Source organism: Heptranchias perlo, chromosome 34 (genome assembly GCF_035084215.1).
Source record: "Heptranchias perlo isolate sHepPer1 chromosome 34, sHepPer1.hap1, whole genome shotgun sequence".
In the NCBI taxonomy this organism is placed as follows: Eukaryota; Metazoa; Chordata; class Chondrichthyes; order Hexanchiformes; family Hexanchidae; genus Heptranchias; species Heptranchias perlo.
In genome coordinates, this window is record NC_090358.1 from 12,351,967 (window position 1) to 12,640,324 (window position 288,358).

The following is a 288,358-nucleotide window of genomic DNA, read 5'->3' on the forward strand; positions in this document are numbered from 1 at the left end:
GGCTGAGTGCTGCCCTGGCATAAACACTAAGAAAATGCATGGATGTCTAAATAGGGTAGTTGGGGATTAAACAAACAGCAAACTGAAGGGTACGACAGGTACCAGTACAAATCCTGACCAGAAAATTGGATCTGACATAACAGCCCATTTTCCCAAAGTGGTTACACCTCTGAAGGATTATGTGTATAACTTATCCCGTTTTCTGGAGGTGTAGTGAGTGAAGAAACCGTATACAATCATATATTTGTAATAAGGATGTGAACTCCATTTAAATGTATGGTTACCTGACCAAAAACTACCCAGTAAGCCTTGTGGATAGACAATGGAACTATTGCAGCTAACAAAGAGAAAAGCTTGTCCTTGAAAGCTTTAGCAGATGATTGTATCTCATAGTCCTCTTTGTGACAAGTGGCTAGGAACCACAAAGACCTATTCAATTCATAGACTCTTCAATAAGAAAGCTATGGAACTCCTGAGTGTTCTTGATTATGTCTCTTACATTTAATCACTGCTGTTGATTGAATTTGCTCACACTGAATCCCGTGGGTATGTGCTGGACCTTGAGACAAGAGTGGAACATCAAGTTGAGACTTGGTCAAAACTATACTTGCAAGGAACCCAGGGGGGTGAGATGGCCGGTACGGCATGACCCACCAAGGGTGGACAAACAGGAAGACATCACGTAAAGGACAGATGGATATCAGTCCGGTCATATGACTGACCCAGGGGATATAAAGGACAGTGAGACTAAGCAGCTGCACTGCAGTCAGGTGGGTTGATTCCCCACACAAAGATCCACAAGAGCTCAACCAAACTAATCAATCATTTGGACTTGTACCAAGGAAGTGTATGTATTGTTTGCTTACTGTTGACTAATCAAGTAAAATAGTTGAACTAAGACTACCTGTTGTTGTGTCTTTCTTACGGGTCAACCCTTAAGCTTCTCAGTTGAAGAAGCAGAATCCTACACCTCATTAATCCCGGCTGTACACAGTTTTCCCATAGGAACTGCATACATTTTATCATTGAACTATTAATGCTCCACATTAAGATCAACTCATCGGATCCAGGCCCAAGACTTTACACTGTGCTGCCGAATGGTGGGCAGAATGCACATATCTGGCAGGATCGAGCACAGTGCCATCTCTGGATAGCACTCTTAAAGCTGGATGAAAGAGCCGGGAACAGATCAGTCACTGTGCCATTATTAACAATGCTGGCCCGTCAATACTGCCACAGCATTCAAACTGGAGTCTGATAATATGCAGATACACAGTAGCATGGTGACATTGCATAACATTATGCAATTTAGGCTGGGTGTAGCTGGCAGAGCAGGTTGGCTCGCTAATTAATCTGTTTACCACATTGGTGAGAAACAAGCAACCTTTCTCCTCACAGCTCTTGTGTTGTGACCCAGAGCTCCTTTGAGAATTGAGTGCCAGCCCGCAGATGTGGTGAAGCCAACATCCAATTTTTCTGAGGCTATTGTGCCTCCAAATTCAGAGTGGGACAGAATGTGATCCTTTGAAGCATGTTTCAAGTGATGGGCCTGATAAGGCTGGCAAATCATTTATTTGCAGAATTTGAAATAGTGCATAGATTTGAAACACAAATATTGTTACAATTTGTCATATTCTTTAAAAAGTGTTTATTTATTCCTGTTAATTTTGCAGTTTTTAAAAGGAGTAAATAGAATTACTTCATAATTTGAAAGAATGTAATGGCATTATTTATTTTACAAAGTTAATAGAAGCAAGATTATATGGTTATGTAAGCATATTTTTGAAGTACCAATTTTTATACAGCAGTGAAATTTTAAATGGTTATCTATTTTTATCACTTCCATATCCAGTGTCTACTATTCATCTCAAACCAGTTCCCATTCCATATACAAATTTAACAGGTCCATCATGTTGCCCATTAGTTCTGCTTGGTGTAGATCCTTCTGTTTCTGGAATCTTCTGTCACAGATTAACCTATGGTTTCTGCTATCATTATTAAATTCGTATGGTAGGTGACTTGGCATTTGCCAAATGCAACATTTAAATTATTTTTTCCATAGAACCATTTTAATTGTAAACTTTTCTTCAGTGTCCACCCAGGACACAGGGCTGATATAATGCAATCCAAATAGGTTAGCAGTTTTACATGTCGGATTAAGCAACAGTGTTGGAGAAAGTCAATAGTAATACTTTGTAATACACATTGCAGTAAATAAGTAAAAGCACTTATTTGTTTATTTCTAATGGGTATTAAAAAAAGTCAAATGTATTGACTTAAGCCTATCTGTGATAGTAAAACCTAGCCAATAGGTAATTCACAGTATTGGAGTTATATACCTTTTACATGACTGGAATATGCGACAGTAATTTAAGGGGAAGCTAGATAACCACAAGGGAGCAAGGAATAGAAGGTTATGCTGATATGGTTAGATGAAGAGGGGTGGGAGGAGACTTGTGTGGAGCATAAACACTGGCATAGACCAGCTGGGCCGAATGGCCTCTTTCTGTGCTATAAATTCTATGTAATATGTAGTACTTATTGGATCTGACCCTAATAATTATATTTATAAAAATTATTAAGCCAATCTTGCCAAAATAGGATAAATTCGGAATCTTTTAAAAAAGACCGCGGTGCTATAATTCAAATCACATTTTAATGGTTGAGCAAACTGTCCAATCATATAATTGGCTCTTTGGATTTATTAAAACATTTAATTGACTGTTAGAGGCCTGGGAGCAGCATTCCATGCAGATGTCAGTGTTCATGCGTAAAAGCCCTTCCTGCCCCAGAGCACAGTGATATAAACAGGCAGAGTAAGTAGAGAACTGACTTTCCTCGCTGGGGTCTCCACTGGAGGTGCACTGCACCTGTAAGGGGAGAGGTGTCCACAATTTTTCTGGCTCAGGTTATCAGCTGCACTCCCAGCATAGGCCCAACCTCCTGGCAGGGCCTTGTGCTTAGATCAGCAGCCAGAAGGCTCGGAGGTCCACAGATCATCTTATGCTGCGGGGGGGGTTGACTTTAAAAACCTAAAGTACCCTTTTCTCTTCAGGTTGCCTCAGGGTCCCCCATAGACCCTCCAATCCAAATTTTTTAAAAAATTTCAAAATATACTTTATTTCATAGAATTTAAAAGGTACACACAGTTCAGTGTAAATATCATAGTTTCAAACCAGTACAATTCAAACCAAAACTCTACAGATCATACACAAAGCGATCTCATTATTACAATTTAAACACAGTCTTATGACTCATGGTGTACAATACAAGGTGGGGTGGCCTTACACAGTGGCCTTTCTCCATAGAGCCTTTGTGTAGGCCGCACCTCACCTCCATGCGTCCTGCAGCACGTACTCCTGGACCTTGGAGTGTGCCAGTCGGCAACACTTGGTCGTGGACAACTCCTTCAGCTGGAAGACCAGCAGGTTTTGGGCGGACCAAAGGGCCTCTTTCACCGAGTTGATGGTCTTCCAGCAGCAGGTGATATCTGTCTCAGCGTGCGTCCAGAGGGACAGTCCGTCAATCACAGCACCTTGTGTTACCAAACTGTTTGGGATGAACCGGAACAGATACCGATGCATGTCTCTTCACGTCCTTTGCGCAAAGGAGCAGCCCATCAGGAGGTGGAAGACTGTCTCCTCCCCGCCACAGCCTCGAGGGCAGCTCGCGGTGGCGCTGAGGTTCCGTGCGTGTTGGAAGGACCGCACTGGGAGGGCCTTTCTCACCACCATCCAGGCTACATCCTGGTGCCTGTTGGTCAGTTCTGGCAACAAGACGTTCTGCCTAATGGCATCGACCATTTGGTCGGGGATGAAACCGATCGAGTCCACCCTTTCTGTTCCTTGCAGGACTCTCAGAACGTTTCATGTCGACCACTGTCTGATGGCCTTGTGGTTGTAGGGGTTCCTCCTCAGGAACCTCTCCACCTGGGACTGGTGGGGGGGCTGGTCCAGCTGGATGGGATGTCCTTCACCTTCTCAGCCAGCGTGGCCAGACCCAGCCTTCTCAGTGTGTTGGACAGGTAGAAACTCAGCACATAGTGACACTTGGTGTTTGCATACTGGGGCTCTACACACATCCTGAGGCAGCCACACACAAAAATGGCCATCAGGATCAGAGCAGCATTGGGAATGTTCTTCCCCCCCTTTGTCTGGGGTCTTGTACATGGTGGTCCTGTGGACGCATTCTACCTTGTACCTCCAGACAAAGTGGAAGATAGCTCCAGTGACTGTGATGGTGGAGTTGTGGGGAATGGGCCAGACCCTGGCCACGTAGAGCAACGCTGCAAGTACCTCACACCTTATCACCAGGTTCCTACCGGTTATAGAGAGGGATCGCTGACAAAGGCCGTCCAGTCCTTCGAGAAGATTAGAACTCCCGGAAGCGACGGCTTACCGGTCAGAACAGGCTTTAGCCTGTTGACGATGACCTAAGACAGAATCTTATAATCGACATTCAGCAAGGAAATGGGTCGCCAATTTTTGATTTCTTTCATCTCCCCCTTCCACTTGTCCTCATGGACTCTGACATGTTACCTGCCAGAAGCATACTCCCGTACACTTCCAGTAGGTCTGGGCCTATCCAGTCTCACAGAGCCGAGTACAACTTGACCGGTAAGCCATCGCTTCCGGGAGTTCTATTCTTCTCGAAGGACTGGACGGCCTTTGTCAGCTGAACGTGAGACTGTTGACCCCGGAGGACATGGAGGAACTAAAGAGGGATTAGGTTGCGACCGTTGACTCCAGAAAAGCATGCAGAATCTGCTCCAGCTGCAGTCGATGGGGGTCGATGTCAGGGAGGAACTCTGAGAAGTGAAGGGCCAGCAAGCCTCCAAGGCCTCAAAGATCATCTTCCGCTCCAGAGTTCGCACCGTGAGGCAAGGCAAGAAGTGCTCATGCTCCTTCTTCCAGAAGCTGCATCGAGAGACCTATGTGATCAGCAGCCTGAAAGAGGAGGATGGCTTGCTGACGTCCTTGCAGGCCAACATACTGAGGATCAGCAAATCCTTTTGTGCCGGGCTGTGTGATGCGAAGCCCACAGACAGCACGGCCTCCTAGTCATTCCTGTCCTCTATCACTGAAGTTTTAGAGGACAGCGAGCGGGAGAACATGGATCGGCCACTGACCTTGGACGAGCTGACAAAGGCCGTCCGGTCCTTCGAGAAGATTAGAACTCCCGGAAGCGACGGCTTACCGATCATGTGATGTGGGCATCGCTGGCAAGGTCAGCATTTATTGCCCATCCCTAATTGCCCCTGAGAAGGTGGTGGTGAGCCATCTTCTTGAACCGTTGCAGTCCATGTGGTGAAGGTGCTCCCACAATGCTGTTAGGTAGGGAGTTCCAGGATTTTGGCCCAGCGATGATGAAGGAACGGCGATATATTTCCAAGTCGGGATGGTGTGTGACTTGGAGGGAAGCGTGCAGGTGGTGTTGTTCCCATGTGCCTGCTACCCTTGTTCTTCTAGGTGGTAGAGGTCGCGGGTTTGGGAGGCGCTGTCGAAGAAGTCTTGGTCAGTTGCTGCAGTGCATCTTGTAGATGGTACACACGGCAGCAACTGTACGCTGGTGGTGGAGGGAGTGAATTCATTGGTTGTGAAGCACCTTGGCCAATCTGAGGATCAGAGAGGCATTATAGAAATGAAAGTTGTTTCTTTTTACAAAAAACTCAACATGACCAACAACTGATGTCATATGGCCCGGTACCAGCAGGAGGGTAACCTGATGCAAAGAGATAAAAGTCACATTACTCAGTTCCTCATTTTTATGAGCGGGCACATAAACATTATTGCAGCTGAAATAGTCCACTGTAAAACATTCTTTCTTTTTTTATTGCAGTCGATTAGATATTTATTATGCCTGGCTTGTTCTATTATTTTATTTAGTGTTAGGAAATAAAGGATCACTGGAGATGATTTCTCCTTTGCACTGTATGCAGAGAAAGCATAAATTAATCGCAGAATCATACAGCACAGAAGGAGGCCATTCGACCCATCGTGCTTGTGCTGGTTGTCTGAAAGAGCTACCAATTAGTCCCACTCTCCTGCTCTTTCCCCATAGCCCTGCAAATCTTTCCTTTTTAACTACATATCCAATTTCCTTTTGAAAGTTACTAGTGAATCTGCTTCCACCACCCTTTCAGGCAGTGCAATCCAGATGTGGGAGGATTTCCTCTGGTCAGTTAATTTGTAAACTTATGCGTTTTGAATGCATTTACAAATTTACCAGAAATAGTGGGGAGAGAAAATCTTCCCTCATTTGACTAGAGGAAATCAACCTTACAGGTCCCAGGTTCACTTCTCTGTCTGTATTGAGTTGGCTGACTACAATTGGCCCTAGCACCTCAGGCTAGAAAGGAGTAAAATAAAATGAAACGGGTTTCTGGCTCACAATTATGATCCAGTAGTTAGAGCAGGTTCCTGTGTGAACTTTGGGGGGGACAGGATTGGGCTTGACTGCGATTGCTCCCCCTAGTCAACTGATGGACTTCCAATCCTATCCAGGCTCTCCTTGAAGAACGGGCATTTGGATGAGGTATTAGAGGACTCCTGACCCTCATGCAGCCATATTCACAGAAAGTTGGCACACTTAATGTTAGGATAGTTAACTTTTGCTTCTGATTCCCATGCCTTTAATCACAGTTTCCACAAACATACCACAGAGAATCGTAGAATCTTACAGCACAGAAGGAGGCCATTCGGCCCTTCGGACAGCACATCGATATATGCAAAGACTATTTGCACTATAAAGGGAAGACTAATGAACTGATGTTAATCATTTGGGGCCTTGGACACACTAAAAACAAACACTTGATCAAATTAAACTCAACATTTTGTACAAATTAGATTCCGTCAATCTCAAGGAATGTGCACATTTAAAGGGGGGCAATTTACACTGTGGACCTGATAATTTAACAATCCTCTTTATTAATTTGTTTTTTGTTGCAAGATTGCCTTTTCTGGCACTCCTGCAATAAGCCTTATCTACCCCAGCACTTAGTTCATCTTATGCTCCATTGCTTTCGTGCCTTGAGGCATGACTGGAACTCGTCAGTATGCAATAACACAACTCTTTATAGAAAACATCCACTGGAGCTTTGAGTGTGCACCAAGGTCGAAAACATCACTGAACCACCACAGCAACCTGTGGTGCAAGAAATATTATCGGAGCAACCAACAGCTGGCAGATTTTCACAAAATCATGAAAGCATGCAATGAAGAAAAATATACCTAATTTAGTACAAGTAGTTTGTTAGTGTTGGAGAAAGTTTTGTCTTGTATATTATAATGCATCGTAAAACAGTCACTTTAATAGAAAGAGACAGTGACTAGATGTGTCTCAGCCCTATTGAGCCACATTTAAGTACTGGAAAATTGGGACCTATTGTGCATAGTTTTTGAATATCGGTTGAGTGTGTCGTCACTAACAGATTACCTTTGGCTGGAGGCTTCCAGAAAAAACTAGAACAGGCTTCAGGCACAAAGTTGAAACTAGGTCATGTGCGTCAAGCATAAAACCAAATTTAGATAGCCTTAGGGGTTAAAAATTAAATTCAATGGCATTACCATCGCCGAATCCTCCACAATCAACATCCTGGGGGTCACCATTGACCAGAAACTTAACTGGAATAACCATATAAATACTGTGGCTACAAGAGCAGGTCAGAGGCTGGGTATTCTGCGGCGAGTGACTCACCTCCTGACTCCCCAAAGCCTTTCCACCATCTACAAGGCACAAGTCAGGAGTGTGATGGAATACTCTCCACTTGCCTGGATGAGTGCAGCTCCAACAATACTCAAGAAGCTCGACACCATCCAGGACAAAGCAGCCCGCTTGATTGGCATCCCATCCGCCACCCTAAACATTCACTCCCTTCACCACCGGCGCACTGTGGCTGCAGTGTGTACCATCCACAGGATGCACTGCAGCAACTCACCAAGGCTTCTTCGGACAGCACCTCCCAAACCCGCGACCTCTACCACCTAGAAGGACAAGGACAGCAGGTGCATAGGATCGCCACCTCCAAGTCAAACACCTTCCTGACTTGGACATATATCGGCGTTCCTTCATCATCACTGGGTCAAAATCTTGGAACTCCCCACCTAACAGCACTGTGGGAGCACCTTCACCACACGGACTGCAGCAGTTCAAGAAGAAGGCTCACCACCATCTTCTCAAAGGCAGCTAGGGATGGGCAATAAATGCTGCCTTTGCCAGTGACGCCCATATGCCAAAAATGAATTAATAAAAAACTAAATAGGTTGTTCTCAGACACCGAATGCTAAGAATTGTCATTATTGTGACTATGACAAAGACTAAGGATGCGTGTTGGGAACATTTTAGAACCAGCATAGGCTACAGTCTTTGAGCACTGGATCTGGTAACTGGCAAGACTTGGGAATGGAGGACTGAGATGAACTATCAGTTTAACAGCAGCTATCTCTAGAGCAGCAGGGCAGAAATCAAGACTCAGTTCAGTAAATAGAACTAATTCAATTGTTCCTTCATCCCTCACAGAATGCATATGACCTTTCTGTGGCTCATTTTCATTTCAAGTTATTGTATAACTGTTACTTTCTGCTGTGGTGCAATGTTAATCGACCGCTCTGGCATAAAAGTAGCTTAAGTATACTCTTTACCAAGAGCTTCATTAAATTTAAAGTAGCTTTGGCTAAAGGAAGAGGAGAAACTCTCAAGAAATTCTAATGGGAGAAACAAACATTTTCCTGAAATCTGGAAAGATTCCATGAAACTTTTGTAATAAATAGAAGTGCGATGTGGTTGAGACTGGATGATGAGACCCTCCGATTGCTGCTTTCCAATGAAAGCCCGGTCAGAAGGGATTTATCTGGATTATATTTTGTTGATATGATCCCTGTATATTCTTAAAAGCCAGTTACGAATTTCTGAATACAGGTCTGGGAAGTCTGTGTTGAAAGCCTTGCCCTGCATGGTCTATCTCCCACCTCATGTCCACCAGTTTAGATTCAAAAGGGTACAACTGATTCACTAATGAGCTTAAGCAATGAGAGGTAAAAAATCTAAATATTCTAGTACCATTGTTGAGTTTCTGCCTCTCCACAGTGAAGCAGCCTCCTGCAGTAACAGATATCATTTTAGTACATTCCAGCTTTCTTCTAATGTGCCCTGTAAATCACAGGTTGTTTTATTTTAATGATAATCATCATAATTTGAAAGGAAGACTTCTGACAAGGAGAGGCCTGTATTTCATGGAAATATTTAAACTCATCTTTTTTTGTTAGTATAAACAGCAGTGAACCATAGAAAACAAAATAAACCATGTCTACTGTTACTACCTTGTTAAGATGCATTCCTTCCTCCTGCAGATTTAATTACCATTAAGATCGTAGTAAGCAAATCTCGAGCATAATTCAGCAGCTCACTCTTACTGTGGAATGTGCATTGTGCACTGGCCAGGATTATGGCACTACTTTCTCACAGGACTAGTTTCAACCAACACAAGGTGTACCATATGATCTGCCGATCTTGCCCCTATCCATTCAAATTTTAGTAAAAACAACATCGTTCTCAATCTAAAAATGTGTGAAAATATTATTTTAAAAATCCTCATAACAAAACCAAACCAGAAAAATATTTGAGTCAGATTCAAACCTGCTACTGTAATGATAATTGAATTACATGGAGGAATGTTCAGCGTGAGGCTAGGTAATTGACTGTGTTTGTACATATACAGAAGCACACAGAGTCAGCCAGTAGCAATGAATTGGTATGAACTGGGAATCTCAAGTATAAAGACTGGACCCAACCTCCCTGTCTCCTCCCCTTCCTGTTACCCAGCCATGCCTCTTTTCATTTCTCCCCTCTCGGGTATCTTGCCCCCCACACCCCCCGCCATCCCCCCTCAAATCCCTACCTCAACTCTTCAGTATTCCTCCACCTTCCTACTCTCCTGTTGTCTCCCCAGGCTTGACTCCCTCTTGGAAAATCTGAGTGATATCATTCATTTACATCTTTGTAACAGAATCTAAACTTAAATCTCCTCCTTTAAGATGCTCCTTAAAACCTACCTCTTTGACCAAACTTTTAGTCATCCGTCCTAATATCTCCTTTTCGGTGTAAAAATTTGTATGATTACCCTGCTATGAAGCACCTTGGGACGTTTTACTACATTAAATGCAAGTTGTTGTTGTTTAGTGCAACTTTGTAAGTCCCTCTTCAATTATTGCATCTCCCATAACTCCCAATGTAACAAAATCTGCATAATCATGACGTAAATAATAGATTCCATCTCGATGATATTATTGAATAGAACATAACGGATAATTCTATGATCCCACACTCTCGGGACACTGGGTTGGAGAATTGGGGAGCACAGGGTTGCAGAATCACCCATCTAGTTCCTCCATTTCCTCAAATTTTCTTTATTTAAGCAATTAATATGTTATGGCAGTCGCTTCTAAGGTTATGCAATCAGTTTCATTTGTTTCAGTGCAGTATCACACTGCGATCTGAGTGATATCCCACACTTGTACCCTTGTAACAGAACCTAAGCATAAATCACAGACTTCCTCACTTTACATCTCCCGCTCTATCATTTTAGAGTACGATGTGGAGATGCCGGTGATGGACTGGGGTTGACAATTGTAAACAATTTTACAACACCAAGTTATAGTCCAGCAATTTTATTTTAAATTCACAAGCTTTCGGAGATTTTCTCCTTCCTCAGGCAAATGTTTGCCTGAGGAAGGAGAAAAAACATTTGCCTGAGGAAGGAGAAAATCTCCGAAAGCTTGTGAATTTAAAATAAAATTGCTGGACTATAACTTGGTGTTGTAAAATTGTTTACAATTTTAGAGTACGGCAGTGCTGGTTTGTTAACTTGCCTGATATCCCATATGAACAACCTTCTTCCAGGATTGTGCTTTCACCACTATATCCTTTCATTTCTGATTAGTATTAGACTGAAGAAAAAAGACTCAAACAATTAGGAATGTGCTTCATGATGTGTATTTATTGCTTGTATTTTTAAATGAAGCAAATTTTCACTCTGGGTCAGAGAAGAACAGGGTGTGCAATATTTATTATCATTTTTGCATACCGTTAGCACTCAGGCAGAGAAGTTGCTTCAAAAGTGTATTACTACTAATTTATTATGACAGTCACATGTTTTTAACCTAAACTTGAACTAATCAACATTGCTCAGCATAGTAGCAGCTTACATGGGACCTAAGGGCAAAAGATATCCAATTAGTTCACCGTAGGCTGGCTCTCGGGATTAGAGATGAGAACTTTGTTCAGTCACAACAAATTCCAATCAGCTGATGGAAAAGTCATTTCACCCTCCAGCAGCTGCTACTAACTCATTAAGCGCCAACATATTTGTTCAGATATATTCATGGCTTCATTTTATAACTATATCTTATAAAAGAAAAATCAATATAATTTTTTAAAATCGTAAACCTCAGGAACACAGGGTGAATATTTCAATGCACAAGTTCTATTATCACAAAACACTCTTAATATTTAAAAACCTATACAAAGCAATCCATACTGTTCAAAGTCTATTACTGCTGAATCCTTATAACCCTTTGTTGGGAAATGCTATGCTTGGGTCACATCTATACGGTCAGTGCATGAAGAAGTCCAAATGCACTTGTACTGCATGCAAGTTTTGGGAGTGTGATACCTGTACACCACTCTGTAGGTGTATTGGGCTATCATTTTATATGGAAACTCACAGTGAGAAAATGAGAGGGACTAGTTCCCTGTGTTTACACAATTTAGTTATGTTTTGGTTTTGGCTTTGCGCGATTGTAAACTTGTATCGTGTTTGTCAGGTGTTAAAGTCTAAACTGACTCCTTAGTAAAGTGGAGTGAGAGTCCCTTGACCCCAAATTCAGATTATATTTATACCATAGCTCCAGTGTTGAAGCACTTCACACCAAAGCTACAGTTTAAGGGTAAATGTGACCTAAAACTGGTTCCTTTATCCCAATTTCAGAACCGTAGACCCATATTCTAGCAGATCCACCATACCTGAGGTTCCTGGAACATGGCTAGTTTACACTATGGACTGCAACCAACAGAAGGAGACCTGCGAATTTGCAGTTAACTGCGCTCCTATAGCATGAAAGCTTCTTTATTAGTAATATTTGTACTTCAGCCAATAATTTAATTCATGACTGACTGTAATTAAATAAAAGCAATGCACATATTTAACCATTTTTTTGTACCAAGTTACAAGGTATCAAAGATTATGGGGTGAAATTCAACTTCGCCAGGAACGCAAAACGGGCAGTAGTGGATCTGTAGCTTGTCACACAGCCCGTCTGATTTTCCTTTTCTTCTATTGTTCCTTTATGCAGTTTGTCTAAATAGTCTGATGAGCATTAAAAACACAAATATTTGGCAAAATTATATTTTTCTAATTGAGAAAATTTCAGTGACGGATCCAGCGTTTGTTGAACAGAAAACCAAAGGGTTAGAAAGAAAGTGAGAGAGAAGACAAAACAAACTAGGAAGTAGTGATTAGGTGATCCCAAACTTGGATCATTAAAGCCAGTGGATTGTAGGAACATGGGAAGACATGAAAGCGGTAAGAAGCAGCGTTACACGTTAAAGTGTGTGCTTACATTGAGAATACGCTACAAAAGGAGTGAAGTAGGAAGTGGTTTGATTTATCAGAATGCTCTGTTTAAGTAAAATCATTTGAAGGAGTAGTATTTTTATTGGAAATTTTTAGAAGTATTCTGTAAGATAGCAGCTCCATCTGCTGGATGCCCAATATAACAGTCAAAGAAATAACTGGCCTGGACTTCCCTCTGCATTTGTGCCCATAGATTAACCTGGGTGCAAACAAATTACGTGGCTTAAAAGATCATGGAATATTGGCCGTAAGCGAGTTGCACACGTAACACCAATACGCCCGAGTCTCCTCAATCTTTTATGTCCGTCCATCAAACCCTTCGTCCGCACGAATCTCCATCTACAAAAGTGGCCACACCCCCGACTCTCAAATCGAGTATCCTCCAATTGCGCTTGTCTGGGGGTCTCTACACATTGTGACCAGATTTTGAGGCACAGTCGGAAAGAAAGTTGTTTTTCTGGTGTTTAATTGCAATTTTTTGAGGGTTTTAAAAAAAAATTATTCTCACTCAAGACCTGCTCTGTATTTTTTGTTTTTTTAAATGAATGTTTATGGAATCAGTATAAGTCACATTAATAATTGAAAAACTTCCGCGATTGCAGGTTCCTAAACATGATGTGCCTGATGTACACGAATGATGGTTAAATGAGTTCATATTTAAATTTTCATATTTAGAGAAGAAATATATGGTGTAGGTTTGGCGCTTTCCTTTGGTCTCGATTGTTAAGCTGATTTAAGCCCAATATATGTTAGAACGTATTCTAACGAGATTGGAAGGATACTTGAGGGGATCGGGCAAGAAAGTGGAGTTGAGGTCGAAGATCAGCCATGATCTTATTCAATGGTGGAGCAGGCTCGAGGGGCCATATGGCCTACTCCTGCTCCTATGTTCTTATTGAGCACAACTTGACATCAGCAAAATTGGGTGCATTTACGGGTCTAACTTCCAGGATGTGCCCACAGACGGAACTCTAAGACAGTATGGTTATGCAGAATATAAAATGTACATGAACAGTTTCATTGCAGGCCAACTTCATAGATTTACATCTAACACCAGTGGTTGACAGTCCTTTAAGTAGTCCCAGTTTATACACTGAAAGACTGTGCATTCGGCTAGCATGGGAATTCCATAATGAATTCACCCTGTCTCCACGCTGATTGAGACTTCTGTGGATACTGATCTGTGTAGGCAGCTAACTTTCGGAAGGATTCACCCTCCCCATGCCTTCATAGTCTCAAAATTCTAGCTTTTAATGCCAAAGGTGCAAAAAACAACATGCTTGAGTATTCTATGATCTAAAACTGCTACAGAAAGGCTGTTTGCAAAACAAATATTACATAGAATGTACAGCACAGAAACAGGCCATTCAGCCCGACAGGTTTATGCTGGTGTTTATGCTCCACACAAGCCTCCTCCCTCCCTACTTTATCTAACTCAGTAGCGTATCCTTCTATTCCTTTCTCCCTCATGTGTTTATCTAGCTTCCCCTTAAATGCATCTATGCTAGTCGCCTCAACTACTCCTTGTGGTAGCAAGTTCCACATTCTAACCACTCTCTGGGTAAAGAAGTTTCTCATGAATTCGAGATTGGATTTATTAGTGACTATCTCATATTTATGGCTCCTTGTTCTGGTCTCCCCCGCAAGTGGCAACATCTTCTCTACACCTACCCTATCAAACCCTTTCATAATCTTTTAAGACCTCTTTCAGGTCACCCCTCAGCCTTCTCTTTTCTAGAAAAGAGCCCAGCCCTGCAGGAAGCACCAAATGTAAATTTAGGGCACGAATTACAACTACTTCCCATTTCAGTATTTTAACATAGCTTTGCTGAGAAGACAGGTACTATTTTTTTTAAATGTTCCCATTGGCAGAAGGATCAAGAACCAGAGGACACAAATTTAAAATGATTGGCAAGAGAACCAAAGGCAACGTGAGGAAAAACCTTTTTTTACACACGAGTGGCTATGATCTGGAATGCACTGCCTGAGGGGGTGGTGGAGGCAGATTCAATCATGGCTTTCCAAAGGAAACTGGATAAGTACTTGAAGGAAAAAAAAATGTGCAGGGCTACTAGGAAAGGACGGGGGAGTGGGACTAGACTACCTGGATTGCTTTTGCGATTTCGCCCCTTCTCTCCTGAAAGTACCGTCTCTTGTTGGGTGCTGGCTGCCCTCTGGATGTGTGACAATTTGACTCAGTTGATAGTACTCTTGTCATTGTAGGTTCAAGCCACTTGAACACATAATCTAGACCCACATTCTGGCAGATCCATCAAACATTAAGTTCCTGGAACCTGGCTAGTTTACATTATGGACTGCAGCCAATAGTAGGTGACCTGCAAATCGGCACAACTGCTCTCCTTAATTAATAATATTTGTACCTCAGACAACAATTTAATTCATAAACTGACTGCAATGAAATAAAAGTAATGCACATTTTTAACCTTTTTTTTGTACCAGATGACAAGATATCAAAGATTACGGAGGTGAAATTCAACTTTGGCAAGGACACCACTGTTCTTCAAATGAGACGTTCAATTAAAGCCCAGTCTGCCATTTCTGATGGTTCAGGTGGCTGTTAATAAATCCCATGGCACTATTTGAAAAAGAGTAAGAAATTCTCCTGGTGCCCTGGCCAATGTTCCTCCTTCAAGCCACAGAATCAAAAGCAGATCAACTTAACATTCACCTCACTGGGCCCATACTGTGCAAAAGATGGATGTTACATTTGCCTGCATAACAAATGTGACTGCACTCCAGAGTCATTCATTGCATGTTCTTTGGGATGTTTGAGAAGTGTGATGAGGTACCATACAAATGCAGGTTCCTTCTCTTTCAATGTTCTATGTCCTATTTCCCAGATCAAATCATGCAATATCTTACACAATTTTGTGATTAACTTGGGGTTTTCCTCACGTCATATCTGGCTCTGTTTTAGACTAATTGTTAGAGATTGGTTGCTATGATTAAATTTTAAAATTCTCATTCTTGTTTTCAAATGCCTCCATGGCCTCGCCCCTCCCTATCTCTGTTACCTCCTCCAGCCCTACAACCCTCCGAGATCTCTGCACTCCTCCAATTCTGGCCTCTTGTGCATCCTCGATTTTCTTTGCTCCACCATTGGCATCCGTGCCTTTAGCTGTCGATGTCCTGAGATCTGGAATTCCCTTCCTAAACCTCTCCGCCTCTCTACCTCTCCCTCTTCCTTTAATACACTCCTTAAAACCTACCTCTTTGACCTGTCCTAATATCTCCTTATGTGGCTCAGTGTCAAATTTTGTTTGATCATGCTCCTGTGAAGCACCTTGGGACATTTCACTACGTTAAAGGCACTATATAAATGGTGGTGGTGGTGGTAGTGTTGTTGTTGTTGTTGTATCTTGGTCTTTTTCATTCTATTGTAAACAATTTTGCAACACCAAGTTATAGTCCAGCAATTTTATTTTAAATTCACAAGCTTTCGGAGGCTATCTCCTTCCTCAGGTGAACGATGTGGAAATGAAACCCTCGAAATGAAATCGCATTTATAATTCACAGAACAATGCTTGGTGAGTACGGACAGTTTTTTCAACTGCCCGTTGCCAAGGCAATCAGTGTGCAGACAGACAGGTGTTACCTGCCAGGTCTCACAGAATATACAAATCACCAAAAAAAACAACAAACAAAAAAAAACAGAGATAGAGAGGTAGAAACATAGAAAAGACAGCAACTGACCCGTTATATTAAAAACAGATAACATTTGTTCGCTGGTGGGGTAACGTGTAGCGTGACATGAACCCAAGATCCCGGTTGAGGCCGTCCTCATGGGTGCGGAACTTGGCTATCAATTTCTGCTCGACGATTTTGCGTTGTCGTGTGTCTCGAAGGCCGCCTTGGAGTATGCTTACCCGAAGGTCGGTGGCTGAATGTCCTTGACTGCTGAAGTGTTCCCCGACTGGGAGGGAACCCTCCTGTTTGGCGATTGTTGCGCGGTGTCCGTTCATCCGTTGTCGCAGTGTCTGCATGGTCTCGCCAATGTACCATGCTCTGGGGCATCCTTTCCTGCAACGTATGAGGTAGACAACGTTGGCCGAGTCACAGGAGTATGAACCATGCACCTGGTGGGTGGTGTCCTCTCGTGTGATGGTGGTATCTGTGTCGATGATCTGGCATGTCTTGCAGAGGTTACCGCGGCAGGGTTGTGTGGTGTCGTGGACGCTGTTCTCTTGAAAGCTAGGTAATTTGCTGCGAACGATGGTCTGTTTGAGGTTGGGTGGCTGTTTAAAGGCGAGTAGTGGAGGTGTGGGGATGGCCATAGCGAGGTGTTTGTCCTCATTGATGACATGTTGAAGGCTGCGGAGAACATGGCGTAGTTTCTCCGCTCCGGGGAAGTACTGGACGACAAAGGGTACTCTGTTGGTTGCGTCCCGTGTTAGTCTCCTGAGGAGGTCTATGCGATTTTTTGCTGTGGCCCGTCGGAACTGTCGATCGATGAGTCGAGCGTCATATCCCGTTCTTACTAGGGCGTCTTTCAGCGTCTGTAGGTGTCCATCGCGTTCCTCCTCGTCTGAGCAGACCCTGTGTATTCGCAGGGCCTGTCCATAGGGGATGGCCTCTTTGACGTGGTTAGGGTGGAAGCTGGAAAAGTGGAGCATCGTGAGTCTAGCAATTCCTATGTTCCCATTACTACAACAAATCAAACAACACTTTATGTGTAAATACAGATATAAATACAATTAACCATACAAAAGCAAGATACTCTGCTAAGATACAAAAATCTATTTTGAAATACAAGTGAAATCATTAATTGGGTCAAAGTCTGAATAATGGATACATCAGATTTTCATAACAGGAAAACCATATTATTTAAAATGTAAGACCAACTGCAAATTAAATTGACAAAATCAATCCCATATAAGATCAAAGACCCCTTTGAACATTAAAGTCAAGGAAGCAACCAGTGTAGACTTTGACACACTTGTCATTTGCTGCTAAAATCTTGTTATTGATTATGAGATGTTCTTAGTGTTACTCTATGTTGTGGAGTCTGGCCTATACCTCATAACTGTGCCACTGCAGTTATCAGGGCAAACTTTCATTTTATCTAAGGAACTGAAATTGGTTATGTATGAAAGGATTCTACATTTAGCCTTCTGGATAAAGGGGGAAAAATCATGCTGAATATCACCCAATGATTTTTTTAAACGGTTTTCATCAAGCTGTGTGTAGACCCTCAGTACGTGAAACCAAGTGGCACGACATGCTGAAGTTCTTTCTGCTTCTGGTGTTGAGAAAGAGAAGGCTGGCCATGCCACGAAGGAACACTATTTATTGGGAGTGTACCAAACCATTATTCCTTCATAAAGATGTTTCTGAAAGAAAATGGCTTTAACCACATGTCCAATAGCCAGTGGTCCACACTGAATGACCACGGCCTCCAAAAGAGGGAGCTGTTGGATTTTATTAGAAGACTACCCCGACAGCCTGTCAGTCATTTGGCAGAATAGCTTAATCAGCAGATCTGATAAATGAGCACCAAAATGTCACTTGGCTGGTGGTGAGAGAAACCCTTCCTGTCAGGTCCAGAGTATCTCCAAAATAACACATTTCTTACAAGATGATGTGTTTGTAAAGAGCCTATTGCCCACCTCCTATGATGATGTATATTTGCAAAGAAAATCTGGAGCGGAATTTGATGTGTTTTGTTGAGCTTACCCCCAACGGCTTCATAACACAGGACTTTGTGCTCTATGGTTTGATCCCAGTGACTCACACCAAGGCAAAAGTCAATTTTTGCTGAAAATATGTTAGGGTGAGATGAAATAAGATGGGAGGAGGCTCGTGTGGAGCACAAACACCAGCATTGACTTGCTGGGCCAAATGTGCTGTAAAATTCTATGTTAAAAAAAACCATCAATTTGGTAAAAGTTGTCCTCAGAATATGCTGAAGCTTGGTGAAGCAACCGCAAGGACTAAACAGGGAATGACACTGCCCTGGAGCCTTGTTTCACTGGTTTTATCATTCAATGCAATAAGCAATACAAGCTGTATCCACCTCAGCACGTATACTATACTTCTGTGCATCGTAGAATTTGACGTAAATGCAGCAATCCAAAAGGACTACCTATAGGAGTGCCATTTCACAACATACACTATACTTGATCTGAATGACTGAATGTATCTATATCTGTAATGAGCCATTTATAGTGTGCATTGTATCTGCCCTCAGGGAGGGCACCCTGAAACTATGGACCTAGAAATTTTTTTGTGCCAGCCTGCTGACGAGATTAGAATTTTAAATTTGAGGCATTGGGGGACAGGAAGCCAATATAGGATGGCAAGGACAGGGGTGATGGGTAAGCAGGATTTGGTGTGGGATAGGATACGGGCAGCAGAGTTTATGGAGTATGAAGGATGGAAGACCCAGACAGGAGGGCATTGAGATAGTCGAGTCTGGAGGTGACAGAGGCATAGGTGAGGGTTTCGGCAGCAGATCTGATGAGGCAGGGGCGGAGACGGGTGATGTTAGAGATAATTACAGAAAATTCATTCTATTTACAAAACTTTATAAATAGAGAGATTAATTAAGAGTAAAAGTAGAATCTTTTAAAGGGGCAATATCTTCAGGGAAATGTGTTTTAAAATCTTTTTCCTTTTGTTTACAAATACACAAGAAAATGATAAAAATCACTTTGAAATGCATCATTTGTATCACTTGTCCATAATTTCATGATGAATGGTTGTAAGATTTGCTAAGCATTTTTCCAAGAGGACTTTACCCCTTTAAATCACAACACTATTTAAGATGTGGAGATGCTGGTGATGGACTGGGGTTGACAAATGTAAGGAATCTTACAACACCAGGTGTTGTATAACCTGGTGTTGTAAGATTCCTTACATTTACACTATTTAAAGCTGTTCTATTAAATTCCCAATTGCAACATGCAATTTGCACACATGCCAAGTATCAGTATGACAAATTAAACTATCGTAATACTTTATTTCTGTTCCTACAATTGTTCCCATCAATAAGTGTTTCTTATTAATGCTATTTATAACTGATCAATATGACGTCAGCCTGTAAAATCTTCCCAGATTCCTGGAACTACCGCATTCCACGCAATCGTGTATCAGAGAGTGTTTGGGACAACCAAACTTTACAAACTGCAATTTGAGAAGTGAAATGGGGCCTTGCACAGGCAACAAAACTAATTCCTCTTTATAAACACAGCCGGTATGTTTTTTCATTGAATATCTTTGTTGATACTTTCTAGTTAATAGAGAGTGAGGATCTCCACAATGGTTTTTATTGATATTTTCAATTGGAAGAAGAGGAAACACTTCTGGTTTGTTTTAAAATAAGATTAATAGCAGGCACCTAAATATTAAAGTATAAAAATCATTTTATTTTACACTTGATTTGAGATTACAGTTTCAATAAAGGCATTTGTCGGAAAAAAATATTTTACTTACGCAGCGAGTAAAGATAGTTATTATTAGCTCTTTAAATCACAGGGGAAGATTTTTACTTTGTCTTGCATTTATAGCTAAATCGTATTTGTATTCTTTATACTCACGTTCATGATTTCATTAGAAATAGTAAACAGTGAAAATTTCCCCTACAGCCATGATTTATGACCCAGAATAAGGGTCCAATCTTTACAGAAGGATTAAATAAAGTCTCTCTTATTAATAATATGTATTTGCTTGCTCCAATGTGCTGCTATGACATGATAGATCACAAAAAAGTCAACTCGCACCTTGAAATTACAGTGTGACATACCAATGTGTGATCACAGCACAGTTGCTTGTCATTTCTTTCTCTGTCATTTTAATATGAAATAACCAATTTAAAATAACCAGTTAGCACCTCTGCTAAAACTGCAGCAAGAGGACTTCCAGATAAATGCATTATTTGTTTGTAGGCTCTTATCCCAGAGGGCAACGTCAGTTGAATGTGATCACCACAAAAATCAAGAGAGTTTCTCTGGGTCTGCAAAGTTCGTTGTGATTTTATCAAAATGATAAGATGCCTTCCTCTTATGAAAACACTTTTGAAGAATAACCCACTGATGTTTATTTTGTTTGACCTTGACAAGATCACATACATATTAAGTAGACCAGTCAAGGCTTGGTTCTATTTTGACTGACTAGACTATTGAAATCAAAGCTATAAGAAGGTATTTGAACCACTAGTACCCAGAGGTATTGTTATCCCTTAATGTGACACAAAGGCTGCACTACTGGGCCCAATACTAAGTGCCTTCTCTTTAGCTTTCTCTTTTACACATGTTCAAAAATTTAATCCACACACAATTTGGCTTGCCCAGGCACCAGTTAAGGATTCCTTAACCAATGTTTCAGGTTTTCTCAGCTTACAGCCCAATTCCACAAATTCTTAACAAGCAATGGATTCTAGAATTCCACAGTTCTGACTGGCAGGTTCTGAAATGGAAATAATAGTTGGTGTACGTAAGAAAATAAAGGCAGACAAAAAACATCATTTCCAAAACGCAGGGAAACATAAAAGTGACAAAATGAACAGGGTTACTGCTTTGGGGGAAAAAAATGTAACTTAATAAGTAACAACAACTTGCATTGCTATAGTGCCTTTAGTGTAGCATCTTTAATGTAGCAAAACATCCCAAGGCGTTTCACAGGAGCGTTAACAAACAAAATTTGACACCAAGGCCTAAATTTTAACCCGGAAGAACGGGTGGGTTGGGGGGGGGGCAGTAAAAATTTTAAAAATCTAAAACCCACCCCCAAACCACCTATTTCCGATTTTAATGGAGGCCGGATGAGGGGTGGCGACCAACCTGCTCTTAGGAGGTGAGTCAGTCACTGAAAGCTTTCAAGGAGGCTGCGGGCCTCCATTTTGCTGGCTTTTTTATTTTTAACTCCTGGGGGGCCAGGGTTTCCGGGCCTTCTGCTTCACGCCACGTGTGAGAAGGTGAGAAAGGCCTGTCTTCCCAGCTCTGCCTTAAAATTTAGGTCCAAGTCTCAAAGAGATATTAGGACAGGTGACCAAAAGCTTGGTCAAAGAGTAGATGTTACATAAGAACATAAGAAATAGGAGCAGGAGGCAGCCACAGGGCCCCTCGAGCCTGCTCCACCATTCAATAAGATCATGGCTGATCTTCGACCTCAGCTCCACTTTCCTGCCCGATCCCCATATCCCTTGATTCCCCTAGAGTCCAAAAATCAATCTATCTCAGCCTTGAATATACTCAACGACTGAGCATCCACAGCCCTCTGGGGTAGAGAATTCCAAAGATTCACAACCCTCTGAGTGATGAAATACCTCCTCATCTCAGTCTTAAATGGCCGACCCCTTATCCTGAGACTATGACCTTTAGTCCTAGACTCTCCAGCCAGGGGAAACAACCTCTCGGCATCTACCCTGTCAAGCCCCCTCAGAATCTTATATGTTTCAATGAGATCACCTCTCATTCTTCTAAACTCCAGAGACTATAGGCCCATTCTACTCAATCTCTCCTCATAGGACAAACCTCTCATCCCAGGAATTAATCTAGTGAACCTTCATTGCACCACCTCTAAGGTAAGTATACCCTTCCTTAGATAAGGAGACCAAAACTGTACACAGTACTCCAGGTGAGGTCTCACCAAAGCCCTGCACAATTTTAGAAAGACTTCCTTACCTTGTACTCCAACCCCCTTGCAATAAAGGAGCGACTTAAAAGGAGGAGAGAGGTGGAGAGGTTTAGGGAGGGAATTCCAGAGCTTAGGGCCTAGGCAGCTAAAGGCACGGCTGCCAACTATTATAGTAAACACTATAAGAATGGATGTAAAAGTGATTTAGCAATACTTGAAACTTTATTTGGATGTCATAAGCTAGGTAAACATCAGAAAAACCAAACAAAATTAGACGTTGTATGGCAAAGATTTTTTTGTACACTTGCTTAACACTCTTGCAAGCAGGAACTGCAAGTAAGGAATGGCAGATGGCAGCTAATTATCTGGCACAATGGCATTATTTATGAGTGTCAATATCATCACATTTGTTTTGTGCCTGCCAATTAAGGTAATTTGAAGGCTACCACGATTAGAACTAACATAGCTGTTCCAGATATGGAGCACCCGTCCAAAACAACAAACTATACCTGAAGGGAGGCAACTGAGAAATCAGCCTCTTCCTAATAATTTCTGATGGAATGTGGCTGTACAAAGTGTAAAGGAAAGCAAATAGCGTGGCAGCGCTCTGATCAAGGGCGCAATAAAGATTGCAGTGTTTAAAACAAGGCTATTTCTTGCTCTGCAAAAAAGAATTCAATAAAGAGTGCAGCAACATGTGTGATGTTTCAGCTAATTTGACTTTTATGAATACCTTGTATTGAAATGACCCACGTCTTTTAGCAAAAACGGAGGTCACTTTTGATCATGGCTCAAGCACATACATCCTATTGATCGGAATGGTTCTATACTGCAGGCATCCTTAGACAGATAATCTCTGTTCTTGCAGAAACAAACAACTTCTGTACATCCAGATGCACATGTTCTTTTAAAATTGGCGCATGAAAGCAAAGTGGGGTTACACCACACTGGTGTTCCAACACACTGCCATGGGTTGGTACAACACAAGATCATGCCCATAATTACACACATAGCAAGTTCCAAATTTGTGCTACTGGGTAAGGAACCAAGGAGAGGCGAGCTACTTCCTTACAGGGAAGGAGGGAAACTTGGCAGATAAGCCATCCCAGGCTGTTTCTACCCATTCTCTAGTGTCTGGGCCCAGCAACAACACTATCAGAGGCCTGAGAATAGGACACTTATCTGACTTCTCAGCCAGGAATTGGTAACTGGCCCAGGGAGTCCTAAAGGGGAAGTAATAGAGCAAGTTAGAAAGGAGGGGGAGAATAACTATGTTGGTGATAGTAACATGATTAAATGCATAAATTCCATTTCTCTGATATATTTGTCCATGAACCCTTTCGCTATTTGATTTAACTAACATTAGTTCCCTGTGCATATGGTAAATTGAAGCTCTTGCAGCAATACATGCTGGCAGTGTTTTAAAGCATTTTATAAATATTTTAAAGTCCTTTTCGGGAGGAGAAGGGAATTTCTGAAGCTTCATTTGTTAACAGATGTAACACTAGAAGCCAACATCCTAAGGAGAAATGATTTGAATGAGGCACATTTAAATGTCTAAAATTAAATGTCAATAATTTTAACACTGTCAGAGATAAAATCAATCCAAACTGGATAATAAATTATCAGTCGATTGCTTCACTTTTATATTTATGATTTACTCCCACAGCTTAGACAGTTCAAGCTGTCGTCGCCTTGTCTTAATAATGGAACGTGAAGGGATGCCCGTCAGTCATGTTGTTCAGGTTATTGTAGTTTGAACTCTTAATATAGAAGTTAGTGCCAACAATAAAAGCTTGAAGTTATAGGCTTGAGTGAAGGTGAGACAGGATCCTAGTCAGAGCTCTATGCTCTTTGATATTGCTCTTGGATCAGCTTGCACAATCTTAAAAGTTGCTTAAGATTTTCAGAGATTAATACAGCCAGCAGTCTCTCTTCATGTTTAAAAAAAAAAGTTACTACTGGCTTTGAAACTGAATATCAAAAGAAAAACCATCAACTCTACTTTTTAAATGGATGGATTTCAGGGAAATAGAACACTTTTGACAACCAGTGTCAGCATCAAACATTCTGATGTCAGATACAACACGGGTTAGATATGGAGCAGGCATCTTTCCACTTTACCCCAACAGCATATCTTACCCCAGGAGAAGTGCCCCTGCTGCACCAGTTTGACATTTTCATTTCCAACACCAGCCATCCTTACTGAGCTAGGTAATTTAATGAGTTGTGTAGCTGTGTTGTGGACCCATGCCAACTAGGAAATGGGTTGAATCTGCTCAAACTCATTTCTTCAGGACTCTTACAACCAACACCAACAACTTGCATTTATACAGCACCTTTAATGTAGTAAAACATCCCCAGGCACTTCGCAGGAGCGTTATCAAACAAAATTTGACACCGAGCCACATAAGGAGATATTAGGTCAGGTGACCAAAAGCTTGGTCAAAGAGATGGGTTTTAAGGAATGTCTTAAAGGAAGAGAGAGAGACAGAAAGGCGGAGAGGCTTAGGGAGGGAATTCCAGAGCTTAGGGCCTAGGCGGGTTGTAGGGCTGGAGGAGATTACAGAGATAAGGAGGGGCGCAGCCATGGAGGGATTCGAAAACAAGGATGAGAATTTTAAAATTGAGGCGTTCCCGGACCAGGAGGCAACGTAGGTCTGCAAGCACGGGGTGATGGGTGAACAGGACTTGGTGCGAGTTAGGATACGGGCAGCAGAGTTTTGGATGAGCTCAATTTTATGGAGGGTGGAAGATGGGAGGCCGGCCAGGAGAGCATTAGAATAGTCAAGTCTAGACATTACAAAGGCATGAATGAGTGCTTCAGTAGCAGATGTGCTGAGGCAGGGGCAGAAATGGGCAATGTTACAAAGGTAGAAGTAGGCGGTCTTGGTGATGGAGCGGATATGTGGTTGGAAGCTCACCTTAGGATGCCAAGGTTGCGAACAATCTCAGACCGGCAAGAAAGAAGAATTTTATCAGATCAGAGTCCATCCATGTTCCAGAGTTAAAGAGAAAACAGGGCATTAACCTCCAACTTGTTACAATCGCTGTCAACTATAACTCAAGGCCACTGATTTACCGTTTTAATGGAAAAATGGACAGCATCACCCAATGCATTTCCCAAAACAACAGTAAAAATCCCAGAATCCCCATGTAGCAACAGATTTAGACAATCATTAAAAAATAGTTGCCCTGCCTATAATGTTTCCTGTACTTGTGCTAACTGGAACTAGGCAACAGAACACTGGGATTTATATTCCATAAAACTTGATGAGAGAAAAAAATAAATCAATCAGCACAGAATCCAAATTAAATACTAACATTATCACTAGACTATAACATATATATTATATTTCTAATAAAACGTTTTCCTCCCAAATAAGATTTGAAGTACAAATTATGGTTTAGAAGACTGCAGAAGATTTGAACCTAGGCAAAAATGCAGAAGGCAAAGTGACTTGCCAAGTGTGACACTACAGTCCGCTTTTGCATGCAGTCAGTGTGACTGCTATATATTAAAAAAAATGTGAATCAAGATGTAGAATTCAAGATGCAATAACATAAGATTACCCACATTGATGTGATGCAAAAGAACGTGTCAATGTTTATTTTCATTAAGTCGTGCAAAATCCAAGCCATGACTTCCTTTTTATTGTGGGTTATAAACTTGATTAATGGAATCATTTATAGTTTATTTGAAATGTGTTCTTTCATCTTCTCTAGACTAATATATGCATTTTCACTAAAACGAGAAAAATGAAGTATGATGATTGATGATGTAATGTTGCGCCTTGAATATTAATAAAACTGTGATTTACCAGCATAATAGGATCAGACAGTGGAAGAGGTTAATGTGATAGTTTTACATTATCTGACATTAAAATGAATATTAATAAATATTGAAGCATTGAGGTGATTAATGTTATAACCACAATAATTCACTGATTAACAAATATTCTGGTATGCACCAAGAGGTGACATCAATTATCATTTCTTTTGTATCAATACAAGGCCTTTGCTTTATGCATGTATTAAATTAGCTTTGCGTCAATAATCTTGTTGACGCAAAAGCAGCACTGATCTTTCCCTGACTGAAAGGTTTCCTGCCAATCTCCTTTAATTTCTCAAAATTTGACATAAGTTTATTACGTTTGGTTTTGAACAACAACAACTTGCATTTATACAACACCTAGAATGTAGGAAAATGTTACAAGATGCTTCACAGGAGCTTTATAATACAAAAGAAGGAGGTATTAGGCAGGGTGACTAAAAGCTTGGTCAAAAAGGTAGGTTTCAAGGAGAGTCTTAAAAAGAGAGAGAAAGGTGGAGAGGCAGAGGTTTAGGGAGGGAATTCCAGAAATTATGGCCTAGTCGGCTGAAGGCACGGCCGCCTATTGTGGGGCGAATGAAATGGGAATGCACAAGAGGCTAGAGTTTGGGGGAATGCAGAGTTCTCAGAGGGTTGGAGGGCTGAAGGAGGTTACAGAGAGAGAGAGAGAGAGAGAGAGGGGCGGGGCCATGGAGGGATTTAAATATCAGGATGAGAATTTTAAAATCGATGTGTTGGTGACCAGGAGCCACAGTGTAGGTCAACTGGCACGGGGATGATGGGTGAACGGGATTTGGTGTGAGTTAGGATACGGGCGGCAGAGTTTTGGATGAGCTCAAGTTTATGGAGAGTGGAAGATGGGAGGCTGGAGAGCGTGTCTTAAGGTAACAAAAGCATGGATGAGGTTTACAGCAGCAGATAAGCTGAGGCAGAGGCAGAGATAAGTGATGTTACAGAGGTGGAAGTAGGCAGCCTTTGCTGCAAAATTATACTCCCTTTGCTGTATTGCTAAAAATAGTATTGGTACCATGCTATGCAGGACTGAAACTATTTATATTAAAGCAAATATAGATTTCATCTCTCTTTCAATGTTATAGCTGATGTAGATTTTCTGTACCTGTTGTAGATAAAATAAGTACAGGACAAATCTTCTTTAACATAGTGATGTGAGGGGAGAAGTTACAGCTCTGCAAGGACCTCAACTCAATATTGCACTCCCTCAAAAAAACAGCAAAGCCATGTCACTGTTTTCATGTTCATGTGGATAAAAGGAATTAAGACATAAATTAGGGGCTGCCCCCCATGATATTGGCTAAGGGTCCCACTTGCAAAATTCATAAATTATTTTTATACTTGTTAATGATTCTCAATCAGGACAGGGATGATATCTACTTGAGGCACTGGTGAAAAGTTGGATGATCTTTCTTGGTTCACTAGTAAATTAATAGCACGGGCATAAAACCATGCTCACCAGGTTTCTTCGACAGCACCTCCCAAACCCGCAACCTCTACCACCTAGAAGGACAAGGGCAGCAGGCACATGGGAACAAGACCAACTGCACGTTCCCCTCCAAGTCACGCACCATCCCGACTTGGAAATATATCGCTGTTCCTTCATCGTCGCGGGGTCAAAATCCTGGAACTCCCTTCCTAACAGCACTGTGGGAGAACCTTCACCACACGGACTGGAGCGGTTCAAGAAGGCGGCTCACCACCACCTTCTCAAGGGCAATTAAGAATGGGCAATAAATGCTGGCCTCGCCAGCGACGCCCACATCCCATGAACGATTAAAAAAAATGCTAGAAGAGCATTTACATTCAAAATGTTCATCTGGTAAAGTGTATTGTACAATGTGGCACCAGATAAAAAATGTTTAATGCCGTGGGAATTGTTTCATTTCAGGTGCTTTTCTCCTTAAAATCTGAGCTAGCTGGCAGTTTCCATAAGCAGACCAAGTCAATTATGATCTGAAACTTCTGCATTTATTCACTGCCGTTTGTAGGTCAGCATGCTCACTTTTAACACTGAATCTCTAATTGCAGTAAAACTTTTATTCGAGAATACATGGAATGCCTATTATGTTTCCTCATCACCTCAGAAGGTGGAAAATGAATCATTGGTATCCCAAAAAGCAGAGAACAACTACTTAGATGAAATGACATAAAGAAGCAAAAAAAAAGGCACAGCAAGATACCAAAGAGCTCAAAACTTAAAATTCAACTATGATCAGTTCACAAGTAGTTAATGTCCCCCTTTGAAGAAAGCCACTTCTTATAAGCCATTGACAACCAACAGGTCCTTGGGATGGAATAATTGGGTTTGCTCTTTCATGGATCTTCAAGTTGAGATGTTACATATGGACAATGGAGGTTCTAGCTTGGCCACAGAGTTTGATGCCCTTATACCAGAACTACAATATTACATTATGAGGCTTCTTTCAAGTAAAATTATTTCTTTTGAATTAAATAAGCAATCAGTGTTGTTAATTTCAAACCATTACCACCTCACCTGCCAAGGTGTAAAGATTATGTCTTCGCTTCCCATTGTACCTCATCCAAAGCTTCTCTTTTTGCTTTTCTTTGTTCTTACTTTCTGCTCCTCTTATTATTCTTTTGGTGCACCTGCATCCCCTTGCAATCCCTGGATGGTAATGAAACCCCACATGGAGGTGGGGAGGTGGACCATTGACGATCCAGGGTTGCTGAACTAAGAGGAAGAGGAAAATAAACAATTTCTGCTGAAATACCTGCAAATTCCACCAGAGTTTCACTCCCAACAGTGAGAAACAGGCTTGCAAATCTATGACCATCTGGTTGGACGGCAGGCACCTGACTGTCAGGTTGTCAAATGTTTGAAGTATTGTAAGATTAGAGAAGGAATAGTGCAGCCCAAAATCCTGACTACATGACATTAATGATTTAATTCTGGGAACTGCTGGTGATGCATTGCAGTGTGCAGATGTGTGGTGGTATTGGTGGTATTGCCAAGGCAGTGATTTAACAAGTTTAAGGAATGACAGAAATGGCTGGATGATTGCAGCTTTAATATCACTAACAAAGCAATATCACCACACATCTGCATACTGCAATGCATCACCAGCAGTTCCCAGAATTAAATCATTAATGTCATGTAGTCAGGATTTTGGGCTGCACTATTCCTTCTCTAATCTTACAATACTTCAAACATTTGGCAACCTGACAGTCAAGTGCCTGCCATCCAACCAGATGGTCATAGATTTGCAAGCCTGTTTCTTACTGTTGGGAGTGAATCTCATCAGCTCTTGGCCAAGTAATTGGATGCAGCGGCACCTCTGACTGCTCCAGCCTCTTAGTTGCAGAAGGTTCCACAGCAGCAAACAAGCTTTTGTGTAGAGTTAATTGGGAAGCAGGCAGTCAGGAACCTACATAAAAGGAAAACATGAGGGAGGGAAGAAGGGGATCAATCAACCACAGTGATAGCTCCTGACTTTCCCAGGAAGAACAGTTTTGGAATTTGTACTGAAACAGGGGTATTTACTTATCTTTGGTTCAGGGCAACAATCTCAAGCAGTGACTTACTCGAGGGCTGCTCTCAAACACACAGTTACATGTTTATTTATAGGATTTTGTTATCATTTATTAATTTCTATTTTACCCACTTTCTCCATTTGCCTTTGATTTCTACACAGCAGATGATATTATAAATTAATGATCATGATAACTTGAGACTAGATAAGATCAGAACTGAGACCCAGTGACAACACAAAACACTGGCTGAACTCATTTATAATTAAATTATGCAAACTGTATATTCACCTCTACTTTAACCACACAACATTCTCTGTAAAATGAACCATTTACAGGGCTATGGGGAAAGAGCAGGGAAATGGCACTAATTGGATAGCTCTTTCAAAGAGCCAGCACAGGCACGATGGGCTGAATGGCCTCCTCCTCCACTGTACCTACTATGATACTATGATTAAAGAAAAAATTATGAGGGAGGTCTGAGCTGATCCTGCATACCAGTCTGCAGCCTTGAATGCCATACATTGGCTCAAATAAGCCTTTTTAAAACTAGCAATGCATGGCCTTCCACACATGTACAATGCATTTTATTTTTTTCAAAACTGCACTTCACTCTTTCCTTTTTCTGTCCAGTTTTAAAACTAATTACCCAACTTGATGGATAGCTTCCTAATGCAGGATATAGTGTGTGCAGCCACAGTAAGGATGCAACAAAGGCTTGCACTGTCCACAGTTGTCTGATAGACCAGATCATTTCCCCCATGTTAGAAGGTAAACCTTCTCTGCTCTATATGCTCCTGAAAAACTAAGAAGTGACTTGGTCCTTAACCATATTTCTTGAGCATTACATTTGCTCACAGTCTGTTAAGTTAGGTCAAGGACCCTCAAACACAATCAATGCTAACCGTTCCTTCACCATGCTTGATGCCTCACCCTGTGCTTTCTCATCAATATCACTATGTACATCTCTCAATGTATGTATTTGTGCTGGTGCTGGTTTTAAGTGGAGCTGGTGGCAGTTGGTCTTTAGATCTGTAGTATTTTGCAGAGAATACATGTTTAATATTGAACTGTCTCCTTCAAGCCCCTCTGCTGCACTGCCATTTAAAACCTTCTATCTTGAACCAATCCACCTAATCTTTTCACTCTATGATCTGCTGCATGCTTTATCCTTTTGTTGTGTGCCAGTTTTGCCTTTAAATATAAGAGCAGTAGGGATGGAGACAGGAGGATTTGGCCTATGGAAATCCTTCCTGGCCTGTATTCTGTCTCCAATTTGTGGGATGTACAAAGCAATATGTATAAACCTGCAGTTTCTTTTGTTGCCTCTAATAGTTTAGTTATACTATGCTTGCTAACATTTCTGTCAGTACAGCATTTTTTTATACCTCCAACAATTATCACTACTTTTGCCTCCAAGGTAATATTTGTGCTCTTAAGTGATGCAGTTTCCTCTGGACCATCAGCTGAGTTCTGCAAGTCTTTGATACAGTGTTCACTCTCGTCACATTTCCGGCCTTCTTGGCAAATTTATGGCCTGTCCTCCGATGCCAAAAACTTGCTCACTTATACCTGCAGGGCCTTGTTGTTAAAGTGAGCTCCCTTTTGATCAGTTACTCTTCAGCCATTTTCAGCAAAAATGATGCATTCCAAAGTTGGATTAAAGACTCTGGCATTTATACCAGTCGTATAGATTGTTGTGAGTTGTTATTACAGGTGCATACTGATTGGCTACTACATTTTCATTACTATGAATAAAATGATATTCCAAAGCTGTGCGTTCTCACAATTTCATTGGTAGATTGTTGATTCAGGAGAAGAACACACACCTCTTTATTCATGACAGGACCTCTGATTTTTTACCTTTATCTATGACAACCATTTTATATTTGCCGATATGTAATTACTTATCTTCTCCCTCCATAGGGTAAGACTGTGACTGTTGTATCCATGCCAGGTGAAATATGATGGATAGCAAAATGCCTGGGGATTCACTGAAGTCCTAGAAACCAGAAGCTCAAACTGCTGAAAACGCTAATTCCAATATAATTTTATGAATATAATTTTAATACTTTAAGTAAAAAGGATATTGATATACTGTTAAAGCGTGAAAACAATTCTATAAATTCTTAGACTTTATAGAGGCATAAAAATACAATTTTCTCTTTTTTCTGTAGATGGCAATTTGCAGAAAAAACCCCCCATGTGCTAAAATTGAAGCAGATCTCATTATGTCCCTGCAAATAAGATCAATACCTTGACAATGTAGTTATTTTCTTAGTAATTGTTTTCTTCTAGAAATCAAATATCAAATTAAATTTGGGTATATAAAAATGCTTGTATTTTCATGTATGGGCAGCTGAAGTAGCTAAAGTCATGATATTTATGCAATATATGGGACATAAAAAGGGAACTTACATGTGACTGCTAGCTCCAAGGTACCAGCCAATACTGCATTACTGTTACTGGCCAGACACCAGATACCTGTTATCTGATATCAGTCATCTATTTTCCATTGTTGTTCCATGAATGACAGGCCTATTCCACAAAACAATTTTTGTGCAGTATTATACTATTTTGTGTCCTTGTTTCAAAACTGTACACAATGACACAGTAGAGCCATAGCCCCTCAAGCACACATAATTCAATGTATACTTTTGTTTTTATTTGTTCATGGGATGTGGGCGTCGCTGGCGAGGCTGGCATTTATTGCCCATCCCTAATTGCCCTGGAGAAGGTGGTGGTGAGCCGCCTTCTTGAACCGCTGCAGTCCGTGTGGTGAAGGTTCTCCCACAGTGCTGTTAGGAAGGGAGTTCCAGGATTTTGACCCAGCGACGATGAAGGAACGGCGATATATTTCCAAGTCAGGATGGTGTGTGACTTGGAGGGGAACGTGCAAGTGGTGTTGTTCCCTTGTACCTGCTGCTGTTGTTCTTCTAGGTGGTAGAGGTCGCGGGTTTGGGAGGTGCTGTCGAAGAAGCCTTGGCGAGCTGCGGCAGTGCATCCTGTGGATGGTACACATTGCAGCCACTGTGCGGCGGTGGTGAAGGGAGTGAATGTTTAGGGTGTTGGATGGGGTGCCAATCAAGTGGGCTGCTTTGTCCTGGATGGTGTCGAGCTTCTTGAGAGTAGTTGGAGCTGCACTCATCCAGGCAAGTGGAGAGTATTCCATCTCACTCCTGACTTGTGCCTTGTAGATGGTGGAAAGGCTTTGGGGAGTCAGGAGGTGAGTCACTCACCGCAGAATACCCAGCCCCTGACCTGCTTTTGTAGCCACAGTATTTATATGGCTGGTCCATTTCAGTTTCTGGTCAATGGTGACCCCCAGGATGTTGATGGTGGGGGATTCGGCGATGGTAATGCCGTTGAATGTCAAGGGGAGGTGGTTAGACTCTCTCTTGTTGGAGATGGTCATTGCCTGGCACTTGTCTGGCGCGAATGTTACTTGCTACTTATCAGCCCAAGCCTGGATGTTGTCCAGGTCTTGCTGCATGCGGGCTCAGACTGCTTCATTATTTGAGGGGTTGCGAATGGAACTGAACACTATGCAATCATCAGCGAACATCCCCATTTCTGACCTAATGATGGAGGGAAGGTCATTGATGGTTGGGCCTATGATACTGCCTTGAGGAACTCCTGAAGCAATGCCCTGGGGCTGAGATGATTGACCTCCAACAACCACTACCATCTTTGTATTTTCATGTATGGGCAGCTGAAGTAGCTAAAGTCATGATATTTATGCAATATATGGGACATAAAAAGGGAACTTACATGTAACTGCTAGCTCCAAGGTACCAGCCAATACTGCATTACTGTTACTGTTACTGGCCACGACTCTTTGGTGCCACACTCGGTCAAATGCTGCCTTGATGTCAAGAGCAGTCACTGTCACCTCACCTCTGGAATTCAGCTCTTTTGTCCATGTTTGGAGCAAGGCTGTAATGAGGTCTGGAGCCAAGTGGTCCTGGCGGAACCCAAACTGAGCATCAGTGAGCAGGTTATTGGTGAGTAAGTGCTTGATAGCGCTGTCGACGACACCTTCCATCACTTTGCTGATGATTGAGAGTAGACTGATGGGGCGGTAATTGGCCGGATTGGATTTGTCCTGCTTTTTGTGGACAGGACATACCTGGGCAATTTTCCACATTGGCGGGTAGATGCCAGTGTTGTAGCTATACTGGAACAGCTTGGCTAGAGGCGCAGCTAGTTCTGGGGCACAAGTCTTCAGCACTACAGCCGGGATGCTGTCGGGGCCCATAGCCTTTGCTGTATCCAGTGCACTCAGCCGTTTCTTGATATCACGTGGAGTGAATCGAATTGGCTGAAGACTGGCTTCTGTGATGGTGGGGATATTGGGAGGAGGCTGAGATGAATCATCCACTTGGCACTTCTGGCTGAAGATGGTTGCAAATGCTTCAGCCTTGTCTTTTGCACTCACGTGCTGGACTCTGCCATCATTGAGGATGGGGATGTTTGCAGAGTCTCCTCCTCCCGTTAGTTGTTTAATTGTCCACCACCATTCACGACTGGAGGTGGCAGGACTGCAGAGCTTTGATCTGATCCGTTGGTTGTGGAATTGCTTAGCTCTGTCTATAGCATGTTGCTTCCGCTGTTTAGCATGCATGTAGTCCTGAGTTGTAGCTTCACCAGGTTGGCACCTCATCTTTAGGTATGCCTGGTGCTGCTCCTGGCATGCTCTTCTACACTCCTCATTGAACCACGGTTGATCCCCTGGCTTGTTGGTAATGGTAGAGTGAGGAATATGCCAGGCCATGAGGTTACAGATTGTGCTGGAATACAATTCTGCTGCTGCTGATGACCCACAGCACCTCATGGATGCCCAGTTTTGAACTGCTAGATCGGTTCTGAATCTATCCAATGTAGCACGGTGGTAGTGCCACACAACACATTGGATGGTGTCCTTAGTGCGAAGACGGGACTTCATCTCCACGAGGATTGTGCGGTGGTCACTCCTACCAATACTGTCATGGACAGATGCATTTGCAACAGGTAGATTGGTGAGGACGAGGTCAAGTAAGTTTTTCCCTCCTGTTGGTTTGCTCACCACCTGTCACAGGCCCAGTCTGGCAGCTCTGTCCTTCAGGACTCGGCCAGCTCGGTCAGTAGTGGTGCTACCGAGCCACTCTTGGTGATGGACATTGAAATCCCCCACCCAGAGTACATTCTGTGCCCTTGCTACCCTCAGTGCTTCCTCCAAGTGGTGTTCAACATGGAGGAGGACTGATTCATCAGCTGAGGGAGGGCAGTAGGTGGTAATCAGTAGGAGGTTTCCTTGCCAATGTTTGACCTGATGCCATGAGATTTCATGGGGTCCAGAGTCAATGTTGAGGACTCCCAGGGCTCCTCCCTCATGACTGTATATCACTGTACCGCCACCTCTGGTCAGTTAGTCCTGCCTGTGGGACAGTTCTGTTTCTGGGAATTTTTTCACCAAGCTCAGGGAGTATCAATATGCTAAACCAGCAGCATATGAAAGCAGTGATGAAGCGCTCAACACAATAGCCCACTCACTTCACAGGCTATGTCAATAGGAATCGTTCCCATTTCCCAATTCTTGCTATATCAAGGCTATGCCTTCATTTCATCCTTCCCCACTACACCTTCAATACACCCTCACTTTTCTAATAGTTATCCCAAGCCAACAGCAATTGATAGAATCACCACTTGCAGCTTACTGCAGTGAGGACTTTATAGCAATCACTTAATTGCTAGGAAATTTGACATTCTATTGACCTTGCACTTTTTTCTGCAGACTGTTCAGTTAATCTATTTTTTATGTGTTAATGAGTTTTGCAGCTGTCTCAGGCTGGTTCTTTTTAACTATTGGTTTTGCCAGAGGTGAGATTAGTTCCTTTTTGGTTCACTTACCTGAGCTGAGTGGCTTAATTATTTAATTGTTCTATTAGATTCTGCTGTGATGACTTCTGGATCTCTCCTAATTTAGGAGCAGGTCTGAAGTGGCCTGATAATATATCAGCTTTTTTTTTTCCAATTCCCCTGAATTTTTTAAAAATCGTATCTGCAGTGTTTGTTCCTAGCTCAAAGAGATGACTTGATTCAAGCCCCTTTATGAAATTATTTTCTTAGCAATGGGAGGCAACTTGTAAAAACCAAATGGTTCTGGAGCAGGTTCACTTGTAACCATTATTTTGGTGGTAGTGCAGCTCTGTGAGAACTGTTAGAATCATAGAATGATACAGCTTAGGGGGCCATTCGGCCCATCAAGCCTGTGCCAGCTCTTTGAAAGAGCTATCCAATTAGTCCCACTCCCCTGCTCTTTCCCCATAACCCTGCAAATTTTTCCCCTTCAAGTATTTACCAATTCCCTTTTAAAAGTTACAATTTAATCTGCTTCCACCACCCTTTCAGGCAGTGCATTTTATATCGTAACTGCTGTTATTAGCTATTCGGAAGCAGCCTTTCAGTTTCTCTCATACCTCATAATGTATGTGACCCCGACCCCATGTTCATTGTTTAATATTGTTTGAGACCTCATGTTAATGTGAGTACAATGGTTTTTCAGGAGTGGTACTATCCTTTTCTTATCAAACTTATTTTAATTGTTTTTGTGGCAAGGACTATCTTTAAGGTTTCGGATTGACATGCATGTCCCTTTTTATAGAATGGCAAAAGTTGCTCAATGTGGCATCTGTCCAAGAGCAGGGTATCATGTTTTTTGCTTTTTCTTGAGTGCAGAATCTGAAACAAGTCCTGCAAGCAATGTCATGAAGTGAGCTTTTACCTGCCCAATATCTTGGTATATTGTAGAGAGCCTAGAGATTGAACAGAAAACTCATGTAACTGTATTTTGGTCTACTGGTTATATTGTGTGTCCTTACATGATCTTCCTCAACTCAGGAAGACAACAGAATGAAGATTTCACTAGTCTGTCCACAGACTTGCTCTACCCTATGTGTCTCTCAGATAGACTAGACAATTTTAACAAAACAGGCTGAAAAATACTGTGGAAAAAAATGACCAAAGATTTAAATGTGTCTCTAAAAATCGAAAGAGCTGCCAATCAAACATATATTCAAACAAAACACATAAGATGCTTGTATTTGAAGTCAATGGTTTGGCCCGTCCCTCTGGTAGCTCACCAGACATTAGGCCTGATATTCCGGGAGATGCCTTTTAGGGGTGGATCTAGGCTGATTCAGAACTTCCACCTGCCCCATGGATATGCCCCAACCCTATTCCAAATCAGGGAGTAAGGGCAGTTACATATTGTGGGTGGGTGCTCGTGTCATTTCGGGTGCCAATGGGATGCTCATGTTAGATGGGGGATGGATTTTGCAGCCTAAGTGGGCCCACTGTGCCAACCAAAGATTTTTTTAAATTTAAAATTGAATTTTGCAGATTCTCTAGTTAATCAATTGCTCTGCAGTAGGGAAATTGGCCTTTAAAATGTTAAACCCTTCACTTAGCAATGCTGGATGCAAGTGATGCATAGATATCCCTTACACCCAGTGTTTCTAAGCTGCAAATGGAAGGAAAAGTGTTTACAATTTATTTCCCTCATTTACATGACATAGTAATATGTGTATTATGCACCTGCTCCAAAATCTACCGATATTTCTGAGGAGGGCAATAATGTGTGGGGGCTCAGCATAACCAAGTCCACCTCTGCCTGCCCAGAAAGTGTCTATTTGTGTCCCAGAGCTTGAAATTACAGTCTCATAGGCCACGATATTACCAGGGAGGCGGGATGGCAGCGGGGTGGGGGGGCGACTGGGCGCGTGGGTAACCCGCCCAGTGAAATCAGTCCGTTCCCCACGCGATCGCGGGTAAATTGAAGCCACTTACCGTGGCTTCCGGGTTTCCCGTCGTCAACCTGCGCAGCGGGCGGACTGCGCCTCCACGTCACAGGCTGTCAGCTGGAGGAGCCCTATTTAAAGGGGCAGTCCTCCAATACTGCTCCTGCAGCAAAGAACCAAAATTATAGAATGGAGCAGACCAGGGGAAAGGCTGCTCCCAGATTTACCGATGTCTCACTCCAGGTCCTACTGGATGGGGTGAGGAGGAGGAGGGATATTTTCTACCCGGCGGACGGGATGCAGTGGCCTGCCTCTGCCACCAAGAAGTCCTGGCTCGAGGTGGCAGAGGAGGTCACCAGCAGCAGCAACGTCTCCCGCACATGGATACAGTGCAGGAAGTGCTTCATTGACCTAACTAGCCAAACTTACTCATTCTCCTACACTCCGTCTTCCACATAACCGCCCCCACCCCACAACTCCTTCGGCACTGCCAACACTACTCTATCACATCACTCCTCACACCCACTCAAACCTCATCCTCAACTTACCTGCACTTCCTCACCTCCCCAGTACTCATCCCACCACTACCACTCAACCCAATCCTCATGCAATATCATGGCTCTGTCTCATACTCACCCTCTGATGCATCTCCTTCACAGTCAGCCTCACCCAAACCAATGCATTCAGCGGTTGACCACGTCACCATCCCTCACTCACGCCTCTCTACTTTCTTCCCTTATAGGAGAAGAGAGCCCAGAATGCACGGGAGAGGGCAAAGACCGAAGGGGGGCCGCAACATCTGGTCGTCCTCACAGACACAGAGCAGGAGGCTCTTGAACTGAGCCGCACCCTCGAGTGCCTGTCCGTCGGGGATGCCGAGACTGCCACCTGACAACCAGCTGGTGATAGAACTTTAGCATTCAGCACTCACAATAACAAATGATGTTAACATGCCTTGCCATCTTCAGCGCCTCAACATCTGTCATCATGCTTAATATTGCCTTCTGTTCTCTCACAGAGCCTTCAGCGACCGCCGTGACAGCGGAGGGCGATTCCTCAGAGGATCAGCCGGCCTCTGAGGGGGCACCATCACATCTGAGCGAGCCATCCACCAGCGCAGATACACATACCTCGGTGAGTCCCCGTCCTCACTTAGTTGGGGTCGCACATGGCGAGTCACCACACACGTGAGCACGAGCAGACACTGGTGGCAGGGGCAGCTAGATACAGATGCTGAACCCTGGGGGCCATACATGAAGAGGAGAATGATCGAGGGGCAGCAGCGCGTTTGCGAGGTGCTGGAACAAGTGCTACGCCACAATTGCGCAGAGGATGGAGGAGTCCAACTCCTGCATGAGTGGAATGGTGGCACAGGTACAGGAGGGGATCTCTGAGATACTGTCACAGGGACATAAGGGTATCTCTGAGATAGTGTCGCGGGTAAGTACGGGAATGTCTGCGATGGAGGGAAGGCTAGCCTCCATGGAGCTTCAAGCACGGCTCACCAATGATTTCATTGAGGCCCTGACAATGGCCCTTCGGACTCAGGGTGAGCAACTTTCTGTCGCCTTAAACAGGCAGGCAGATACTCTGGCACTGGCCTTACAAAGCTTCACACATGTCCTCCAAATTGTCGTCCAGCAGAGTGGTAGGAGTGGTGTGGGCCTGGTCCAGGGGAGGGAAGTGGGGACGCCACTCAAAGCGCTCCCACGTCTCACCCGCTGCCCCCCTCTCAACCTGTACCCACAATGCTGCCTCCTCTCCAGGTGGCTGAGTCTGCCCCTGCACAGGCGCAGGTGGAGCAGTCTTTGGAGAGGCCCTCACAGGCACCGAAACCCAGAGGGCGTAGGCCCAAAGCATCTAATCGGCCAGGGCATGAACAAGAGCAACCTGCCAATAACTCTGCTGCAACCACAGGGGAGGCACCATATAGGAGTACTCGTAAGCATAAGGCGAAGGTTTTGTGAGCACAGAGGGGATGCACAAGGGTGTTTGACGGTTTGTCGTGTTTTTTATTTATATTTGATTTTTGTTATTGGCACATTAAATATTATTATTGTCACCACTACTGCCACGTCTTGGCCATTCTTGACTGGCTTGTGTAATAAGGCCCTTTCATGAGGTTCACCATGAACACCCACACTTGGTGACACCCACTGGGTCACTCTACAGTGGGTGTATGTGTAGTTGCAGAACTATTTTGAGCAGGGGGCTGGGGTGGGGTGGGGTGCTGCTGGTGTGGCTGCTGCTCTGTCCAGGTGGTGAGGACTGGACTCTTCACAGTGTTTGATGTTAGGAGAACCGTTCACATATCAGTGACTCCCTGGCCTCACGAGCAGCCAGGTGAGCCGCTGTTCTGCCCATGGGTTGCTCCTTCTCCTCTGCCTCCTCGTCCTTGTCCTCCTCCTCAATGTGGGTGGCAGATGTGGATGGGGCCTCCTCCAGCGGCACCTCTCTCTGTTGTGTCATGTTGTGAAGGCACAACAGATGACTATAATGCATCCCACTCTGTCTGGAGAGTACTGAAGCGCTCCCCCAGAACGATCAAGGCACCTGAAATGCATCTTGAGCAGCCCTATAGCATGCTCAATTATAGACCTGGTAGCGATGTGACTGTCATTATATCGATGCTGTTGCTCAGTGGTGGGGTTCCTCAGAGGTGTCATGAGCCACGTGTGCAGGAGGTATCCCTTTGTCCCCGAGGTGCCAGCCCTTGCGGGTGTTCGGTGCGTGGAAGAGCGGCAGGAATTTGGACTCCCGGAGGATGAAGGAATCGTGGCAGCTGCCAGGGTATCTGGCGCACACGTGAAGGAATCTCTTGCGGTGGTTACAGATGAGCTGAGTGTTGATGGAGTGATACCCCTTCCTGTTGATGAACAGTCCTGGCTCGTGTGGAGGTGCTCGTATTGCTATATGGGTGCAATTGATTACACCCTGCACCCGTGGGAAGCCAGCCACAGTGTGGAATCCCACTGCCCTCTCTGTCTGGCAGGGGTCATCAATGGGGAAGTTGACATAGTGCGAGGCCGTGCGAAACAAGCCGTCGGTGACCTGCCTTATGCACTTGTGTGCAGACGACTGAGAGACCCAGGCGATGTCCCTGGTGGCACCCTGGAACGATTCGGAGGTGAAGAAGTTGAGGGCAGTGGTGATTTTGACAGTGACAGGTAAGAAGATGCTGCTTGGGCCAGCTGGGAGCAGCTCGGCATGAAGGAGGCTGCAGATGTCCGCGACTACCTGGCAACTGAGTCTGAGCCTCCATATGCACTGCTCCTCGGAGAGGTCCAGGAAACTGAGTCTCGGTCTATAGACTCTGTGGCGAGGGTAGTGCCTCCTGTGACATCGGTCTCTCTGTTGTGCCCTCCGTGCTGTTGTGCAGGTGCCTGTGGCGCAGCAATGTGTTGTGGAGCTCCACGTTGCGGAGGTGGACGGTGTGCCTGGTGAGACTGGTGATGTTGCTTGTCCTCGGATGAAGTGATGAATGCAGCTATGGCGGCCCCCGTCCTGACGGTGTGTGTTTCAGGGGGTCCACAAAGTAGGTAAGTGTGTTTGCACAGCAGAGTTTAGGGTATAAATTCAGAATTTGAGTGGAAAGACAAAGGTGTTGCAGCCAAAACTTTGTCTGAAGTGACAGTGCCCTGCTCCAATAAATGAGGTTTTCCCCCCATCTGTCAAATAATCCTTTGCATCTCCCACTGGCTGCTAGCTGAAACACGTCTGCTTCAACAGGGAGTGTTTCCCACAGTGCAGGAAACATGCTGAGGATCCTTCAAAATTGCACCCCTGCCAAAATCTCCACTCAATGAGGTCTGTCAAGTACCTCAACTATCTACCTAACTATCTAAAGCAGCATCCCGCCGGCTTTAATTGCCGGTGGGAGTCCCGCATTCGGGAGCTGCGCGTGCACCTGAACACGTCACTGGGGAACCCAGAAGTCAGCGGGTTGGAGCCAGGCTCTGAACCCACTCCAGGATTCCGCCATTTTAGGCGCCCCCCCGCCCCCAATGCACCCACTCGGCCATCCGAAAATCAGCCCCATAATGTCTATAACCTGTGGCTTTGTGTATCAAAACAATTGGGACATTTTCTATAAATGAACCTGGTTTTTAACCTTTTATATGTCCTGCGACAGAAAGAACAAAGCCAATACCATGATACATTATCGACAAAAAATCTTGTTTTTTGTCACAGGACACACAAAATAGTTCTTAACTGTGTGTTTTATTTTTATTTTACACAAATCCATTCATTGTGGCAGGGTGATAGATAGGTAGCTGACCCTAGGGGTACCATGTATATGAGGAAAACAAGGGGGCTAAGGATGGAGCTTTGGGATACACTCAACAGGTCAGTGCAGGGACAGGAGTAGAAGCCCATTACAGGAAATGTGTTGGTTTTGATGGGACAGGTAGGAATGGGATCAGGCTGGTACAATAGAGTTGGATCACAGAGAAGATTCAGTGGAGAAGGATGGAAGGGTTGACTATGCTGAATGCTACAGACGTGCCAAGGACAATTAGGAGGGATAACATACCATGGTCACAATCACAAACACTCTGCCAACTCTGCAGCTTTGCCTGGGGCACATATTTTGTTCTGAGACATCTTGTATTTATATTACAGCTGCAAACACTTGAAACATTAAAAAAAGATTTTAAAATGAATAGTTGAATGTATATTAAAAATGCAAGTACTTGAAAAATTTGGTCAAGCTCAGCTACTGTACTGGATGTGTAACTTGCCTTATTTGGGAAACTATATTTCTAGCTCATCTTACTCTCTCTGAAAGGACAATAACAAGATCATGTTCATTGCTGTCAGCTAGTTGAGTGGATCTGGCAGACCAGAGATGTTATTTATTTAATAGTTTTCTATATGTGGAGGTGATTCTCTCAGGTTTGTATACAATGATTCACCCCAATGCACCAGCAATCTGGCCTTGACTGGAACAGGGTCAGTTGTATTACACGGACATTTGCTCTTCGACATAAATTGCTGCTATGAAAGTGAGTCTCAAATAATAGATCAGAAACATTTACTTACCTTAGAAAACTCAGCATATCTTGGAGGAGTCACCCCCACTAGCTTCACTCTTGTCCTCCATCGATAGTCTTTTCATCATCAGCTGATAACTCACTGAAGCTTCCTTCCAAATAAAATATAAAACGATGCATTTATCTAAAGGATTCGAAAGGCACTTGAGGAACTGCTTGCGTCCTTTATTTCTTTGTGTGGGTAATTAAAATGGTTGTGCAGTAATTAATTATATTACTCAACATGCCAAATAACTCAGATGGTCATCGGATCATTAATTATGAAACAGTCCAGACTTGAGCCAACTTTGAATAGAGTTGCTATGACTAATGACAGTATAGATCGTTGTGGGTGATTGGTGGTATTTGATCCAGAGGAAGAATGTACTAAGTACTTCATTGGCACAAATCAATAATGCTGTAGTGGTTAATTAAAGTGAATAATGATTGTGAGAAGAATTTTCCAGAGCATGCGTGACAGTATCTACCAATAACAGGAAGTAACTATGGTTCCACTGTAGTTATTTCTAGTGACGGACATCTTAAAATATCTCAATTTTCTGCTCCTAGTGTTGATATGTTTTAACGCACGATGTGTATTATTGTGCCTTCAGGCCTTAACATGCTCAATGCCAGCTCGAGGAACAGCACCTCATCTTTCTACAAGGCACTTTACAGCCTTCCGGCCTTAACATTGTGTTTGATCGTGTATTATTGTGCCACTGGCAAATACCAGAAAAGAAGACCCTGTAAAGATGAAAAGAAAAAAACTACAAATGTTGGAAATCTGAAAAAAAATTGAAAATGCTTGAAATATACAGCAGGTGCATCAGTATCTATAAAAATAATACAACTTAACATTTCAGTAGAGCTTTGAAAATTAAAAACGGTGAATGGTGGAAATTACATAGAATTACATAGAACTTACAGCATAGAAACAGGCCATTTGGCCCAACTACTTTATGCCGATAATTATGCTCCACACAAGCCTCCTCCCACCCTTCATCAGCTTACCCTATTAGCATAACCTCCTATTCCTTTCTCCCTCATGTACTTATCTAGCTTCCCCTTAAATGCATCTATGCTGTTCCCCTCAACTTCTCCATGTGGTAGCAAGTTCCACATTCTAACCATTCCCTGGGTAAAGAACTTTCTCCTGAATTCCTTATTGAAATGTGAATTAAAAATAGAAGTTCTTGGCATAGCCATTCATCCAGCAGCAAAGCATAGGCTAAGGTGGATGCAATATGTTTATATATATTTAAAAATACCAGTGGTGTCTCCTTGCTGAGGACAAGACACCAGCCATTTGAAGGGCAGAATATGCAAAAATAAAATAGATATTAGTGCAGGGAAAAAGGGGCTTCATTTCTCTTCTATCCTTGTTCTCATCAACGCACTGGCTTTTAGCCAACTTCAGATAAAGTTATTGAGTTGTGTTTCCATTTATTGGCCCTCGGGGCGACAACTTTTGGAGTAAAAGTATAGAGACAAGCTGCCGCACAGCATACTTCCTCTCCCTCCCTCCTTCTAAACAATTTGTGCTTCCCTGATAGAATTTTCCTTTATTTTATGCCTGCCAATTTCTGTTGGGAGGAGGAATCTTCCCAAAGCACTTTCTATATGAAATTATTCCCCCCTTCCCCCCCCCCCCCCACAAAAAAAATCCTGGAAGGTCATTTTCACCTTCACTGCTTGAGTGGTAAACTGGCAGGGCGGATCGCTTATATAACCCTCCTAATTTTCATTCCCATTTCCAAATGGTGAAGGTAAAGATTGCCCCCATCAATTTTAGTTACTCCAAAAATATCTTATACAAAGAAACCTATTATAACTGAACTGCCATCAGTGGCAGCTATGCCTTCAGTCACCTAGGCTCCTCACTCTGGAATTCCCACCTCCCTCTCCTGCAAGACCCTCCATAAAACCCAATGGCCTAGAAATTCGATGATGCTGGGCCCGATTTACAGGCATAAAACAGGGACAAAAGCGTCCAGTATGGCGGGCAGCGTGCGCACGCACACATTCTGAGCCAGAGGTGGGCCACCTGCCATATTAATATCGGCATCAAAAGATGCATTGAGCACCCACGTCTGAAATGGCATTTGACCCTTTGCATACTCCTTTGTAAAATTGGGCTGCCCTAAACGATGCCGGCACCAGGCTGGCAGTGTTCAGGAAAACCAGGTCTTAAAGGGACCGCTGCCGGCCGCCACCAAAAAGGTAAGTTGCAAAAAAATACTTAACCTGAATGTGGAGCCGGGAGGAACAGGAGTGCTCCTCCCGACTTCACAGTAAAACTACAGGCTGCTGCTGGCCACAGCTCAACCCCTCCCAATTGCCTCGCGCCCTCTCCCGATCGCTGACTCCTTCCCTCCCTTGGTCACTGCCCCCCTCCCTCCCGATCGCTTGCCTCCCCACCGCCCCACCTCTTCCAAGATCTACCTGAGAGCCACTGCTGGCAATGCAGAGGCCCGTCTGCGGCTTGCCAGTCAGATGTAAATGATGTTGGGCCTCGGGCCTACCTGTTCCAGCACAGGGAATGCTCCCTGTGCATAGTTCATGCCGGCAGGCCAGCACAAACCAATTTCTAAGCAACTGTTTCTGAAGCCCCGCTGGTGGCATACTGTTTTGTAAAATTTCACCCTATAGTTTTAGCATTTCTAATTATTATTGATTGCATATAATTCCTTTATGTATTATTTTAAGGCAGTTGGAGTCTGCTAAGGACTGTGCTAAATAGCACATAAAGGAATATCACATGAATGCTTTAACTAGTGCATTACCAGAGGACATTAAATCACGGGATTTATAACATTATCCCAATCAACTTCAAAAAAGCTTCTCTGTAGATAATACAGTACTGACCTCAGGTGGCTCAATGAACAGAATATTTGTGCTTTTTCATAATGGAAAGACTTAGAAAAAAAGAAATGCCAAAATTCACTATTTCTTAGCAAACTGCTAAAATAAAAATTGAACTTTTATTTTAAAAGTATCTACAACAAATGAAAACAAAGTAAGTTATTTGGGTTGCTTTCAAGGTCACCTTAAGCTTGATAAATTGCCATAAATCCTCAGCCTAGGATTTCCACAGAACTATAGGAACAAAATACATCTGCTCTCGAGTGAATACCTGTTCTGTACTTGTTCGACAATTATAATATTCACTGTCCCTTAACCAATTTCATTACTGAAATGTGCAGCACTATCTTCTTTGTCAAAATTTATATTTTGTCTTTTTCCTGTGCAACTCCTCCCTGAAGATTGATTTTTATTGTAGACACATTTTATAAGGCCCCTACAATCAATATTCTGTGTTCTCTCCGGCCAATACCACACTCTCAAAATTGAACAACGCTATAGAACAACCCTTGAGCATAATTGAGTTATTCAACCATAAGAGTACAGTCAATCAATGTCTGCCTCTCCTGTGACTGTCCATTTTGTGAGAACAGCTGGAGGTCAGTGAGACATATGCTAATAGCTGTAGCTTTACTGGAAAGATGCCCAACCGAGGCTGCAGTAAGGAATTTAGCTTCTGAATTGTCGATAGCTGCAGCATTAAAAATTATTATTACTAATATCTATATATTATTTAAAAGTAAACATGATTTTCACAAACGTGAAAACCCTGGAATTTCACTTCTGTGTTCTTCAAAATTTTTTGTTTATGTATTTTGGAGGTTATATCTTTTGCATCAGTTCTCAGTTTTTGTTGTGTGTAATTGCATCTGCCATATAAGCTTATAATAAATACATACAGGATACCATATATGTCAGTATCAAACTCCAGAATAAAAGTGCATAATACATAAGATTGATTATTTCTTACTCTTTCCCTGCCCTCCTCTACTGTTTTCCTAGTAAAGGTCAAGTGACATCCTAATACTTCAGCTGGAATATCACAATAATCATCTGCTTTTATGTTAGAAATACAGAAAATACTAAAAAAAAGATATGCAGCAGGTCTATCGGCATCTAAAGAAAGGAAAATTGCTTAAAGTTTTGGGCAATGACCCTTCATCAGAGTTCAAAATGTGAAACATTAATCTCCCTTTTATTTGCAGATGTTGGCAGACCATACAAATTTCAAATACTTGTTTTATTTCAGATTTCTTTTAATCTCTGCTCTTTTGCTATGATACTCAGGCTGCCATCTACTCTTGTTTCCCTCAATATGGCAATCAAACATAATGAGATTCCCTGGCACTAACATTTTTAATTTTAAAAAATGTTCCAGTCATCTTACATAAAAGTATGTAATGTGGTTTGCTTTAAGGCTGTTACGCATACCAAAGTGTGGGTAGGTGCACTGTCTGATACTAAGCTATATGAACCAGGAAGATTCTAGATTGGATCCCTGGTCTTTGCTTTGGCAGTTTATCTTATCTGGGGTAGTGCCAGAGATACTAGAGTTTTTATCAGCTGTATCTGATTAGTCAATATTTTGGAGGTGGTGCCTATCTGTCCTTGTTCACACACAATAATTGGAATGGACCAGGCCTTCCTCAAAACACCATTATGGAGCTCCTACTTTTGACACTCCTGCTGGAAGTGATTGCTACACCATGGGTGGGAATTCTTGCAATGTTGGGAAGTCCCATCCACAGAATGACAGGTGTCAATCATTTACAGCAGGAGGGTAGGAGGGATAGAGTTTGCAGCCGTGTTTGGGAGGGAGGAGAGACAGGAGAAATTAGCAGCAGCATTTTGGGCAGTAGAAGCTGGGAGTGGCTCTTTGGGGGTGGGGAAGAAGCTGGAAGTGGAACTTTTGTTGGGGTGAAGGGAGGGGAAAAGCTGGGGGCACACTTTAAGGGGGCACCAAATAAAGTATTAAAAATCAAAATTTTCTGGGAGCAAGCCCCAAGACGCCCCAACAAAATAAATCTCTTGCCTTCAATACTTGTATCCCCCTGCAGGCTCTCATATACGAACAAGCCTAATTTTGCAAGACGCTGCTTGTGGTGAAGTACAGAATAGGCCATACAGGCTAATGAGCGACTGTGTAGAGAGTCACATTTTGCAGCAAAGAAAAGTAGTGGTATTTTGGATGCTGATGGCCAGCACCGGCCTCATTATACCCCAAACTTACCAAATCTTACAGCTTCTCACTGCCTCCTTGCTGGCAACACAGCTTGCCATTTGAAAGCGGTACTGTAATGCATGGATATCCTGGCTTGTGGGAGTAGGCTTCTTAAAGGTGAACATCACTTTTTAATTTTTGGTTGCTAAGATTATTTTTTATTACTATGATGATGTTTTATCAGCATTTCTAATGGTGCATTTATTTCTTGTTGCTGTTTAGATCTGATTTTTTTGCATTGCCGGACTTCCATTTCCAACTCCATTTCTGGTAACCATCTTGCTTCCAGCTGCTGTTTCATTTGCAGCAAGCAAAGTGGGCAGGATGAGAATTCCTTTGTTGGTTTCAATGGCACTCATAGATTTAGGGATGTGAAAGGCAGTTGCAATTGTAACTCATTCGTTATGTATGCAACCACCCTTATCCCAGGACTTGCATTTACTGGTCCAGGCAGTCCTTCCTTAACATCATTTCACAAAGGAGGCTGCCACATGGCTATACCATCACTTGGAACCAGATCCCGAAGACAACTTGTAACACAGGGATGGCCCTTCTCATGGGTGTGCAGGTCACTACTGCATTAAATGTTGACAGCACAATATCTTACCAATGCTGACATATACTAAATGAACCAGTTGGCTCTCCTCAGATGCATCAAGGAAGTGGCAAAGGCTTTGTTGCAATGAGCAACATGTTCACCACTTTTTCTGTGGAAAGGAAGCATCAGCTCAACAGGATACAGAATATTTCCTGGGTGCCAGGGTTCGCAAGAGCGCCCAACATCATAGGTGGCACCCATGCACTGTACAGGCTATTGATCCTGGCTGGCACTGCTGAGAGTCTAGGTACACTGCTATACTCTGGGGTAGAATCTGTGTTAACTTTTTTGAAGTGGAGATGCCGGTGATGGACTGGGGTTGACAATTGTAAACAATTTTACAACACCAAGTTATAGTCCAGCAATTTTATTTTAAATTCACAAGCTTTCGGAGACTTCCTCCTTCCTCAGGTAAATGTTCAGGATCTCCTTGAAGCCTACGCATTTATACATATAGAACAATACATGGTGTTTACAGACTGCCCCTGCAACTGCCCGTTGCCAAGGCAATCACCGTGTTCAGACAGAGAGGTGTCACCTGCAGAACCCCCGAATACACATTCAACAAAAAAACAAACAGGGAAAAAAAACAGAGAAGAAAAACAGAGAGAGGCAGAAACATCCGGAAGGCAGGCTCTCTCTGCCTTCCGGATGTTTCTGCCTCTCTCTGTTTTTCTTCTCTGTTTTTTTTCCCTGTTTGTTTTTTTGTTGAATGTGTATTCGGGGGTTCTGCAGGTGACACCTCTCTGTCTGAACACGGTGATTGCCTTGGCAACGGGCAGTTGCAGGGGCAGTCTGTAAACACCATGTATTGTTCTATATGTATAAATGCGTAGGCTTCAAGGAGATCCTGAACATTTACCTGAGGAAGGAGGAAGTCTCCGAAAGCTTGTGAATTTAAAATAAAATTGCTGGACTATAACTTGGTGTTGTAAAATTGTTTACAACTTTTTTGAAGCATTTGGTCAGCTTTTGTTAGTTTTCTAGGTTGGTACTTATGTCTTTTGTGTGTGTGTGTGTGTGTGTGTGAGTGTGTGTTGAATGAGAACAGTTACACACACTCCTGATTAGATATGCCACATTTCTCTATTTTCCCATGAACAACTACCCGTTTTCACCTTGATGAACAATAATGTGGAACCTTACATGATCAAAGATCACCAACTATGAAATGGGCTTAAAACTTGACTCGCAGCATTTGTACCATTGAAATCTGGTTGCACTTCACTGCACATGCTTGTACAATGATAAAATCAGATTAGGTCAGCAAAGTTGGTTGGTAAATTGGAAATGTTCAACTAGATAATGAAACGTTTATTTATGCATTCAACTATGTATTAATATCTTACAAGCAATATGTGTTGTCAGCAACATGTAGGCTGCTGAACCCATGGTGTATCTGATTTCTCAGTGAACTAAAAGCTTCCACTATGATTATATTTATATTACTCAGACATGTACTGAAACTAAACTTACTGCTAATTCATTGAATGGAATAAATTTAATGTTATTCATTCAACTTGTCAAATGAATTGGTTTAGGAGGCTGTCAGTACTTATTCTAGCTTTAAATGAGCATGTAAACAATAACAAATTAAATGATATATTAGTTTGATGTAGAATGTTATTATCAAGGAGAGAATTGTAAAGAAGGAAAACAGTTAAAAAGATAAGTGCTTCAATAAATGTAAGAAAGAAAGGACTTGCATTTATATAGGACTTTATCACATTTCTCAGCATTACCCAAAGCACTTTTTAAAAATTCATTCATGGGACGTGGCCGTCGCTGGCAAGGCCAACATTTATTGCCCATCCCTAATTGCCCTTGAGAAGGTGGTGGTGAGCTGCCTTCTTGAACCGCTACAGTCCGTGCGGTGAAGGTACTCCCACGATGCTGTTAGGTAGGGAGTTTCAGGATTTGGAACTCCAGCGACGATGAAGGAACAGCGATATATTTCCAAGTCAGGATGGTGTGTGACTTGAAGTGGAACATGCAGGTGGTGGTGTTCCCATGCACCTGCTGCCCTTGTCATGTAATGAATTACTTTTCATGTATTGTAATGAATTACTTTTTGAAATGCATAATATCATGAATGAATATTTAAAGACAAAATGGGCTTGAAAAGAAGAAAGATTTGCATTTATACAGCACCTTATCAATGCTCTAATCTGAAAGTAGTTCACCTGTTATTAGTTACCTTGAAATGCAGTAACTGTTGGATAGATATTTGAGGGAGTAGGCAATTGAGAGGTATGAGTTATTGCGCTCGACCAGTTAAACTGGATAGCCTTTTCTGGTCCTATACTTCCTTATCTTTCTGTGTTGTTATGTAAGCAAATGCAGCTGCCATTTTGCACATTACAACATAGTACATACAAACAACAATAGATGAATAACTAGTTAATTGTTTACAGTGTTAATGTTAAGGGAGGAATGTTTTGCCCAAAGAACTGGAATTCTTACTACATGTGGGCCAAGCAGGGTATACTCCTCTTGTTTGGAGCCATTACACAGGAGTAGTGTACACTCCACAGCTGGCTGAATAAACCGTTTGCTCTATGGCTTCTGGGTGTAAAACCCTTCTTAGCAGACAGACGGTACGTTTTCTCCCTTTTTAATACATGATCAGGAACGTACAGCTTAACCTTTTGCAATTTTAAGAATCATATTGTGTTAAAACCAACTCACAGATGAATGGTCAATCAGAAACCACTTGCACTAATGCTGCTGGGCTAGCAAAAACGCCACTTAAACAGCATAAATTATGCACAGTGAACCAATTCAGTTGTGGAGGGAGCAATTTTGGAACAAAATGGAGGGACAGCTCAGAAGACTCTAAGCTCAATTTCACAATATCACAAGATATTTTCGAATGGGGAAGGCCATTTGGTCCATCCCACTCTCCCATTGCTACATCTAATTGTTTCTTAAATGACTTCTGGAGTAAAATTCAACTTCGGTAGGGGTGTAAAATGGGCAGTAGCGGATTAACAGCCTGTTTTACACTCTGCCCAATTTTCCTTTTCATGAAGGGTGGGGTGTATGACGGGCAGCCAATTCGCTACAGTTCATTCTACGCCTCCGCAGAAGTTGAATTTTACCTCCTCCAATTTTTTAGGAACAGAGGAACAGGAGTAGGCAATTCAGCCTCTCGAGCCTGTTCCTCCATTCAACTAGATCATGGCTGATTTGTACCTCAATTCCATTTACCCGCCTTTTGATCTAAATTGCTTGATACTCTTACCTCACAAAAATCTGTCGATCTCAGTCTTGAGAATTGCAATTGACCCAGCATCCACACCCTTTTGGGGGAGAGAATTCCACCCTTTGAGTGAAAAAGTGCTTCCTGATTTCTCTCCTGAATGTCCCAGTTTAAGATTATGTCCCCTTGTTCTGGATTCCCCCATCAGAGGAAATGGCTTCTCTGTATCTCCCCAATCCTTTTATTATTTAAAACACCTCAATTAGGTCACCGCTCAACTTTCTAAACTCAAGGGAATACAAGCCAAGTTTATGCAACGCATCCTCATACTTTAGCCCTCCTAGCCCTGGTATCATTTTGGTAAATCTGCACTGTACCCACCTCTAGGGCCAGACTAATTTACAGATCAAATAATAGTGTCAGTGAAGTGCTTGATGGGTGCCCAGAAGTAGTGGGCCTTTTGCCCTGTGTCAAGCCCCTCTCCAATTGGAGAATCAGAGTGGGGCAGGCAGCAAAGATTTCTCCTGTTCCTAGTTAGAAGAATTTCTAGATTATTTATTTTTATATAAGTTTATAGCTAAGCCTAGGTGTTGTATTTTTTTTTAGATGGAAGCCATGGCTGTTGAGCCTGATTTTAAAAAGTCTTGCATTTGTGTGGGAATTTTCACATCTTCATGTCTTCCAAAATGCTTCACAGCCAATGAATTGTTTTTTGAAGTCTAGCTACTATTTTTGTAGGAAAATGCAGCAGCAAATTTGCACACCGCAAAGTCCCATAAACAGCAACAAATTAATCCATTTTGGTGGTGCTGTTTGAGGAATGAATAGTGGCTTGGACATTAGGGAGAGTTCTCTATTCCAGAAAAAGTGTCATGGGATCTTTTATGCCCACTTGAACAGACAGACAGGGCCTCGGTTTAACATCTCATCCAAAAAAAGTCACGTCTGACAATGCAGCGATCCTTTGATACTGCACTGAACTGTCAGCTTAGAATTTGTGGTCAGATCCTAGAGTGGAACTGGTATCCACAACCTTCTGACTCCAAGGCAAGAGTGCTATTACTGAGCCAAACCGGCACTCCTTTGTGTGTGTTTGAGTGCCTGCATGTAATGTAATCCACACCACCTGTCTGGAGTCGGATTTGATACTCAAAGGGAACATCCCATGTTTATTTAAGTCTTTGTCCTTCATTAGGTTTGATTAATTCCTCGGATGCATGTGGCCACTAAGGAACAAACTATAACAAGTGTTAAATAATAGAAATAATTAATATTGATTGTCAGGCAGTCAATTGTCTATACTAACAGTACCTGTTGCATTTGCTATTATTCTAGGCCTTTGAAATGCTTCATACAGATATACTTGCAAACTTACAGTTGGTGCCTACTGTCTGTTTGGTGTTAATGGCTATCCTAGCAGGAGTATCCTAATAGCAAGAATGTCGCCTATTGTGGCATTTTTGCTTTGTTGATGAAGTGTGAGAATTCATCTCTGTCTTTCTTAATGAGATCTAAGGGGAGATTTTCCTGGGTCTGTGCTCAGGCGAACTGGATCACCTGGGTACAGCGAATATCGGAAAATGGGAGGGTCGGAGAGCACATCTTATTGGAGCCGACCCAATTTTCCTTTGATTTAAATTAATGGAAGGAAAATCTAGTAGGTTCCTTTACAGGCATGTATTCTGACTCGCCTGATTTTCCAATTTTCACTACACCTGGGTGATCCAATATACCTGGGCACAGACCCAGAAAAATCGTCCCATGCCCACCTCACACAGTACTGTTCAGTGAGGTCAAAGTAGTTTTGTTGCCTGCCTGATACAATAGTGAGTCCAGCTAGTCTTTCTGACCTCAATGACCCTCCACTTCTGCTCCTTTTCTTCCTCCAATATGTCCAGCAAAATAAGACTTGCTGATGAACCCATGCAACAGTGGGTTCAGTACAGTATAGTCACTACTTTCAATGGGTGGAACTTTCAACTTTGGTGGGAACGTAAAACGAGTGGTAGTGGATCACCGGCCCGTTATAGACTTCGCTCAATGTTCTGGACAATTGGGCAGCCAATCCACTACTGCCCATTTTGCACCCCTGAAGTTGTATTTTACCCCCAATGGCATGTGCTTTGCTCCCTACTAATGATGCCAGTGTGGGCATCATTAACGTGATGTGCACATAAAGATCAGCATGAATAAAATTACATGTTCCCTACTCATTGCTGCTTAATGAACAAAATAAACTTTAATGCTGACTCTGTGCATTAACATGTGGTAAACTGATTTACTTCTAAAAACACTTTTAGGACATGGGCAAAAGGTTGCAACAGATCCCTCTTTAAAAATTACTACACCTTAATACAGTCTTAGCACACATGCTAACTGTCACCCCCTAAAAGGAGTTCCCCTCTAAGTGGCAATTTAGATGCCTGCAAATTGAAAAAGGTGCACTATTACAAGTAATTTGTGATTGGTTGTTTTTCTGTTGTTCCCCCTAATGAATCAAATCATCTTCAAGAAAGTTACCATTTTACTTGGCAGCTGTTTAAAAAGAACATAATTAATTCTTTCTCTGGTAACGAGGATGATATGCCCTCTGATGATTGTATGTTAAAGCTTAATGTATGTGGTGAGATTAGTTTACACATTAATCATTTAAAGTGAAGCAGGCATAAACTGATCATTTTTCGGGGCTAATCTTAATTTTCATATCATCTAAAAATAATCTGGAGAACAGAAAATTAAACAATTGATTAAAGATGCAGCTTGTGATAGTTAGAAATTTACATTAGCCTGTAAATAATTAAAAAGAGCAACAAATGTTAATGAGGTCTTTGTCAAAATTTCTGTTCCTGCATTATTGGCCTAGCCCTAGAATAATCTGTCATCTCATGTGTCTTGCTGGCCCAACTTACCCGCTAGAGTTTAAGGTCATTCTGACTCTTGTATTTAATGCTGAGATATTCGATGTCTAAAACAAGGTTAACCTGGAGCACTGTCAATCCCTTTTTAAGTTGTAGTAACTGGTTGGCAATACAATACATACAATGAAAAATAGTTTCATCTTTAATTATGTCAAAAGGGGGGAAAAAGGTTAACTAAAACTGTTTAATTTATGTTACTGGGAAAAATAAATTTCTCAACATGTTGTTGTTAGAAACTCCTGTTTCAAATTTTTGTTTTTCTTCACAAAGTTTGCATCTGTCAGTGGCATCTCTGGGAACCTAGAACCCTAGGCTGCGTTGGCCTGGTTATCTGATCAGATATCTACTTGCATGTTGAGGCAGCATCTGGCACCTCACTGGAGAATTCAACAATTCCGTATTTAATTGAAGACATGTAGTTACAGCTGACATTCTTCCTTGTTCAGTTCAATAGTTCAGCTAACCTTCTATTCATTGTGCCTGACTGTTATTTTAACATGATTAACACACTGACAAAGTAACCCAGTGTTACAATGTGAATGGCTGCAATAGGAACAATTTATTTGTATAAAGTGATCACAAGATCAGGCACTGCAGCTTGAAATAAGTGCCTTGTAACTACAATTATTCATTCTGTAAATGCCAAATTTTACTCTTATCTTTAATTATCGTTTTTTTTATTATCAATTACTGATTTTATGGCGTAATGTATTTTAGTTAAAAGTCGCTCATTTTCAAGTCTCTTCCTTCACACCAACCTTCCCTCCTCTCCCTATTCTGGAGGCAGTAACTCATGCTGGGTATCATTCCATAGCACTGATGGTTCCACCAAGAAGCTATTCTATGTGTAAATCCAGACGCTGAGGGTCAAAGGCACATTTTGTTGTGGGGGACAACACAGGTGAGCTCAGGTCTGTCCTCACATGAAATCTACATGTGCTCACATTTTATGGTGGCGGTGTGGTCATGGGACAGTAATCCAGAGGATGCAGCCTGGTTGATTTTTCCCCTTTCTTAACGTCATAAATGCTGAAGCCAACTGTAGCACCCAATTATCAGCAGGCTCAGAACAGCTAACTCTGCACAAACCTCAAATTGAAATGGCACCACCGTGGTATGTGTGGCTCAATACGACACACTGGAGTAGACTTTTGTTTTCACCGTCTGGGCAATAATAGGGTGGAGCAGATTTGTCCACCCGTTATGGAACCCGCCTGATTTTCACTCCATTGATCCATTCCACCAGATTATAATCCAAGCGGTGAAGGCGAAAATCTACCCACTCTGATGGATTTACCCAGTGGCCTAATGGGGCAGACCATATGCTGGTAATTTTGAAAGTATATTTATATCATTAAAAGAAAGAAAGACTTGCATTTTAATAGCGCCTTCCATGACTTCAGGATGTCCCATAGCGCTTTACAACCAATGAAGTACTTTTGAAGTGCAGTTACTGTTGTAATGTATTAGTTCTGTTTCTTCACCTTCAAGGGAATAGATAATTCTGATCAGCTTTGAACCATGAAAATTATGTCACTCAGCATTGGTTATGAGGAATAAAATTAAGAAATAAAATAATGCTCACCAGCACTTAGAGCACACAGAATCCTAGATCTCATTCTGGATCATTCATCCAGAACACATTAATCAATGTTGTCAAGATTTTTCAAGGAACTGGATAATATATTCAGCTGGGTGTCAGATTATGCTGTGAAAAATTGATTGTAATAGTTTCCTGTGTTACTTAATTTGATTATCATGGTTCATTCAAATCTGAGTCTTTCTCATTGATATTGAAAATGTAATATTTATTATAGAGTTAACTATGAAACAAATGCACAAACCTAATAAGGTACCATCCTTGGGACTGCATACATTTGTGATTGAAAATTAAATGTAGTTTATAATTTTGTCCCTCTGTTCCACCAAAGGGTTTGGAACTTTCTCAATCTGCGATCTACAATATTATTATTTAATGCATTTAATTTGATTTATTCGAGAACATAAATTAAAACAACCAAGTCATGTCACATCGGATACAATTTTCTGAATGCATTTTGAAAGCTGTACCCTGATGATCAATGAAGCAAAACATGGAAAACACTAACAAGAGTAGAAAGGGACAACAATTTTTGCTGAACTTTTCAATATAAAATGCTGATTTAAGGAATATTGACAGCGAGGTCATTTTACGGATCATTGATTTAGACATGCAGTCAAATGATCCAGTGTTTTAAACAGTCAGATTGATGGATTATCTTTGAAAAGAATTGCATGGCATGATATGACCATTGATACTAGTTATGTCACTGACACAGGATACTTAAAAACTATCATTGCAATACCAGCAACAATAATGAACATACCCTGACCACCAATATTATATAATTGTAACAATTAAAGGTAAAACAGAATGGTATCCCTTACTAATCTTTCTCTGACTCTGCAGTGTAGCTTTGATCTCAATGGGTTGAAGTAAATGCTGGCACCTGAGGTCAGGGTAACAGAAAACCTGAAGGGTCTAACCGTTACATCGAACTGGCCAACCAGTCCTATCTAAAGGAAAAGATTGTCAGTGTGTTGGAAACAATTGCTGCCCATGCCCTTGGTTTCAGTGTTCCTTACATGGGCACTCTGCAGTTTATGAACTCAATTTCATAAGTGCCGATTTTAAGTTCCAAGTAATCAAATGTGGTTTAGATCATATAGTTGACTGTAAAAGATTGTCAGCTTCCACTCATTTCAGAGACGCCTCTGTGAAAATAGAAAATACAGTGGAACCTTCATTATTTGACCTTGGTGGTTAATGGACATTGTTAACTTATCAAACATCCCCAATTTTGGACTTACATATATGGTACAGCAATACACTAGGCACAGGAATGAAGACAAATAACATAATTTAGTTTTATTCATCAAGAAAAGATGAAATGCAACTAACAAAAGAAGATATACAATGAGGCAATGTATTGCACAAAGCTTTGTCTTGAGTTCTGGTGCAATAGTGGAAAGCCACAGGGAGTTACGCCTCTGCCGGGGACCCATGGAAACAGTCTCCTGCAAGGTAACTGAGGATGGAGGGGATTGGGAATGATCACAGTTGTTTTGGGGGTGGGGGGGGGGGGGTCGGAGAAGCCCAGGGCAGAGGATGTCCAAGGTATCCTTGCAGGGTCTGGGGGAGTGCTCCTCCTGGCCCAGAAGGATTCCATATAAAAATCATTTTTTCAAACTCACCTGGACTTCCGCCATGGTTGAGATGTTGGGGTTGGCCCCATGCGGGTCTTCCAAATGCGGAAGTTAAAATGCTGACACGGCGCTGATGATGTAATCAGGCCCGACTTTAAGATTTAAATTAGGCCCCTGCCTGCCTGTTGTGTGGGCTTTGGTCGACTTCAAAGTCGGTGAAGATAAAATGTTGCCGGGCCAGTAAGTGGACTCAGATGGTTTTAACCCCTCCCACGCACTGTTCCCAATGGGCGAGGGTGTTTAAAATTGACCCCTTAATGCCCTCCGAAGTAGCTGAGCAAACCATTTTCCAGGCAACTAGAAATGGGCAATACATGTGGCCTTGCCAATGTCACCCACATCCCAAGAACAAATACATTTTAAAAACTGACTCATTTTGTTGTTACATCCCAAAATTTTCCACATCCCAAAATGTATTGTTCTAAACAAAAGCACACTGATGTATTTTGCATTCTGTGTTAATAGTTGTTGCTTTGTTGGACCTTGGGAACGTTATAATTGTGCACACACACAATCCTGAGTTCTCCATGCAGAAAATATATGTCAATTATATTGAAAAGTTTAGTAAACTCTTACTGGTGTTGCTCACCCATGATACCTGGACCACCTGGAGAGTGATTGGTACCTATGGAAACATGAACCAATACCTTGAGGATTGAAAAACTATATGTATTTTTTGCTTTATTTAATTTCTAATGGCAACCTAATGTAAATAGTTGGCACCTACCAACTCTTGAGCTTGTTGGAATGAAACTACAGGAAAATAATGAAGATTCACTTGGGGAGCTGAAGCCGCATGTACTATATTGAATGTGATAGCTAACAGTATTGCAAATGTTGTCATCAGAAGCTATGCTTAATCTTGTATTGATAGTTGTGTAAAGATGTTGGGGTGGAGGTGATGGTTTTCAAAAAGAGGCCTCCTAACTTTTACATTGTGCATATTATAATTGTGCAGGAAAGCTAATGCATTACATGAGTCTTGCTGAACAGACCTTGCCAATAATGTCTAGTGATGTTACTTTCACAGAGAAATGTGATGTGTAACAACATAGTGGTATATATTTCCTGAACAAAGGATCCTGGCCAACATCCACATAGGAACAGTGGAAGGCACTTCTATTCAAGAGCTGAAAAAAAGACATTTACTAGCTAGCACATTCCAAATTCATGTTTCCTTCTGACTTGTGAAGCAGCTAGCATGAACAGCTCAATGCTATCACACAGATAATGAGTTTTCCACATCATTGCTTTCAAAGACAAATTTAAAGGTGAATTGGCAAAGTGTACTAACACACTTATAAAAGTACCTTCTTCTCTCTTCGCAGGTAATGGGAACAAGGAGGCATTTCCATTTGTGTTAGCATCAAGCACCAGTCCACATATTCCCATTTTTGGGATTTACTGACATGGAGGGGTAGGAAGCACTGAATATTGTATAGCACAGTAACGAGGATGGGACAGAAGGTGAAGAAAGGGAACTGGCAATGGGGAAATTGGTCAAGGATAGAAGGTGCAGAGTTGATGGCTATAATAATGGCTGCTCCTTCTTGGACTATTGGGGGTAATATTCTGGCATGGGTGGAGGATTGGTTATCTAACAGGAAGCAGAGAGTTGGGATAAATGGTTCATTCTCAGACTGGCAACCAGTAGCCAGTGGTGTTCTGCAGGGGTCGGTGCTGGGTCCCCAACTCTTTACAATCTATATTAACGATTTGGAGGAGGGGACCAAGTGTAACATATCAAAGTTTGTAGATGATACAAAGATGGGAGGGAAAGTGGAGAGTGAGGAGGACATAAAAAACCTACAAGGGGATATAGACAGGCTGGGTGAGTGGGCGGAGATCTGGCAGATGCAATACAATATTGGAAAATGTGAGGTTATGCACTTTGGCAGGAAAAATCAGAGAGCAAGTTATCATCTTAATGGTGAGAAACTGGAAAGTACTGCAGTACAAAGGGATCTGGGGGTCCTAGTGCAAGAAAATCAAAAAGTTAGTATGCAGGTGCAGCAGGTGATCAAGAAGGCCAACAGAATGTTGGCTTTTATTGCTAGGGGGATAGAATATAAAAACAGGGAGGTATTGCTGCAGTTATATAAGGTATTGGTGAGACCGCACCTGGAATACTGCATACAGTTTTGGTCTCCATACTTAAGAAAAGAAATACTTGCTCTCGAGGCAGTACAAAGAAGGTTCACTCGGTTAATCCCGGGGATGAGGGGGTGGACATATGAGGAGAGGTTGAGTAGATTGGGACTCTACTCATTGGCGTTCAGAAGAATGAGAGGCGATCTTATTGAAACATATAAGATTGTGAAGGGGCTTGATCGGGTGGATGCGGTAAGGATGTTCCCAAGAATGGGTGAAACTAGAACTAGGGGGCATAATCTTAGAATAAGGGGCTGCTCTTTCAAAACTGAGATGAGAAGAAACTTCTTCACTCAGAGGGTAGTAGGTCTGTGGAATTTGCTGCCCCAGGAAGCTGTGGAAGCTACATCATTAAATAAATTTAAAACAGAAATAGACAGTTTCCTAGAAGTAAAGGGATTTAGGGGTTACGGGGAGCGGGCAGGAAATTGGACATGAATTTAGATTTGAGGTTAGGATCAGATCAGCCATGATCTTATTGAATGGCGGACCAGGCTCGAGGGGCCGATTGGCGTACTCCTGCTCCTATTTCTTATGTTCTTAAGTTGGTCACTTTTCTTTCTGCATTCCAAAAGAGCCTGATTGAATGCATGGACAATGTGAAGAAGTCCTTTGCCCCCTCCATCCCTCAGGTAATTGAAAGAATTTTTTTAATATACATTTATATACACCTTTCACATTCTCAGAATGTCCTAAAACATTTCGTAGCCAATGTATGAATTACTTTCTGAAGTGCAATCACTTCGACTGGCAAACAGCAAAGTTCCACAAACAGCAATAAGATCAATAACCAATTAATATTTTGGTAGTGTTAGTTGATGGATAATTTTGGCCAGGACACCTCCTCTGCTCTTCTTTGAATAGTGCCTTGGGATCTTTAACTTCAACCTGAACAAGCAGATTGGGCCTCGGTTTCATGGCTCATTTAAAAAACGCCACTCCTGACAATGCAGCACTCCCTCCATGTAAGTCAGGAACTCTGCTGTGATTCCAGCCGCCTGGTCCAGCATGGGTTTTGTCAAATCTATAAATGTTTAATTTTCTTTATTCAGTTCAAAATAAAATCTGGCAAATAAAAATATGGAGCTACTTGAATTAATATCAGGTCAGTTATCATCACAGACACCAGCAGTGGAGCTCGGCTACACATCTGCCCTTCCAGCAATATCAACCTCCTTGATAATTATGCTGGTACTGATTCAAATAGCCATATATTGTAAGCATATTTTCAGGTGGTAAAAAAAATACCATTCTGCACAATGAAATGTATAATTGTAAGTAATGGTAAATAATTAACATTTATAATTAAAGCTAAATTCATCAGTCAGCTGCTGATTGAAGACCCCATTCTGAGATAATAAAAAACTTTGGATTTGTTGAGACTTATCTTGGAACCAGGTAATAAGTTGTACTAATGAGCTATGGAAAACATTCTGTATACTAATTGTTAGGATGGGTGATGATAAACAAAAACAATGACATCTGCATAGATTGATTTTTTTTAATGGTGCACTCCATTCTCATGAAACTGGAAACTTATGTAGGTTCTACAAGAGGTTGAAGTACAGAAAGGCATGGAGTCACAATGCCACAATGATGCCACTATCTGTCAGCAACACACAGGTCCAGGATGAAAGATAGCTGCAGGAAATCCATTGCTGACTGTTTATTAGATACAGTTAGTCACAGAAGAATATAGTTCCAATTTACTTGTGATTGCCTCTAATATTTATGCATCATTAAGAATAGCATCCTGTCATGTTTATTTATTGGATTATATCCCCATATACTGTAATAAACTTGAGCTCATCCAAAACTCTGCTGCCTGTATCCTAACTTGCACCAAGTCCCATTCACCCATCACCCCTGTGTTCGCTGACCTACATTGGCTCCCAGTCCGGGAACGCCTCAATTTTAAAATTCTCATCCTTGTTTTCAAATCCCTCCATGGCCTCGCCTCTCCCTATCACTGTAACCTCCTACAGCCTTCCGAGATTTCTGTGCTCCTCCAATTGTTGCCTCTTGCGCATCCCTGATTTTAATTGCTCCACGATTGGCAGCCATACCTTCAGCTGCCTGGGCCCTAAGCTCTGGATTTCCCTCCTTATACCTCTCTATCTCTCTCTATTCCTTTAAGACGCTCCTTAAAACCTACCTTTTGCCCAAGCTTTTGGTCACCTGTCCTAATATCTCCTTATGTGGCTTGGTCATAAATTTTGTTTGATAATCGCTCCTGTGAAATGCCTTGGAATGTTTTACTATGTTAAAGGCGCTATGTAAATACAAGTTGTTATTATATTATTATTTGTTGTTGTTGTTGTTGTTGTGATGCTTGTCTTTTACCTCCAGCAAAAACAAGAGTTCTGTGATTTGCTGGGCTGAAATCAATTGAATCATTAAATGAGTCTTTCATTTACATGAGCATATGCAGGATAAAATAGTGGTGCAAAAAATCATATACAAATTCTTCTTTAAATGTGGCAAAATGCTTAATCTTCTCTTAATTGATGACATAATAATGACATTGTATTCTCAAATAATACTTCTTAAAACCACAATTTCCTGCAATTTTATTAGTGGGTCAATAATTAGGGAAAAAAAAAGAGTCATTCTTCCACATTTCGTTAAAAATGGAGTTTCACTCCCATGAATTGAAATCAGCTAATCTTTAATATCTTGAAATTCAAAGCATCGTAGAAGCTGTACTGGGGTACCATTGGATTGCACGCAGGTTGTCCCAGAGCTGAATTGGTATGCTTAGTGCTCATTTCATGCCCAAAAAGCAGGCGCAATGCAGACCAAATTCTATCCCATGACCCATGGTACTGATAGTTCAGTACCATAACCTACTCTATCAAACCCATCTAATGTTGCAATGGGACCTTGGTATGTTTCCTCCATGTAAATGTCATTAGTTACAATGTTTCTTCAATGTTATTTACACTTTGCTTTGGAACCATTAATTTCTTTGATTTATAAAACAGCTCAGTTACATTGTAGAGCTGAAACCGACACAGCAAGAAAACTGGAGTTCAATGCAGAAGTACTGCATTGTACTGTCGCTCCTATTGAAATCATCTGCAGACCATGGGCTAAATTTTCCTCCATTCTTTAATTTTAATGAAAAAATGGACGTGGGTATAAAGCTCAAAGTCAATTTTTCTGCTAAAATTAGCAAACCAAAGAAAATATTTTCAAACAATGTGACTGAGTCACACGTTTTAATATTTTAAAGTGTTATACTAGATTTCGGCCTATCCAAAATAATTTGACCACTGAAGTACTTGTAGCTTTTGCACTTTTTGTATTATAGACTAGGAATGTTATTTTGTGGGGTAATCCCTGATTAAAAATGAGAACATAAGTGGGTATTGCTTTTTGTGCAACGGGTTTGAATACTATACTTTTAATCTTTGGGGCCTTTGCTAAAATTCATTCAAGACTGGTGACCTTGTGTGCAAACTGGTTGTTGTGTTTCTCTACATTACAACAGTAACTACACATCAAAAGTACTTTGTTGGCTGTGAAATGCTTTGAAGACATCACAAGGTCATGAAAGACATTATATTCTTTCTTTAAAATAAATTAGTTTAGCCAGTTTGAGTCCAGTCCCACGAACAGCAATGCGATAATGACCAGTTAAGCTGTTTCTAGTGATGTTGATTGAGGGATAAATGTTAGCCAGAACAATCTTCTTCAAATAGTGCCATGGGTTCTTTTACATCCACCTGAGAGGGCTGATAAGGCCTTAATTTAACCCCACAATCTAAGGACTTTAACAGTGTAGCATTCCCTCAATGCTGCACTGAAGTATCAGCCTAGATTATATGCTCAAATCTCCACAGTGAAGCTTAAACTCATAGTTTTCTGACTCAGAGGCTGACACTTGCATCCTTGGAGATCAAATTCATGTGGATGTTTTGGACCTATTAGTAGGTTTGGTTTAGTTTGCTGAAGTAAGTTTAGAGGTCAGGTCAGTCACATACAGTTCTTTAGATAAATAGCAACCATGTCTCACCAGTCCTGCAACGTGTCTAATCTTGTTTACTGTTTTTCTCACATTGGCTCTCTTACCTATTATTAATGCATTATTTGTTTTTTTCCATAATGTAATTTGTCAGCCAGTAGAAGGATTATCGGGAATGATAACATTGTCAGTAGATAGATGTCCAGCCCTAAGTGGGCATGCAGCCACATGAGCAGATATTTTGGTACTTCTATGGGGTTAAAATTCTTCCTTCTGTGAATTAGGCATGTGCTGGAAATGCATATTGCAAAAAAAGCCCCAAATAGTGCACTTAATCAGTGATTAATTGTGGAGCTAGAGTTGAGTATCTATAGTTGTGTTATGGATTGCAGCAGTTTAGAAAGTATAATGTAGAATTTAGAACAACAGTAGTTCAGAACAGGTTATCATCTAACTACTGACAATGTTATCATTCCTGATAATCCTTCTACTGGCTGACAAATTACATTATGGATAAAAACAAATAAGGCATTGATATTAGGTAAGAGAGCCATTGTGAGAAAAACAGCAAACAAGATTAGATACGTTGCAGGACTGGTGAGACATGGTTGCTATTTACCTAAAGAACTGTACATGACTGACCTGATCTCTAAACTTACTTCAGCAAACTAAACCAAAACCTACTAATAGGTCCAAAATATCCACATGAATTTATTGTATCCACCTACCAGATTTGAAATTCTGAGAAGCTATTATAGTTATAATTGTATCTTTTTTTAAAAGATATATTTAAGCTCAGTTGTAATTCATTTGTTACATCTACTCATTCCTACTAAATCTAGGACTTATATTTAAAAAAATCTGGAGATAAGGATATGGAATGATTGATTGAATACTTGGATCATTGATTTCAAGAAAGCATTCAGTTTGGCTTAGAAACCCGTTTGGCTCACTATCTCTCCTTATTCTCCTGACCATTTCTTTTGATAACATTGATCCCTCCATTCTCCTCAAATCCTCTCCTCTGAAGTCCACCTTCATGGTATTGTCTGCCTTTTGAAGCAGACAGGAAAATATGGTGGCAACCCTTGTGATCTCCATTGTATTATCTACCATAATCGGGGGAAATTGTTTATCCTGTCTGTGCTATTCCACATTCTTCACGTACAAAGATTTTGGATGATCGGAGACTCAGGGGATGAAATTGGTCTTCTGCAGTAGCACAAATCGGGTGATAATGAATCGGCAACCTGTTTTACACCCTGCTAGATTTTCTTTTCCATCAACTTCAAAGGAAAAGAAAATCGGGTGGAGTGCTACACAGATTACCGATTTGAAAGTGTCCATTTTTACACTACTGCCCAAGAGCAATTTCAAGCCCTCAGTTTGGCAATGGAAGCCATCTTTTCACCATGATTACAAGGCGAAGGTATTGGCAGAAAACCTAAGCCATACCACCACCTTCCCCACATCTGATCCATTACCAAGACCACTTTCTTCCACCTCCAAAACATTTCCTGGATACAGATCTCTGTTTTTTATTTGCTTCTCCCAAGAGGTAAGAGCAAGGAAGGATTGTTATATGGGGATGAAATCAGCCAAGGTTAGAGACAAGCACAAATAGCCCTGATGGCCCTTTTCTGTTCTTGATACATAAATGAATGCCAAGACCTACATTCTCTTCCATAAAAGGGTCCACATTCCCATCACCACATCTTTGCCACTGATATTAAGTATCCTAAATAATGATTTTAAGATCCTCATTCTCATGCCACAGCCCCATTCTATCTCTGAAATCTCCTCCAGCTATATTACCCTGCATACACCCTCCACTCCTTTGATACTAGATTATCTTTGTTCCATGACCACTCTGCTCCAACATCGGTAGTCATTCTTTCAGCCACAATGCTCCTGCCCTCCGGCTTGCCATCTCCCTCCCTACTTTTAAAATCCTTCTTAATACCATCTCTTTGACAGTGGCTTTGCTCCCCAACCTCTTTTTTTCTCTCCTACTCAGTGTCCATCTTTTTGTAAAGCACTCTAAAACAATGTTTTCCACATGAGGAGCCCTATAGAAATGTAAGTTATTTGATATTTTCCATTATGTAGCACATTAGTGTCCAATAAAATTTTCTGTAAGTACTTGCAGCATTGTTATCATTCAGACTGCCTCTCAACTCTGTTCACATTCACCACAACGTAGAGTTTCCATGGGCAAGCCCACATCTCCTAAGATGTTAAATTGACACCCTTATGCATATCATAAATAGGTTTATGTTATGCATGCCATAAGTTTAACAATTACCCTTTTGTCATGATATTTCTCACCAAAGGTTGCATGGATTGCCCACCATGCACTCCTGTCAACTCCATAGTGTGGAAATACCATGCTGTCAAACCATATAGTTCAGGCCTAAAGTAGTAGTCAAACTTAATTACAAGATTTTTAATTTATAAAAGGAATAGAGCAAATAATAAGCAATATAATGCACGCCTCTAACTTTACCCGTGCCCATTTTCTCAATGCTCGCTGGCCTCAGACTGTCCAGCATGGCCTTCGCAGATTGACTTGGAGGTCTCAAATTAGGAGGCACACTTCCATTTTGTATTCCTATTACACACTGCCTTGTCCTGCAAGTAGAGAAGTAGAGTTGAAATGCTAGAAGTTTGATGAACACATAAAGAATGAGACCCAAATGTCCACCCTCCATCCCAGCTTGTGTTTGAGTATATGAACATACATCGTGTAGATACGGGCTCACCTTTCCAAATGGTAATTTGACAATAGTTTCAGTTTTGAAGTGACAATAATAAAGTGTACCTGCTACAACATGAAAGTGCATGTGAAGCTTGGAAAGAGCTTTTTTTTTTGTGAGCACTTAGCGTGCAGTCTGAGCCATTTTAACAGAGTGAGAGGAAACTGATCATGGCATAGTCATCCACTTTGGATCTGAGAAAGACAAATTGGAATATTTTCTTAATGGTGAGAGATTAGGAGCTGTAGAAGAGCAAAGGGATTTTGGTGTCCATGTACACAAATCACTAAATGCTAGAGTACAGGTACACAAAGTAATCAAAGAGGCTAATGGACTGTTGGCTTTTATCTCAAGGGCATTGGAATTCAAAAGTGAGGAAGTGATGATTCAGTTGCACAGAGTCCAGGTCAGACCCCATCTAGAGTATTGCATTCAGTTTTGGGCACTGAACCTCAAGAAAGATATATTGGCCTTGGAAGGGGTACAAAGCAGAGACACCAGAATGATACCAGGGCTTAAAAGGTCAAATTATAAGGACAGGTTGCAAAAACGTGACTTGTATTCCCTTGAGTTTAGGAGGTTGACAGATGATCTGAGGTATTTTAAATAATTAAGGGATTCGATAGGGTAGATACAAAGGAACTATTTCCTCTAGTGGGGGAATCCAGAATAAGAGGGCATAATCTTAAAATTAGAGCTAGGCTGTTTAGGAGTGAAATCTGGAAGGACTTTTTCACACAAAGGGTAGTAGAAATCTGGAACTCCTCCAAAAGGCTGTGGGTGCTGGATCAATTGAAATTTTCAAGACTAGATCGATAGATTGTTTTTTGGTAAGGGTATCAAGGGATATGGAGTAAAGGTGGGTGAATGAAGATGAGGTGCAGATCAGCCATGATCTAATTTACAAGTTTTACTAGGAGTACCAGAGGAGATCTTGATTTTTTTTAATGCTTTTGCTACACACATTAAAGGAATTCTTACCCCAATATATATGACTAAATCATGTGGCTAATAATCATAACTCAGGGACCTTGCTGCTTGTAAGTAATCTAATTTGCCTCGCTCATGGATCTATTTGCAATATTGTATATGACACTAAATTGTAGTGGGTACAACCAAATAAGATTAAATTGAGTGCCCATAATTCCAGGACAATTTTAAAACTGGTTAGATGACTCACTAACAGATAAGAATAAAAGAAAAACAGAAAATGCAGGAAATACACAAAAGGCCACTCAGCATAATAAAATTATCAGCAATGCAGACCGTCAGGTGCTACTTGCAAACAATGAGTTTTCTGAAAATATCATTGTCACATTGTTGTTTTTTTAAGCTAGATATTTTCTCAAGTTCAGCATCACTGCCTACTCCCATAAGTGGCCCTTGCATCCCCTAGGATCAGAGTGTGCCATAATCTGCTCAATATCTAGGTAAACAACAGTGAGACCCAGGCACCATAACAGAATACTCTTACTCTGTACACCAGCAACTGGACTATATCACTTGCCACCATATGATTCTTCTCTCTTTGAAAGGCAGACTAAATACGCACTCTATCCAACTGAGACTTAGGCCACAATATTAATGGGGAGCTGGGGAGTGTGCGGGGAAGTGCGTGATATGTCGAGGAACCAGGCAAGGCCGATTTAGAATATTGTTGAGCCGCCTCCTGCCCGGCAGTCGATCACTCCACAAGAAAAACCTGAAAAATAAATTTTAAACTTACCCGCTAGGCTTCTTCTCCCAGGATCCAGCTCCAGGCAGATTTTGCCTGACGGAGGTGCCGACATTGGCCCCTCCCCCGCCTTGCTCAGGCCTCTGATTGATAAACAGATCAGGTCATGATGACATAATCGGACCCGATCTGCATATTTAAAACAGGAGCCCACTTCCTTCCTTCGGGTGTCCAAAAGAGCAGGTTCATATGGGAACACACGGGGAGGGAAGCGGGATTGGTGGGGTTATTTCAACTGCTCCCCTGCTTGGTTTCTGTCAGTTGGGGGCAGTTAAAATCGGGGTCGTAGGCTCTGAACCAACAAAAGGTTTAATTTAGATAAGACAGTGTACAATGTAATACAATGAATCATGCATTTTGTTATTCTCCTCGATACATAAAATAATAGATGTAACTTACTTTCTTTCTAAATGTGAACTAATACAATCTGTTCTAGCTGTAAGGTACAAACTTAAAGACAGAGATTTATGGTTGTTGGTTGAAAAGCTGACACTGACTGCCTTCTCAGACAGACTTAGTCACAGAAATATGGTGGCGACTCCTTTGAAGTTACTCTGAAACAAAAAAGCAATGGACGGCTGCAACTCTTAATAGATCAACAATCTTCCACAGCAATGTGCATCTCCCTCACAAATATTGGATTGCCAAACTTTGGCTACAGCAAAGAAGCTTATCATTGAATGGGTGCTTCCAGCCATTCAAACAATTAACACCATTGTGCTTGTCTTAGCAACAAACACCAATGCAACCAACCTGTATGGTCTCTTAGAGAAATACCTTTGGTGGTCTTGTGTTTTAACTCCTTACATACCGTTTCTGGCAATACAAAACATAAGTGGGATACATACACAGATAAAAATCAATCTTCTGTCACCATCAATCTTTTTTAAATTAAAAGGTTCTATTCATTTAACAGGTTCCCATTTATTCCATGACTTTCTGAAATAATAAAGACTCTATGATGGTCCTCCCAAGCACAGTGAGGAAAATGGGGGGGGGGGGGGGGGGGGAGAACCGTGACAACGGGTTTTTGCCCCTTCATGTTGTCCTGGGATTTCTGGATCTTCCAGGTGGGTGGGGAGGAGACGGAGCATACATGTCTACAATTTGTGCAGCCACTGTAATTATATGAAAATGAGAGGGAGCGGCATAACAGCACCTCATTTTCCTCAGTGTATGCTGGTTGGGTGTCCATTAAAAGGGATGTCTGAAGCAGTCGTTGTCAACTCTTGCACCAGTCTGCCTCACATTGGGAGGTCTTAGAAGGTTACGTGGCCTTTTTTACCACAAGGACCCATTGTGTCCTTGAGGCTGTAAGCCTTCTGGCTGCTGTTTCTGGACAGTAGCGATTAGGCCTCATAGCCGTCAGTCTTCGCTCTGCTTAGGCTTGGGTGCAGGCTCTTTCAGGGGTCAGGCCAGAACCAGAGGCGTGGCAGGGCTATGCTAATTACTGGAACCTGTAAAATCCAGGCAGGATCAGGTGAGGCACAGCACACTTCACCCAGCGCAGGGAGCAGAAGAATATTTGGGCCAAAATGTTTCTAGTGCCCTTATCAAGGCAACACGGGCAACCTGCTGAATGGGTCAATTAATGAGAGTTGAAAGGGGAGACTCCTATTGGTAGAGCAAGGACCTTCCAGGGAAAATGCTGCTTCTTCCATCCTAAGATGCACCAAAAAAAAAAAAATTCCGTTCAGGAAACATTGGTGCTTCTGGAAGCTCAGTGGTGCCACATCAGACGCGCCCACCGCTGGGGAGATGCTGCAAGGCGTGTACCCAAAGGAGTTCCAGCTTCGACACAGCGCGGCCGCGACAGGGAGCGTGCCGCCGGATGACGTCACCTCCCTCCCGCCTGTCACCGTCACGCGATCGCGCTCGCGCCCGCGCCGGGTGAAGGTGAGCACCGAACGCGCGGGCGCGAGCGAGGGGGGGGGGGGGGGAGAGAGAGAGAGAGAGAACGCGTGCCCGCGCGCGCGCGCGCGCCTCCGCCACTGTGGGCGCGAGCTCGCAGTGACACGGAATTATCCGGGTAACCCGTAGGTGCGGAGCGCCGTTGGAACTGACGGAGCCGGAGCGGGAGCGGGAGGTGCTGAGGAGAATCCGGCTTATTACATACGAGAGAGAGAGAGAGAGAGAACGGCGACGCTTTCAGTCATCTTCCCGAGAAAGCTTAGGGAGGGAGGAAAGAAAAAAAAATAAAGCCTTTCGATCAAGGTGTTTGTGGGTGGGACTGAGCCGGGATGTTTTGACGGGAAGATCTGCAGGCGGACGGCCCGAGAGGATGCATCTCCATCAGGTGCTGACCGGCGCTGTCAATCCCGGAGACAACTGCTACTCGGTTGGGGGGGTCGGTGACATCCCGTTCACGGTAAGGGTTTTTGCTCCGATTCATTGTGGCTGCAGATGGCTTAAGGCCTGACCCGGGTTGCAGTTGGACTTTGAATATTATGATCAGTAATAATAATGTGATGGAAGTGCAAAGTGTTACACATAAAACACGCCTCTTATGTCAGTGCACCATTAATGCCAGCCAGCAAAGATGCAGCAGGCCCTTTAATTGTGCGGAGATCGATAGATGTGCATTGAAGCTTGAATTAACTTATATTTGAAATATATTATTTGCAGGGTTGGTGCATGCCTGACTGCTCCTAGCATTAATTCTCCCTTGGCTTCTTGCAGCAAGCAGATCGAAGAAATGGAAGTGCAGTTGCTCAGCTGTTCTCTTCTATTCCCCCCCCCCCCCCCCCACACACACACACACAGCTCTGCAGGTCTCACATGACTGTGGTACTAAATCGTGAGCATCAGCACAAATATATTTTTCCTATTCTCTATTTGGATTTCAGCCTTTTTGTTTTGGAAAAGCATTGCCATTAAATTATTTGCACTCGTTGACGTTGGCTGATGTTGCACTGGCTTTTTGCTGGCATGGTTGCATTAATAAATCATGGTGCTGAAACTGGCTGACGGTGACGTCCTTCAGAATCTCCAACAGGTTCCCATAAGTTGTTTGTAATGGCATTGTAACCTTGCGTGTACTGCGTGTAACATCAAACCGATGCTGATATTTTGGAAACTGTGTAATACCCAATGATTATTGGCTGTGTTTATATTTGATTGGATGGGAATGATGGAGAAAACTAGATCGCCCAGTGAAATCCGTCGAAACCAAGCTCTTGACTGTTACAATTGAAAAGTGCAGAATGGAAACGAACCTTCTGCACAGACTAAATAAATGGCTGTTATCACTTCGGTACGTTTTGTTCATTTACCAGGATTTTGCTACCAAGAGTTCGACACAATTCTGTGCATACTCTAAATGCAGATGAGTTTCTCCCCAAATTTATGCTGTTTAAGTTACTGCAGATGTAACAAATTCCCGGTGAGAGTTGCAGTAGGAGATAACTATGCTAGGATGTTGATATATTTTTTCTAGTGGCAGATACACTTTTTACTTTGTAGCACTTTGACAAACTAAATTTTGTTGTGACTTTTTTCTGATGTAAATCACATTTTGTATGTTACAAGTGTTAGCTTGACAAAGTTGGCAGTGCTCTTGCCCTGAGTTCAAGGCTCAGACTTGAGTACACAATCTAGGCCAACATTTCTGTGCAGTACTGAGTGAGTGCTGCATTGATGGAGGTGCTATCTTTTGGATGAACCATTAAACCAAGGCCTTGTCTGCCAGTCCAAGTGGACTGTTTGAAGAAGAGCAGGGAGTTCACCTCATTATCTATTCCAATACAGCCACAACACTGGCCTGTATGTCCTGTCCACAGAAAGCAGAAAAAATGTAACCCAGGCAATTACCACCCTATCAGCCTACTCTCAATCATCAGCAAAGTGATGGAAGGAGACAGCAACAGTGCTCAGTTGGCGCTTACCAATAACCTGCTCACCTATGCTCAGTTTAGGTTCCGCCAGGACCACTCGGCTCTAGACCTCATTACAGCCTTTGTCCAATTGTAGAAACGAACTGAATTCCAGAGATGAGGTGAGAGCTACTATTTCTGACATCAAGGCAGCAATGGAATGTGTGTGGCGCCAAGGACCCTCGTAAAACTGAAGTCAATGGGGATCAGGTAGAAAACTCTCCAGTGGCTGAAGTCATACCTGGCACAAAGGAAGATGGTTGTGGTTGTTGGAGACCAATCATCTAAACCCCAGGACATCACTGTAGGGGTACCTCAGTGCAGTGTCCTAGGCCCAATTATCTTCAGATGCTTCATCAATGACATTTCTTCCATTATGAGGTTAGAAGTGGGGCTGTTTGTTGATGATTGCACAGTGTTCAGCTCCATTCACAATTTTTCAGATAATAAAGCAGTCATTGTCCATATGCAGGAAGACCTGGACAACATCTAGGCTTGGACTGGTAAATGGCAAGTAATATTCATGCCACACAAGTGTCAGGCAATGACCATCTCCAACAAGAGCGTGCCTAACCACCTCCTCTTGACATTCAATGACATTACCATTGCCGAATCCCCTAGCATCAACATTCTGGGGGTTACCATTGACCAGACACTCAACTGGAGAAGGCACATAAATGCCGTGGCTAGTAGAACAGATCAGAGGCCATTGGTTCACCTTCTGACTCCCCAAAGCTTTTCCACCACCTACAAAGCACAAGTCAGGAGTAAGATGGAATACTCTCCACTTGCGTGGATGGGTACAGCTGCAACACTCGAAGCCCAACACCATTCAGGACAAAGCAGTCCACTTGATTGGCACCCTATCCACCAGCTTAAACATCCATTTCCTCCACCGCCGGCGCACTATGGCTGCAGTGTGTACTATCTGGAAGATGCACTGCAGCAACTCGCCAAGCCCGTGACCTCCATCACCGAGAAGGACAAGGGCAGCAGGTGCATAGGAACACCTCCAAGTTCTCCTAAAGGTCACACACCATCCCAATATGGACATATATCGCCGTTTCTTCTTTGTTACTGGGTCAAAATCCTGGAACTCCCTACCTAATAGCATTAGTATCTTCACCACATGGACTGCAGCGGTTCAAGCGGAAGGCCCACTACCAAGGGCAGCTAGGGATGGGCAATAAATGCTGGCTTTGCTAGCGACACCCACATCCCGAGAATGAATAATAAAAAAAAAATCTGCTCCTGACCACATTTCCTTACTCAGACAACTTAGCTTTCAGTATCAATTCGGTACCTGCAACATAAGTTTTGCATAATAATCCATACCTGAGTTGGGACAGACATACCAGTACAGTCCTTACAGTTTGATGTTTGCACTCAGATTTTGTAAAATTACTTTTATATGTGTTTGCTTTGCATTGTAGGCACAAGAAAACATTTATCTAAAGTGCAAATATTCACATTAGATATTCATCTTGTGAAATAATATGGAATTGAAGGGGTTAGGTAGAGAAGTCAATAAACATGCAACAACATTGCCAAGGCTTTCATGGCATTTGAGATAAACGCAGTATTGCCTATAAGGGCAAAATCGGAAAGGATCATCCATCTCTTGTTGAGATAATTTAATACACACATAAGCAGCCAATCCTATTCCCCACACCATCATCCCCCCCCGCCCCCAACAAAATAATAGATTACAGTTAAAGTGTTGCTGGGAGCACCTTTATTGTGTAAATATTGGTTGATCTGTGAACAAAATAAAGAAAGAACTTGCACTTATATAGCGCCTTTCACGACCTCAGGATGTCTCAAAGCGCATTACAGCCAATGAAGTGTAGTCACTGTTTTAATGTAGTAAACGCAGCAGCCAATTTGTGCACAGCAAGCTCCCACAGTGGTGGGGTTGAGGGATAAATATTGGCCAGCACACCGGGGAGAACTTCCCTACTCTTCTTCGAATAGTGCCATGGGATCTTTAATCTCCATCTGAGAGGGCAGACGGGGTCTTGGTTTAACATCTCAACACCTCCGACAGTACAGCATAATCACAATCAACACAATTTTTAAAGCAAGTATTGCCCTTGTTTACTTAAATTAGCCTAGGCCCATTTCAATCCTCTAGCATGCGTAGTTGAGGATTATATCTATGGTCTTGCTTTAATTAAATTTAATATTAATCAGGATTTCTGTGTAACCTCTGTATTGAAAATGTGTATGCTGGAGTGAGTGAAATTATCGAATAACAAATGCTGATTTTATTGCATTACACAAATGTTGTGAGCCTAAAATCTAGTGTAAGGTATAAATACAATTGTAATGGAGTCAAGCTAGTTTATGTGCAAAGGTGGAATGAACAGTTCAATGGCTAGACAATGTAGTATTTGTTTTCATTTATGTGTTTACTTTGAGGTCACCAAGGAAAATGGTTGAGGCCAAATAACTGGACTTATTTAAGAAACAGCTAGAGACTGTAATGAGAAAGTGTTAGGGTTGGTACCTATATTTTGTAAGGATGAAATCAAATGGGTTGAAGGGCCTGTTGCACCCAAAGTTTTCTTAAGAGTAGTTGCAGAGTGTTCACTGGCTTTGTTTCCCTGGTCTTTGATTTCTTGTAATATAAAGCTTGCTGGGGGTGAAATTGCCAGTTTAACACATTCCAGTTTTTGTAAGTAATTCGAGCAGTTACAGGCTGGTCTAAATTGAATTCCAGTTTCAAGCCTCAAAATCCATGTGATTGTAAGATAAATCTGTGTGTAATCCTTTCTTCTAAGCAAAGACTTAACTAAATTAGCACATACTCATTTTTATAGATTAGTATCTACTCCCAAAGAAAGTCAGGTGAGACCAGCGGAGTAAAAAAAATGGAAAACACCAAATTCACACACTATGAGCAACTGAGACAAAAGGAAAGTTGCAATTTGGGGCTTTGGAGTAGATGTTGTACCACTGTATACAGGATGCTGAAACAAGCCTGAGTTGAATTTTAAAAAAATAAAGGAAATCCATTTATAACATTGGAGAGAAAGGCTTAAGGAAAATTGTATAGAATCTGAAATCAAGTTTCAAATGCAGCACTTTCCTTATGAGAAATGTGGATTTAAAGAAACAAGAAGAGTTTGACGGAAATGATGGACATGCTTGGTGTATTCAAATTCGCAGCAATAAATATCTGTCCACAAAACATTTCTAAATTAACAGACTTGAACTCTTGATAATATTTCTCATTTGCAAATGACAACTGCATGATGAATTTGTAGCTGTTCTAATAGGAACTGATGAAGTTGAAACTGTAAAATCTCACTTTGCAGGTAGCAGAGACAATAGACGTTCATTTTGTGTCCTATGTTTTTCTTCCTTTACCATTGGCATTCCTTGGGATGACAGCTCCATGGTCTTGGCAGTGTTTCATGGACTCTGGACATCTTCCAGTTGCAAGATTATAGCATGATAGATGAATACATTTATATGGAATAAACATGTTTTCTGATGTGCTATAATTATACTTTTTTAAAGACTTAAAATACAAACTAAAGTTATTGAACATTATTTGTGTGCAGAGCTGCTGATGAACAGATGATCTGAATAGAGCCCAGAGATTAGTAGACCCAGAGGAATGATGATGTGAAGAGAACCAAATCCTTTCAGAGAATAGGGTGTATTACAAGCAGAGCCAATCCTTTAAAGAATGTGGAAGAAGTGAAGAAAAGGGAATCCAAAGCAAAGTTTATTATATTCCTTATTTGGTGGGGTGGGTGTCTCAGGGCATGATGGGTTACTAAAATGTGTTGAAACAGTGGGGTTCTTCCCATTGCCTTGCGATGTTTTACTACGTTAAAGGTGCTATAGAAATGTAAGTTGTTAAGGAATACAAAACAGGAAAGCTTCTTACTTGATCCTGGCTGTATAGAGGTAGCTGATTTGAGTCAGGATGGCACTAGCATGCAACAATTGGCCTCCATGTCCTCGAGCTAGGGAGGAGAATACAATCAGTTGAAAAGTGCGTATGGACATTGGGAAAGGACAAAGTTACACTCTGCTTTTATACTCCTCCATGTTTATTCCATATAAATGTATTCATCTATCATGCTATAATCTTGCAACTGGAAGATGTCCAGAGTCCATGAAACACTGCCAAGACCATGGAGCTGTCATCCCAAGGAATGCCAATGGTAAAGGAAGAAAAACATAGGACACAAAATGAACGTCTATTGTCTCTGCTACCTGCAAAGTGAGTTTTTACAGTTTCAACTTCATCAGTTCCTATTAGAACAGCTACAAATTCATCATGCAGTTGTCATTTGCAAATGAGAAATATTATCAAGAGTTCAAGTCTGTTAATTTGGAAATGTTTTGTAGACATGTTTATTGCTGCGAATTTGAATACACCAAGCATGTCCATCATTTCCGTCAAACTCTTCTTGTTTCTTTAAATCCACATTTCTCATAAGGAAAGTGCTACATTTGAAACTTGACTTCAGATTCTATACAATTTTCCTTAAGCCTTTCTCTCCAATGTTATAAATGGATTTCTTTTATTTTTTTAAATTCAACTCAGGCTTGTTTCAGCATCCTGTATACAGTGGTACAACATCTACTCCAAAACCCCAAATTGCAACTTTTCTTTTGTCTCAGTTGCTCATAGTGTGTGAATTTGGTGTTTTCAATTTTTTTTACTCCGCTGGTCTCACCTGACTTTCTTTGGGAGTAGATGCTAATCTATAAAAATGAGTATGTGCTAATTTAGTTAAGTCTTTGCTTAGAAGAAAGGGTTACACACAGATTTATCTTACAATCACATGGATTTTGAGGCTTGAAACTGGAATTCAACTTAGACCAACCTGTAACTGTCAACAGTGATTTTATAGGCTCTCATGAACCATTTGGGTGAGGACTAGGAAGGCAGCTAGTGCGTTTGGAACTGTACCCTAGCATGAACCATCACCTTTAGGAGGGAAAAAGTCTAGGAAATGTTTTGGTTTGAACAAGTTGGAATGCTTCTTTTGCAAGCTTCAGAAGGCTTTCACTGTGGTGAGGGTACTAACTCTGGGCTTAATGTAAAAGCGAAGATGTATATTTATATTAAATAATTACCTTCTTTGGGTAATAAATCATGCTGTCTGTTTTGGAAGTATTTCTGGGCTTTGGGATTATCTGCCTTACATTCTTGAAATATTCCATTTGCATCTTTTGGTTCCTTGTTTTCCTGCAATAATCATTATGTTGCATTAAAAGGTATGAAGCATCCATAGTCGTGGAGAATGAGGTGCTTCAGTGCCTTCGCAATAGATAACCTAGGTCATAATGCTGCTTAGGCCCATTGATATTATAGTGGTGAAGCTTGAGTTTTGCTTTGATGGTACAAAAGTTTTGTGGGTTGCTTGACACAGTTCACTATTTAAAATAGAGTGCAGATTTGTTTAGCTACATCAGACGCTTCATTCCTGGCTTCAGTTCGTGTTCTGCTGGTTTTGATTGTGCTTCCTTAGTCTGTTCATTATTCTGCTAGGCAGCACACGTTGAGCTGCAAAAGCACTGTGCAGGATATATTTGAAGCTTTGAAGCCCCACTTGCCCAAAAATGATTTGTTCTTCATTTTAACATACAGTGAAACCTGTAAATTATGGACACTGGCTTCAGCTGTCCTTTTTTTTGCAGAAAACCTTATTTTCAAAATGGTCATTTTATGCACTGTAAAGATTTTCCAAACAATCTTGAAGAACCAGCTGAGATTATGATCAGCACCTAATCAGCCGCAACAATGCTAAGCACTTAAGTTTGGAAGGAGATATAACAACAAAACTGATGTGCTAAGTACAGTACCTGTACAGTGGAACCTGTTCCTAATGACACTCTCAGACAAGGAACAACCGTACTGCTTGGGGTTGGGTGTGTGCACGCGCATCTTCTGGGTTGCTTTTGGAAACAGGGGTAGCAGCTGCAGGAATGATTTAAACCCTGATACTGACATGGACAAGAAGGAATCCAGTAACAATCCATCGGTCATCATGACCTTCAGACTCAGATACAGTACGTACTTTGAACATTTTAAAGTGTGATGTCAGGCTGTGTCCCATGTTTTAAGTTGTAAAAGGTCTTGGTGCATTGAAGACTGTCCGAAGTTTGTAATTTGTGTGTGTCCATGGTTTCAGAGTGTCTCTTGTATATTTTACAATGCAAATTGTTTGGGTCTCTCAATAAGTGTCTGTTATTTGCAGGTGTTCGTTTTTTTGAAGTGTCCGTTTCTACAGGTTTCACTGTAGTTATTAGTAGGACATGCAGCCGCTTTCCTTATTTTCAAATGATCTATTCCATTGTACTCTGTTGTGTCTTTCATATCATATAAAGTGTTTTTTAAATAAGAAAAACCCAGAGGCTATTGATCCATCTAAATGTAGTTTGCAATGCTAGAGTTGCTAATTATGGACTTGAATATGCAAGTGATGTTCACATGGATTAAACTGGATTGGAGTTGAGGTCATATCTTTGAAAACACCACAATGTTTTTTAATACAGTTGTAACAGTATGAAAAGTTAAACACTTGGATTCAAGGTTTCCAGAGATAAAACAGTCTTTCCTTCCTGATTTTTGGGACCCGTATGATAAAACTTCTATAAGAAATCATAAATTACAATTACAAGCAATAGGAATCTTTTAGCATGACATAAATTGTACCTGTTTGCAGGAAAAATGCTGGGTCTGCCATCTGGCCTGCATAGAATTTTTAGGGGATGAGAAGACGTTTGAATAGAGGATACATTTTTGGGTAAGTTTAAAAGGGGATGTCAGCCTTGGCTGAGTGGTAGCACTCTTTCCTCTGGTTCAGAAGGTTGTTGGTTTAAGCCCCACGCCAGAGACTTGAGCACATAATCTGGGCTGACACTTCCGTGCAGTACTGAGAGAGTGCTGCGCTGTCGGAGGTTTTGTCTTTTGGGTGGGATGTTAAACCGAGATCCTATCTGTCCTCTCGGGTGGATGTAAAAGATCCCATGCCACTATTTGAAGAAGGGCATGGGAGTTCTCCTAGTTGTTTACATTACAACAGTGATTAGACTTCCAAAGTACTTCATTGGCTGTAAAGTGCTTTGCAACGTCCTGTAGACGTGAAAGGTGCTATATAAATGCAAGTTCTTTTCTTTCCTCCATTTAGTATTTTTTATGTTGTGCTTTCACATTTACCCTCAATCCTTCCCTAAGTCACTTGGGGATAGAATTTCTGCGGGGTCTCTCCCGACTGTCCACTGTAACTTTGGCAGATTGGTGGGAACCATGGAGAAAAGACGTTAACAGGAAAATCGTGAGAACACCTGCAGAAGTTCTAGGCATTCATCGTGTTTTCTCTTTCATTTTAGTCCAGATATACCCGTTCAACCTTCTCCTTTCAGAGCCCAGAACTAACTAATAACATTTTAATTGCTATTAGTGAGGGTTGCTGTAATTTTCCTTGTGGATTGGAAACCCATTTGAATTCTTGGCATATTATCTATCTGTACCTGTTACTGAATCAGGATCTGAAAGTTACACTAATTAAATGTGTGACTATTGTACGTGTGAAATAATTCCCAGTCTAAATTTGGAGATGTTTTTTGGGTAATTCAAGTTCAAACCATTGCACTAATAAACTAGATCGTGTCTAATCTAAGTAGTTTGTAATGTATTGACCTTGAAAGTGGCAGTCACAGCATTTTTGTGCAAATTGTATTGAGCTTGTAGTTATTTGGGAGGATAAGATTTAATAATAAGAACAGTAAAATCCATTTTAGCCATTCGAGAGTGCTTTTAAAGGTGTATTTGGAAGCAGCAGAAAGTTTGAGTTGTATTATGTGTTTGGACATTGAGAAATCAGAAGGATAGCCTTGTTTTGAGGTGACCAAGTCTAAATTTGTAGGGTGTCAAAATATTTCACATATTAAGTACAATATTTAACATTTCAGATTACCTGTACTGCTTAAAAATAAGATGCTTCAGTTTTTCAGATGGGTTTCTCCACTGTACATGTTGCACAGCAAAATTGCACACATCCCTCAAATTTTTTGCGAATTTTTATGAAATCTGTGGGACATATTCTTATCAAAGACCCCCTTTTAAATGTTTTCTATGTAGAGGTGAAATACTTATTGACAGCTAATGGGCTTTTTTAATTCTCTCTTTCATTCATGATTACTTGAATTTTTATTGGTGCACATTGGGTTAATTGACAGATGGCTCTGGGCAGCAGGGTGGAATCAGTGGAAACAGTACTGATTAGAGTAGCAGGGTGATTTGCAGATATATTCGAATTTTATTTTTACCCTTGTGAAGACGGGCCAAGGGGTGTGTTTTTAGTTACGTGGTACCCATTTCATTCATTTATTATGTTTATTGATATGGCAGGAGCTGAAAGTTATTTTGAATGTAGCAGTGAATACCTTAAAAGTGTGGAAAGCAATTAGGCATAGAATTCAAATCACAATTTGGGGAGAAAAAACACATTTTCCTTTTCACCTCATCAGTATCAGTTTGTGTTTTATTATGTTCATATTTTTTGTATTTTTGAATTCTGACATACTTGGATATCTATTTATAAAGTTCTTACGACTTTAGCATCGGCTTACCTCTGCATGTTTGCACTAGTTACGTAAAGGATATTGAATACAGCAGCTATTGTGATTATCTGGCCACGTGGCTAAAGCGTACACTGTGGCTTAACCACACATCATTGCAGATTATTTGAAGATCTTGTGACTTCATTAACATTATGGTCTTTGATGTATAATGCTGTGTGCAGCATTTTAAAATTGTGTACTCTATGACATTGAAACATTGAACTTGAAATCTATTTAGAGTATAGTTATGCAAATAATAAAACCTAAGCAGATTACCAATCTTAAATATTTTGTAGCGATACCCAATGAAGTGTAAAACGTACAGTACATACTATTATTTTAAAAAAGTACTGAGCAAATAAAATGATGATGGTTGTTTTAAATTCCCTCATTTCAAGCTCTACCGGCCCTCATTCTCCTTTGCCAAAACCACCCATTACTATAGGATCAACCTGGAGAGCAGAAATAACCACTGACTTCTCCACTACTAACCATTTTCTTAAACTCCTCTCCCCGCCCCCTCCACTCCACAATATGTGATCAGCTCATATACTTTTTTGTCACCAAGTTAGAGACCATTGTTCAGCTGATTCTATTTCTTCCCCCTTTCCTTTGCCCACCAAGCCAAAGTATCCCCTAGGGCTCCTCATATCCTTGCCCCGAACCCCTGTCTCTCTCTAATTTCTTCCCATTAACACCCATGCCCTCTCCGAATTTACCTTGTCCAAATGACCCACCTCCTGCTCCCTTGACCCTATTTCTACTAAACTGCTGACCCCCTCTCCCCCCACCCATCATCCCTTCCTGGCCCCCATGCTAGCTGACATTGTAAATGTTTCCCACTCCTCTTGTACTGTCCCCCTCCCTTTAAAAACCGCTGTTGTCGCCCCTCAAAATACCTACCCTTGACCCTTCTATGCTTGCAAACAAACTACTGTCCCATCTCCAGTGTTCCTTACCTCTCTAACGGCCTTGAATGTATTGTTCTCTCCCAGATCATTGCCTATCTCTCTGGCAACTCCCTGTTTGAATCTCTCCAGTCAGGTTTTTGGCCCTCCACGGCATCAAAACAACCATAACCAAACTCATGAATGACATGCTCTGTAACTGACTGTGGTGCAAGTCCCTCCTCAACCTCTCTGCAGTCTTTGATGTGGTTGACTATACCATCCTTCAGTGCCTCTCCTCCATTGTCCAGCTCAGTCTGACTGCCTTTGCTTGGTTCCACTCTTAACTATCTAATTGTAGCTAAGGATCTCTACCTATGGCTTCATTTCCCACCTATACAATCAGCAACCAGGGATCTACTCTTGACCCCTCCTCTTCATCATCTCCATGCTACCCCTTGGTGACATAGTGCAGATATACGGCAAGCTTTTACATATACACTAATGGAACCAAGCTCAACCATTCCACCAGCTCTCTCGACTCCTCCACTGCCACTGTTATAAGATTGCTTGTCCGACATCCAATTTTGGACGAGCTACTATTTTCTCTAACTAAACATTGGGATGGCCAAAGGCATCGTCTTCGCCTCCTGCCACAAACCCCGGATACTGTCTCATGCTGAATTAGACTGTCCGCAACCTCGGTGTCCTATTTGAGCTGAGTTTCCAATCCCATCTCCTCTCCTTCATAAAAGACGGTCTACTTACACCTTGGTAACGTAGCCCACCTCCACCCCTACCTCAGCTCATCTGCCACTGGAACCTTCATCCGACTATCGACTATTCCAATGCTCTCCTAGCTGGCCTCCCATCCTCCACTCTCCGTAAACTTCAGCTCATCTTCTTTTAAAATTCATTCTTGGGCAGGCCAGCATTTATTGCCCATCCCCAGCTTCCCTTGAGAAGGTGGTGGAGAGCTGCCTTCTTCAACTGCTGCAGTTTGTGTGGTGAGGTTACTTCCACAGTGCTGTTAGGTAGGGAGTTCCAGGATTTAGACCCAGCGACCATGAAGGAATGGCGATATATGTCCAAGTGAGGGTGGTGTGTGACTTGGAGGGGAACTTGGAGGTGATGGTGTTCCTGTGCGTCTGTTGCCCTTGTCCTTCTTGGTGGTAAGAGGTTGTGGGTTTGGGAGGTGCTGTCGAAGAAGCCTTGGCGAGTTGCTGCAGTCCCTCATCTAATCGCACTTTATCATCATCAACACTAATTTGTGTTTATATCTTTGTTGATTTAATTTTTCTAAAGAGTGGATTAACTTCCCTTCTGAAAGACAATTTGCAATCAAATCACTGCAGTATGATATAGTCAGAATTGATCTATGGGTGCTAAATGGTGTATTATATTTGCCACTGAGAAGTTAATGAACGGAACTTTCAACTTTGCCAGGGACGTAAAACGGGCGGGAATGGATCAGCCACAATGGAAAGGAAAATCGGGTGGCGTGTGTAACAGGCGGCCGATCCACTACCCGCCACTTTACAGTCATGCTGACGTTCTAAGTTCCACCTAATAACTAAAATCGATGGGCTGTGGTGATACCCATCCACCATAACTCAATAAAGATTGTAAACTTCCCTCAGTTGCAACATTCGACTCGTGGGTTGGTAATCACATTTGATTTCCATTGGGACAGATATGTGTTGAAGATCACTGGACAAGTGTTTGAAGAATGGGAATCCTGAAGCAAAAAAGAGAGAGAGATTTCTCTTTCTGACCCTGTGATGACACAGCTGTCATTGCAGTTGCTGCTTTGCAGCTGTGTTGGTGTCCTTACCTGTTCTGTTATTAATGACAAATGGAATTTGATCTTAATGCAAGTGAACTGAATTAAAATTAGTGTGGAAATGAGGCAGATCATTAAGACTGTTATTCTTCCTCATCTAGGGGTAACTTGACCCTACATACTACCGTTTGTCAATAACCAGATACTATTAATAAAAGGAGACAAATACAAGGGTTGTTAACATTGCCACCACTCAACTGATAATGGTTTTGGGAACATTTCACTCAGTATTTTGGAACGATACAGAGCTAACGTTTATTGTTCTCCCTTGCCTCTCGTTTTTAAAAACAGCAGAAATCGCTCCTGTTCTGCTTTTTACTCTGGTTAAACACCCAAGATACCTAATGCAAGTGATTTATTTTTTAATTTGCCCAGCAATGAGTGCTATTTGCGTCGAATGTGCAGTTCCTCCCCCACTCCCCTCCCATTACCAGTTATCTATTGTCCATAGTCATTTCAAAGAAATGTCAAGTGCCCTGTGTTGGAGTGTGCCAGGAATTGATTCAATGGATAGTGCAACTTAATGTGTGGTACTGAAATTAATTATGTTGTTTACATACTATATTGAATATACCCCCTGGTGTTGATTGTCTATGACTACCTGCAGCAGTGTTGGCCTTGTATGTAGGAAGTACCGGCGGGCCTCGAAGGCAACAATACTCCACAGAATGACTCTCTTAACCCATGCTAAGATTTTGAGGACATTGTCTATCGCATATGTGGAATAAAGTGTGTGCTTGTACCCCAATTACTTTGAATTGAAGTTATGATGTATTAAACGCAGATATATATTCCAAACACATCACTTTTATGGGTGATTTTTCTAGGTCCCTGTATTACTGACACAATTCCTGAATCACTGGTAGTGTACTGGTTGACACAGAATTAATGTTGTAGACTTGTGCTGCAGGACCATAAGCAGCCTTTTCTTGGATAACTTTTACAAAGGTTTACAACTTATTTGTCACAAAATAAATAATTTAACTTTGCAGTTATTGGTCTGAAGAAAACCCTAAGTGGTATCAGCTGGTAATCATGCTCTGCTGCTAGGAGTTCTACAGCACTGTACCTATCAAATGTTTGTTTAAAATTGGCATTGTGAGAGATCTGGATGAGGAGCATTGATCTTGTGTGTTTCGGTACAACACTGTGTGCGTCTTAGGGTGTTGTATAAGATTACTGGGCTCTGTATAACATTGCCATTCATATGCCAGCATTAATTATTGTAAGAAATTAAACTGTGAATTAATGATGGGAGGAGTAGATATTTTGCAAACAGCTGGCAACTGTGTAATAGTGCAGATTTAGTAATAGGTCGTTATTGATGAAAGATGCTTATTGTATTTCTTCTAAGGTGAATATTTGTGTTAAAAAAAATCTTTTGTGTTTGAACTGGTGAGCTATTCTCACTGCACAATAATGTTGGTCATTTCTGGGGCACAAGTACCATGTGCTCCCAATCATCTCACTTCCAGTATCGAAGAGACTCTTTACTGGCATCCTGAGGTGCATTGTCAATGACTCCAGGTCTGCTACCAACACTCTCCCTGGTTCCAGACCCCATCTCATGTCACCGTCCCCAGCATTGCAGGCTGCAAGTGTGCATATTAAACAAATAGATAGCCTTTGGAACATGCACATCCGTCGATTTACTGAATATTGCTCCTGCTGCTACTAAAAACCTGAAGTAGAAAAGCAGTAGGCTCAGTATTCAGGAAATCAGATGATCTGTTATCTCCAGTGCTGACTGTGGCCCTGACAATGCTGCCAATGCTTTCCTGGTCCTCAAACATAGATACCAGCATCATAAAAGCTCTTCCTGCCCCTCTTCCACCTTTAGCTCGCGGTCTGTGCTGTGCTGTGCTGTCTCCTAGATTTAGCTTCAGGCTTTGGACCACACTGTGCTCCCTTTCCACTATAAATTTGGGACCCACTACACTCCCGCCTGTCCCAACTTTGGGCCCTGTTCTCTCCATGCCACATGCTTGGATTCCCTGGCATTCTTGCTGCAGTCCCCAGGTTCATACCCTTGCTCCCATTGCTGGATGTGGCAGCTGTGCTCAGGACTATAATTCCAGATGCACTATAGCATCAACGGTAAAACTTGGGGTACAAATCCATGAGACTTTCTCCCAGGCCAAACCCCTGCTTCTCCCAGGTCATTAGTGCCCATTTCTCTGTTCCCTTCCAGCCCAGGCCCAAACTTCCAGTTTCTTTTGCAGCTGTGCATGTTACAATACCAACCCTGATGGACTCTTCCCCACCCAACATGGCCTCTCTGCACTCAGCCAGATTCCCACTCTGACCAGATACATTTTAGCTACCATCTTGCTCATTGCCCTGGCCCTTAAAAAATGTAAAAGATACAAATTTAGTACATCAGAAAGCTTAACATATTCGATGCATACAGATGCAGTGGGAAACACAATAGAGAGATGAGGCAGATGAAAGGGCAATTACAGAAAGAGAAAGGCAAAGTGTGAGAAAAATAGTTAGAGCACATAGGTGTTCAAAAAAGGGGAGAGGGATAAACCCGGCAACCTCAGACCAATCAGTCTAACGTCGGTGGTGGGGAAACTTTTAGAGACAATAATCTGGGACAAAATTAATTGGGACTTGGAAAAGTATGGGTTAATGAAAGCCAGCATAAATTGTGTTTGACTAACCTGATTGAGTTCTTTGATGAAGTAATGGAGATGGTTGATGAGGGTAGTGCAGTTGATGTTGTGTATATGAACTTTCAAAAGGCGTTTGATAAAGTACCACATAATAGGCTTGTTAGCAAAATTAAAGCCCATGGGATTAAAGGGACAGTGGCAGCGTGGATACGAAATTGGTTAAGGGACAGAAAGCAGAGAGTATGGTGAACGGTTTTTCAGACTGGAGGGAGGTAAAGAGTGGTGTTCTCCATGGGTTGGTATTAGGACCACTGCTCCTTTTGATATATATTAATGACCTGGACTTGGGTATACAGGGCATAATTTCAAAGTTTGCAGATGACACGAAACTCAGAAATGTAGTAAAGAGTGATGAGGATAGTAATAGACTCAGTGAAATGAGCAGACACATGACAAATGAAAGTTAACACAGAGAAGTATGAAGTGATACATTTGGGTAGAAGGAGTGAGGAGAGGTAAATGGTATAATTTTAAAGGGGGTGCAAGAACAGAGAGACTTGGAGGTGTACGTACACAAATCTTTGAAGCTGACGGGACAAGTTTAGAAGGCTTTTTTTTCCCAAAAAAGCATATGGGATCCTTGGCTTTATAAATAGAGGCATAGAGTACAAAGCAAGGAAGTTATGTTAAACCTTTATAAAATACTGGTTAGGCTCCAGCTGGAGTACTGTATCCAATTCTGGGCACCACACTTCAGGAAGGATGTCAAGGCCTTTAGAGAGGGTGCAGAAGAGATTTACTAGAATAGTATCAGGGATGGGGGACTTCAGTTATGTGGAGAGACAGGAGAAGCTGGGGTTGTTCTACTTAGAGCGGAAAAGGTTAAGAGGAGAATTGATGGAGGTGTTCACAATCATGAAGGGAGAAACTGTTTCCACTGGCAGAAGGGTCAGGAACCAGAGGACATAGATTTAAGATAATTGGCAAAAGAACCAGAGGCGGCATGAGGGAAAAAAAATTTAGGCAGCGAGTTGTTATGATCTGGAATGCACTGCCTGAAAGGGTAGTGGAAGCAGATTCAATAGCAACTTTCAAAAGGGAAATGAATAAATACTTGAAGGGGAAAAATTTGCAGGGGTGTGGGACTAATTGGATAGCTCTTCCAAAGAGCTGGCACAGGCACGCTGGACCTCCTGGCCTCATTCTGTGCTGTATCATTTTATCATTCTACGAACAAGAGAAGTTGTGTGAAAGCCAGAGAAAAAGATAGAAAGAGACAAACCAAAGTACACAAAAAATTAGAGTTGGAAGAAATTGAGAGACAGTTGTAGGAAGAGAGATGCCATTTATTTTTGTCTGTGAGCAATGCCACAGGGGATCAAGTGTGTGTGTGTGTGTGTGTGTGTGTGCGCGCGCACGCGTTGAATATGCCAATAACAATGTGTTCAGAAAAGTAGCTAATATAAATTTTTTGAAAGTTTTGTAAATACTCAGTGATTTGCCATTTATTATCCATGTATGAAGTCTCCAAATCTATTTCATTAGCTTATTAAATGCTCCACACAGTATTATATCCTCTATTAGCCTAAGTATTTTGCTTGCTAACCAATTGGTAGTTGCTGGCTATCTTGAATAACCAAGTCCCAGAACTGATGCCCTTGGAAGTCCTTGTGACTAACTTCAGTTATCATTTATGGCAATCCTGTTTCCTGTTGTTAAATTAATTTTCTTTCTTGACTTGTAGCTTTTTCCTTGATCTCATGAAGCTTTACTTTAGCTTAAAATCTTTTGTGAGGTTAATTAATTGTTTCTTGTGATTTCTGCTTTGCTAGGCATACGCTTCAGGATGTGACATTGTGATTCTTGGAAGTGATTTTGAATGTGTTCAGATCATCCCAGGTGCTAAACATGGAAACATTCAAGTTGGCTGTGTGGAATGCTCCCTTCAGCAAGGCAGGGTATGATTTTTATTTGATTACTTCCAGTGATGGAGGCCTGTGTCATATCTTTGGGGTTTAGCGATCTGTTTTACCTTGAGTCAAATACTGTTCTAGGTGTGCTAAATGCAGTGCATAATACATTTAAACTTTGCTCATGAATGGTTATTTTATGATTGTGCTTTATCTGAGAAATTTGAAATATTTAACACTAGTCTATCTGAAGATTCCAAATGAACTCTTAGGGGCACATCATCCAGGTCCAGAGAGCTTGAGTGTGGGTGTGCAGAACCAAGGCTGGGGGACTCCCAAGTGTGTGTAGGGGTACTGCTGAAGTTTAACCAGCTAAAACTGTAGGTTTTACTTGAACAGATAACTGGTAAGCTTCCTTCTGTTTGAAAAGTTAGGATCACCCTACCAATTAAAACTTCAGTCTGTTGGGTTATCTGGACTGAGTGAAGAATCCCAGCCTCATTTAAACCAAGCTGGTTAGTTGATATGAGCAGTTCCCTAGAGTGCAGCATACCTGTTTGGCTCAAATATTGAATTACCAAGTCTGCCCTGGTGGGTTGACTTGGGTCAAAGTTTCCACCACAAGGCCTATCACCTTCACCCTAAAGAGACTTCTTCCCCTACCCCTTGCTGGGGGATAATCACTAGTTTGGCAGTTGATGTGTGAGTTTGAGCCTTGTCTACTTGGCAGCAGGTACTAGGAGCTCCTTATAAGCAGCACAATTTACCATAAAATGTAGGCATACATTGCAGTGATCCTGCTGACCAAAGCATGGATACACACCATTCTGCATTGAATGTGAGTTCCATGAATTGGAGGTGCGAGGTTTCAGCAGCTTTGTTTCAGCTTGCCTCACTGCAACCCAATCAAGATAAACACAACCCCCTGGATAAATGAGCATGTGCTCTCATACTTGGTCTCCAGGCAATGCCTTCCAGCAGCTGTTGTCTCTTGATCAGTTATACAACCCTTTGGTGTGAACGAAGAATCTATACAGGGTAGCTTGTGTTGATTTTTTTTTCTCTTAATGAAAGAGTTACTGTTCAGTACAGTGAATCAGATTGAAAGTAGTTTAATTTCAAACAGATAACAGGAAAGTGTGACGATATCACAAGTTAAACAGTGATATTGCATAACATGATGTCTACTGAAGCGAAATTGAATTTTATTGCAGGGAATTCGTGTGACCTCTATATTATATACACTTGTGACTATAGGACCATGTGAGATCAGTGAATAAATAGCTTTAATTGTGTTGTTTTTAGATTGCTGCTTCTTATGGGAACACTGTTTGTATTTTTGAGCCATTACCTGTAAGCCATTACAAAAGAAAACTTGTGAGTATCCACCACTTACTCCAGCTATTCCTTTTAAAAGAAATATTGTAATGTACTGTAATCCTTTGTTAATTTTCATTAAGAAAGATGATATCGGATAACTTTCTGTAATCTTAGACTGTAGTTGTAAATTGTCCGCAATATCTTAAACTATATATTTTTTGCTTATTTGTGTGGCAAGATTGGAAAATAGAGGAAATCATAATTTTTCCAGCTAGAACTTTACCATACACAAAATAAGCTGTTCCACTCTTTGTTTTTAGGTTATTTTTTGATTTAGCCAAGTTGTATTACTCCAAAAAAATATTTTTTTTCCTAAATATTGGTATCGAAATTTAAGTCACCATTGGAAGGTCTTTGCATCATATGAATCCTGCTATTGCCCAAAAAAGATAGAGTTCCGAGACTTTGCTGCTTAAAACAAGATCCAGTCTAGAATTGGGAAATCGTAGTTTCATCATTGATAAATGAGAAACACGCAAAGACCACACAAACCTCTTCCTCATTTCAACTCTCAGAAGAGGAACCTTCCAAGAAACCTTGGAGAATGAGTTCAGACAAAATTTCCCCCTGAATCACAATCTACAGCTACAGCAGATATTGCTTTAGTTTTAAAGAGGACCTGGAGTAAGCTTTATAAAAAATCCCACAAGAAAATAATTCACCCTGCTCCAAATCAAGTAACCTCTAGCCAACAAGCTGGTACAGTATCAGAGAAAGGAACAGCCAATGGAGCTTCATACTTGTGCCAGTGCACCAATGATGGTCAAACCTGAAACACTGAGTTCTTGATCTTTGACTTTTCTCAGTGTAAGCAACAGTTTTTGCTGAAAATCCGATGGAACTGAACTCAATAAAAATGATTCAGCAGCTATTTCTGCATTTTAATCTCCCTCAAGAATGGGAGAAAGATAATCTGTTATGCTGTTGCACCCAATTAGTAGCAGTGTCAGTTTGTGTGCTGTGCTGCTTTAGATGAAGCTAATATAGGTATGTTCTCTTTTAGTATGACATGATGGTTGACATCAGTGGTATTCTGCATTCACATATTTCATGTAGTTGCACATGGCTAAGTGCCACGGAAGAAGCCAGTGTAAGGGTAGAATTACAGCAGCATATTATACTGCTATGGTGATCGATTACTGATCAATTTCAAATTGAAACTATTTTTCCTGACTAAGCAGATGTCCTGTAATCATTCTTGTTTAACATTTTCTGGAAACTGCCCCAGATAAAATGCATTCAAAATGCAATATGAGAATTCATGTACTGGAGGGATGGGCTGAACAGAATTTTCTCATCCCTGACTTTATTTATGTTGCTGTTTTGAAGAATAGCCACACACCACTTCTTAAATACTTGCCTTTAACTTTACTGAGCTGAAGGAGAATAAAGCATTTGTCAAAATAAATTAGCAAGTCCAAAAGTACTTCTGATCCCATCTATATCATATATTAAAACTCTTACAACTGAGTGAACTTCCTGTGGCAACTTTTTCTGTTATAAATTCCTATGTCCACATTTATAATGCAAACTGCCTACGTAAGATTCTCATGCTGTAATTACATCCTCTTGCTAGTGATGTTGCTTTAGCTCCTTAGTTTTGTGTCTCCCAGCTCCTTAGCTTGAATGGCAGAGAAACTCCTATGCTGTAATCAACTTTACTTCTCTGCTTCCCAAATTGCCCTACGTTTTGTCAAAGTATTGTGTAAAACTAAGGATATAATGTATGACTTTAAAATGGGAACTGAATTTCCCCCCACCTTCTCACCCCCTGTCATTTGAAGACCACACTTGGCAATCACTCCCCATGTGAGAGATCAAAAACCCTGCACGCAAATGCAGGCATATTAAAAACCCTGCGTTTGCGTGCATTTCCTGTCCATAAACTTCACCTCATTTTGTCATGATTTCTGGTCACTGGTTTTTATGTTGGGCATTTTCAATGTTAAATATTACGTAATCAGTTATAATGGACATTCCCCATGTAAACACATCTCAGTGATGCTAGGGCCACAAGGTGGCAGTGTAGCTCCACTATAGCTTGTACCACTGCGTCCTCTGATATGTCATTGAAGATCTACTAGTACTACTGAAAATTGAGCAGAAAGAGGCCTACATCAATAACTTGTTTTGTAGTGCCACACTTGTATTCCTTGAATGGGTGAAATTCATACTATGAAGACTAAAGAGAGATGTCTGATTCCTAATCCTATGCTCAGTATTGGTTTCTCAGCAAAGATGTAGCTTGCCCAACTACAACATGATTTCGACCTTCCATTAATGCATCTATTCAGGCCTATCCGTGAGGTCACTTTGTGAACACCAGTCTGCACATCTATCTGGCTGGAATGGACTGCACTACTGGTTATTTATGAGCTTGTTAATGTTAGCAAAGTCCCAAGGCTTGGAGCACCAGATAATAGGGAGCAAAGCTTAGACAGCACAGTGGAATCTGGGTTTCAGTTCCAAGAATCAGCCCATGAAATCTACATGAAAGGATTTGAAAGCATTTTGTATGTGCTATAGAACCTTCCATGTCAAATTGCTAGAGTGTACCTTGGGCCAGTGTTGGCCATTGCTGGGGTGCAGGCACCAAGGTGATCCCAATCATCTCACTTCTAATATCAAAGAGACTCTTTTTTCAGTACCGGTGCTCTAAAGTATGTTGTAAGAATGACTGGCTACCACAATTTCCTCTTTTTGGAGGAGGAAGATCAAGATAGTCTTGTGTCAGAGCAGAGAGCACAGTGCTGTGACCTTTCTTGTTTAACACAAGTTTTGCATTGGTTGCTGGAGAGTAAAGTAGTTGTCATCAAATGGCAGGGCACCTAGATTTGGCAGCATAATAGGGCATCCCTCTAAAGTAGTAGTCACATTATGGATATTTGTGTTGCATAGACTTGCAGGCCATAAGCAAATCAGCTAACAAAGTGATTTGCAGACCTCAAATCAGTTCCTTAATTTTGCTGCAAAAAGGGTGTGCAGTTTGGCAGAACTATAATGGTGCTTCTGTCAGGGTTCACTTAACTTTTTAAAATAAACTGTTGTTGCTTGTGCATCAGTATAGATCCAACTCTCAGCAGTCGACTTTGAATTGATATTAATTCAATTGGAATTTGTGTTTGAAGCCAATTTCTCTTTTAATAAATGCAGGATTTTAGAAAGCATCATAACCTACTATAATTTTTCAATATGTATGGGTGATAACAGTTTACTAAAAATGAAATTCAATCCTAAATTGCTTTATTTGATGTGTTGATTGTTTGATTCCTTGCGGAAATAAAATTGCTTTAAAATATTTTTTTTTAACAACACTATCTAAAACTACAGGTCCTAAGCTATCAATGGCAAAAGACGGGGCAGTTTTTTCTTCAATCTATGGCATACAACTTGGCTTGGGATCCGCAAGGTAATTGAATTCATATGGTAAAAATATGTCCTAGTAACTCTACTTTCTGTAATTTTTTGCTTTTTTTAAAATTTAGAAATGACTGTCTTACGTAAATAGAAATTGTTGTTGAAGCACTTTTCATCTGGGTTTGAGATTGTTTTAATATTTTTAAATAAATTTATATCTCAAACTGCTATGGTTTTTAAAAAAAATTGTTAATTAAGTTTTTTTTTAACTTTTGAAATTGTTTCTTGCTTTTTCCTTGTCCCCACATCCTTTTTTTTTAAGCAATAAAATATTATGTGGGTGAAATTGGTCTTGGACAGTAGTGCAAAACAGACTATAGTGAATCAGGAACTTGTTTTACACCCAGCCTGATTTCCTTTTCCATTGGAGTCAATGGGCGGGGTATGAAACAGGCCAACGCATGTGTGCGCGTGTGCGTGCGCGCGCGCACACACACACACACACACACACACACACACACACTTTAGTGGACTGAGTGCTATTTTCTTGTTCCATTCCTATCAACTACCATGATGCACTTCACTTGGAACATTTCTAGTAGTAAAAATGTGATAGTATAGTTCAGTAAAGTTTGGATTTATTTGCAAGTTCTGTGGTTTGATAATATAACTTTTTGGTAATTATCATGTTTAACAGCAACTTGCCTTTAACATATAGTGGCGTTAACATATAAAAACACCCCTAGGCACTTCACACAGGTGTAATCAGACAAAAGTGGATGCTGAGATGAAGAAGGAGATTTTAGGAGGGGTGACCAAAAGCTTAGTCAAAGAGATGTGTTTTAAGGAGGGTCTTAAAGGAGGAGAGGGAAGTGGAGAGGCAGAAGGGTTTAGGGAGAGAATTACAGAGCATGGGTTTAAATGGCTGAAAGCACGGCAGCCAGTGATGGGGCGAAGGGAGGTGGGGATGCAGAAAAGATTAGTGTCAGAGGAATGGAGAGTTCCGAGGAGGCGGGGGGATTGTAGAGCTGGAGGAGATTGCAGAGTTAGGGAGGGGCTTGCCATGAAGGAATTTAAACATAACAATGAGAATTTTAAATTGGAGGCGCTGGGGGACCGGGAGCCAATGTGGTCAGCAAGGAAGGGGTGATAAATGAGTGGAACTTGGCGTGTGACAAGGTGCGGGCACCAGAGCTTTGGATGAGCTGAAGTTTATGGAGGCCGGCCAGGCGAGTATTGGAATAGTTGAATCTGGAGGTGACCAGGCATGGATGAGGGTTTAATGAGCTGATGGGCTGAGTCAGGGGCAGAAGCAGGCAACATTAGACATGGAAGTAGGGTCTCTTGGTGATGGAGAGTATCTTGGGTTCGAAGTTCTGCAGTTTAACAGTGGAAAGTTTAGCAGTCTTCAATTCAAACTACTTAGAATTCTATAGCTACAGAAATTTTGTTTGTCCAACACAGAGTGCACACCCCAGTTGGCAGGGCTAAGTCTTAGGGACCCCAAAGACTGCACAAGGGCATTGCTTGAGTTTAAAAAGCTAAAACTATGCAATTTATTGGCACAGAGCACTGGTAATCTACCTGCTGCTTGTCAAGGTAGGACCATCCTACTTGTTAGGGCAGAAGCTTTCACATTCTTTGGAGCTAAGTGGGAAGAATCCCAGCCCAAGGAATTACCTATCCAGGTTCTCATAGTGTCTTGGAGTATTGCATACCTGCCTGTTTCAGCTATTAGATTATGAGTCTGTCACAGAGTTGACTTGAATCTTTGCTTCTATTTCCAATTGTGTTATCTTGGAGCCATCTTGATTCTGAAGAAATCTTGCTTACCTCCTCCACCAGGAGTAAAGTTACTAATTGGTCATACAGCTGTAATGCTAAATTAGTTTTGCATTTATTGTAATTTTCTTCCTTTTGTAGGTAACCAGTTATTGACAGCTACAGATCACCTACAATTATGGTCGCCTCCCTCTGGTGACGTTCTGGAGGAAGAAAGTAGTCATGCTGAGGAATACAAATTACAGCCAGATTTAAATGACTGGAAATGTATCTGGCAGTGCAAGTAAGCACCAATTTAAACATACTCATTTTTTAAAAGTTTAATTCTTTTTTTGTTGCATTCCATGTAAAATGGGTAAGGTAACTTTATCCACCCAGGACAATTGGAGCGACGCCCATCATTTTAAAAGGCTTTTGTGTGCAACTTTTGTGACATTCCCTTTGTGTGAAGGGTGCCTCATCTGGCAATCATCTTCAGTTTTTTTTCTTGTACTGTTGACATTTGTAGACCGCCTTGTCTGAGTTCTACTGTGACGTGTTGCTGAATTCTTGACTGAAGTTTTTTATTTTACAAAGTTTATGAAATTCCTGAAATCTTGGGGTATGCCAGGTCAAGGTTTTTTATTAATTGCAAGAGGCACTTGACAATCGCTGATTGTCACACACAATGTACTTAACTTAATTTCATGTTTCTCTGGAATCTTGGAAAGAATTTGCATCAGCTGAAGATTCGTAACCTCAGTGAGATCATCCAGGCTAAGTTGGCAGATATAGCTGTAGCTATCCTGATTGTACATGTTTCTGTTTAGGATGGGGGTGGGGGGGGTAAGAAAGGAAAGAGGCCTGCATTACTTAACTAGCATGAGAAGAGTTTGTCTCATTTTTGCTATAGGGGTAGGGGTAGGGAAATCGGGGCCATGGCATTCTAGTTATTGAACTTACTGTTGTAATATGACTTGTAGTCCAATTGAAGATGCTGTTGTTTGGGTTACCCAGTGGGAACCTTAGAGGGTTTTCAACCTAAAATTAGTGATATGTTTTGCCTCTCCAATTCCTGGCATTGATAGGCTGTATTATCCATAATGTATAGGGGAGGAAATTCCTTTAGGCCCGGTTTCGGGCCTGAAATGGGCGCCGTGCACGTGGCAAGCACCCGAACCAGGAGGAACAAGGCTGGCCTGAAATCGGGCCTCGGGTCTCATTAACGTTATTTGGGTGAGCTGCCTCCACAAGCAGCTCTCCCATTTTAAAGAGACCAATGTTGGGCTGCTTGCCTCGCCGGAAGGTATGTCCTGGAAGTGGGAGAAGAACTGGAGGGGAGCCGATCACAGGCTAGCCGCAGCCCTCATGGTTGCTGTGAAGCCAGGTGAAGCACTCCTGCTCTTCCTCACTCCATATTAAACCAAATATAAAACTCATCTTTTTGGTGGCGGCAGCTTGCTAGGCTACATCCATGCCTGGAAAACATATGCGGCCCATCCTCAATTTCTGCTCTGTTCAGAGCAGCCCAATTTCCCTGAGGGCTCCTCAAACAGGCATTAGGCCCTTCATTAGCATATGCTAGGGTCCTAACGCCTGTTTTAGGCGGTCGCCCAGATGCCTGAAAAATGGCCATGATCCAATATTGGACTGGACGTCTTTCAGGTACAATGAGGTCCAATTTCTATCCATAGTCTTCTTCCAAATGAAGGCAGCACGTCATAAGTAGTCTAACCTATTTAACATTCACTTACCATCTCTGATTAATGTGATCAAAGGATGTATTTTGGCTCTGTGTGCTTTGCATTGCTAATCAAGTTTTTTCTTTATTGGATTTTGTTGGCTCCTAAGTGCATTGTGCTGGCAAATGACATAATTCTGTTTATAATTTGCAACAAATATATATTCCTTTAAGGCACAAAAACCCAATGGGCAAAGTGGTCCAACCGTGGCTAACAAGGGAAATTAATGATAGTATTAAATCAAAGGAAGAGCCATATAAAGTTGCCAGAAAAAGCAATAAGCCTGAGGATTGGGAGCATTTTAGAATTCAGCAAAGGAGGACCAAGAAATTGATAAAGAAAGGGAAAATAGAATATAAGAGCAAACTAGCGAGAAGCATAAAAATGGACTATAAAAGCTTCTTATAGGTATGTGAAAAGGAAAAGACTGGCGAAGGCAAATGTGGGTCCCTTACAGACAGAGATGGGAGCATTTATAATGGGGAATAAGGAAATATCAGAGAAATTAAACAAACACTTTGGGGGTGATTTTAACCCCCAAGAACGGGTGGGTTGGGGGCGGGTGGGAGCTGAAAATAGTTGTTTTTTTGGGTCGCAACTGCAAAATTTTCGGACTTTGCATTCCCAAAGGGAAGCCTGTACTTTTACGCGCCCGAGTTAAACCCGGAAATAAAGCCGGGTTGCGGCCGCGACCCAAAAAACAACTATTTTCAACTCCCACCCACCCCAACCCACCCATTCTTGGGGGTTAAAATCACCCCCTTTGTGTCTGTCTTCACAGAAGAAGACACAAAAAACCTCCCAGAAATACTGGAGAACCAAGGGTCTGGCGAGAATGAGGAACTGAAAGAAATTAGTATTAGTAAAAAATAGTACTAGAGAAATTAATGGGATTGAAAATCGATAAATCCCAAGGATCTGATGATCTACTTCCCAGGGTTTTAAAAGAGGTGGCTATAGAGATAGTGGATGCATCTTCCAAAATTCTATAGATTCTGGAACGGCTCCTGCAGATTGGAGGGTAGCAAATGTAACCCCACTATTTAAGAAAGGAGGGAGCGAGAAAACAGGGAACTACAGACCTGTTAGCCTGACATCAGTAGTAGGGAAAATGCTAGAATCTATTATAAAGGATGTGATAACAGGGCACTTAGAAAATAATTATAGAATTTGGCAGAGTCAGCAAGGATTTATGAAAGGGAAATCATGTTTGACAAACCTATTGTAGTTCTTTGAGGATGTAACTAGTAGAATGGATAAGGGGGAACCAGTGGATGGTGGTGTATTTGGGTTTTCAGAAGGCTTTCAATAAGGTCCCACACAGGAGGTTGGTGAACAAAGTTCGAGCACATGGAATTGGGGGTAATATACTGGCGTGGATTGAGAATTGGCTAACAGACAGAAAACAGAAAGTGGGAATAAATGGGTCTTTTTCAGGTTGGCAGACTGTGACTAGTGGGGTTCCACAGGGATCGGTGCTTGGGCCCCAGCTATTTACAATCTATATCAATGATTTGGATGAGGGAACAAATTATATATTTCCAAGTTTGCTGATGACGCAAAACTAGGTGGGAATGTGAGTTGTGAGGAGGATGCAAAGAGGCTTCAAGGGGATATAAACAAGCTGAGTGAGTGGGCAAGAACATGGCAGATGGAATATAATGTGGAAAAATGTGAAGTTATCCACTTTTGTAGGAAACACAGAAATGCAAAGTATTTTTTAAATGGTGAGAGAATGGGAAATGTTGATGTTCTAGGGACCTGGGTGTCCTTGTACACTGAAAACTAACATGCAGGTGCAGCAAGCCATTAGGAAGGCAAATGGTACGTTGGCTTTTATTACAAGAGGATTTGAGTACAGGAGTAAAGATGTCTTACTGCAATTATATAGGGCCTTGGTGAGACCACACCTGGGGTATTGTGTACAATTTTGGCCTCCTTACCTAAGAAAGGTTATACTTGCTACAGAAGGAGTGCAATGATGGTTCACCAGACTGATTCCTGAGATGTCGGGATTGTCATATGAGGAGAGATTGAGTAGACTAGATTAGGCCTGTATTCTCTAGCGTTTAGAAGAATGAGAGGTGATCTCATTGAAATATACAAAATTCTTACAGGGCTCGACAGGGTAGATGCAGGGAGGATGTTTCGCCTGGCTGGGGAGTCTAGAACCAGGCGTCACAGTCTCAGAATAAGGAGTAGGCCATTTAGGACTGAGATGAGGAGAAATTTCTTCGCTCAGAGGGTGAACCTTTAGAATTCTCTACTCCTGAGGGCTGTGGAGGCTCAGTCATTGAGTACATTCAAAACAGAGAGCGATTAGATTTCTAGATATTAAAGGCATCAAGGGATATGGGGATAGTGCAGGAAAATCGTGTTGAGGTAGAAGATCGGCCATGATCTTGTTGAATGGCAGAGCAGGCTCGAGGGCCGGATGGCCTACTCCTGCTCCTATTTCTTATGTGAGCATTTAAAATTTACTATTCATTTGTGTAGAATTCATTTTTCTTCCTGTCATCAAGTTTTTCAAGCCTACCGAACTGATAAATAATGGCCACAGTTTGACATAGTATATTTTCTCATCAAATGAGAAAAATATTTGTAATAATATTCATAAGTGAATAATTGTAGTTGGTATGGATGATATGAAACATTCAAATACTGCATTTCTAAACTTTAGTGGTTAGTTATTTAACATTTAGTCATTTTAAAAACTAGTACTGTACACATCACATTTTATTTAATTGGTTTGGCTATGTCAGCAGGTAGCCTTGGCATCCTTTTCTATGAGGGTAAAATTAAGGAAATACTATACTAGAAAATGTAACCTGTGAATGAATGGATTGCCAGTCTATTGTGGGAGATCGCTGAGTTTGCAAACTATGTGCAGCTAGTGGTTTTATTTAAAGCGGATCTATGTTTTCTAGAGAAAAATGGTATACTATACTGACGACTTTTTTAAAGAAGTAAAATCAATAAAGATTACGATGTTTTAAGTAAACTCCATGCAACAATTTTAATACTGAGAAGCTTTATTGCTTGAAATTGTAATCTTCATATGATATTGGAAGAAAATTGAGAAATGTTCATCTGTATACTTATGAAAGAAAGAATGAACTTGCACTTATATAGCGCCTTTCCCGACTGTAAGACGTCCCAAAGCACTTTACAGCCAATGAAGTATTTTGGAGTGTGGTCACTGTTGTAATGTAGGAAATGCATCAGCCAATTTGCGTATAGCAAAGTCCCATAAACAGATATGAGACAGTGACCAGATAATCTGTTTTTAATGATGGTTGGGGGATAAATATTGACCTGGACACCGGAGAGAACTCCCCTCCTCTTCTTCGAATAGTGCCATGGGATCTTTTACGTCCACCTGAGAAGGTAGATGGGGCCTCGTTTTAACGTCAAATCCAAAAGACGGCACCTCTGACAGTACAGCAAGTGTCAGCCTTGATTATGTGCTCAAGTCTCTAGAGTAGGACTTGAACCCACAACCTTCTGACTCAGATGAGAGTGCTACCACTGACCCAAGGCTGATACCTCTTTCCATTTTAGAATCTTTGTTTCTTTTAATTGAATTAATACATTTCCAAAAAATAAAAATGTTTCCAATTCTTGTTGACACAATTAATTTTTGGACTAGTGATGACATTACATAACCAGTAGAGAGAACATTGGAGTCAATTAAAGCCTGATCTGATTGAACATACAACACTAAAATATTCCATTCTGCTATTTAGGACTGCTATTCCAATATATCTCATGAAGTGGTCCCCTGATGGAGAATACTTTGCAACAGCAGGAAAGGTAAGATTTTGCAAAACACATTCCTGCCCAATTGAGCAATAGCATTTATTTTATTTCAGTACCAACTGCCTGTTAAAAAGTTGAAGCAAAATAAATTTTCAAAAGTCTAACTGCAAAAATAAGATTACTATCTGTGAAACTTTAACTTCAATTGCAAGGGCTTGATTTTTGTAAATGCTTACTATTTCTAGTTGTATCACCTTATACGAGTAAATTTTGTTTTTCTATGCAGGATGACTCCCTTCTGAAAGTATGGTATCTTACCACTGGCTGGAAGTCTGCAGTTGTTGGTGCAGAAATTCTTGGGGGAAAAAGTGCTTCTACAGCTGTACACTTTTCCTTTGTGTACCTGGCACATCCTCGTGCAGTAACAGGATTTTCATGGCGGAAGACTAGTAAATATATGCCAAGGTTAGAGCCATGCTCACTTTCATCACAGTGAATGCCAATTAGAGTTGAACATTTGGTATTTGGCTTCTGAACAAGTTGAATGGTCCAAAATCCAAAATGAAACTTAGACTTTTAATGGGTCAGTGGTATTGAGTGCTGTATTGAATTATACAGATTACACTAAATTATCAGTCTTGTCCAGAAAGCGCATAGGGCTGCAGTGGAATTTGAAATGCCATAGAGTCATAGAGTTATACAGCACGGATAGAGGCCCTTCGGCCCATCGTGTCCGCGCCGGCCATCAAGCCCTGTCTAATCTAATCCCATATTCCAGCATTTGGTCCGTAGCCTTGTATGCTATGGCATTTCAAGTGCTCATCCAAATGCTTCTTGAATGTTGTGAGGGTTCCTGCCTCCACAACCCTTTCAGGCAGTGAGTTCCAGACTCCAACCACCCTCTGGGTGAAAAAGTTCTTTCTCAAATCCCCTCTAAACCTCCCACCTTTTACCTTGAATCTATGCCCCCTTGTTATAGAACCCTCAACGAAGGGAAAAAGCTCCTTAGTATCCATCCTATCTGTGCCCCTCATAATTTTGTACACCTCAATCATGTCCCCCCTCAGCCTCCTCTGCTCCAAGGAAAACAAACCCAATCTTCCCAGTCTCTCATCATAGCTGAAGCGCTCCAGCCCTGGTAACATCCTGGTGAATCTCCTCTGCACCCTCTCCAAAGCGATCACATCCTTCCTGTAGTTTGGCGACCAGAACTGCACACAGTACTCCAGCTGTGGCCTAACCAGTGTTTTATACAGCTCCATCATAACCTCCTTGCTCTTATATTCTATGCCTCGGCTAATAAAGGCAAGTATCCCATATGCCTTCTTTACCACCTTATCTACCTGTTCCGCCGCCTTCAGGGATCTGTGAACTTGCACACCAAGATCCCTCTGACCCTCTGTCTTGCCTAGGGTCCTCCCATTCATTGTGTATTCCCTTGCCTTGTTAGTCCCTCCAAAGTGCATCACCTCGCACTTTTCCGGGGTAAATTCCATTTGCCACTGTTCCGCCCATCTGACCAACCCATCTATATCGTCCTGCAGACTGAGGCTATCCTCCTCGCTATTTACCACCCTACCAATTTTTGTATCATCAGCGAACTTACTGATCATACCTTTTACATTCATATCCAAGTCGTTAATGTAGACCACAAACAGCAAGGGACCCAGCACCAATCCCTGTGGTACCCCACTGGCCACAGGCTTCCAGTCACAAAAACAACCTTCGACCATCACCCTCTGCCTTCTGCCACTAAGCTAGTTTTGTATCCAAAGTGCCAAGGCACCCTGGATTCCATGGGCTCGTACCTTCTTGACCAGTCTCCTGTGCGGGACTTTATCGAAGGCCTTACTGAAATCCATGTATACCACATCCACTGCGTTACCCTCATCCACACGCCTAGTCACCCCCTCAAAAAATTCAATCAAGTTAGTCAGACATGATCTTCCCTTGACAAAGCCATGTTGACTATCCCTGATTAATCCTTGCTTCTCCAAGTGGAGACTAATTTTGTCCTTCAGAATTTTTTCCAATAATTTTCCTACCACTGATGTTAGGCTCACTGGCCTGTAGTTCCCTGGTTTTTCCCTACTCCCCTTCTTGAATAATGGTACTACATTAGCGGTTCTCCAGTCCTCTGGCACATCCCCTGTGGCCAGAGAGGTTCTGAATATATGTGTTAGAGCCCCCGCAATCTCCTCCTTTGCCTCACACAGTAGCCTGGGATACATTTCGTCCGGTGGAAAGGAGTGTTTTTCTCAGTTTGGATGAAAGCACATTGTTTGGATAGAGCAAAGGAATGTTTGCTTTGCTTCTGGTCTATTCTGTACTTGCCATGGAAGTACTTGATCCAGATAATGGATGGAAAAACTGGAAAAACTTCCATTCCCCAGTACTGGTGTCCCTCATCTTGTAAATGAAGTTCAGGAGGTTCCGGGTTTGATGCTGTGCTTGTGCTGAGTTAGCTTTCTCACCTAGGAAAGTGATTACGGAAACTGCATTTGGCCTCAGCCCCCTGGGATAACTGAGGGGAAAATCAGCAACAGTTTCCACTCCTTATTGCTATTCAGTTACCCTTCATGGAAATGCCTATAATTGTGGACATTAGGTAAGGATAGGATTGTGCTCAGATATGATGGCCCCTCTGGTTGAATAACCTACTGGCACTCACTGTGAAGACTTACAAATGAATGATAGCGATTAGGGTGAGCTATTGGAAGGTGTCTGACCTATGTGGAACTGTATCCCAAGAAAGGAGTTAATTGTTTGTGCCTCTTTCCTTAAATAATCAAACATTGAAGATAAAAGCACAAGTAAAAAGTACTGAAGACAAAAAAGACTACATTGTTTCAGGGGGAAACATGAAGTATGAGTTATATTGCGATAGATCTAATGGACAAAAATGGCATCCGTACCAAGGTGCCTAGTTCTCCCATGCACATTAAAGCCCAAACTAATGAGACGTGCATATTTTACTTCTCAAATTCACCCCACTCCTGGCATTCAGCATAAAAGCCTAGAAATAATTGTTGGCGGCATTAATGGACGGTATGACCTTCATCTGTCTGTTTTCCCTCCCTCTTTACAGGAAAGTGCCTTGCCTCTACTTGGCATCTTAGCATGACAGCATAGTAAAGTTCAGGAACTCAGTGTGTGAAAGAATACAGTTGGCAGCCCATGTCCTGCTATGCCATTGAAAATTGAGTGCAGCTCCATTATGCTATGTCATCACACCATTTCCATCATTAGGTTCCTTCTGGAATGTTTGCTTGCAAATTTTGTTTGGCAGAAGCCCTTTAAAGTAATTACCTTATTAATATTGGCCCATGTGGGGATTTATTTATTTGTTCTCTTGTCAAAAATGGATAATAAACCTTTTTAGATATTAAACTGATTAGAAATCAAGCAGCTGAAGAATTTCATTAGACCCATTGACGATTATGGAAACACGTATGCATCAAAATTGTTCTGGTTAAATTAATTCAAGAACAGTCATAATTAAAAAATGTCTTTTTGACTTGTGTTTTTCCTGAATGCTGTCATTTTTGAAGGCGCCATATTGAAAGACAATGTCATTCAGTATCCAAATTGTTCACTTTTATGAACCAGAAAGGATGGTATAACACTACTCTATATAGATTAGATTCAATTGACCTATTATGTGGTAATCAGTGTAAGCCGCTGATTTCAGGATTATATAACGTTCTTCCTCATTTGTTTATCCTCCATATACGAAAAATAGGCTGTCATCCAAACAGGAAAAATAATAGACAAAAACAGAAAATGCTGGAAATACACAGATCAGTTGACATCTGTAAAGAAAAAACACGTTAATATTCAGGAAAATCATAGGATATTGATTGCCCCTTTATTATACTGTTCTGAGATAATTTTGCAAGATGTGATTTCCCCTGAATTGTACAGACATAGGGCATCATATTGATTGCTTCTTCAGTTCTTTAGGTTCTCCACCCCAGAAGTTCTTTTTATACAGTCTTTTCACTTGATTAATCATGCTAGTTAGTTGATTATCTTCCCTAATCTTTTGCAAATCTTTTTTTAAACTGTGTGTTTTATGATCTCTACTAGCTTTTTGAGTAGATCCTCCAATGCAAGAAGTTGGTTTGCTCTTTTTCCATTAAGTTCTTTGGTTAAAATCTGGGTCTGTTGGCAGGTGCAATTAAATGATGGTTATTGCATTGTTTCAATCAGAAGAGGTTTATTCAGGTTTCCCTATGCTTGTATCAGTACATCCCATCGGCTTATTTTAAATATTGTATATCCTATCACTGGGTCTTAATTGGGAACAACACCTGCCTGCAATGTTTACATTATCTTCCTGTATACTGTATAACTTTTCACATTTTTATGGACGTTTTCACACAGTTAGAAAGGATTTTGAATACAGAAGTGCTGAAAGGTAATCTTTGAAAAAAGCATGACTTGTACACTTGAGGCCCTAGGGTCCTTTCTGATTAGAAATCAAATAATCTAAGTGCATGATATAGCTGGTCTTTAGATGGAGCTAAATCAAAAAATACATCATAAAGTATAATTCTGCATCCACTATAATTCTCAATTGTCCAGTCTTGCAAAGTCTTATTCATGTTTTTATCGCTGAGACTGAGTATGTATACTGCAAAATGACTGCAGTAGAATAGAAGAGTCACTTCTATACTGGATTTGGAATGTATGTGATTCCAATATATTCTGTCTCCAGGAGTTCTGTGTGCAACGTGCTACTGACTTCATGTCAAGATGGTGTCTGCCGGCTGTGGGCTGAAACCTTATTGCCAGAAGATAGTCTTCTCGGAGGACAAATGACAGATTCAACCATTAGTACCTCAACTAGCCATCTTCCTCACAGTGGAAGTCAGAAAGACAAAATCCAGCACGCTCTGGAGGTAATCATTTTTTAAGCCTTTTGTCGTTCCAATATGATGTACTTTTGAAGAACGATGAGATAAATTTTGTGAGATCCCGTGCCTTGCACATGTGGCCCTGCAAAATTTACCCCTGTATGCCCCCCTACAAGGTTCAGTGTTGTTTTCTACAAAATATTTATAGTTACATATGCAGTATTTTCATAGTCTGGTATATGTGTATTACCACTTTCTTTGTTGATGCCAAAATTGTTCAGGCTTTGAAATGTTATACTTCAGTGTTTTCAAAATGGATGTGTTCTAGATTACACATATTTTTAAAAACAATGTGCACAATTGAGATCTAAAAAGTCATGCCAATTCATTAAAAAAAATAAGTAGCTGAAGAGATGAAATCATAGCATCTTATTTAAAAATGGGCATCTAACTTAAATATTGAGCTGTAACTTGTTATCAGCCCTAATTTTTCATAGTACAACAGACTGAGTATTGTTTCTTGCAACCCCCTGATTTCTCATGGCATTGCTCACAGATAGTCTCTCATAGTGCAGTTGTAATGTTTCATATTGTCCCATTCTGAGTCTTTGAGTGGAGCACAATGGGGGTAGTGCTGGGGAGCATGGTACAGAGTCTTCAAATTAAAAGTAATGGATCTTAAGAGAAGTAAGGACTTGCCTGTTTTTAAGTGCTGGAGGTGTGGTGAACTGTTTTGTGAGAATTATTTTTTATCTGGATCTGATTTGAAATTTGAAGGCTGGATCTAGGAGATTTTATTTGTTCAATTAGATAATAGATACGACGTCAAAGCATCAGAACTGCTCAGTCATGGTGTGCTACAGCTTCCTGTGTGCCAGTCTTGCTCTTTTTGTTCCTGTGCTGTTTTAGATTCAACAAACTTGATATCTTAATCTCGATTCTGGGAGTTGCAATCGATCAGAGTGCATAGTGACACTGCATGCTGCATTCTTGGACTTTTAATCCACCAGAGTAACTGGTCTATTGTGGGAATCCTTGATTGAGCCTTTTCATTCAGAAATGGTCCAGGTACACAATGCAAACCAGGAACCTGAGGAATTCAGGTTCATCTGTCCCAAAGAGAGGTCACGCCTGTGTGGGGTATTACTTGGAGGTATATCTGAAATCATTTGGGTCAATTTAGTGTTTTTTTCCTCCCTGAATTATTTAATTATTTTTATGTCCCCCTATATGTTCAGCTGGGTCAGAAATCCAGTTTATAGCTTGAACCAGTTTGTTAAAAAGAAAACAATAGAATTGGTTCATTGTGTGGAAAACTGCAGCTGCCAGAATAATACTTTTAAGAGAAAAAATAAGCAATTGAATGGTTTGGTTTTATAATGTTTCTTTTCCCGATTGGCAGTTTTCATAACTATGCTGATTCAGTTATACAGCTAACTTAATAGGTAGCTTTTATGAGTCAATCAGAAAAGTATGATAGATGATATTTTGTGCTCACACACTTAATGTCTGACGCATGCTAGATGCAACATTTTTAATCCTATAGATTTCTTAAGTGTCATCATCCATCAGACTAGATACCTGTAAGAGGGGCTGCTACAATCTATAATATAATAAAAAATCTGTGTCTGTACACATTTCCTGTCAACTTTACCATTATAAATTATTTTGTGCTATAAAGACTTCCTGAGACAAAGCATTGAATAAAATTTCATGGTGAAAGAGTTACATGTTGTGAGTGGCTTATTTATAATTAGTGAACAAAGCCTAGTTTGCCAGCAGTTGTTAAAGTGTGAATCAACAAAGAAAGAAGATCCAATCATCAATACCTTGAGGAAGACAACATTAATTATTTTTAAATTGTATTCGTCCATGCTAGGAGGTTTTAAAATGATTAATACTCTTAATCTATCACAAGAATAAATATTAGTCCACTGGTTAATTGGGTTAATGTGTTTTACAGACAATTCACCATTTGAAACATCTAAGAAGCCGTCGTCGCAGATCTTCAGTTTTGGTCGCCCATATGGAAGTTTTGCCAAGCCAGCTTGGATCACATGAAGTCCACAGACAAATTTCACATCATGCTAATGCACTATGTCACTTCCATATTGCCGCGAGCATTAATCCTAATACAGGTTGGGATTAGTAAAACTAGAACTGTAATTATTTTTTACCAAACTAAGATAATCAGACCCATTTTTAATACAAATTAATTGACTATTGAAAGGTGACAATAACTTTTATGTAATTTCTTGAGACTAGAACTTTATAGGGGTCGATTTTAACCCCCTCCGCCCGGCGGGAACAGTGTTTGGGAGGGTTTAAAACAGGCCGGGCCCACTTACCGGCCTGAGGCTGGACGGTTCCCGCCAGGCAATATTTTATCTTCACCAACTTTGATGTGGACCGAGGCCCACACTGCAGGCAGGCGAGGGTCTAATTTAAATCTAAAAGTCGCGGCCCGATTATGTCATCAGTGCTGCAACGTGATTTTTATGATGATTTGGGGAGAAGCCTGCCCGGTGTGAAACCCGCCAGAGAAACTTGGCGGGATGCAGCAGAATGGCCAGAAGAAGCCAAGGTAAGTAATATTTTTTATTCTTCGGTGGGATTCCTTGGGGGCCAAGAGGAGCAAGAGTGCCACCTGCTGTGGGCCTCCCATATCTCTTCCAAAGTATTTACCACATGCATCCAAAATAATGTGATATTCTGACAAGGCCTTATTTTGATATTTCAAGCAATAGATTAAAACTTTCATTAAGATTAAACCTTTTGCTATTTTTTGGTAGTCATTAAAATAATAATTTAAAAAGAATAATTTCCACTTCAGCCCTAAAAATCTGTGGTTTCGGTGGATTCCCTTCATAAATTTGGTGGGAACATGCTAGAATTGCTGCAATTTCAGCTGGACTTTGGCATTAAGGCAGCGATTTTGTAAGGGCTTCTAGGGGCGGAGCATCTGTTTTGCCCCAATGAGTCCATGATATAATGGCGGTGGGGCCGGGGTGGGAAACTCCCGAAGTCAATATTTTCCGTTCCTGGCAAGGATCCAGTGTATGATCAACACAGGTACTTCGGCTTTCACCTGGCATACTTGATTGAAAGGGGTCGAAGTTGTACCCACCTAGTAGTCAAGGCTGGGGTGCGAGCCTGGGGCTGTGAAATGATGGAGCCAGAAATTTCCAGTGCCTTTGGGGGTGGGGTGTCACACACTTGCCACAAAACAGCCAAAGACGTGCTCTTGTAGGCTCCTGCCCGACCCTGCCAACTCCAATGTGGTCAGTGGAGGGCAGCATCCTAATGTAGCTACTGTAGATTTTCTAGACCCTAATTTCTACCAGAGTATTGCCAAGTGACTCATGCAGTGCACTGTGCATGTTCCACTTAGTTGTGAGAAATCAGGAAATGTTCAAGGGACGAGCCTTAAGGTTTATCTAGAGACAATTTATAAAGGTGCCATTTAATCATTCCTCACACCTTTGCTAAGAAAAGATTTGGTTTTGGGTGGAAATGTTTTGAATGCAGGTGTGTTGGGCTGCGGGCATGAATGGGTGGTTAAAATAGAAAAACTGGTTATACACCAACGAGTTTTACTAAAGTTACCTTGCGTTTACTGACATAGTAAACATTTTTTGAACCTGATCATTGGTTAAGACTGAAAAAGAGAACAGTGTCGTTGGTTTGATTTGATTTGATGCATAATACTGTTTAGTTGGAGATGAATATATTTCTAGTTTAATGTGTTACGAGGAAGATAATTTTTCTATTGTTATGCACAGATATTCCACCAGCACTAGCTGGTGCAGCTTTTAACATAGAAGAAGCAGGTGGAAATTTTGTGGTTCACTGGCTGAACAATAAAGAACTGCATTTTACATCGTCTATGGAAATATTCATGGGGCAATTGAGAAAGCTCACAGATCAGCAGATAGAGGATGAAGTTGACAATGCCAGTCAGAATGGATTGAAAATGAAACTAGACACTGGTGAGCATGGCAAGTAAAATGTCGGTGTTATATGATGGTAGGTGAGCACAATTTAATTGATGCACTCTGTTCGGGTTACCTGCCCATCCCAGGGTGATTAAAGAGGGAAGAAGCACGAGGAAGTCAGTTTTATTTAATGAGATGGACAACTATTTGAAAGAAATTGATGGAATTGGATATTAAAAATCAAAACTATAAGTTGTTACGCTACTTGCTATAGAATGGTTAATGTTATTTTCATCCCTGTCACAATTATAAAAATTGTTGTCCAAGCTTCAAATGGTGTTTAGTCAATAATCATCATCAGTAAAATCTGCTCTGCAATGCCACAGAATGAGTTACTTAAACCTCAGCAGAGCATCAGTGTATTACTTCCATTTTCTGCTCCAGCTATTGTTACACTCTATCTGAGTGAGCCCAAGAGTTCTGAATAATAGGTAGTTTTATGCTCTCAATTCATACTTGCTTGGCATTGGATTGAGATTGGTCAAGCTTACATCAAATGGAATCCCTTACAGCTATCATTAGAGTCTTTCATCCTGTCAATCTCGTCTGGTTTCAAGCCAAGGCTTGGAGGTGGAAGTGCAGTGTTCTTACCCTGCACTATTCAGTCCTTTATGTGATAGATGTATGAGAACCAGTCATGTGTTCACTCTCCTGGCTGGGAAGGAACAACTAAAATGTGAATGTTTGCATGTCCGTGGTGGTGGGGAAAGAGAATATAATAAGATGACAATGTAGATACGTAGGAAAAGGCTTTCTGAGCCTTTCACTCTTAAACCTAAACATAATACTGCATTGCATTTTAAATAACAGTTTTTATTTTTTTCTCTCCTGACACACCCCTGAACTTTTTATCTCCTTACTGAAGTAGTTTTATAGGCACTGATCACCTTGTGGCATGTTGGTCAAATGGCAGCCGTTTATGTGTGGGCCTTGACTGTGCTGCTGGCGGTCTACTTGCCTGAGGGAGGCATTACAACCGAGTCCACTCCTGCCCTCACCCAGTGTCTGTACATTTGTACCAATAGCATGTGTGGCTGGATAGCAATCTAAGCAACAGCTCTAGCCATTTCATTTTCCCTGCTTCACTCATGGCACTAAGGTCCCCTACCCGAGCCTCAGCAAACTAAGCAGAGACTGGGACCATCCTGGCCATGTAGCTCAGCTACTTGCTGGATGGCATTTGTTTTTCAAAGATAAAATTGCTCCATTTTAGTGATCACAAGGTTTAAAATGAGTTGAGATGCTGTATTGTTTTATGACATTTATAGATTGGAAAGGTAGATATGAAGATCAGAAAACTGACTTGAGGCTTTGCCCTTTTTTAAGTTCATGTAAGAAGTTTAACAATAGAACAGAGTATTATGTTCATTGCCTGCAAAGAACTGGGGTTGAAATTTCTGTTTGAATATTAAAACAAGAGTACCTGTTTCTTCTTGTAATTAATGACCTGGTAATGAAATTGTGGGAATGTGCAGCTTTGAAAAGTGCAATTTCTTTTTGTTAATGGATTGTTAGTTACAAACAAAACCAGCATTTTCCTATTTTTTTTTTAGCTGAGGTAGGGGTAAGAGACCTTAGTGCCATGTAATTGTAATGAACATATTTTGAACTATTTTGATGAAATTGTGAAATTCCCTTGTTTAAAACAGAAATATTCAATATTGTGGAGCAACTTCACACTTTAAAATGAGTTCATCCAATTTGTGTTGCAGATTGTGGAATGCACTAAAGATCAAAATAACATAAAAGAGATGTATGCTTATAAAAGAATGCATTGGGTGCTTTTGAAGTTGTGCACAATTTGCTGTGATGTATTATATGGCTGATTTATTTTTACTTTGTCACAGAACAAGATGAAATTTCAGAGAAAGGATCAGAGAATGAGAATGAAGAGGCTGAACAAGATGGGAGCACCAAAGTATCTACTCCGTCCTCTGCGGGAGTTCCACTGCCCACCATGTTGTTAGATCGAAAAATTGAGACACTGCAAACTGAGTGGAACAGGAATGCTGATATGCTGTTTACAATCCATCCTGTAGATGGTTCATTTTTAGTGTGGCATGTGAAGTATTTAGATGAGTACCACCCAGGAATATTCAGACAAGTCCAGGTACAGATAAGACTTTTAAAAAATATTTGTTTTAAACTGAAAAAGATCTACTTTTCAAAAACCAAACTTGTTCATTTGGCACCTAATGATGTTACTTAGAAATTATAATAAAAGTTCAGTAGGGAGTTGAGCAGCTGGGTGCATTAAAACATGCATTGGATCTATTATGATCAGTCAACTGCTGTGCTATTTAGCATAGTTAAAATACTTATTACTTGCTCTTGTTTTCTTTGAAACTTTTGGAATAGTTTTCACTTGAGGCTAATCAGTATCTTGCACTAAAGCAATTACAGATCAATTTGTGGTTATATTCAAAGCGGGATCCTAATGTAATTAAGAACATTACATGAAGCTTTGACTGTAATAACTTCTTCCTTAGGTCTGGTCACTTGAATTTGACTAGGTTTATTTTCTTGTAAATTGCCACAACTTGTTTTTAATTTTGATCCAGTTAAACCAGTTGCAGCTAGTCACACACTTCTGATAGTTCCTGTATGATCATACTGCAAAGGAAACGAGAAGTTTACAAAAACTGAGTAACAATATTTTCCAGGTTACAGTGCATAATATTTTCCATATTTTACCAATGGAAGCATTTGAATGTTTTGTTAGTTCAGGAAACATCTGTGTTTGTTATTCAATCCAATTAAACTGGAAAAGCGGTATCCTGCACAAGCACTGCCATTTTAATGTTCAAATGTGTATGGATGTTTTAAAAAAGTGTTTTTTTTAAAGATTTATTTTTGCTGAATTGTTCAATTAAAGCTGATCTAATCACTAAATTATTGGTTATTTTCATATAAAGTGACCAATATTTTTTTTAGCAAACTTCGGTTTTGACTCCATGCTTTAGAACTCTCCCTGAATCCTCCACCTTGGTACCTCACTTCCTTCCTTCAAAAGCCTCCTTCAAACCTACCTCTTTAACTACGCCTTTGATCACCTATCCTAACTCTTCTGCCACCTTTGCTTGGCACTTGTGTTCACCTTTGTGAAGCTCTTTGGGGTATTTTACTATGTTTGAGGTGCAATATAAATGTAAGTTGTTGCTTGCTCCAGCCAGAAGATAATTTTCAAAGCATGCTGACATGTATGTTAACTAATAATATCCATTTCTCTTTACATTTTAGATTTCATTTTCATCTCGGATTCCTGTTGCTTTTCCCACTGGTGATGCTAACTCACTCAGCAAAAATATCATGATGTACGCATGTACTGTTAAAAACGTTAAGCACCTTCCAGATAGTGATCCAAATATCAATGGAGTGACCCATTTTGTGAGTAGCTCGAAAATAAACATCATCACTCCATCAGTTATGATGATTTCAAAACACATTGATGGATCACTAAATCAGTGGGCAGTAACTTTTGCTGAAGAATCTGCCTTCACCACAGTTCTAATCGTGTCACACAAGTTCAGGTATTGTGGACATCGTTTTCATCTAAATGACTTGGCTTGTCATTCAGTGCTACCTTTGCTATTGACCTCTTCACATCACAATGCACTAATGACCCCTGAAGCTGACTTTGTTGAAAAAGAAAAGCTTATGGTCGAACCTGTAAAGTCCCTAAAAGGGCCAACTTCACAGCAGGTTAAAAATGCTGCTACACGAACGTTTCATGACCCTAATGCCATCTACAGTGAACTGATACTTTGGCGTATGGACCCAATAGGACCGTTGTCATACTCTGGGGGAGTTTCAGAGCTGGCGCGTATCAATTCCTTGCATACTTCAGCTTTTTCTAATGTGGCCTGGCTTCCAACGTTGATCCCAAGCTATTGTCTTGGTGAGTTTGATTAAAATCTGTTTTAATCCAATTAAAGAATTGAATCAGAAGAGTTGGTTGTAGGTATCAGTTGGCCAGAAATTAATTGAATCTTTTATCATGTTATAATTTGAAATTGTTTTTCATAGTTTTCAAGAACATTAAGTATCATTATACTTCATTCATCTTTGGTAAGATGGGTAACCCATCATGGAAAATTGGAGACGTGCTTGCCCTTTTAGAGTCTGTTTTACGCGTAAACTCCCTCATCTTTCTTCATCATTTTTCTTCACTGTCTGCATCTATAAGAATCACATCAAGCGTGTGCTGCTTTACTTTTTCTTAAAGGTAAGCCACATGAAAATACTGTAACACCATTTTGGCTTTTAAACATTGTCCTTTATGAGCGCACTTATCTTCAAACTCCAATGGACATATCAGGTGGCCTTTCTGGAAAACACTGGCAAAAGTTGCAGGCTGCAATATTAAACTCAAAGCAACAATCCAGAGACACTCCAGTGTCCAAAAAATGACCAAGTGTAAATTTTTCCAGGCGAGTCATCCTTGCAGCATTTCTGTGGCAAGTTTTGTGCTATGGACCCAGGCCTAAAGGAAACTGTAAACAATTTTACAACACCAAGTTATAGTCCAGCAATTTTATTTTAAATTCACAAGCTTTCGGAGATTCTCTCCTTCCTCAGGTAAACCTGAGGAAGGAGAGAATCTCCGAAAGCTTGTGAATTTAAAATAAAATTGCTGGACTATAACTTGGTGTTGTAAAATTGTTTACAATTGTCAACCCCAGTCCATCACCGGCATCTCCACATCATAAAGGAAACTGGGTTGAGATATCCATGGCTATTTTAGGTAGGACCTTTACAATCAGTAGAGAAAAGTCCATTAGTCTGGGCTGGATTCAAATCTGGATCCTAGAGATGAAAAGACATTGTGCTAACCACTGCATCATCTGGTCCCTACCTATCTATGTAATGTATAAAAAAAATGAATCATTCAAATATATAACCTATAAATTATTTTGTCGTTGATTAATGTTCATTTATTTAAAGCAATCTGCTCGAAACAACATAGCCCACAGTAATCTATTTCTGTAATTGTTTCTTGACCATACGCAGTTCTCTTATAGTGTAAATGCAATAGCAATTATTAATAGTGTTGAATCCTGGACTTGTACCAGAATTGCTGATGTGCTGTGCCATGCCATCCATTTAAACATTATACACACAGCAAAATATACCCCATTGTTATTATCTGATACAATGTTCATAGTTTCCTCTGCCAAAACTGCTCACTATTCCAGGATCATCCTGGAATGCAAAGGCTTCTTTTCTCCACTACAAACCATTTTCTTAAACCCCTCTCCCTTGCCTCCTCCACCTTCACCTCCAACAGTACGAGGTGCTCATGGACTTCTTTGTCACTAAGATTGAGACCATCCGTTCAGCTGCCTCTGCCGCTTCCCTCCCTTCCCCTAGCCCACCAAGCCAAACTTCCCCTAAGGTTCCTCCCCTGCCCTAGCCCTGAACTCGCATCTTTCTCTAGTTTCTCTCCTATCTCCCCTCATGCCCTCGCCAAGCTCATCTTGACCATGAAACCCACCTCCTGCTCCCTCGACCCTGTTCCCACCAAACTGCTGACTACCCAACTTCCCTTCCTGGCCCTCATGTTAGCCGATATTGTTAACGTTTCCCTCTCCTCAGGTACTATCCCCCTCCCCTTCATATCTGCCGTCATTATCCCCCTCCTCAAAAAAACCCACCCTTGACCCCTTTGTCCTTGCAAACTACCGCGCCATCTCCAACCTTCCTTTCCTCTCCTAAGTAAATATTGGGAATACCCTGCCATAAACTCCGTTCCCTAGTCACTGAATCTATCCCTCTCCCTGACCACTGTCTGAGGCTGAACCAGACTGTTCGCAACCTTGGCATCCTATTTGACCCTGAGATGAGCTTCCTTCCACATTTCCACTCCGTTACCAAGGCTGCCTACTTTCACCTCTGTAACATCGCCCATCTCCGTCCCTGCCTCAGCTCATCTGCTGCTGAAAACCTCATCCATGCCTTTGTTACCTCTAGACTCGACTATTCCAATGCTCTACTGGCTGGCCTCCCATCTTCCACCCTCCATATACTTGAGCTCATCCAAAACTCTGCTGCCCATATCCTAACTTGCACCAAGTCCCGTTCTCCCATCACCCCTGTGCTCACTGACCTATATTAGTTTCCGGTCTGGGAATGCCTCGATTTTAAAATTCTCATCCTTGTTTTCAAATCCCTCCATGGCCTCGCCCCTCCCTATCTCTGTAACCTCTTCCAGCCCTACAACCCTCTCAGATCTCTGTGCTCCTCCAATTCTGGCCTCTTGCACATCCCCAATTTTAATCGCTCCACCATTGGTGACCGTGCCTGCAGCTGCCTAGGCCCTATGCTCTGGAATTCCCTCCTTAAACCTCTCTACCTCTCCTCCTTTAAGACGTTTCTTAAAACCTACCTCTTTGACCAGGCTTTTGGTCACCTGTCCTAATATCTCCATATGTGGCTCGTGTCAAATTTTGTTTGAAAATGCCCCTGTGAAGCACCTTGGGAGTTTTACTACGTTAAAGGTGCTATATAAATGCAAGTTATTGTTGTTTTTATTCTCTTCAAACAAGTATAAAAGAACAAAACAACTATTAGTAAGTTAACTATTAAATAATATTACTTTCTTTATTGTGAAACCTTCATTTTTTTTTATTAAACTAGAATCTATAATGGTGAAATAATTCTGCACAATTATATTCCACTCTCATTTTTAGGGACCTACTGCAACTCTGCTAGTGCTTGTTTTGTCGCTTCCGATGGTCAGAATCTCAGGCTTTACCAGGCTGTGGTTGATGCTAGGAAACTTCTGGATGAACTTTCTGATCCTGAAATCTCGGTAATATCATAACTATTAATAACTGTCATAAAATATTCTTAAATAACTTTAAACACAAACTATGTCATTAATTTTCATTAGGAGGAGGCATGACCAAAAGCTTGGAGTAGAGGTGGGTTTTAAGGAGAGTCTTAAGGGAGGAGAGGAAGGTGGAGAGCCAGAGTGGTTTAGGGAGGGAATTTCAGAGCACGGGGCCTAGACGGCTGAAGGCATGACAGCCAATGGTGGGACAAAAAGGCCCCCTTGTACAAGAGGCCAGAGTCAGAGGAACGAAGAGTTTGTGGGGGAGGGGGTGGGGGGGGGTAACAGTTGTAGGGCTGGAGGAGGTTTCAGATATAGGGAGGGTGTGGCCATGAAGGGATTTAAACACTAGGATAAGAATTTTAAATTAGAGATGTTGGGGGACTGGGAGCCAATGTAGGATAGCAAGAACCGAGGTGATGGGTGGGCTGGGCTTGGTGCAGGATAGAATAAAGGCAGTAGAGCTTTGGCTGAGCTCAAATTTACAGAGGGTGGAGGATGGGAGGCCAGTGAGGAGAGCCTTGGAATAATCAAGTATAGAGATGACAAAGGCATGAATGAGGGTTTCAGTGGCACTGAATTAGGGGCAGAGAATATGAATGTTTTAATATTTTTATACTACATAATATGCATGTACTGAGTCATTTTAGATTAATTATGGGCTGAAATATTGCACACTGAACCTTTTTTGGGGGGCTGCTTGTAGAAGGTAGTTGTAAGCTAAATTTACATAATTTTATAAAAAGACACAGTTTATTGCAAATAATTTACAGATAGAAGTAGTAAAATTATTTTCTTTAGACAATCTCAAAATCCAGGGTTTTATCTAGAAATAAGCAGTTAATGGGTATGAAAGTTTTGTACTTGTACACTGATAACTGATGAGCTTACTTAAATATAATACCAATTATTGGTTGGTGCATGTTATACCTGAACAGTTTATTCTGTATAGTTAATCGCAACCATTAGAATGTATCAGTAATGCTCACTAGTCCAAATTGGACTCATTTTGTAATGAGGACTTTTTGGGAGTAATTTTCCGAGTAGTTGCTGGCAATGAAGAACCTTGCCAACTTGCAACTTATATTGGAAAATCACTGGTAGTACTCCTGCAGTATTCCAATATGTGTTGCTAACGGCTAAGGTTCACCACCGCCAGCGCATACTTGGAAAATTCCCCTCTTGATGTCTTAATATTCGCTCCAATATATAGTCGCTCTCTAATACTAATTGGACTCTAAGGGAATCAAGAGAAATGGGGATCGGGCGGGAAAGCGGAGTTAAGGTCAAAGATCAGCTGTGATATTATTGAATGGCGGAGCAAGCTCGAGGGGCCGAATGGCCTACTCTTGCTTCTATTTCTAATGTTCTTATGTCTTTCTCCTATGCTTTGCTCTGGGGACCCATCCACAGCTCTGAGTTTTGGAGATGCAGGCTGTGCCATTGTACCAACTTTGGTATATAGCTGCACCCATAGTGAGGTGGTCGTAGAGGAGTTGGTTCTCTTTCCTGTAGATCATCTGATATAGCAGCATGATTAGCAATGTCCACTTGTATTTCCTGTACCAATTATGTACAACTCCTGTGGGACTTGTGCTTGTGTCAATATGTATATGGTGTGTGTTCTTCCTGACCTGTATAACTTTACCCAAATTACAAAGATTTTAATGGTCAAACAGAACAATAGAATTAGTCAAATTGTTAAAAAAAAATAGGGACTGAAATTCCTCGAGCCCGTTTCCACCATTGGGGAAGCATCAACTGACATGAAGAGTTGGGTGTCTGCACCATTTAAGGTGTCCCCTGGGTATTTGCCCCCACAGAGGGCCAAGAATGTTGGAGCTTCATCGGGAAGGGGAGACTGCCAGTTTAGGCTGAAGAGCTAAATTTTACAAAGATGCTGCCAATTTCTGTAGAGCCACTTTCCTAATGTTCTATGATCGGCTGCCACTGGGAAACCAGCATTAGGCTTCCGCTTCCCAGTTTATGCAGTAAGTATGCTTGCATCATTCTCTTTGCGGCAAGAAAGTTGAAACCGGTAGGGTTTCTGGGGGAGGATGTTGTTCCTACCTCTTTGTCATCTGTCCCCTCCCATCGAAATTTCTCAACATAAAAAAAAGAGGACGGAGACCTGATGGACCCGGGTCTTGCCCTAAGTTCTAGTCCCCTGCCCAGCTTCCACCCTCCTATGCCCAGGAATATCCGGGCTCTATTGTTTCAAGTAGCTAAATTGATGTAAGCAATTAGGCTAATTGGGTTACTCATTGGGTTACCAAAACTTTGAATGATTTAAAATAAAATAAATGAGACAGGTATTGTATCACTATTACTGCGTGGTGTAGTTTGTATTTGCAACTGTTGTATTTAATATTTTTATTATGTCTCTTTTTGTAGAAATTTGTTGGAGAAGTGTTCAACATAGTGAGCCAGCAATCAACAGCTCGCCCTGGTTGCATTATTGAACTGGATGTAATAACAGCTCAGGTTAGAAATTTGGACTGGTGTGGCATTTTACATGAATTTAATTTCCTTTGTCCCTACTTCAGCTTGTTGTTGATTTTGGAATAGGAACAGGGACAGGGGTAGGCCATTCAGCCCCTCGATTATGTTCCACCGAATATGACTGATCAGTATCTTAACTCCATCTACCTGCCTTGGTTCCCTAACCTTTTACGCTTGCTTAACAAAAATCTATCAATCTCAGTTTTGAAATTTTCAATTGACCTAGCCTCAACAGTTTTTTTGGGGCGGGGAGTTCCAGATTGCCATTATTCTTTGCGTGAAGAAGTGCTTCCTGACATCACCCCTGAATAGTCTAGCTCTAATTTTAAGGTTATGCCCCCTTGTTCTGGACTCCCCAACCAGAGGAAATATTTTCTCTCTATCTATCTTATCAACTCCTTTAACACCTCAAATAGATCACCCTTAATGTTCTATACTCAAGGGAATACATGTAAGGAGTCTTACAACACCAGGTTATAGTCCAACAGATTTATTTAAAATCACAAGCTTTCGGAGGCTTCCTCCTTCACCTGACGAAGGAAGAAGCCTCCGAAAGCTTGTGATTTTAAATAAATCTGTTGGACTATAACCTGGTGTTGTAAGACTCCTTACATTTGTCCACCCCAGTCCATCACCGGCATCTCCACATCAAGGGAATACAAGCCTAGTCTATGCAACCTGTCCTTGTAATTTAACCCTTTTAGCCCAGGTATCACTCTGGTGGATCTACACTGCACCCCCTCCAAGTCCAATATATCCTTTCAAGGCCCAGAACTGAACGCAGTACTCTAAATCAGTGCGAGTGTATCACTTAAGCTTATGAACAATCCCTGACCTAATGGTTTACTTTAAGAAATTCTGATATTCATTTTTAATGAATGACTAATTAGTATTAAAAATCCTTGCAATTAAATACTAAAATTACAGTATTTCTCTTTTTTTCATAACTTTTTTGGATAATGATATTGGAAGCATAGCTGAAATTCAACCCATGATATCAGTGGACAGTACTTGATGCAACATTAATTCAAGAAGAAAATTGAAGTCAAATCCCAGGGTGATTGGATGAAAATCTCCTATCTGCCATTGAGATGTGGGGCTCGATTTTCGGACTTCCGAGCGGGTGTGTTTGTGGTGGGGTGGCTCCGAAAATTGGGAATTGGCCACTTCCTCCTGTCCGCTGGGGAGAAGATCTCTGTCCTCCCCCTCCTCCTCACCCCATCCAGTAAGACCCTGGAGTGAGGCATCATTAAACCTGGGAGCAGCCTTCCCCCGGGGCTGCTCCATGCTGTAATTTTGGCTCCTTTCTGCAGCATCAGTTGGTGGAGGACTGCCCCTTTAAATAGGGCTCCTCCAGCTGACAGCCTATGATGCGGGTGCGCAGTCTGCCCGCTGCGCAGCTTTCCAGCGCGAAACCCGGAAGCCAAGGTAAGTGCCTTCAATTAGGCTGTGATCGTGTGCGGAGCACCCTAAATTCACTGGGCGCATTACCCACGTGTCCAGTCGACCCCCCGCTGCCAACCCGCCTCCTTCCTAATATCGAGCCCGTGACATCAGTATGTACAACCTGAACCTATGGCTAACTTTTCTGATCATTGACTATGAATAGTCATAAAATCTAGCCATTAGTTCTTAACGAACATGGGTTCACAGTACAAGACCTGCCATAACTTGCACTAAATTGGCAATCTCACTTTCAGTCCCAAGGCATCCTAAATCAGCAGTCAACTAGCTGGAGAATGAAAAAGACCACATCTTCTGGTTATTCCACCTTGATCACCCAGCAATTGTGTTTTAACTGCATATCCACTTAGGGCCCAGGTGGCTGGGTGACAGTCGACATTTGTTTTTGAAGGCAAGTGAAGGGGTACCTGTAGAAATTTTTGGGTTAGGATCATGGCTGAGGGGGTTATCCTTTACAGTTTAAGTTGAAATTCTGTTTTCGTGGTTAAAGTGAGTTGTGAGCTACGTTTGGAGACTAATGAAGAAGTTACAGTAGACCACAAAAGCAAGAGACAGGAATTTTCACTACTTTGTGGTCCCCAAAAAATAGAGCGGAGTTTGCCTTTTCCTGGGCCTATGTGATGTACTGAACATGCTTCTCATAAAGGAGAAGGCCAAAGTGGTCCCTTCACCTAAAATAATCCAAGTAGTCTGCTCAGGAGACTGGCTAGTGCCTGCTTCCACTTGCCACCAAATTCTTCAAGTCTCATATACTGCTAGTTGCTTCCTTGAACAAGGTACTTTCCTTTAGTCTCTTATCTGCCTCAGAGTGATCACAATAAGCCTGGCTGTTTTTCAGTTCATCCATGGCTATAGCATTTGCATGCCCATCACTAATTAGATTGTGCTCAGGTAGTAATTCCAGCATGACCTTCTGCCTTTTGGAATGAGTTTCTTCATAAATTATTAGAAGTCTCACCTGCTCAAAGGCAGGCCTTGAGTATAGGTGCCCACTATCAGACAGCTGGGTATTGTTTTGCTGCTATTGGTAGTATGGAAACCGGGAAACATAGCGGGCCTGATTTTAGCAGGCCTGCGGGTTTCCGGCGGGTTGGGTTTCGGGTGCGTGGCCTCCGCGCCCGGTGAAATTAGTGGGTTGCCCGCGCGATCATAGTAGGCAATGCACTAATTGGAATCACTTACCTGCTCCTCCGGGGTCCGCGCTGCTGGTCTGCGCATCGGACGGGCTGCGCATGCGCAGTACGATCTGTCAGCTGGAGGCTCTCTAGTTAAAGGGGCAGTCCTCCACTGACAGATGCTGCAACCAATGGAACAAATTACAGCATGGAGCAGCCCAGGGGGAAGGCTGCTCCCAGTTTAATGATGCCTCACCCCAGGTATCATCAGATGGGGTGAGGAGGAGGGGGAGGACAGAGATCTTCCACCCGGCGGGCGGGAGGAAGCGGCCTGCCTCTGCCACCAAGAAGGCCTGGCTCGAGGTGGCAGAGGGGGTCACCTGCACCACCAACATATCGCCCACCTGCATACAGTGCAGGAGGCGCTCCAATGACCTCAGTAGGTCAGCCACAGTGAGAACACGTAGTCTTTCCCCTACACTCCGTCTGCCACAACACTGCCCCCACCCCACATCTCCTTCGGCACCGCCAACACTACTCTGTCACATCACCCCTCATACCCACTCAAACCCCATCCTCATCTTAACTGCACCTACTCACCTCGCCAGTACTCATCCCGCCACTAACACGCAACCCAATCCTCATACAATCTCATGGCTCTATCCCATACTCATCCTCTCGTGCATCTCTCTCACGGCCAGCCTCACTCAACCTGCCACCACCTGTGCTGCAGCCACAGGGCATGCATCGCATATGTGCAGTAGGCAGCGTAAGGCAAACGTGTCGTGAGCATGAAGGGGATGCACAAGGGTGTCTGAGGGTTTGCCATGGGTGTTACCTATATTGAATTTCAGAGCAACAAACATCACACATTATATTGGCACCACCACTGCCATGTCTCCGCGAATCCTGTCTGTTGTGTCCAATAATGCCCGCTCCTGGGTATCACTATGAGGACCCACCACTGATGCCACCCATTGTGTTACTGCAGAGTAGGTGCAGGTGTATTTGCAGGGCTCTTCCGCGCAGACGACTGAGAGACATCGGCGGTGTACCCGGCTGCACCCTGGAAGGATGCGGAGGAGAAGTTGTGGAGGGCAGTGGTGACTTTGGCAGCGACAGGTAAGCAGATGGTGCTGGGGCCAGCCAGGAGCAGCTCGGCATGAAAGAGCCTGCAGATCTCCACGACTACATGTCGAGTGAATCTGCGCCTCCGTGTGCACTGCTGCTCGGAGAGGTGCGCCTCGGTCTGTGGACCCTGTGGCGAGGGTAGTGCCCTCTGCGACGCGTCTCTCTCTGTGGTAGCCCTCCCTCCTGCTGTACAGGTGGGTGTGCCACAGCACCGTGTTGGGGGGCTCCACGTCTCCGAGGCGGACGGCGTGGACTGCGAGGCTGCTGGGGCTGGTCATGCTGCTCGTCCTCCGAGGATGTCAACGCACCACCCATCTGGCAGGTGTTGGTCTGAGGGGTTGTGCAGGGTAGGTAGGTGGTTCCTCGCACTGGGGCTGCGGTTTCACGTCGGTCTGTCCTCTGGCTTGGCGGGGGGTGGTGGAGGGCAGGGGTTGCCCTACGTGACACGGTGGCCTCCTGCGTGGGTGAGGGCTCTCCCACCCGCTGTGGAGTGCACCTTGGCAGCTGCCACAGGCTGCTGGCTGGAACACGACCGGTTGAAGGGAGACTGTTTCCCCCAGTGTGTGAAACTCACTGCCTTGAAGCTAAAATCCCACACTTCCTGTTTTGACAGCTGCTTCAGCTCATTTAATGACCTCAACAAGCAAGGTAAGTACACTCAAGTGGAACCCCGCTGGCTTTAATTGCCTGTGGGATTCCCACCAGCGGGGCCTGCGCACGCAGCCCCGCACGTCAGCGCGGCACCCGGAAGTGGCCGGGATCTCGGCGTGATCCGGTCACGTGACTGGATATCGGGATTTTCGGGGCCCCCCCGCTGGAAACCCGCAGGAAACCCGACGCTAAAATCGAGCCCAGCATTTGTCTCTGTTTTCTTGGGAGCACATTTTGTGTGCATATTTCTACTGATTGCAAGGGTACATTAAAAGATTTAGAGGGAATACATGATTGCAATTTTGATAATCATATAATTAGCTTCAAAAAATGCAGTTGTTGGACATTCTTCCACCGATCTCACCCCTGCACAGAGAGAATGTTCTCTGTCAGCTGATGGAACAAGTTCTTCATCCTTATCTGGTGGGTTTTCCTTTTGATAGCTTGCCTATTGAATAGCAATGGTTCTCATTCTAAGGGACTTTCCCTCCCATGGTAGATGTTTTGATATCTTCCAAAAACTTTCCTCATAATAGGACATATAATACTAAATTAAGGAGGCTCAGGCTGTATTGCATTGAGTTGATTGACAAAGGTGAAATTTTAGGGCATATTAGCCTCAAACAAGAAATTTATTCTTGTGGAATGATTGAAATATGATGAGAACAATCTGTGCGAACCATATAAAAATCACTATAGTCGCCAAGAGAATCTCTACTGTTCCTGGAATAACAATTCAAACAGAATTGAGAGAACTCAATGAACCGATGAATTCCTAGATTTCAGTGGCTGGAGTTACATCTGTCTCAAGATAGGCATCAGCAAAGACGCTTTTAGAGATGCTTTTAGTTTAGATCATTACTAAACACCACCAGATGACTCTGACAGTAGAGATGAAGATGAACACTTACAGTAAACCACACAAAGCAATTTGATTCACTATATATAATGTATAGCAAATTGTATAGAACATACTTAATTGTACTGTACTATATCTGAACAGTGTGAGGTTTCTTAGTGCAAAATACAAGTTGTAGTATAAAACAAAGTACTGCTCAGTAATTATCTGCTAACATAGAGTAATTTTTCAGTCATTAAATAAGTACAGTTGTGTAAGTGTTAATTAAAGCATTAAATATTTTGTTGTGCTAAAAGTGGGGGTAAATAACCAGGTATATATGTTCTGAGCATTCTTTTACAATGCAGTCCCTTATTAATCGAGCAACTTTGTTTATCTTCTACTTCCGTGATAAGGAGATGAATGTAGATTGAGTAAGCTGATAACAAACGAAACACTACCTAATTTTTCATCATTCATATTGATAATTGTATGATTGTTTTGGTTTTTGTGGAGTGATGACACAAAGCAATTAAAATGCATATTGCAGTAATAGTTTTTGGACTACCTGATTGGAATACTTCTGGGTTATTCATTGTGCATGAGTGTGACTAACACCGCTTCTTACTATATTCCTGTTTCAGTGTGGCTCAAACACACAACTACTTCATGTGTTTCAAGAAGATTTTATTTTGGGATATAAACCACAGAAAGAAGAAATGAATAAGGAGCAAGAATTTTCTTTTACTCAACCTGCACAAGGTATGCAAAATCAATTATAAGCAATTTTAACATGGTGCACTTTGATTAAATCCATACATATACTCCTTATAATTGCATGCTACTGTTAGTATCAGTTTGGCTCAGTTGGTAGCACTCTTACCTCTGAAGGCAATGGTTTCAAGCTCCATTCCAGGATTTAAGCATATAATCTAAACTGACATATCAATGCTGTACTGAGAGAGCACTGTTTTGTTGGAGGTGCTGGTTTTTGGATGAGATGTTAAAAGCATGCCTGTTAAGTGGACATAAAAGATCCTGTGGCACTATTTAAAGTAGAGCAGAGAGTTGCCCAACAGTGCGCCATTAAAAAAAAACATATTAACTGGACATTCAGCTTATCTGCTGTTTGTGGGATCTTGCTGTACACAATTGGCTGCCATGTTTACCTATATAACAATAATGACTACACTTCAGAAACACTTTGATGGCACGATATAGCACTATGTAAATGAAAATTCTTTCTTTTGCTTTCAGTCTTCTACATTTATGCTAGGTGATTACCAGCTACTGTAATACTTTCTTTGATTACAGTGGCAATTTGGTTGCTTTTTGAGTTATTTAAACTTCTGTCATTTAAGGATATCGTGCACCGTCATTCTCTGAAAAGTTCTATCTTGTGGTGATAGAAAGAGAAAAGAGGCAATCTGTTCTTCACATGTGGCATCTTCATTTGAAATCTGTGCAGCCTCGTGTGGGTAGGTATTTGCAAATACAGTACAAAAGTTGACTTACTGAATCCTTTATTTAAGAACAAAATATATATGAAATTATTACTAGCAGGTTTATGTTACATAACTACAATCAAATAGCAAAAGTTTTCATGTGATCCTAAAAGGAAAAGAGGTCACAGATTCAGTGGTCAAGAAGTATTTCTATACAAAAAATATGGTCCAACAATTGTGGTTGAGGCTAGGATATGACTCTTTAAGAAATATCTACATGCTGAAATGGTAAGAGAGTAGGATTGGTATTCTGGAAGGATGAAGTCAAATGGGCTAAGGGACCTTGAAATCTTATTGTTCTATCTGAATATGATAAATTCACTTTGTGCATAAGATTATGCCGTTCAAATCATAAATTACAGATATGGAGCCCTCTGATCATCTTACCAGTATCTTTTAATATGATACTATCTTGCTTGAAACATTGAATTATGATTGAATTTGAGAGAATATATATAAAGTTTATATCTCACTACCTGGCTTCAGTTTAATGTGCAATGCACATTTTTGTATGTTTCTAAACCTCTTCAATAGAAGGTTGAAAAAATGGGTTTCGATACATCAAGGAACATTACATACGCATATAATTGTAAAATAAACTTACATGAACTTCCTTGAAGATGCTGCAAGCCAATGACACTTTCTTTTACAAGTATCTTTTTATATAAACTCTTCTTATAGTTGTCTGCCAATTTCCTGTTATTTTTCATCCTTTCTTGATGACATTGTATGGGTACAGTTCCCCTGGCAGCAGTTTAAAGTAAATTGCTCAAGTGACTGTTCTTTAGGAGCAAGCACAGATAGTAAATGTCACCAGGGAGGCATTACCCTGGGAGGAATTGAAGGCAACATAATCCTGTCCTCACCTGATGTCACACAAATGCACTTTCCAGCAAAGGTGATTGGATAGCAATCAGGAGTGGGAATCCTAGTTAATATTTCCCTTCTCCACCCACCCCATTGACTAGGGGATGCTGAGGGCAGATGTTGTGTCCCAAGCACTGCCCTGGCTGAGATTAGATCACTCAGCACAGTCTCACAATTGAGCCTGAGACATCTTGGTCTGTATGACTTTGTATCGGACAGTGGTGCATTTACCCCTACTGATATTGGGTTGTTGAGCGATCATCTTTGATTGTCAGAAAAAATAATTCAAAGTTGCAATTTTTAATTTTCATATCTTTTCTTTCTCCTCTCAACAAAACTAATATCACAGAAGTGAGTACATCAGATAATCAGTTATCTGTACCAGAGGAAAAGAGCTTTGGCCTATCTCCAAACATTTCTGTTCTGAGTCCTCTTCCACGCTCTGCGTCAGTTGCTAATCTTCAGACTGCTAGCAAGCTGATACTTAGCTCTGAATTAGTCTACAGTCAGCAGTTAAACCTACCTGAGGGAGTGGAAGTAATCCGAGCAACTCCTTCTGCAGGTAATTGTTTCTGGTATTTAATGTACAGAAAAAGTCTTTTTTTCCACCCAATAAACCATAAGTCTGCATGCATGTCCAACATGACTTCAAGGTCACTTCATCCTTCCCAGTGGTGTTATAAGCCATGTTCCCAGCCATGGACGCAGCTTTTAGCACTACAGGAGGTGGGGGCTTCAAAGCTTGAAGCCGGGTTGAGTGGGATTGATGCGGGTGGAGACTGGGTTGGTTATGGCAGGGGCTTGAGGTTGGGTCAGGTGTTGATAGATCCATTAAGCATGTGGGAGGAGACAGTGAAGAGGGAGCAGACAGCAAGCCAAATTGTAGTATGTCCAAGGTGGGTGGTAGTGGTGGTGTGGGGAACAACAGCATTACCTATTTTGGAGATACAACTGGGAGGGCTCAGTGGGTAAGTAAGCCACAATGCCACCAACCTTGGAGACCAAGCTTGGACCCTCAATCAAAGCTTAAGTACAATGAATAGGTAAGTTTAATTGTGACAGTAAAGCATAATGGAAATCAACATGACAGGAGGAAGTATGGAAGTGCTATTTGACAGAATACATGTTTTGGGATAATTCCTTTATCCTTTTTAATAACAGATTCGAAAAGCTAGAGATGGTAATATGTCTGACAATTAGCTGCATTTGTTATTGTTTCAAAACATTCATCTTAAAACTACATAGAGAGTAATACACGCAGTCCTATGTCTACAAACCTAGGTATAAAGAACTTTCCGGGAATTGTGAGCGATTGCCTACCCAAAGCCATTCATGATGGCTCTTCTTGAAAGTAGCCAAAGTTCCTACTGAGAGAAGCTTTGTATCTCTTTCATACCATTTTAAAAACAAGCCTCCATTGTTTAATTCTTGCCGAGGTTAACTTTGTTGGATGTTTTATTACCCTTAGGTCATCAAACATAAAATAGTAGAGGCTTCATGTCCTGGTCAATATCCTGCTACATTTTTATCTCAGTTAACCCTTGCTTCCTAACTTTGGTCTTCCCGAACTCTGGCTTTTGTTCTGGGGTGTCCTTGTGATCAAAAGATAAGTACTGCTAGCATACAGGTCAAACCAATTTTGATTTCCACATCAGCTGTTCTGTCTTTTAAAAAAAATGTAAAAACATATCTATATTCTTACAACATGTAGGTACACAAAACTTTTGATATGTATAAAATTGTTTCATTGACCTTTTGTAAACCCAGCCATATTAATGTCAGTTGTTACACATAGGTAAAATTGAGAGTCACACATCTGAGCCTTCCAGCAAGGTTTACCAGATAGTGTTCAGGACAGGAACTCTAGCTGTTCTCGCTCTCATGCCCCCACATCTTCTTAACTAGGGGACACTGAGGCCAATGGTAACACCCCCTAACCACCCTGTCTGAGATAAACGTACTCGGTTCAGATCAGGGATAGATTATTTTTTTCAAATTTAACCTAGAATGTCTCACTGTTATAATATAGTTTTTCTTTTTTTTAGGTCACTTGAGTTCATCTTCAATTTACCCAGTCTGTCTTGCACCTTACCTAATAGTGACATCATGCTCTGATGGTAAAGTGAGATTCTGGCGATGTACTGTAGATAAACATTCAAACTCTGAAAACTTAGAGGAAGTACGTACTTATCAGTGGGAAACCTGGCCTTTGATGAATGAGGAAGGAGAACACAGTAACAGTGCAGTGAGTGTTGCTGGACGACCAGTGGCTGTGAGCTGTTCATACACGGGACGTTTGGCTGTAGCGTACAAACAGCCTGTACAGCCTAATGGCATTACATCAAAAGAGTTCTCGATGCATGTCTCCATATTTGAGTGTGAATCTACTGGAGGATCAGAGTGGGTGTTGGAGCAGACAATTCATTTAGATGATTTAGGAAAGGTTGGCGGTGTCCTGGATTCTAGGGTTAGCGTAGACAGCAATTTATTTGTGTATAATAAAGCAGACCTTTATCTTAAAGGCCACCACATGACATCTAACATAAAACATTTAGTGCATCTGGACTGGGTATCAAAAGAAGATGGCTCTCATGTTCTTACAGTGGGAGTCGGTTCCAAAATTCTTATGTATGGAAGACTGTCGGGGATTGTAACTGAACAAGCCAGCAGCAAAGATGGAATGGCTGTTATTACTTTGCCACTAGGGGGAAGCATTAAACAAGGAACCAGGTCAAAATGGGTATTGCTAAGATGTGTGGATTTGATGTCTTCAGTGGATGGAACACCTTCACTTCCAGTTTCTCTGTCCTGGGTGAGAGATGGCATCTTGGTAATTGGGATGGACTGTGAAATGCATGTCTATGCACAGTGGAAGCATTCTACAAAACCATTAAATGATACTGAAAGTGGAAGCTTGTCATCTTTTGAAGATTTAGCTGATGCCTCCACATTCGAGACTAAAATACTTTCAAAGCGGCACAGTGTTGCTGATGGAACAACTGGTGTAGATGATGTATTTGGGGTCCCAGGAATGGTTCAAGATGGTGGATTGTTTGAAGCTGCTCACATTCTTTCACCTACTCTTCCTCAATATCACCCCACTCAACTATTGGAGCTTATGGATTTGGGCAAGGTGCGTAGAGCCAAGGCAATTCTTTCACATTTGGTTAAATGTATTGCTGGAGAAGTTGCAGTTTTTAGGGATATAGACCCAGGAGAGGGAGGAGGGCCTAGACGTCATCTTTCTCGAACCATCAGTGTAAGTGGAAGTACAGGGAAAGATACAATTATAGCTGGAAGAGAAGGTACTCGTGATTATACTGAAATAGACTCAATTCCACCACTGCCACTTTACGCACTGCTGTCTGCAGATCAGGATGCATCCTATAAAATTGCTGAAGAGACTGCTAAAATAGACAAAGGTTCACGAACTCAAAGTAAAAAGAAAAAGGAGGATCAATATGCTGATTTGTTTCAGACTACAAGTGTAACCACAGATGACTTTGTTGACTTTGTAATTGAAAAGAAGGAATCTAGATCTAAAGTCATAAATCTTTCCCAGTATGGACCAACGTACTTTGGGCCAGAACATGCCCGTGTGCTTTCCAGTCACCTGATGCTCTCAAGTTTGCCCGGACTTACACGACTAGAGCAGATGTTCCTTGTAGCTTTGGCTGATACTGTGGCCACCACAAGCGCAGAAGTTAATGAAAATAGGGACAAGAACTATTCTGGTATGTATAAAATAACTTTGTCGGGTGGTGGGGGGGAGGGAAGAGATTGCGGTGGGGCAGGGGGGTGGGGAGAGAGATCGCTGGGGAGAAATAGAGATCAGAGAAGGGGGGTCAGCCAAGCAGGGGGAGGGGGAGATTGTAGCAGAAGATGTGCTTGAGGGGCCGGAGAGAAGCACTCCTGCTCTTCCTGGCTCACAAACAGTGCTGGAAAAGCATTAACCTGCTGGATCCGGCAGTTCTCACCTCCCTTCAACTGCCGGGTTTCCCGAGCCCTGAAAAACCCAGCCTGCAGCCGTTAAATTCAAATGGCTGCCAAAATCTGAGGACTGGAGCTTCATTTAAATATTATAATTACGGTCCTGCCTCTCGAGAGCAAGTTACTCGGCCGTCCCTCCAACCAGCTGCAGTTAAACCAGATGTGGGCGCGCTTGGAGCAGGTTGGGGTCGGCTTTCACATTTTTAACAATTTAACCCCCCGCTGAACCTGTCCCGCCGGTCGTGGGATGGGGGGTAGGGGGTCTAAAATTATCCCCAATGTCTGATTCCACATGTAAGCTGACGACACCAGGCTCTACCTCACCATAGCCTCTCTCAATCCCCCCACTGTATCTAATTTGTCATGTTGCTTGTCTGATGAGCAGAAATTTCCTCCAATTAAATATTGGGAAGACCGAAGCCATTGTCTTTGTCTTTGGTCCCGGCCACAACGGTCTTCCGTTCCTTAGCCACCAATTCCATCCCACCGGCTGCTATCTGAGACTGAACCAGACTGTTCGTAACCTCAGCATCCTATTTGAACCTAAGCTGAACTTCCGACCCCCTATGACCTCGATATTAACACCCCAACCCCATGATGGGCGAGAGTGGGCCAGGAGCGGGGTGGATTAAAATTATTAAATGGGGAACGCGTCCCCAACCCGCCGCTTATGCGCCTGTTACCGTTTTTACGGTGGTGGATTTCTTGTCGTGCGAGTGTCCCGCAGTTGAGAGGCGGGAAACTTCATTAACATATTTAAATCAGGCTCCCACAGTGCAATTGGGAGCCTGATTTAAATTTAACAGTTGCTGCACGAGTTTCCCAGGGCTTGGGAAATCCGGTAGTAAAAAGGAGGCGCCCGCCTGCTGATTGCAGCCTCTCTGTCACGATTGGCGACCTTCCCCCCCCCCCCCCCCCCAAATCTCTCGTCCCCTCCCTCCTGTGATGGCCTCTCCTCCTTCCCCCCAGCCCCGATCTCTCGCTCCCTCCCCCCTCCCAAGTTTTGGAGACTGTCCCCAAGGGTTCCCATTGGTTTTCCCGTCCAACAGCCAGCCAGCCTATCAATTTGGCAGGTTGCCGAGCAGGAAACGGAAGAAAAGAATTATGAGGTCCTGTCATTAAATTCAGCAGGACCTCCGCATCCCCAGTCTGGCTGGGTTTTCCCTGCGCTACCACGCTTTCCCACACCCTGTCTCCCCATAATTATTGGGGCCTATATCTCCATCACCAAGACCACCTACTTCCACCTCCATAATATCGCCCATCTCAACCCTGCGTTAGCCCATCTGCTGCTGAAACTGCTTTTGTTACCTCCAGCCTCAACTATTCCTATGCTGTCTTGGCCGGCCCTCCCATCTTCTACCCTCTGTAGACTTCAGCTCATGTGAGAAACAGAATTACCTCTAAATAATACAAATGTTAACATGGATGAAATTGAAGTAACATTAAGCACCTGTACAATCGCATTTGTTTCACAAAAAAAAATCAATATTTGAACTTTAAAAAGCACATTCATTGTAGGCACCATGGCACCATTTTAAAACAAATATTTATTATATCTGATGCAAGCAGTATTTGAAATGAAAGCTAATGTAGTAATAAGCAAAGTGTAACCTCAGTGTAAGTATCTGTTAATTTGTCCTATTGACAGCTCAAGTAAAATCTGATTGAATGTTTCTTGATTTCTTTTGATTTTTTTTGTAGGAGGCGAGACTTTGGATGAATGCGGTTTGCGTTATTTGCTTGCCATGCGTTTGCATACATGTCTCCTGACATCCCTACCTCCGGTCTATAGACTTCAACTCTTACATCAAGGTATGTGGTTTGGGCATGGTACCATTGGATAATTTAATGGTGAGCTTTATTCTACCTATTTGAATAACTCCCATAATAAGTATAATTAAGACTGAGTTAAAAGCTATTTTATTAAACTAGTAATGAGTTCTGTCATGTTCCCTTCTTGGCCTCCCGACCTCTGTGATCTCATCCAACCCCATGCTCCTGTGTGCACTGTCTGGTCTTCCAGCCTACATCACAATTCCTGTTACAGTTAGCGGCTACTCCTTCAGCCAGCCTCCCCCTGCCCTCTGGAACTCCCTCACCATCTCTGCCTCCGTCACCCTCCTTGCCTTCAAAAACCTCCTTGAAGACTCTTGTCTTTGTTCTTTCAGCCCCTCCTCACCCTCTTTTTTCCATCCTGCTCCATGTCCATTTTGTGTCCACCCTTTGTATGCAGTCAGCATTACTGAAATGTAATTGTCCCAACTTAGCAAGTTCTTAATCACGCTGTGTGTAGAGCACTGCACAAAGAGGAAAAAAACAGAGTGAACCACTTCTTTTCAACTGAGAAGCTATGGTGATAGCAACATGCCCCAGATCATCCTGTTGTCCAATGGAAGGAAGAAGCTGCTGCAGTTGGGAAGCTACAAAGTGAAAAAATATGAATACAATGATTGAAAGTGTTTTGTCTAAAATAAAATACTTTTACGTTCTGATTGTTTTTGAGGATTTGAGTACAGGAGCAAGGATGTCTTACTGCAGTTACACAGGGCTTTGGTGAGACCACACCTGGAGTATTGTGTGCAGTTCTGGTCTCCTTACCTAAGAAAGGATATACTTTCCATAGAGAGAGTGCAGCGAAAGTTCACCAGACTGATTCCTGGGATGGCAGGACTGTCGTATGAGGAGAGATTGGGTCGACTCAGCCTGTATTCACTCGAGTTTAGAAGAATGAGAGGGGATCTCATTGAAACATATAAAATTCTGACAGGGCTAGACAGACTGGATGCAGGGAGGATGTTTCCCCTGGCTGGGGGGTCCAGAACAAGGGGTCACAGTCTCAGGATACGGGGTAGGACATTTAGGATTGAGATGAGGAGAAATTTCTTCACTCAGAGGATGGTGAACCTGTGGAATTCCCTACCACAGAAGGCTGTGGAGGCCAAGTCACTAGATATATTTAAGAAGGAGCTAGATAGATTTCTAGACGCAAAAGGCATTAAGGAGTACGGGGAGAGAGCAGGAATATGGTATTGAGATAGAGGATCAGCCATGATAATATTGAATGGCAGAGCAGGCTCGAAGGGTCTAATGGCCTACTCCTGCTCCAAAATTAATCTTGAAAAACAGTTGATAACAGCAAGATCTTGGGGGTGATTTTAAAACGGAGCCAGGCAGGGGGCGGGGGGTCAAATTGAGGTCGGGAAACCCATTTGTACGGGTTTCCTGGACGTCCTTACGATTTTAACATAAGGACGTCTTTTTTTTGTTGGTTTCCCGTCCGACTGACCGGCTGATTGACAGGCTGGTCTCAGTCGGACAGGAGACCAGCCAGGGAGAGGACGTCTTCAGATAAGTCTACAGGTAAATCTTTGTTTGCATGGGTAGGCAAGGGACATATGTGTGCACGGGGGTCACGAGTCATGGGGGATGGGATCGGGGGTCAGTCACTGGGGGTGGGGGGGTGTCGGGATCGGGGGTCCGCAATCGTTGAAGGGGAGGGTCGGAGGATCAGAGTGGGGGGAGGATCGGGGTTGGGGGTGGGAGGATCGGAGTGGGGGGATCAGGAGTTGGGGGTCTACGACCGCGTATCGGGGGTCCACAATCATTGGGGGGTCGGTGCAGGTAAGCTTGTTGGACCTGGGGGAAGCACTCCTGCTTCTCCGGGCCCACAAGCTGTGCCTTTCTAGGCACCCGCCTGTTAGTCTTGGGCCTTCTCGCCTCCTTTCACGGTGTCAAATAGAAGGCCCGGGAATCCCAGCTCACCAGGGTTGAAATCGGGAATTAGTGAAAAATGGAGGCCTGAAGTCCCCTTGAAAGGTTTTAAGGCCTGACCCACCTCCTGGGAGCGGGTTGGTCGCTCGTCCCGTCCTGGTGAGAACCGGAAATGGGTGGGTTGGGGCGGGCCTGAAATGGTGTCAATTTTCAATGCCCCCCACCCCCAACCCACCCGTTTTTAATTTGAAAATCGAGTCCCTTGTTTTTTAAACTGTCATGGTGCCAGGTCTGTGGTAAAAATATTTTGTTAAATTCTAGGCTTGTGCTGTGCTTAACTTTAAACCATTAATTTGTTCACAAATGGCAATAATGGAAAACAAAAGTGCATCCATCAGCAGTGGTTTAATAACAAAAATGCTTAATTCATTTTTTTTTCTGTACAATTGACTGCCTTTCCTGAAGGTGCTAACTTGTGCTTGAGGATTGCTTTGTATACAGTAAAAGTCCTCCAGTATCTTACCCAACTGGCTCTTTTTTATGCATGTGCCTAAATAATGAAGGCATCATAGAAACATAGAAAATAGGAGCAAGAGTAGGCCATTCGGCCCTTTGGGCCTGCTCCGCCATTCACAATGATCATGGCTGATCATCTAACTCAGTACCCTGTTCCCGCTTTTTCCCCATATCCCTTGATCCCTTTAGCATTAAGAAATATATCTATCTCCTTCTTGAATACATCTAATGACTTGGCCTCCACTGCCTTCTGTGGTAGAGAATTCCACAGGTTCACCACCCTCTGGGTGAAGAAATTTCTCCTCATCTTGGCTTTAAATGGCATACCCCGTATCCTGAGACTGTGACCCCTGGTTCTGGACTCCCCAGCTATCGGGAACATCCTCCCTGCATCTAGTCTGTCTAGGCAAATCCTAACCATGTTCTTGACCATTGCCGAAATGTTCACTTACCAGCATGGATGACTGGATAGCTATTAGGAGTGTCCCCTTTCCTAACCCAGAGGTTCTGAGGCCCATTGTAGCACCCTGGTTGTTCCATAGCTGAATACTGCTAACTCAGAATAAACTAAGGATCAACCTAGGATCTTCTATTCTTAACAGCGCACTGAGCAGTGTATTCATCCACTGAGCCATTTATATTCCCAAATGGAACAGACTAATCTTTGTGGAAATATTGTGATTTTCTAAGATACCATTAAGTATGAAAAACACTACAAAATCACCTGTTTTAACATAAATTGTCCAGAAGTCATTGGAGCAATTAGTAAATTGTTGTCTAAATTACAGTAACTTGAATTTAGTAAGTGTCCCAAGGTGCTTCAGAGAGGAGAAAAAGATAGTGATCAGCAACAGAAGGATTAGAGATGACCAAAAACCAGGGAGGGAAATAGAGTTGGGGCAAGAGCTGAATAAGCTTGCTTCAGTTTTTCCAATGTGCAGTTGGAGGAGATTATGGTTCAACTGTGAATTGACGTTGGATAAACAGTCTAACAGCACAAGTGGTCCTAGAGTCGAGTAGTGGGAGTCCTTATAATGTATGTGGAAACTGAGCCAGTGCCTATGGATAACATCTCTGAGGGGCAACATGTAAATGATAAAAGGAAGGATCAAGGATGAAACTTTGGGGTACTCCAGGGATGACTCTGCATGCAGGGGCAGAAGGGGAAGCCACTCTTGGAGCTGTGCAGCTGTGTTGGGACAGGTGGAAGTGGAACCAAGCAAAGATATTTATGTAGAGGAGAGTCACATAGAAAAGTAGAGGAGGATGGAGTGGTTGACTATGTTGAACACCACAGGGAAGTTGAAGAGGACAAAGAGGGATCATGCACCAAAGTTGGAATCACAAAGGATGTCATTGATAATCTTAACCAGGACTGTCTTGGTCCTGTGGGCAGGATAAAAGGCAGACTGAAGGGATACGAATAGGAAATTGTGCATGTATTTGATTTATAAGAGGCAATGGAGCAAGGGGTTGACTTTCATTTCTCTGTCTATGAATATATATGTTAAGTAGTTTTTAATTCATATCCAAATCAGAACTCTTAAATATACTTGGGAAAGAAGGTATTTTTCTTCTGTATATAGATCATTTAGTCATAGTATTTGTTGCTTATAAGCTGTTCACAGTCATGCAGTGAGGTATCCAGTCTAGTACTTTTGCAAATCTTTAATATATGATTATGCTTGACGTGTTCAAATTTGTGGCAGTATTGCCATTGGACATGGAAACTGTTATTGTATTTTATAGGCTTGTCTACATGCCATTTTGCCTGGGCCTTTCATTCTGAAGCTGAGGAAGAGTTGCTGAATATGATTCCTGCCATGCAGAAAGGAGATCCTCAGTGGTCTGAGCTGAAAGCCATGGGAGTAGGCTGGTGGGTTCGAAACATCAATACACTCCGCAAGAGCATTGAGAAGGTATTGTAATTATAACTTCATTTTAGGAATTCACATACAAGAGTAGATAATAATGGTGGATAAACACAAGCATTAAGATAAAATAGAACTTCTATAAATCTTGAGTGAGGAGCACAGGGAAGGAAACATTACAAAATGTGCTCCAGCGTGCAGATGAAAGAGGATTTAGTTTCCGCAACCTGCTTTAAACATTTTGCTTCATTAAGAAAGGTTTTGTGCCAGTGAAATGTAAGCTGATAATTCTCAGTTCAAAATGAAAATATTACTGTATTTCATGATACTATTTTGTCATTACCTCTTCACAACATGAACTGGTTGTGGTTATGCAGGCCATTATTGCGCTCAGTTCTGGTTCTTTTGAAATTCTGTCTTTGTTTGTAGTAAGTAGCTAATATTTTCATTTTTATAGGATTCTTGCTAGATTTCATTTGTTTAGTTTGCAAAAGAACATTGCATTTGCCAGTGAAAAAGTTACTGTCTTCAGTGTTAAACTACCAACATTTTTTTTGAGTTGCTTTGGGATTGGGACTTCCTTGATAATTCAATGGGCGAATACAGCCCATTATGTGGGATAGAACCAAGATGCTCCTTGATGCCATGGCGTTGTTCATGAATTCTGTTCCGAGTCGCCATCCTCATCTGTGTCATAGATATCTAACTGTATGTATCTATCAAACAGTCCAGACCCCACTCCAGTTTTCTGCAGTCCCCCCTCAACCCTCCTAATTGAAGGAAGAAGCATATTTGAACAAAATTGTGGTGATATTTGAACAAAAATGAGAGGACGGATTTGTAAAAGTAAGTTTTTTTTTTCTCTTTTCACCTAGGTTGCAAAAGCTGCTTTCCAAAGAAACAGTGATGCATTGGATGCTGCATTATTTTATCTTGCAATAAAGAAAAAGGCTGTACTCTGGGGTTTATTCAGGTAAGTCCAGTAGAACAGATGCATGCTAAGGTCAGTTAGTATAAATGGAACACTGTGAAGCTTTTTCATTAATATCTATTCTCCAAGTTGTGTCTTTCACATAAACGATCAGAGCTAACCCTGAAGATTGAGAATCACATGCAAGATACCTCTTGTGCAAGAACATCTTCCTTATGTAAAACCCAATGATAAGGCTGTCTGTTTATATTTCTTCTATAACTGATTCGACTAAGTTTCTTTAAATTTGGATTGGGAGAACCTAGAATGAAAATTCTCAAAAAAGTGCTATCCTTATTCGGGTGCACATATGAGTAGAGCAAAGGAAAATAAATTTGAATCAATGCTGCTAACCAGTTTATAAGCTACAAGCAGTGTTCTTCCCTGATCATATGGCAACAACTATTGACTAATCTAACAGAGAGTTATAAAAAACAGACAAAACAAGACAATATAAAAATACAATACAAACAAGGTGCCAAGTGAAATTTGGCACTCTGCCTGGCCAGTATACTTCTAATTACTTGTTGTCATTCTGCCTGGCTGATATTAATCCTCTGTATGAGGCCTCCCTTTCTACAGGATAGAGTGTATAGAGGATGCTGAAGTGAAGAAGAAAGATAGATTACCAACCTTAAATGTCTTTGACATTCTTTGAGTGATATGCATCCTCCACACACCACAGTCCCACCAGCCATTCCCTCAGGTCTTACAGGTGTATTGTTTTTTAGCATTAGTTATTTGCTGGTTATTTTCAGATTAACAAAAAAGAACAGGTAGAATGATACAGTTTAAAGGATGTAGCAAACCACGTGCTGTACCACCTACATTCAACATTTTGAAACATTTCCATGCGTGTTAAAGGACATGGTTTCTGCAGAACCAATAAAGCTAATCAATTCACTCCTAAGATGCTTTGAGATGCATAATATTTGAGGAATGAAGAGGAGCATACAAAGTAGACAATCTGTCTTTTACTTATCCAATTACTGGTATTGATGCAACTGCGTTTTTACAAATTTAGCACCTGCAGCAAGACTACAATTCAAAGTGGTGTGTATTTTTTTCTCAGATCTCAGCACGATAAAAAGATGACTGAGTTTTTCAAACACAATTTTAGTGAAGACAGATGGCGTAGAGCAGCTTTGAAAAATGCGTTTGCTTTGCTGGGTAAACAGCGCTTTGAACAATCTGCGGCATTTTTCCTTTTGGCTGGTTCTTTAAAGGATGCTATCGAGGTAATGTTGCTCTTCCTAGTTCAAATCATAATTGACTTTCTTCAAGGTAATATCTAGCCAAAACAGCATTTTAGATTTTAATAATATTTAACTGCTGTAACTGATATCCCTTTAGAGATAAAGCTGTGAAGTCTTTTTCGGCTTTAAAGGGCAAGAATATTTTAAATTCAAAATGCATCATTACACTAATAGATACAGCATTTATTTTTAAGTTTCAGTAGCATTTAATGCTAAAATGGTTAGTTGCCATTTTGTGTTTTTTGGAGCAGAAATGTGGTTTTCCTTATTTTTGATAGCCAGAGATTCATGTGTTGCAATGCAGAGTACAACATTCCTTTTACTGCACACTGATTCACAATTGTTTAATCAGGCTGGCACATGTTTTTCAGTTTTTCATAGAACATACTCAAATGCAGGGTTTTTTGTCCATGTACTGACAGGTGTGTCTAGAAAAAATGGATGATATCCAGTTGGCCATGGTTATTGCTCGACTGTATGAATCGGACTATGAAACATCCTCGACTTGTAAATCCATCCTTTATGAAAAGGTTCTTGGCCGTAAGACAGATGGATCTGAATTTGAACCTAGCCAACTACATCCAGATCCATTCCTGCGAAGCATTGCATATTGGACCCTGAAGGATTACTCTAAGGCATTGGATACTCTACTGGAACAACCTACAAAGGGTAGTGAAGAGCATCCAGGTATGAAGAATCAAGTCAGGAGTATTCATTATTAATCATCTGAATGTCCTATCTATGCTTTCAGTTTAAAACTATATGCTAATGAAACCTGCATATATTGGGCGATTTTCTTTTTTCTTTTTTTACAAATGTCTAGGTTTTAGTCATACAGGCCTAGAAATTGGGTCGTGTAGGGCCTGTTTCTCAGGCACTACGTGGCCTTCTAATTCCCAAAGTGGCGGGCAGGAAGCACATGCACACTTCCGACTGGAAGTGTGCCGCCCGCCATATTTGGTAAGGACAAACTAGAGGCGTCCTTCAACCATGTCTGAAGCAGGCGTTCGGCCCTTTGCATATGCAAATAAGGGACCTAACGCCTGCTTCAGGACCCCGCTGCAATATTGATTTGCCCTGAGGCAGCCAGTGCCATCACTGGCTGCACTCAGGAAAACCAACCCTAAAGATCGCCTGCAAAAAAAATAGTAAGTTACTTACCTGTAAAGCACCATCCCGATCGCTGCCACTCCCAGCCCCCCCAGCACCACAATCCCCGACCCCTGATCTCCACCCCCGGCCCCGATCGCCAACCTCCAGGCCCCGATCCCGTGGATCGCTGCCGACTGACTCTACCCTGCCCCCGCCACTGATCGGTCCTCGCCCTGACCTGTGCTCGTCCCCCCACCAAGACCCGCATTCGTCCCCAAGGCCATCACTTACCTTTGCGCTATGAGCATTCCAAACATCCATCACTTACCTGATTGGAGCTCGACCCGCAGCACCGTCTCTATGGGAATGAGGTCTGAGGTCCACTATCCAGAGCTTCTCGGACCTCACCGTTTGTGCGCAGGGTAACTGCCCTGTACGGTGGGCTGCTCCCGAATTTCTAGCCGATTATGTCTAATCATGTAAGTAATAACCACTGTAAACATGTTTTCCTATTATGTTTCAGGAGTCGTTATAAAGTCTTGCAATCCAGCAGTGTTCAGTTTTTACAATTATCTCCGTGCCCACCCCTTGCTGATGCGAAGGCATTTTGCTTCCCCCAAAGGCTCTGTGGCTACTTTAGGACTTACAACAGAGAAAAGCAATGAGGATGAAATCAATCTCATTGAGAGGAAATTATTTTTCACCACAGCAAATGCTCATTTTAAAGTTGGTTGCCCTGTCTTAGCTCTTGAGGTGCTATCTAAAATCCCAAAGGTCATGAAAAGATCAAAAACATTCTTCAAAAGCGAAAACTGCAAGTTAAGTGTCCAAGACCAAAATGGTGCTAAAACTGTACGTGCAGCAAAACAAGGAGGAAGCACTGACGATGCTGACTGGTCACAGACTGTAACAGGTTCCTCTGGTCTGGACTGGGGAACCAGTAATTCTGCTGGCTTTGATTGGAGTGAGCCAATAGTGACATTTGCTGACGAACCGCTCAAACTTGAATGGGATGATGATAAAGAAGATGAATCTGAAGAGAAGGATATAGGTGGGTTGACCATGAAAGATGTAGAAATAGAGCATATGGCTAAAGATGAGAAAAAGGAAGTTCCCGAAGAGTCTCAAACTCTTCAGAGAGAGGATTCCACTTCTGCTGACTCTCAGGTTGACGTAATAGCAGAACAGTTAAAATTCAGAGCATGCTTGAAAATTCTAATGACTGAACTTAGGACATTGGCTACAGGATATGAAGTAGATGGAGGGAAGCTCCGATTTCAACTCTACAACTGGTTAGAAAAAGAGATCTATGCTATGCACCAAATCTGTAATTATAAAACCGAAGCTAAAGACTCTGCTGTTCAAATAGATGAAAAGACCAGCAGCTCTTTTGACCAGGAAGAATTAACTGAGAATACAGAAGGAGCTTCATATGAGAGGCATCAGATTGATCGGCGGAGGCTGCAAGCAAAGCAAGAACATGCAGAAAGACGCAAATGGTGGCTGCGGAAAAATCAAGCTCTACTTCGAGTGTTTCTAAGCTACTGCAGCTTGCATGGAGCTCAGGGTGGTGGCTTAGCCTCAGTCAGAATGGAACTTATCTTTCTATTACAAGAATCACAGCAGGTAAAGTACTCCAGAACTGCTCAGTAAATGAAGCAGAGTGAAATGCAGTCGTAAGATTTTAATTGTGAGAATCTAGAAGTCCTACTCACTGATGTATATGATGAAGTGACATGTTATAATTCATGCCATTGCACATTTTTCAAATACACTCGGTAAAATAGAGCGTCTTTTTATTTTCCACTTTTTTCTCTTTTCTGTTGTATTATATTCCCCACCCCCAAAAAGAAAAAAGAATAGGGCTGATTTTCATGGCCTCCGCCAGCGGGAACAGGGCAGTAGTGAACATTGCAGCGCTGAATTTGCCCTCCCGTTTCTACTTCCGATCTGCTCACTGTCATTTCCGATCCATCATGAAAATGGGCGGCCAGTGTGTCTGCCTGTTTCAGACGGGAGCCAACTTGTTATATGCAAATTGGAATCCTACACCCCCTCCCCTGGTCAATTACCACTCCCCCCTTTAAGTCCAAAGTTCCAGCTTGGCTCTATAGGGGAACTGATAGACTGCCCATCCCACCACCCCGATCGGGGACCTGCCTGTGAGTGCTTTTGAATTTGGAATGAGATCCCAAAACACGAATAAAAATCCTGAAATACAAAGTAATTAAAAGGAATTTAACTTATTCAGTTGCCTTTGAGCAGTGACATTAATCATAGATCTTTATGCAGGGCTGTTTTTCAATTGTACTTTTTTGAGGCTATCAGCTTTCCTGAGTTTTTTGAATGTATGATATTTTACAACAAATTTTATGCCACATTTGTACATCACAGGATTTACTAAGCAGGCTGTTAGTAAAGAATCAGCATTTCATTAACTTGTTTTCTTCAACATGAACAGGTTGTCCAGTCTGTATCAATAGGAAGCATTTACAGCATTTGAGTGCAATGTTAATCCATTATATTGCTGCACACATGATTATGTCTAATACTGTTTTTACTCATCTGATAGGAAACTACTGTGAAACAGCTTCAGTCTCCTCTTCCTTTACCTACCACTTTGCCCCTTCTTTCTGCAAGCATTGCTTCAACCAAAACTGTGATAGCCAACCCTGTCATGCATTTGAGTAATCACATCCATGATGTCTTGTACACAGTGGTACAGATGAGTTCTCCACCTCTTCCAGGTCTTAAGGATGAAAAGGTAACAATTTTATCAGGGCTTGCTGTCTTTGAAAAAGCTAATAGTATTGGTTACAGTGGTTAGTTTACTTAGAATCATAGAAGTTTACAACATGGAAACAGGCCCCTCGGCCCGACATGTCCATGTCGCCCAGTTTATACCACTAAGCTAGTCCCAATTGCCTGCACTTGGCCCATATCCCTCTATACCCATCTTACCCATGTAACTGTCCAAATGCTTTTTAAAAGACAAAATTGTACCCACCTCTACTACTGCCTCTGGCAGCTCGTTCCAGACACTCACCACCCTTTGAGTGAAAAAATTGCCCCTCTGGACCCTTTTGTATCTCTCCCCTCTCACCTTAAATCTATGCCCCCTCGTTATAGACTCCCCTACCTTTGGGAAAAGATTTTGACTATCTACCTTATCTATGCCCCTCATTATTTTATAGACTTCTATAAGATCACCCCTAAACCTCCTACTCTCCAGGGAAAAAAGTCTCAGTCTATCCAACCTCTCCCTATACTTGTGGAGCTTATCTTTAGGAAAATAGAAACCTGCCACTGGGGTTCGTATCCTTTGAGGGAAGGAGAAGATCGTTGGGTTCAAGATGACATGTCAGCAATGGAGCTTTGCGACCAAGCCAACCCTCAGTAAAAAAATTAGTATCCAGTAACTGAGCCAGACAGATCTACAATACTTCAGGGCACGGTTGACGATTGTCCAACCACTTTGGCTCATTAGTGGGACTGGGAAAAGTAGACTTGTCACTGTGGACTGGCATTCTTCCCAGTTAGCTCCAGTTAGCTCTTTAAAAAAAACACTACCTTAATAGGTAGGTTGTTCCTGGCTAAATAAGCAGCGGGCAGATAGACTGTACGGTTTTAGCTAGTTAAATTCTAGTCTTACCCCTGTGCATACTTGGGGATCATCAACCCTTGGCTTTTCCAACCTGTGCATAACATTATTTTTAGTAAATAAAACACTTTCTGCTGAAAAGATGAGGCAATTCAGGCCAGATTTATATTGATGTGAAGTTTTTCCCCCAGCTATCTTTTAACTTTTGAATGTATTGCATTCCTTATTAGGTTTTCATTTTGCACACTTTGGCAGCTTCACTCTCAGCTTGTATTTACCAGTCTCTATGTGACAGCCACAGCTACAGGTAAATTTATTCATTATTATGACGTTTTTCAAACTGTGAGCCGGAGTTGTAGCGGTGATAGAATGGTCCAATCATTTTCACTGCAAAAGAAAAGTAGTGCTTGAGATCCAATTGACTGATGCAGGGTATTCTATAATAATTCCAAAAGCAATCTATAGCCAAACTTTATTTGAATATCTCCACATTGGTTTCTATAGTAGTGATTCTGGAGTGGTTAGTTTGTCCTTTTAATATTAAAAAATTGTCTTCAGTTTGTATAAAGGACTTCTTTTAAAAAAAATTATGGTTTTCTTTTAACAGTCAAACAGCTACAAACCTGTTTACAGGAATGGTTTATCAGGGACTTCTGTTAGGTGAAAGACGTAGACTCCGCACTGAAAGCATTGAAGAGCATGTAACTCCAAACTCTTCACCTTCACATTGGCCTGGTAAGATGGAAGAATATGTTTGTAAGATAAAAACTTAATCAAATACAAATCTTGTATTTTTTCTTCTTTGTGATTAGTTATGTTATGAACAAGATGGAAACTACTCACTTAAACTACAAGAATGTTTTATTCCTGCTTGGATAGATAATAAAATATCCCATTTGTTTGTTCCAGGTGTTTCATCACTGATTAATCTTCTTGGAACAGCTCAGGAAGAAGATCAACCTAAATTGAATGTGCTGCTTTGTGAGGCAGTGATTGGTGTCTATCTAAGTCTTTTGGTCCATGGTCTTGCTACTCAAGATAGTAATGAGCTCTTTCGATTAGTTGCTCATCCACTAAATAATCGAACCTGGGCTGCTGTATTTGGAGGAGGTGCAAAAACTATAATAAAACCTAAAAAACGGCCAGAACTTACGCCAGGTAGGTCAATTTCCTGTAAAATAACAGCAGCAACAACAACTTGCATTTATACAGCACCTTTAACGTAGTAAAACATCGCAAGGCGCTTCACGGACGTAATCAGACAAAAATTTACACTGAGCTAAAGAAGGGGACATTAGGACAGGTGACCAAAAGCTTGGTCAAAGATATAGGTCTTAAAGGAGGAGAAGTTTAGGGAGGGAATTACGGAGCTTAGGGCCTAGACAGCTGAAAGCATGGCCTTCAAAAGCCTCCCCATAACCTACACCCTTGATCAAGCCTTTGGTCACCTCTTCTGTTACTGCTCATAGCTGTTTATTCACCTCTGTGAAGCACGTTGGGATGTTTGAAAGGGGTTTTATAAATACAAATTGTTGTCTGTAGCATTCCACTCATGAAGGGGTCTGTATGAGTGATAGTCTCCATTTGTAGAATAAATGTTTTATTCAGTAGGACAAATGTTTGCAAATCTCATTTTTTTTTAGATAACTGTCAACAGTATCTTGGTCTGGATAACTTTACATGGATGATTTTAATGCCATACATCAATGGGGTTGGTGGGGCTGTGTTCTGAGTTGAACTGAATGTGGACCCAGGACTCCATTGCCCAATTGGTTTGGAATAAAAGGTGACTTAAGCTGGTTTTCATAATTCAGAAAAGAAAATCAAAGGAGGTGTGGTGGGGAGGGAGGTCTGACCTGAATTGTTAGGTTTTGGCCCTGGCACCACAGCCAGATATATATTGGTCCAGTTCAACCTACTTCTGTACTCCCTTTCTTCATGTGCTCTCAGTACAGAGGGATCCATGAATGTTGCTAGTTTCTAAAATATTTTATGCCTTTTATTAAGTTTCATTTGTTGCATTGCTATTGATGGTGCTGGATGTTTTATAAATGTGTCCTTCATCACACTTGGAATTATTTTAACCCCTTCTGGTTTGCAAGGTCTAAACCTTATTTTGACCGTTATGAAATTCTTTACGCGGAAAACTTAACTTCCTATGCCTGTATACTCTGTGTCTCATCTGTGATGGTGAGTTCCAGATGTTTTTCCAACAGTATGATATCTGCATTCAAAGTAACAATAAAATGTTGAACTCTTCCCCATCCCCATCCCACAATTCTAGATAATATTTATTAATTAGATGGCCATCGACAGTGCTGAGGTTCCCTTTTAAATGGGTGCAGTCGTTTAACTTTATTCAGTGTAAAATTAGTGGATATAATTGTCATTTTAAAACAAAAATCTTCGGTCACCAATTATTTGAGTTTGGTGAATATGAAGTCCATTGCTGAAGTATTTTTCCAGCATTAATCATTGCAGAATTAGCTGCCATTTAAATGTGAGTAGTAGATATTTTTAAACAAAAACCTAATTTATGGTGCAGGTAAACCAAATGTTTCAGCTGTTCCAAATTTGGAGCAAAATATTGCCTTGAAGACAGAACCAGTAGCTGTGTCTATGTCTCCCAGCTGTGAGACTGGGACACAACATACACCAGAACTGGATGGTGAGTGGCAGTGTTGTTTGCTGTGGAGTTTTGTGTGCTTTTCGTGGTTTTGCACTTTTCTTGCCCTGTATGTAACTTTCTTCTTCCTTCTCCTCTTCCCAAAAATTCTGTAGACCTGTAAATAAAACTACATATCAGAAAAATGGTAACAGATTTAAACTTCCCTAAAGCTGGTATCCAATCTTAAAGATGCATTTTATTGTAAGAATACACTTTATTTGATTAACCTTTAATATTTAGCTAAACATTTTGGAAAAGGATATCACTTTGTAATTAAGTAATATTATCAGATTACAAAACCCCATAATTTGGAGTGTAGTGCAAGGCCGATATAATTGAGAGGTTCAGCGGTGTCCGATCATAATAGCAAAACTATAGTGAGTTATCAAAATTATCTAACCCTGCTGTTTTATAGGGCATGTTATTTTGCTGTGATCTGTAAAGTAAAATTCAGTGAGGGTAATTTGAACCCAACCTGTCCGGCGGGAAACTGACCTGATGAGGTCAAACAAAGGATTGACGACCCACCCGCTTTTACTCTCCATTGACTTCAATGGAGAGTAAAATGGGGTGGGTGCCAAAAAGGCACTTGACCGAATGCTATCAGTTTCCGCCTGGCAGGTTAGGTTAAAATTCTCCCCAGTATCTCTGACGTACAGGTGTTGCATTATCTCTGCAGTCTTTGATATAGAAACCCTTCTCTTATTGCGTTACTTGAAAAAAAATGTTTTCAATGTGTTTAGTAACCCTGTAAAAGAATTACACACGTAGCAGTATGTTTGAGGCACTAACATTTCTTGGGGTTTAGCTGATGTTTATTAAACTGAAAGTTTGATTTAAGGTACTTGGTAAATTATTCCATTTTTACAAGTTTCTTGCCTTTTTCCTATTGTAACGCAAAATCTAAAACTATATTTCAAATTTCGACCAAATATGTCATCAACTAGGAAGGTTTTTCATATCACCAGATTTGTAATGTTATAAAAACAGATGTCCGCTGGTGAGGATGAGTAATTTCTGATTTTATTGAGACATTTATAATGTCTTGAAATTGACCACAGTATATCCTACCTGATACTTGAGTGAATACCAGATATGGCTAAGACACCGATATTACAATGACAAAACACGCCACAAAGTAGCTTCAACTGACTTTTTTGAAATTTAAAAAAAATTAAGATTTATTTTTTTCATTTGAAATTGTGCGAGAAGTGTTTTTAAGTTATACAAGGCTGGAATTTTTAAAAAAAAAACATATATTGAATGCATGTCTTATTACTCTACTTTCTTGGGTGAAAAAGAACTGGTGATCAGCAGAGTTTCTGTAGAGCATGAGAAGGGGGTGAATGGCATGTCTAGGTTTATGGTGCAAATTAAAAACATCTCAAAGTGAAAGTAAATAGAACTACCAGCTTCAAATGTTGTATCTTTTGTCAGATATTGTCTTCTATCAGGTCTTGTCCGGGTAGTCCATGCATTCCTTCTTCCCTGCATGTACATATATACGTCTTGATTTTATCAGCACATTGACCTATACTGACCAGAACTGGTCTGTGCCGGTGCTAGGCCCATGTCAAATTCGGCACTGGGCCTCATCTGCATTAAACCGGCAAGTTGCGGACGCTGAGCGGGCATCCTGATGCAGCTTCCCGGTTTGGAGATCACCAATTTAGACTGATTGGGATGCTGGCAACAGCCTTTGTGTTGGTCCTAGGAGGGGCATGGAAGAGCGAACAGGAAGGGGGCAAGTGCAGGCTGACAGCGGCCTGCAGTAGTGCTGTGTAGTTAGGAGCAACTTTCCTGCTTCTCCTGTATCCACACTCAGGTAAGTAAAAAAAAAAAAGAAAAACTTACCACTTCTTCGGCTGCCTCCAACGGCCCCTTTAAGGACTGCTGGTTAGTTCGCCATGGACCTGGAAAAACTGAGTGGAGCATGCATGGCACAAGCTCCCTTCAGTTTTTACCCAATTTGGCACCGGGGCCCTGACATAGGCATTAGCCTCCTAATTGGCACAATCAAGGGGCCTAACGATGTTTTTAGACGGCACCCTGGGCACTTGGAAGTTGCCAGCTGCCAATTTGGCAGCTGATGCACTTTCGGTGCTGGACACCTCTGCCCAAAATTGGCCCCCCTAATCCTGATTTTGCACTGAGAAAAAGATTGTGACGCATATTAATTGCTACCCCCTGATGTCATCCTGCCAGTCATGCCACTTATAGTGTTATATGGGGAGAGGGGCAATGTCTGTATTTTGAATTGGGGGGATAAAGGGCCATAGACTTAGCTGAACCATGTTCTGTCCTAACCTCCTCCTCCTTTCCCCCCCCATCCCCACCCAAATTGTGCAATTTTTGTGCTAGAAAGCCACAGGACCGTATAGTCGACAGTCTGTCAAACACAAAGTTATAGATAAGGTATAACTACTGATGTAGACTTGGAATGTTGATAGAATTCTGTAAAGTTGTTTTTAAACTGAAATAAAATTTGGGATTGCACTCAGATATTAGCTATATAAATGAATTTCATACACATTTGAATAGAATTTTGAGTTTGTGCAAAATAAGGATTTTAATTGAACTCCAGTTGATTATCAGCTTTTGCATCAACTGATCAATGTATGTTCCCCTTTTACACCTGAACAAAGATTTGTGTGGAATCTTTGCTAACTTTCGCGCTTTTCATTTTAAAGCATATTTACAATTTTGGATTAATTTTGAATATATTCTGTTTATGGTGATTGAAACAAACAGTATTAATAAATAGGAGAATCTAGACCTTTGTGTCATACTTGAGTATGATGCTGATCAAGTTTAGATGATACCTCTGGTACAGAGCTACCAGCCTAGTTTTTTTGGACTATTAATCTAAGGATCTTGGGAGGATAATGCTAAATTGAGCTATTTAAGTAAGGTCAACCCATTATTATCTATATATGCAACTACACAGCCAAAGATTTCTCACAGCATATCTATCACATTGCTCTGAACAGTTCCTCCAGAGGACATTGACCGATATCGACGGAGATTTAACATGAAGATGTTGGTTCCTGGTAGACCTGTAAAAGAGACTTCAGCACCACCACCTGTGCCTGCAGAGAGACCGTCATACAAAGAAAAGTTTATTCCACCTGAGCTCAGTATGTGGGATTATTTTGTAGCCAAGGTGAGTACAAGATATTTAAAATGTATTGTAATTATTTGATTAATTCACAGTCAGATCATGAATATTTGTTTCACTTTGCTTGATTTAATGGAGGTTGATAAATTCCAAAGTTTAGTTTTTCTTACACCATGAATATATTATGTACTTATAACTATAAAGCTTATAAAATCCCATTACTGTACAATAATCGGCTTTTATGTCATATATTTGTTAACATAGAAAATAACAAATGTCTCTGACAAATTCTGTACAAAAGCAGCTGCAGAATAGTGGAGCAAAGTGCTCATTGAACATGGAACACAAATCTTGTCAACTGCTATATATTTTTCAAAATCTTCACCTAATCCCATTTTAATCCGTTGGTGCATTTGTGCTTTAAGCCGTTCCTGCCTCCATCTGAAAGTGGATTTATGTATGACTCAGACGAAAGTATCCCTAGTGATGATGATGACGATGATGATGATGCTTTTATTTCTGACACTCAGCTGCAAGAGCATTCAGATTCTAACTCTTACAGGTTAGTTACAAGGATCTTCATGCAATATTCAAATCTATATATAAAAAGCCAATTGACGACAATAGTTGTAAGTCACTTGCTGAATTGTTTGTTTAAACATAGCTACTTTACGAGGCTATAGTACATGTACATCTCATAAAATTGACAACGTAAAATGCAGTTTCAAGGGGAATAAAGTGTAGGGGGAGGTTCTTTCTATTCAACGTATTTCCCCATTATTATAGAAGAAAATGATGCTGTCAGCAGCGGCATGATTTTATCGGGGGGGGGCGCAGGGGGAGGAAGGAGTTCCTGTTGGGAAACCCAGAAGTACGGGTTTCCCGGACGAACTTATGGTTTTGACATAAGGATGCCTTTTATTTTTATTGACGTTTTCCCGCCCGACAGTCTGGCCTGATTGTCAGGCTGGCCTTAGTCAGACTGGAGAAGAGAAAGGAAGAGGACGTGAACAGGTAAGCATTAGATGGTTGGGGTGGGGGGGGTGGTGGTTAGGGGTCACCGGGAGGGGGGGCTCAGTCATCAGGGGGTCATGGGTGGGGGGGGGGGGGTCAATCATTTGGGAATCTTTGCGGGTGGGGGTGGCTCAGTCATGGGAGGGGGTCGGGGGTCATTGGAGGGGTGGGCGGAGATCGTGGTGGGGGGGTCGGAGATCATGGGGGGTGAGGGTCGATCACGTTTGTAGGGTCACTGCAGGTAGGCTTGTTGGGCCTGGGGGAAACACTCTTGCTCCTCCAGGCCCACAAGTTGTGCTATAAAGGCACTTACCTGCAGTTTTGAGCCTTCTTGCCTCCTCTCACATGGTGTGAATCAGAAGGCCCAGGAATCCCGACCACCAGCGATTAAAATCAAAAAACTGTCAATGTTGGCCCCCAGCCTCATTGAAAGCTTTTAATGACCGACCCGCCTCCTAAGAGCAGGTTGGTCCCCTGCTCCTCGTCCCGCCTCCAAGAAAACTGGAAGTGGCCGGGTTTTAGATTTTTAAAATTTTTACTGCCCCCCCCCCCCCCCAACCCATCCGTTTTTCCCATATAAAATCATGCCCAGATGTCAGTTTTATCACCATACTGGTGATTCTTGATCGGCTCCCTATTTCCTAGGCCTCTCCATAGATTACAATTAGGGTTTAAGCAGCGAAGAGAGAGGAAGATAGGGACATGAACAGACACTATTCTGGAGTGTGAAAAGTATAGCCTTCATGACTGGATGTAGGGTAACAAGATCATCTTGGTATCAAGCAGATCGGTAAGGTTATGCACCACTGCTATGAAACTGGAAAGTACTGCAGTACAAAGGGATCTGGGGGTCCTAGTGCAAGAAAATCAAAAAGTTAGTATGCAGGTGCAGCAGGTGATCAAGAAGGCCAACGGAATGTTGGCTTTTATTGCTAGGGGGATAGAATATAAAAACAGGGAGGTATTGCTGCAGTTATATAAGGTATTGGTGAGACCGCACCTGGAATACTGCATACAGTTTTGGTGTCCATACTTAAGAAAAGGCATACTTGCTCTCGAGGCAGTACAAAGAAGGTTCACTCGGTTAATCCCAGGGATGAGGGGGTGGACATATGAGGAGAGGTTGAGCAGATTGGGACTCTACTCATTGGAGTTCGGAAGAATGAGAGGCGATCTTATTGAAACATATAAGATTGTGAAGGGGCTTGATCGGGTGGATGCGGTAAGGATGTTCCCAAGGATGGGTGGAGCTAGAACTAGGCGGCTTAATCTTAGAATAAGGGGCTGCTCTTTCAAAACTGAGATGAGGAGAAACTTCTTCACTCAGAGGGTAGTAGGTCTGTGGAATTTGCTGCCCCAGGAAGCTGTGGAAGCTACATCATTAAATAAATTTAAAACAGAAATAGACAGTTTCCTAGAAGTAAAGGGAATTAGGGGTTACGGGGAGCGGGCAGGAAATTGGACATGAATTTAGATTTGAGGTTAGGATCAGATCAGCCATGATCTTAATGAATGGTGGAGCAGGCTCGAGGGGCCGATTGGCCTACTCCTGCTCCTATTTCTTATGTTCTTATGTTCTTATGACTTAAGCAGGCAGCCAGGAAGGTAATGGAGCTGGAGCTAGAAATATGTAAATGCTGACAGGTACCAAAGAAGAACTTGTCGAGCTATGGAGGGGATTCCCAGGGCCAGATGGCTCCGGCTGGGCTAGCCCGGCCCTCAGACTGGTCTAAAGTCACACCTCAGTCTTCCTGTTGTTTGCAGTGGAGCTGATCTGCTACTCACAAGAAGTTCCCCATAATTTATTTCATTGGAGTTACCTAGCAGGGAGGATGGCTCTAGTTGGGAGTCTCCAATTTAGCCGTAATGCTGATGATTTTTTAAAAAGATGTTGGAGTAACTGGTAATGCCTTTTGCATTTATTTTACAGTTGGGCTCTGATACGTTTAGGAATGGTTAAGCTTGCACTGAACAATGTGAAAAACTTCTTTCCTGTTGTAGGATTGGAGTTTGCAGGTACAGTACTTTCCTATTGAAGTTATTATTTGAATTGTTATGTGAAAATGCGAGCTTATCATCCTGCATTTGAAATGAAACCATAATCTGGAATTTAAAAAGGCTTTCATAGTTTACTCTTTGTAATTATTGAATAACGAATGTTTAACCTTTTGCTCCTTTTATGAAAAGGAGCTTGTCGTGGAGGCAGTTGTTGCTGAGTGTTAAAAGGTTTAAATACTTTGTATCTGTGGTTCTTTTATATCATTATTTTCTTTAAAAATTATGGATTGGTGTAAAAATTTTAACCTAATTTAATACTTTTAAATAAATTAATTTGAAGTACTAGGAACAGATTTAAAATGGTGCTTATTTCACAGTGATGTAGCAAACATTTCCAATCCTTAAAACAGCTGCAAGCGTTAATCTTACCAAAAATCCTGATGTATGATTCCTTCACAGCCTTCTTTAGTTGTAAAGAATTCCAAAACTGCTGTAACTTGAAAACTTTCAATTCTGCCTGAGGAAATCCAGTAATGTAAGATCTAGTGCGGCTGGGATAATAGCCTACTGTTGGTCTTGGCCATTCATATCTTACATTAACAGTTTTAAAGGAGAAGAAAATATACAATCAGGTGTGAGAAACATCAGTTTTTCTTCAAACTTTCTTATAACGCTACCTTTGAGTGAAAAATGACCCTGTGAAATTTTTCTTCTGGGTGATTTAAAAAAAACTTGTCCAGTGGTGATGTACAATTCATTGTTCTAAAAGCCAAGTAAAATTTTAAATAAAATATCTCCTTCTGACAAATTTGTTTCAATTAACATTTCATATTTACACAGCGATCTAGTAGTTGTACACATTAAATTGACCTTTTGAACTGTTCAAGCTTTTCAAAAGAATAATGTTTAATTGTTTAATAAACTGTTTAAAAAGTGGCTTTCAAGTTTGCAGATTAATCCAATAGCGTGATTAGGTTTGTATTCCTTGATATAAATATCTTTCTTTGTTCGCAGACCTCCCAGTAACTTCACCATTGGGAAATGCTGTCATTAAAACCTTGGAAAACTGGCAACAGTTACTTCAGGCAAAAATGGAACAGTTTGAAGGTCCACCTCTAAACTACATTAACACCTATCCTAGTGATTTCTCTGCAGCTGGTGGACCAGCCATTCTGCGACACAAAGCAATGCTTGAACCAGAAAACACCCCATTCAAGTAAGGGGACAAGTAGAAAAGATAGCTGAGTACTTTTTTGGGAAGGGCGAATAAACATTTTGAGAACTCTGTGATTACCTTTGTCTTTAGTGTTTATCCTGAAACTACCTCCATGACATAAATGCGCTAGTTGTTTTCAAAACAAACAAGCTGTTTGAGAATCAAATTTTACTGTCCTAAATCCCTTAGAAAAAGAAATAAAGGTCACAAAATACAAAATCATCACCGAAAACTCTTTCATCAGACAACGTTGTCAGAATAGCTAAAGAAATATCAAAATAATAACCTCTTGATGACCGTTCTAGTTAAAGTCTGGGTTTAATTTGCTGGATCGAAATTCTCCATACCCATGAAAATCTTAAAGTCATCTATCAAGTCATTCTCCTCTTCTCCAGAGAGTCTGTCCCGGCAAAGACAATCTTTCCTCATACACCAGTCCTCTCAGTTCAGGGCTCACCCTAGTAGCCCTCCCCTGGGCTCCTTCTAATAATTCCTTATCTTTCCTGAAATACAGAGACCAAAGCTGAATTCCAGGTGCAATCTTACCAAGGTCAGATACAACTTCAACATCACCTCTTTAGACTTATGTATCACATCTTTAGCTATACAGTCCAACATTTTATTTGATTTCTTCACCAGCTGCTAACTCTGAACTGACCGTTTTAATGACTTATCCACCAAAAGCTCCCAGATCTCTTTCCTGGTTTGCTAACTTTAGCACTATTTAATATGTAATCTACATTAAGTAATGCCTCAAGAATTAAAGTAGTGGTTTCCTAATGGCTCACTGAGTTTATCCAATGACTAAGCCATGCAGGCCAGGAAGCCCCAGGTTTAGTCCTGGTCTGTGCTGAGTTAGTTGATCTCTGCCTGATTGTTGTACGAATTCTACAGTTAGCCTCAGCATCCTGGGCTAGGGAAGGGAAGATAAGACAGGGTTCCTGGTCCTGATTGTTTAAAGCTTAACATAAATGATGTTAATGACAATGTGTTAACATACAATGTTTAGTCAGATACCTTGCAGTTCACTTCTTAATATGACATTCCAGCTAAAACAAAATTACTGGTAGCTGGTGATAAATTATATTTTTGACTAAAATGAGATCTATGAATTTATTGGCTTATTTATGGTTTTATACAAAATTCACAAATTGTTTATTTTAATTCAGGTCAAGACATTATTCCACTTTTCCTGTTAAAAGGCTGTGGCACTTCCTGATCAAACAAGAAATTCTGCAAGACACATTTATAAGATTTATATTCACAAAGAAAAGAAAGCAAAGTGAGGTAAATGGGATAGAAAAGACAAAAGTTACTGGCATTTTTAAAAATTTTATATCTGGAATTAGTATTTTAGATTTAAAGATCAGACATGTATATGGCATGACATTGTTTAAAACTTAACACAAATGAAGCTAATGATGATGTGTCAACTTGTATTAACTCAGTTGAAGAAATCGATTTAGTATTAATTATTATACAATCATATGTCTAGAACCTGAAGGCTTGATGTAGCCCTGTCCGTCCGGCAGTAACAGAGCGGACAGGTGATTGAAATTACTGTCGGGCTCTTCCCGCTGGGTTCCTAATGCGCTCCCACCCGCCACCATTTTAACTACTGGGCTTTAGACAGCATCGGGGTATCTGTTCAGGTGGGCGAGGTCTCGTTAATATTGAAATGTTGGGATCCTATGACGCAATCAGAAACATTGCGATTTTTACTCAAGACCGTGCAAGTCAAGCATAGTGCCGGACCCGCCACTGAAACCTAGCAGCAAGCAGGAGCTGAGCCAGAAGAGGCCCAGGAATTACAGTATTTTACATTTTTTTTTTGGTTTCCTTTTGGGCCACAAAGAGCAGGAGTGCTCCTTCGAGACTCACAAGGAAACCTTGGGCCTCCCCTGCCCCAGACTTCTCTTCCCCCTCTCCCGACCGCGATCAACTCCGGATCCCCTCCCCCAACCCCTTGCGTGTCCAACTTCCCACGTAGAAATGAGGGCCGGGAGTTAAACTTGCCCAGGCCCCATGATGACGATGTTATTGGGGCTTCCCATGCCCAATTTACGACCCAAGCTTTGAACTTATCTAATCACGTCGCACTTGAAAATCAGAAGAAAAGGGCATGGAAATTAATTTACTGTAAACTCTTGCTTAGCTAATGGGCTGTGCATATTTTACCCATTGCTAACTTGTGTTTGTAATTATTTTACTGTAATATTCCATATTTACTTCAACCTAGTAATTTTGCATCCTTTTTTTTAACTTTTTCTAAAGGTTGAGGTTTCCCTAAATTAAATTTTAGCATTCCCTATTAGCAACATGTGTGACTGCAACGCTTGAGAATTACATCAGGAGCTGGGTAATTACACTGCAGGGTATGGTACTGAGCAGGTACTATCCTAGGTCTGTGCTGAGTTTGCTAATCTTAGCCAGGGCAGCTATGGAGGCACTTGAAATGGGCTCAGGACCCATGTGCTAGAGACAGAGGAAAAATCAGCCATGATTCCTCCTGATGATGGCTATCTAGTGAACCTTGCTGGAAAGGTGGTCATGTGTGTGCACGTTGGGTGAGGATACAACTGTGCTTGGTTGTGATTGTCATCTAGCTCTCCCTCCATGGCCATAAATCTGCAGATAACATAGTCTGTTTAGGGCTTTGTATGAAGAATAGCTACATGTGTGAGGTACCAGGGAGCTGCTAGTGCTGGTGGAGTCGTACCCCACCTTCAGGAGAGAAGAGTAGAAAAAGGGAGAAAATAGGGGTGGGGGGGGGGGAAATTACATTAATTATTGCATACTCTGTTGTTGCAGTACATGCAGAATTGGTATCCCACGCCAACTTCACTGGAAGGAAACCAGCTTTTTAAAAGAAAGCATATCAACTTCATTACTTCTTAAATATTAATCTTCAATTTGGTTTAATATTAGCATAAGGAATTGCACACTGAATTGTAATGGATTTCCATACCTTGAATAAGTTAGGCACATCATCAGTGTGCTGCTTGCCTCTTTGTTTTATAGTCCTGGCAGTATTGTTCACTTAGGCCTATGTCTTGCCTTTTTATTCAGAATTGTTGCTTGCTTCCTTTTTGCCTTCTCTGCACGTAACACTGGGATTTCTAAATGCACCAATCAGACTGTGAGAAGTCTCTTCAAAAATCAAAAAAATTAATCTCATATTGTTGCCAAATCACATTACGATTTGAATGGCGTAACAGTAGGGCTGCATATAATTATTATTCTATAAAATAAATCAACCACATTTTCTGCAAACTGCAAGTTTTCCCACAAATGTTTTTTAAAATCAAAACGCACTTTAAATTCACTGACTTCACAAACATTGACATGAAGTTCCGATTCTTCATGAAATTTCTTCATCTAATTTCACAGAATACTGATTTTGTTTATCGCATTATATTTTTGGGAATAGTATTTACTTCAGATTTTATTTTTATGAAATTTTTATTCCTTCAAATTTTTGCACGTTTTGCCTAGTGGCAAATTAGAAGAGCTGATTAGCCATCTTTGTTGATCAATTTGATATTCAAACAGGTACGTATGAAGCAGTGCAGATTTTTTTTTGTATGGAGCATAATCATGTTCACAAGCAGAATCACCATTATAGACTTATGGAATAATTCCTCCTTGTTCTTAGTCACTTGCACCACCTCCAAAAAAAAACACATTTATCACTCAACAGCTCCAGGGGTTCCCTACTTGGAAATTAAGCCAACCTCTCCAAACATATTATGAACACTTCTCTTGTACATTGGCAACTGGCCACACCTTTAACTTCTGTAAGAGGTGTGCTAATGATCTTAACTTACTTGCCACTAGTTCCAACAACCAATGATGTATTGCAACAGTGGTTGTTATGTCTCTCCCAAACCCTACCGCTGCCACCAATAGTGTAATGCCACCTGGGATGGTTAAGGATCTTTGTTCGTTTTCCCTGTTAAGACATGATCAGGTGTCTACAAGGGTCATCCTTCACCCTACTAATCCTTCACCCCTACGAATCACATACTGTACAGTGATTCCATTACTGTTATCTGCTCTACCAGATGTCCATTTTGTTGAGTTCAGTAAAGTCTGGGAACAATTTCCCCATGCCTATTGTAAGATTTGAAAGTGTCTGCATTGCTGCAAAAGCTACTAGTGTAGTACTAACATTTATTGGGTCTTGAACATCACTTTGGTGTCTTTTTGTGCCATTATATTGTTAAATGTTGGTTGACCCATTCTGAATTGACCCTTTCTCTGTCAGGCAAGTGCTTTTCTTGGGAGACATTAGGATTGTCAAGCATATCCGGGAGGGTTTTCTGTTGATTGATCCCTTTGGGATATAGTGTTAAAGGATTTGTCAGAATTACTAGTATTCTGACGGATAAACAATATCACATATCAACAATGTCCTTGGCTTGACTTTTTGCTTCTCCGATAATGGGACCCCACTGATGTTTACTGGCATCAGTTTGACCTCTGTAGTTTTACCAGATTCAGTTCTTTGAATCTTTTCCTTCCTACAGGGAAGTAAGTTTGATTTTGGAACTCATTTCTGCTTTAGGGGCGATGGTACGCTTATCTTACTTGGCCTACTTTGCCAATTTTCAATGACCTCTTTTGGTCTTGGGTGTGGGAGTCTGATAGACTCATTTTTGCTTTGGATACTATTGGGGGAGGTGGCTTATCAGGGGAAAGCAGCAAGAGCCAAGTTTGGGGCACCACAGGTGGCTCTGCTGCACAGGAGGGTAGGAATAAGAGTGGCAGGGCTATAGTGATAGGAGATTCAATTGTAAGGGGAACAGATAGGCGTTTCTGCGGCCGCAAACGTGACTCCAGGATGGTATGTTGCCTCCCTGGTGCTAGGGTCAAGGATGTCACAAAGCGGCTGCAGGGCATTCTGGAGGGGGAGGGTGAACAGCCAGTAGTCGTGGTCCATATCGGTACCAACGACATAGGTTAAAAAAGGGGATGAGGTCCTGCAAGGTGAATTTAAGGAGTTAGGCGATAAATTAAAAAGCGGGACCTCAAAGGTAGTGATCTCAGGATTACTACCAGTGCCATGTGCTAGTGAGTATAGGAACAGGAGAATAAACCAGATGAATGTGTGGCTGCAGGGATGGTGTAAGAGGGAGGGATTTAGATTCCTGGAACATTGGGACCAGTTCTGGGGAATGTGGGACCTGTACAAGCGGGATGGGATATACCCGAGCAGGACCGGGACCAATGTCCTCGTGGGGGTATTTGCTAGTGCTGTTGGGGAAGGTTTAAACTAGAATGGCAGGGGGATGGGAACCTGGGCAGGGAGACAGAGGAGGGGGAAACAAGGATAGAAACAAAAGACAGAAAGGGAAGAAGTAATAGTGGAAGGCAGAGAAAACAAGGGTGAAAAACAAATAGGGCCATAGTGCAAAATAATACTAAGATGAATAGCAATCTTAAAAAGACAAGTCTAAAGGCATTGTGTCTTAATGCGCGGAGCATTCGCAATAAGGTAGATGAATTAACAGCGCAGATAGATATTAACGAGTATGATATAGTTGCGATTACGGAGACATGGCTGCAGGGTGACCAAGGATGGAAACTGAACATCCAGGGGTATTCAGTATTTAGGAAGGACAGGCAAAAAGGGAAAGGAGGTGGGGTAGCGTTGTTAGTAAAGGAGGAAATCAATGCAATAGGGAGGAAGGATATTGGCTTGGAAAATCAGATGTGGAATCTGTATGGGTGGAGCTAAGAAACACCAAGGGGCAGAAAACGTTAGTGGGGATTGTCTATAGGCCCCCAACCAGTAGTGGAGATGTAGGGGAGGGCATTAAACAGGAAATTAGAGACGCATGCAAGAAGGGTACAACTATAATCATGGGTGACTTTAATTTACATATAGATTGGTCAAACCAAATTAGCAATAATACTGTGAGGGAGGAATTCCTGAGTGTGTACATGATGGATTTCTAGACCAATACATTGAGGAACCAACTAGAGAACAGGCGATCCTAGACTGGGTATTGTGCAATGAGAAAGGATTAATTAACAATCTTGTTGTGCGGGGTCCCTTAGGGAAGAGCGACCATAACATGATAGAATTCCTCATTAAGATGGAGACTGAAGTAGTCGAATCCGAAACTAGGGTCCTGAATCAAAATAAAGGAAATTACGAAAGTAATGAGGTGTGAGTTGGCTAGGATAGATTGGGGAACTTTACTAAAAGGGATGACGGTGGATAGGCAATGGCTAATATTTAAAGAATGTGTGCAGGAATTACAACAATTATTCATTCCTGTCTGGCGCAAAAATAAAACAGGAAAGGTGGCTCAACCGTGGTTTACAAAAGAAATTGGGGATAGTATTAGATCCAAAGAGGAGACATATAAAATTGCCAGAAAAAGCGGCAAGCCTGAGGATTGGGAGCAGTTTAGAATTCAGCAAAGGAGAACAAAGAGATTGATTAAGAGGGGAAAAATAGAGTAGGAGAGTAAATTAGCAGGGAACTATAAAAACTGACTGTAAAAGCTTCTACAAATATGTCAAGAGAAAAAGATTAGTGAAGACAAATGTAGGTCCCTTACAGTCAGAAATGGGGGAAATTATAATGGGGAACAAAGAAATGGCAGAACAATTAAACGCATACTTTGGTTCTGTCTTCACAAAGGAGAACCCAAATAACCTCCCAGAAATGTTAGGGAACCAAGGGTCCAGTGAGAGGGAGGAACTGAAGGAAATCAGTATTAGTAAAAAAAAAATAGTGCTAGGGAAATTAATGGGGCGAAAGGCTGACAAATCTCCAGGGCCTGATAATCTATATCCCAGAGTACTGAAGGAAGTGGCCCTGGAAATAGTGGATGCATTGGTGGTCATCTTCCAAAATTCTATAGACTCTGGAACAGTTCCTACAGATTGGAGGGTGGCAAATGTAACCCCACTATTTAAAAAAGGAGGGAGATAAAAAAACAGGAATTACAGACCAGTTAGCCTAACATCAGTAGTGGGGAAAATGCTCAAGTCTATTATAAAGGATGTGGTAACAGAACACTTGGAAGGCATTAACAGGATTGGACAAAGTCAGCATGGGTTTATGAAAGGGAAATCATGCTCAACAAATCTACTGGAGTTTTTTGAGGAGCTAATTCGTAGAATAGATAGGGGCGAACCAGTGGATGTGGTGTACTTGGATTTTCAGAAGGCTTTTGATAAGGTCCCACACAAGAGGTTAATGTGCAAAATTAAAGCACATGGGATTGGGGGGAATACATTGGCATGGATTGAGAATTGGTTGACAGATAGGAAACAGAGAGTAGGAATAAATGGGTCTTTTTCGGGGTGGCAGGCGGTGACTAGTGGGGTACCACAGGGATCAGTGCTTGGGCCTCAGCTATTCACAATATATATCAATGATTTGGATGAGGGAACTAGATATAACATTTCCAAGTTTGCAGACGACACAAAGCTGGGGTGGAATGTGAGCTGTGAGGAGGATGCAAAGAGGCTCCAATGTGATTTAGACAAGTTGGGTGAGTGGGCAAAAACATGGTAGATGCAGTATAACGTGGATAAATATGAGGTTATCCACTTTGGTTGTAAAAACAGAAAGGCAGATTATTATCTGAATGGAGATAGATTGGGAAAAAGGGAGGAGCAATGCGACCTGGGTGTCCTTGTACACCAGTCGCTGAAAGCGAGCATTCAGGTGCAGCAAGCAGTTAGGAAGGCGAATGGTATGTTGGCGTTCATTGCAAGAGGATTTGAGTACAGGAACAGGGATGTCTTACTGCAGTTGAACAGGACCTTGGTGAGACCACATCTGGAGTATTGTGTGCAGTTTTGGTCTCCTTATCTGAGGAAGGATGTCCTTGCCATAGAGGGAGTGCAACGAAGGTTTACCAGACTGATTCCTGGGATGGCAGGACTGACGTATGAGGAGAGATTGGGTCGACTAGGCCAATATTCACTAGAGTTTAGAAGAATGAGAGGTGATCTCATCGAAACATATAAAATTCTAACAGGACTAGACAGACTAGATGCAGGGAGGATGTTCCCGATGGCTGGGGAGTCCAGAACCAGGGGTCACAGTCTCAGGGGTATGCCATTTAGAACCGAGATGAGGAGAAATTTCTTCACTCAGAGGGTGGTGAACCTGTGGAATTCTCTACCACAGAAGGCATTGGAGGCCAAGTCATTAGATGTATTCAAGAAGGAGATAGATATGTTTCTTAATGCTAAAGGGATCAAGGAATATGGGGAAAAAGCGGAAACAGGGTACTGAGTTAGACAATCAGCCATGATCATTTTGAATGGCGGAGCAGGCCCGAAGAGCTGAATGGCCTACTCTTGCTCCTATTTTCTATGTTTCTATGTTTTTCTTCCCACTTCTATCCTCTCCTGCCCCCTCCTCCCCCTCTCCCCTCTTTCCCCCTTTTGCAAAATCATTGTTGTAGCTGTTGTACAATAAAGTTCTTCATTTAACTTAAGTTCAGCTCCATTCCGCTTATTGTGACTTGTATACAGCTACCATGACCTCTGCAATCTGGATATTTTGAACTACCACTCCTGGTTCTAATTGTTAAGCTACAAATCCAAGTGTCATTCAAATCCACCCATCACCTGGATTTATGCTTCATAGGTATTAACTTTTTGATGCACAACACTTTGGTAAATATGCTACATAAGGAGAAAAAGGTTGAAAACCTATTGGTATGAAAAGAGAAGGCAAAATAAGAAATCAATATAATAAAGAAACTGATTTTACCAATATAATACTGCCAGGGTTTCATTTTTTAATTCAATAAAAACATTTTTATTCATTTTCGTTTTTTTTATTTCTGTGCATGTGTAATGTGCTGTGACTGTGTGCTGTGTTGTGTAGTCAGTAGAAGACCATGTGGACCAAGTCAAACAAAACTGCGTAGCAGAACATCGTGGAAACAACAAGGTAGTATCCCTTATCCCACCCCCTCAACTTTAGCAGCTGTTGTAAATGCACTAGCTTCAACATCTTGTTTAATGGCGTGTGAAAGTAAATAATTGTACACATGCAGAGATCTATCTCATTGTTGTTATGTCTGTGGAAGATGCAATGCAAGCACAAATATGTCATTCTGTGCGAATTCAAAAAGATTACATTGCTAATTTATATACAGCTTTTTGCTGCAATGCTAAAACCATTAAACAAATAGTAAGGTTTTTTTGCTGCATGCTTTATTTCCACTTTAAAGGCAAACAACTTCATTGGTACAGAACTTTTAAGGTGTGTAGATATATTAATAGCCTTGATCAAAACTCTTATTATATGTAATACTTTATTTTAGGTTGAAGCAGACATGGGCTATCCAGGTAGAAAAGCAAAGATTATTCATAAAGATTCTGATGCCATAATGGCATTTGCAATTAATAAGGTAAGAAAATTAAGTGGCTTAGCATATTTTCCACTCCTGAGACCTTTTTAATCCTTCAGGTGAAATATTTCACAAACATTAACTGTCATCCCCTTTGCACTTGGAATCAGTGTTGTTCTTTTTGTACCCTTTCTAATCTTTTTGTGGCATAGTGAAACACAGTGGCCGTTATAATACACCTACCAGTAGATATACAACAATTTGCATTTATATAACATCTTTAACATAGTAAAACATCCCAAGGTTTGACACCGAGCCACACATTAAGACAGGTTACCAAAAGCTTGGTCAAAGAGGTAGGTTTTAAGTAGCATCTTAAAGGAGCAGAGATAGAGATGTGGAGAGATTTAGGGAGGGAATTCCAGAACTTAGGGCCTAGGCAGTTGAAGGCACAGCCGCCAATGGTGAAGAGATTAAAATCGGGGATGCGCAGGAGTGTTGTGTATTCCAGACAATTATTATACTGCAAAGCACATTTTGCTGGGTCTTGCATGACCAAGAGAAATCTCCACATTTGTGTTTAGGCTTGTGCACAGAACTCAGCTCTCCCAAGTGGTAAATTTTTAACGTTTGGTAACGTCCAAACTGTTATATATAACATAATGAAGACTGGTTAAGTTTATAAAGTGTCCGGGAGAAAGATATGGTACTGTTCCTGAAGGTTACATTGAGCATGGTTGGAACATTGTAGGAGGCTAAAGGTGAAGAGATCAGAATAGGAATGAGAGTGGCTGTTCAAAAGTTACAAGGACAGGGAATGGAGATATTCCTAATATACATTTGGCCTCCCCAGTATAGAGGAGAGCACACATGATCAGCAAATACAGTATACCAGATTAGAGGTAGTAGGCATAAATTGCTTTCTCACATGGACGGAGGGCTTGGGACAACTCCTATTTTCTTTGGAGTATAGGTTACTGATGATGTACTGTGGGTCTGTCAGCATCTGGGAGGAGGAGAGGCAGGTTAATACTTTGGGTGTAGACTCTTTTTCAGAACATATTTCTGTGGGGGGGAGGTGTGAGAAGTCATTTTGATGCTGAGGTGTTGATCTGTTTTCTGTTTTTGGTACTGCTGAGCCTAATGTGTGTTTTCAGCACTTACTCTTCATTTTCAGACCTCCTGCGTTTTTGTTTCTTTTTCCCCAATTTTCCTTTTTTTTACTGTTTTCATTCAGTGGCCTCTCCCGTGCCTTTTCACATCTTGGCTACTTGCATGTTCTTTCGTTTTAATGTCTTTTCGTTGCCTCACTGAGATGGTCTTTTATATCATTTAACTTTTTTCTTAAGCAGTTTGTAAGCCATTCAATCATCAACTTCACTTATCTGTGATTGTAATACCTGTTCCAACCCTACATAAGGGGCTTGCTTATCTTTCAGTTTTCAATTCTGATGAAGGTTCATAAACAAAATGTTAACCTGCCACTTCTCTTTACAAATGCTGACTGATCTACTATGTATTTCCAGCATTTTCTGCTTTGTTTCAGGTTGCTAGCATTTTTCAGTTTTTTCTTTTTATTAGCATTTTGATTAATCTGCCTTTATTATTAAATGTGACTGCTCATACCAGTTCATTACAGACTATTTTCTTCTCTACTTTTATTTTGGTTTCTTTTTGTTTTAATTTTGTTTTTTCCCCCCCTATAAAAGGCAAATTCCAATGAGATAGTTTTGGCTTCTACTCATGATGTACAAGAACTTGATGTATCTGCAATTCTAGCTGCTCAGCCTTATACTTGGATTGGTGAAGATTCAGACAGAGACTCTAGAAGGTGCTAAACTTTATTTAACCCATTTGAATGCTTTTAATTGTAACGTGTCCAGATGCCATTGCGTTTGAATTTGAAATACAATATTTGCATTACCCAAGGTTGTAACACATTAGTGATGATCTCTTGTAGTTCCGACGATCTTGATCATCGCTCAACAACGAGCACTAGCCAAACAAGTACAACTCATTTTGGATCCAGCCAGCTTTCTACTTCTTCTTCTATGCCGTGGCTAGGAAGTGGGCAAACTAGCACAGGAGCCACTGTGGTATGTCCAGAGTTATGGAACTAACTGCTCTAATACTGTCCTTTTATTCATTATAATATCTCTCATCTTGCTTTTAACCAATTTGGTGTTTATCTCCTCCCCGATTGTTTACATAAGAGAAGGATATTGAGGAGGAGGTAAATCCTGCATCAGGTACAAGCAAGATGCAAAGGATTTGTTAAATATTTTCATTAATCCCCTACTAACTCACTAACCTTTCCTCTTGAGGGACCCACCTCACATTTAACAATTCTGTTTTTTACTGATATATTAGTAGAATACTTTATTGTTTTTAATATATTTTGAGCAAACCCCCTCATTGCTTTTCTTATCCCTCTCTTAACTTTCTTGTTTTCTCTTATTTTTATCATTTTGTTCATATGTATAGGCTCCATATACTCTCCTCTCCAATTTTAAATTGTTTCTAACCTCTTTATTTATCCATGGCATCCTGAAACTTGAGCTGTTTATTTTAAGTGAATTCAACTCTGTACTAAAAAAACCATTGTAAACAATTTTACAACACCAAGTTATAGTCCAACAATTTTATTTGACATTCACAAGCTTTCGGAGGCTTCCTCCTTCCTCAGGTGAATGTTGTGGAAAAAATTTTTTTCCACAACATTCACCTGAGGAAGGAGGAAGCCTCCGAAAGCTTGTGAATGTCAAATAAAATTGTTGGACTATAACTTGGTGTTGTAAAATTGTTTACAATTGTCAACCCCAGTCCATCACCGGCATCTCCACATCTTAAAAAAAAACACACACAGGAATGTAGAACGAGTTCATAAAGCATTCATTTGCAAACTTTACCAATCAGAAGAGCTTACTCTAAGAATTGCTTTCATCTGTTTTTAATATATTAAATCCTGTTAGCTATGTAGAATGTGGATCTATAGGGCATTTACATCTGATGTGAAATGTGTACTTTTAAAGGACAATGTCAGTTCCCCCAATTGCTCAGTACATTTATCCAGTGAATACCTGAGCCTTACAGACGAGGAAGGTCTCAGGATTGACCTCGGGTCTGTGTTGAGTTAGTGTTTAATTAGCTGATTTCAGCCAGGACAATAAAAAGGATGCTAACATTGACCCCAGAGCCAAGGTAAGATGCTGTAGGGCAGAATACATTTATGGAACCTTATCCCAGCAAGGAGTCAACACCTTCAGGACCGGAGGTGAGGGAAGAAAACTGGAAGAGAAAATTGGCAACAGTTTAAAAAAAAATACAAAGTGAATATAATTAAGTGAATATTTGCTTCTTTCAATGACTAAACTGTGGGTTTTTTTGGTAATTGTACCTTTTTAAAATAATTTGTGTTTGATAATGTACCTGAACAATTTCACATTAATAAAGTGAATACAATAATCAATAAATACATTAATTGTCAAAAGTGAACGTTGTCATTTCCAATATAAGCTGCTTTGTTCAGTTGAATGAAAAGCATACGGTATTTAACCACATATAACTGGGCTGGAATTGTCCCTTTTAAAAAAAAATCAGCAGTAGGTAAATTAGATGAAATGTTAACGCAAAGACAATAAAGTGTACAATTACATTTGTTTTCTGTATACTACATTGACATTTTAAAAATTGAATCTATGATACTGCTTTTATAAATGGATAATGTCTTTTTCCTTATTGTAGCTCATAAAGAGAAACTTGAACAACGTGAAAAGGATGACTTCCCATCCGGCTCACCAGTACTGTGAGTATTGAAATGAGATTATGGCCAATACAAAGTTCTAGGTTTATATAATACGTTGACAAATCTTCGATCTAATTAGAATACTCCATCCTTGGGCAAAGTATCTGAGTATTGCTAACACCAAAAGTGCCAAACTCTAACTGAGTCACTGTCTTCAGGAGAGGAGGATAAAAAGAGGAAAAAAAAGTACGAACTAACTTGATAAAAACATTTAAACAGCTGATTACAGTAATTTATTATGTCATAAAAAACAATATATACGTACCTTCTTGCAGGTCTTTCTGCTCTGTAAACCTGGATGTATGATTTAAGCACCAGTTAGGTACTTTGCTGATTGCTTTTTTTTTATTCGTTCATGGGATGTGGGCGTCGCTGGCGAGGCCGGCATTTATTGCCCATCCCTAATTGCCCTCAAGAAGGTGGTGGTGAGCCGCCGCCTTGAACCGCTGCAGTCCTTGTGGTGACGGTTCTCCCACAGTGCTGTTAGGAAGGGAGTTCCAGGATTTTGACCCAGCGACGATGAAGGATCGGCGATATATTTCCAAGTCGGGATGGTGTGTGACTTGGAGGGGAACGTGCAGGTGGTGTTGTTCCCATGTGCCTGCTGCTCTTGTCCTTCTAGGTGGTAGAGGTCGCGGGTTTGGGAGGTGCTGTCGAAGAAGCCTTGGTGAGTTGCTGCAGTGCATCCTGTGGATGGTACACACTGCAGCCACTGTGCGCCGGTGGTGAAGGGAGTGAATGTTTAGGGTGGTGGATGGGGAGCCAATCAATTGGGCTGCTTTATCTTGGATGGTGTCGAGCTTCTTGAGTGTTGTTGGAGCTGCACTCATCCAGGCAAGTGGAGAGTATTCCATCACACTCCTGACTTGTGCCTTGTAGATGGTGGAAAGGCTTTGGGGAGTCAGGAGGTGAGTCACTCGCCGCAGAATACCCAGCCTCTGACCTGCTCTTGTAGCCACAGTATTTATATGGCTGGTCCAGTTAAGTTTCTGGTCAATGGTGACCCCCAGGATGTTGATGGTGGGGGATTCGGCGATGGTAATGCCGTTGAATGTCAAGGGGAGGTGGTTAGACTCTCTCTTGTTGGAGATGGTCATTGCCTGGCACTTATCTGGCACGAATGTTACTTGCCACCTATGTGCCCAAGCCTGGATGTTGTCCAGATCTTGCTGCATGCGGGCTCGGACTGCTTCATTATTTGAGGGGTTGCAAATGGAACTGAACACTGTGCAGTCATCAGCGAACATCCCCATTTCTGACCTTATGATGGAGGGAAGGTCATTGATGAAGCAGCTGAAGATGGTTGGGCCTAGGACACTGCCCTGAGGAACTCCTGAAGCTTACCTGATGTAAAAGTCACGTGTCCTCAGAACACTGATTTTTAAACAATGTATCTATTAATATATTAAAAATCTTATGTCTGCATGCATTTCTTGTCTACAAAACTTTAATTCCTGTTGTCATGTTTTTGACAACTTTTTCCCATTATAAATCCCTATGCCTTTTATAATAGAAACTGCGTAGGTTAACTTGTCATACTGTAATTGCACCCCCCCTGCCATTGTAGCACTTCAGTTTTGCATCTCCCAGTTCCTTCGCCTGTAATGCGATAAACACCTATGCTCCAACTAGCTCCCCTGTGCAATGCCATGAGTGTTCCGACTATTCACTTAAGAAACCGCCCTCCCTCAGCTGATGAATCAGACCTCCTCCATGTTGAGCACCACTTGGAGGAAGCACTTGGAGGGTAGCAAGGGCACAGAATGTATCCTGGGTGGGGGACTTCAATGTCCATCACCAAGAGTGGCTTGGTAGCACCACTACTGACCGAGCTGGCCGAGCCCTGAAGGACAGACTGGGTCTGCGGCAGGTGGTGAGCAAACCAACACAAGGGAGAAATCTACTTGACCTTGTCCTCGACCTCGTCCTCACCAATCTACTTGTCACAGATGCATTTGTCCATGACAGTAATGGTAGGAGTGACCACCGCACAGTTCTTGTGGAGATGAAGTCCCGTCTTCACACTGAAGACAGCATCCAATGTGTTGTGTGGCGCTACCACCGTGCTAAATGGGATAGATTCAGAACAGATCTAGTGACTCAAAACTGGGCATCCATAAGGCCTGTGGGCCAGCAGCAGCAGCAGAATTGTATTCCAGCACAATCTGTAACTTCATTGACCTGGCATATTCCTCAATCTACCATTACCAACAAGCCAGGGGATCAACCCTGGTTCAATGAGGAGTGTAGAAGAGCATACCAGGAGCAGCACCAGGCGTACCTAAAAATGAGGTGCCAACCTGGTGAAACTACAACACAGGACTACAAGCATGCTAAACAGTGGAAGCAACATGCTAGAGACAGAGCTAAGCGATTCCACAACCAACGGATCAGATCAAAGCTCTGCAGTCCTGCCACATCCAGTCTTGAATGGTGGTAGACAATTAAACAACTAATGGGAGGAGGATGCTCCGTGAACATCCCATCCTCAATGATGGCAGAGTCCAGCACGTGAGTGCAAAAGACAAAGCTGAAGCGTTTGCAACCATTTTCAGCCAGAAGTGCCGATGGATGATCCATCTCGGCCTTCTCCCGATATCCCCACCATCACAGAAACCAGTCTTCAGCCAATTCGATTCACTCCACATGATATCAAGAAACGCCTGAGTGCACTGGATACAGCAAAGGCTACGGGCCCCGACAACATCCCAGCTATAGTGCTGAAGACTTGTGCTCCAGAACAAGCCGCGCCTCTAGCCAAGCTGTTCCAGTACAGCTACAACACTGGCATCTACCCGACAATGTGGAAAATTGCCCAGGTATGTCCTGTCCACAAAAAGCAGGACAAATCCAATCCGGCCAACTACCGTCCCATAAGTCTACTCTCAATCATCAGCAAAATGATGGAAGGTGTCATCGACAGTGCTATCAAGTGGCACTTACTCACCAATAACCTGCTCACCGATGCTCAGTTTGGGTTCCGCCAGGACCACTTGGCTCCAGACCTCATTCCAGCCTTGGTCCAAACATGGACAAAAGAGCTGAATTCCAGAGGTGAGGTGAAAGTGACTGCCCTTGACATCAAGGCAGCATTTGACCAAGTGTGGCACCAAGTAGCCCTAGTAAAATTAAAGTCAATGGGAATTGAGGAAAACTCTCCAGTGGCTGGAGTCATACCTAGTACAAAGGAAGATGGTAGTGGTTGTTGGAGGGCAAACATCTCAGCCCCAGGACATTGCTGCAGGAGTTCATCAGGGCAGTGTCCTAGGCCCATCCATCTTCAGCTGCTTCATCAATGACCTTTCCTCCAACACAAGGTCATAAATGGAGATGTTCGCTGATGATTGCACAGTATTCAGTTCCATTCGCAACCCCTCAGTTTATGAAGCAGTCCGTGCCCGCATGCAGCAAGACCTAGACAACATCCAGGCTTTAGCTGATAAGTGGCAAGTAACATTTGCGCCAGGCAATGACCATCTCCAACAAGAGAGAGTCTAACCATCTCCCCTTGACATTCAACAGCATTACCCATTGCCGAATCCCCCACCATCAACAACCTGGGGGTCACCATTGACCAGAAACTTAACTGGACCAGCCACATAAATACTGTGGCTACAAGAGCAGGTCAGAGGCTGGGTGTTCTGCGGCGAGTGACTCACCTCCTGACTCCCCAAAGCCTTTCCACCATCTACAAGGCACAAGTCAGGAGTGTGATGGAATACTCTCCACTTGCCTGGATGAGTGCAGCTCCAACAACACTCAAGAAGCTCGACACCATCCAAGATAAAGCAGCCCGCTTGAATGGCACCCCATCCACCACCCTAAACATTCACTCCCTTCACCACCAGCACTGCAGTGTGTACCATCTACAGGATGCACTGCAGCAATTCGCCAAGGCTTCTTCGAAAGCACCTCCCAAACCCGCGACCTCTACCACTTAGAAGGACAAGGCAGCAGGTGCATGGGAACACCATCACCTGCACGCCCCCTTTCAAAACACACACCATCCTGACTTGGAAATATATCACCAAACAAAACTGTAATACAACAACACTTTGTAGCTCTAGGACTGTCCCTGGCCACTTTCACACGTACTCGTTAGCCAGTTTCAATGTGCATCATAATAAAAACATTTGAGTCTGATGTTACACACTTGTGACATTTATATAATTAATTCCTGATTCTGAATTGAATGGCAGGATCCAGTTTTCAGAGTCACTTCACGTTAACACCTGCAAAGCACAGTAACTGGCATTTGCACTTAGCACGTTAATGTAATTAAATAGTGACGACAACTAATTCCTTTGAAATTAAAGAAGGCACACAGTCACCATTTTAAGCCTTCGGGAAAGGTTAGCACTGGCAGATTTTTTATATGCAAGAGAGATGAAACGCACATTTTTCAATTTGACGTATAATCAATCATTGAGCGGCAAAATAATTTATTTTTACATATTTGTATTGATTAGCCCGTGAACTAAGATTTTACTCTTTGCAATTATGTCAATCAGATCTTACAGGTGCACAAGATGGAAGTGTCCGAATGTTTGAATGGAATCGGCCACAGCAGGTTATATGTTTCCGTCAAGCTGGCAACGCCAGGGTTACTCGATTGTATTTCAATTCCCAGGGCAATAAGGTTAGTATTTAATGCAATCTTTCTAAAATTTAATTTAACTTAAAGTATGAAGGAACAAATATACCTTTCATCCCTTTCCTTCCATAGACCTGGTTAAATTTGCTTTACCATTCTACTGAATTTATTTAATTTTTGAGAAAGGTCCTGCAAATCTTTTCTGTGATTTCCCAAAGGTACTGAAGTGAAAGTGCAGAATACTTATTTAGTTGTACCCATTATTCAACTTTGATCAGTTGCAGTGCAAAGGTGAACTTTCCACAGTCGTTGCAGCAGAAGAGCCATTGTCTCCTATAAGTATTAGATCCTCTCAGTACGTATGCATCTTTATAAACTTCAGTCCAAATCCTACCCAGATATTTATCTAGTTCTTTTTAAATGAATTAGTCAACATAGAGTTAGCTTTTGCTGGAAGTTTGATCCAAATAAACACTGTGAGGAGCATTTCTACAAAGAAAGAAAGAAAGAAAGAACAGACTTGCATTTATATAGCACCTCTGCAGGCTTATGGGGAAAGAGCAGGGAAGAGAGACTAATTGAATAGCTCTTTTAAAGAGCCATCACAAGCAGGATGGGCTGAATGGCCTCCTTCTGTGCTGTATGATTCTATGATTTATTTCAGGAGAATCTCAGGACATCGCAAAGTGCTGTAGTCACCGTTGGAATGTAAAAAAGATGGCGGCCAATTTGCGCTTAGCAAGGTCACACAAACAACAATCAGATAATTACCAGATAATCTGCTTGTCATTTTGGTTGAGGGATAAATATTGTCCAGGACTTCGCTCTTCCCTGCTCTTCTTCAAATAGTGCCATGGGATCTTTTGCGTCCAACTGAAAAGGCAGATAGGGCCTCAGTTTAACATCTCATCTGAAAGCCAGCACCTCCAACAGTGCAGTACGGCCTCAGTACTGCACTGAAGTGTCAGCCTGGATTATGTGCTCATGTGTCTGGAGTGGGACTTGAACCCACAACCTTCTGACTCAGAGGTGAGAGTGCTACCACTAGGCCAAGATTTGTTTAAAGATTTAGTTTTTGGAAAACGTTCAAATTTTAGAGGATAGATTTTCCTGGTTGCGCCCCAGGTGCAGCAAATACAGGAAAATCAGGTAGGGAGGAGTGCACACCTGTATGGGCCCAGCCAATTGTTCATCTATTTAAATTAATGGACAGAAAATCAATTGGTCTTATTTATGTGCATGCATTCGAACCCAGCTGATTTTCCTGTATTTGCTGTGCCCGGGAGATTCAGTCCCACAGTCTCCAGTTGATTTTTTAAAATTGCTGCTACAGTTTTGATGGTTTTCAGTGGCTGGAGGGAAAAGAATGGTTGACTATGCTACAGCATATTAATGTACAATCTAAAGGGCACTAGTAATTACCCTTCACCCCAAAGGCATTATCTGTTACTAAAATAACTTAAAGGAAAGATTATTCCTGAGGGTAAGGGATTACTTGCAGTGTAAAATGCTTTCCCATCCTACAGGTTTAATAGAAATCAGTTTATCACGTCCAAAAGTAGCCTATTTCAGATTTCTTTTGCCTATTTTAAAACTATTTTCTTTTTTCTTAACTTTGTGCTCTCTTTTCAGCTCTTTATACCAAAAAAATGCTCATTTCATGCCTTGCCTGTTGCAGTGCCTTATTCTTAACACAGTATGGCACTGTAACATACTTAAGACAACAGGAAGTATGTAATCCATTGGTCCTTTTTTATTATCGTGTGGTTCGTTTTAGTGTGAGATGTCAGAGCTTCCATTCTGGGCACCTAGTTTCAGCATTCCCAGGTCAAATATAATGATGTTAGATGATGAATAAAGTTCACTCTACTGTGCTCCAATAATGTGCCTCGACCCCAGACTCAAAAGTACATAATAACATAGGGCTCGATTTTAGCAGCCGCGATCGGGTGCGTTGGTGACGGGAGGGGGGCGGGGGGGCTACGAAAATCGGGGATTCCCGGGGCGGGTCGGAAGCCCGGCTCCAACCCGCCCCATTTCCAGGTTTCCCCACTGACGGGCTGACCGCGCGCCGCCCCCACATGTGGGACTCCGGCGGAGTGCCACTTAAAGTAATTGAACAGGTACTTCAGGTTGTTTACAGACCTGATTGACCTGTTATTTTAGCAGGGATGGGATTTTACAACTGACTGGGACTGTTTCCCATACTTGGGGAAACACTCCCAGTTGAAATGGACGTGTTGCAGCCATCAGCCTGTGGCAGCTGCAAAGGTCCATTTGACAGGTGGGGGAAGACCCTCACTCATTGCAGGAGGCCACTCTGTCACTTTGGACAAAGTTTGGCCTCCACCATCCTCCTAACAATAAAATTCACCAACTTGCACACTGACCCCGGTGTCCAGACATATGTACCTATCTTGCGGACCCCCTCAGATGTACATCTTCCGAATGGGGGCCGCCATAGCTGCAGTCATGACCTCCTCGGAAGGCGAACAGCATCGCCGGCCATGCCGTCCACCTCTGACACGTGGAGCTCCACAACACAGTGCTGTGACACATCCACCTGCACAGCAGGAGGGAGGGCAACTGCAAAGAGAGATGCATCGCAGAGGGCACTGCCCTCGCCACAGGGTCTACAGACCGAGGCTCAGCTTCCTGGACCTCTCTGAGCAGTAGTGCACACGGAGGCTCAGAGTCACTCAACATGTAGTCGTGGACATCTGCAGCCTCCTTCATGCCGAGCTGCTCCCGGCTGGCCCGAGCACCACCTTCTTACCTGTCGCTGTCAAAGTCACCACTGCCCTCAACAACTTCTCCGCATTCTTCCAGGGTGCCACCGGGGACATCGCCGACGTCTCTCAGTCGTCTGCACAAAAGAGCCCTGCAAATACACCTACACCCACTCTGCAGTGACACAATGGGTGGCATCAGTTGTGGGTCTTCATTGTGATCCTCAGGAAAGGGCATTATTGCACAAACCAGACAAGATTCGCAAAGACATGGCAGTAGTGGTGCCAATATTATATGTAATGTGCGTTGATCAGAAATTAAATAGCAGTAAAAACCATGACAAACCCTCAAACACCCTTGTGCATCCCCTTCATGCTCACAACACGTTTGTCTTACGCTTCCTACTGCACATATGTGATGCAGTCGCTGTGGCTGCAGCACAGGTAGTGGCAGGTTGAGTGAGGCTGACCGTGAAAGAGATGCACGAGAGGGTGAGTATGAGATAGAGCCATGAGATTGTATGAGGATTGGGTTGAGTGGTAGTGGCAGAATGAGTACTGGCGAGGTGAGTAAGTGCAGGTAAGATGAGGATGAGGTTTGAGTGGGTGTGAGGAGTGATGTGACAGAGCAGTGTTGGCAGTGCAGAAGGAGATGTGGGCTGGGGGCGGTGATGTGGCAGACGGAGTGTAGGGGAATGAATACGTGTACTTACTTTGGCTGACCTACTTAGGTCATTGCAGCGCCTCCTGCACTGTATGCAGGTGGGCGATATGTTGGTGGTGCAGGTGACCTCCTCTGCCACCTTGAGCCAGGTCTTCTTGGTGGCAGAGGCAGGCCGCTTCCTCCCGCCCGCCGGGGGGGGAAGATCTCTGTCCTCCCTCTCCTCCTCACCCCATCCAGTAAGAGCTGGAGTGAGGCATCATTAAACCTGGGAGCAGCCTTCCCCCTGGGCTGCTCCATGCTGTAATTTTTCCTATTTGTTGCAGCATCTATCAGTGGAGGACTGCCCCTTTAAATAGAGCTCCTCCAGCTGACAGAACCCGGAAGAACAGTTAAGTGGATCCAATCAGCCTGCGATTGCGCGCGGAGCAGACTGTTTTCACCGGGCGCGTTACTCACGTGCCCAATCGACCCCCCGCCGCCATGGTAATATCGGGCCCATAGTAACAGTTTTAGGCTGGAGAAGACCTTTAGTCCATCTAGCCCACCTACCCAGTATTCCCTTGGTGCATTTCCAATAACCCTGAATCCCATTTGTTGACAAGAACCTGTCTAGTTCCATTTTGGAACCCATTAAGGTTTTTTGTTCCACCACCTGTGCTGGTAATCTGTTCTATGCACTTACCACTCTTTTGGTTTAAAAAAAGTATCCAATTGTGATGTTTTCACATTTCTCTCATCAACCATCCTATGGCTTTTGATTGTCAATTCAATGCCAAATTAGTAGCTTTGTGCTGGGCTCCACTCGAAACTGTATTGAGACCACCCAAAGTCATTTCAGTCGAGAACTTTACAGCCAGCTGAAAAAGACTTCAATTCCATTTGGACTCAGATCCCAGAGGTGAAGGATCAGTTTCTAGCATACTGGGCCATCTAATTCCCCAGGTGTGCACCTTCTCGTTGCTAGCACTTAAGAGGCACGCAAATCATTATGCCGTGGAGGGGGAGGGACCCCTAATTCTGGGCAGACAAGTGCCGACTAGGGATTTGCAAATTCAGTTGTGGTCTTTGTGCCTTCCCACATTATTGCTCAGAATGGTTGGATTTAGGACATGATTAAGTGTGTTCTAACTGCAGGTCCTCGTACATTTCTCTGAGAGGGTGTGGTGAAATTTGAGTTTGTGTGGGATGCTGTATATGTGAATGATTTTGCATTGACCCTCAAGATTCTACTGTGAATGCAAGTTGTTAATGTGTTTCCACATCTTTCTCCATCTCTCCTCTATCGCTTGGCAGCTGACATCCTATTTCAGGTTTCCTAGATGCTTGGTGTGTTGTCTGCTGCCTTGGAGGTAAAATGATACATGGATTGGAAGGTGTTGGGTGTAGGGCAGGAAGGAGGAGAATTGATTTCCAGATTGTGGAGGCACAGCTGTAATGGGGTCAGTTTGGACTGAACTTTGCAGGGTAGTTTATCTTTTGATGTGCTTTGTCATCATTATTACCACTTCAATTAGGTTCTGTTTCTGAAGGTTGGTATCCAGACTTTTTATACTACCCAAGTGGTTATCCGTTTATACAAGAGTTTTAATGCTACGCCTACTGTCTGTTGCAAGCCAGCCTATTCATGTCTTTTGGGAAAAAAACTGGTCAACTGTGCAGATAAACAATGGTATTGATCAATATATTGTGAAATGGAGGGCTTTTTTTCCTGAAATCATATAAAGGATGAAAAGAAAAACTTAAATAAATCCCATGGGAAGTAAAGAATGAAAGAGGGGGACAAAATATTTCTTACAACCCCTATATTTTTTCTAGTAGCTATTTGCAAACAATTTTTAGGATGTACTAAATGAGATATTTGAGCACTGCATGAATTTTAAATGCTTAATTTCTAAAACTGAGAAACCTGGATAACACAAAGCTGGACCTTATGTGAACACACCAAGGCTGTCATTGTTTAACACAGACAGCTGTTCTGACAGCAGGTGACTCTCCAGGCTCACCAAACTTCAGGGTATCCATCCTGATGTATTCAAACTAATCTTCACTGATTCCTAATACTTTAATTGCTTTCACCAGAAACGTACATTGGTTTACCTATTGGTGCAGTGGTTGAATGTTTTGCTTACACTGTAGTTGGAGAAGTTTAGATTGAGACAGTTTCATACTGATATAGAAGTATTCAGGATTGGCTCATTTTATGCTTTCTTTATTCTCCATTCAGCCACTTTGACTTTGATCTAGATATTCTTCTTTTGCTTCTCAGCAGTATGAATTTCAACAGAACTCTTCTAACTTCTAATAAATGTTGAATGTAAATCAATACCAGCAAGTTTAAGAAATGTAAAAGATCTCTTAAAGGATATGGCATTTATTCTGTTAACTTGACCAAACTATTGGATATTGTGTTTCTGCTCTTTGATGTTTAAACCTCACACCATTTTACTGTATAGCTGGATACTACATTCAATATTCTTTTCTAAAGAAGGCTGTAGTCAAAAAAAAGGTTTCAATAAAATTGTACCTTTTACGATTGCCTTATTAAAGTGAGTTTTTTCTCTCTAACAGTTGGGGGTGGCAGATGGAGAAGGTTATTTGAGCCTATGGCAAGTCAACCAAACTGGATCTAATCCTAAACCTTACCTTGTAAGTTACATAAGCTGTTTTATAATTTGTTCAGAACACATGCTCTTACCTTTTGTTGAAATAAATATTTAATTTGTTTGAAGATATTATAGTCATGCCAAGAGCATGTTCAGTCTTTCCAAGTGCCTTCTATAGATGAGTTTAGTTGTCTGCCCTCAGGCAAAAGTACTGATTACATTTGTTGAGAGTGTAGCATTTCAGGGACAGAGAACTTAACAGTAACTTGTAACAATATGAACCATCATCTAAGGAAGCAAAGCAAAGTTTGCCAAAGGAAATGCTGCCATAGAATTTCTTTTGGGATGTTGTATTAGTATAAGAAGTTTTTATTTGTTTAATTGCAGAGCTGGCAGTGTCACAGTAAAGCTGCTGGTGACTTTGCATTCGTTACCTCCTCAAGCCTCATAACAACAGCAGGACAATCTAACGACAACAGGTACAATGGACTGTAACAAGATGTTGACATATGAGAGAATTTGTTGCCAAATGTAAAAGGGGACATTTCCCAAAATCATCTTTTAAAAGATTTTTTTCTCAATCTATTTAAGTATTAACATATTTTCTTCGTAGGTTCCAACTTATTAACAAATCCTGTAACTAATTTTTGTAGGTTGTAACATACTAACAAATCCTGTAGTGCAAAGCTAGGGTTGAGCTCCAGGCCAGATGGTTTACCTGTTCCACTCTGTTTTTCTGAATCCTTCCTGCTGCCATGTGAAGAAAGTTTTTTTTTGCACCATAGAATATACGCCTTCCCCTGCCCTTTATTATTCTCTAAAACACGACAGAAATAACAATGGAGTTTGTGACATAAAGAACCTTCAACAGCAAAAATAGAGCGGGTCTGGCATGGACCTGCTCTATTATAGCTTGGTGGGGTGGTGGGAGAGAAGACGACTTCACTGCCCAGGACCAAGAAATGAATAATGTGCCCCTGTATTGACTGGAAATCTCTGGGAAATTGTTTACATGCATCTGTATTCCCTGTAAGTACGGAACTGCTGAATTTTAGAATGATATTGAGAATGTTAGATGGTATACTAACTGGCATTTTCTGTTTTTCTTTCCAGAAATGTTTGTCTATGGGACACACTAATTTCACCACACAACAGTCTTGTACATGGTAAGATCACTGTTTATAACTCTTAATAGAATTCATGTTAGTGATGCAAATATCTGATTATTTTGCATTTTTTACATTATAATAACAATATCCCATGCAATTAATTGTACTCCTTTTATGAGAAATAGTGCAAAGCATTTTCTTTTAAAAGGTTACTTTATTTTGACTTCTATCTGCAAATACAAATTTATTCTATGTATTCAAACATTGTCATTGACCTGCAGCCAGAAGGCATAGCTAGTCTGGTTTTCTTTGATCCATTGTGTTCTAATAAAAAACTTTTAAGGACTTAAGTGGTACACTGGTTTAGTCACTGGCCTCTCGCCTCTGGGACCAGGGTTTGGATCCCACCCAGACTGATGAGATGAAAGTCTCCTCCATCTGCTGGTGGGAGGATCCTATGTCCCCAAAGAAAATTGGGGCCCTAATGTCCTAAAGTTGCTGGGGATGGACCTTTAGGCAAGATGTCATTTAAAGGTACAAATTTCAAGATGTTTTTTGACTTTTCCTGGAATTTGTTTTTGTTTTTTCCTTGCTGGAAATTAGGCTTTCATGACCCTTTCAGCCAGCTGTTCCTCCTTACTTTTTGTTCCAGCTCCCTTTAATGGCATCAATGGGTTTCCTAATAGGAATCCTATAAGAGGAGGAACACATACAGAGCAGTGCCAGGCAGGGTCAGGCTGCCTGAGAGCTGTCTCATGCCCTCCAACCAGCACCTGTATCTGCAGAGAGAGGTAAAATTACCTCACTTTGGCAGATGTCATGCTGGTGGAGGCTGCTCTAGCTTCACTAGCAGACTCCTGATGACATCACTATAGTATGTGAATGCTTAACTAACCATTATGCCAAATAGCTCTTTGGAAGAAGTCCATTCAAAGCTTTGGTGGTACTGAAGGAAAGAAGCATACCTGGGTGACCAAGAGCCAGTGATTCCTGATTAGCCAAACCCACCAAAATGCCACCCGCTATTTATGGGGACCCTGGCACACTTAACTGCTAATGACCAATGGCATGATGCCATGCTGACTTATGGGAATGGTACCTTGGAGCAAAAGCAGCCATCTCTCAAACAACGCATGCAGCATCACCTTAGCTGGGCTCATTGCTGGACTGCTCTGTCACTTGTCTGCAGACATATGGCTGCACCTAGGATTCCTCTTCCCTTCAGTGCAGCCACTACTTAATGATGCATTTTTAGAATCTCAAAAGGCTTTCTGAATTTTTGTCCCCAATTGTGATTACCCCCACCAAGCTATCTCCATCCCTTTAAATTTGATTTCCATGCACTTTTTCTTCTTCGCACAGATGCAGGCAATCAGATCTATGAATAATTATGCAAACAAGCTTACACCAAAACATTCAGTGCTATTTCTACTTGATCGCCTAGAAATTCATTGGCGCCACGCAAGTCTTTCATGCATAAAACAAGAGCCTAAGCATCCAATATGGTGGGTGTGGTGCATGCTCATTCAGCACCTGAAGTGCGCTGCCTGCCATATTGGATCAGGCTGTTCTGTAGGCATCCAGGATACGTGCCAGGCATCTAAAACAATGAATAAAATATTTAAATAAGGGTCCAACGCTTGTTGTAGGACCCTTTTGTGATATTGGTCTACCCCAGCATCTGACTTGCCATTTGATGAACTTATGGTGCTAACAGACAGGAGGGACCCTTCAGCAGCGCTATTTAAAGGGCTCCATACAGGTTAGTTGCTGATTTGCCCTTTTAGGCAGTTCTTCGGCCTGTTTTCTGACACAATTCTAACTTCTGAGAAGTTTTTGCTGGTGCTGGACTGTTCTTGGCTGCCTTCAAAACAGTTTTACTGCAGTCATGGATAGCCTGATAGGGCTGCCTTTGGGGCTGGAGGAGGGGAAGCAGCAAAGGAGAGAGGTGGAGAAGAGTGAAGCCCCATATTCTATAGACCTGGATTCTAAAAAAAAATGTTCAGCATTGAAATGATTGAATGCTGAGGCTGATTTGTAGAAGTAGTCATATAAAAAGTGTCTGTCTTATCAGTTTAATTTCTGGAAGCAAAGTACCATGGAATGGATGACACCAGTTTGATTTTCTCACACCTTCCCCACTTTGCTGAATTTCTGATATCCACCACCCTGTTTGCCTGCTTTTGTGAAATTTCTAGCAGGCTGTTTAACAGAAAATTGGTAAATGCCAAAGAGCAGGTCGCTCCTGAGTGGTATAATCTAAATGAAACTTGCGACAGTTTTATTCAGGTTCTACAATTATGTTTTTGTGCAGGCACTTTGTTGTGCTAACAATAAGGTTTTCCTTTTTCTCCTTTTAATCTCGTTAGGTTTTGTCTGCCATGACAATGGTGCCACAGTGCTTCAGTATGCACCAAAACAGCAACTTCTGGTCTCTGGAGGCAGGAAAGGCTTTGTGTGCATTTTTGACATAAGGCAGAGGCAATTGCTACACACATTTCAGGCACACGATTCTGCTATTAAGGCCCTTGCTTTGGACTCCACAGAAGATTATTTCATTACAGGTTCAGCAGAGGGGAATATGAAGGTAAGGCTTCTGGCAAAAAGTTCTACTAGCGGCTGCCTCAGCAAAGATATTCACCTCAATCCTGTGCATCTGGGTTCTGAAATCGACCATCAGCCACATTTTTAATATTCTGATCTAGATTACTAAAATAATTTACATCCATTTTATTTCTAACCTCGCCTCACAGGAAAAAAAATTAAACTAAATGGGCGCCACCACTGGTCAATTATACAGGTCTAGAATTTGCCTGTTGCGTCTGGTGAAGTCAGCACTGGAGAGCACCAGTGAGTTTGATTCCAGTGTCACCACTGGGATCGTAGCCTCTGGATTTTCAGGGCCACTGTGTTTTGTACAAAAATAGGATCCACAGCCTTTTATTGCAGCAGTTTCTATTACAGCTTCAGACAGACCAGTCTTATGGGACCATTTGAATCAGATTTTTTGAAAATTCCATGCTTGTGAGCAGCTTGAGCTCTGGATTTACACCTAATATTAGGGTGGCCGTGATACAATATTAGATTGGCTCTGTTTTCTGTTCCCTCCAGTCTTATGTAAAAAGAATAATTGATGGTATACACTACTTTGCACTATCAGTGTTTTAATAGCTAGCTGTTTACTGGCATATTTATTAATGAGCCTTGTTGCACCACTCCTTCCTTTTCCTGCCTCATTGCCACAATCCTGCCTGTTTTCCTCTATCTCTCTTGTATTCCAATTGTAAACGTGGCAATTGGCTCTGGTTTCAGTTCCCTCCAATTACCACCTTGCAAAGTCATCTCTCTCCTACTTCACTGTCCAGATCTTTTACAGTTTTCTCTCTCTCTCTTCCTCCCCACCCTTTACCCCTGAAGCACTTGTGGGTACATCTGATAATGTCTCAAAACCCAGATATACTCACTCACTGTTGGCGTATGTCATTGAGCACTTTGTGTAAAGTGCATTTAAATACCTGATAATTTTAAAAAGCAATCAGTAAACCTAAAATTTTAACTCTAGGTAGCCGTTTTTGCCCTCATTATGTGACGTGCCCAGTGTAAGAACAGTATTGTAAATACCTTTCTTTTTTGCCAACTTTTAAACAACTGGAAAACTGACATCTTGACTAAATGGATATTTTCGATGATTTTGAACTAATATTAATTGGCTTAGAGACTTCTGAGTATTAGTGTTTTTATCAACTCTTTTTCCTGACATTACATCTCTTTGTTTTGCAGGTATGGAGGTTAACAGGTCATGGATTAATTCATTCATTTACAAATGAACATGCCAAACAGTCGATCTTTCGAAACATTGGTGCAGGAGTTGTGCAGGTGGAAATCAGGCCCGCCAATCGCATCTTTTCCTGTGGAGCGGATGGAACTTTGAAGACACGAGTTTTGCCAGACTATTTTAATACCCCTGCTGGAATATTCGACATCTTGTAGTTTACTGGGCTTGCTCATTCTGGTTTCTGGTTATTATAAAACATGGGTATCTCTCACATGCTGTGGGGATGCATAAGCTGCTGGAGAGTGCTTTGTGTTTGAATAGGAAGGGACCCATGGTTCGGCGTTTTGCAGAAGTTTTCTATTAGCAGTGGGTCTGGGTAGATTTGATATATATATATATATAAAGCAGAAGAAAGTCATTTGAAGAAGTATAGTGTGGCTTTGTGGTATAAAGACTTGAAGAATTCCATATATTATAAACCCATAGGACAGACATGCATGTACTGTATTATTACTTATAAAAGCAATGCAGTTGCAGGTTGTTGGTAATGCTCTGTGAACATAATGCAGAATCTTTTGGTGTACTGTAAGTGTATGGACATTAAAAATATGTGCCCATGACTAAAATCCATCAGCACTGTAATGGGAAATCCCTTATGTAACGATGGTGTGAAACAATTTATAGAATTTGAATTCATTATTTTATTTTTTCTTCTCCGAGGGAATTTTCAGTGTTGACACTGAAGCAGGTAGATAGATGGTCTTATCTGAAAGCTGCAATGCAAAAAAAGTGTTTGCAAAAATGGGATCCACAGTCATTAAGATGTACAGTTTAATTTATGTCAGTTTATAGATATTTCTAAACTTTTAATTTGATCACTCAACAAGTTAAAGCTGTTGAAACATAACTATTTTATGTCTTTTTTGCACACTGTTCTAAGACTGTTGTATTTCTATTACAGACTATTTGCCTTTACATTATAAAGTGTAGCACAGTGTAATAATGGCATTATATATCTATACTTGAAAGTCAAAGGAACCAGATGGGATTTTGGTTTTGTTTATTCTGGTTTAGCATCATTGTTGGTTTATCCATTAAATCTGAACATTGCACTCTAATTAAAAGGAAGCTATGAAAACTTTGGTATTTAAAAACAAAAGAAGAATCCTATTTATGTGTAAAAGGTTGCATTTCCATAGATGAATGTCTGGCTTAATTGGCCCAACACTTTATGTAATATTATGACCAGTTAAGTTATTTTGATCTGTGGATTAACATAACCACTTGTATTCAAGAGCTGTGTATTGTCTGCTATTTTGCCTGTAATATACTGTTTAATTTATTGTATTTTTTATGTTTTCTGTATGTACATGTTGCTAACAAATATGGTAAAATCTGAGGACCTTCAGTCAGTATTTTGACATGTTGTCTGTGAAGTTGTCTTCTGCTCATATTCAATGTCTGTGTTCCGTAACAAATTCATTGCATTTCTTTGTGGACTGAGCAAGATATGGACTTCACATCCTGCGCTTGAAACTGTATCTAAAAGAATAGTTGTGCATCACAATCTTACCTTTGTAAGTTGAATAAATTATTTTTAATGTGTGTAGCTAATTGTCTACTGCATTATCTTTGTTATACTGTTGGAAAATAGTGTTAATCCATGAGATTATTATTCAAAATTAATATATAGTCCCAGGAGAGTGGCACTCAAAAAGTAACCTATGCCCTCTTGTGACAGCATCCCCTCTCTGTTTGTTAGTGCTATCACTCCTGGAAAAAAAATCTTACCATTAAAGATGTAAGTGAAAATCCTACTGTAGCTTGTGGGACCCAGAAAAACGTAAGTCTCCAAAGCTGTGGGATCTCTGGAATAATCAGCTTCATATCTGAATGCTGCCAACAGGCGGGAGAACAGCACATCTGCCATTAGTGGCACTGCATTTAAATAAAATCACCTATAGAAATTTTCAACACTTGCCGTCTGCCACCTCAGCACGGGTTCCCTGGGCTTTTGTGTTCTTGGCCAATACTAGGGTCAAATTCATGAGAAGTCTGTCCATGTAACACTTATGACTAGGCCCTGTTCTTATGATACCTTTAGTTGTATCATTACACAACTAAAAATCCAGGCCAAAAGACCCAACTTTTATGTATGTGGAAAAAATCTTTCATAGCCCCCATAGGTAACTGGAAAATGAACATGTTATTAGTCCAGGTGTCCCAACTGCTGTGCACTCAGCGGAATCTTGTGTGTGCAATAGCAATCATGCACATCTACTGTGCCGTTCAATGCTGGCTTTGCAGTTTCCCATGCTGGGAAATGCTAATGGTGCAGTTGTAATCTCCGATAAGTAAATATTATCATGAAAAGTTTAAGAATGATTCCATGTTACCATGTCTACATATACCAATATGTTGCCATTTCAAAAGCAATTGAAGTTCTTATATAAATATAGAATAACTAAAGTGTATTATTCCTTACTAAATAAACCACACCATGCAGCTAGCATGTTAAGCAGTTCAAAATTCAGTTAATATAACTTTTTCCATTTTATTAACCACTGGTGAAATGTAATTTCGATCTGCTGCATACATTTGATGTAGTCCTATATGCTTTAATATATAACACCTATTAAAAAGGTATATAGATGCATTTAACAATGTCTATTGATATTGAATTCCACAATATTCTCCATCTGTGATACTATCTGCTTAAATGTTCAATATTAAAACTTGGCATGGTGGCAATTTTGTGTAATTGTGCAATATTGAGAAATTACTGCAAGTAAGTCTCATAGCAAAGATTTGAATATGCTATAATTTGTGCTGTGCATACAATTTGATTATGTTTATTATATATGTGTGTGTATCCTTCATATATACATTTGTGTAATGTGCATGTATGCTGCCATTTACTCCAAAGATTGTGTACAAGGAGTTTCTTTAGATGTAGGTAGAATGTTTGGCATTCATCTATGGGTTCATTTATACTGTAGCTACCAATCTAAGAATGTGGATGAGAGTGTCCGCACTCAGTACATTTAACTAAGGTCTGGGAAATTGAAAAAAGTGTGGGGGCGGTCAGAGGATCACCATGAGCACTTTATAAACCAGATTCAACACTGCACTGGAGTTATTCTCCATGGGATGTGAGACTACCTTCATAAGGCGGGGTGGGGGTTTGGTGTGTGTTTGGGGGGGGAAGGTCTGTCACCATTCCTCTCCAGAGTCAGGTCAGTCAGGACCTGACCCCAGAGTTGCACTGTAACTTTAGTGTCACTAAAAAATCAAAGCTACTTCATAGTGACACTAAAACTACAATATAAATGTAACCTATATCTATTTTGCTGTTAAGAAAATTTACTATGAATCAGTTTGACACCAACTAGATCTCTAATCCCTAATGGAAAGGAAAACATTATACAATGAATTGAAATACAATGCAATTATAGAAGTTGCATGTACTATTTAAAATGTTAGATATGTTCTGTGCAAATATGTCAAAAAATTAAAAACATTTGCCAATATTGCATTAGAGAAAAAATCATTTTACCTTATGAACATATTAAAAATTAGTAGCTGCACCAGTTACACGTGCATGAATAATTGCTGTCTATTATAAAATCATTTGCATTTATTCAGCTGGTAGGAAATGTAGACCATATTTCTTTAAGTAGCCATTTTCCCAAGTATACAAATGACGATCATGTGGATTGTAGGATAGCATTGTAAGTGTATCATTTGATGATCTTAAATCAAAACTTACATCAAGTTGTTTCTCTTTCAACAAATCGAGTGCAAAAACGATTTTGGAGTCCTTGGTATCTGTGAGGTAGAGAACCCCACGTGCAATGAATGCATTGCCAGCCTTTGATTTGGGGTATGTGGTGTTAATATTCTGAATAATCGAAAATGATTTTTCATTGATTTCAATTTGGCCAACAATGATGTTTTCATCTTGACTAGAAGCATAGATTACCCAAAGTTCACTTTTCTCTGCAACTAAATCAAAATATGTCTTTGCATTTTGGAAGAGATAATTGCGATTGTTGTGCAAAGCATTTTCAATTTTCATGCGCTGAAGCTGTTTCCCATCAAGTGGAAATCTAAAACAAACACCAAGAAAAATTAGTACATTTTTGTGCTTTGCTGCAATTCTTTTCTAAAATCTACATTCTTTTTTTGTAAATTGCTTTTTCTCCAGCCCCAGCATCCCATGCAACCTCCTGCTAAAGACTGGGCATGCATTTTACAGGATCACTGTGAATGCTGCTGTAATGCGATGGGAGGTGCCACCATCTGGGATTAATTAACTTGCTCAGTTCTGCCTTTCCTTGTCCCTTTTCTCCCATTCCCATGTGCATAGAATTGTAAACTGAACAAAAAATAATGAAATCGGTCATAATTGTTGCAGGTAAAATCATATAATGAAAGCCTTAGCCAATGCTACAGAGCAAAGACCTCACTCCCACGCCACCCCGGTATCTTGAACAAAATGGTTGAGTTTCAGAAATAGATACGTATGTAAATATTGTCATTATGTCTCTGACTTAATGGGTAAATGTGAAGCATGGTGTGGTACTGAGCTATGCAGACCAGGAAGGTGCCAGGGTTAGGCTATAATTTGCATTTGCAACTCTTAGATGCGATAGGGAAATGCAGGTCACTGTTTTCAGCCCTGATCACTGTCACTGCTCTTGGAAGTGTGTGTGTGTAGATGCCATGTGAAGACAGGACAAGGCTTTTAAGACCTTCTACCATAGTTCCCCAACAAAAAAATGGACAGCACACTTGATCATTGTTCACTCTATTCAACCACAGAGCACTGAGTTTTCTCAACACTATAAAGATGGACACGTTTGTAGCCTGTAAGCCACTGAACACACATACACACAGTTAATGTGGGCCAACAGATTGGAAACTATTGGCTAATTTTTTTTTAAAGTTTACAAGTCGTCAAGGCTGCAGACAGGTCAATGTTCCCAAAACTACTGTGCCTGGTCAGATAAACTGTTGTTTAGAGAACATGGGAGGAGGATAATGATCAGCAGCTTGCATATCCACACAGGAGAAAACCAAGCCTGTATTGCAGTCAGCAATGCTAGGGATGACATTCTCATTTCGGTAGGGAAAAGCAGATGGTATGCAAATTCTTTCCAATAATCCACCTAGAAAGTCTGTCATAATGAGATGAACTACTTCTACTTTATAGAAATGATAAGATCCCATTCACTTTTCTGGCTTAATACAGTTCCTATGTGCACCTAACTGTAAGAAATGACCCAAGTTGGAGCAGTCTTATGACATTTGTGGGTTATAACTTCTACAGGTTGATTCAGCAGGAATTTGGAAGCCAGTTTTGGTTATTTTTTGTAGCCCATGGGGTCGATTTTAGGAGGGTGGCTGGTTGACAGCGGGGGGTCGACTAGGCACATGGGTAACGTGCCCAGTGAATTTGGGGTGCTCCGCACGCGATCGCAGCCTGATTGAAGGTACTTGGCTTCCAGGTTTCGCGCTGGAAAGCTGCGCAGTGGGTGGACTGCGCACCCGCATCATAGGCTGTCAGCTGGAGGAGCCCTATTTAAAGGGGCAGTCCTCCATTGACTGATGCTGCAGAAAATAGGCAAAATTACAGCATGGAGCAGCCCAGGGGAAAGGCTGCTCCCAGGTTTAATGATGCCTCACTCCAGCTCTTACTGGATGGGATGAGGAGGAGGGGGAGGACAGAGATCTTCTCCCCGGCGGACGGGAGGAAGCGGCCTGCCTCTGCCACCAGGAAGGCCTGGCTCGAGGTGGCAGAGGAGGTCACCAGCCACCAACATATCGCGCACCTGCATACAGTGCAGGAGGCGCTTCAATCACCTAAGTAGGTCAGCCAAAGTGAGTACACTTACTCATTCCCCTACACTCAGTCTGCCACATCACCGCCCCCACCCCACATCTTCTGCACTGCCAACACTACTCTTATCACATCACTGCTCACACCCACTCAAAGTTCATCCTCATCTTAACTGCACTTACTCACCTCGCCAGTACTCATCCCACCACTACCATTCAACCCAATCCTCATACGATCTCATGGCTCTATCTCATACTCACCCTCTCATGCATCTCTTTCACTGTCAGCCTCACCCAACCTGCCACTACCTGTGCTGCAGCCACAGGGCATGCATCACATATGTGCAGTAGGCAGCGTAAGGCAAACGTCGTTAGCATGAAGGGGACGCACAAGGGTGTTTGAGGGTTTGTCATGGTTTTTACTTACATTTGATTTCAGATCAACTCACATTACATATTATATTGTCACCACTACTGCCACGTCTTTGCAAATCTTGTCTGGTTTGTGCAATAATGCCCTTTCCTGAGGATCACTATGAAGACCCACAACTGATGCCACCCATTGGGCTCGATTTTGGCGTCGGGTTTCCGGCGGGTTTCCAGTGGGGGGGGGCCCGGAAAATCCCGATATCCGGTCACGTGACCGGATCGCGACGAAATCCCGGCCACTTCCGGGTACCGCGCTGACGTGCGGGGCTGCGCGCGCAAGCCCCGCTGGTGGGAATCCCGCAGGCAATTAAAGCCAGCGAGGTCCCACTTGAGTGTACTTACCTTGCTTGTTGAGGTCAGTTAATGAGCTGAATCAGCTGTCAAAAGAGGAAGTGTGGGATTTTAGGTTCAAGGCAGTGAGCTTTACACACTGGGGGAAACAGTCTCTCTCCAACCAGGCGTGTTGCAGCCAGCAGCCTGTGGCAGGTGCCAAGGTGCACTCCACGGGGGACAGCCCTCACCCACGCAGGAGGCCACCGCGTCACATAGGGCAACCCCTGCCCCCCACCACCCCCCGCCAAGCCAGAGGACAGACCGACACGAAACCGCAGCCCCAGTCCGAGGAACCACCCACCTACCCTGCACAACCCCTCAGACCAACACCTGCCAGATGGGTGGTGTGTGGACACCCTCGGAGGACGAAGAGCATAACCAGCCCCAGCAGCCTCGCAGTCCACGCCGTCCGCCGCAGAGACGTGGATCCCCCAACACGGTGTTGTTGCACGCCCACCTGCACAGCAGGAGGGAGGGCTACCGCAGAGAGAGACGCATCGCAGAGGGCACTACCCTCGCCACAGGGTCCACAGACCGAGGCGCAGCTCCCCGGACCTCTCCGAGCAGCAGTGCACAGGGAGGCGCAGATTCGCTCGACATGTAGTCGTGGAGATCTGCAGGCTCTTTCATGCCGAGCTGCTCCTGGCTGGCCCCAGCACCAACTGCTTACCTGTCGCTGTCAAAGTCACCACTGCCCTCCACACCTTCTCCTCCGCATCCTTCCAGGGTGCAGCCGGCTACACCGCCGATGTCTCTCAGTCGTCTGCGCGGACGAGCCCTGCAAATACACCTGCACCTACTCTGCAGTAACACGATGGGTGGCATCAGTGGTGGGTCCTCATAGTGATACCCAGGAGCGGGCATTATTGGACACAACGGACAGGATTCGCGGAGACATGGCAGTGGTGGTGTCAATATAATGTGTGCTGTTTGTTGCTCTGAAATTCAATATAGGTAACACCCATGACAAACCCTCAGACACCCTTGTGCACCCCCTTCATGCTCACGACACGTTTGCCTTACGCTGCCTACTGCACATATGTGATGCATGCCCTGTGGCTGCAGCACAGGTGGTGGCAGGTTGAGTGAGGCTGGCCGTGAGGGAGATGCACAAGAGGGTGAGTATGGGATGGAGCAATGAGATTGTATGAGGATTGGGTTGCGTGTTAGTGGCAGGATGAGTACTGGCGAGGTGAGTAGGTGGAGGTAAGATGAGGATGGGGTTTGAGTGGGTATGAAGGGTGATATTACAGAATAGTGTTGGCGGTGCCGAAGGAGATGTGGGGTGGGGGCAGTGTTGTGGCAGACGGAGTGTAGGGGAAAGACTTCGTGTTCTCACTGCAGCTGACCTACTGCGGTCATTGCAGTGCCTCCTGCACTGTAAGCAGGTGGGCCATATGTTGGTGGCGCAGGTGACCCCCTCTGCCACCTCGAGCCAGGCCTTCTTGGTGGCAGAGGCAGGCCGCTTCCTCCCGCCCGCCGGGTGGAAGATCTGTGTCCTCCCCCTCCTCCTCACCCCATCTGATGATACCTGGGGTGAGGCATCATTAAACTGGGAGCAGCCTTCCCCCTGGGCTGCTCCATGCTGCAATTTGTTCCACTGGTTGCAGCATCTGTCAGTGGAGGACTGCCCCTTTAACTAGAGAGCCTCCAGCTGACAGATCGTACTGCGCATGCGCAGCCCGACCGACGCGCAGGCCAGCGCCGTGGACCCCGGAGGAGCAGGTAATTGATTCCTATTAGTGGGTTGCCTGCTACGATCGCGCGGGCAACCCACTAATTTCGCCGAGCGTGTTGACCACGCTCCCGGAGGACCACCCGCTGGGAACCCGCAGGCCTCCTAAATTCGAGCCCATTGTGTCACTGCAGAGTGGGAGTAGGTGTATTTGCAGGGCTCTTTTGTGCAGACGACTGAGAGATGTCGGCGATGTCCCCGGTAGCACCCTGGAAGGATGTGGAGGAGAAGTTGTTAAGGGCAGTGGTGACTTTGACAGCGACAGGTAAGAAGATGGTGCTCGGGCCAGCCGGGAGCAGCTCGGCATGAAGGAGGCTGCAGATGTCCACAACTACATATCGAGTGACTCTGAGCCTCCATATGCACTGCTGCTCAGAGAGGTCCAGGAAGCTGAGCCTCGGTCTGTGGACCCTGTGGCGAGGGTAGTGCCTCCTGCGACGCATCTCTCTCTGCCGTTGCCCTCCCTCCTGCTGTGCAGGTGGATGTGTCACAGCACTGTGTTGTGGAGCTCCACGTGTCTGAGGTGGACGGCATGGCCGGCGAGGCTGGTGATGCTGTTCGTCCTCCAAGGAGGTCATGACTGCAGCTATGGCGGCCCCCATCCGGAAGATGTACGTTTGAGGGGGTCCGCAAGGTAGGTAAATGTGTCTGCACACCAGGGTTGAGGTTGCAAGTTTGTGAATGTTATTGTTAGGAGGAGGGTGGTGCAGGCCAAACTTTGTCCAAAGTGACATAGTGGCCTCCTGCAATAAGTAAGGGTCTCAACCCCCACCTGTCAAATGGACCTTTGCAGCTGCCACAGGCTGGTGGCTGCAACACGTCTATTTCAACTGGGAGTGTTTCCCCCAGTACGGGAAACAGTCTCAGTTGAGTTGAAAATCCCACCCCTCCTAAAATATCATGTCAATCAGGTCTGAACTATGTAAATAATTGGTTTAAGTGGATCCCTCCGGTTTTAATTGCCGGCAGGAGTCCCGCATGCGGGGGCTGCAAGCGCATCACTGGTGAACCCGGAAGTGGGCGGGTTGGAGCCGGGCTCCGGACCCGCCCCAGGAATCCCCGATTTTCAGAGCCCCCCCCCCCCGCCCCTGCCACGAACCCGCCGGCTCAGAGGTCCGAAAATCGAGCCCCATGTCTCAGAACTATCCCATATCACTTCACTTGCAATGAATTACTATGAAAGGTACTTGTTATGTGGGTGAATATGAGAGAAAGCCAGCCCCATCAATATATTTAATTTTCCTACTGGCAGTAACCAGCAGCAATGCTACTATTAGTGGTAACTTAAATTTCAAACTAGCAGCAATGGTAGAAATGATGTCCTGGCAGGCAACGGGGCTTTCATTTTCTTAGTGAGTTACAGTGTGGACTTGGAGTTGGGATGGTGGTAAACCGAGTTGTGTTCCCTCACTGAGTGATTGACTCAGTTATGTCCAGAAGGAAGCTTAGCACGTTTGGTATATTCTGTTTTATGCATTCCTCTCATATCTGATATGCCCAATGTCCAGTCCTTAGTTGTCAAATTGCCTTAATGCATAAAGCCTGATAAATAGTCTATACATTATTAATAAATACCAAATAGTAACTGCAAGGCAGTATTAAGTAATGCATCCAAGTCTTGCTTTGCACTTTAAATACCTCTCTATCTCTTACTACACAGGACCTTTAATTCTGGACATGGTTGTTGAAAATTGAAATTATAATATATTTCAATTGAAACTACAAGCAATAAAAATTAAGGATTTTTTATCTGTAGAAATTAATTAGGAAAATACATTTATCGTAATAATTGAAATGGAACAATAGTTCACAGAACACATGTTCATTTACAATCAAAACAATATATTTAAATCTATGTCTGATAAAATCGCACTGAAAAAAAATAGTTTTGTTAACCTAGTCAGAACATAGTGAGGACAATCTGCAGCTCCTTATCTTTAGAGGAATTACACTGGCTATAAACAGCAAGGAATGTCTAAGAGCCTAACAGATCTACCAATGAAGATCATTATTGATCAGCTTATACACATTATTGTTCGATAAAAATACAACAAAATAATGTACTTACTTTATAATATTATCAGATCCTCCTTTGTGATAATAAATTGAACCATCATACACAGCATGACCACAGCCATGAAAGAAATATGCCAATGTTATAGTCTTGAAGTTGCTCCCAATCTTAAGTGCTTCTAAATTCTCATATTCTTTAACAGTCAGTCCTGTAACAGAATTTAAGAAGCGATAACAAACCATCATAAGAATATCAGTAAGGCAGTTTGGTCACAGTAAGGCTTGGAAGTACGTAAGCTGCAAACAAAATCAAAATGCCTGTAAATTTTAAGAAAGTCACAGGCAATTTAAAATTGAAAGATATGAGTATTGTGTTCAGTTTTGGTCACCAAGACATGGAGACAGAACAGAGATGAGCCCCAACTTTAATCGTTGGCGTCAAAGGATTCAGTTACGAGGCAAGACTGGAGAAATTACGACTCTTTAGTCTTGAAAGGAGGTAACTGAGAGGGGACCTAATAAAAATATTCAAGATATTAAATAGTATAGATAAGGTAAGTCCAAGGTAAGCTAGAACATTAGAACAAAAGGGCATTGGCTAAAACTGGTGAAGAATCAAAATACCACTGATGTCAAAATGAACATCTTTATGCAAAAATTGATCAACAGAGAATGGTCTAAGTAGAGTTATTAAGGCGACAACCTTAGATTAATTAAGATACAGTTAGATGATGTGTTTGGGGATTTTACTTTTGAGATGGATGAGCTAAGATGGCTGAATGGCCTTTCTCATCTGCATTCATGTCCTCTTCCCCCCAATATCCACATTTATACTTGGTTTACTCAGCCAAGTTTATACTTGAGTAAATGTAACATATACTTCACTGTGAACTTCTTTCTTCTGGAAGAATTTTGGATAATCACCATTTCATCCGCTAGCGCGTTAAATTCCTGGATCTGTACCTCCATCCTGATGGAGCACAAGCTCCGATTTTGCCGCTTCTCTCAGGTAGAGGCAGTTAATGCTAGAGAATGTATTTTTTTCACTTTTTACGTGCAATATTAGGATCAACGCTCTCAGGCAATGTATAGCTTGGTTTCTGTAGAGAATAAAATTTCCTCCATACTATCCCAACAACAAGCCTTAATATCAACCCTACTTGCACCTGTCTGACACATTTTCATTCCTCAATTATAGTTGCTCTGAGGGAGCAATTCAGCGTTAATTAGTTCTGAATTATAGACAGTTTTGTGCAGTAATTCTATAACCAGTAGGAACTGAATTGAGACTACTCAAACTCATAATTCCCATTATAGCTATGAGAGAGAGAGGAGACTTCAATTCATCATTGGCTGGATTCAAACTAAACTCACAAATGTGGGAAGTATTCCAAGCCATTGCAAACACTGCAAGTCAAATTAAGTTTTCCAAAGGAGAATTGAGCAGATCGGCAATCCAGAACGAAAGCTTAAGTCTAGGGCAAGAGGGTGGCTAAAGGGATTCTGGAATGAAAAATTAGTTCAGTGGATAAGGGGTAGCAAGCATAAATTCACTAAGCCAAAGAAGTTTGTTGGGCTGAATTTCCCTTTTTTATTTGTTCTCTGGATGTGGGTGATCCCTAAGTGCCCTGAAAAGGTTGTGGTGGGCTTTCTTCTCGTAATTGCTAAGGGAGTTGAGTTATAGCTTATTGAACAGGTGTCCATAGCACAGAACTATCTTCAAATTCAACCAACTAGTAATGTTACTCAGAGATGCCACGGGGACAATGGCCTGAAAAATGGTAAAGTTATGGCCTATCAGGTTTTAAATCCAGACCAGATACTAGGGTGGGATGCTTATTAATTTCTTTGAATAAGACATTTGATTGTGTCCAAATAAAATGTGAAATTTAGGGGCTGAACATTGCAATTAAACAGCTCATATTAGCAGAATAAATTGGGAGGACTGTAGATACAAAAATAAATTATCTTTACTGTTTTAAAGTGGTACCACTGAACCACTACATTTCAAAAAGGAGCTAGACAAGTTCCATGCTCTGGTTAATATTGCCGCAAACAAAAGGTAGGAGGGATGTTGGGTTAGTACCTCATGGTCTCTGTGATCTCTTGAACTCGTTTTGATCACCTTCAGGGTCGGGGAGGAATTGCCCAGATTTTCCCCCTGGATTGGCCTAGGGGTTTTATCTGCTTTTTAGGTGACTGCTGGTGGGAGAGAACTTGGGAGGTCATGCTGTTCAGTTGCATTATGACTGTTTGAGACAGGCTCGATGGGCCAGCTGGACTTTTCCTGTCTTTCTTTTCATATGTTCGTATGTGACAGCAATAATAGGCTTGCACGTTCATTGGGAGTGGAGCTTAGGCAGGGCCAATTGAAGGAGTTATTCATCTGATGGTCTTATCCTTGAATTGAACCTGCATATCCTCAACTTCTCAGGGAAGATTGGGTTTGTTTTCCTTGGAGCAGAGGAGGCTGAGGGGGGACATGATTGAGGTGTACAAAATTATGAGGGGCACAGATAGGATGGATACTAAGGAGCTTTTTCCCTTCGTTGAGGGTTCTATAACAAGGGGACATAGATTCAAGGTAAAAGGCGGGAGGTTTAGAGGGGATTTGAGAAAGAACTTTTTCACCCAGAGGGTGGTTGGAGTCTGGAACTCACTGCCTGAAAGGGTTGTGGAGGCAGGAACCCTCACAACATTCAAGAAGCATTTGGATGAGCACTTGAAATGCCATAGCATACAAGGCTACGGAACAAATGCTGGAATATGGGATTAGAGTAGACAGGGCTGATGGCCGGCGCGGACACGATGGGCCGAAGGGCCTCTATCCGTGCTGTATAACTCTATGACTCTATGACTCAGTGAAGCACATTTTGAATTCTATCAGATATTTAAGTAAGAGGGAAATGTACAGCATATTTAGGTGTCTTGAGTCTTGTGCTTCTGTTTCATTCAGCAAAATAGAATATATGAAAGCATATCTACAACAAACCTGAAAAGTGCTCAACAACCCAAATTTGTTCATTATTCTTCAATGCAGGGTCCTTCATCCATGCTCCAAATGTGTTTTCTATCCTTGTCACATTGTAAGGGCCATCCACTGATTTTATAATGCGTCCTATTGAAGGATATTGCTTAAGTATTAATGCATTAATACCACAATTCAATACTAAAATTAGGACAGAAATGGTATGAAACAGTACCAGATTTCTTCGAAAGGGAACTCAGTGTTTTTTGTGCAGATGTTCTTCCGATTAAAGTGTCGTCATTTGGTATGGCGTGAGTTTCATCTAAATTTAAACACAAGAGTGAGGCTCAGTCTGAAAAAGACATTGTTATCAAATATCAAGAGTCACATTTCCATAGAGGGTTCGGATTTAAAGATACATTACCATAATTGATGACGTTCTGTTGATTTCGGGACTTTGGTCCCTTGGAACCTGGTGGACCAGGGGGACCTGGTGGACCTGGAGAACCTGGTGGTCCTGCTGGACCTGGAGGACCCAAAGGGCCTCTCTGACCTGAATGAAAAAAAGTTGCATTTAAAAACGTAAATCTATCCAGTAAAGGTTCACTGATGATGTGCACGGTGTGTAGCTTAACTGTACCTACATTTATTATGAAGAAAATAATACCGTATTAGTTTATACAAACAATAGCCACAAACTGTTTACTGGATACGTGCATTTATTTATTGGAGTTCACTGTTATTAGAGTTTTAAATGAAAATGCATTATTGAATCTGTGCTATATTTTATTTCCACCTGAGTCGCGAGTAGGTTCATTCACACTTAGGGACAGATCTTCATTTTTCGGCCGGCTGACCGGTGGAGTAAGGTGCCCACCCGCCCTTGCCGGGAGCAAAGAGGTTGCAGCCATTTCGAAGCCCGAACTTCATTCAAATAGAACCAGTGAGCTGCCCACCCCAAATAGGCATCCCAATGAGATTCGGGCCAGTGCAATATTGGGAGGCCTCGGGGAGGGGGGGGAGTTGGTGGGATTACGATCACAAAGTAGAGGAATTCTGGGGCGGCAGCAGCCACGTTATTTTTATGGAGTGGGGTTCTCCCAATCTCTCTCCGCAACTTCAGCGGAACATCGGTGGAAACCCTGGAGGAACTGTGTAAAACCCCCAGCCATTCTTAGTCATTAGGCCGTTTCTCCAGGGGCTCAGCCGATATCCGGTTGGAGAACAAATTCCTGGTGAAGATCCTTTTCTAAACAAATGGGGAAATAAATCCCTTTATTTTTATATACTATCCTAAAAGATTACACAAAACAAGACAAATTTTCTTTCCTGGTTTCACCAGCAGCATGACCTGTATTTTGTACTCTAACAATAACTAACTCTGGACCAGGTGAAGGAACCATTATATCAATGATAACAGAAATCGCACCACTAGATTTGTTACCTGTTATCAAAGTTTTGTTACAGGGAATGACTGGACAGTTTTAATAGCTGCACTAAGACTAGGACACCCAACAAATCAGGAATCTAGCAATCTGATCTAATAAAGCATTGAACCTGAAATGTTAATCTTACTTTTTGTTAGATGCTGACTGACCCGCTGTGCTTTTCCAGCACATTTCAGTCTTTATTTCAGATTTCCAGTATTCCTGTATTTTCTTTTCGTTTCTACCAATTATTTTGTTGTTCAGTGGATAATTAAACCCCAATGCCATATAAAAAGAGCTGTGTCACCATATAATAGCAAATTACAAGGTTATTCCTGTAATACCTTTTTCGATGACTTAAAAAATATTTCTACTTAGTCTGTGTAAAACCTATTAAACCTAACCCGCAGACACTGGCATGAGCTGGGACAACTCAGCAGGAATCACATGGTTGAGATGAGGTTAAATGGAGTAACAGTGTTGGTTATAATTAAAGACCACTGTGTAACTGTAAGTGTAGAAGTGTTCTAAATATAAACATACTTGAGCACAGAATCTAGGCTGATACTTCAGTGCAGTGCTGAGGGAATGCTGCATTGTCAGAGGTGCCGTCTTTTGGATGAGACGTTAAACCCCATCTGTCTGTTCAGGTGGATGTAAAAGATTCCATAGCACTATTCGAAGATGAGCAGGGGAGTTCTCCCAGTGTCCTGGCCAAAATTTATCCCTCAACTAAAACCACCAAAAGCAGATTAACTGATCATTTATCTCATTGCTATTTTTGGGACCTTTCTGTGCACAAATTGGCTGCAGCATTTGCCTACATGGCAATAGTGACTACATTTCAAAAGTAATTAATTGCTTCTGAAGCACTTTGCGACCTGAGAATGTGAAAGGTGTGATGTAAATGCAAAGTTCTTTCTTTTCTTTTACAGGAGTTTAAATCACACTGTGCATTCTTATGTTAATGCATTCCTTTAAATTCTTTTGTCCACTGTTTCAATAAAGACACTAACTGGTTTATTTCTAACTTTGTTAAAATAGCAAGGACCTTCGCACTAATGTGTTAATACATTTTCAATTTATATCAGCCCTATAATTTAACTCCTGTTTTTGCACACTACTGATAACATAACTTGTTGAAATGTCATGATGTGCTTCATAAGTTCTGAAAAATTATAAAGGAAAGTATACTATTATCTTTGAAGCAGAATAATGTCTCAGAGAGAGTAGATTTTACAAATTAGTACTCCTGGAGCACAGCTTCATGCCACATTTATTGGAAATTTTGGTACAGTCAGCACAAAAGCTTCTCCACACCTGAATTCCTTTTATACACTCCTGTCGTATGAGGCTCTGCATCAGGGCGCACTATTTCATAAAATCTACCCAGTAAAGAATTCTAAGCTACTACAGTAGTTTTTTATGATGTGTGGGGGATGATTTTCAAGTGACACCAAAAACGAGCGTGAAGTTGGAGAAGTGGTTCCTCCATCCACCCGTTGGTGCCAACATGAGGCACAAGCCAGTTTGATGCCCATTAACATGACGCCCAAAAACTGTGGCCGCCAATTGGGTGCCCCGCTGCAGCTCGCCAGCTCTGGGATTGCAGGAATTCGGCTGGCACCCACGCTGAGCCGGCAACTCTGCTCCTTCTGCGCCCACCAAAAAAAAAATGCTTTTTAATTTCCTGAGTCGATTTTTGAGTGGCCACCAGCTGTCACTTTATGGACCTCTGGTGAAGCTGCTCAACACACTCCGTCCTTTTGTACCTGAAAATAACAATTATCAGGCTGGCCTCGGGCATTATTGAGGTGGCCAAGGAGACCCCCGATTTTCAAGCGTTAATTCAAAATCACTTCTGTGATGTTTTACTATAATTTTCCATCTAGAAGTGAGGTCAGCAAATAGATTTGTCATTACTATAAATATTATTTAGTATAAGAGAATAACTCTTTTGCAGATAGATTCTGGGTATCTCACATTTAGCAGTAAAGCTTTTTAAGCCATATAAAAACAACTTGATAGTTTACCTTCTAAAATGATCTCATTGTAAGGTTCTCCTTTATCGCCCTTCAGTCCTGGTTCACCTTTTGGACCTGGTAACCCATCTGAACCAGGTGGGCCGGTGTCTCCTTTGTCACCTTTTGGTCCCAGCTCTCCAGGTTCACCTCTTAGTCCAGGGGCAACTGTGATTTGAAGAAGAAATTTTGTTTTAATATAAATGCTAATCAGTTGATTACTTTGTTATGAAAACACAAGCAGTCATGTATAAATAATATATGGTTTTATGCTCACAAGATCCAAGAGTTTCTCAACCTTAGTAGCCAAAATAACCTTAGTGACTAATGTTTGACTGGTTATTAATCTTAACCATCCAACACATGATATATTTCACCTGGCCAATTGGACTAGTAAAACAAAATAAGCTGTCATATTTCAATGAGTCAGAATTTTGTTACTGATCAAGTGATTTGGCTGGCATCTCCTATCAGCAAATTTCTTATTTGCATACAAGAGCGTTTAGAGAGCTCCGACTGGGTAGATAAGTCATTTAGGAGAGGTGAGGCTAGAAATTACTCTTTGTGACATTAGCTGACAAATGCTTAAAAAAATACCCATGCTATTCCCCTGTCCACCCTTTTTTCAGCAGTTAATCCATTTCAAATAAACAGGAAGACTGTTTCTGTGACAAACTACTGAAACTTACTGGTGCTTAAAAGATTCACTACCTTTTCGTCCTCGTTTGCCTTCCTTTCCAGGTGGTCCAGGAAGCCCAACAAGTCCGTCTGACCCATTAAATCCAGGTAATCCATCTAAACCTGGAGGACCTTAAGAGATATATGAATTAAATGTATTTGTCTAAAATCTATACAGTGACAAAATCTAGTCAAAATTTCTTAGATGCTTTAAAGAATAATATTGATGTAAATTATTAATAATTCTTACCTGGTGGTCCAGCTGGTCCTGGTGGGCCTGTTTTGTACAATTTAGAGAAGAGGCAAGTTTAGACATAGTTAATTAAAAAGAGATTAAAGTATATACTAATTAACAGCATTAAATGTAAGTATATCGTAGCATACACTTAGTGTAAGGAATAACTTAGTGTAAACTAGTGGAATATTAGAGCGAACAATTGAATGCGGAACATACTGACTCAGCTGACATAGTCAACATGGAACTAGATCAATTTCTGAGTCAGCAAAGAGTAAAGGTAAGGAAAGCTTTTTAAGATGCTCCGATCAAGCTGTGAAAGGGCTTTAGTCTCTTGCGATTCTTACATTTTTGCATCAATTTTCTCCCTTTCTTCCCTCTCCTTGAGAAGTTGGATCCTTCTTTGGCTGTGAAGTGCTTTGGGAAGATGTGAAAGGTTCTGTATAAATGCTTCTCTTGCTGAGATACAGTTTCATGGTCACAGTCACACTGTGGCACTTCATCGAAGTGGCTACTATTCATATGAGCCAATCAGCCTAACATTAGTAGGAGACAAGCTTCTAGAGGCCACAATTCAAAATAAAATTAATATCATAAAGCATGGACTAATTAAGGTCGGCCGGCATGGGTTTGTAAAAAGCATGTGTCACAAATTTAATAGGGTTCTTAGAGGAAATAACAGTGAGAGAGAGAACATTTAGTACAGGTTGCTGCCCACTCCAAAAATGTCCCCAGAACTTTTTCCAAGTTTTCCTCCTGGCTCCACAGAAGTACTGCGGGTCACTGCCAGCCCGGGCATGTCCCTCTCCGCTTCGCCTCCCCCCAACACATCCCCCCACCCCCACTCCCCCGCCCCCCTGCCCCCCCCCCCCCCCCCACCGGCCAGGGCCTACTTACGGGCTAGTTCAGCATCCAATCCGTCCAATGTTGTTGGCCCGAAGCCAGTGAGCTGCATTAGGACACCCGTTCAGAGCATGCAGCTCACCGGTGGCATGGAGATGAGACCTGGGCCTCAAAGTGGCCGGGACCTCCCGCCAGCAGGGATGGGTGGGCGACTGGCATTCTCTGCCATGTGCTGTGCACCTGTGCCTGAAAACAGCAGTCGGGGTCCCAACTATATCATAAGACCCTGATTTGCATAGTAAAGAGGCCCAGTGCCTGAAACAGATGGGTGCTCCATCCACCCATGGGAAGTCCCCTGTAGAAATGGCGGCCAATGAACTACTGGTCTTAACGCGAATTCGGCTAGTTAAAATCGGCTCAGCGAATTAATGTAAATGAGGCCCAACCATGAGAATGGCGCGGGTCCCACGCCAACTCCTTCACGTGGGCACAGCGCATGTCCCACTCACCACCTGCCCAACTTACACTAGAATCTAAAAATGCCCCCAGTGTTTCTCCTCTCTTCATGGAATATCATACTGACCAGTACTGACTGGTCGCTTCTCTGAGATTTCAGAGAAAATCTCCTCACGTGAGATTTTCTAACACCCACCCCCACCCCCGATTTAATGGAACATTTTCTTCATATAGATTCTGGGACTTTCTGGATTTTGAATATCTGACCTCTCAAATTCAAAGAAAAGTCAAATATCAAATGAAACAATCACACAGCATTGTTTAAATTTGAATTCTCTTTCTCACACGCTCATACGCGCACACACACACACTCTCTCTCACACATACTCTCTCTCTCACGCATGCATCAAAATAAGTTTGGTACTTTACTGAACTGCAGTGGTTTATTAAACTGCGTATATACTGACTAGATTTAAAAGGGCAGCCAGTAACTAGCATCTCCACATCATAAAACTATCCAGAAATACCTATTCTTTGTCACAAGCACAAGATACATTAAGTATCTCAAATTAAATGCTTAAATAAAAACTTACTTTCTTTTCATTCATTGCTTTCAATATTTACTCAACATAAAAAACAATTAATTATAGTTTTACAAAAAAGGTACCACTGTGCAGTAAGCAGATTACCTGCTTTCACGCTGATAAATGTTTCTGTACAGTTTTATTCGCATCTCATGAAAACAAAATATTCAGTTGTGAATTTCTGGTTAATTTGTGGGGTTCAGACTGTACATTATTGCTTTGCCAATGGATGGAGGTTTACACTTTACCCGCTGTGCTAATTTTTGGATTCAATATCCACAAATAGGGATTTGTGAGTGGCTGGACTGATAACAAATTCACCCAATTATCTCAAATAAAACATTGCTTAATGGACAGTGCAGTATAAAACTGTGTACTCCAGTATGACAGAGAAATGGGAACATCATTTCAGTATAACATTCCATAAAAGTCTATTGTTGAAGAGGAGAGTGGGGGTGTGTGGGGGGGTACATGTGTGTGTGCGTGTGTACGGGTACGTGTATCCATGTGTGTGCATGTGTGCGGCTACGTGTATCCGTGTGTGCGCATGTGTGTGTGTGGGTACGTGTATCCGTGTGTGTGCATGTATGCATGTGTGTGTGTGTGGGTATGTGTGTCCATATGTGTGTGCGTGTGTGTGCATGTGTGTGCGTGCGTATGTGATTGTGTATTTGGGGTACATTGCCTATCATTTATTTGTAATATAAAAGTACTTACCAGTACCAACCCTTCATATAAAGCAGAAGCTGATCCATTCATTACTCTTCTTACTTTTCACCTTACTAAGGGTTATGACAATGGCCGGAGAAATTCCTTGGAGCTGCTCCTCCTCTGTCGGCATTACTTCACTGGAAGTGCAGCGGAAACCCTGTTTACATTTGTAAATGAGGTTCACGCCACACATCCGGCAAAGTAACACCAGTGGATCAGTGCTGTTTACAGTTAGCAGGCTATCAAAGTTCACATCAGCCAAGTCATGATAATGTAGACAAGCAATCTTGCAGGTTGCTATGACACCCCCACACAGCTGTCCTTTTAACTGTCACAATAACACCAACCAATTTATGTGTAGTCCCACAAGGAGCCCACAGACAACTCATGAATCCTGATTTTACCGTCAACGCATTTTCTAAAATTGATCAAAATACAGTTGTAGAGAATGACAATGAAGAGCAGTTCATAGGGAATAAACAGATTTAATATATTTCAATCTTCTGCTCTGATATTCCATGCAATGTGATAATCTTTTTATAAACGTACCTGTTAAGCAAATCCCCCTAGTGCTGTTGCACAAGTCCATTAATATTCGAACCTAAAGAAAAATGTAACCAGGGTTATAATAAAAATGTCACAAAAATATTCATGTATTTTTGGAATTGCTTCTGTTCTAACAGCTGAAATTTGTTAGAGATATCAAAATGGCTTAGATTCAAAAGCCACCCCCATAAGTCTTCAAAACAATCTTCTCTTATTATAAAAGCTATCATTATGAGGCAGCTTGGCACAGAGGCTGGTGCTCAGCAGCTGTAATAGCAGAATGCTCATTGAACGAGTTGGTGGATTTAACAATGTTAGCAGCTGCAGCAGTGGGCTATGGTGATTCATCACAAGGCCTACTAGAGGCATTGCTCATGAACTAGGTGAGTCAGGTACAATACTCATTAAGTTGCAACCATACCGCCTAAAGAAAAAGTGGGAATGACAGTGGGGTGTTGGGAGTGGGAAGGAAATTGCTGCCTTCTCTCCTCAAAGCTCTTCAGAAATCCACAGAAGTTGCCAATTCCAGAAAATTATGGGTGCGACTATACAGCCATTCTCACATCAAGGTGAAGTAGTTTTTAATTTGGGTGTTTTTTTAAAATTAAAGGCACTATATAAATGCAAGGTGTTGCTGAAGTGTGAAAGCCCTTCCAGGAGGTTCTCTCTCTTTCTCTGTAACTAGATCTGTTCTGGATCTGCTGTTTTGACTACTCAAAACAACACAGAAGAGGAAACTTCATTTCTTTAATATTATCAGATTTGTTAATGACATTAAGAAATTTGAACAAGTGACAATTAAAAGAAAGATTGATAGTACTCAGATAGGCAGATAGATAAATGTGTAATGTACAATGCACCTTATGACTCGATCATAACTTGACCCTATGTCCATCCCTGCCCCACGGTATTGCAGTGGAGGTTTCCTCAATATTTTACTTTTGTTTTGAAATTTGGAGGCATTCATTTACAAAAATAACCAGCAAGGCATAAGTTGAGTTTGTTAATTTTTTTTTGTTTCAGAATGAGAGGAGTGCTGGCAGGGGTGGCTTCAGGCAGTTTAAGGTTGTTGGTTTGCCACAAAGTAAGTCCAGTCATAGTATTATTCTACACTAAGTAACATCTATTATTTAATTCTTAAACATATTTCTTTGCAATTGCACTTGCTCTCTGTGATGTTCATAAAACTATTTAAAGGCCATTCCACTATCACATCTTAAATCTGAACTATTGGCAAATATGCACATTGCAAGTAGGAACAGAGGAATGGGAGCAGGCCATTCAGCCCCTCGAGCCTTTTCCACCTTTCAATTACATCATGACTGAACTATATCTTAACTCCATCTACCCGCCTTGGTTCTGTAACCTTTAATACCGTTGCCTAACAAAAATTAGTTTTGAAATTTTCAGTTGACCGAGCCGCAACAGCTTTTTGGGGGAGCGAGTTCCAGATTTCCACTACCCTTTGTGTGAAGAAGTGCTTCCTGACATCACTCAAGTGAACCAGCACTTCGGGTTAAATATGTACAGTTCACATAGCCCTATGAGACCAGAGACGGGTGATTGGCAGGAAACGGCTGGGATGCACCACATTCTTCAACCCATACTGGAAGGCACACGTCAGCATACAGAATCAATTCATCATCATAAGAATGTGACTTACCATAATTTCAGCTGTGTCAGGAGGGGAGGGATTGGGTGTGGAGCATGGAGGAAGTAACAATTTTGCATATCAGGCATTTGTAAATGTTGCCAGTGTTTAATGCTGCTTTGCTGAACGGATATTAAGGGCAATTTTCTAATGACATGGAAGGTCTATTGTTGCAGGATGAACTAAAATTTGGTGGCATTTAGAATCTGCTTTTTGTAATAATATAATAAATGTAACATGTAACCCAGCTAAAGCTAGTAAATGTAAAAATTAAAGGAAAAACACACACACACATTGGCGTGTCAAGGAACTTAAGAGAAGGTTCCAGATAACAGACATTAAAATTCAAATGTGCAGCAAAGCTCTGGCTCCAGAACAATTTAATCTTAGTAAACTTTCTAGAGCAGATTATATTTGCATCTTTACTCATTTGGTCGTATGTCATACACCAACAGTCTAGTTTTGCAATAAATTAATTTCTATTTCAGGTTGTTTTGGACATGATATTTAATATTATTCACCGAGCACCAAAGATTTAAAACATAAGTTTGTATTTATGTTGATAACATTTTGTTCTTACTAACTTCATGATGAATATAATAAATGTACTTTAAACACTGAGGTCCAAATGATAGCAAAGTTAGTTCTGTATTAGTCATTTATCTAAGAAGAGCCTATAAAGGTGATTGAACTATTCAAAATCAGCCAAAATAGGTCTAAATAATATATTTTTTAATGCATTAGTTTTATTTCTCCTTATTAACAAGTGGAAATCAAACCTATATTGTCTTGACAATTGAAACCTTAGTCACAGCATATAGTGATATTATGTTGACATTTAGTAATGTTTGATGGTTCTGCTTTTTCCATTTATCATTAGGAGAGGAGAACAGAACTGTTATTAACTTATGAGTAATAGTGGTCATGCAGTGAAATCATTTCAAAACCAGCAAAATTAAAATATCTCACAATGTGATTTAAATTCCAATGCTCTTCGACAAGAGAACTTGTTACAGGACATTTGCTTTATGTGGTTGCTGTTAAAACGATTATACTGGTCTGAATCATCATTATAATTGAAAACAAAAGTTGCACTTTGAAAAGCTAAAACCCACAAATATTTCCATGTGGATGGATTATATTATTGTCCATCTCCCTGCGAGCAACATTTGTTTTGAATCCTGAAACCAAGAATGACAAGAATTCTGCTGCTGAATATATATTGCAAATTTGTGTACTGTATAAACAACAGCTTTCCCAGTGTTTTGCTAAAGCCAACAGTTATGGAGGAGACAGAAAGAGGGTAAGGAAGTTAGCTCCAAATGGAATGCCCTTTCAATTCAACTGCAACCCGCAGAACTCAAATATTCAAACCAGAACCAACTCGTGTGGTTCAAATCTAGTCCTGGAGAAAAGGGAGAGGGACGACCATCATGCTAAGTGCTAGATCTCATCACACAGGACCAATTCCCTCCAACATGTTTTCAACTTTTTTTGCTCTACAAACACAGAAACGTGATGAATGTATTTTGAAGTATATGTGCTTTAACTCAAGCATTCCTGAACCGTGAGAGCAAAAAAACAATAAAGAAAGGGAGCAAGTACCAAAAGTCGCAATAATTGAACCAGGAGAAAATAGGAAAGTTAATCGATAACAGGCAGCGTACCAGGAAATTTACAGATTGAAAAGAAGAATACAAAACAAAAAAAAGAGTTGGAGGAAAACAGAGAGTAGAAGCAAAGAGCAGGATATTGGATTAAATTATCATTATTTAAATAACGGAATTAGCATCTGTACTAACTTTGAAAGCAAGGTTGTATATAATAAAGATGTGGAGATGCCGGTGATGGACTGGGGTTGACAATTGTAAACAATTTTACAACACCAAGTTATAGTCCAGCAATTTTATTTTAAATTCACAAGCTTTCGGAGATTTCCTCCTTCCTCAGGCAAATGTTTGCCTGAGGAAGGAGGAAATCTCCGAAAGCTTGTGAATTTAAAATAAAATTGCTGGACTATAACTTGGTGTTGTAAAATTGTTTACAAGTATATAATAAACACCAACTAATTTGGATAGGTATTCTACAAAACGTTTTCTTCTTTCAGGATGAAGGTTTAATCTTGCCCTGATAAGAATATCTTCGTGTGTGCAGGAGCTGAGCTCAGAAATGAAGCTGCTGCTAGTGCTGGGCTTTCTTGCTGCTTCTTTAAAATCAAAAGGGTAGATTTTCACCTTCACTGCCAGGGTGGGTCTCTGCTGAAGCTGATCACCCACCTTTTACAGAACCCGCCCGATAATCATTCCTTTGAAATCAATAATTTATATGTGTTATCTATAAAGATAAGATTATGTCTACATTTTTAACATTAGGACTAATAGTGCTGAGGAAAAGTTCAGAGGTATTGCTTTCTTTGAGCAATTAAATGAGTGTGGTTCCAGCATAGTAAACAAATTAGGATAATTAGGTCAATTTTTCCACTTTTAATGATATCCACACAGGTTTCAGTTGTTAATTTAAGTCTAAACTGCCTAGTTTTTTGGGTCAACCCAAACGTGTAGCATAATTTTCCATACATAAGTTCCATTATATCTTCTGACAGTGCATTATTTTGTCAGTTTTATTGCATTATTATTGAATAAAATACCCAGTGCCAAATCTGAAATGATCCAAACTGCACTTCAAAATGTGACAAATAGCATGATCTTAAAGGCAACTTACAACATGCCGTAGGAGCATCAGCTAATGTGTCAAAGAAGCCAGACTGGAAAAGAAAGACTGCACTGTATCCAAAGTGAATTCTTTCATAATGATCTAGTTGTTTGGAACCTGCAGGAATAGGAGGTTGGGTCCCATACAAATGAAGGTTCTGCATCGTCTATATTCTCAGGCCGTAGGTGATTAGTATTTTACCACGTGCAGTGTTGGTGAAGCAGGAGAGAGGGGGGAGAATATCATACATGTGCTAGGTTGACAGTTCACTCCCATCCATCCTACCAGTGGAACTACACATTAATGAGGAGAAGTTAATTGCATTGTTACTGCTACTGATAAAAGAGTGCCTCTTCAGCACTGGTGAAACACAAGTAAATATAGTATACAGTTGTCATGCACTATAGCATGAGTAACAACTTGATTAAAAAAGACTGCAGACAGATCAATTTCTAAAGAAGAATTTCTGAAAGATATATACACAGGGTGGATAGCTGTACTAAAAACACTGTAAGAAAGAATACAAAGAGAATGAGGAAGAGTTGAAGAGATGTACAGGGAAAGAAATTGGAACCAGTTGGGGTTTTAGTGCTAAAGGGGCATTCTTATTTCACAGTGATGAAAATGTACTAAAAATGTAATATAATGATAATATCTGGATAGTGCTGAAACCTTTACTCTTTTCCCATTTTCGCCTCCTCTTCTGAAGACACTGACTCAGACTGGGATACAATTTTATGGTGCCAGTGGCCCTCTGGTACCTTACCTGATTGGCCATTTGACTGTGTATAGGGAAAGGAGTATTACGGCTTCTGAAAATAGAGCAATCTGCCTCGACCAACGTCTAGTAGAGATTATTAGATTGCCATCACGAGCAAACATTCGAGCTTTATTTTTGTTCCCTCCCCGGTCGGAGCACACCGAGGTCAATTGCAGCAATCCCACCGCCACTCTGGCTGAGATCAGCTGATGCAGCACAGACCAGGGACATTTCTGGCTTTTATGGTTCACAACATCCATGTATTAAGCCAATGAAACTGCGTGAGGTCTCTTAAATGCAATCCAGATGTGGAACTTAAAATTTCATTGCAAGACATTAACAAAACTGTGAATGTAGTTTCAGAAAAAATATCTAGAATGTCCAACAAACATGACTGAGGGATTAGCTTGACTTGCCTTGAACAATCGATTATAACATGTACTCCTGAATAAAGTACACATAAAATCGTACATCTAATAACTCAAATCATCGTACATGTTACAATTTAGTAAGTTAACCAGTTAATTTCATTTTCTAATTCAAGTTATTATTTATGTAAGCCAACAGATTTGCTCTTCAATAAACATCATGATTTGGTTGGGGACAGTATTTAAAGGTTCATTTTGCAACAATTGCAAGTATTTGATCCATTCTTGTGACCCATTCCTTGTTTATAAACTGAACTGTTTCAAAATACATCTAGTTGCAATGTTTTGAATGGAGGTTTCGGTAGGGCATATCCTTTATAATATATACAGGGTATTTCCTGATCATATATATTGAAATAATACCCAATAAACCATGCTTCGTTGGGGGTAGTATTTTACAGGTTCTTTTGCAACAATTGCAACTACCTGAAGCATTCTTGTGATCAATTCATTCTTTATAAACTATGATGTAGTTCAAAGTATGCTCAGTTGAAACCATATGCCATCAATCATTGTTACAAGGATACCCATCATCTATATATTATTTTAAAAGGATGAGTGAATGTCCCCTATTATCAATCTGATTGTTCTGTGGGAACTGTGTGCTTGATGCTTACACCACTGCCATTACCAACAAGTTGGCTGTGGCAATCTTTTCCAATTGAAAAACTTTTCTTGACATTACAAATTCTACTTACTTTTCTGTTCAATTTTATTTTCAACCTTTTGGGTTCAGGCTTTAGGACCATTATGACAGATACCTTGCAAATTATTTTTATTTTATTAACATGATTGGGCTGTTTCTTTTAAAACTGCATTCACAGTTTCGCTAATGTCTTGCTAGAAAAATGAAATAATAAATAGCATTTTGTAACTGTTAATCACATGGGTAGACACGGCTACTGGCGCAGGTTTGTAGTCACGTGTTTCCTGTTAAAGTCATCGCTGCTGATATTGTTACCACTTCGCTGGGTGGTAATCTGGAAGAGTGGATTGCCCCCTATTTATAGAAGCAGGAAACCTCACCTACCGGTAGTGCATATCGTTAAACAGTGGGCATGCTGCCTGCAATTCTCTGATTAGTGCTGCCAACAGGTGAAGTTCCACATAACCAACATGTTTATTCAGAAGGTATATTTAATTAAATAAATCCAAAACACAATGAAACAAGATATTTGAGGTCGTGCAAATAGGTGTCAGCTGTTGCTCAGTTGGTAGCACTCTTACCTTTGAATCTGAAGGTTCAAACCCTTACTCCAGAGTCTTGAGCTCGTAATCCAGGCTGTAATCTGCAGTACTTAGGGAGTGCTGCACCGTCAGAGGTGTCTTCTTTCAGGTGAGACATTCAACCGAGGCCCTATCTGCCCTCTCAGGTGGACATAAAAGATCCCATGGCATTATTTTCAAAGAAGAGCAGGGACTTCTCCTTGGTGCCCCAGCCAATATTTATCCCTGAAATGAGCTCATTAATGTTTGTGGGACCCTGCTGTGTGCAAATTGGCTGCTGCATTTCCTACATTACAACAGTTACTACACTTCAAAAGTACTTCAATGGTTGTAAAGCGCTTTGGGACGTCCTAAGATCATTAAAGGCAATATGCAAATACAAGTTCTTGCTTCTTTCTTTCATAAAAAAATATCCTTTTGACATTTTGATGTAAAGGGTCGTCGGGGCACAGTGCATAGAAAAAGTACTAGAGAAATTAATAGGACTAAAAGCCAACAAATTCCCTGGACCTGATGGCTTACATTCTGGGGATGTAAAAGAGCTGGCTGCAGAGATAGTGGATGCATTGATTGTGATCTTCCAAAATTCCCTCGATTCTAGAGTGGTCTCAATCGATTGGAAGGCAGCAAATGTAACACCGCTATTCAAGAAAGGAGGGAGAGAGAAAGCAGGGAATTACAGGCCAATTAACCTGACATCGGTCGTCGGGAAAATGCTGGAATCCATCATTAAGGAACTGGTAACAGGGCACTTAGAAAATCGTAATGTGATTAGGCAGAGTCAGCATGGTTTTATGAAAGGGAAATCATGTTTGACAAATCTATTAGAGTTTTTTGAGGATGTAACTAGCAGTGTAGATAAAGAGGAACCCAGTGGATGTGGTATATTTGGATTTTCAAAAGGCATTCCATAAGGTGCCACATAAAAAGGTTGTTACTTAGGGTAAGGGCTCATGGGGTTGGGGTAATATATTAGCATGGATAGAGGATTGGTTAACGGACAGAAAACAGAGAGTAGGAATAAACGGTTGGCAGTCTATAACTAGTGGGGTGCCATAAGGCGTAAGGACCAGTGCTTGGGCCACAACTATTTACAATCTGTATTAATGACTTAGATGATGGGACCAAGTGTAATGTATCCAAGTTTGCTGACGATGCAAAGCTAGGTGGGAAAATAAGCTGTGAGGAGGACACAAAGAATCTGCAATGGGTTATAGACAGGTTAAGTGAGTGGGCAAGAACGTGGCAGATGGAGTATAATGTGGAGAAATGTGAGGTTATTTACTTTGGTAGGAAGAATAGAGAAACAGAATATTTTTTAAATCATGAGAAACTATTAAATGTTGGTGTTCAGAGAGATTTGGGTGTCCTCGTACAAGAAACACAGAAGATTAACATGCAGGTACAGCAAGCAATTAGGAAGGCAAATGGTATGTTGGCCTTCATTGCAAGGGATTTGGAGTACAAGAGTAAGGAAGCCTTGCTACAATTGTATAGGGCCTTACTTAGTAAGACCACACCTGTAGTACTGTGTATAGTTTTGGTCTCCTTATCTAAAGAAGGATATACTTGCCTTAGAGGCGGTACAACGTAGATTCACTAGATTGATTCCTGGGATGAGAGGGTTGTCCTATGAGGAGAGATTTAATAGAATGGGCCTATACTCGCTGGAGTTTAAAAGAATGAGAGGTGATCTCATTGAAACATATAAGATTCTGAGAGGGCTTGACAGGGTAAATGCCGAGAGGCTGTTTCCCCTGGCTGGAGAATCTAGAACTAGGGGTCATATTCCCAGGATAAGGGGTTAGCCATTTATCATAGAATCATAAAAAGTTACAGCATAGAAGGAGGCCATTCAGCCCATCATGTCCGTGCCAGCCAAAAAAGAGCTATCCAGCTATCCCACTTTCCATCACTTGGTCCTTGGCCCTATAGGTTACGGCACTTCAAGTGCACATCCAAGTACTTTTTAAATGAGTTGAGGGTTTCTGGCTCTACCACCCTTTCAAGCAGTGAGTTCCAGACCCCACCACCCTCAGCTCCCCTCCAATCCTTCTACCAATTACTTTTAAGTCTATGCCCCCTGGTCGCTGACCCCTCCGCTAAGGGAAATAGATCCTCCCTATCCACACTATCTAGTCCCGTTGTAATTTTATACAACTCAATTAAATCTCCCCTCAGCCTCCTTTGTTCCAAAGAAAACAGCCCCAGCCTATCCAATCTTTTCTCATAGATAAAATTCTCCAGTCCTGGCAACATCCTCATAAATCTCCTCTGTACCGTCTCTAGTGCAATCACATCTTTCTTGTAATGTGGTGACCAGAACTGTACACAGTACACTAGCTGTGGCCTAACTGGTATTTTATACAGTTTTAGCATAACCTCCCTGCTCTTATGTTCTATGCCTCAGCTAATAAAGGAAAGTATCCCATATGCCTTTTTAACCACCTTATCTACCCATCCTGCTACCTTCAGGGATCTGTGGACATGCACTTCAAGGTCCCTTTGTTCCTCTACACCTCTCAATATCCTCCCATTTATTGTGTACTCCCTTGCCTTGTTTGCCCTCCCCAAATGCATTACCTCACACTTCTCTGGATTGAATTCCATTTGCCACTTTTCTGCCCACCTGACCAGTCCATTGATATCTTCCTGCAGTCTACAGCTTTCCTCCTCACTATCAACCACACAGCCAAATTTTGTATCATCTGCAAACTTCTTGATCACGCCCCCCACATTCAAGTCCAAATCATTAATATATACCGCAAAAAGCAAGGGACCTAGTAGTGAGCCTTGCAGGACCCCACTGGAAACAGCCTTTCAGTTACAAAAACATCCGTTAACCATTAGTCTTTGCTTTGATTTAAGACTGAGATGAGAAGGAATTTCTTCACTCAGAGAGTTGTGAATCCTTGGAATTCTCTACCCCAGAGGGCTGTGGATGCTCAGTCGAAGAGTATATTCAAGGCTGAGATCGATGGATATTTGGAATCTAGGGGAATCAAGGGATATGGGGATCGGGCGGGAAAGTGGAGTTGAGGTCAAAGATCAGCCATGATCTTACTGAATGAGCAGGCTCAAGGGGCCGTACGGCTAACTCCTGCTCCAGTTTCTTATGTTCTTATGTAGAGGAAAATAAGGTAGGGAGGATTGCATGCCCATAACAGTGCCTGTGTGTTTTCCTTCCATTAATTTAAATGGACAGAAAATCAGGCAAGCTCTATTATGGATGTGTGAACCTCCCCACTCAAATTTCCTCTACATGCTGTGTCCAGATGATCCTTTACACCAATCACAATAGGAAGAAAACGTGCCATTTTTAAAGAAGGTTACATGCAGCCATTATACGGGGGCCCAATCTGATTTCAATTTGACTTTCTAAATTGGGATCGTTTCCGCACCAGAATTTGGAAAATTCTTTCATTTTTATTTATCTTTTTAAGCTCTTTTCACTTCTCTCGCCACATCACACAAGATCAACTCATGTCCAAAAACCACAAGTTAAATAAGAGAGCTCCTCAGGAACTCTACTGGCATATATTTCTTCTTGGTCAGCTGGGTGTCTGACATGTGCAGAAAGCCATCACCCTGTTTAGGACTCTCCAACCATACTCCTGAGAAATCCACATCAGCAGAATTTCCATTTGCCAAATATAAAGTACATCCATGGACGATTCTACACTCCTATACTTCGGGAAGGAATGGTGCTCATAGAGAAATAGGGACAGAAAATCATGAACTGTGTACCTGTGGGTTCCCTGAGTGCTCCTCCCCACTGGGAATGTGGAATCAGCCCTACCCTCTCTTCATAGGGACAAACTCATTTACCTAAACTCAGAAATCTTGGCCACAGGTAGACCAGAGGTAAGGAGTAGAGATATCTAAATGTGCACAGAGTACTGCTGGAATTTAATTTACTAACACCACGCAGTTTAGTGGGAAGAATCCCATCTCTCAGTGACAATCTGCCTAACATGTCCTTTCAATGAGTCTGAAACACTTTGGCTCAGCCATCCAATTAATGAATCTGCCATAGAGGATCAATCTGGTTTCAATCAACAGATGTTATCTTGGAACTAACTCAAGCCCAAAGAGACAACGTAAACTTTATTATACAAAATTTGTGTCAGCTTGGATCAGTTGGTAAAACGTTAAGATCCGGGCCAGATGATTGTGGGTTGGAGCTCATAACCTAGCCTCAAACTCCAGTGCAGTACCGAGAGAATGCTGTACTACCAGAGGTCCTGTTTTTTGGATGAGACCTTAAACTAAGGCCCTGGCTATGTGCCTAGGGCCACAGATGGACATCAAAGATATGATGGTACTGTTTGAATAACAGTAGAGTTCTGGTGTCCTAGCCAACAATCCTCTCTTAAATAATATCAAAAACAGATTAACTGGCCATTCATATCATTGCTGTTTATGGGACATTGTTGGTGCAGAATGACTAATGCTTATTCCTACATAATACGTCACTGCACTTCCAAATCATTATTTGCGCAAAGCATTTTCAGGCATTTCACAATGATAAGATGCTATATAAATGCAAGTAGTATTATAAGAAATGTAGAGATATGCAAAATAGTACATTTTGGGGGGAAAAAATAGTACAAGGACGTATTCCCTAAAGGGATGATTTTCTGAGGCAACACATATTCGGAAAATGACCCCTACCAGGAATAAGGGGTGACAGTTATAAAGAAGAACTCAAAAATTAGGGGGTAGAATTTCTGCGGTGGTTCCCCGACCGCACGTCATAATTTTGGCGGAACATCAGCAAAAACTCTGGTAAATGCTGTTTCCCCAGTTTCTCTCGGGTTTCCGCCGATCTTATTATTTGCCCCAATATGCACCAGGTGGAGGCAAAGGCAATAAACCACTGTTTATGACATAATCTCAATCCCTCAAATGTGTTACTGCATGTCTCAATCTCGGATTTATGCTAAACTCTCTTAATTTATGTCTTGCAACTATATTTAAAAAGCGACTCAATTCTTTTCAAAATTCTAGCTATGTATTGTATGGTCACATTGCCCTGTGATTAATGTCCTTGGACTTTTACGAGAATTCTCAGCAGCAACTCACAGCCCACCAGTTCAGGCAAACAGTTGTATCAACTCAGGCTCTTTTAACACTGAAGAGTAACAACATTAAAAGTAAACTATCGGCTGTAAAACATGGCCTTGAATATCCAGACTCCCCGAGCGCAGAAAGGACCAAAAGATAACAGTGAATGGCAGATGAGAGGGTTGGACTAACCGGAACCAATATGGACCGACAGAGAGTGGGATGCCAAATGACATATGTTAATGAGATAATTATGGATGAGGAAATCCATTCTGTCCATTTCAACTGATCAATTTAAGAAAGTCCCCAGTTCTCCCCATTATAGCATCCAAATGCCTTTAAATGACTCGTGGGTTTTCGCCTCCAATATCCCACCCAAAAAAAATCCATTCCAAGAGTCAATAATTTGTTGCATGATGTCCTAAATTGACCTTCCAACAGTTTGAACCCATGCCCCATTGTTCAAATCCTATGGCATATCCTGGAGTAGGGCTCCAGGTGTATCTTTTTCTAAACCATTTAATATCGTATACATCTCCTCAGTCACCTTCTTCCAAGACTGAAGGGCTGAAGTTTCTCCATTTCCTCTTCATACTCTGACACTAGCCACAAGTCTCATGGCCGGGAAGCAAAAGCTTGGTTCCATCTTATTCTAATTGGGAGTCAGAATTCAGCTTCCCCTTTCCTCAAAGTTACCCCATATGTTTTTTTAAGTTTAATTGTTTGCTGTATTTAATTTGCTGCTGATTCATTTGGTTAATTTTGCTTCGTACTCAAATATAATTGAAATTCACTGTACGTACCGGGATCCTTGAGTAAGTCATCATCATGATGGTATCTTCAGACTCCTCCCGGGCCCTCATCTCCTGTCGGCTTCGCTTATTCCGATTTTTCTGCTCAGACAAGTCGGAGTCGTCCTGGGTTAGACGCGAGATAAACTCGATGGGCCAAGTCCCAGACAGTTCCTCCAAGCGGCTCTCTAAAGCTTCCACCTGGGATCTCAGCTTGTTGGATTGAAAGAAGAGGAAAACCAAAGTGGCGCAGTTTAATAGTGTGATCAGGAAGACCCCCAAGAGGAAAACCCTTCCTTTCACTGAGCTGGACTGCCCCGTCTGGAAAGTCATCTTTAGACCTCCTCTGAGAGCAAAAATAAAGAGATCAGATTCCGAGACAGTTCAATTCCAGGTTGCCGTCAGACTGAAAAAGAAACGGAAGAAAAATAGAAACTGTACGAGTTCCAGAGCTGACGATGTCCCATAATATTCAAGCCCAGTCCCCCTGATCACAGAATGTTTGGCTTTGATTGGCACCTGATTTATATGCAGTTGCGCCCTTTTTGCTCCGTGTCAGTGGCTGGAGGCTGCTTTTGAGATTAATCACATTCACTTCATTCATGTCCGATGTGGAAGAGTTACAGGCTCTGCATTCAGTGATAAGTCATGCTTGCATCCTAAGTCTACAGGACAGCCTCATTCAGATTGTGCAATGTGCCCTTTAATGCCACAGTCACATACTGCAGTTCCCCAATTTCCCAAGCAGGGGAACTAAGGATTTTTTTACCTGAAGTAAAGCAATTACATGTAAACATGATAAAACAAGTCCCTGATAATCTCCTGTATCCCTGATAATATCCCACTGTATTCCTGATAATGTCCTGCAGTAATCCTGATAATATTCTGTACCCCCTGATAATATCCTTCTATATCCCTGGTAATGGCCTGTTGTATTCCTGATAATATCCCTCTGTTACTCTGATACTATCCACTGTATCTCTCATAATATCCTGTTGCATCCTTGAAAATATCTTGCTATAACTCTGATAATATCCTGTTGTACTGATAATGACCTGCAGTAACACCCTGCTGGTATCCTGCTCTGTCCCTGATACTGTCCTGCTGTATCTCTGATAATGTTGTGCTGTAGCTCTGATAATCAAGGGTAGCTCAAGAGGTTTGGGGGGCTTCTGCAAAAGCTGCTTGTGGGCCTCCTGCTCACCCTCTCCCATACAGCAGTAGTCAAACTGAAGGAGTGCACTATTATTCGAGAGTGGCTGGACAAATTCAGTCACTTGTAAAATCGTGCAATCTGTTTGATGCATTTTTGCTGTTCTATTCATTGATCTATTTGTTTTTTGTTCTGGTGCACTAAAGGCAGGGGTTCCCAGTTATATTCAGGCATGGATAACAACTTTATTTGCTGATCTTATTGAGGTTGGGATAGGACACTACCTGAATCCTATTGTTTATGGGGACAATAGAAATATCTCTTTTTATCCTCTCTTTGACTGCGTGTTTATTTTCCAACCTCCCTTGGGATGAAATTTCTGTTTTTGTGAAATTTAGCAAAATAAAACCAAGAGTATAAAGCAATGCTTTCTCCCAAAAAGGCAAGATATTTCAGCCCCCTTTCCTGTGTCTGTTACTGTCCGCCTTTCTCAGTGGGGTTTATTTTAACCTGTTTTGCCTGGCTTTAATGGGTGTGGTAATGACCTTGGTAGCCTTACCCTGATAGCAGCCATGCCATTTTGAAAAGGGGCCTACCACTGGTTGCTCAAAGACCTGCTGTACAAGGCAATAAGCCTATTTTAATATGGAAAATGGGAGGAGCCCTTATCGCCATTTTAGATTGGAAATGGTCAGAGCATGCGATAGATTTGAAGAGGCCCATCCAAGGTAAGCTTCATATCATTTTGTGGACCACTGCCTCCCCAGGAGCTACCCTCCGTGATTGCAAACCACCCCGTGCTCCCTCCCCACACTTACCTTGATGGCAGCCGAGGGGGCCCGATATTGACCAGGCTTAATGCGGCATGCTGCATCAGGATGCTCATTTGACGTCCCTCAGCTGGCTGGCCTGATGTAAATGAGGCCCCCATCTCAAAATCGAGGCCTCCTCTTTGGCAAGAGTACAGGCAATAAGCCGTTCCGCCAGTTGGTAGCCCAAAAGTCAAAATGGACCCCAGGGTGTTACTCTGTCTCTGTGTGGTAGAATTTCCAACTGGCAAGATCACCCTCAAGATTGAGGTGTGCAGGGACAGATCTTGACCCTGCTGGAAGTCCTACTTGCAATTTTCCATTCGGGGTTTATGCCGATATAATTTGCTGTACAACATTGTCTGCGAGAGCTTCATTTCACATGCATCCTGCCTTCAAATCAGGAGCTTTTGACGCAGCAAAGTATTTCTCCACCTTCCATCCATTCACACCAGGTGTTATAGATAAGTTGAACATGGAAGGCAATGGTAAAGAACCACAGATTTTTTTAACCTTTTCTTTCGTAGAATTTTTACATTTTTCGATCAGAATATGGAGCCAATGTTTATGTCACTAGAAAAGTAGGAAAAAAGTACTTACAAGAGTTCATTCGCACAGACTGTCGTTAAGGAAGAGGAGATCTATGAATGGGTCCTCAAATACCAATTTTAATTTCACCGCTGTGAGCACCTAGACATCTAACTCAAAGCAACAGAGTCCAGTGTCATTTGGCCATGTGAAATGAATATCTAGACTGGAGGTCTTTTGAAAGCATCCTAATTACAATATTTGATGCTCGAATTGGTACAAGATGAAATAAGTCACTTACTTGCACCCAAATTACACAGTCCAATTCTGTTCATGCCACTCATGAACCACATAGGTTGCCAATTCATCAATGCCCAGCTGGTCAATGTTCATATATTTGCATTTCATGGTGTAATTTTAGAACCTTAATACAATCTGTATAATTTGCTGTTCCACATTCTCTGCGAGAGGTTCATTTCACATGCCTTCAATTCAGGAGCTTTTGGAGCAACAAACTATTTCCCAACCCATGTGTAAGCAACCCAAGAAATGATATGTAAATAAATCTTAAGCCTTTATATAAAGGTAGAAAATTATAGAAATACTGCTTGTTAATCAAAGAAGCACTTCTTTGAAGCAGCCAATTCTAGTTCTTTAAATAGTAAGTTATTTTTATTTAAATATGAACAATCATCTTTAATAAAATTGCCCATAATAATACATGAATGAAGTCTGCACGTTATGTTCAGAGAAGTAACCTTTGTAAAAGTTTTATGAGGAGTCAAGCTTAGCCTTTAGCTTGCAGAAAACTTGAAAACCTGGAAACCTATTTGAGTTCACAGTAGAAATCTATATGGAGCAGGCTAAAGGTTAAGACTATAATTGGTAGTTATTATGTGTAGACACAATATTATGTGCAGATAGTGATTTCTCATTGTAGAATTCACCAGACTAAACTGTGAAAAAAACAGAAATACAAATGGATAGTGACGGGTACAGATATACACTGAACTTTGTTCTTAAAGATAAAGGGAACAGTTCTGTTCAACTGTTAGAAAATCAAAGAGCTTTGATGATGCATAAGGTTGAGAGTCCAAGGCAAAGTAACAGTATGTTTTAAATGAATGATGAAACATTTAGTTGGTATTTGAAACTCCTCCGAGGGTCATTCAGATTGTAATGGGTAGGGTTCAATGGAGGATTGCATCCAAATACAGGATGAACCAATTTCTGGAGAAAAAAAACAAATTAGCATCCTTGAGGTGAGCAGAGATATTACTGCAATGATCTTCCATAGGATCAGTTGCTAAAAGGGATGTCACATCAGCTAGTGGGTTTTGAGGCTGCCCCAATGATACCAGTCACTGTACTCAAAGGAGGGCTGATTGGTCACATCCTTGAGCTGAGGAGGAAAGGGTGGTAGATACAGGTAGTCCACAGAATGATGAGAGAAAGAGACAACGTACTTGGCTAGAAGTGCTCAACCAACTAGCATAGCGTGAAATAAGAAATGTAATGTCCTTATGAACCTCAATGAAATACTTAAAAGCAAAAAATATTGCTGTAGATAAATAAACCATGAGGTCCTGACTGCTGATAAAGCAGGCTGCTCAGTATTCACAGCAATGACTACTGTCATTTTACAATATATCACACTACGAACAATTTCAACACAGATCTTCCTTGGATAAGACTTACTATCACTGTAATTACTATATAGGCTACTCTGCAAGCACCCAGGATATTCTCCCTCAATGGTGATTTAAGACTTGCAATTAAGACATTTCTAATGATGCTGGCCTATTAAGCCCTTTGTTGACTTCCTTTATTACAGCCCTGATTTTGGACTGGTCTGAAGCCATGGATGAAATGACTGTATATGCATTTTTTAATCAATAAGAATTGTTTAAATTGTATCTGTTTCGTTTACTCCATTCACGTAATCAGCAACCAACATAATCTTTTATTGACATCTCAAGGATGCTAATCTGTTTTTTCTTTAGAAATTCCTATGTTCCTAAATTAGTTCATTCTGGCCCTGTATTTAGATGCAATCCTCCACTGAACCCTACCCATTAGCAATCTGATTGAGCCTCAGAGGAGATTCAGATACCCATGAAATGTTTCATCATTCATTTAAAATATTGACAGCTCATATAATAGAACATTTAGAAGGGAAGCTAATAGTTTTCTCAATAACTAATAAGGTGTAGTGTTTTGCAATACAGTGCAAAAATATAACAACAGTATTACGAGATATCTTTTTTTTAATTCATTCATGGTATGTGGGCATTGCTGGCAAGGCCAGCATTTATTGCCCATCCCTAATTGCCCTTGAGAAGGTGGTGATGAGCCGCCTTCTTGAACCGCTGCAGTTCGTGTGGTGATGGTTTTTTCACAGTGCTGTTAGTTAGGGCGTTCCAGGATTTTGACCCTGCGATGATGAAGGAACGGCGATATATTTCCAAGTCGGGATGGTGTGTGATTTGGAGAGGAACATGCAGGTGATGGTGTTCCCATGCACCTTCTGCCCTTGTCCTTCTATGTGATAGAGGTCGCAGATTTGGGAGATGCTGTCAAAGAAACCTTGGTGAGTTGTTTCAGTGCATCTTGTAGATGGTACACACTGCAACCACAATGCGCCGGTGGTGGAGGGAGTGAACGTTTAAGGTGGTGGATGGGGTCCAATCAAGCGGGCTGCTTTGTCCTGGATGGTGTTGAGCTTCTTGAGTGTTGTTGGAGCTGCTCTCATCCAGGCAAATGCAGTGTATTCCATCACACTCCTGACTTGTGCCTTGTAGATGGTGGAAAGGCTTTGGGGAGTCAGGGGGTGAGTCACTCACCGCAGAATACCTAGTCTCTGACCTGCTCTTGTAGCTACGGTATTTATGTGGCTGGTCCAGTTAAGTTTCTGGACAATAGTGACCCCCAGGATGTTGATGGTGTGGGATTGGTGATGGGTAATGCCGTTGAATGTCAAGGGGAGGTGGTTAGACTCTCTCTTGTTGGAGATGGTCATTGCCTGGCACTTGTCTGGCGCAAATGTTACTTGCCACTTATCAGCCCAAGCATGGATGTTGTTCAGGTCTTGCTGCATGTGGGCACGGACTGCTTCATTATCTGATGGGTTTGGAATGGAACTGAACACTGTGCAGTCATCAGCGAACATCCCCACTTCTGACCTTATGATGGAGGGAAGATCATTGATGAAGCAGCTGAAGATGGTTGGGTCTAGGACACTGCCCTGAGGAACGCCTGCAGCGATGTCATAGGGCTGAGATGATTGGCCTCCAACAACCACTACCATCTTCCTTTGTGCTAGGTATGACTCCAGCCACTGGAGAGTTTTCCCCCTGATTCCCATTGACTTCAATTTTACTAGGGCTCCTTGATGCCACACTCGGTCAAATGCTGCCTTGATATCAAGGGCAGTCACTCTCACCTCACCTCTGGAATCTACTTTGAAAAGATGTAAAGCAAATAGTTTACTATTGGGACTGGGTGATTTGGAAATTGTTTTCATATAATCAGACTTTCATGCAAATCCACTCTATACCCCCACCACCATCCCCCACCCAACCCCCACCCGCCCCGTCCACTGTGATGCTGAGCAGCAGCTGAGTAATCAATGCAATGATGTCAAGAACCACAACAACCAAACTAACACAAGGTGACGTAAATTTAATCCGCCTCACTGAAGGGGACATAAATGGCTGAGCCAATTCTATTCTAATTAACTAGATATGTCTGTGTATGGATGACTGTATCAAGTCAAATACAAAAAAACACAAATTATAAGAAACAGATGGTAAATTAATGGATGAAATAATTATAGCAACAGTCCTTTCTTCTTCCTGCAACAAAATATTGTGAAGTATTAAACTGGTTCAATTGTCCAAGAGCAATTCCAGTGATATTTGAGTCACTTGTGGTAAACATGAAGTAACTTAAATAAGTAAACACTAAGGTAGTATTTCATAACTGCAGCTGTTTGTAAAAAAAAAGCTCCAGCCATCGGATTCTGCTAGTGGGAGCTGCCTTTGATACTTTAATTTGTGCACTTGTTTGTTTTATGTATCATGGCCAAGTTAAACAGAATTTCACATTTTTCATCTTTGAAAGGCGGAGTTTTTAAGTGGCGTGTACAAGGCTGAATGTTTGGTATTTAGGCTCACAAAAAGAACTGATAATGTAGATAGTAGTGTGTTGGGGACATACATTCATTAGTACTGCATAGTAGGGTTTTAAACTAATGCACATATTTGATAGCACTTTTACAGAGATACAGAGTTTAAAAAATGGAAACAATAGGTTGGCTTGCATGTTTTGGAAATGTAAATTACTTTAAAAATGTGCTGACACAAGATCCTTATTCACATTCTGTGCACAGCCTCTTCTCACAGATCAAAAAGGGCATTTCCAAATGGCTGACACCCTTATATAGTATCTTACTAATAATGCACAAAATTTAAAGATACCAATGGATTTCCTGTTGTGTTCCTCATAGAAAATCAGGACAAAGAGAATTTCCTCAGTGTGCATTAGTGATGCTGCAGATATAGATATGGGGATTTGTAGCTTCTAGAGTTTACAAAGCTCCAACTACTGGGAGAATTCTGCAGCTGCAGGCATGATGTGTCTCGGGTAGCTTTGTAATGGGAAAAGCCTCAGAGGCATGATGGAATGGCAATGCCCAAATAAAGAGTATATGGCATACATAGCAAATTTAATATCTAATTAAATATCAAGACAGTCAACCTTGTATGGGATAATCTGGAGTATAGGTTACCAGAATCTTAGAAATTACATTTAATATTTTTAGTCCTAAAACCATTCCAATTTTAAGAACTGTTCAACCATGTCAGTTGAAGATGGATAGTGACTTAAAGATCAACTCACTTATAGTGCTCAGTGTGCTTGAAAGTAACACCTTAAACTATTATCAAATAGGTTGATCTTTTGCTTGTATTGCTTGTTCTCTGAATCCTTGGTGTAATTATACTGATGCCTGGTGAAATTTGAGTCTAATATCTCATGCGCTTCTTTCACTTCGGGATTCCATTGAGTGACAGTGAAGCTGATTAATTTAATTACAAACTGAGACCTTTGGAGGTCAGAATGGTTTTGAGAGATGAACTGGACTTCTTGTGTCTTCAGGGTTCAGATCAATGAAAATATTGTACAGATGGCAGTAAGGAGCATTAGTAGGGAAGCTATTCGCGTAATAACAAACCTCTCTAGCATAATATTTGTGGTTGGAGAGGGGAAATGTCTTTCAGTATCTAGACAATATCTGTGAAGTGACTGCTTGGCATTCGGACTCAAAAAACAACTGATAATGTAAACAGCAAAGTGATTAAGCAGTGTATTAGTGTCAGACAGTTAACAAAAGAGTTTCATTCATCACTATTGCAGAGTAGGTTTTTAGGCGGATTGCTGAATATGGTTGTGAACACTTTTACAGCTACAGAGTTAACAACTTAAACCAATATGCTGGCTTCAAAGATTTGCCAATGCAAATTGAAATTAGGTAGCTGTTGGAAGAAATTCTTCAACCCCCCCCCCCCCCCCAATTTTCTCTGCTCCTTTCCTGAAGATGTTGATTCACACAGGGGTGCACTTCCATGGCTGGTCACTGCTTCTCTAGTGTCTTGCTCCATTGGCCTTTCTTCATGTGTGAGCATCAGTGGTGACTGTTTGTGGGCTATCCCATTGTAGAGGGCATGACTGCTGAGTCCAGACCTTTTCTTATGCGACATCTCCTCCCCCCCTCCCCACTTCAATTTCTCTCCAACTCTTGTGAAGGTGCTGATTTATGCTCTTACACTATTGTATGACTAGTTATTTTGCAATAAAAGTAAAGTCCTGATCATAGCAAGAGGTCGGTGATGTTGAGCCCAAGAGACTATCTAGTGCATATCTGAAATTTGTAACAGTAGTTAATATGAAAGGAATACACCATGGGTTGTGTCTCAAAAAATGTTATTCAAGAACAAAAATAATTGACCTGAACCAAAGATCTTCACATATGATACTCATGTGATCCACTCCCTCCACCATTGGCATATCATGGCTGCAGTGTGTACTATCTACAAGATGCACTGCAACCACTTGCCAAGGCTTCTTCGACAGCACCTCCCAATCCTCTACCACCTAGAAGGGCAAGGGCAGCAGACGCATGGGAACACCACCACTTCAAAGTTCCCTTCCAAGTCACACACCATCCTGACTTAAACATATATCGTTGTTCCTTTATCATCACTGGGTCAAAATCCTGGAACACCCTACCTAACAGCACTGTGGGAACACCTTCACCATAGGGACTGCAGCGGTTCAAGAAGGCGGCTCACCACCACCTTCTCATGGGCAACTAGGGATGGGCAATAAATGCTATCTTTGCTAGCGACGCCCATATCTCAAGAATGATTTTTTTTAAAACTCAGGGGCCGAATTTACTCAGCGATTCTGCTGGACTCCCTCTGTAATTCAAGAGGGAGTATGGCACAATGGCTCAGAAAATAGCTGGGAGCCTTTCCCCGTCTTTTACAAAGCCAATGGCATTGTGAAGGTGGGGCCCGGGAAGGAACTCCTTACACTGGGAGTCCCTGCTTATTCGGCACATATGGGACCCAGCATATATTTGAACGATGGTACCCCCAGTGAGATGAGGCATAGATTCCTCCAGAAGGGTATAAGTGGGACTCACTGGGACAGACCCCAGAAGATAAGATTTTCTTTTAAATTCTAGTATCGGCACCTTTTTAAGGTAAACAAAGAGAGCTGTGATTCTTCAACTTCGACCTGCCGGAAAGCTTCATTTTAAAAGTGCTCATATGGTTCATTAGACCACCTGGACACTTTATAAATTTAGCTTTCAATATTATTATGTAATAATATATTATATTATAATAAAACTATAAGGGGTTATATTGGAGTAAATAAGGAGAAACTGTTTCCATTGGCGGGAGGGTCAGTACCAAAAGGACACAGATTTAAGATAATTGGCAAAAGAACCAGAGGGGAGATTAGGAGAATTTTTTTAACACATATTTTATGATCTGGAATGCACTGCCTAAAGACATAGAGTTACATAGATTATACAGCACGGAAACAGGCCATTTGGCCCTACTGGTCTATGCTGGTGTTTATGCTCCACACGAGCCTCCTCCCATCCCTCTTCATCTAACACTGTTAGCATACCCTTCAATTTGTTTCTCCCTCATGTGCTTATCTAGCTTCCCCTTAAATGCATGTAAGGGTGGTGGAAGCAGATTCAATAGTAACTTTCAAAAGGGAATTGGATATATACTTGAAAAGGAAAAATTTGCAGGCAGGGGATGGGATTAATTGGATAGATCTTTCAAAGAGCTGACACAGGCACGATGGGCTGAATGGTCTCCTTCTGTGCTGCATGATATGATTAGATGGTTGGCATTACCATTTATGCTCTCCTGGACCAAAAATTAGCATCCAAACATACATGCACAGAGCCCCTTATCGCTAAATTCAATTTGAGGCAGAACTGGTATCACACTGATATCTGCAGTATAACGCAGCCTTTTAAACCAGATAGGATTATATAGCTGGATATAGAAATCAGGTAAGTCAACATTTTTATATAGTTAGTAACATTTGTAAAAAAATCTTTGACTCGTAATTCTTACAACACTCTGTTATGGACATTTCATTGTCAATTGTTACTTAATTTTGAATACATATTAAACAGGCCGCAGCCCACACAGGCCAGAATCCTTTCACATGTACTGCCCTGAAGTCCAAAAGCTGCTTTGTGTTTTCTACTAAAATAAGTGAAAGTGCCAGTTATTCAGAAACCTTTAATAATCAGCTTCGAATAAACCTTTGGTTTTGGGTTTTTGCAAAATTCAAGTGAAGTGCAGAATTAATGTCCCTTTTGAGTTTGGACCCGTGGGTTTCTATTAAACAAGACAATCAAATCATAGCAATAGCTGACAGGGTTGGCAGTGCCTTACATTAAAAAAACGTAAATTAATATTCTCGATAGATATTTGGTAAAAGTATAATTTTGTAGAAACATTGAGAGCAGATATGTCTTCCTGTTAGCTCTCCTGAACATATTTGTAGAAAATATTTCATTGCATATGATGATTTTTGATTTAGGACAGGAATTTATGGGAAATAAATTATATTGTGTATTTTAAAGAACTGAATGGGGAGAGATTTCCTTTGCTCACTACATGTTAATTTGTAAATGTAATGGGAAGAATTTCTCTGATTACTCTTTCTAGCAACATTGTAAATGTATTTTGGTGCAGTCAGAATGTATCACTGTTCAGGTAACTAAAATAATACTTTTATTGTAGAGAAAGGATGGCTATCACAAATTTAACATGCAAAATATTACTCTTCCAGCATCATTCTGGGGTAAAGACAACCCTAAACTCTTTTTGCACCACACATAGCCTTCTTTAACCTTCTTCCTCCATCCCCTCCTCTCTCATCTCTAATGCTAAATATAGGAAACTCCCTAGTCCCCAAAATTGAGGCCATCCCTTTGGCTGCCTCATCTTTGTCATCCTCTCCCATCTCTGATTCTCCAGATCACCTCCTACACCAGCCAAATCCCACAACATGCCATAACTTCTCCACCTCTCCCACCCTGCTCTCATTAGACTTATCTACTCAATGAAACCCATCTCCTGCTATCTCCACCCCCTCCTGATCCAGCTCCTGACCACTCACCTATCTCTGCTTGACCCAGTGCCTGCTGCCATTGTAAACAACTCCCTTTTCACAGGCATTGTTCGTCCACTTCAAAACTATTGTTATCATCCTCTTCCTTAAAAGGCCCACCCTCAACCCCATGTCCTCTCCAACTATGAACATAGTTTTACCTCTCTTTCCTCTCCAAGGTCCTTGAACATATTATCATCACCAAGTTCCATTCTAACCTCACATACCACTTCCTGTTTGAATTCCTTCAGCCTGGTTTCTGTCTAATCCATAGCATCAAACTGCCTTGGTCAAACTGACCAACAATGATTGAATGAAACAGTGACTGAAACCACAATGTGTTATCTCTTTTTGTCCATCTCAACCCTTCTGCAGCCATTGTTGAGGTCAACTTCACTGTGTCTACTCCATGGGCCCCTCATGATTCCATCACATCTGTCCAACATAGTCAGCACATTTTCTGCAAGGCCATCTCTCCCATGGCAGCATGATCACCAGTATGCAGTCCCATCCTTGGCCACCCTCCTATTCCTTCTCTATGTGCTGCCCCTCAGTGACATTATTCATATTCATGGGGTCAGCTTCTATATGTGCATCCATCTTTACCTTTCCATTACCATCCTTGACTCCACAACTGTTATTGTCCTTCCAACTGCTTGACCTACATTAACTCATGGATAAACCAAAACTTTCTCCGCTAAACATCAGCAAAAACAAAGCCAACCCATTTGGCTCACTCCAAGATAACCCCCAGTTCTACCCCATCCTTGGCTGCTCACTCGGGCTGAACCCTATGGTACACATTTTCAATGTCCTGTTTGACTGTGAGCTGAGCTTCAACTCTATTTTCTATCAATCACTAAAACCATCTATTTCCACCTCCTGCCTTTGTTGCTACCTCATCCCATTATTGTCCACATCTTTGTCACTTTCTCCAATGATTTCCTTGTGAGCCTCCTGACTTCCACCATACACAAACTCCAACCTCCAAAGAGCTGGCACTCACAACTTATCCCATACTAAATTCCATTCACCCATCATTTCTGCTCCTGCCAATCTATAAGCCCCCCACTAGTTTCCACCAGGCGGGGGCAGTTAAAATCAGGGCCGGTGTATTAGTTTCATTGATGCAAACAGATGCACAACCAATCACACTTGGAACAAGTCGTTGCTTTCCTGCCGTCGCAGTTTGCTTGTTTTCAGGGCCTTGCAGTAGCTTCTGGGTCTGTCCGACAATCAAACTCCAAGTGGTAATCAAAAGAAAACAAATCTGCAAATGCTGGAAATCTGGAATAAAAATAAGAGTATAAGTCTGAGGCCACTGTGCTGAAGCTCTATAGTCAGGCCAAATGTTGAATATTACATTCAGTTCTGGTCACTGAGGCACAAGGGATAATTCAAGCCTTGGAAGCAGTGCAAAGGAGGGCAATGAGGCTAGTTCCTAATGTCAGAGGACTGAGTTATAAGGTAAAGTTAAAAAAAACGTGTACTCTTCAGCCCTGTAAAGGAGGCAAATGAGAGGAATCTTACAGCGCCATATAAAATGCTAAGTGGAATAGAAAAGAGCATTATTTCAAACTAAACTGCAGCTGCAGGTCAAAGAGGTGGGTGGGGGGGTGGGGGGGAGTAGGTACAAGATAGTAAAAGGCAAGTTCAGGGCTAATATCAAGAAGCTCTTCTTCATGCAAAGAGTGGCAAATGTCTGGAGTGGTATTGTAGGCAAAAACCCTGGAGTCATTCTGGAGAAAGTTTGATGCTGTGATGAGAGGACTGTAAGTTTCTATGGAGGGATGAGCTAGATGGATTGAGTAATTTTCCTCAGCTGTAACTATTTTTGTAACCTTTATAAAAGGGATTTTTAAAACCTCGATATGGACATAATAGGTAACCACAAGCACAGAACTACGCAGGGCTCTCAAGATGCCTTCGTTTTAAGGCAATCACCTGTGTCACACTTATTCAACACCTATGCACTAATTGCAGACAAAAGCAGAGCAGGGTACAACAAAGCTCATGATATAACTGGAATTATTATCAAATATACCACTGGGATCTTCAAGAAGCACTTTGCATATCTGGACAGATTTGGAGACAGCCTTATGCTGGTTCTTGGCTCACCCTCTAGGGTTTCCAGAATTATTGTGCTCGAAATTCGGAAGCGTCCAAATGGTGGGGTTTGAGGAGGCCCGGATATTGGGCTTTGGACCTCATTCACATAGAGATGATGCTGTGGGAGGTGGAAGTTCTGGAAGTTCGGGCCGGGCCCGCAGGTAAGCGCATGGTGGCCGGTGGTGATCGCGGGCCTCAGAGGTGGGAGTGATCGGTGGCCATGGCGGGGGAGAGGGGGAGTGATCAGGGGTGGAGGGAGGGGCTGGGGGGCGAGAGATCCACGAGCCTGGAGTTCGGGGAGCAGGGGAGATCAGAGGCTGGGGCCAGGGCCTGGAGGTCGGGGGTCAGGATCTCGGGGCTGGGAGGGCCGGGAAAGGCAACGATCAAGATGGTGCTTTACAGGTAAGTAACTTACCATTTTTGCAGATGATCTTCAGGGTTGGTTTTCCTGAGTGCAGCCCACGATGGCACTGGCTGCCTCAGGGCAAACCAATGTTGCAGCGGGCACCTGAAGCAGGCATTAGGTCCCTAATTTACTTATGCAAACAGCCTAATGCCTGTTTTGGCAAGATTAAAGGACGCCTCTTCTTTAACCTCACCCAATATGGCGGGCTGCACACTTCTAGTTGGTGCAAACTCCATCACCACCCTGAAAAGAAGTGTCAGAATGCAATTCAATTAAATAGTGAGAAAATATTACCAGAGAAGAAAGGGAAAGAAAGAGGTTTTGCGGTAACACGGTTATAAAAAGTTAAAGGAGAAAACCAGGAAAAATGATACGGGCCAACAGTTGCAATGCCTGTAACAGGTGTAATGCCTGTTTCATATGGGTGGTACTAACATACTGGACGCGCAATGTGTGAACACAGTAATTTAGTGCGCTAGCCCCTTAGGTGTTAATCAACAAACCTGATGCACAGTTTAGCCACAAAGGGCATGTTACCCTTAACGCTTGCACAGGAATTTCAGGCCAGGCAGAAACCGAACAGGAATCATACAACATTAAAGACTCCTGACATTGCTGGCCGGTATTGTTCAGTAAATGCTTTACGACAAGAGCAGCTGCTGGGCTTTAATGTCCAGTATTGTTGCGCAGAACGTTTCAAAAATATATTGTGTTTTTTTCTGATCTATCATAAGGAAATTAAGGTATGTTCTTGCTGTGTCAGCCTCTTCTTCATCAATATTCTGTACCCTACCCAAGTATAGTGATGAGGATGAGGAAGACCAAGATAACACATCTTGGTCTCCCATAGTAATGTAAAACCATGGATTTGTGTGACCTGCTATGGCTTAACTGTACAGGAAGCAAGTCTTTTACTTTATACGTTTGCTTCACAACAGCTTCAGGAAACATATATAAGTGAACGGATGGCAATTCTGTACAGGATTACATGTACCTTTTGCAAAGCTCCAATAATCACTGACATATCTTCATATATCTATTAGAGTGCGGAGCAGAAAAACTGAGCAAGTATGAGTGAGATCCAAGTGCTCCTTTAAAGTGAGCAGTGAGTACACACATGATATCCTTTCAATACAAGAGCCCTAATCTAATGTTCAAGATCATTATCTAAAGAGAAGAAAACAAATGTTTCTTGAATATTGAATTATGGTACCATATGGTGCAAATAGGTTTCATTCAATTTGTGTTTGATCCTATCTGTGCAGATGTTTTAAATCTTCCTAAACCTATTTTTCTGCAGATTAATGAAACTTATGGTTCAGTTTTTCAACATAACCAAATTTATAAAAGTTTTGTATCTGGTATGTGTTGCTCATGCCAACATTGTCCACCACATTAAACATCATGATTGCCTCAAATTTCTCAAGGAACAATCAAAAACACTTTGAGTACATCTCTCATAAATATGTTTCCAAAACCTTTCAATGGTCATACTGCTTTCTCACACACTCCTTGCTTATAAAATGGCATATACTCTGATTGACTGTGAGCAATGCCACAGCAGATTCACTACTATATTATAGAAAACTGCAAAAGATTAAAGGCTCTGAATTTATTCCTTTCTTAAGACAGATAGCTAAGATTATGTCATATCATACTTCTTATATCAAAGCTAACTTTGAGGATCACCTCCTTACATCTAACCTAGTTCTGCCTTTGCATAACTTGAGATTATAACCCCTGGTCCTCCCTAACCTATTTAGTTAAAACAAACTGTCTATACGAACACAATCTAGTCCCTTCATCATCTTATAAACCTCGAACAAATCACACCAAAGTCTATGCTTTTCTAAAGTGTGGAGACCCAGCTCTTTGAGCGTATCTTGGTAACTAACATGTTTTAAACTGGGAATTAATCTTGTGGCCCTCCAACTGCATCTTTTCCAAACCCTCAATATCACCCACCATGTAGGGAGACCAAAACTAGACACAGTATTCTAACTGAGGCCTAACCAAGGTCTTGTAAAAGGACAAAATAGTATGCTTTGTTTTATAGTGTATTGTCTTGTAAGTACACCCTAGCACTGTATTTGCCCTAGCTATTGCTTCATAATAGTAGCACTAGTCTATGCATTAGAATGCCCAGATCTCATTCTTTCTTCACTGACTTTAGTTCCTTTACTCTGCAGGGTGTAGTATGTTCAACATGCATCCTGCCCACAATAATAACACTTCACTTTTTTAAGTTAAACATCATTTGCCAGTCACGGGTCCAATTCCCCAGCACATCTAGATCAGCTTGTAGTAGTCTAGCATCGTCTACAGTCCTTACTCGCGCACATATCTTAGTATCGTCTGCAAACTTGCAGATCATTCCCCCAACACCTACATCTAGATTATTAATGAAAATGATAAATAGCAACGGTCCCAACACCGATCTCTGCAGGACACTGTTGGTGACCGGTCTCCAATCACATCCAAATCCATCCACAACTACTTTCTGCCTACGGCTTTCAGCCAGTTCTCAATCCAGAGCAGTAGATTGCCACTAATATCCGAGGCTTCAATCTTGTAGAGATGCCGTTTACGTAGCACCTTTTGAAAGTCTAGGGAGACAATGTCTACCGGGTTTCCCTCATCCACTGTCTTTGTGATTTCGTCAAAAAATACAATCAAATTTGTAAGACAGGACCTCCTTTTTATGAATTCATGTTGGGCGTCTCTGATATGTCCTTCTTTGTCTGAGCCCCACTCAGACTTATGAGAACATAATCTAAAATATACCTCCCCCAATGTCTTTGTGGCAAATGCACCATCCATGTAGTACAAAGCTATACTGAGCCCACAGGCTTCAGACTTGATCTCCAGTATGTGCCGACTTAGCCTTGGCAAAAAGCTGCAATGGGCCTCAGTGCCCTGGGAAAAAGGTATTCCAGATTTCCTGCTTCTAATTGCTGTCCAGTGAGTCCCACATGTGTGGGTGTCAGCTGATAACAGGATGAACCTTGGTTGTGATTCCCCTCACGGTAAATTACCCTGCCAACACTCAATGGCTGCGCTCACATCTGAAGAATTGTCATTTGGGTGAGGGACAGGAGGGCCACCAGCTTCCATGGAACCAAATCCATCACGTGTCATCACCTTGAGGAAAGAAGGAGAGAAAATTGGAATATAAGTATTTTTACAAACAACTAGCAGATCTCCTGTGGCAGTGCTCATTGTAAGTCAAAGGTTACACTACTGCAACAGGGGTGAGGGTAGGGGAGAAGGGTGCATCTGACAACTCCTTGAATATAGTTAGAGACATCATTTATTCCTGTCAAAGTTACCTCAGATAATATTTCATGTTTTTACATTGTTTTTCTATTTTTATACAAAGCAAAGGCCTCGCAGTTCGTCATGATGGTTTCTCTGGCTATTGGTGCTGCTACTCCTTTTCTGAGAAGGTAGATAGGGACTTACAGACAGCAAGTCTTGCCACACTCTGTGAATGACTAATCTTGCTACCAATCATTAAAACATCTTGGCGTGTTATGCAGCACCCCCTCCCCCCAAATCCAAATGAAGTGTTGTTCATTACACCGTTAATTGTATTCAGGAGTGAAAATGAAGAGAGGAGGGTCTTACCATGATCGATATGGAATGTAGCCAGTCAAGAGTAACAATGGAATCAACAGAAAATACTGTCAATGAAGGCCAGCCCAATAACTGAAGCTCCAGGTAAGTGCTCCAGACTGAGTCCCGAGCGCTTAATATAGGAGTAAGCCTGGGAGTTACAATACTGTGCAGGCAATTCTATGAATAAGCATTTTATTCTAAATTGTTTATTTTTTAATATTTGTCATATGCTACAAATGTTATTTAAATGTCATGTCAGCTTAAAAGGAAAAAAAATAACAATCAAATCAAGCTCACAAGATATTTTTTGTGTTTTTGTAAAAAAAATATTTTTGAGCAGTGTTACTTTGGCACAATTGGTGGCACTCTCATCTCTGAGTCAGAAGGTGTTAGATCTCAAGCCTCACTCTAGGACTTGGGCACATAATCTAGGCTGACACTACAGTGCGATACTTGGAGATTGTCCCATTGTTAGAGGTGCCGTCTTTTGTATCAGACTAATACCCCATTCATGTATACATGTGGATGTAAAAGTTCCCATTTGTGAACAACAACAACAACTTGCATTTAGATAGCGCCTTTAGCTTAGTAAAACATCCAAAGGCGCTTCACAGGAGCAAAATCAAACAAAATTTGACACAGTGCCCCATAAGGAGATAGTAGGACAGGTGACCAAAAGCAGGAACGTCTTAAAGGAGGAGTGAGAGGTAGAGAGGCGGAGAGGTTTAGGGAGGGAATTGCAGAGCTTAGGGCCTAGGCGTCTGAAGGCACGGCCGCCAATGGGAGAGCGATTAAAATCGGGGATGCGCAAGAGGCCAGAATTTGAGGAGCACAGAGATCTCGGAGGGTTGTGGGGCTGGAGAAGGTTACAGAGAAGGGAATCCTGCCTCATTAGGCCTAGACATGTTTGGTAATATTAAACATACAACAGAAACATTTACTAGTACCATTAGCACTAATCTTAACTGCATGTGTGTGTATATGTAAAATATAACAATATACTTTATTATTAAAATTCTTACCTAGGTTGCAGCTCGCCAGTTCTGGGAAGGAGGGAAATCGGACGCCTCCTATGCTGAGCTGGCCGATAGTTGGAGCCTCAGAGGGGAAGACAATCCCGGGGGCAGGGCTTTGGACAGGCTGCCAATGGCCCAGGCAGACCTCTGGTTAGGCCACTCAATACCTGATACAAATGTGCAAAGTGTGCACAGCTGTGCCCATTTGTACTTCAAAATTGCAATTGGGGCCTGACGTATGTCATAGGACCTTGATTTTCATATTACAATTGGCCTCCAGCCTGAAACAGGTGCGGTCTCTGGCCGCCGATCTCAGGACCCTGCCCAAGATGGTGATGGATGAAGCGCCAGTGTAAACGGGGCAGTAAGTGGCTTGGTGCCAGTTTTGGGCCCTATTTATGCTGGGCGGAGGGAGTTAAAATGAGTCTTAATGTTTGTTTTGCAACTGAGTGCAAACAAAAGTACAAGTGGTCTCATCTCATCCCCTCCCTCTCTTGTCTTCCTGTTTTTGTGTCCTCTCCCTCTCTCTCTTTGAAACTTATTACCTATAATGTCTTTTAAAGTTAATCTTGTAGCCTCTTTTCAAATCATTTTGGAAAAACAAGGAAACTGAAAAATCCTGTTTCACCATGAGGAAAGACTTTTCCATTGAAAGAACAAATATGTTTTCGACAATTATTCTTTTCAAATTCTAAATATCTTTCTACAAAGAATGATTATTTTTGAATTGTTAACAAAAGCATACGTGCTGTTCATCATTCTTTAATTTGCTTGTCTTCTTTGGCTCTGAATTAAAAATATCTATATTAGCTTGCATGTGAAATTTTTACCTCAAAAACTTGCATCTGTCCCCCATTTAAAACTACATTGATTACCCATGTATACTGTATCCATTTAGCTAAGTATTGTATCTGAATAAAACTTGACAATAAAGTACTGAAAATTCAATATATTTAGTTGGATTTCTTCATCATTCACTGCAGCAACAAATTTGGATCCTACACTATTCACTTTTAGATTTTTTTCCCCCAGGTAGCTTTAGCTGTGGCGCCTTTACTAAAATTATGGAATTTAAAAGTTTACCTCTTGGATAGTACAAATATATCTTATTTGAATATGACAACATAAGAAATAAGAGCAGGAGTAGGCCATACGGCCCCTCGAGCCTGCTCCACCATTCAATAAGCTCATGGCTGATCTTCTACCTCAACTCCACTTTCCCGCCCTATCCCTATATCCCTTGATTCCCTTAGTGTCCAAAAATCTATCGATCTCAGCCTTGAATATACTCAACGACTGAGCATCCACAGCCCTCCGGGGTAGAGAATTCCAAAGATTCACAACTCTCTAAGTGAAGAAACTTTTCCTCATCTCAGTCCTAAATGGCCGACCCCTTATCTTGACCCCTTAAGACATGATCTTAAATTCATTGATCCCCCATCCTCGCCTACATTTACAAATCCACCCTACCTCTGCAATCTCTTCCAGCCCATGCCCCAGCTTGTAGGCCTCATTCTCCTAAGTCTAAATTTTCATGTGGTTCCTTTCTCCTGTTCTACTGTTGGTGCTGCAGCCTTCAGCTGTCATGGTCATGCACACTGAATTCTCTTCCTAAGCTGTTCTGCCTTGTTACATCTCTTCAAAAGCCTCCTCAAAACCTCCCTGTTTAAGTGCATCTTTGTTCATCTCCCCTATGTTAAAAGTTGTTGTTACATATTCTCAACTGAAACATTAATTATTTTAGTACCTCATCTCTTAATATGTGAAGAATTCAGTAACGACTTAGCTTTCATGTATAGAGTGGAACAATCCAAATGTCAGATTCTTATGCAAATATGCAACACTCATCAGTATTAAAATGTTGACCTTAGATAAAAAGCAGCATAAAGTGCGGTGCAACATTCATTTCCTTTAATTAGAAAATGACTTGGCCAAGAGCCCTATACTATTTGACATCAATAGAAATTTTCATTGACAAATAATTTTTCATTCTAGAGAGATTATAATGGCAATGAGAGCCTTCACAGTTCCATGCACTTCCTAAAGCAAATCTTTGCTTGAAGGACTGCATAATGCTTGAATAACGCCACTGGCATAGTGAAGTATAAAGATAAACGGATTGCTGTGCTCACACAGCCAGATGGTTCTACAGCTGTGGCGTGTATTGTTGCAATGCTCAGCATTAACTGTTCTATACTGTGAATCTAACACATTGGAAGTAAAATGCATATATGGCAGACAATTCGCTGGTACAAAGGCCAATATACAGGGGTGGCAAGAGTAGGAAAGTAATCTAATTAATCAACAGTGAGTCTGTTTATTTAGAAGTACATAATAGTTCCACTCATACAATCCCTAACTCTGTTCCAAATAACGTTCCTTTCATACCATTCAAATGGCTGTATTTCATATGAATCTGGTCAAATTCCAACCTGATAAGGTCCATTTGATTTTCTATGGACATATTCTGTTGGATATCCTGCATAGGATAGAGGCACGTAGCATTGACAATTTACAAAGAATCAGGCAGGTTTCAAGCCAAATGTTGTTACTCAAAGTCTTGAAGTAACCATTTAGGTTCCAATTTTATTGTGGATTGTTTTATGTAAAACTAAGCTCAATAAGATTATAAGAAGAATGATATCCAGGAGCTGTGCTCTGTTAGTTATTAATATGCTGTTTTATAGTTTTGTTTGCTATTGGACGGTTGGTGAATAGACTTAACAGCTATTTCCATTTTTGTGGTATAATATCAAAAGGGTAATATATGCCAATTGCCGTCCATTAATACCTTTAACAGATTGTATCTTATCAACAATGAGATGAGAATTGATTGTCCATCAACACTAATTGATCCGTTGGGACATGATCTCAACTTCCTCTGCCCTTCCTCCCAAGTCCTGATTCTGTTAGTCTACTCAGTTTATGGTTGCATTCCATGGTGATTTCTCATTGAATTAGTCAGTTATATGATGTTACTGCGTTTTCCCAACAGTTGCGTTCTCTGTTTGCTGTCCCTCTGCTGACTTCTGCTTTTAAAAGCAATTGGGCTGCCTTCCCAGTGCCTGTTCAGAATAGCTGTGCCAGTTCCACCTACGTTGCATCCGGTAATGCAGTTGTGACTTTAAAGCGTTGATTGGTGGAGCCTTATAGCTTTGTTAAGCATCAAGCCCCGTTTGTAGGAGATTCTTGTTTCTTATTTAGGTCTCGGATGTTAGATTCATCGCATGTGAGCGTATCTCTGCTCCATGGAGGTCTCTAACTCAATTCATTGATATCTGCGAGTTCACACAGGTGTCTGTGAAAAAAATACTGAAAGAAACATAGGACTGTAGAGAACCAGAAGAAAGCATTATAGTTGATGTGGCCAGTCCCAGTGAGGAAAAAAAGCTACTGCTGTAAGTGAAGATGCTATGGGAACTGTAGTTATAGCCTGAAATCTGTTAAATGGGCAGCCCCATTGCAGAAAATGATTCTCTAACTGCATGGTGTGCTCCCTCTAAGTTCTCAGTATAGTGATTCCATACCCATATTGTCGACAGTGCTATAATATAAATGACACAGAGCTAATGACATTGGAGGAGCCAAACACCCCGTAAAGGTGTTTTTCAGAGGCTCCATCGGAGGTTGCAGCACCACCAATAGCTGCCAGTGGCAGGAGGCCCAGGACATTGCAAGGCCTCTATAATTAGGAGCAGTTCTGAATCATAAATCGAATTTAACATCAGCACCTTCTTGTATATTTCTCCTCCATTCACTAATGTCGGTGAAAAAGTCGGTGGGAGGTACAAAGTGAATAAATTCACGCTGACCTTTTTCATTAACATAAGTGAACCAAAGAAATGTTTTTAACCAAACTGTCGGGAAAACTTCAGGATTATTGTCAAGTTAACTTATTACCATGTATGGCCGTCAACTGTTAAAGTATCAAACCGCGTTCCTTGCAAAGGTTTGTGTGCTTTGTGCATGACCATTTACTGTGTAGATGACCATACAACGTGTAAAAGATTAAAAGCAATCAGAAGAAGCACAAAAGTATTGTTCTCGGCTATTAGCCAGTGCAATAAACTGATTTCTAGAGAGTCACAAATTCCTTTTTAAACATGGATCTATTTTTAAATGGATGTTACCATTTCAGGGAAGGAAACATCCCAGAAGGCCCAGCTGTCATCAGGTCACAAGCAACAAAATGGTGATGTTTTTACAACAAGATGACATTTACACCAGAGCGAAGTGAGTTTTGTCATTGCAACGCGGACAGAAAAATATGGCGATGACTTTTACTGGTTGCTTTGTCTCTTTATAAAATTAGAAATAATTATCTTCAGGCTTCCTGGTGTTTTGACCTGGATGCCTTTTATTGTGGCTATTGCTGTTGTATAGAACAGGGCCTTCATTTATTTCTCTAATCTTTAGCACACATTGGAGTACTCCAGTACTAGTGGTTTATGAAGTCTGATGTGACTCAGTCCGTCTTCATTCTACTGGGATAAGAGTTTATTTACACTACAGGACCAGGGTCTGATGGAATGATAGTCTATCCTGTATGAATCTTTCCTCTCATGTGCTACTACCATGGATTGGCCTGCAGAAATTGGATAAAAGATAAATCTTCATAGCTTATGCTTTCAAATGTAACAGAAATTACGGAGGCAATTTTAACCTAACCTACGTGTTGGGAAACTGACGGGATTGGATGCAACGCTGGTTTTGCACCCTGCCCGAAGTCAGTGGAGAGTAATATTGGTCGTGTTGTAAAACCAGCGCTCCACCTGATCCCGTGGGTTTTCCGCCCAGCAAGTTCGGTTAAAATTACCCCCTGTTGTTGGCGAGAGCTCCTAAGGCCCACTTTAAAGCCCAATTGGAAGCTTGTGAGATGCAACAAGATTGATCTCTGCTGGGATTACCAATTTCCCAATGCCCCTTCCACTCTGGCACCATCAGTGATAGTGGCAGCAAAATGCGCCCTTATATTTACACGAGTATTACAAATGGATTGAGAGCCTCTAAAGGTATTCCAGAATTTCCAGAATGCTTTCTAATTGGAAAACATTATAAATATTATCAGAGATTGAAATGTACTATGGACTAGATTTTTCTGACTATTGACTAAGAATTATTGAAAAATCTAGCCTCACGTTGTGTTGCTTATTATTTTGCCTTCCGGTACTAAACTCAAAGTCGAATGCTTTCAGTTGCTTTCTCTGTATACAGAGGAAGTTCTATTCTCAGAAAAAGAGACTTTTTCCAGGAATATTTGGAACAAAGTCTTTCTTTCTATGGGAGTGGTCTACCTTCTTGGCCTCCATAGGCTGTTTTACTAGGCCATAAAAGCAGGATTTTTGCATCTCTGTATATGTGTACGAGGCCCAGATTCTGCTGGTATTTAATTAGCATCCACATGGCCAGCCAACATTATGGCTCATCCGTTTTCTCAGAAATGCATAATGCCACTTGTGTTCCCGATTGTGTAACCAACCCATGGTTACTTACGGAGTATCATTATAATTGCTCATTAAACTTTTGTTAATTGTGTTCATAAAATGCCATCCTTCTCTTGTTTGGTGACCTTACATAACCGATGAAAGTGATAATGTGCCTCTTCATCTAAGCTTTACTCACTGTCCATTCATTTTGCTTGTTTTTTTGTTGCAAGACTAAAGTATTTTGCGCCCATTAATCAGCGGCAGCTTGTGTGGGACATATCTTAAAATCATACATTTCAAACAAATACCAGAAAAAAGAATTTAGTGCCAAAGAATTTGCAGCTTTCTATATAAAACAACTAAGAATAATCATACTTTTTGTTCATTATGAAGCTCTCTGAGTGAATACTGCAAGTTACTGAGTCCCTGTGTAGGCGCTTAGTGAATTCACAGGCTTCTTTCATACTGATAAATAGTAGAGCAAAGAGCAACTTTGGAACACTTCACAACAGCCTTTTGTGTTTCAAAAGATATGCAACAATTGAGACACCTCCAAATTTCTCCTATCAATAACATCATGTTCAACTTTGAGTTAAGTTCAACTTATGTCTCTCTGCGTAATTGTTTTCGTCGGTTAGATCAGCAAAAATACTTTCTGAAGAAACAAAATATTTCAGACAGCTTTCTGAGATGAGCAATATCCCTCAACCTACTTTCTAAGTGAATCATTCTAGTTTCATTCTTGAATTTCCCACTGCTTCCTAACTACCAGTTTCTACTATTGCTGTATGTTGTTGTCTCTCTCTCTCTGTCTTTTAGCTTGCCTTTTTTTACTCCATTTAGCAAAAGAAATCTTTAAGTTTCCTTCCACCATGAGATGGAGCAGGGAAGAAGCCTGTTCCCAGGCCTCTGTTGGCTAGTAGATTAGCAGGGGGTCTCTCGTTCCTTCCCTCCCTGAATATGTCCCCTAGATGCCATGGCTGAGATTGAAAATTTGCTGACTGATTAATTATGGCTGATAACTCGGTGCTGCCTTTCCTTTGTAGAGAACATTGGAACAGTAACGCACTGAGCCTTAGCCAATCCCTTGATTAAAAACTACTTTGCTACAATCAATGTGTTGCACTTTTATTATTTCAATTATTTATGGACATTTTTCTTTACGAATACAAATCCATCAAAAATGAGTATAACACAACTACAACAACTTGCATTTATATAGCACCTTTAACGTAGTAAAACGTCCCAAGGCGCTTCACAGGAGCGTAATCAGACAAAAAGAAATTGACACCGAGCCAAAGAAGGAGACATTAGCACACATGACCAAAAGCTTGGTCAAAGAGGTAGATCAACACTGTAATTCAGAAGGCATTGCTGTTCTGCAGAACAGCAGAAAGGATATTATTAAACTAGAAAGAGTGCAGAAAAGATTTACTAGGATGCTACCGGGACTTGATGGTTTGACTTATAGGGAGAGGTTGGATTGACTGAGACTTTTTTCCCTGGAGAGTAGGAGGTTTAGGGGTGATCTTATAGAAGTCTATAAAATAATGAGGGGCATAGATAAGGTAGATAGTCAAAATCTTTTCCCAAAGGTAGGGGAGTCTATAACGAGGGGGCATTGATTTAAGGTGAGAGGGGAGAGATACAAAAGGGTCCAGAGGGGCAATTTTTTCACTCAAAGGGTGGTGAGTGTCTGGAATGAGCTGCCAGAGGCAGTAGTAGAGGCGGGTACAATTTTGTCTTTTAAAAAGCATTTGGACAGTTACATGGGTAAGATGGGTATAGAGGGATATGGGCCAAGTGCAGGCAATTGGGACTAGCTTAGTGGTATAAACTGGGCGTCATGGACATGTTGGGCCGAAGGGCCTGTTTCCGTGTTGTAAACTTCTATGATTCTATGATTCTAAACAGCTCCTACTTCAGTTATTCCAGTTTCAACTGTATTTTTAAATACATTTTGTTGTATTAATTGAAATGAGAGATTTAATGCTGGGAAATAGAGTATCTTCACATTTCAAGCACCCAGTGTCAGTATCAAGCACTCCCTGGTCAGGCATATCGACAAAAATACAAAGTAAAGCTTCCTCTACTCTGTGCCATAGCTCCAACTTCAGAAGAATGCACCAGTGAGGTATTTTCCATTACTCATGGAGTGAGATTGCCTATTTAATGCCAAATGAAGGATACCTCACGTGGGAGATTTGAATTTAGTTCCCAGAGATAACAAATCATTGTCTAACTCGCTGCACCATCTGGTTCCCCCTATATTTATTGTAGAACTGTATTTTGGGTGTTATAAGAAACTATAGAGTAGCTGCCAAAATTTACAGTGAAGCAAAATTCTAATGGCATCTGGTGTGATTAATGTGATGTGAATTTAAATGAGGTATTTTTGGTTTAGGTTGTCTTCAAATTGTATGAAAAGTGTTCAAATTCAAACAAAATACCAACATCAATGAAAACTGGTCAGATCCCTGGAATCATTTAACAGCTGGATGTTGTGATTTGGAGACTGTAGATTCTTCCTGGGTAGATAAGTTGGGATAGGCTGAATAATTTTGTGAATGTGCACTACATATTCTACCTATTAGTTCACTGCTTTCAGAAATATATTATGGTTAAGTAATCTCTAGAAGCACATTTTAAATGATTCCACAAATTCAACAACAACTTGTATTTTTATAGCACCTTAACGTTGATAAACGTCCCCAAGGCAATTCACAGAGGCATAATCAGACAAAAAATGTACACCAAGCCAAAGAAGGTGATATTAGGAAGTGTAACCAAAAACTTGGTAGAAGAGATGGATTTTAAGGAGGGTCATAAAGGAAGAGAGAGAAGTAGCAAGACTGAAGTGTTCTGGGCGGGAATTCTAGAGCATGGAGCCTAAACAATTGACCACCAATGGTGGGGCGAAGGGAGGGAGATGCACCTTAGGCCAGAGTTGGATGAGCGGAGAGTTCTGGGGGGGTTGTAGGGCTGGAGGAGTTTACAGAGATAAGGAGGGGCAAGGTCATGAAGGGATTTAGACAAGAGGATGAAAATTTTAAATTTGAGGCATTGTAGGTCTGCAAGAACAGGGATGATGGCTGAGCAGGACTTGGTGCGCGATAGGATACAGGCAGGAGTTCTATGTCATGTGGAAGAGTGTAACTCCATGTTACTGAAGCTTCCATTTTAAGTTCACCCAAGATATAATTGAAAAACTCTGAAGAAGGACTCAAAAATCAGCACTGTCACTACTTCCAGGACTTCTTATGCGAAACTGATATGCCCAGGGAGGCTGTTGCTGTGATTAATGCTAGCTCTGACATATGTCACATTATAAAATATTTCAACGTTATTTCTTCTTCGATATGAAATTTTACCTTGGCCAAAAATGACATGGAAACTGGTTTGTGTTAACTGATTTCTAGAAGTGGTTTCTTTTGTCTATGGGGAGGTTGGATAGACCAAATACATGATTGTGTCTGCAGTCACTACATGTTGCATGTTGTAACAGAACTTCTCGTCTTGAAAATTCCCTGGTTGTAAAACTTTGGATTTCTTAGTACATTTGAACGAGGAATTGCCAAATTATGGATCCTTTGAAGGATTTTGGTTATTTTGCTTGTAGATTGCAGATAGACAAATGTATGCCCCAATTTTAACCTAACCTGCCTGGTAAGAATGGGATGGATTTGTGTCGGACCCCCGATTTACAGTGAAGAGTAAAATCGGGTGGAGAGTAAATTGGGGGTCCGACCCGAACCTGCACGGTTTCCAACGAGTGGGTTAGGTTAAATTCAGGGCTGTGGTTATCGTTAATGACCGGGCTACTGACATCAAGCTGTACAAATGGCTACGTGCACAACATGTCACCTTTAACAATTCCTTGGTAACATAAATGGTGGACATTAGCGCTCATTAACATGGGATGGGGGCGGCCTGCACCATTGTGTCTTTGATCCACCTTAATTGGCAATCCTGTATGTAGGGGCCTCTCAAACTGAGAAAAGTACACCACAGTTCTGTCATAACTGCGAAGCAGAAATCCATGGGGTTACAATGTCCATATTATATTGATCCAAGACCAAAGGGTCTTTAACTGGCCATGTGACATACAACTCCAGTTTGGCAAAGTGAACTTTTACTAATAAATCCAATAAGGAATTCAGGAGAAACTTCTTTACTCAGAGAGTGGTGAGAATGTTGGACCTGCTACCACATGGAATAGTTTAGGCAAATGGCATAGATGCATTTAAAGGGAAATTAGATGAGTACATGAGGGAGAAAGGAATAGAAGGATATGTTGATAGGGTGAGATGAAGTAAGGTGGGAGGAGGCTCCTGTGGAGCATAAACACCAGCATAGACCTGTTGGGCCAAATGGCCTGTTTCTATGTTGTAAATACTATGTAATACTATATAATAGTATGTAAAGGAATTTTTAAGAATTTTGAGTTGCTTCATTATTTTGGCTTCAGGAAACAGTTTAAAGTGTCAGTGAAAGTTAAATACTAAACTGCTTTCTTTCTGCTGATCTTTTCTTTCTGCATAAAACAACAAATACAAGTCTGAAATATTTGGCCTGTCAATATGGTGTTTTTCTGCCAATGGAAGCAATCAGGAGAGTATAGCGGGCAGCTCATATCTCTTCCCAATGTGTAACTTGGTGTATAGTGGAGTGGATAAACAGAAAGAACAGTTGAAGAGTTTTTAGCAGGCTTTTGAAAGCAGGGAAGGAAGGACAGAGTGGATGTGTTTAGAGAAGGAGTTCCAGAGGGCAGCAACACGGGGACTTAAAGTGGGGCCACTGATGGCAAAGAGAAGGGAGGAGGGAGACAGCATTATTGGAGGAGCGGAGAGCTTGTTGTGGAGATGCATGGATGGAGTAGATCCCTGAGACAGTGGGGTGAGGCCACGAAAGGATTTGAAAGTGAGGAGGCGGATCTTGAAATCAATTTGCTGGGGACCAGTTTGAATTTGGCAAGGATGAGGATGATGGGAATGCCAACTTATATTTCTTTACACACAAAATATTTAAAAGATTCTTTAAGGAAATAACCAGTTTAGCATTTAAGATCAAACTGAAAAAAAAACAAACCGTAATTACTTTGCATTTTATTTTTTGTATCTGCTCTATACAAATATTACTGCAAGCAACAGTGTTAGGGATGGCTTATGGTGTAAGTATCTGCGCAGGCTCCAGTGATTAACTGTCAGGGAATGAGGTGGGCTGATTCCCGCTGATATTTGATATTTATAACCGGATTCTGAAATAGGTCTAGTCCATAAATTACATTTTATTTTCTGGGAGTAGAAATCTGGGTTTATCCAAAAACGTCCCCCACCCCATGTCCGAAATGTAAATGACTTTAACAGTGGGGGTTAGTATGAGATTGCCATCTAGTGATCTGATCTTATTACTACACTCATAGTAAGATCATAAAAGACAATCACTGGACACAGGATTGGATTGTCTTGTCTATTGTGGTGTTCACCTACATTTAGGATTCACTTTAGTGTGGCTAGTTTTGCATTGAACCTATTTTTGTTGTTATTTCTGCTAAGTCATGCTTTGAATTTTAATAATAAAAAATACCAATTAAACCAGTTACAAAATGGTGGCGTCGACTGAAATCGATGAACCAGTCTGATGTTGCATCCTTTTTTGTGCACTTAAGGTAATTCTGAAGTAAGGTTGAACACTTTTGTAAGAGAAATGCTTAGTCACAAACCCACCATCTATATTCAGCTACAAACCAAACTGATGCGGTGCACAGAACTTTTGGAATTCGTTGTCTTATGAATTTGTAAGCAGAATTCAACTTTTACAAACTGTTTGCAATTATGCTTTCTCACTTACTTGAAAGGACTGTAACAAGCACTACACCAAAGGAAATTACACTCTATCAACTATTTTGATGAATTATCTGGTGCACAAGGCAAGTCATTTTTTGCATTGGCTAATTGCGGTGGTAGCCGTGGCTCAGTGGTAGCATTCTTGCCTCTAAGTCCGACGAGTTTGAGCCTCACTCCAGAAACTTGAGCACATAATCTAGGCTGACACTTCAGTGCAGTACCGAGGGAGCGCTGCACTGTCAGAGGTGCTGTTTTCAGAGGTGATGTTAAATTGACATCCCACCTCCCTTCTCAGATGGATGTAAAAGATCCCATGGCACTTCTTGAAGAAGAGCAGGGGAATTGCCCTAGCCAATATTTATCCCTCAACCAATCTGACTAAAACAGATTAACATTTATTTCATTCCTTTTTATGGGACCTTGTGTGTGCAGATTGACTACTTTGTTGCCCTACATTTTAATAGTGACTACACTTCGAAAGGTATTTCATTGGTTGTGAAGTACTTTGGGACATCCTGCAGTTGCCACATTATAAATGCAAGTTCTTTCTTTTTAATGATTGTATATCCCCTGGTGATTTTCTCTTTGTTGCCCTAATACTTCTCTCTTTGAATTCCCAGTAGCAGAAGATTGTGACCACTGTCACAATAGAACCAGTAGGGTGTGCATAATGGATTTAACAACAGCATCTACTGATGTCTGTGCATCAGCGTAAGGGATACCATGAATTATCAGCACCAAGGGCTCAACGTCTACGTGATCTGTTTCTTTGGATATTACATTAAAGTTAGTCATCACCAAAGATAAGTCTCTGACATGAGTTTCTTCAGCCTATTTTAGATGTCCCAAGGTTTATTCCAGTATAGTTTCCAAGGGACTGATTATGTGGTCCAGTTACAGTGGAAGTGGGAGCACCGTACCTGTGCAGCATAAAGACCCAGCAACAAAGGAAGCTAACCTTGCATCATTTTGTGAGGTCAGCTGATTTTCACATTATGGTGCTGCTGCCTGGTGTGCAAGAAGAGCACTGATTAAAATGAGCAGGATATCCAGCAGGTGCGAGCAGTTCTTGAAGAGCTGCTAATCGTGGTTTTAAAGCTGTTCTACACAACGATGAGCCTGAAATTTTCTACCTACAAATTTACCATGCAAGCAAGGAGGGTGAAGGGATGGCCTGCTCCTTTTACACACGCTGCCTTTGAGTTCATGTTCCATGAAGTAGTGCTAAAAGCAGCAGTCCTCTTCAGAGCACAGGGTTAGCCTTCAATACTAGACAATGTACGCAATACCTGAATGGTGGTGGCTTAGCATGTCAGTGCTGACTCACACATTCATAGATCATGGCAACAGATGAGGGGGGAGTTTCTGACGGGAAACCTGGAAGTACGGGTTTCCCGGATGTCCTTACGGTTTTGTTATAACGACGTCTTTTATTTTCCTGTAGGTTTCCCTCCCGATAGGCCAGCCAGATTGACAGGCTGGCTGTCAGTTGGACTGGAGAGCAGCCAAGGAGCGGATGCCAGCAGGTAAGAGATGGGGGGAGGGGTCATCAGGGGGATTGGTCATTGGGTGGGTCGGTCATTGGGGGGTCGGGGGTCTTTGGGGGGTACATGGAGGAAACATTCCTGCTCCTCCTGGCCCACAAGCAGTGCAATAAAGGCACTTACTTGCTGAGCTGGGCCTTCTCACCTCCTTTCATGTGGCATGAAGCAGAAGGCCTGGCCCCAGGAGTTAAAAATAAAAAACCTGTCAAAATAAAAAACCTGTCAAAATGCCTCTCAACCTGTCTCCGTTAAACCTGAAGTGGGTGGGTTGGAGGCGTGTTGGGGTTGGGTTTTACTTTTTTACGATTTTTACCTTCCCACCCGTCCCCAACCCACCCATCCGTGGGGTTAAAATTGACCCCTTTGTGTACTTTTGGTGGATGGCCTTTACTATGAAGAATGCAAACAACAGCTCAGTCTCATCTTCGTGCAGAATCACAGAGACAACATGTACATTACTCATCAAACAACTCACCTGGTTTACAAATTCACTTGCATGTCTATGCTGTTGCAGGACAAACTTTGGTGTTGGTGTAACAGATACTTCTAACGCTTTACATAAATCTTGCAAGCTAGAACCACCAAGCATGCTGTTAACACGAGCTAGCCACATGCAGCATGTTAATGGAATCACATTGAATGGTTGATAGGTTTGTTGGGTGACACTATCTTTGCTCTTCCTAATTCCAATATATGTCCCTTTTGTATCTGCTTAAAGGAGAGAGCCGCACATAATAGACAGGAGCAGATGAGGACCAAGAGGGACTTCCCAACCTGCACCCATTGACTCTCTTATGAGGAGATGATCTTCTAAATTCTGGGCCTGGAAGCAATAGGAATGAAAGAGATCAGAGGGCACCCGCCATCTCCAGCTAGTGCCATCCTTTCCTTTGGATTCTTTCTCCAATGTTCACACTCATTCGTTCCCTGACACATAGGGATACACTGCATTGCAGCAGCATATCAAACAACATTCTGCTATGTAAGCTGTATTTGAAGGGGTGTCTTCCTGGCAGAATTCTAAATTATCGGGGTGAAATTGGTTTTGGGCGACAGCACAAAACAGTCGCTAGCGAATCGGCCGCCCGTGCTCCCCAGCACCTCAGAGCAGCCTGCATCACTCACTCATTCTAAGCAGGTGAGATCCAGCTCAGCATTGCCATGGTAGCATGATTGTTGAGATGGCGACAGTGACCTCATTAGGTAGTTCAAAATAGTAGCGGTAACACAGAGAGATGTTTTGCATATGGAGAACGGTTTGACCAGTTCTGGGTGCAAATGCAGCCACATGATACTGCCCTTCGCCGAGGTCTCTGTTCCCTTGAGATACTTATTGCTGACATGCGCATCAGACTAGGCGTCTCCAATGGATCCTATTGCTGGCTCCTATCCTGGAACTTACTTTATTATGTTCGCACTGTCATCCTTTATGGGGCATAAAGAAAACAAAGGTAAAAGCAAAGACTGAAAGGGAAAGAAGTGAATAAGAGAAAAGGAATAGAAAAGAAAAATAAAAGGGGGAGAAATTAAGTACAAATAGAAGAATAAATCAAAAGTATCTGCCATTATTGTATTGTAGACAATGTTTTTTGTTGTAACAGTTTTAGCACAAATAAGGCCCAAATTAGTGGGAATATGAAACGGACCCTGTCCCAGGACAGGATCATTTTAATATTCAAGGTGGATGACCTGTGTCTGTAGAGACAGAATTGAGATACCCACTCTGAAGACATGGTAGGAAACCTTGGCTGCTCTGATGAGGAAAGACAGAGAACCTTATAAAGCAGCACACAAGGGCTTTCAACTGGAGGTAATTAGACCCAGAGGGGATCAATTACCCTAGTTCTAAAAGTTCGTTAGTCGGCCCACAGTGGAATCCACACCTGCTTTCAACAGAGATGGTTTCCACTGGACCCAAGGAGGGTGTACTGGCTGGAACTCCCGGGAATGGTCCCAAAACTGACTGCTGATGGGGGCAGCTGGCAGGAGATTCAACTTCCCCACCTCCATCAGAATTTAGATCAGAGGCAGAAAGCTAGCAAATCCAGGTTCGGGCCCAAATTCCTACACACACCAATCGCCCCCAGGGACAATTCGCCCAAGTTGTGCTCTCTCCCACCTCAGGAATTTAAGCCCCATAGTGTTTAATTATGTTAGAGTAGGATAAACTTTGATCGGATAGAATATATGTCTAAGTCATTCCAATCCAGGGCCTGAAAACTATGAAGCTCCTTATCTTCCTCAATTTTTCCTTCTGCCAACAATTTTCAGGCCTTCAAAATCCAAGGCCGGCATCACCAAACCACTACTCCTTGATTGACCTCCTCTTCTCTCCTAAGCTTTCATCCTTGGTGGTGGCCTGTGCTACAGGCTTTGGCTCCACATCAACATTTCTACATTGAAAGATACAACTCCTGGAAACTTGTCCTTTGAAATTATATAAATGGTTTGTAAGAAGATAAAAGGGAACAGGGCAAAATGTTTGTCTAAACAATTATGCAGCAATAATGTATTCGCTTGCTCCCTGCTGGGTATTCTCCAAGTTCTGATACGTTAACAGCGAGTTAAGACAGTTATGTAAAAGTTAGCTAGAATTATTTAGATCTATGTTTCATGAGATATTTTGCTAATGAATGTGATGCTGTACACTGATGAAAATGAAAGTTCTGAAATTCTGGGGTGTACAACAGACAGGGGGGCGGAATTTGGGGTGAGACTCAGTTCTGCCCGGTCTCTGTTGGCTCTCCACCCTTTTCTCCCATGATCCAAAATTCTGATGGTTACTTCTTGCACCCAACCCTCCTGTCCCAACATTACATTGATATCAAAGTGAGTCATGTCAGAATGGAATACTTTTGCTGCCCAGAATTAATTTTTTTTTAAATTACTGAAAGAGGTGGGATTGGCTGGATGGCATCACCAGCCAGGAATCCGTTTGGTTCTGCCTTTCCTGCAGCCAATAGGAAGTTAGGGCCTAATACCAGTTTCCTAATGGTAATCGACCACAGAATGGCAAAATGTGTTCCAAAAATCCCCGGGACCCCCCCCCCATGATGTTCTGTAAATGGTGTAGGAGCCCGCCCCTTTTACGTCCCCAGGATTTGAGATGAGGTCACTGCCGGGGCAGACTGCTGGCAAATGTCCCTCCTTGCCGCCCTTCCTGTATCAGAGCAGAGCTCATGGAATTCCAAGCCAAAAGGAAGGAAAATGAAAACCAAGACAATAATACAAATGTGATAATATCTTATACTGACTGAAGTGTTTGCAGCACAAGTTGATTTTTACCTGTAATACTTTGCTAGAATCTGAAATAAAAGTTTTTGTTTCTCCCTCAATTGTCATCTTCTCTATCCCATTTCATCATAGGTTGGACCCTTCAGGATGATCTTAAATAGAACTGTAAAGGTTTCTGGAATGTTCAGTTACATGAGTCACTTTTTTTTAGATGTAAGTGTCCTCCTTTGTATAATATATTCACATGGAGGCTGTCTTGACTTGTGCCAGTTATAACAGGTAAATTATTTCTTCCATATCAATATTGATAATTATATCTACATCTATAGTTTCCTTTCAGAATAACACACTTGTATAATACAATGCAAAGAGCATTTGTTAAACATATTGCAGTATGCACCAGGTAAAACTTTTCAGTATTAGTGCATGATGCCTACACGTACATTATAGTCTGCTGATAGATTAAAAAAAAATTCAATTTTATAAACTTTTTTTGTTGATATAATTTAAGGCCTTGAACAACTTTGACCTATAACACTGGTGGAAACTGCAAATTAGATAAAATGCAAAGTAGATAGATTTCTTTCAGATATTAACGTTTTGGGATACAGTTTATGAGTAATTTGAGACATGAGATGTGCTAAGTGTAGTATGCTTGGGAGAGACAGGTGACCAAAGCTCTCCACCACTGGGGTGTCCCTCTGGTTATTTCTGGGTCTGTTGTAGACTAATTGCTAGAGATTGATTGCTCTGATCAGTCAACAACTCCATTATCATTGTATTATGTGATTAGCAAGATGGTAGATAGTAGAAGGCAAACTGGATGGACCTTGGTCATTTTACATCTAGCAATTCCTATGTTCCTAATATACCAGGTAATAATTCAGAAAATAAAGTGTGACTTAATATCATTTTAATTTTCTCTCTTTCCTCCTCCTCCTCCCCCCACCCAGTAATTGGCTAATATTAGGAGAAGGGAGAAAATACAATTAACTTTATTAACAGCTTGTGGGCATGGGGTTGGGAGGGAGTTACTTTCTTCTGTTATCACTCTGGTTACTGTGTTTGCTTAGAACTGTTCCATGTGCTATTTTAACATGCTCTGAATTAGAAACTTAAAATAGTGTAAAACGGAATTTTAAGCAAATACATTTATCAGTGCACTACTAGAGAACATTTCAGCTCCCAGGCGTTAAAGTTGCAATGGAATATGTAACCTGCCATCAATACTGCCCAAAACTGCCTTCAAAGCTGGACTGCTATTTTCCATATGGTGTGTAAAAATGATCAAATGACTAATACTGTGTAAAAGTAAATAATAAACTTCTTAATTATCTCTTTTGTTTGTAGTAGATCCAAATGACCTTCTATTTCAAACATACTTAAAGTGGTTTTGATATTGCTTTAATGTCAACATGTGATATTTAAACTGCCCATTTTATAATGACATTTCCCTGCATAAACAGTTGACTGTCACAGTTTTAATGAATCAATCAAATCGCTTAAAAGAAAAGCCGTGACTAATAGACTAACGGGGGTAATTCTCCTCTCTGGGGCAGAGTTCTACTGGAGGTGAGCTCTCGCCAAGCTCTCTGTATCCACCCTAACCCAGCCTATGATCCTGGGTTGGGGCACATTACAGATGCATGGTGGGCTCCTGGTGGGTTACCTGCTGTTGAGAAGAAGCCCGGCCGTGCAAAGGTAAAGAATCCTGGCACGTTTGCAGCAGGGACACCGCTGCAGCACCAGGAGATCCGGAGAGGGATCTTACAGGGGCAGACATGCCCGAAGATTAACAGGGTGGGACTGTGGAGGAAAATTCACCCCATACTGCATAAAAGTAGGAAATAAAGTTCTTGTTGAAAAAAAACATTCATCCACCATTTCTTTCCCTGGTACCTGAAATGTCAGAAAATATAGTTTTAATCAGAATAAAAAAAACTCAAAAATTACATTTTGAATGTATCCACTAAATTGTTTTTTGTGTCTTTTAATACCTTCATGGAAGTCTCTCAAAAGCCCAGTCTAGGTCTTGATATTTTTAATGAATCCAGTGCCATTACTGCCTTTGACTTTGGTTTGTTATTTGTAACTTTTTGAGAAAGTTGGGGGGGGTGCTTAGACTGACATATACCAACAATACCTAATTCTGCAGATACGCTGGCATTCAAATAAAAATGACATGGCATCAGAAGCAACTGCAATATTCCACTGGACTGATTGCCCAGCGCTCTTTTCACTTAAATGAAACCGGCCAATGCTGAAACTGCACAGCAGCTCAATCAAGATCTAAAAGAAAAAAGTATATTACGTGTAATCTTTCATGACAACTGGCAAAGCTAGACTGGAGATATGCCTTTTCGAAGACTCATGGTGACTTGGAGCATGGTGTTGAAATGCTATTGTAATTGTATGAAGCAAAGAACATTAGAATCATAGAAATGATTTTAATGTCGGAACAGAGACGGTTGCGAGGAGATTTGATAGAGGTATTCAAAATCATGAAGGGTCTAGATAGAGAGAAACTGTTCCCATTGGCGGAAGGATCAAGAACCAGAGGACACAGATTTAAGGTGATTGGCAAAAGAACCAAAGGTGACATGAGGATAAACCTTTTTACACAGCGAGTGGTTAGGATCTGGAATGCACTGCCTGAGGGGGTGGAGGAGGCAGATTCAATCATGGCCTTCCAAAAGGAACTGGATAAGAACTTGAAAGGAAAAAAAATTGCAGGGCTGCGGGGATAGGGTGGGGGAGTGGGACTAGCTGGATTGCTCTTGCATAGAGCCGGCGCAGACTCGATGGGCCGAATGGCCTCCTTCCGTGCTGTAACCTTTCTATGATCTAGATTGAACCAGTTTTATAATTGGTATTAAGGCCATGTGGCTTGTTGGAAGCTTTATGCAAAAGTAAAGACACCAAACAGTTTTTTAAAAACTGCTGTTGTGCATAAAGGACTTCATTACATGGTGTCAGAAGTATTCAAACTGCTACAGAACTGGAATGGCTGTGTAAGTATCAACACAGCCTGAAAAATTACAGCTCCTATTTGGAAGCACGGAGCAGAATTGAAAAAACATTTTAGCAAAGGTGGATGAATTTTGAGCCAGCTATAGATGTTTCAAAGAAAGGAGAAGGCTTAAGGATTGCAACAATCCTGATATGATCAGTAGTGAAGTTATTAATTTCTATGTCGTGTTCACATGAGATCTGGCAGGTGATGAAAAGTGAAAATTGAAAGTCATGGAGAAATTTGAGATTTTCTGCCAACCAAAGAAAAATATATGATATCTGTTTCAGTTCAAGAAATTAAGAGAGCAGGGAACCAATTGATCATTATTTTATGGTGTTGGGGAACCTTGCGGACACTTGGTGAACTGAAAGAGTCATTGATTTATAATAGAATTGTGTTTGAGGCAGAAAGAGCCATATGATAAGAGGGCCAGTTCTCACACTTAAGAAAGCTGTACATATGGTCAAAGAAAATGACATTACATGGGCCCAGAATTTCCTTGGAGCTGCTCCTGCTCCTCCAGCGTGACGAACACATGCAAAAGGGGCTTGCACCATATTTCCGGCAATGATATGATGGTGGAGCAGGACCACCTCCAAGGAAATTCTGTGCCAAAGTCTCAGATAAAGCACCTCTGTGATGTTCTTTCTCCTGATATTTAAAAATACTATCAAATCTGAAATGAACTGTTTGTTCAGACTGAAATGTTGTTCAAATGAAATAACGTCATCATTCCTAGAGACACAACGACATCAAATTCATTCTAATGTGGTGTTTGTAAATCATATCACAAATCATAGAGCAAGGAACCACCGAGAGAATTATGACTCACAAGTCAAGAACACTCAGAGTCAGAAAACACCAGTATCTCAAACAGAAGAAAAAAACAGCAAGTCTAAACTTTATATTTGGAGATTCAAATATGAAGCTGAGATTCCAGTTTCTCCAATGTGTTGAAGTCTACTGTCTTAGTTTTACACTTGAAGTAATTGTCAGGCAGTGGCTTTTTGCACACAATCTGAGCAGTAACCATGGCAATATGTGTAAACTAATTTCATTGGGAGTTACAAGTATCCAGATAAAAGTCTGTGTAAATAAATAGAAACTCAAAAGGTTGAACCTTTGTTTTATCAGGACCTTTATTACAGTTTAGCCTGAGAAATCAGCCAAAGAGCTGTTCTTATCAACTCATGTTGCTCTTCCATCTTATTGAAATGACTTTGGAATGATTTTCCGACTCCAAAACAATTATTTCAGTTATGTAACCTCTGCACATAGAGCCTCAGTAAACATTGAATGCTTTCACAATATTTGCATCTACTTTTGGACAGTAGGGGGAAATGAATGTTTATAACTGAATCTTTGAGTTTAACAATCAGTTCTGAAGCTCCTAAATTTGGGTAATCACAAAGCTGAATCCAGAGGTACAATCCCCACAGTACCTCCAGATGACCAAAGAAAATTAACACATACCTGCCACTAAACCACCAACGATTAAACCTCCCCCTCCCCTGGACTGCTGAGGAAAATGACAACACTGAAAAATGGATACCCACCTCCACTGCCAAACTACTAATATTTTTTAATCCTAGTGGACCCCCTCTGGTAAGCTGAATAATATATTCTTCTTGTAAGGACTGGACTATTATGCCTTGTAATGCACAAAGTATTTAAATCTCCAAGTCTTCATGCTTTCAAGTCCAAGGGCCACAAACTTGAGGTTATATGTCGCACAACCGGACTTTGTCATTCACCTTCTAATCTGGCTTTTTATTGTTACTGTGTCTTGCTTTCTGTAGCCAAAATTTTCTGTTATTCCAGGATCATCCTGGAAGTCAAGAATAACCGTAAGCTCAGTCTCTCCATGACCAATCACATCCTCAAACTCCTTGCCCCTCTCCCTCCACTCTCAGTTCCAATACCAAAGTGTAAAGAATTCATGGATTTCTTTGTCTCTAAGGTTGATACCATCCATGCAGCTGTTACCCTCTACCACTGACTCTAGATCTCCACCCAGCCCAACTCCCACTCCAGTCCCAATCTCCCAACACATTGCAGGTTCCCCTCCTCTCCCTCATACCCTCTTGATGCTCATCTCTTTCATGAGTACCACACCCTGTTAGTTTGACCCATCCACACCCAACTCTTAAACACTCAACCACCTCTCTTGGCCCAATGAAAGCTGACACATAATGGCTCCCTTTCCTCAGGCACTGTTCCTAGCACTTTCAAAATTGCTGTTGTCATCCAACTGCTCAAGAAATCCATCCTCAACTCATCTGTGTTCTCCAACTACTAATCTATTTCTAACCTCCCTTTCCTCTAAGGTCATCGAATGCATTGTCACATCCAGCTCCATACCCATCACTTTGACAGTTCCTTGTTCAAATCCTGCTTCCACTCTTCTCACTGAACTGAGACACTTCTGGCCAAAGTCAGAAAGACATTCTCTGTGACTGCAAATGTGGTGTATAATTCCTCATTGTCCTCCTTGACTTCTCTGCAGCATTTAATACAGTTAACCACAGCACCCCCTCCATTGTGCCTCTTCCATTGTCCTGTTTCATGGGACAGCCCTTGAATAGTTTCACTCTTATCTATCTGAAGATTGCCAGCATATCTCAAGTCATTGTTTCTCTTCATACCCAACCTTCATCTCCAGAGCCCCAAAAACTAATGACACCCAACTCAACCTCTGCATTACTTCTCCTGATCCCACACCACCTCCATGCTATCAGACTGTCTGTCTGACATCAAGTCATAGATTACTCACAATTTCCTTCAAGTCAATATCAGGAAGATCGAAGCCTCCACCATGAACACCGTTCCCTTGCTACAGACTCTATCCCCCTCCCTGGATAATCATTCAGGCTGAACCAGACCGTGCACACCCTTGGTGTCCTGTGCAATCCAGAGCTGAGCTCCATGTTAATTGTATGATTTATATCAGTTAGTGTTAATTGTAATTGGGTGGTGGGTATCAATTGGGGACTCTCTTGTATTCTTTTTATAGGAGAACTTAGCTAGGGTGTGGTGTGTGTGTGATGTGGATCTCTGTAAATAAAGACTTAGAAGCAACTGAAGTATTCTATCCTTCACCACTTGGCTATCCAGTTTATAACACTCCAAACCCCACATCCCGTCCACAGCTAAGATTGCTTACTTCCACCTACGCAACATCTTCCATCTCCATCCCTATCTCTGCCTCTCTGCCACTGAAATTTTTATCCACCCTTTTGTCACCTCAAGACTCGATTATTCCAATACCTTTCTTGGTGGCCCCTCATCCTTCATAAACTCCAACTTGTACAAAATGTCACAGCCGATATCCTCTCGTGAACTGGCGATTTACCTCATCTTTGTTAATCTACATTGTCTCCCTGTCCCGAGATCGGCAGCTGTGCCTCTGGTTCTACCTCCAATTTCAGTACAAATCCCTGTCAGAGGGTGGGCCTGAGGTTGGGACGTGCCTGAGCATTGACAATGGGGCCGGCACAAAACATTGAGCTCGAAGGTGGGCTGGACAGATGGAGTGCACTTCCAATGTGTTCTGTCCTGTGCTCATGCAAGAGCCAGAGGGGGGAGGGGGTGGAATATCAGAACCATGTTCCCTCAACTGAAAATGAAGCATTTGCTAATAGTTTAAAAGTGAGAGATGACCTGAATTCAGTGTTTAAAAAATCTACAGGTGGCTTTCAGAACATTTTCAAAGCACAAAGAAACAGAAATATTGGCAAAGAATGACAAGATATAGCTTGTACCTGGAAAAGCCAGACAGAAACCCATTAATGTGTGCTGGGAAATATTGGAAACGGTACAGATTGCTGATATGGCTGATAATTTCCTGCAACTCTTCTGCAAGGAAGATATAGAGTTGATAGCAAATCAATGAGTAAATTTAATTATGTTATTGTGAAATATGTATTTTCTCATTTTTTATTTAAAATATTATTTTTGGATATTATAAGTGTAATTACGGGGGGGAGAAACGGCATGCAAGAGGACTTGAAGGTTTTTTTTGAGAAATTTGATTGACTTGCCTTTATCTTTCTTTTAATCATGGCCTCTCCTGACTGGTAATTGAGGATCGGTTGTCTTTATTAGGGGGGATGAATTTCATCACGGCTTCTCCCGCTCCACTGCTGTAACTTCGGCAGAAACCCCGTTTGCACGTGTAAACAGGGTTTGCGACGAAGTTACACCAGTAGAGCAGGAGAAGCCCTGAGGAAATCCATCCCCTGGACCGTCAGTAGGTTCCCATAGTTGGTGTTTTAGCTGCTTTCCACAGTTTTGATTCATTTTTTCGTATGTCCTCAGTTCTACGGAAATACCGTACATAAATGACGAACAGGAAAAGGTCAGCTAGTCCATTGCAACTAAGCGTCATGATCCCAGTGCTCCCACCCAACAGCATCCATGTAATCTCCTGGAAGTCACAAAAAAACAGATTAAATAAAATACTCTGGCCAATTCAAGGAGTAAAGAATTCTGGGAAATTCCTCTCAGATCTCCAAAGGCAATTAAAACGAGTTCCAGGGGATCGCGGTGACGATGAGGCACATCGTCCAACATCCCTACTACCTTTAGTAGGTAGTGATATCAGGAACTCATTCAGCTCCGTTTTGAATTCTTGAAGCGAATCCGCACTCACTACACAAGCCAGCAACTTGTTCTAAAGTCGATGATTCTCTGCAAAAAGAACAACCGCCTGACATCTAACCTAGTTCTATGTTTACGCAATTTATGTTCTCTCATTAACCCTAACCTATCTAATTCAAATAGTCTATCCACATGGACACAGTCTAGTCCCTTCGTTATTTTCAATACCTCAATCAAATCTGCTCAAAGTCTACAGTTTTCTAGAGTATAAAGACCCAGCTCTCTGACCCCATTGTGATAACTAGGGGCATTTAAACTAGATATTAATCTAATGGTCCTCCTGTAAATCTCTTCCATAGCCGCTATATCTCCCACCATGTGAGGGGACTAAGGTGGTAATTTTAACCTTCACTGCTTGTAAATGGAAATGAAAATCGGGTAGGCTCTATCATGGACGGAAATCCATTCCACCAGTTCATCATCTAAGTGGTGAAGGTGAAAATTACTCCCCCCAAGACTGGGCGATAGCCTAGATGAGACCTAACCAAGGTCTTGTCTAAGGGCAATATAGTGCTTGTTGTTTTATATTGGATCGTTCTAGCAATACTTTCTAATACTCTATTTGCTTTTGCTATAGCCTCATGGCACTGATTGTGAACCTTTAGAGACTCATGCACTATAACAATTCGGTCTATTTCCTGCTCAACAGACTTTAGATCAGAACCCTTCATGGTTAAATATGTAAGGCAGGGGCTCACTTGCACAGCTCCCATTTTTTGAGTACCCTCGGGTGAATGCCATCAAGACCAGCGATTTGAGACCCCTGATTCTTTCCAGGATTGCATCTGCATCTACTTTGTCATTTATAACTTTAGTGTCAACTATACATTGCTCAATTTGCCTATATCCTAACTCGCACCAAGTCCCATTCGCCCATCACCCCTGTGCTCGCTGACCTACATTGGTTCCCAGTCCGTCAACGCCTCAATTTTAAAATTATCATCCTTATTTTCAAATCCCTCTATGGCCTCACCCCTCCTTATCTCTGTAACCTCCTCCAGCCCTACAATCCTTCGAGATCTCTGCGCTCCTCCAATTCTGGCCTCTTGCGCATCCCCTATTTTAATCGCTCCACCATTGGCGACCGTGCCTTTAGCTGCCTAGGCCCTAAGCTCTGGAATTTCCTTCCTAAACTTCTCTGCCTCTCTACCTCTCTCTTTCCTCCTTTAAGATGCTCCTTACCTCTTTGTCCAAGCTTTTGGTCACCTGTCCTAACATCTCCTTATATGGCTCGGTATCAAATTTTGTTTGATAATCACATATGTGAAGCGCCTTGGAACATTTTACTAAGTTAAAGATGCAATAGGAATACAAGTTGTTGTTCTTATTGTTGTGATGGTATTAATGGTACATGAAAACAATATTTAATGTTTTTATTATGTAATAAACTTAATTTTTGATAGTAGAAAGTGCAGTTATTGAGCACCAATGGAGGCTGAAAGGATTTTCATTGTTAGGTTTCCATCACTGGAGATAGACGGAATGATTTTCCAAATGAATGCTTCTGATTTAGAGCCTCAACCATTGGGAGCATAAGGCAGAAAATCACAGGCATGTTCCCCATGATTCTCTGTCACCCCCAGTAGGCAAAGCTCTAGTCTGGGAATGTTCATCCATAAAATCAACCCTAAGGTGGTGCCGGACTGTGGTGCCACAGTCTGTTGCCTGAAGGTGACAAACAGGAAGTGTTTACACAGATGTGCCATTTCTATAGTAATTATATGGATTGATAAATATATTTAACAATTTTTTTCTGCCCAACAGGATTTAAGTTCAGATTTTCTAAATCTTTTCTTGTCGGACCTCATTTAGCAAGAGATTCTCATCCCACAAATCCTAAATGGACTAAAACCCACCAGTGAGAGGAAAATGTAGTAATTCACTGGAAAATCTACCCTCCATAAATGCCCAAGTTCAAAAAATGTAAAAAAAACACTCGCGGCAGGAGATACTTCTTTGCAGTGTATCGTGAGCAGAAAGTGAATGGCTGGACATGCACAATAAGATTGGGCATACAGTATTATTTTTTATAGCAAAAGGCCAAGTCCAAAGAAAAGTTATCCAAATTGAGTAAAGTTCAGGTATTGACAAACTAGTCTGAAACGGCCCAATTCCGGTCCTTAATTTCACTCCTGTTTTCAATCTAATGCACTTGTTTGTCGTCTCAAGTGTTGATTATTAAACTATGTTTTGTATTTGAACTCATGGCACCGTACAAAGCCATTTGCACTCTATAAATTTCTCTTGATAGGAGATCTAGTACAAGACTAGTTGCTATGGGAACTCCTTCTAAACAGCTTCTGAGGCGAATCATTCAATTTAATAAGATTTTGTTTTGCACTGAAAAACTGAAGCAAAGCAAAGCTTTTAACTGGAACAATTATTAGAAAATGGATTCCATTTCTACTTTGTTAGATGCTTTTCCTGTCTAATCTTCCAATACATGTGTTTTCATTGGAAACATTAAGCATTAAGCGGAAGGGATGAGGAACTGAGGGATTTTGAGAGCATGTCTCTGCCGATGACAGCAGCTGTCATTAATTTCCTAGTGTTGTCTCCTGGCAACTTTTCACTTAGCAACCAAAATAAAAAACACTATAAAAAGGGAACAAGACAAACGCGGGGTTACAAAACAAAACATTTTCAGAACGGCCAGAGCAAGATCAAGAAAGGAATATCCCCTCAAGTCCCTGGCTATTACAGGTATCTCTGAATGAGACTCATTCCTAAATAATAGTAATATCAGTACGGTAAGGACCAGACAGAAATTATAAATCAAAGGATGAATGACAATTACTGATTTTTTTTTAATAAATGTAATGTGTACAGCTGTTTATATTCAGACAAACAAAATAAAATTGAATTTATAATTATCATTCATCGTGCACTAACTTTCCAACAACTATGTGTTAATCTATTCAAAAATATATTTTTGTTTCTGCAAAATATACATAGAAGAGTGAAATTATTCAAAGCAGGAGATCACAATCATTTTGGTTTGATACTGGAGTTTTAAAGAGTTTATTGAGTTATTACATTTTTAGATAATTCTCAGAACATCAAAACGATATAATTTCACACTGAAATAGATTTGAAGTAATATTGATTGAAGTTCGAATGTGCATGGGATTATTTTTGCTTTACTTCGGGTGATGTATACTGCCATTTTGGCAAATTGTTTCTAAATCATTTTAAATGTACCCTTCCTGCGGGAAAAAAGTCCCAGGTAGAGAATTGTTTTGTTTCCTTATTAAGTTATTCGAGGTAGGGGAGGGGGCATTGATTGTAAATCCTAACCGAGTAGACACCTGAGTTGGAACTGTACTGCGTGATTAGCAATGCTCTTCTAAAAGGAAGAAGCAGGGTGTTTTACTATGATAAATGTAAAATACAAGGTGAGCCCATCTGTTATCATATAAGACGAATCTTTACGTGGGGGGTGGGGGTGGAGGGGGGCTATTAAGATGTCACTTTCATGAAGATGGGAAGCTGTTTTGGGTGTGAATCAACAAAACTTGGCAACATAACTCAGTAAGCTACGAAGCACACTAATGGTGTGAAGCCTCCAGGATGCTGCCGAATACCAGTTTGAGTGCAGTGTAATTTTAGCATTCAAATCATTTCTCAGGATTTGTCTCTAAGGCAGGTTTTCAGACAAAATAATGTAAGGGGGGTTTGTAGGCTTAATAGTAAATGTTATGTACAAATATTATAAGGTCAATTGCTCGCCTGGAATGAGGTCAATCAGTTGGTACACAGGAAGAAGAAATAAGATAATAAGAGAGGAAACAATCAGTGACCATATGTAACCTTAAACAAAGAGATGATAGGACTGGAAGGAAAATTAACTAGATGCTGAGAAATAAAAAAATTCAGATAAAAGAAAAATATCTGAGAGCAAAAAACTTCTTAATTCACCGAACTTAGGAAAGGAACCGACAGCAAAGTGCATTTAATAACATTTATAGACATGTCCGATGCATTTAATATAATTTAAGTATTATCAACCTCAATGGTTGGGCTGAGTTTAATGTCACCATTGACTGTTCAAGGACAAGATTACAGATAAAAATTAGCACTGCAAACGGCATTTTAGTTACTTTGTACCAAGGTTAGCCAGAATTTTCTCTTTGAAAAAATAACATCTCTTTATTTTGACTTCAGTTCCAGTCCCTCCTGTCTGAACCTCTCCCCTATTGCCTTATAAAAATGCATCTCATGCAAGGCTCTTTAACACTGATCGACAACCACAATACACTCATCAACGGAATCAGCATAAACATGCTTTGCAATCTACTTTTCTTCTTTCAAAATTCAGCTCATGTGGAAATGAGGCAGTTTGTCCTGGGTGACACGGTGTTGCAGATGTCGAAACCAACCCGTCAGAACCTGACAACTGGGGTGGTGCCTGAAGTGGGATCGAGGGCCATGGCTCCTCTGCTGCTCTTCCTGGGACTGCTCTTCATTTTGTTCAGGAACTCCCAAAAGAAAGCAACGTTGCCAGGTAATAAAAACCACAAGTATCTATTAGAGAGTTAACCAGAGGAGGGATCACTCTAGCATTCCTAACTGTGCAATGTCTTTAAGCAGGTCCCTCTTTCTGTCTGGGCATTGGACCTTTCATCTCTTATGGTAGATTCTTGTGGATGGGAATTGGCAGTGCCAGCAATTACTACAATGAGAAGTATGGCGAGATAGTGAGAGTGTGGATCCATGGTGAGGAAACACTTATTATTAGCAGGTAAATCCATTTGAAAGTTTCTAGGAAACCAATATTCTCCTGAACAATACTCTGCCGTGCGCCATATTAAACTGCACTTCCACTGAGGAGCAGAAATATGTATTTCCCTTATATTAAAATTAAGCAGGCATTCTGTGGCTTTGGAAGTTTTCTGTATTTCTTGCATTGTGGAAATGGCCAGGATTCTATTAAGAGATCACCCAGGCTTGTGACAAACCTTTTTCCAACTCTGATTTCTTGTCTAGATCCTCTGATGTGCTTGTCTCGTTTATAATTAAACTCAAGCAGGTATTTTTCTACATTATTTTGAGCTTACGACTTTTCTACATTGACCTTATCCTGTGCAAACGGCCAGGATTAGATGAGCTCATCACCCAGGCTAGTGACCAACCTTCTTTCAATTCTGATTTCTTGTTTAGATCCTCTGCTGTGCACCATGTGATGAAGAAGGGGCATTACATCTCCAGGTTTGGAAACAAACAGGCACTTCAGTGCATTGGCATGAATGAAAATGGCATCATTTTCAACAATAATCCTTCCATCTGGAAACAGACACGTCCATATTTTGCTAAAGGTAAGAAGTTTTTACAACTTTACAGAAAAAGTATCACCTCAGTCTGTCCCACAGGACTCTTCCATAGATGTAACTTGATGCATGTGCATGGGCGAGCCACCCATATAGGTGCATAGTATTAACTGACTGCACTGACACTGGAAAACCGGCTCCTGAATTAAAGTGCTACCTTCACTGTAATATTTACTAAATATATAATAGAGGGTACAGTAGTGTAATGGTTATGTTACTGGACCAATAATACAGAGGGCTGGATTAATAATCTAGAGAATGTGGTTTCAAATCCCACATTTGAGAATTTTAATTAATTTTTAAAAGAATCTGGAAATAAAAATCTGGTATCCAATGCAAAGGACCATGAAGCTGTTGATTGTTTTAAAAACCCAATTGGTTCACTAAGGAAGCCTGCCTCCCTTACCTGATCTGGCCTATATGTGACTCCAATCTTTCACCAACGAGGTTTACTCATAACTGTCCTCTGAAGTGGCCTTGCAAGCCACTCAGTTGAATCAAATCACTACGAATAAAACAACATGGTTTAAGAAGAAGGTCTACCACCTTAGGCAACTAGAGATGGTCAATAAATGTTGAACTCGCCAGCGACACCCACATCCCGAGTATGAATTCAAGAAAGAATTCAATTAATATTTCATAGCACAGTACTCTTGTTTTAATTCTTAGCCTTCCAACAGCTGCATTGAATTATGTGCTCTCTGATGCCAGCGGCCTATTTAAAATTTCAGCTCACACATAATGATGCTAAAAAATTTCTCTAAATATTATATTAACGATGCTATCAGCCGTAGCTTTATTCTGAAATAATAATCATTTATATGACTTAACTATACCATGGACCGCTATTGTAAATAAAAACATCAATGTTTTAAACCTTACTTTAATCCATGAGGTGACAGCAATCTTACGATCTAGGTTTTTCAGTTGGATGGGGTACTGCCTCTAAGATAAATTTTGAGTTAATAAAAATCAATTGTTTGGAAATACCTCCCATCTCAAAAATGGAGAACGGGAGGAAGAATGAAACAAGTAAAGAAAGGATTTAAGGTTAGTTTTAAAGTCTAATAACAGCTTCAACATTCAAATAATTAAAATGATAAAGTGGGGACAGGGTAGAAAGGGAAAGCAGAATTAAAGTGCATAATTATTTGATCTTCATTCAAAATTTTTGTAGTGTGGGTTAATATTACAGTAATAAACCCACTTCTGATATTTGAGCAACTTTATTATTGTAATATTACAGTTTAGTTGAACATTGAAGTGCGTGAGCTGAAATTTAAGAAATTGGCCAGCACAGGGAGATTGCTATTCCTTGAAGCTGCTGGAAATCTCAGGGTTAACATCTTTACTTCTGCTCTGCCCGTCTTTGTTTTCCCCTAGTCTCTCTTTTTCCCCTCTTTCTTCTTTGTTTCTTATTTTTACCTTTCTCTTCATTACTTCATTATACTGTAACTTTTCTTTTGCCTCCTTACTTATATTTCATTTTAAGTTTAAATAATATTCCAATTCATTTTGCTTGTGCTCCCTCTCTTGTACCATTTTAGTAATGACAGGGACCCACGTAACTTTAAATCAAATTTTGACTGGCTAAGCAAGAATCCGAAGATTGTAGTTTGATCAGGCTGCTTCACTGGAGTCAGAGCAAATTATGACGTGAAAGTCTGGGGCTCCCTAAGACTCGGCTGTAAGCACATGGGGATCCTCAGCCTTGGTTCTTGCTCTATGGATTTAGGTAAGTGAGATGTGTCTCTAAGAGGAGAGAGCGTGCACTTCATATTGGACAAAGAGAATGTCTACCACTGTTGATTTCTCAGTGGCTTGGCTTGAAAACTCTTAAGAATGGTGATGGGTTTCTACACGTGCCATCTATTTTTGCTGAGAGCCGGGAGCCAGAGCATGGAGTGGTGCAGTGTGATTTGCTATCATTTTTAAAAAATCAGCAGAACCATACCGTTATCGATCCTAGGCTGGAGGTAAAGCATATTTTCTAAAAGGGAAAAGGTACAGAAGTTGACCAAATATCTTTTACTAAAAGTGTGGTTGTTGCAGATCAGTGATTCGTTGACCGCACTTGTTTACTTCTAGTAGTATGTTTGGTTCCATTCAATTAAAATATTATCAGTTAAAGCAGAGTTTTGCAGTCCATCCGTACATCCCAACCCACACCCTCTGCTCCTCCAACTGTGGTTCTCTCCACTCCATTATCAGAAGCTAAGCTGTCAGTCACTAAACCCCTAACTCTCTTCCTAAACCACTTCACCTTGCTACTTTCAAAAGCTCTTTAATGAACCTACCTCTGCTTCTCCTTGTAAAGCACTCTGAGATGTTCTGTGTAAGGTGTGCTACATAAATGTAAGTTGTTCTAAAGAAACGTTATCACACACTACATCATTGGCTGTTAATACATATTAAACTGCAATTCAAATGATAGATTTGTGTACAATGTAGGATTTGTTGTGAGTGGTGTGTGTTTCCCCTTCAGCCCTGACTGGCCCTGGTCTTCAGCGGACCCTTGCTGTGAGTGTGGAGTCTACTCGTAATCACCTGGAGAAACTGTTGGGAGGGAATGACACCACCACTGCCTGCGTGGATATACTGCTGTTCCTGAGAACCATCACATTAGACATCGCCAACAGGCTGTTCCTTAGAGTCCCACTGCATGGTAATCCCAATCTCTGTCTTGTTTAAAGCAGTTATCTGGAGTATGGATAGCTATATTAATATAACTAATCAATATCCTCCTTTATATAACTCGAGTGGAGAGCAATACCAAATTCTTCTGTTCAATGCTGTGTGAACCGATTGGAATTCACTTTGATGCATCTAATCTCAATTTAAATTCTATCCTAACGGTAGCCCAGCGAGGATTAAAATGGCTCAATATTAGTCACAAACACAATATTGTATTCATCTGAAATCGCTCGGAATTCATTCATTAACCCATTTGCTTTATTCATGAAATTTCATGTGAACACAGTTCATTACAAATACTACAGGGGTATATTTCACCCCAATGGTCTTCTGATATCTTAATCAAGGATCAAAATTGAAATAAATCTCAGTCATGGAAAACTGTAGCATTGGAGAATATCAGTGAGCAGAATTGGATTTGAAATAAGCATTTTTTCACAGGAAATCAATTTACAACCTCCAGCCCCATCATTACTGCACTTGCACACTTCTTGCACATTGAGGGGGGTTTAATAAGCCAGCCATTCATTCATATCTACATTAATAGTATGTATGGAGTATTTGACATTTTGCTTTTTTTATAGAAGGAGAAATTGTATCTAAAATTCAGAAGTACTTTGACACATGGCAAACACTCCTGCTAAAACCAGATATCTTCTTCAAATTCAAATGGATGTATAAGAAGTATGAAAAGGCTGCGTGAGTATTATTTCCTTTATCACTGGGTATCTCAAGCTTGGACCTGTTGCTTCAGGCTACTAACGCTGGGAAGATTTCATTAGAAGCTCCCTTAGATTAAACAAAAATCTATAAAACATTACAGTCCTTCAAAATAATGAAACATGTTGCATTTTTTTAATAATCTATAAACTACATAAGCCAATACATTAGAAGAAGGAGACACAGGCTGAAGGCAGTGAAAGGACAATTTAGAGCAGATCAGGAAGGAGCAAGTGATCAGCACATGAGATGGACTTTGGAGTAGAGTAGTGTAAGTGAATACCTTGTACTCATTCAAGAGTCAGTAAGGTAACAAGTTAGGCAGAATGTCAGTTTGGTTTTCATGGAAGAATGTGCTGAGATGAAACGAATGGCCATTCTCATCTATATTTATCTTGAGAATGTGCAAAGTTACTCTTTGAATAATCACTGTGAATGGTCACTCTTTTCCAATACTGTAGCCGTATCTTGATAAAGGCTGCGCTCCTTATGAAACCTTACCTAATATTTTAAAACTGCTCGCTATCTCCAAGTAAACAAAAAGCTTGTTGTCATGCTCACCCTCATTTTAGTCTGTGTTCTCAAATTGCAGCCAGGATCTGCAGGGTGAGGTGGAAGGGCTGCTGCTAAAAAAACAGCAAGAGCTGAAAGAGGCTGAAAAACTGCAAGACATCACCGACTTTGCAACTGACCTGATTTTTGCGCAGGTAGAGACATGTCGATTAAACCCCGACAAAAACCGAATTAGCATTGTTATTTAAATGGATATCATTAAGTTTATGAGTATAGCTATTACATGACACCACATGAATATTGCCAGGCTGTCCATTTCAGAATATTTTTGAATTGAGTTCTAATTCAGGATTTTTATTGCTGACCACTGTGTTTGTTTTAACATCTCAATTTATTTTTAAGGTTTTATTCTTCTCTCTTATTTCCTATTACATATTTATATCTTTATTGTTTCATTTTTGTTTTTGCTTTTTCCCTGTTTCTTAGTTCATATTTTAAAACTTTTTTCATTCTTTTCTTTATTTCTAATTTTTGTTGTTAATTTTCAATTATTTCATGCTGCTCTAATCCATATTATTGATGCCCCTTTTTGTTAATTCAGCTTTATTTTTCTATCTCCCATTTGGTTCCCTTTTTCCATCCTTTGTTTCCTATTTAATTTTTCCTTTGTTTCTTTTTGTTTGACTTTCTCTCGTCTTTTTTTATTTTTCCATTTTAATACACTTTATTTCCAGCTCTTTATTTCTAACAACATTACTCCTCCCTGTTTGTACTTTCCTTTTTTTTTATCAGAATCTTCTTCATACTATTCACTTTGAAGTAAAAGAAACTTTTGTTCGCCTTTTGTCCTCTGTACGTTTTCCCATCCAACTTTCTCCCCTGCTCTTGTTACATTGCTGGGTTGTGACAGGGTCCAACTCCCAGTGACCATGGGAGTTTGCTTTTATTTCCATCAGTCTTTTGCTCTTGTGGCAGCCAATTCTCAGTACCTCAGCCAAATGACCATTCCTCACTGAGTACTGGCAGTTTATTATTTTCCAACAGAAGTCACTGGATAACAATCAAAACTCCGAACCTTGGCTGATTCTCCCCCAAGCCTAGGGATGCCAGAGCCAATTGTTATACTCCTATTAGCCTCCCAGCTAAGATCAACTAAATCAGTTCAGGCCATACATCGTACCTGGGTCCTTCCTGGTCTGTATGGACCATAGGAACATAGGAATATAGGAACAGGAGTAGGCCATTCAGCCCCTCGTGCCTGCTCAGCCATTTGATAAGACCATGGCTGATCTGCGATCTAGGTCCATTTACCTGCCTTTGGCCCATATCCCTTAATACCTTTGGTTGCCTAAAGCTATCTATCTCACATTTAAATTTAGCAATTGAGCTAGTATCAATTGCCGTTTGCGGAAGAGAGTTCCAAACTTCTACAACCCTTTGTGTGTAGAAATGTTTTCTAATCTCACTCCTGAAAGGTCTGGCTCTAATTTTTAGACTGTGCCCCCTACTCCTAGAATCCCCAACCAGCGGAAATAGTTTCACTCTATCCACCCTATCCGTTCCCCTTAATATCTTATAAACTTTGATCAGATCACCCCTTAACCTTCTAAACTCTAGAGAATACAACCCCAGTTTGTGTAATCTCTCCTCGTAACTTAACCCTTGAAGTCCGGGTATCATTCTAGTAAACCTACGCTGCACTCCCTCCAAGGCCAATATGTCCTTCCGAAGGTGCGGTGCCCAGAACTGCTCACAGTACTCCAGGTGCGGTCTAACCAGGGTTTTGTATAGCTGCAGCATAACTTCTGCCCCCTTGTACTCTAGTCCCCTAGATATAAAGGCCAACATTCCATTAGCTTTCTTGATTATTTCCCACACTGAGGCCACATTTACCATCATGAGCCATCAGGGAGCAAGTTCTTTTGGAAAAATAACAAAAATCAATTACAAATAACCTAAAATTTATTCAACCTAAAATTTCACTTAATTTGTACAAGAAAATCTACACAATGGATAGTCTAGATCTCACCTTACAGCGAGTCTCATCAGCATGATTCAAACTGAGTAAAATTTGAAGAAAATTGGTGAAATTATGTATAATTTAGCGAAATAAGATCAGTTAACAAGACAAAATATGTACAGTTCATGAAAATTTGCACTTGTGTTAGAGCAGCAATGAGCAAGGACGCCTATGACAGGAAACATTTGAAAAAGAATGTCATTCAACCTTTGCCCTTGTGGCAATTACATTTACTTAAGGTCAAGAATCTGTCTCATTCCAGTGCTAAACAATAAGGCTGTGAGGAAATAAGGAAAAAAAGAAGTTTGCTTATTCCTACATCCTAGAATGATTGGACATGAGTTTACAGCATGATTGCTGCACACTGAGTTTGCATTTTCAAGCCGTGCTCATTCACCGATCAGCAGAATGTGTGAAGCAGAGATCATTTGTGGCCCCTAAAGGCAGCTATAGATTGACACTGGTGGAGGCTGGGAATGGGTTGCCTGTCTTGACTATAGTGCAAGGAGGAAGAGGGGGAAGGAAGTAAACGGCATCACACTTCCATAAAATAGTAGAAATTATAACATTCAAATTCAAACCCAAATACAAATTACTAATTGTTTCCTTCTTCTTTGATTCAACTTGAATTAAACATTAATGATAAACCTTCTTTCATGTATTTATTTGTGAGGTAGGTAATCATTTGGAAGTAAAACCCTTCTCCTATATTTGTGTTTTTGTACATCATGAAAATCTCTCATTTCAGATATCTGTTCCATGGTTCACATCTCCATTTTGCCAACACCCATCATGTCCTGTCATGTCTGTTAATATAATTACGAGGAATTACATGGAATGTACAGTGCAGAAACAGGCCATTCAGCCCAACAGGTTTATGCTAGTGTTTATGCTCCACATGAGCCTCCTCCCACCTTCTTCATCTAACCCCATCAATATATCCTTTTATTCCTTTCTCCCTCATGTGTTTATCTAGCTTCCCCTTAAATGCATCTATGCTATTCACCTCATCTACTCCTTGTGGTAGCGAGTTCCACATTCTAACCACTCTCTGGGTAAAGAAGTTTCTCCTGAATTCCCTATTGGATTTATTAGTCACTATCTTATATTTATGGCCCCTAGTTTTGGTCTCCCCCGCACGTGGAAACATCTTCTCTACGTCTACCCTAGCAAAACTTTTCATAATCTTAAAGTCCTCTACCAGGTCACCCTTCCATCTTGTCTTTTCTAACACTCACATCAAGTCTACCAGTGTCAAAATAAAGTCGTCTTTCTGCTGTTCTGTAGACACATGGGGAGCTGACTGCGGACAACGTGAGACAGAGCATGCTGGAAATTCTGATAGCAGGACCCGACACGATGTCTGTCAGCATCTTTTTTATGCTAATGCTTATTGCCCAACACCCTGACGTGGAGAAGAAAATAGTCGAAGAGATTCAGGCAGTTACAGGTATGAGATAAAGAAAGTGGGAAACAGTAGTTTCAATGACCACAGTTTGACTTCTCACTGTGTTTGAATCTTATGTTTGAATTCTTTTTTTCCTGAATTTGGATCAAAACAATCAGGTGAAATCAGCTGCAAGCAAATATGTGTTGTTTGGGTCAAAAATAAAAGAAAAAGAAAACTTTGGATTTGATCAACCAATCTTCATTCCCGTCCTTTGGCCTGCCACCCCAAATGACAGCAATTCCTCAATCGAATTCCTGTACAACTGCCTTTGCTCCCCCTACTCATTGTTCAAGATACTTCAATCTGGCATCCACTCTGCCCACAGAACTGATCAAAGTAACAAATGACATCCAAGCAACTAGGACAATGGTTCTGTGTGTCCCTCATCCTCATCCCCCTCAGATATAGGACTACCTCTCCTCCCAACCGCGCTGCTCAGTATAACAGTCATGTCTGCTGTCTTAAATCTGCTGACCGTGAGCTTGATTGCATTTGGCGATCAACTGGTCTGGGAGGCCTCCAAAACATTTGTACTGTTGCTCAATCTGTACTGTTGCTCAATCCCTTGGCCAAAACTGCTTACTACTCCAAGACTGTCCAACAGAGCAGAAACAACTCCAAACTCGTCTTTTGCAACACAAAACACATCTACAGGCCTCCTTCCCTTATCCCTTACCTCAGACTCAAAATACAAGGAGCTCATGGACTTTTCCATATCTACAATCACCTGACTCGCCTGCTGTCAGAATATAAAAGAAATTCGGGCATATGTTGTGCTTGATTTTCCAACCATTTTAATTAAGTTATGCTCAGCTTGCACCCAAATGTCCAAAATATACTTCTGACAGGCAAGGCTCCCTGTCAAGAGGAAAAGTGAGCGATGGGAACAGGGCGGGTACATGAGAGTAGGACTACTGTTCATGTGGAGAGTAAACACCAACACGGACTGGTTGTGCCGAGTGGCTTGGTTCTATGTTGTAACTTTTATGTAATTCTGTGTAAAATCAGAAAATCACCGTTGGTATCTTCTCACAGTATACATTTCAGATTATTGCCTTTAAAAACTTGATTGTTCCAAATTCTCAAAATAACAGAATGATCATAAAAGATTAACCACTTGACACCACAAAGTTTTATTTTTGCAGTGCCATTCGTAAAACTTGAGCTGGATCAGGCAGTTAGTGAAACCTCATACCCTGACTAGCATCGCTGGATTGCCTTTGTAAAGCACTCAAACAGCTAGACGTTGCAAATGTTACAGCTAGATTTTCTGAGCCTCTGTCAAGTTTGGCAAGTATTCAAGGGCTACATTTGCACTGTTGAATATGAAAGTCTAAAGCTTCTCTTTCTTCCAACCATGCACATTGGGCCTGTTTCAAACCCATTAGCCAGCTTGGAGAATCAATGATGGAGGAGCTAGCAGCCAATCACCCTGGACTCGAGGCCTTTGCTTCAAGGGGGATGGCCAGAGAGACCCTGTTCCACGTCAGGTTGCTAAGCCCTCTCCTCGCATGGCTCCCTCAATTACTATTTTGCAATGGCCACATGTGGTAGTGAGCATTGCTTTTACGAGGTTACTTGTCTAGGCAGGTTGACCGATACGGAATACGACATCCTTGTTTTCTGTCACAGAATGTATGTATATCTGCTGCCCGTGTGGTAGAGTTTTGGTTTTACACTGCACTGTTGGGGTGGACTGACTCAGACGGATATTTTGTTTCATTTTTCATGTGGTGACAGACTGCTGAGTATCCATTTGGCCACCCTGTAGGTCTTTAACACTGCACTGTCAAAGGACTTGATCAGTGCTTTCCTGAGAACAAACCTATAATCTATGTAAAAAATGGGTTTCAAATTCTATGATGAATAATGGACTAATAGATCAACATAAAATGCCTGCTTGTTTATTTGAAGAACAAATGCTGGGACAATGACATATTGTCTAGAATGCCAGCTCAGTGTCTTTTAGGTGGCAATGACGCTGGTGCATTTCCTGATGGCACCGTTCCTTGATTTTGTTTCAGTACATAATGTCCTTGGTTTCACCAAAGCAATTTATTGCAGACTCCTCACTAAGAGTTAAAGCTGCAGTTCCTTTTACTTAGAATAGCATCTTGCCTTTCAATTTGAATAATGCAACTTCCAAATGTAATTGATTTTGTTTTAATTACTCTTAGTATGCTACCTATATATGTCTTTTAAGGAGGCCCTTTGCCATGAATAATTCAATCTCCCAGCTGTACTTTCAGACCTCACTGGCATGGATCATTGCAAATAAATAACCACTATATTTCCTTTTTTCTTCTTTTTAAGGATAAAACTCATTCTTTTATTTAAAAAATCTATATTTTATCCCCTTTCTTGATCCTACGTGACGGGCAGTATTTGTAGAAGAATGGCCAAGTGACCTGCCTCTAGGTGTCTGCGTTGAATCTAGCTGCTAGGATGTGCTTGAGAATGACTTGGGGCGATGCTCCCTCTAACTCGTCCTTGCTCTAAGCCGAGTTTGGTCCTTGCTTGGTATTTCCCTAGTATAGACATTTTTCTCCATCTGTTGGATTATCCACCACGCCCCCCACTATTTGCTCAACTTCCTTTAGATCTCATGTGCTTTGTGTTTGAGGCCCTGTTGGCTGGGCAGTTGCTCTCTTTACCCTGGTTACGCAGGGAACTATTACTTGCATTCCCATTGTGGACTCAGAATGATTACAAAGTCACATCTTCACAGTGATGACTCAAATGCTTTTACAACATAAGGTTAGCGAATCCTCGGTTCCCATGGATATATCATCTGACCACCTTTCTTATTTCCAATGCTGTAAAATCAATGAGAGCTACAATTATTCTATTTTCCAATGAGTTATTACATACACAGCAAAGCAAATCAGATGCTGTGCTGGATTATGCTCTTTCCTCTTCATTTCTAGGAGAAAGGGAAGTACAGAACAGTGACCTGCAACAGCTAAAGACTGTGGAGAATTTTATTAATGAGAGCATGAGGTACCAGCCCGTGGTGGACTTCACTATGCGCAAGGCACTTAAAGATGATGTAATCGATGGCTACCCCGTAAAAAAGGGCACCAACATTATCCTTAACCTGGGCCGCATGCACAAAGTCGAATTCTTTCTCAAGCCTAATGAATTCAACCTGGAAAATTTTGCACAAAATGTGAGTACCCCACTTGTTGAAAATTGAGCTCTACCTATAACAGTCCCACACACTATTCTAGTTTCGTAGAGTCAGTGTAAAGGCAATATTCAATACACATGAAGTGATGTTTAGGTAGATGGCGATGTGGTGACATTTTCTGTTCATTGCAGGATATGTAGCTATGTCCACTAGTTCATGCTCAGATGATGCTCTGAGTCAGAAGACCAACATACAGAAGATGACACAATCAGATTAGCTTCCTTGGATAGCTCAGGATTCTAAGTGCACCATCTAAACACACGTTCCAGGGGAAGAAATCTGCCAGGATTCCCATTGATTACTATCCAGGGGACCCAGCTGGAAACGGTGCATGTGTGGATGTTGGACAAGGTCAGGGTTGGTTGCAATGCCTGCGGATGCTCACTGTCTAGGCTCACATTTGACCAGGAGTTAGAGAGTGTTCGCTGTCCATGGAACTGTATCCTCGCATGAGCAGCACTTACAGGAAAGGAAATGGGAGAAGTGGAGGGGGTAAAAATCCAAATTCAAAAATGCAATATGTGAACACTCATTACTGCAGCGTTCTGTTTGGATGTGATCAGTTGTATCTTTAACTGTAACGGAGACCGCTAACAGCTATACTATCTCATGGTAATGAAGAAATTGTTAAATTCAAATGTCAAAGAATTCAGACAAAATTAAACATTACTTTTTATCATAGTTGGCATGAAAGCAGTAAGAAACTCCAAGGTAAACCGTTACGATTTAGCAACAGGCAAAGTATATTATGTTTTGTATCAGGCTTTAACAGAACCTGCTGCATTTTCTTTCCATGTTCTGTGAGAGACGTGCGATCCTCCCTGACATGGAGGTGAGTGATTTCACCTACAGGAAGGAGAAACTATGAATCTCCGAACCATTTTTCAGTGCATTTCTGTAGCATAAACGCAGCGTTAAATGGGTGGACAGTTAAAATCCAGCTCCTGGTGACCAGAGTCATAATTTGATTCAAATTGATACTAATATTGCCACTCCCTAGGATGGAAAACAGAGATACCACATTGATATAAATCGATATACAAGCCATTGCAAAATACCTTTAAAAATTTTATTTCAGAAATCCTAGTTGAAAATGCTATTCTGAAACACTTGTACTAAATTCCTCTCGTGTTAAAAAGGGAACAGTATCCCACTTAGAACATATACAATATTATTGAAGTTTTTCAGTAATAATGCTACTTTCTGTACAAAGAAAACCGTAGGACTGCATTTATCAGCTTCATTACAATATTCTATCAAAGATTCACAGCAAAGTCAAAGCACAAATTATGATTCCAACAATAACATATTCCAAAAAAAGTGAGTTGTTTTTACTTTTCATTCCTTTTCTTAAATTTTAAGTGATTTTTTTTAACATGTAGGAACTTTTTTGGCCAATTTTCTCCCTCTCTCCTCTCTAATAGTATCCTTGCTGCGATATGGTTTCATGGTACTAGTCACCCTGTTATACCAAGTCGCCATCATTCATATGTGAACTTGACAGTGAGGGCTAGCCTGATCCTGTCTTCATCTGATGTCAGAACACATGTCCTTTACAGCAGGGATTCCTGGTCAGTGACCAGGTACAGAAACCCTGATCATTTTATCCCTCCCTAAACCAAGAGTGCTGAGGACAACTATAGTGGTCCCTACTGTCGCCCCAGCTGAAATCAGCACCTCAATACGGATTGAGGATCAAACCTGGGGCCTTCCTGGTCTTTGTGGCTCAGCGACTCACTGGAAAAGATTCAGTGAGCTTTTAACCTTTCGATTGCCAACAACTCGGTGGGAGGAGCAGGTAATTTTCCAATCTTGTGCTCCAGACAAGTAGCCTCGTCTGCCAAGGATGCATAATGGAAATTCGGGCGTGCACAGTGAGGTAGGGTCTCAGTGGCACAGGATGCTGAGTTATCTTGGCATTTGTTTCATCATTGGGTGCATCATCTGAAACTCAAATATAGCCAACCTAGAACGCTTGGAATTATCTCTGAATCTTCTCACATCCAAAGGTTTCATCAAACCTGTAATGTTTTCTTTCTAGGTAGTGGCAAAGACCTGGTTTAAACCTCGCACAAACAGATGTTGTACATAGTTGCACTTGTTTATTAAAAAATATATGCTTCTCCTACCTATTTGTGCGAGTGTAAAATAGCTTGAACTCTCCTGTATTTGCAGGTTCCACACCGTTATTTTCAGCCATTTGGCTGTGGCCCTCGCTCCTGTGTGGGAAAATACACCGCCATGGTGATGATGAAAGGTATCTTGGTGACCATGTTGAAGAGGTACACAGTGCACTCACCTAATGGAAGCACCCTAGAAAATGTCAAATGTAACAATGATTTGTCCTACCATCCCAATGAGTCACAGTGTCTTCTCAGAATGATCGTTACCCCAAGGAAACAAGCAGAAGCCTAAGGTCCCAATTTCTATGCAAGTCGCATGCACAAGGTTTCATCAGCATGATGCAGAGTGACCATAATGAAATCATCCAAATTAAAACACCTGCCATCTTTTCATAAAGCTGAACCAAAGTGCTGATTAGAATTAGGATCCAAAGCTTTGTGGTAAAAGTTTTTTAAAAATCTTTACACCTACTAATATTATCGTTCTTGGGGTAGTCTTGAGATAGGGCACTCTATTCGCAACCTGAGGGTTATCACTTTATACTGCAGCTTCTGCTATCACCTTCAACCCTCTCCAGGTCTCAGCCAGGCCACTAGGTGGAGCAACATGGTGGGGGTGGGAGATGAAAAGGGTAAAATCGGTGTATGAATGGCAGATCACGGAGAACCATTAACTACCTTTGTGGAGAAGTCCATAGGCCTGACCAGGTTGTCTTCCAGCAGAAGGAAGAAGGATGTTGGGTGGAGTGGGGGCCTGAAGAGCAGGGGAGGAGGGAAGAGTGATGGTGGAGATTTAAAAAAATATTGTTTTCAAAATTTAGTTCAGTTTGTCAGCTCATGTTTTAAGAATCAGTTTCTTATTTAACCTTTTATATACACATATATATAATTATTTGGTTTTGCAGCTGTAAAAACTCATGCAATGTCCTTTAACATGAGGTTTGGATGTTGAAAGGTTATTTTTCAACATTAAATAACTGACCTATGAATTTCTCTATTAGTCCTTTTCCACTACACTGAATATTAAGTTAATTGGTAAAGATACGAATGTAGATGAAAAGAAACAAAATCTTCTCAACCTTAATTCGTGCATGACCCAGGGAGATCTGACAAAATAGAGAGAGAAAATAATCTTTAGAAAAGAGAGAAGTAAGTAATCTCTCCCTTCACTCCCTTCACCACCGGTGCACTGCGGCTGCAGTGTACCATCCACAGGGTGCACTGCAGCAACTCGCCAAGGCTCCTTCGACAGCACCTCCCAAACCCACAACCTCTACCACCTAGAAGGACAAGAGCAGCAGGCACATGGGAACAACACCACCTGCACGTTCCCCTCCAACTCACACACCATCCCGACTTGGAAATATATCGCCGTTCCTTCATCGTCGCTGGGTCAAAATCCTGGAACTCCCTTCCTAACAGCACTGTGGGAGAACCGTCACCACACGGACTGCAGCGGTTCAAGAAGGCGGCTCGCCACCACCTTCTCGAGGGCAATTAGGGATGGGCAATAAATGCCGGCCTCGCCAGCGACGCCCACATCCCATGAACAAGTAAAAAAAAACTCATCAAAAGAGAGAAACTTAGGTGAATTTGTAAAGCTAGGTGTGAGATGGCAAGATCCATTGTGTGTTAGGGAGGGAGGGTAAGTTCCACTATGTGTTAGGGAGGAAGAGTAAGTTCCACTGTGTGTTAGGGAGGGACAGTAAGTTCCATTCTGTGTTAGGGAGGGAGGGTAAGTTCCATTCTGTGTTAGGGATGGGGGTAAGTTCCATTCTGTGTTAGGGATGGGGGTAAGTTCCATTCTGTGTTAGGGAGGGAGGGTAAGTTCCATTCTGTGTTAGGGATGGGGGTAAGTTCCATTCTGTGTTAGGGATGGGGGGTAAGTTCCATTCTGTGTTAGGGATGGGGGTAAGTTCCATTCTGTGTTAGGGATGGGGGTAAGTTCCATTCTGTGTTAGGGATGGGGGTAAGTTCCATTCTGTGTTAGGGAGGGTAAGTTCCATTCTGTGTTAGGGATGGGGGGTAAGTTCCATTCTGTGTTAGGGATGGGGGTAAGTTCCATTCTGTGTTAGGGAGGGTAAGTTCCATTCTGTGTTAGGGATGGGGGGTAAGTTCCATTCTGTGTTAGGGATGGGGGTAAGTTCCATTCTGTGTTAGGGAGGGTAAGTTCCATTCTGTGTTAGGGATGGGGGGTAAGTTCCATTCTGTGTTAGGGATGGGGGGTAAGTTCCATTCTGTGTTAGGGATGGGGGTAAGTTCCATTCTGTGTTAGGAATTGGGGTAAGTTCCATTCTGTGTTAGGGGTATCATAATCATACACAGCACATATTTACAAGTCTGCTCCATCAAGAGCAGAGGAAATCTGCCTTGTGATCTGGCTCCAGTACAGCTAGTGATGGAATATTCAGGCTTGCTATATGATGTAGATTTGAAATGTTTATACTTCAAAGATTAAAAAATGAAAAATATGTTCATTAATTATGAGGTAACAAAATATTTATCAGATTGCATGGAGATATTATAATCATGGATGGTCCAATCTACTATCTTACAGACATTTTAGTTTTGTACCTTTATTTACATTTTGGACCAGACTGGAATCCTTTTAAAGTGTTCAGTATTCAGAGGATTGGCAGCACCTGCTTCATTGGGGCAGAATGCCAGGCCTTCATTTGGATGATGTTACAATAAAGTAACTTGTTTGTGTGGTTCAGCCTGTAATTTCCTCCCCCCCCCCCCCCATTTTGAATAATAACCGTACCATGGCAAAACAGTGTGACACTTGCACATTGAACTGCATCTCAAACTGAGGTTGGAATTTTTCCCTCCTCGTCAATGAAGAGAAATCCAATTCCAAACTTGACTCCTATAGGATTGAAGCAAAGTGAAACAGGTCTGGACGAGAGGGGAGAAGAGGGCTAAGAAAGAATATCATGTACAAATAGCATTGAAGATACTATTATCAACATTCTTGTAATATTTATCTGACTGAAAATGTGTGTTCTATGCCATTACTAGTAACCGAGGTTACTACATTTTAGTTATAAATGATGTTGAAATGAAAATTACTTCAAATCAAAATACTGAAATGATCAGATTTAATGGTCAGACTTATTCAGAATTGAAACGCTCCTGTGCCCCTCAGATGAAGGCCTGCACAAGGGCTGCTGATGCATTTACATCTGTCTGAGCTGCAGTGAGAACTTAGCTGGTTGGGTAATGATGGGTTAACACGGACAAGCCTGGATCTACAGGAACTTCAGATTCTAAAGTCCAGGTCAGTCCTCTTAAATGGAACCTTGGAGGTCATGTTGTCTGTTGTCACTATTGCTGGAGAGTCTCATGGGCCTCAGGGAATCACTAGTGGCCGCTCACAATTTTCAGTCCATTAAAATGAACGTAGGGACAATCATGGGCAGTGTGCCTGTGATTTCTTAATACGCACAGCACCAGTCATAGGAACTCAGAAGATTGGCCCTCTTGTGTTTGTAAAAATTCAAAGACTAAAACCAATAGAAACCCAAAATATTCCCTAAAAATCTGAAACTAACAAATAATTAAAATTCAAAATCTCTCACAGCGAATCCACAGGGAACATAGGAACATTAGGTTCAGCAGTAGGCCATTCAGCCCCTCAGGCCTGCTCCGCCGTTCAATTAAATCATGGTTGATCTGCACCTCAACTACATGCTCCTGCCTTTGCTCCATATCCCGTCATATCCTTACCGAACAAAAACCTATCTGTCTCAGTCTTGAAAATTTCTCTGGACCCAATATCCTAAAAATAATGTAAACTTGGCAGGATGATTTCCTACACACACTATTTCTAGCAAAATCATAAATACGTGCAAAAAGGATGCATTTATGATTTCTCTACAAAAGGTGAACCTGGAAAAACCTTCCCCCATAGCTACCAGAAGAAGTCCTCCCTTTAAGCTTGTGTTGGTAACATGAGAAATGCAATTCAGAACTGCTGAATTGGCAATTTTTTGAAGTACCATTCAATTAAGAAATGGTGCTTTGAATACAAAGGTAATATTTTTCTCCATGGAATAAACCTCTAGATACCTTAACTTATGTTTGGGAAATGGTTCAGAAATCACCAGACCCATTGCAGTGAATAGCAATCATAAGTGACATATGTACATGATGTCCATGCTTGAATAATAGTTCCACAGGTTTTCAATGTCACAAAGCCCAGCAGAAAAAAAGTTATTTAAAGATTTATCCATCAATGTTTACGTCACTCAGAACCAGTTAGCAACATCCTTTTACTGTGTGACCCGATAGTTTTCCTTAGTAGGTATAGAACTGCACCTGAAATGTCCGTTATGTAAAGAGCTCAACCAGTACAGATAAGCAGAGCTGGAGAGTCTTGTTTTATGCTTTTGTTCAGATGGACATCATTCAGCGAAAGTAATTAATGAAATTATTAGTGTTTTTTTTTTCAAAATCAAACAAGTAATTTCTGAAGACTTTCTAACTTTCTGCATGTTCCCCCAATTCTCCAGCGCAACTAAACTGTTCTGATATCTCACAGTTCTAACAAGGTATCCTCACCATAGTGCCATTGGGTGTTGAGCCATCTAACAGATGTCATGTTATAGCCAAAAAGCAAAAATTTGCAGATGCTGGAAATCTGAAACAAAAACAGAGAATGTTAGCAACATTCAGCAGGTCAGTCAGCATCCATGGAGAGAGCAGAGGAGTTGATGTTTTAGGTGTAAACCCTTTGTCAGGTCCCAGTCTTGTGCAGAAATATCCATAATGCACCTGCCTCAAACATGCTCCCCATTGTTAAGGGATGCAGCCTATGTCGGGAGTTCCAACACCCCTGGGCCTTCACTGGCACCCGGGTACGGTTGGTAGAGGTACCACCCCAACCACAGTGGTTTTTTCAGTTTCTCCAGGCTTTCTACAGCTCTTCCACTGAAGTTATGGCAGACGAGCATGAGACCCCTTGGGGAAATTCTGCTCCGACATCTCAAGTGGCATGTAATAAGGGCACAGGTATCAGATCACGTGAACCTTGCTCTGCTAATGAAAACAGATTTCCTGCTGTAAGCACAAAACAGGATGTTGGGGAAAAGCCTGAACTGTAACAATTATTCTATAACCAGTCTGAAGGAGATATGTGGGAGTGGTCTGTCCCACTTTTTTTTTTCTCTCTCCCCCTGTAGAGGAAGTGCCTGTCCTTTACTCAGTTTCTCCCCTGGATGGGCTGGCTAAGGTTGGGAACTAATGAGATGGGGAAATACAAGGACACCTCCTAGTACTCCCAAAATTCAATTGCCAAGACTGTACGTTCTTTATGAACAGCATTTAGTGCGCGCAATCGCTGAAATTCCACTAAGTTGGTGGGGGCGGGGGGGACAGTGGGAGGACCTTGTACCATTCATGGATGTCTTCTAAAATCTACGTAGCGTACATTGGATATTCATTATTGAATTTCACAGGAATTCAAGGTCTTTGTGGAATAAATACAGTCTGTGGAAAACCCAGATCCCCTTTCATGACACAGTACTGGCTCACTTTACAGTTTTGTAAATAACAGTATAATTTAATCACACACCAGCTGTAACCTTCAAACGGGCAGATATTGAGTTCTCAAAATGCCATTTGTTTGATACCATAAATATGTTTGTTTTATAGCATCAGGGGCTATCAATTAAATATTTAGCAAATCATATTTGCGTTTTTAAGTACTGTGTCCTGCATTTTTTATCCACTATATTTTTAGATGACTGTTACAACAGGACTTCAAAATATTAAAGGGATAAAGTCATCTTCGTCAAATGGTCGGGAAATCACTTTACCAGGTTGTTTAAATGGAGATGTACAAGGATGGGATTGTTTGAGCTTAAAATAAAGTTTTTTTTTTAAGTTATTTTTTTCATGAAAGCGACACTGCATGATTTCTGCAGCCTTGTGATGCCTCAAAATAGCAAGGATTGGCCCATAAACCAGCATGAAGTGAATCCAATTTATTTTATTCTGGAAATAGTAAATGTTTTTGGAGTCAATCTTAACTCCATGTAATAGCAGCCTTTAGGTGTGGTTCTAACTGGGAGTTTGACAGTCGGGGGTGGGAGAAGGAAGCCAGCCAATTAAGGTTCACCCGTAAACTGGAACAAGTGAGTGCTTCATTCATTCTACAGCTGCCTCAAATAAGCAAATCACCATTCCACTGTTCCAGAAAGTGATGGCGCAGTGTGTAATGTTCATAACCTGAATATGTGATAGCATGGGAGAGAAGACAATAAATACATAGTTTTCTTCATTGAATGTAGGAGCAGTAAATGCTACTAGATTTTCTGCTTTTTCATAATCAATGGGTGGAAAATCTCGCCCTTTGCTGGCTTCATCTGAAGACATTTGAGCAGTTCAATAAATCAAATAATTACCAAACTGTATGATTCTGAGAATTATGGTTGGTCACTCCCCTGCTCAGTAAAGCCATTCTTTTTAAGTGTTTGTGTTAAAACATTTTGTCTGATGTCATAATTGAGTGAACGTAATATCTGCGTATTCCTGAAAGTCTCTTTACCCCAGGAACCTGAATGCCGTCTTAGTTCAAGTTTGGTTTTCATAGTCTGTCTCATTATGGTTTTCAGTAAATAGGTTTACATAAATGGCTTTTATAATTAAAGTGCTCAACACAACTCTGATTTTACTATATAGAAGTCATATTCTTATTACTCTATTTATTGGAAAATAAAAAGGCATTTAAATGAAAAAGCATACCTTTTTGCTTCATTATTTGATGAACATAAACCAAACCAGAACATATCCCTCACTTTTATTTGTTTACCTGTATAAAAAATATTAACATTATTTCTACTCTTGGTTCAAAGTCACTGAGCCCACGCTATTCTGTACCCATGTATATATTACCTGCTATTTTTAGTGCGATGGATTTGCTTGTAAACCTCCAGTCATACATACAAGTTAACTCACAGCCACTTGGACAAATGAGCATCTCAAATATGTGTACTTTGGCAGCTATGTACCCATTAATCACAGTGATTCAAAGTAAAACATTCTTCAATATGATGTATATACCTCGCCCACAAATATAAGCCACAGATGGGAGATGTGCATTTGTAGAAGGTGCATGTGAAGTTGAGCAGGATCTTCGCTAACATTGCCACTATTGGATGTGGAGATGATAAAGAAAATCTTCCATTTACATTGCCCTTTACCACATCTCAAAGCACTTCACACACACAATGAATTACCTTGAGAAGCAGTGACTGTTTTTTATGTAGCCCCATGTGGAGCCATTTTTCATCAGCAGCATTCCACAAACCCAAATGAATGAATGACCATTCATCTGTTTTTGGTGCTGATGGTCAAGGCAAAATGTTGGCCAGGACAGGATAGTTCCATGAGACTTGTAACATCCAACTGAACAAGCAGCTACAGACCCTATTTAACATCTGTGGGGATGGTATTTTTGACAATGAGTCACTCCCACAGCACTGGGTCATCAGTCTAGGATACATATCCAAGTGTGGTTTTAATGTACAATCTTCTGACTCCAAGGTGACAGTGCTACCAAATAAGCTAAGCTGACACAACAATAATCATTTACATACATTGGGGTAGATCTTGACTTTGTGCGATAGTGTAAAACGGGTTATAGTGAGTCAGCAGCCTGCTTTACATCTCTCCCAATTTTTATTTCCATTGACTTCAATGGAATGACAACAATGTATTGTAAAATGGGCGGCCCACTCGCTATCACCCGTTTTACACTATCGCACAAAGTCAAGATTGTCAATTATAGCCATGTGATTTATATCAATGAGTGTTAATTGTATTCAGGTGGTGTGTATCAATTGGGGCTCTCTTGTGGTGAGTGTGTAAGGGGGATCTCTATGAATAAAGGCTTGGAAGCAACTGAAGACCAGGCTCGCGTATTCTATCCTTCACCACCGGGCTATCCAATTTGTAACAAAGATCTACCCCATGATCCATTCACACAGCTTATACATGTCAATGAAGAACACATGAATGTTGTCTGTTGCTACATATTATAACATCTAATTAATACTGTCCTTTTCTTACATAAAAACATAAGAAGTAGGAGCAGGAGTAGGCCATACGGCCCCTCGAGTCTGCTCCACCATTCAATTTGATCATGGCTGATCTTCGATCTCAACTCCACTTACCCACCCTATCCCCATATTCTGGGGGGTTTTTTTTAGTTAGATTTGGTCTCAGGTTATTTTCACGTAATTACATTTCTGAATAAAAATGTGTAAATTTGGCAATCAGTGCAATTAGAACTGCTCTTGTCCGTGCAGTCTGTACATGCTGCAGCATGTCGTGAACAAACAGAGGATTGTGCCATTGGGGCAGCCTTTTTGTGCTGCTTTGAATAACAGAAGTTTCTGAGCTCCTTTGGAGCTGTGATGTGAACAGCACCTGTTTGTGAAGTGAATGGAAAACAGTGGCTCGGTCAGAACAAAGAGAGCTATGAATGTGGTCCACTAAGCGCTTTCTGAGCATGCTGAGTTTAATCCAGATTTCCTGTAGCACGTTGGAACCAACAAGCTCAATGCTGCTTAAGTAAAAAAAATGTCATTTACCCACAAAATGTAAAAAATACGGAAATTTCTCTCACTCTGTAGCTTGCTGAATGTTGTATATATATATACATATATATATGGAATAAACCTCAAAATGGATAATTGATTGATTCTAAAAGGCACCACAACTGGCTGGACCTGGAATGTGTATACATAAATATGGATGTGGGAGTGCTGAAGATAGAGATACCGGCAATGTTAATAACACAATTAAACTAAAATCAATGAATTAGAACGGAATCTTGATAAACATGTAGTTTAGCCAAGAAATGTTTTTCTTGGATGAGACTTTCTACAAACTGCAGATAAAAATAGCCAGTTTGCAAATCTTAGTATCACAGCCCATTTAATTCAGCAATTTAACCTAAGGAAACAAAACAGAAAATACTGAAAGAAGAAACAATGGCCAGGGGCAGCGTGCTCAGTGTAAAGCACTCCCCTACAAATATTAGTTGGACAAAAAAATTTGAAGAAGGTATCTCATATTTGACAATACCTGCAAATGATTCCCAGGGAGATCCACTGCTGTGAGTCTCCAAAATGTTCCTGGAGTTGCTCCAAAAATGTACACGTGTGTGTGTGGCTCACACATTTTCTGAAGTAGATCGATTCATATCTAAGGCAGTCTGTTCTCGGAAACCAGTTGATGTTAATTTTCCCAGCTTAGCTGTCTCTGGATCAATATCCAGGCCAGTGCAAAATACTATTTCATGTATAAATGTATAAAGGGACACCTAGCATTTCCTTCCCCTTTAAAAAAAAACTGGCTTTGAATAAATGTGAGACGACTAGAGCAGATTGCTATCTCTAGATGCGAGTCTCAGGGGAATGAATAGGCTTGGTGTGCTGAGCATGTAAAAAGATTTTCTGAGTGCCAGGACAGTATGTCCTAACTCTCTTCCCCCTTCTGAATCAGAAGAACCCCAAGGAGATATCTAAAGATGCATTTACACTGAACTGAGACCGAGCAGCACATCAGGTTCCAGCCAGGCAGAATACTTTTACCACTGCTTGGCTCCTACCTGACCATAACTTTGACTGCCTTGTTTGGGGGAGAGAGCTCTGTGCATTTCTAGATGTATGCAAGCACAGAATGTGAGAAATTTAAATGTTTAGAGAGCAGGAAGGGAAAACTCTCTGCTCTCTAAACACTTACGGCAAGGTAGGTTTACAGATTGCCATGGGGTCCATCGGACCCTTGAACACTGCAAACTGAATTTACATTCCATGCAGTGTCAAATTGAACTGGTGTGAGAGTACACCCTCTAAGGAGTCTTACTACATTTCTCTCCAGAGTCAAGTTGGCCCCTAACTCTGGATTTGCATTGCCAGTTTAGCATTGGTGTGAAGCTGGCACTAAACTTGCAGTATAATAGCATCCTAAATCATGACGATCCTTGTTACCCAAGCAGACTCAACTGGAATGTGTACAATAGAGAAGGATAGCACCAATAAAATAGGCTGTTATCAGGACCTAATATAGACTAGTATTGATGCTCTTTTGAAGTCAAGGCCAAAATTATGACTTGATGATTTGGGTCAGAAAGGGAAAGTATATGTATATAGGCAAATAGATTTTTAATAATTGTAAACATGAAGGATTTCAGGGATGGCCATTGTGCTAAACATAAAGAATTCCTTTGGCCAATTCTAGCTTTGTATGGTCAAGTGCTTAGGCTTGAACTGGTATCTCACCTGAAAAATTCACTATAAATAAAGGTTTCAAGGCCCCAGCCAAATTGTAACAGCCTGTGTAAGTTCACCAGACCAGAGGCATTGCTAGTTCTAGAATCTTTTTAGAACCATCAGTGCTTTTTGAGACAATCTCAGCACTGGCATCAAAAGTTCCTGATGATAGACCAAAATCATAGTCTGGAGAACTTTGGAAGAAGTCTAAGATCTGCACCCTTGCCTGGAAGAGTTCAAGGCGGATGGTCCTGCATCATGTAGTACCAAATCCTCTTTGGCACCTGCTGATCTCCATTTTTAGGCCAAAGGCTTATGAAAGATATAGAAAAGCTTTCTCCTTGATAATACAATATGATACAGAGCCTGTTACAGTCAGTGCTCTTCAAAAGGATGGATCCTATGATCAAAGACAACTTTCATCTGTATTGAAAAACCTCTTTCTAGCATTAAGTGCCCATTTTTAGATTTCACCCATGGATTTGAAACTGATTCCTGCCAAGTGGTGGTCCACGAAGCAAAGGAATCCACGCTCTTCAAGGAAAATGTGTGAAGAGACAAGCCAAAATTGAAGCACCGTCTGGACATGTAGCAGAGCACTTTTAGTTTGATCAAAAATAATAAAGCACTTCAAGGGGGAAATATTTATATTGACACAAACATCTATTTAACAGTATTGACCATAAGATTCATGGATGCTGCTCACGTTGGAATTGGCCAATTCCAGTGCAAAAAGAAATCTCAAACTTTCCTACTGGAACAGTAACAGCTATGACAACTACTGCGAAAGATGGAACTGACGACTGGTCAATGGTAGGGCTTTTGAACAGTGTGAGATTGAGTAAGTGTCTGCTGTAGGTCAGTTGTAGCATTCGTATCTCTCAGGTTGAGGGTCTAAGCATGATTTCAGTGAGTTAAGAACATAATCTAGGCTGACACTTTAGTGCAGTAGTGAGGGAGTGCTGCACTGTTGGAGGTGCCATCTTTCAGATGAGGTGTTAACTCGAGGCCCTGTCTGCCCTCTCAGGTGGATGTAAAAGATTCCATAACATGATTCTGTGAAGCACCTTGGGATGTTTTTCTATTTGCAGCAAGAGTTGCTGGTGGGGCTCTGGGTGATTTTCCATTCCCTAACCCAGGGTCGCTGAGCTACTTGACAGGTTAGAAGGACTGAAGACTAAGAAACCCCTTGGGTTACATGGCACATATCCTAGCATGCTAAAGAAGACTAAGGAAGAAATTTGTGAGGTATTAGCTAGCATCATGAAGGAATAATTGGGCACTGGTAGGGCTCCGTAGGACTGGAAGCAAGCAATTGTGGTAGGTACCTATATTAAAAAAGAGGTAAAAATTTAACCCAGGCTTATTAGCCCAACATACTATAATATGTAATATAATATTATATTAATATAACAGGTAACATAATGGAAACCATTCTAAGGTGTAGACTAGAGGAGTACCTGTACAGCAATAACAATAAGAAACAAGCATGGTTTAGAAGGGGATGATCCTACCTGACAAATCTCTTTGACTTCTTGGCTGCAGTGAAATTTGTTCAAACCTAAATAAGGATTTGTGTCAACAAAGGACTGAAGCAAATAGAAACATTTGCATGAAATGAGTGAGATGTCCATGACCCCCACCCCTCCCACCCCACCCTCTTCCCCCTAGGAAAGCATAAAAGAGAAGCAATGATTCCTTACTGAAAGACTTGCAACTCTATTCTCTTTTAATAAGTCATGCATTCACAGCTATTATGGATAAATTAGACCATGCATGAGCTCCCTTCCAATATTTCTCTATTAAAGGTTTATTGTGTTTTACAATACAACATGTGATTTGGGAGACTGCATTGTTCAGCAGTAGAGGACAGGGTTTGAAGATTAAATTATACTTACTTATGATGTTCTTTTACATAAAACATTCTAAACCATCCGAGCCTTTGTTCGTAAAGGAATGCTATTCATTTCACAACGTGGAAGTTATATATGAAAGATGTTTAAGACCTTATGTAATAACTATTGTCAATAATCTCTGTGAGAGGGTATTTTGTACTTTTCATTCTTTGCTAAGGGGGATGGATAGTAACCTGTTATACCAGTCTCTTGATAATATTTTATACAGCATTCATCATTAGGAAATTTCACAAATGAAGGAGAGGTAACTCATCATAGAGTAGTATAATTTGTGGGATGTAGACCAGCTAAGTTCTTGACTGACACTCCTTTGATGTACAGGGCTTGCTAAATAACAAAGACTTGCATTCATAGGGCACTTTATTACATTTTTCAGAAATATATCACAGCACTTCACATGCAATGAATTATGTTGCAGTGCAGTGACTGTAGCTGTGTAGGCAAATCGATTAAAGGAGGATGAGAGTAGGATCATTAGATGAGAGCATCCTTAATCTCTACTCCTAAAGACTGTAGCAGTGCATCTCTTTCATTAATTGTACCCAAGTCTTTGGCTTAGCCCTCCTTTTAATTTCACCAATAAAGTGCTGCCTTTTCCGAACTAAAAGGCTCTCTACTTAAAAATGTTCTTTTCCTTTTCATTGCATCGAGTCACTGACCTATTTGATTATGTGTAAAGGCAGTGGGTGTGCAGAATTATCAGTTGCACAGTGCCTTATCATTCATTTTGCCTCATACTTCAGATTGGTGCTTTCAAAAAAATTCTCTGAACAGAGGAGAGAAGTGCTTCTGAATATAAATGTGTGATATTGTCTACCTATTAAGTCAAATCTGCACAAAATCTTCTAACATATGCCAGACTTCTCAAACTTTAGTTGTAGGTTTCAGCCACTATTTTAGATCTAACATAATGTTCTTTTTAATATGTTTCATTTCTTTTGGGAACCAGTTAATTCAAAAATAGATGTTCTCCTAATAATTCATAAATTGCAGTTCTTATCTTTATTAAACTTTGAAGGGTTGAGGCAGAGACCATTGCATTTTTTAAGAGACAAGTTGATTCATATTTGAAGCAGGGGAAGATACAGGGCTACAAGAAGAGAGCAGGTCAGTGGGGCTAGTATGGGATTTCTGTAGCAGAGCAGGTGCAGATACGATGGACCGAATGTCTCCTTCTTTGGTTCTGTGGTATACTTGATATGAATCAGGAATTCAAGCGCGGAGGTGAGCAGATCCCCATTAACTTTGATGAACAGGAAATCATGTAGGCTACAAATCCACACCTGAATTTCCACTGTGCACTCCTGTCGTGCAAAGCTCTGAGCTGGTTGTACTAAGATATAAAATTTACCCCGTGAGATTATTAGGAAACTGATTTTTCCTAATAACTGAAAAAAAAACCTGAAAGTCCTATTGTTTTGCTTTGTCTCTGTAACTAAGCAAT

At 41.3% G+C, this 288,358-nt stretch overlaps 3 protein-coding genes across 3 annotated transcripts; 2 read left to right on the forward strand and 1 right to left on the reverse strand.

Moving 5' to 3' along the window:
- Positions 1-70,309: 70,309 nt before the first annotated feature.
- On the forward strand, positions 70,310-182,758 carry dmxl2 (Dmx-like 2). Its single transcript, XM_067971439.1, has 44 exons — positions 70,310-70,396; positions 87,676-87,801; positions 89,059-89,130; positions 92,464-92,542; positions 94,414-94,555; positions 99,740-99,806; positions 100,039-100,217; positions 104,473-104,656; positions 106,575-106,749; positions 108,394-108,600; positions 110,454-110,716; positions 111,847-112,504; positions 115,296-115,417; positions 117,833-117,922; positions 123,784-123,901; positions 124,501-124,617; positions 125,861-126,073; positions 127,557-129,245; positions 131,206-131,316; positions 135,481-135,650; positions 136,478-136,575; positions 137,645-137,810; positions 138,251-138,515; positions 139,444-140,546; positions 141,493-141,684; positions 142,752-142,828; positions 143,129-143,256; positions 143,431-143,679; positions 148,180-148,352; positions 148,733-148,869; positions 151,252-151,337; positions 152,334-152,535; positions 153,705-153,822; positions 161,402-161,467; positions 161,844-161,930; positions 163,580-163,701; positions 163,831-163,966; positions 165,615-165,675; positions 170,187-170,314; positions 176,231-176,308; positions 176,653-176,744; positions 177,379-177,431; positions 179,744-179,961; positions 181,155-182,758. The coding sequence occupies exons 1-44, from the start codon at positions 70,310-70,312 to the stop codon at positions 181,362-181,364; spliced, it is 9,114 nt and encodes a 3,037-aa protein (XP_067827540.1). The 3' UTR covers positions 181,365-182,758.
- Positions 182,759-183,702: 944 nt separating this feature from the next.
- gldn (gliomedin) lies at positions 183,703-215,121 on the reverse strand. The gene is made up of 10 exons (XM_067971438.1): positions 214,618-215,121; positions 201,973-202,024; positions 198,845-198,871; positions 198,628-198,726; positions 197,929-198,084; positions 194,893-195,021; positions 194,704-194,790; positions 194,493-194,618; positions 191,556-191,709; positions 183,703-185,258 (listed from the first exon to the last, which is right to left on the reverse strand). Exons 1-10 carry the CDS (start codon positions 214,936-214,938, stop codon positions 184,787-184,789), a joined length of 1,623 nt encoding a protein of 540 aa, XP_067827539.1. The 5' UTR covers positions 214,939-215,121; the 3' UTR covers positions 183,703-184,786.
- A 45,808-nt stretch (positions 215,122-260,929) lies between these two features.
- cyp19a1a (cytochrome P450, family 19, subfamily A, polypeptide 1a) lies at positions 260,930-276,435 on the forward strand. Its single transcript, XM_067971440.1, has 9 exons — positions 260,930-261,182; positions 261,269-261,419; positions 261,839-261,993; positions 264,491-264,670; positions 265,284-265,398; positions 266,012-266,126; positions 269,240-269,402; positions 272,330-272,571; positions 274,768-276,435. The coding sequence occupies exons 1-9, from the start codon at positions 260,960-260,962 to the stop codon at positions 275,005-275,007; spliced, it is 1,584 nt and encodes a 527-aa protein (XP_067827541.1). The 5' UTR covers positions 260,930-260,959; the 3' UTR covers positions 275,008-276,435.
- The last annotated feature ends 11,923 nt before the right edge of the window (positions 276,436-288,358 follow it).

What these genes read in the sequence shown, in the direction of transcription:
- dmxl2 (XM_067971439.1), top strand. Translation starts at nt 70,310, where the DNA reads ATGCATCTCCATCAGGTGCTGACCGGCGCTGTCAATCCCGGAGACAAC. An exon ending in GAATATTCAGACAAGTCCAG is followed by an intron (nt 110,717 to 111,846) that starts GTACAGATAAGA and finishes TTTACATTTTAG; the next exon opens with ATTTCATTTTCATCTCGGAT. An exon ending in TGGCATTTGCAATTAATAAG is followed by an intron (nt 161,931 to 163,579) that starts GTAAGAAAATTA and finishes CCCCTATAAAAG; the next exon opens with GCAAATTCCAATGAGATAGT.
- gldn (XM_067971438.1), bottom strand. Translation starts at nt 214,938, where the DNA reads ATGACTTTCCAGACGGGGCAGTCCAGCTCAGTGAAAGGAAGGGTTTTC. An exon ending in TGACTTACTCAAGGATCCCG is followed by an intron (nt 202,025 to 214,617) that starts GTACGTACAGTG and finishes ATTTTTCTTTAG; the next exon opens with GTTCGAATATTAATGGACTT. An exon ending in AGGCAAACGAGGACGAAAAG is followed by an intron (nt 198,085 to 198,627) that starts GTAGTGAATCTT and finishes TTCAAATCACAG; the next exon opens with TTGCCCCTGGACTAAGAGGT.
- cyp19a1a (XM_067971440.1), top strand. Translation starts at nt 260,960, where the DNA reads ATGCTTTGCAATCTACTTTTCTTCTTTCAAAATTCAGCTCATGTGGAA. An exon ending in ACGTCCATATTTTGCTAAAG is followed by an intron (nt 261,994 to 264,490) that starts GTAAGAAGTTTT and finishes TTTCCCCTTCAG; the next exon opens with CCCTGACTGGCCCTGGTCTT. An exon ending in AGAGATTCAGGCAGTTACAG is followed by an intron (nt 269,403 to 272,329) that starts GTATGAGATAAA and finishes CTTCATTTCTAG; the next exon opens with GAGAAAGGGAAGTACAGAAC.